General features: G+C 41.0%; 3 protein-coding genes across 25 annotated transcripts in view; 1 reads left to right on the forward strand and 2 right to left on the reverse strand.

Annotated features, from left to right (window-relative positions):
* LOC149315812 (PHD finger protein 20-like) overlaps nucleotides 1-47,645 on the reverse strand; it is a 79,063-nt gene extending 31,418 nt beyond the window's left edge. For 3 of the 5 annotated variants that reach the window (XM_089514168.1, XM_089514164.1, XM_089514166.1), the window contains exons 1-8: nucleotides 47,566-47,645; nucleotides 32,403-32,513; nucleotides 25,004-25,175; nucleotides 14,825-14,909; nucleotides 11,979-12,058; nucleotides 6,307-6,691; nucleotides 5,381-5,488; nucleotides 2,365-2,538 (exon numbers count right to left, since the gene is read on the reverse strand). In XM_089514168.1, the coding sequence (XP_089370294.1) occupies nucleotides 2,365-2,538; nucleotides 5,381-5,488; nucleotides 6,307-6,691; nucleotides 11,979-12,058; nucleotides 14,825-14,909; nucleotides 25,004-25,175; nucleotides 32,403-32,485 (1,087 nt within the window). In that variant the 5' untranslated portion in view covers nucleotides 32,486-32,513; nucleotides 47,566-47,645. Of the gene's footprint in view, nucleotides 1-2,364; nucleotides 2,539-5,380; nucleotides 5,489-6,306; nucleotides 6,692-11,978; nucleotides 12,059-14,824; nucleotides 14,910-25,003; nucleotides 25,176-32,402; nucleotides 32,514-38,074; nucleotides 38,303-47,565 lie in introns of those variants that run through there. The other 2 variants (XM_089514165.1, XM_089514167.1) reach the window with 2 other exon arrangements.
* Nucleotides 47,646-65,938: 18,293 nt separating this feature from the next.
* Nucleotides 65,939-184,153, reverse strand: LOC149315813 (rho GTPase-activating protein 39-like). 6 transcript variants are annotated; one of them, XM_089514169.1, is made up of 10 exons: nucleotides 184,062-184,153; nucleotides 103,894-104,292; nucleotides 88,767-90,081; nucleotides 86,833-87,385; nucleotides 85,042-85,131; nucleotides 81,831-81,904; nucleotides 73,871-74,070; nucleotides 71,639-71,730; nucleotides 71,004-71,173; nucleotides 65,939-70,509 (listed from the first exon to the last, which is right to left on the reverse strand). In XM_089514169.1, exons 1-10 carry the CDS (start codon nucleotides 184,070-184,072, stop codon nucleotides 70,315-70,317), a joined length of 3,099 nt encoding a protein of 1,032 aa, XP_089370295.1. In that variant the 5' UTR covers nucleotides 184,073-184,153; the 3' UTR covers nucleotides 65,939-70,314. The 6 variants fall into 6 exon arrangements, with proteins under 6 accessions (XP_089370295.1, XP_089370297.1, XP_089370298.1 ...); XM_089514171.1 differs by lacking the exon at nucleotides 184,062-184,153 and adding an exon at nucleotides 182,031-182,114; XM_089514172.1 differs by lacking the exon at nucleotides 184,062-184,153 and adding an exon at nucleotides 141,073-141,266.
* A 17,542-nt stretch (nucleotides 184,154-201,695) lies between these two features.
* Nucleotides 201,696-243,494, forward strand: RBM39 (RNA binding motif protein 39). Of its 14 annotated transcripts, XM_089514176.1 has the most exons (21): nucleotides 201,696-202,027; nucleotides 207,844-207,907; nucleotides 208,127-208,199; nucleotides 209,626-209,675; nucleotides 211,386-211,540; nucleotides 212,239-212,385; nucleotides 222,270-222,413; nucleotides 223,773-223,967; nucleotides 224,809-224,874; nucleotides 224,965-225,018; nucleotides 226,617-226,734; nucleotides 228,695-228,847; nucleotides 229,900-230,037; nucleotides 233,344-233,409; nucleotides 234,845-235,049; nucleotides 235,689-235,766; nucleotides 236,735-236,767; nucleotides 238,638-238,713; nucleotides 238,809-238,914; nucleotides 240,849-240,927; nucleotides 242,533-243,494. In XM_089514176.1, the coding sequence occupies exons 6-21, from the start codon at nucleotides 212,279-212,281 to the stop codon at nucleotides 242,631-242,633; spliced, it is 1,719 nt and encodes a 572-aa protein (XP_089370302.1). In that variant the 5' UTR covers nucleotides 201,696-202,027; nucleotides 207,844-207,907; nucleotides 208,127-208,199; nucleotides 209,626-209,675; nucleotides 211,386-211,540; nucleotides 212,239-212,278; the 3' UTR covers nucleotides 242,634-243,494. The 14 variants fall into 14 exon arrangements, with proteins under 14 accessions (XP_089370302.1, XP_089370303.1, XP_089370304.1 ...); XM_089514177.1 differs by lacking the exon at nucleotides 211,386-211,540; XM_089514180.1 differs by lacking the exon at nucleotides 222,270-222,413 and having other exon boundaries at nucleotides 201,697-202,027.
* The last annotated feature ends 299 nt before the right edge of the window (nucleotides 243,495-243,793 follow it).

Genomic DNA, 243,793 nt, shown 5'->3' on the forward strand with positions numbered 1-243,793 from the left:
CGTTCCAGAAGGATACCATGGTCAATGGTATCGAGAGCCGCTGAGATGTCTAAGAGCACTAACAGGGACACACTACCCCTGTCCATGCCCAGATGGAGATCATCGACCAGGGCGACCATGGCAGTCTCAACTCCATAGCCCGCCCGGAACCCGGTTTGAAATGGGTCCAGAAAATCAGTATCATCCAAGACCGATTGAAGCTAGATTGCAACTGCCCTCTCGATCACCTTCCCCAAAAAAGGTAGTAGCGAAACAGGCCGATAATTATTATGCATCAGGGAGTCTAGGGAGGGCTTTTTTAGCAGCGGTTTTACTATGGCCAATTTTAAGCTGGATGGAAAACACCCTTCCCTGAATGATGAATTAATTATGCGGTGCAACATGGTGGTTACAACCGCTCCCCCCTGAGCCGCTAACCACGAGGGACAGGGATCGAGAGAGCAAGTTGTCTTCCTAACACTTCTAAGGATCTTGTCCACTTCCTCAGTACTTACAGACTCAAAATGATCCAGTACAATTGAGTCCACGGAAGCTGTTTTATTTCTGCTCCTCTTTTAATCAAGATGCCTCATATTACTGCTTTGCTAGCGTCCCAAACAGTCTTCACCTGTACCTCGTTTGTTAAATTCTCCTCAAAGTACTTTTTCAATATTTTTTTTTGCATGTAGCTTTCTCCCTGTAAATCCATTGGCAATGTTGCAAGATTTATCTGCTGATGTAACTGACTCTACCAGGAGAATTTATAGGGAGGTAATTTCCTCTCCCTACTGCAGCCCTCAAAAGGTTATAAAAAGCTCTAGAGGACTGGGAAACCATTTAACTACCTTTAAAATGTTCAAGTTATCACCTTAATGCACATTTCCCATTAATGGAAAGACAAGCTGTTCAAAACATCATTCCCACTGACCCCACTGCTTTCTCACCCGTTGTTTATTATAATGATACATTTATTGCTTACAAAGAATGGGAACAAAAAGATCTCTACAGACACACTGGGTTTTTTTTTCAAAACTAAAAAGCAAAACACAGGTAGCTAATTAAAGGAACAATCGGAAAACAGACCAGGATTCAAATACATCAAATCATTTACTTTCTTTCCAATCACACAGTAAAAATGTCAATTAATAGACCATTAAGTCAGTTTGAAACATTTATAAGACATGCTTGCTAACATATAAGATCTATTTTATTCTATTAGAAACCACGTTCCCAGAGCCTACAGGGGTCAAAGAGGTTTGGATAAATGATTTTAAAGCAATATAGACAATAACACCTGGTCTTATTTATGGAAAGACCATCTCTCCTAGTACTGAAGAATGTATGATCAAATTAATCAACTGTTACTACCTAACACCAATCAAACTGCAATACCTGGATGGTCTTCTGAATGATAAATGCTGGAAAAACCGTTGTGCAAAATTTACATATGGAGTGGGAATGACTATAGGTAACAGGATATTAGACCAAAGTTTTCCAAATAGTAAGCAAGATGACAAACAATTAATGTGGATCCTAAAATTGGGACTACTCTCTTTATTTATTAATCAATACAGATCGCTAAAACATAAAGAACTCATTAGCTTGTGGCCTAAAGTTGCTTCAAATTGGAAAACAACAGAATCTTGGATGAAAGGTTTTTGGAATATTCCTGTAATGGAAAAACTACTTTCTTATCTTTGAGATATAAATGATGATCAGACACTTTTTAAAAATATGGTTTCCCTTTATTTACTTTATTAATCATTTATTTGACTTTGTTGCCCAATGTTATTATTAGGAAAGATTTGAGATAGTTCATTTTGTATGACAAAGATTCAAAGATTGTGTTTCCTGTATCTTGAAAATTGGTATTTGAAACATGTTGTTTGGTGTTTTATCTTTGTGATTAAGTAAAGCACAATAAAAGTTTTTTTAAAATGATGCAAAACCCTCTCATTTAGCAAGTGTAACAATGGACAGCCCTGACGCCCAAGACAAATTCAGATGGTAGGCAAAGTTAAATCTGTCTGTACAGTGCAATGCTTATGCTGTTAGTGACATTTGCTCACTATTCTGGCTATTCCGCACAAATATTTTGCGAGCTACATGGCTCTGAAGGGTTTGGGTTGTGTTTTTTTTTTTGGGGGGGGGGGAGGAATAACTGCTGTAATACTGGGAGGAGAGGGATTGTGCCATAAATCTCCGTATTTCCCTCAAAGTTCTCCAGCAATACTTAATTTCTGGAACGCTAGCACCAAAACAGCAGAAGCCACTCAATAGGGGGAGCAGGGCATTAAGGACTCAACTGTCATGACTGCCCTCAGCCCCACAGTCAACACAAAACAGAATATATTGGAAGAAACATTTCTAAAGTATGTTATTTACCTTCATCCACTCCTTTGGAGGTAGATTCTGGCTCTTTTAAAGGTCCAATTTCATCTAGTAGTGGTGTAACAACATCTGTATCTATAGGCTCATGACTACTACTTGTAGAATTACTTGATCGTCTCTTTATGGAATCTTTTTCATTCTCTGGAACATTTTTTAACTTTTCTTGTGCTAAAAACAATTATATGGCATCTTAATACAGATTTTAACCTGTATCACATTCTTTATTAAAACTTTATTTTAGATGACACAGAAGTTCACCATCTAATATAAACATGTGGCTCAAGATATAACTGGGACACTATGCTTATACAACTCCCAGTTGGCCACCTCTATATTCTTGCTTGGGGGCTTTCAAATCACAGTCTCGAGTAAGATCTCAACCATGAAAAAGATACAAGATAAGCATATCTGTAAAGGTAAAGGTAAACCTTCGATAAGTTTGTCAAGTTGTGTCTGACTGTAGGGGGCGGTACTCATCGCCATTATTAATCCAAAGAGCCGGCATTGTCAAAGACGGCTCTGTGATCATGCAGCCAGCATGACTGCACAGAACACTGTTACCCAAGGCAATTAACGACTGAGTACCACTTAAATGAAAAAGAAGGAAGACCAATCTAATGGCAAATCCCAGGAGCTTTCCTATCAGAAGTTTTATTTTCTTCTAGTTTATTTAATCAAACAGACATGTCCATGTGACAAAAAAATTACCATGCTTCTTCTGTGAACACTTGTTTCTGTAACATTTGATATCTTTTGATTAGAAGGTACTCATTCTAGCAAAGGTCACCAACACATTTTAGAGATTAAAATATGTTAAAATCATACAAAATCTTTTATAGATAACGATATCTAACATATAACATTAATTATTTTTTGTGATCAAACATTGGTTTGTTTTTCATTTGTTTTGTGCCTTCAAGTTGATTCTGATTTATAGTAACTCTAAGGTGATCCCATCACAGGGTTTTCTGGGACTGAGAATGTGTGACTTGCCCAAGATCATCCAGTGGTTTTCTATGGTTCAGTGGGCAAATGAACCCCTGGTCTCCAAGATCATAGTCCAAACCTCAAACTAGTACACCATGCTGGCTCCCTATTTTCTGTTACTCACCACTATTTTCATTTCCCAAATTAGACTCTTATTTCATGCTCCCATCAAGTGGAAAAAAAACATTGTACTTCTCACATTAACTATGACCTCAGTTATCATCTAGATTGTTGTTGTAGTTTGTTGTTGTTGTGTGGCTTTGAAGTTATTTCCAATTTATGGCAACCCTAAGGTGAACCTACATGGTGGTTTCTTGGCAAGTTGCTTCAGAAGGGGCTTGCCACTGCCTCCCTCTGAGGCTGAGAGAATATGACTTGTCCAAGGTCACTCAGTGGATTTCATGGCTGAGCTGGGATTTGAACCCTGGTCTCCAGAGTCATTGTCAAACACTCAAACCACTAAGCCACACTGGTTCTCTGGACTGGCTCTCCTACTGGACTACAACCATGGTAGTTGAGGATGATAAAGGTTGTAGAGCAGGACATTAGGTTGGAGAAAGTTGCTCTGAGAATTACAGCATTATAATGAAAAACAGTTAGACAAGTATTATGCAATGAAAAAAAGTTAGAAATTACAGATGTGCTAAAAACTACTGTTAGATTACTTTCATCTGGAATGGGCATGAATAAACAAACTGCTCCAGCAAGAATTGCTTTCAGGCAACCATGTACCGTAATGACTGTCACTGATTTGCATCACAACTCCAGCATGCATTTGATACTTAAAAATACATTTAAAAGTCTCCCCATTGTACATCAAAAGAATGGAAGTAATTTCTCAATTCGCACCATAAATCTTTTGGTTGTTTTATAGAGACTGTACCTGCACGGTTATTTGGCCAAACTGCTACAGTGATTCAATATGATTATGATCACAGTGTGGAGTAGCTTACCATTCATCTGTCCTTCTTTCCTATGGTCTCTTGTCATTCCAACCATGCAGGGATAAGGCAGCGTGCACTAGCTTGCTTGGCTGGCTTCCAGCCTTGCTCCCAGGCGTGCTCCTGAGGGCCTGCTGCCTAGCTGTTTCCGGGCTCTGCTGGGCAGCTGAGTGCGTCACTCATGGCTTCAACGCTGATCGGGCCCTCTCCCAAGGAAGGGTGCTGGGCCAGCTGAAGCCACAAGGGGCAAAGGGGAGGGGAGGGTGCTGCTACTACTCCCCAGCAAGCCCTACTCCCCCCAGCCACCAAGCCTGGTGATGCCTCTGCTGGAGATCAGGGTTTGATTTTCCACTTGGCCACGAAATATCACTGGGTGAACTTGGGTGTATCTACACACTCATCCCCAGAAAAAAACCCCATAAGTTGCCTTAAGGTCACAGTAAATCAGAAATGACTTGAAGGCACATAACAAAACTTTATCATCTCTTGTTCAGAGGTTTAACAAAAAACTGGTGAAATGGGAAAAGTGAAATGGGAAAGAGAATTAGCAAATGGTTGTCCTATTTATATAAAAAGTAAGCAATTCTGTGTTTTTATTTATTTATTTGAAAAGAAACATAAAGGAAAAATGTTATAATTTATTCTCAGTCTCTTCTGAACTGAATCAGCCTATGTTATGAGTTCCTGGCATTAAGGAAACACTCTGCAGTTGACAGGGGGATGTTTCATTAAAGCCGAAAAAATCCGCTGTGATTGTTTCACTATGTTGGCTTTTGGCGGAACCAAAGATAGGACCAAAACCTTATTTTTTTCCCTCTAGCTTTTCTTTCATAAAATGGAGGTGATTCTTTCCCTACTTTATAACCTTTAGGGCTGAAGAGCAGGGTATAAATACCATAATAATGATAATAATAATAATGAAAATAAATAAATAAATTACTTAAGATTATTGTGTTTTAAGAGTGTTAATAACCCCATATGTGCAGCAATTTAAATCTAAAATTTAATGATAATTACACTTTCCTTTTTTTATGTTTTCTACTGCAGTTAAACAAGTAGAACATATTTAAGTAAATACTTACACATGTTTTTCTGGAGCCGTGGACGTTTTGAAGGGAGCTCTCCTCCTTTGGGTATTTTCCGCCTTCTCAGTTCTAACGTTATTGGCTGTAACGTTTGAGAACCCTGATCTAAATATTGAAAGAGAGGAGAAGCATTTCTAATTATTCCACTATCTCTATCCTTTCTAGAATTTAGGAACTGAATCCTGTACTCTTACTTTCTTTTTTGGTACCAAGTATTATTATTATGTTTTATTTATATAGCGCTGTACATTTGCACAGCGCTGTACATACAAACAATAAATAATACATAACAATACAGAAAAGGGTTCAATAAAACAGGCAACAAATTAAAAATGTCATATCCCCCCCCCCCAGCATAAGGTAAATCCCACATATGCTGGAGCCCCATTACTTCTTCCAGGGTGCGCCATGGCTTCTTCCGGCATGGCTTTCAGCGTATGCTAAAAAGCCACGTATATCATGCCTGTGTATGACGTATACTTATGTTTATTCCAATGAATTGAGAGAATATCCCTATACTACTACTCTCCAAAATACACTATGATAAATGCTTACCACTTCTGAAGAAAAAAAAATCACTGCTGGTATTTCTAAGAAATGTGACAAAAATAAATGAATATGCAGTGAATTTCAAATGGGTCAAACTTCAGGTGGTTTAATAATGGCTGGTAAATAATTTGGACGTAACATCATAGACTTGCTCTGCATGTCTGTGTTTGTTTGTGTGAGTGCATGTATGTGTCTTCGGGCTGTCTTTTGACTTATGGTGACCCCATGAGTTTCATACGATTTTCCTAAACAAGGAATACTCAGAGGTGGTTTTGCCAGTTCCTTCTTCTGAAAGACAGCCTGCAGCAAACATCTCTAACCACAAGAAGCCAAGGCATCTCCTAGAAGACCAAGTTTTGCTTGTTACCACTGACCTGCTGGAGGCACCACAGGCGGTCTACCACGTCGTCTTTTGGTTTCTTTGAGGTTTTCTGGAGGAGTCTTCACATTATCATTTTCAGGTTTCTTCTCAATCTGGGTGTCTATTGAGAATTCCCTATCATTTTCAGAAATGTTCTCTTTGTCTTCTTTCCCATCCTTAGGTAAAGCCTTTTCAGATACCTTGTTTTTTTCTAAAGGTACTATTAGCTTTCCTTCTTTATCAGGTTTAGACCTTCGTTCGGTCTTTAACGTCTTTTCATCCTTGTCTTTCTTATTATTTTCAGTTGCTTTCCTCTGTTCTTTAAACTTTTCCCATCTTTCAGGAGATGAAGGGATTTCATTACCTCTCTCCTTTGGTCTTGGATTATTCACAATAGGCTAAAAATAAAGAAAAAATATATGATTTCCTCCCACTGCAAATATATTTATTTACAAAATTGAAAGGGGCACAATGCACCACTGAATTTAACTAACCTTATCTTTTGTTGCACATTCTAGAAGGAGATATTTAATGCCTCCTTTAGTAATGGCCAGCACTTCAGTCAAGCTGTCAAGCACAAAAACATGCTGTCATGAAAGGGGCATCCAGACAGCATGTACACCAGCTGCAATTCTGCAGCTACGAGCTAAATCTGATCTCACCTTAGTGGATCTGATTTATTTTGCTCTATATAGTGGGACCTCGTGGATTTAAGCATCCTTGGACAGCAAGCCCTGTGGTCCCCCATGATGATGCATGCACATGGCTGTGCTACCATTAGTGACAACGAGACTTGAGGTCTCATGCTTTTGGTATCTGCAGGGGGTCCAGAACGGATCCCCCATGGATATGAAGGTCCAACTGTACATTACTTTAATACAGCTTCTAAAAGTTTGTTATTTTGTTCATATGCCTCTTTTATTATATGCACAAATTATTGAAAGTCATCCCAATAATTTGGTTGATGGGCAGGATAAATATTTCTTAATAAATGATTAAAATAACATTACAAACATTCTAACATTTGGCTTTTAAATGCTGTCTGATGCTGGGTGAGCTTTATATGATGGTTATTATCAAATGGTATTTGGTTTCCCTTTTGAAATTCTGTAGGTTTATAGTTTTTATGTACATGCAATTATATCACTAGTAAAAAGAAGAAAGTAGTCATAGGAATATTTCTATCATAACATTCTATAACTGACCAGAGATTCAGGAAGAGAAAGGCAACCACTCAACATCTGGCTGCAAGAGAGTTCAGATCACCCTCACAGATCTCCAGTAACTCACTTGAAATCAAACATTTAAAAGCCTGGAAAAATGTAAGGTCTTTGCTTGATGTGGAAAAGGTAGTGAAGAAGGTATCTCCTCTGGGAAGAATCTTCTAAACCGGTATGTCTTCATTAAAAAAGGACCTTTTGTGGTAAATAAATGCCATATTCAAAAGGCAAGAAAAGAGCAGGGAGTCCTGTCTTGCAACCATGATGGGAGTACTTCCCTGACTAGTGAACAGAGATGTGAGAAACCCTTAATAAACTTCTTAACTGTCCTGGTAGTAAAGAGTGAGGCCGAAAGATGGCTTGGCATTAAACTACCGCAGCATGACAGACCTTAAAGGATGAGACCAAGAGCTTTTTCTCCTTAAGGGCCAGTAAGAAAGCCAATATAATCTTCTCATTATTTGAAGCTGCAGAGAAATGGAATTCCACTCCAAAAGCACAACATGTGAGCCATCTATATGCATTGTACTAAATAATGGAAGGTTTCCTAGATGCTTGCAAGACAGTCTAAATAAATATGATAATCTATTTTGCTCTGAATCTCCAGGCTTTGAGGGGGAAAACTGGATGTCTGGATGACAATGAGTCAAAATGCTTCCTGAGATAGAGACCCTTTATGAGCCAACACCACAGTCCAACTGAGTTGTTCTGCTACACTGAAAGCTACAGGAATCTATTTTCTTGGAATGTACCACTCCCAAATAAGAGTCAGTGATTCCCCCTGCTTGTTGATATGCAGACAGAATGTCATCTTCGTTAAGGCTAGTTTATATAATAGATGGTTGTCATGTTGATGTAACATATGACTGTCATGTTGTCCAAAACTTCCTGGATCATCCTGCTATGCAGTTCCAACGTGAAGGCCCATAGGTCTTTTTGTACTACTAGTAATTCCAAAGATTTTATATGGACTTGACATGGGCCTGGAGAATCTTCTACACTGAAACACATATTGCAGTACTTTGGCGCGTTACAGACCGCCCAGAAGGGGCGGTCTGCCACCGCCGCCATTTGCAGTGAGGAGGAGCCCCAGCGTCCAAACCGCGAGGCTCCTCCGCGCGGCAAATAAGAATTGCCAAAATGGCGCTTCTCTTTGCAGCGCGGATATGCCACGAGGCGCCAATTGCGCACTTGCAGCGTCATATGTGCTGCGCGATGTGCAGACGCAGCGTGTCTGCTACGTAAAGATGGTGGCCCCCGTGTGGAACGGGCGCCGTCATTTTGTACGGACTAGGTCCGTATTAGGGTTAGGGGCATCTGGAAGGGACGCCCCTTTCTAACCCTAATACGGACCCAGTCCGTACTTTATACCCGTTTGTAACGGGCCTTTGATCCCAAAGGACGAAGGTTCATGAGTGTGAGAGTCCAATCAAGTCTCTAAGGAGGGTATGCATTGTGTCAGGGCGAGAACTGATTTCTGTAGGTTTACTCTTAGAATGAGATGCCCAAGAAGGTCCAAGGTCCAATCCACATCTCTCTGCAACCTGCTTTTTGATGTTGCCACCAATAACCAATTATCTCAGATAAGGAGCACCATCAGCCTCGCTCACCCTCCAAGTTAAAACACCACAGCTGCCATCATTTTGCTGAATACCTTTGGAGCTGTGGAAACTGCGATTAGCAATACCTTGTATTGAAACATTGAAGACCCCACTGTAAACCTGAGAAACTGTGTTGGGGTTCGATCCCTGTGTGGAACTATGCATCCTGCCAGTTAAACACCATGAACAAATCTCCCTGTCTGAGGAGTGGAAGGATGGTTTGTAACGTGACCCCCAGGCTCTAAGACAGAACTCAGCAATCTGTTTCTTTTCAGAATTGTAAAGTAAGGAGGAAAGTACCCTGTGACCTTGCCCCACAGGGAACTGTCTTTATCATGCCTTTCCAAAGGAGACTGTCAAATTCTTCAAGCAGCACTCTCAATGGTAGAGCCAATCTGAAAATGCCTCTAGGCAGATGTGAATTCGATGGTGTAACCCTTTTGGATGATCATCAACGCTCATGTGTTGGTGCAGATCTTTTGCCATACATTGTGGGATAAAGAAGGTTGATAAGAGTAGCAGGATATAGAGATAAGGATGAACTAAGAGTGCCTCTGGCTGAGTCAAAGGTGTTATTTTAAACTCCTATGGATTTCTAAGAAGACATAGAAGGGAGAAATCAGAAGTGGCAGAATGACTGGTGGTGGGATAAAGTGAAGTGAGATGATTGTCCACATTCTCAAGGCTGACGTAAATTTGGAAAAAGAACCAGAGAACTTTCTCCGATATGCTTCTGTGGCTGACATTGTCTGGTGTCAGACTGAAATCCCATTTTCTCTGCTGTGTTATGAACTTTGGGTATTGTTCACCTTTTGAGTTAAAAGAAGCCATCACCTTCAAATGGGAGATCCTTATATCCTCCATGAGACTAGCAGACAAAAGTCAAACATAAGGTTGGGAGGGTGACTGAAGTCAACATGACTTTAGTTGTGCAATCTGCATCACAGAGATTAGATTTGACCTGTTGTGCGACCACAATGAACTACTTGCTGAAACAAGAGTGACATTTCTCCATGTATGTCAGGGAGGTATGAGATGACTAACAAGATCTTCTCCCACAAGGATTAATAATAACCTGTCATATATACCTGTCAGCTCAACATCCAAATGGATAGGATTGTGGAAGAACAGAAGCACCATCTGAGGTCTAACTGGTGATCTGTGTCCAGAGGAGTAGAATAAGGCTACTTCCCTTCAGTTATGAGGGCTTCATAATGATAGTTAGGATGGGATGAGTAAAAAGAAATAAAGCACCTTCCTTCTTGTCCTTTTGTAAGTTCTCCAGTCTTTCTGAAGTGGGTGATACTGAAGATGATTTCTTCCAACATTGTTTTATTAAGTCCAATAAAATAGGAAGAAGAGGAAGCATGACAGGTGTTGTAGCATGACAGTCCATTGTTTTAAAGACCAGGTCTAGAGCTGGAGCCAGCTGAGATTTAGTTTCCGGACCAAGCAACTTGACCAGTAATAAGATCAAATGTCCCAGGAAGTAGAACAGGTATGCATAAGAAAATTCTCACCATGCAGTCTCACCATAGGGATGACGATGGTCAATGCAAAGAAACAAGGTAAATCTTCTCTATACAAGTGGCTACCAAAACATGAATAGCAAGGGCTTGACACAAAATAACTTTTATGCCTTGATATTTGCTATGAAGATCATGCAAACTGAATCTAGGTCTGTCTAATAAGGATCCCTTCTGCTGGAGTATGTATAGTAAGGATCCCTTCTGCTGGAAGAAAACTAGCAGTAGGATGGCAAGCAAACATGGTGACTGCATCTGTGACTGGAATTTATACAGAGACAACAAATTAAGATTTGACTCATGGCCATGTCATACCTCCTGCACTGGGGATACTGGAGAAAGTGGTTACCGAGAGGGTGCAGGTGGAGTGATCACATTCTGTTCTGAAGTGGCTGTTTGTAGTATTGAGGAAGGCTCCATAATGACAAAGACCACAATGGAGGGATGATTTTTTGGTACTCTGTTGATATCATGTATTTAAATGATCAAATGTGCTTCTTCATGAGGTTGAAATTATAGTGGTGCTATTCAAAGTGATGGTCCTTGAACTGGGGTGGTCCCTAAGTCATTAGCTGCTGGTCCCTGGTGAGTTTCCAGGAAAAAGAAATCATTGTAGTCAATGGGCACAAATCTGGTGTCAGCTGCTGGCACATTGGAAAAGAACTCCTCCTGGTTCCCTATGTCAAAAAGTTTAAGAAGCACTGCCTTATAGGCCATACAAAATGGAAAGCAATGCCCCTTGACTGAAGGTGCAAGGAATAGAAGAAAGAAACAACAAGAGAAATAACTACATTTGGGGAGGAGGAAGAAAAAATAGTATATCATGGGGAACAAGAAAAACGAAAAAAGTAAACGAAGCATGAAAGAGTAAAAAGTTGCTCAGAAGTATCCTAGCAATGTAAACGACAGTGGATAAAAAAGGTCCTGAACAGGAAGTAGCTTTGGTGCACAAAAAGGAAAAAGGGATGGGTTTTCTTCCAAAGCTATTCAGTTCTAGGGCTTTCTAATATGTGGCTCTGCACAAGTGCAAGACTCAATTGTATGAGGCACAGAGACACAAAGAAGATGATGAAAATTCTTCAAATGTGGTTTCAGAGACTGGATTGTACAGACTAATCACAGCTAATGTTGACCAAAAGTCTTGGTTTAGATGACATGGGAAGCTCAAGTTAAGTAAAAGAGAAGAAGAGGAAGTGCAGGAGGAATGGAACGAGAGAGTGTATAAGCCTGAAATTCACTATTCAAGCATGGTGTTATAACCATGGCTTAATGTGACATACAAATGCTGCTTGCATATTCCAATATATATATATATTAAATACAGAAATAAGTTATTACCTGATCTTTGGAAAAAGCTTTGACATGTATATTCTTGACTGTCTGAATTACACCATCATAAAATTTCACAGTATATGTACCTACAATTGAAAAGATAAAAAGTCACTATGAATTGTAGAAAAATATACAGTGTGATAATTACTCAAAGTAGGAACATAAAGGTATTCTCATTTAAAGTGTTGTTGCGTGCCTTCAAGTCTTTTCCAACTTATGGTAACCCTAAGCCACAGGTTTTCTTGGCACATTTCTTCAGAGGGGATTTGCCATTTGCCTTTGCCTTCCTCTGAGGCTCAGAGTATGACTTGTCCAAGGTCACCCAGTGGCTTTACATGGTGGAGCTGTGATTTTGACCCTGGCCTCCAGAGTCATAGTCCAATTCTAAAACCACTCCACCATTTAAATAACAAGGTAGAAATGAATTAATAATCAAGCTACTGGTGCCAAATACTAAGCTACCCTTTTAGGTTCCTCACTAATGTCCAACTATTTCCAGTTTAATTTAGGATGTGAGTTTTCCTTCCAATTGTATGTTTTGCTATATCGCTAACTTGACACAAGGTGTGTCTTCCAAATTCTTCATACATGTTGTTTTCAAAACTTCAAATATTAAACATGTGTTATTATATATAATCATAAAAATTACAAATGGTCAATCCACATGATTTCAACGATCTTATACAAGTCTCTCAATGGATGTATGGATGAAGAAAATAAAAGGGCATGTTGTTATGTTTTTTTAACTGTGAGCAAAGGGGGGGAGAGAACAATTTTTAATTAAAATTTTAATGAAATTATATAAAAAAGGAATACAATAAATAGAAATACAATAAAAAGAAGGCTAAAACCCTATGAAATCGTACAATTACAAAATAATCTTTCAAAACTTTCCATCTTTCAAGAACATCCCTTATAGAGAGAACAATTAACTAGCTTCAGAGCAGCAACTTCTTAGACTGTGAAAAAACTAGGCCTGTCCAAAACATTCTTTAAAAGATAAAATAAAATGAAGTTTATGTTTAACATCTGCTAACATCTCCACTTACACTGCGCCCGTGTCATATGTGGGTGCGATATATGCGGTTTTCATTAGTACAGAGCAAGCACACTGGAAGAAGTAATGACCTTACGTGGGATTTCCCTTATGTGGGCGGATCTGGAAAGGCACCCCCATGTAAGGGAAGGGCCCACTGTAATTTATCTTTACCCACTAACCACTGAGTAAGAAACAGTCTTAGGTGATATGATTTATTTATTCTTTTTTATAAAGTTGGCCATAGAGTCATGTTGGAGGATCTAGAGATTCCTAGAGAAAACACCTCCTCTCTCTAGGCCAGTGATGGCGTACCTATGGCACGCGTGCCAGGGGTGGCACTCAGAGCCCTCTCTATGGGCACATGTGCTGTTACCCCAGCACAGAGTTTGCCAGAGTTTGTTATTAGAAAGCCAGAGGGACATGGCACTTTGCAATAAATAAGTGGGTTTTGGGTTGTAGTTTGGGCACTTGGCCTCTAAAAGGTTCACCATCACTGCTCTAAGCATTTGTAGGTCCTCCAGCATGATTCTATGGTCAACATCCAGTGGATGTTGACCACAGAGATGCATTGGAGGACCTATATATTTCTAGAGAGGTGTTCTCTCAGGTAAAATAGGGTTTATTTTCTCCACTTTCACGGGGGTCCTGCACCCCTAATCCCAGTGAATGTTGAGGGCTCACTGTACATACATACTTAGCTGTACTACATAGGGCAACTACAAAACCAACTACAAAATACAATAGAATACAGTCGGCCCTTCTTATACATGGATTTTTATACACGGATTCAAGCATACACGGTTTGAAAATGTTCAAAAAAAGTACGAATTTCAAATATCAAACTTTGATTTTCCCTTTTTATAAGGAACACCATTTTGCTATGTCATTATATTTAATGGGACTTGAGCATACACGGATTTTGTTACACATGGGGGATCTTGGAACCAAACTCCAGCGTATAACAAGGGTCCATTGTATAAAGACATGGCTTTTTTAAAATAGATGTTCTATAAAAGTGCATATGCTAAAACAATTGCCTGCCAAAGCAGAAAGTTTCTTTAGTGCCATAAGCCAACCAAATTTCTGAAAGGTAGATAGCTGAAACCCAGGCCTTAGGCTGAAATAAAATGAGTCTAGATAAGAGGTTCACAGTTTTTAGTCTTCTTGATCTTTAGAGCTTCAACTCCTTGAATCCTGACCATTGGCCAGGAGGGATGGGAATTCTTGGAGTTGAAAACCACTGGTCTAGATGATGGATGGCTCACAGACTGCATGTAGCCTGTGTCTTTCTGAGCTCCAGGGCCTTTAGACCCTGAACTTGCTGGTGTATTGGTGGCAAATATTTCAGTGTTTCTACCTTTAAATAAAATATAAATAAATGCCACTAGAGAAATATCTTTAACTCAGTGTGAAGTGATTTGAGTGTAAGATTAGGACTCTGGAGATCAGGGTTCAGTTCCGCATTTGGCCATGGAAACCCACTGGATGACTGTGGGCAAGTGTCACAGTTTCAGCCCCAGGAAAAACCAATTCTGCCCCTGGACATGTCTTCTTTTGACAACTCTGATTCTTTTGCATGTCAATTCACACACACACATACCCGTGGAAATTAATTCACGAATATTTTCTCTCACTACATTTCAGTGTTTCATATCCAGTGGTAATACAAATTCAATTCTCCATAATATACATAAGCAACTGTCATAAACAGTAAGAACACGCAATATTCTTTTAGTCTTTATTTTCAATAAGACTGATGAATAGAAGAGTACCACCACTACCATGTAGTATGAAATCAACAATTTATTCTTACCATCCTTGTTAACAGAAGTAACTTTGGCAGGATAAAAACGACAATCAGACCAGCAAGCCAATACTTGATCATTTATACGAAATCCCTTAAAAAGAGAGAGAGAAAGAGAGTGAAACATTTAGAATTCTAGGATATATGAGTGTACAAAAATATACCACTGAATTACAGCTTTAATAAAATAGCCTATCCTACAGGCTGGGGAGCTCCCTTTCATGGGAAGGTCAGTTGGTTCCCTCTTAGGTCTCTTGCCTGTTAGCAGGCAAATACTTTTTTTAAACCTTTAGTGCTTAAATTATGTGGCTACAAGGAACACACAACTCTCTTGTTGCAACAGATCCTCTAGCTACTGATCTCATTCTGGGAACAAATCAAAGTACAGGGTTTAACCCATGAAGTCCTATATGACTGGTCTGAGTTATTTGAAGCATAGTACTAGCTCTGAAAATTCTGTCTGAGCTTTGAGATCTGCTGGAGAGGTCCTCCTACTCCAGTAGACCCTATGATCAACTTTGGCTGGATGTATGTACAGAGATCTTTTAGCAACTTTGAGACTAACTGAAAGAAAAAAATTGGCAGCAACAACTTTTGTAGACAAACGTCTACTTCCTCAGATGTGTTTGGTGGAGTGGAAGCCAGGGAAAGACATATATGTGCCACTGATATGTGAGAATGCCAATTCAAAATCCTTTGTGGAAATGAAGTGGCAAGTCTAGTTTTAACAATGGTCATTTGTGAACAAAGGCATTAGGAACTAGCCTTTGTGCATGGAGATGAAGTAGCAAATCTAGTTCGGCATAGGAACTACCCTGTGGTGAAGAGAATAGATGAGTGTAGGACACCCACATGAAGATAGGGTCAGATAGTGTTGAAATGTGTATAATGTGCCAGGATGCCATTACTGTATCTTTGTTCAATCCATTGCTTAGGGACTGCAGTCTACAGATGAACTCCAGTTCTGCTGTTTTTCCTTCTAATCTGCCTTTGTAATTATTTTGTTGAAGGATCTCTGTTCTGAGGTCTGAGATGGAATGCCCAGGGAGAATGAAATGTTCTGCCACAGGTTTTTGTGTATTCCCTTTCCTAATGTCTGATTTATGTCCATTTATCCTCTGGTGCAGGGACTGGTCTATTTGCCCAATGTAGAGTGCTGATGGGCATTGATGAAATAGTATGGCATAAATCACGCTAGAGGATGAGCACATGAAAGTCCCCCTAATACTGTGAGTGATACCATTACATCTTGTGATGACATTTCCTGGATAAATGTATGGGCAGAGTTGGCATCTTGGTGTATGGCAAGGCTTAGTACCTGTGTCCCCATCTGTGCCATGTGTTCTCCTGTAGGTAAGTACATGTTTGAGATTTAGAGGCTGTCTGTAGGCGAGTATAGGTCTGCCACCAAAAGTCCTTCAGAGAGTGGCATTATTGTCCAGAATGGGTTGAAGTTTGGTGATGATGCACCTGAGTGGTCTCAATTGGGAACTGTATGTGACCACTAGTGGGGTTCTGTCATTTTCTCTATTCAGTCTGTTCTGTAATAGATCAGTCCTGGGTACAAGTCTTGCCTTGTTTATTTGTTTTTTTACTTCATGCGGTGGGTACTGTAATTCCTTAAATTTGGCATCCCTGTCTTGTGGGTCTGAGCAAATGAGATTGTATTGGAGGGCTTGGCTGCGAACCATGGATCTGGAGTGAGTTCAGGGTGAAAAACGAACGTTGGTACTTACCCGTGATACGTTCATTTCCAGCAGATGAGGGTCCTAGCATCCTGTATTCTGGGTTAAGCTCCTCCTATTCGCTCCTGTAGGCAGGGACAATAAACAAAAGACCGGCCCCTATATAGGGAGGAGCTAACCCCCCCCCCCGGGCCTCAGTCAATAACAAGCCAAGCGACTAGTAAGGTAAATCAAGGAACTGAACTTTAGTAACATCAGCTAAGAGTTAATTAGAACACCTTAGAAAAAACTAGTCCAAGAACAAACAAGAACTCAGAAAAACCAATCCAGCAACAAGAAGAACAAGGGAGGTCCACCAACAGGCAGGCAGGGTCAGAGGGCGCAGGCAGCACCCGGGTGAGCAGGATGCTAGGACCCTCATCTGCTGGAAATGAACGTATCACGGGTAAGTACCAACGTTCGTTTCCCCAGCAGACAGGGTCCGAACCTCCTGTATTCTGGGATTTACAAAAGCCCTCTCGAACTGGGAGGGAAGTGCTGCCAGGAGACTGTGGCCCCCGACACAATCTGTTGGAGGACCCTCCTTACAAATGATGCCTCAGCGGACTGAGACACGTCCAGTTTGTAATGTCTTATGAAGGTCAAAGGCGACTTCCATGTGGCCGCCCTGCAAATGTCTGACAGGGAGGCGCTAGTGGCCAGGGCCGCAGAGGTAGATGCATTCCTGGTTGAGTGCGCCATCACCCCCTCGGGTGGAGTGAGATCAAGAGTTCAGTAGCTCTCTTGAATACAAGACCTGATCCAGCTAGTCAGAGTCGAGGCAGATACCTTGCACCCCAAAGAGCCTGGGAGAAAGGAAATGAACAACATCTCAGATGACCTTAAGGTTGAAGTCCTCTTGATGTAGATTTTGAGGGCTCTGTGCACATCCAATGTGTACCAGGACTTTTCAAAGTCCTTCTTAGGATCGGGGCAGAATGAAGGTAGGAGAATGTCCTGTGACACCTGAAAGGCTGAGTTGACCTTAGGCACGACGGTAGGGTCTGGACGAAGGCACACTGAGACTGGCCTAAAAATACACAAGTCTTTACGTATCGACAGGGCCCCAGCTCTGACACCCATCTGGTGGAGGTAATGGCCATGAGGAAGATGACCTAGAGGTAGAGGTGTTTGAGGGAGACCTCCTGAAGGGACTTGATTGGCCCAGCCGTCAGCGCCTTTAAGACCGTGTTCACGTCCCAAGATGGAAAACGTTGTCCAGTGGGCTGGCCCTGTTGGAAACTCCTCTCAACAGCCTCTTAATGTGAGGATGGCCGCCATTCTAGCTGCTCTCATATGGAGCAGAACCGATGTGATGGCAGACACATGCCTTATAACCATGTTGGGTCTTAGTCCCTTTTTAATGCCATCTTGGATGGACTATAGCAAGTCAGCCACTGAAAACCTGAAGCAGTCGATGAGAACTTGTCTAAAAGGTGGATTATGGTGGATGATGTGATCATCAGAATAGAACCTGATCTAATCTGGACCTATGGCAGCTTCCACCCTATCACTGATCACCTGGTCAACTGGTTATAGCAATGAAGGTGATATTAAGGTGATTTCATGTGTAGCAATTAAGACTTACCGCTCTGAAAGAGGAATATTAATGTCTGACCTCCAACTAATATTTCAAAACAATGTGCAGTTCTTTACTGGAACATCTGTGAACCTGTGTAAAATAAGACTACCGTATTTTCCGGCGTATAAGATGACTGGGCGTATAAGACGACCCCCAACTTTTCCAGTTAAAATATAGAGTTTGGGATATCCTTGCCGTATAAGACTACTCCTCTTCCAACGCACACCAAATAAAAATTTAAAAAATCAAATTTGATTTCAATATGGTAATTTTAATTAAAATGCTTATGACATGCAGGTACTTAGCAGGATTGGTCAGCTCTCCCTGCCTGCCCAGCCCTCCCTGTCTCCAAGATTTTATTCTATCGTACTTGTGCAGCGCCTCCCTTACTGCTTTCATATGGTCGCCACATACGGAGGGGATGCGGCCACGGCTATTTTGAGGTTCCCCACCATATGTGGCGACCGCAGATTCTCCAGTCCAGCTCAGAAGTTTCAGCACCCGCCCTATAAGACGACACCCGGTGTATAAGATGACACCCGACTTTTGAGAAGACTTTCCTGGGTTAAAAAGTAGTCTTATATGCCAGAAAATACAGTAATTCCATGATTAGGCAAGGGAGACACTGGATTAACCTTTACCTCGCAGACATTGGTGAGTCCATGCAGAAGCGTGGATGCACTCTGTGTTAACAGGGCCTGTGGTCAGAATTAAGTCTGATTTCATATGAGGATGAACTTGTCTAGAGGCTTCAAAAATCACCCCAACTCCATGTAGCAGGCTATCATCAACCTGTATGAAAGCTGAGGGGTCTCCCGGCTGAATGAACTGCTGATTAAGGAGTCATGAAATGGGAACAGAGGGCTTGGCAAGGATAGCCCTCTGGTATCTAATTTTGAGGAGAGGATTTTCTCCACAAAAAAGATCTGACAAAGGAAAACAAACCTAAATTTTAAATAGTATAGTGGGCCCTCGATATGTACTGGAGTTGGATTCAGGACTTTGCATGGATACCAAATCCATGGAAGCTCAAGTCACATAAAATATAATGGCATAGTAAAATGGAGTCTCCTATATAAAATAGTAAAATCACAGTTTGGTGTTGTTTTTCTGTTTCTGTTTTTTGCTTCTTTTTTTTTTTTTTTTTTTTTTTTTTTGGAATACACACACACACACACGCTGTGGGCATATAGGTGCCTGGTGTAGGTCTATGGTATATTAAATCTGAGAACATGTGCTACCAGAAAACAAGGCATAGGCACTAGGAAGTCCATTTCCCCAGCCTCAGAAGGCAGTGGACAATGGTGTTGTTTGGACCAGACCTTGGCATGAAAACCCAGTCAGGGATAAGATACTCGCCCACACAGCAGCTAACCTTATAACAATAAAATCATAGAATCATGGAGCTGGATGAGACCACAAGGGCCATCAAGTCCAACCCCCTGCCATGCAGGAAATCACAATCAAAGCATGCCCAACAGTATGCAAAGGAATCTGGTAGCACCCTGAGACCATTAAAAGAAAGAGATTGGCAGCATGAACCTTCATGGCCTTGAGCCCAACTCATCATATGCAAGATAGACCTTGTTACAATAGGCCTATCCAGGGCAGGGAGCAGTTGAATGGCAAGCTCATCAGCAGGTATTCTTATTTAAAATGCGACTATCTAGACAAGGTAAGAGGTAATTGTGATCTTTGTGGCAGACTCCTCAGGGCTCTGTAGGATGTCTTAATGGGATTTGAAGCAACCCCTTAGCAGAAAAACCTGATTATATTGTTTTAAAACACTCATGGAGGAAGGGGGATTTCTCCCCCCCATTGGAGAGGAGGCTGTTTGTCTGTTTGTTTTTGATAAGAATTTTTCTTCACCCCCTGTATTAGTGAGAACCATCTCATGGAAGAAACTGTATTTTTTTTAGTTTCTTCCCTTTAGCAGACATCTCTCCTATGAAAAAAGGGAAGGAGAGGAGAGCCACCTCTCCTGAGGCTAGCTGACTGAGGTCCCCTGTGTTTTATAACAGGAACATAACCCTTTGCCACTAAAGTGGAGCTTTGTTGGTCACCTTAATCCAATATATCTATCACCTCATATGAGATGTTTTCACCAAAGATCCTCAATGCATGTAAGCATTAGAGGTCTGCTGAGTGACCAGAGGCCTTCTCCTTGCTCGAGTCGCCCTGTTTATTAGCATTTAAATGAATCTGTATTGTTAAAGCTTATGCTCTTAATGAGAAGTGTTATGGCTGATAACATTTTGCACAAAGAAGGTAGAACCATGTGCTCATCTTATGTCTTAGGCTGTTCCAGCTACGGCAAAAGGGCTCTGGCCCTAATGGAGACAGGGATGGAGGCCCATGAGGAAGGAAGAAAAGTCATCATGTTGGCTTATGGCTAGCCCCTTCCCTTGTTGAATTAGTTTCCAGGCATCTTCTCTGGCCTGGAAAAAGGAGGGGGGGGTGTGAGCAGAAACACTACAACTCAAACCTCATGGGCTAACAGTAATAAAATGAACACCAGAAAAAGTTAACCAGTATCTCTTGTAAATCTGAGCCCCCAGACCTGTTGCTGTGTGGGCTCTCCCCTCCTTTATTTGCCCCATCAAGGGAGGCTGCCTGGGCAGTAGCTTCTTCCAGGCACTGAGGAAACTGCTCTTAAATTAGCAGTGACTGAAGACCATTTGTAATCATGGGTAGATAGCTGCATATGGCCTGTAGTGTAGCCCTGATACTCACAGGGCACTTTGTTTTATTTATGTTTGAGACAGCCCCAACTTCAAGCTGGGGTTTACAGCTTAGCCCTTTTAATCTCAGGCAGGCTTATAGTAACCTGGCTGCATGATAGAAGCTAGCTTGGTCCTCAACTCCCTTCCCACTTGCATAGGTAGCTGGGAAGGGCAGAGGGGCTGCTGTGGGACATGGCTCTACATTTACCTGAGGTATGTCTGTGTCCTGAGAAAGGATAATCTCTGATGGAAAGGAGAGGCCAAGTGCTCAAGCTGTTCTCTCAAGAGCGCCATAGTTTGGGGCAGCCAAACACAATTGGGGGTGAAGGGAACTCTCCACCCATGATATCCACAAGTGGTTTCCTCCTTTGTGTTGTTGTAATTTTTGGGGAGGGAACACATGAGGATTTGTATCCATGTGCTCTCTCATAGAATCCTTGGGTTGAAAGAGACCCCAAGGGCCATCCAGTCCAACCCCATTCTGCCATGCAGGAACTCTCAATCAAAGAATACCCGATAGATGGCCCTCCAGCCTCTGTTTAGAAGTGGGTGGCAGAGGCCATGCTCTCTCTGGGGAGGACATGAAGCCACTTTGTGCTTTTTTGTGGGATGCTCTGTGGCAGCCAAAAAAGACCATTTTAGAGTTGGAAGCTTCAGCTCCTGCTGGGCCAAGTCCAGCTTCCTTTACAGCCATGCAGCTGTACAACATAGAGGAGGAGTCCTCTGCCTCCTTATACGCCATCTCATTATAAGAATTCAAAAGGAATGTGCAGGAGCCCTGGCAACACCACCACGTGTTTCCCAGTCTGCAAAAGGATCCCCCACACCTGTTGGGGTCCTGGGTGCCATTGGGGCCAGAGATGGGAAGGAAGGGGGAGACCAAGGGTTTATGCCCCCATCTGCCCTCCTGGCAGAGTCCCAAATCTTATGCTAGGCATAGTGCCTGCAATGGCCATGGCAGAGGCCTCATGGCAATGCCTGCCCTGAGTGAGGGCATTAGTTCTGGCAAAGGTTCCTTGCTGGCTAGAGAGAGAGGGCCCCTGGTACGCACCCCTTCTCCTGAGTCTTCTGGCTGGCTTGCCTCTCTGACCTTGGCCCTGTTTCAGGCTAGGCAGAGGTGATGCAGAGAAATCTTTTGCCATGGCTTTTGGCTGGCCTGTCCTCTGAACTCTGTCCCAAATGGGCTGAGCAGAGATGCTGAGAAGGGAAGTTTCCATGACTTCTGGCCAGTTTCCTCACTGATCCCTGGCCTTAAACAGGCTGGGCAGAGGTGATGTGGAGAAACAGAGACATGGAGGGGATACCCCTCACCATCTCTTCCCACGGCTCCCATGTGCTGCAATGCTGTTTGCAGAAATCTCCTGTGCTTCCACCATGAAAGGGGGCAGCTTTGGAGGAGAGGGAGAGTCATTGGCAAAGCCAAGACCTTTCTCCAATCCTGGGAGCCCTTGCCATATTAAGTCTTTCTTCATGCTTCCAAGGCAGCAAGAGAAAACGAAGAGAAGAGAAGAAAAGGACTGGAGTGGCTGTAGTGAAGAAGCCGCAGAGCAACAGCAAACACATCCCAATGGGTCTCTCTCTGAAGCAAGCTCCCTCTGTTGAGCTGGCAGACACTGAGCTAGGGAAGCCTGAGCTAAGGATGACCCTTAGCCAGTGCTCTTGGGGTCCTCTGCCACAGCCACCACCAAGGAAGGCGGGAAAGGCAGGAGAGAGGAGAAGGGAAGGCCAAGAAAACTCTCAAACCGCTTTTGGAGAAAGGAAAAACTTTGCTGGCTCGAAAAGACACATCCTGCTAGGAGCTTAGGCAGGAACAAGACTGAGGCCCAGGGGGTTTAGCTCCTCCCTATATAGGGGCCGGTCTTTTGTTTATTGTCCCTGCCTACAGGAGCGAATAGGTGGAGCTTAACCCAGAATACAGGAGGTTAGGACCCTGTCTGCTGGGAAACTGGAGGCATGTAAGTATGTGTAGTAGTCCATGGGTTTGTGATAGTGTGGCATTATATGTTCATTTTGTAGCTGTACTGTGGTGTCTAGAAAGTTAACTTGTTCTGTATAGTTCCAGGCCAAGGTTGATGGTAGGGTGGAAGTTGCTGAAACTCTGGTGGAATGTCCTGAGTGAGTCTTCTCCATAAGTCCTAATTATGATACGGTCAATGTACCTCAGGTAGAGGAGCGGTTTCCAGGTGCAGGAGTTAAGTAAGCATTGTTCTAGGTCGGTCATGAAGATATTGGCATATTGTGGTGCCGTGTGTGTGTGCCTATGGCAGTGCCATTAACTTGAAGGTACATGTTGTTACCAATGGTGAAGTAACTATGTGTCAGAACAAACTGGCAGACCTTGGTGGCTAAGTCTGATATGTTCCCATCTGGAATGATGTTCATGATGGTTTGTAGTCCATCTTCCCTCCTTCCAACTGTCATCTTCTGGCCTGGGAGGGAGTGAAAGGACAGGCCCAATGCCATCGGGCCCGGCCTCAATTAAGAAAAAGAGCCCTCCCTCCAGTCCATCTGCTTTGGTCCAGGCCTCAGAGGGAGAGAAGAATGCTGGACCTGATCCCCTCCCCCCCACCATTCCCTTCTCCTTTTGTGTCGTGTCTTTTTAGATTGTAAGCCTGAGGGCAGGGAACAGTCTATTATCCCCTCTGTTGTAAGCCGCCCAGATTCCCAGTGATTGGGCACCATATAAATAAATCCCATTATTATTATTATTATTATTATTATTATTATATTGGTGTATAGGGATTCCACATCCATAGTGGCTAAGATGGTGTTTCCTGGAAGGTTATGGATGGATTGTATCTTTCATAGTCCTGTTTCACATAGCAGAGTGTTGGTGGCATATGGTTTAAGGATACTGTCCATATATTTGGAGGCACCGATTGTAAGTATTCCAATGCTGGAGACGATAGGTTCTCCAGGGTTGCCCTGTTTATATATGTTGGGTAATAGGTACCCAAAATCCAGCCGTACCTGGCTGGGGCTCCTGGGGTGTGTCAATAAGGGTTTGGTCCGCGACTCCAAGGAAATTCCCTGAGCAGCCTGTGTAATTCTTTCTGGTGTTTCTCTGTGGGATCCTTAGATAGGATCCTATAAAAAGTGGTGTTGGATAGTTGTCTCTCAGCCTCCCGTATGTGGGCAGATCTGTTCATGATGACTACAGCTTCTCCTTTGTGAGCCTCTTTGATGACAATATTAGAGTTGTTCTTGAGGCTGTGTAGGACATCTTGTTCCTTGCGAGATTCTGTTGTAAACTGCATCTCTTATTATTTCTGTCTGGGCACAGTGGCAGAAACATTCTATGTAGAAGTCTAATTCTGTGGATGTATACCATTGAATTGTGCTGGAAGACCTAGAAAATGCCTAGGGAGAATGTATTTTTTTTCAGATGTGGGTGAAACTGCAGGTACTGTTCCTGTAGATAGGGGGGTCATACTGTATACTCATTCTATTCAGCCTTGGTATAATCTTCTATATGTATTCTCAAGTCAGAGTACACCTCAAGCACCAAAGTCCTAATGTGTGATTCAGAAGAATGTGTTCTTTGTATTTAAAGTCCTCAAATTTGGAAACTTGCTATGAAAAAAATCTGAACTACAAGAATGTGAATGTTTAGGACTTCAATCCTATACTGAGCCACTTAGCAGCCTTAATGAAGACAATGAAATTTATTTCTAAATAGTTGTTACAGGATTGCACTATAAAACAAACCTTAAAACAGCAAGCAACTCCACCAAAGAAAATTTAGACCTGGTTCAAGACATTTCATCCTAACTGCCAATATAAACAAAGTTAATATTTGTTACAGCATCTATAATTTATCATAATCCAGTGACCTTCCATGCACCACGCTAAAAGTGTTAACTCCCTCTAACTTTAAACAAACAGCTTTATTTATATATCGCTTCATACCGAACTAACAGTGTCTAAGTGGTTTACAACTGTAAACTAATTGCCCCCTACAATCCAGGTACTCATTTTAGTGACCTTGGAAGGAAGGATGCAAGCCTGAGTCGAGCTTGAGCCCTTTTGCTGGTATTGAACTCGCAACCTTATGGTTTTAAGAGAGTGGCTGCAGTACAGTCATTTAACCACTGCACCACCAGGGCTCTTAACAGTTTTTTTAGAGCTACAATCAAGTCAGCAGAGTGTTATTACTTACAGAAGATCCTTCTTCTTCGTGTAATCCTTCTTTCCTTAACTGTATTTTTTCTAAAGGACGTAAATAAGGACTATCCCAACAAAACCATTCATCATAACGATGATTCCAGCGTTTAAAATGGATAAGCACTTTTCCTTCCTCATAATCAATTTCTTCAATGTGAGCTGGATACCTATATAAAGAAAGTTGAAATCTGAAATTCCGCCAACAAAATTGGGGTATGTAATAAAAAATTATATATATTATATATACACACATTCCAAAACCATATATAATTTGCCAATCATGTTTGCTAGGGCTATTAACAGTAAAATAAGATAAACAAATGGCTTTATGCATGATGACTTTCACCTTATTCAAGATTAATTTCACCATCTGCCATGCCAATGAAATGTGAAACTGCATTTTCTTTCTGGCTTAAACCCTAGCAGACATGGAAAAACAACAAGAAAACATATAGAAATACAAAATGTGAGGCATAATTCACATGTTATATAAATTATACTTTGTTTTAATAATAAATTTTTATCCCTACCTTTGCTGTATATATCTTGAATTCTTCCCAAAACTATTAGTTTAACCAATAAGAAGTGGCTAACCCTTTGCCATCAATAACCATACAGGATCATACAAACAACAAAGAATTGTCTGGATTCCTTAGGGCGATGAAAAAAGATGATACATTTCTTAATGTCATTATCTACTATTATCAGTAGTGTTACATGTGTTTCAGCATTAGAAGTAAAACTTGCCTGCAGTTACACCTCCACAGACTAATTTACATTTTGTTTAGCAGTCACTGCAAAAGTGACAACCAGGAACTTAACCTCATTTGTGATACCACCTGGGGATATCACAACACAACAAACATGAATACCTAATTTTTAAAAGGAATCTCCTCAGCTATATCCTTCTATCTATGAATAATAATCAGATCTTACTAGTTTGTCCTAAACCACCCTGGAACATTATCCTTTCTGGTAAATCATGTTTAAAACTCATCTCCCAGTACAGAAAGCTTTCTTTATTTCCTCTTACTGACAGGAGACACAAGCAAGACTCCAAACGGGGAAGTTTAACTAATTCTTCCTGTCGGAGGAGGAAACTGCTCAAAGCAAATTGTGAGGATGAGCAATGAATGGGAAAATGTCCACAACTTAATCTATACTATGTGTAACAACTGATGTAAAAGTAACAATTAGGAGTTCAACTTTATGTGTGATACAAACCAGGGAATCTTGTGACACTGGATGCAATACTTCTACTTCAAATGTTTGGATCATTCAAGTTATCATGTGTTATATTAAATTAAATATGCAGTGTCAATCTCTCTCTCTCTCTCTCTCTCTCTCTCTCTCTCTCTTCTTTTGCTAGAAATAAATTTTAAAAATGGCATGCAAATATATTCTGTCACTGGATTACATTTAAGACTAAATGTAATCTATATTAAGGTTAAGAAAATACAGTGTATGTTCTTTTACAAACTTATTTCTTCCTTGGACACAATGTCATATACTGCTCCCTGAATTAGGAACTTAAACCATCTTGAAAGTATTTAAAACTCTAAGCTGTCTTTTCTTAAATATATCCCAAATCTCCTGTACCCAGCAACAGCAGATAGTTTATTAACAATTTACAGCAAAGAAGGGTTCTTATCAGCAAATCACAGCTCCAAATCAATTACCGTATATTCTCATCGAGGGAAGTCGAGGGAAGGTTTTAGGGCCAAAATCTTGGATTTTGATATGCCCTGTGGATAAGTCGAGGACAGAATTTAGGAGACAGATTTTACGATCAGCTTCAAAGTGGAAGTGGAGGGGAGGAGAGAGAAGCTTGGTTTTCAGAGGAAACACAAGGAGGAGGAGGAGGAGGAGGAGGAGGAGGAGCAAAGGTTTGGAGATCAGCTTTCAAGCAGAGGGAAAATTATGAAATGCAAAGAGGAGGCAAGGTTTCGAGATCAGCTTGCAAGCAAAAATGGGGAAATACAAAAAGGAGAGAGAAAAGTTTGGAGATAGGATTGAGAAGGGAATCACTACATGCACACTCACACTGGTGCCTTGCAGCTCTTTCAGCAATCACTGCCGAGGCACAGAGAGTGAGACATCAGGGCTGCTTTTTAAAGGATCTTTATGAGCATTATTACTGGTTGTTGTTGTTGTTAACTGTCCTCCAGTCGATGTCAAGCCATGATAACTGTATTGACACGTGTATAATTCGACCTCAGATTTTAGGGTCAATTTTGGGCATAAATTTCTCGACTTACAGTTGAGTATATACAGTATACTGTTTTCCTGCTCATTCTCCTATTCTTTGCTTCCTATCAGATACATGCTATTGTATTGTTGTGCGTGGTAACTCTCTAGAAAGGACCTAAGAGCAACAATACCTGCATAGTGCAGTATCCATCCATAAAATTCTATGTACCACTACATCAGATGTATCTTTCATTCACATTCAATCACTAAGACTATTGTATAACCCTTTTGTATTTAAAGGTCAGTAATTTAAAACTAGTTATTTTAATTATACTTTTAACAGAACAATGAATACAGCTGAAGATTTCAAGATTTCTAATCTTTAGGAGTTTGCTTCAAGCTGAGTAACAATCTAATAAAAAATAAAATGAGCTAATTCTTTTCATTTTCAGCAGGCATTTGGAAAGTATACTGATGGGCTGAAATACTTGAAACTTCTTTGTTTAATCAGTTGCTCAAATTTACTTTTGCATCTCATAACAAGGGCCCTAAACACAAAATGTACAATGGTTCCATAAATCCTTTCCAATCGAGTTTCAGCACCTTTAAGGGCTCATTCACTATGAACTTTTAGTTCAAATACTATTAATAAAACATTTTCCAAGTAATGTTTATGAAGTTGTAAGGGCTGAAATCCAAGAGTTTTGCAACATTTTAGTTGAAGAATTGTTCTGATTTTATACTGTACATAAGCACAGGTATTTTGAAAGTATTTATTTTTACTTACTACATTTAGAGTCTCGTAAAGAGACAGCAATGCTCTTTACTCAACACAGAATCTCTAGTTTGCTTTAGTATGTAATGTCTACAGCGTAAGTCATGTAATTTAGATATTTCAATATGGGACAGCCTGTGTTTTGCAACTTGCCAATGGTAACAGCACTTCTGTGTTTTATGAAGTCCAATCCAATACTTGCTATCTTGTCACTGTCAAGAAAGATTTGCTACTGAAAATGATCAAGTATGTCAAATACAGGCTGTTGCCACACTGCAGAACTAATGTAGTTTAATGCTCCTTTACTTGCCATGGCTCTGTACTATGGAATCTTGGGATTTATTGTTTGTTGTGACACCAGAGCTCTCCTGAAACAGAAGACTAAATATCTCACAAAGCTACAAATCCAAGAATTCCATAGAACTGAGCAATGGCAGTTAAAGCAGTGTTGAACTGTATTAATTATGCAGTGTAGATGCAACCATAGTGAATTTTAAAATAATAGTTCCATCCATACTATCATGTAGACTGATATGCCACAATGTCTGCCTAACAAACTTAGATCTCAGACCACAGTTTAGAAATTTTTAACATGCATATTTTATGAAATGAAAGGTTTATTCAAACGACTTGTTTATAAGTCTTACTGTAAGAAGTAACTATAATTAATTAAACTATTGCTTGTCACTTTCAGTTGTTCAGACATCAAAATTAAAAGTACAATGGTTAAACAGAAATGTTGCTTGACCAGATGAAATTGACAGGAGTTCCAGTCCATTCATATACACTCCATTCCAAGCACGTTTCAGCCTTAATTTTGATTCAGGGGCATCATCATGCATGCCACCGGGGCATACAGTGGTACCCCGGGATACGAATTACCCGGGGTACGAAATTTTCGGGATACGAATAAATCCCATAGGGATTTATTGCTTCGGCTTACGAAGGTTTTTTCGGGTTACGAAAAAACCCCGGCGCTGTTTCAAATGGAGCCGCGGCAGAGCCGCGGCTTTTTTTCTATTAGCGCCTATGGCAATTCGGGTTACGAAGGTTTTCGGGTTACGAAATTAACCGCGGAACGAATTAATTTCGTAACCCGGGGGACCTCTGTATTTGCTAACACAGGACTCATATGCACATTGAGCTTCCCAATGCATTAGAAGAAATTGGCTTGAGTGAATAATCCATCACACATATTTAAAATTTCTACCACCCTCTCAATCTGTCTTCTTATCATTTGAAGATCAATACTTACATTTATTCTGTCAGAAATTATACTTAGCAAGAGGCAAACTCATTCAAATATTTCCATCCCCATCATTACATACTATTCTTGTCATCATCTTCACCCTGGTTAGTCTTTAGCAGACCACAGAATGGCTGAAACATCACTGTATAGTGGGCCCTTGGTATCCGCTGGGGTCTGGTTCCAGGAAACCCCCCCCATAAATACCAAAATTAATGGATGCTCAAGTCTCGTTATATACAATGGGGGTAGTAAAATGTTGTCCCTTATATAAAATGGCAAAATCAAGGTTTGTCTTGAGGTGTGTGTGTGTGTGTGTGTGTGTGTGTGTGTGTGTAATATTTTCAAGCCATGGATGGATGCATCAGTGGATGTCAAAACTGTGGATACAGGGGGATGACTATATATTTTCTACTATAACTTGAATCTACCAGTTTCTAATAAAAATGGGCTAATAGAAATGTGAGCTTTCAAGAGAGAAACACTCCTTTTATACAGAAGTCTGATAGACAGGGCACTGCACCTTCAAAGTTTAGTCTCCAAAAATGCATTCCTCATGTTGGGAAGCCAAATGTCAAACCTTCCATTACTGCCTGTCTATGTAACTTAAAATGAAGTGTTATTCCTAGTCTTGTGAGACATTCTCCACCAGGAAGTCACCAATATCATAGAACATAACTAAACCATAGTATACATTCTGGGCAAAAATGTGTTCTATTGGTTAATCTCTTTCTAAAGCCTCTTACAATCAATACATCTGGAATTTGTTTTTCTTTTAGTCACTTAATGCACATTGGAAAAGTGCACACATTATGCCTCTAAAAAAAAATTCTACTTATACCATAATCTGATTGGATTCAACAATATTGCTGATTCAAATGCCTTTTCCAGAAATTCTAGTCCTCCTGTGATGAGAGGAGAGCAAGAATATCCTTGTGCTGGCTCAGCACCTTCTTCTGCATCTCTGCAGCCCTCATTTGCTTCCTTTATGTGTGCAGTATCTCTATATTATTTATATCTCTGATCACACAGGATTCTAAATCATGCAGAAAGCCTATATGCTTAAAACAGTATCCCCATGTCAATTTTAGAACAGTTTAAAAACTAGGGAGGTAATCCTCTATCCACAATAAACCTTAAGGAACTTAACAGTACTTACTTCCGACTTATGAATCAGACTGCATTCTATTATCAGGCAAACAGACAGTAAATTAATGCACAACGGAAAAAGTACACGAATACTACATGTACATTTGAGAGCAGAACAAGTTTGATGGCAGGGAGTCAAACCGAACCCAAACTTTTAATAAATAACTGAAAACCTGATCAAATCATCATTCTGCCAAAGCTGGAACTTACATAATCATTTGTACACGATGAATTTGGTGATGTAAGTTTTCTAGAAACAAATTACTCAAGTATTTTTATGCCTTAGTCAACCAGGATCCAATTCAGCATTTTACAGTTCAAGTAAATACATTTTTCAAATATTCCACATTGATTTTAAATCTCACACAAATATCAATTTTTTCTAATAATAAAAAATAAACATTATTCACTCGGATGTTGTTTTAAGGCATGCCAATTCAATAGGATATAGATGCTTACACTGTTTACATTTTAAGGACAAAACCCAAAGCACTAGAAATTAACATGAAAATTTTAGCATGTTCAGAGCACTGTTCATGCACACTTTCTAGCCATAGTCACGTGTTAAAATTCTGTCCAACCTGATTATTATATCCATTCATTATGCTAATAATTTACAGCACAATTCATTTTTTAGACATGGGTAATTTCCCACAGAAAATAAAGTAGTGGGAGAAAATCTATTAAAATATATTTTTGCCTTACATCAGTGGTTGAACCAGAATAGGAAGAGAATCGGGGGGGGGGGGGGGGGGGATGCAGTATATTAGTGTGGAATAAAGATTTTACTAAAAAAACTGAAGTGATAATACACTTACAGGCTCCAACAAGAATAACGAGCTCGCAGAACTAATATCTAGAAGCATTTTCATACATATTAGTTTTTATCCAGGCTTCTGTGGCAAGTAGGATAGAAATCTGTTCCTTTAAACATTCAATCCAATGTAAGCAGACTGAACAGCCTTGGGGTGGAAAGAGGAGGAAAAGACAATATTTCTGAGCACTGCAAAGTGCTTCTCTCAAACTAGAATTTTCAGCCAGTTGCTATAATATTAGGTCTCATTCAGACATAATAAGTATTTCCAGATGCCACACCAAGCTATTGCTTAGAGGTGTGAATGAACCTCACCTCTCCTCAGGCTTGTGCACTCCTCATTTCTTTCTTCACACAGCTGGAAGAAAGAGCTAAAGAACTTGCTTTTGATAAACCACAGTAAGTGTTGTTGTAAATCTGGCTACTTTTCACAACAGTTAATTTAATGGTGTATTCAGAACTAAACAGAGTTAAAATTCAATATGGCAAGTTATGGTTGATCAAAAGGAGAAGCTTCCTGTTCCTCCTGACATACAGGGAGGGGAGAGGAAAGGAGTAAAACAATGGGGGGGATTTACTCAAGTACTGTTAAATTACAGTATGGCAAGACATACACTTACGCCAATGCAATTAGCAATCTTGATTTGTAGTAAAGGCTTACTTTTCTGTTTCCTGATTCAGACAACACATGAATTAAGTTTTTAAAAACTGGGAAGTTTCTCTTCAAGCGAGACATGTGAAGAAAGAGGAGTGAACATTTCAGCTTATTGCTTCTTTCCACTCCAACAAAACACTTTTTTAAAAAGTGACACCAGGCCTTAAAAGGTTTTTGAAACATTATTTTTTCTAAATGTTGATTTTAATTAGTATCTGAAGATAGCTCTCCCCCCCCCCTTCAGTATATTGAACTGTCTAGAATTAAAATAGATTGTGCTTTGTAACATCATGGGAAATACCAATTTGATAGTAACCATCTTATCATTTATGCAAGCAAACACTGCATTTATATTCTCTGACATGGACTACAACAGAATGAAGTGAGTTCAGGGGTGCTGAACTAGTTCCGTAAACATTCTTGGTCTGCATCAAGACAATTTTGTTAACAGGTGAAACAGAACTAGATGCAAACTGGAACACTTTTTGGTTTGACTCCCTGTTTGTAGCACAATCTGACAGAATCACAAAAAAGTATCCAAGTTTTATCATGAAATAAGAAATACCAGTTTTTTAATCTGTCTCGGGCTTCCAACTGGGCTCCCACTTCAAAGCTGATACCTCTTCTGTTTGGTGGATGTTTTCTCATTTTGTTATAAGCCGCCTCTTTTAGTCCCCTGAAAAATGCAATTAAACATCAATCACCAGAACCATAGTCATTTCTATTATTTGCTAACCTGTCTTAATGAGTTAAAATAATTCACAGTCCAATGCTTCAATAAAGAAAGGTTTTTTAGATTCTTCAGAATTTATCAGAAAGATATTTTAGTCTCTCTGTGAGAACAAAAAAATTTGCTAGTATATCCCAAATTTCAATAAAACTGGATCCTGCCAGTGGAACCAACAGATATTCTATGCAGTCACCAACCTCTCAGAGGCTTCTTCCAGTGTGAAAATAACAAAGTATATCTAATACTATATCTAATATATCTAATAAAGATGTGGCTGGCATTTTCAGAGAATGCTAACCTGGAAGAGAGTGGGTGTATGTATGTATGTATATATATGTTTGTATACACACACACACACACACACACACACACTGTGTGACCCTGGGTGAGGGTATACCCACTCTCTTCCAGGTTAGCATTCTCTGAAGATGCCAGCCACAGATGCTGGCAAAACATCAGGAATAAACTCTTATCTAACATGGCCACATAGCCCGAAAAACCCACAAAAAACTGTGGATGCCAGCCACGAAAGCCTTCGACTTTATATCTAATACAGTTCAGTCCACCAAAACTACTTGTGCATAATTTTTGTACTCAACATTTTGTTAGATACAATTTCTATTAGCAACACTACCATGACTATGAACTGCTTCATATTAGCACATGACCATGGTCACAGGGACCATGTGATGATGTCTTATTATGTTGCTGTCACTTGAAAATCAGTTTCGCTTGATTCTGCTGCTAACTTGGAATGGTTGCAATAACATGGCTAATCTCCACACTGTTTCAACCTGTGTGCACTCTCTTTGTGGTGGCTGCATTGTCTATATCTAAAGCCTGTAAGATTATACACACGTGGTCTTTCTAACAGAAAACAATGTACCCCAGCACTACTACTTCATGTCTGTAGTATCTTAGGTGGAAAACTGAGTGAGCCAGAGATGTTACTGAGACTTCATGTGCTGTTAAATATCTTATCTGTAAGTGTCACTTTGGAGGTATGCTATTTAAATGACACATGCATTTTAAGAAGCCAGAAGCTGCACCAAAGCTGTGCTCCAGGCCTTAGCATGGCTTTGGCATGATCTCTGGCATCTTAGGATACATGCATTATTTAAACAGCACACTTCCAAAGTGGCCCAAAGCGGCTTTATTTTCGCCTGTCTGTTCAGGCCCTTAGAAATCTGTTAATCTCTTTTGTGAGTTTTAGAGAACTGTTTTTAGTTTCAGTTCTCATTTATATTTACTGTTCAGAAAATAAAGTAACAATCTGAAAATATTATTCTAAATCACACAATTTCCTGTCAGAATCTGATTTACAAACTTAGCTTCCAACACTGAAGATACTGGCAATTCCACAAGATGGCAGGACTATTTTAAGACAGGTTTCATCTGATAAATCTTTCTAACATTATGCAATAATACAACCATTATGCAATAGTCCAACTGCAATTTTAAAATCCCTTCATTAAAACCTGAAGTTTGGTAAAGTACACAATAGTCTCGATTCAAGTGTATGTTAATGTTATGTTGTTGGTTTACATGGCAATCACAAAATAATGTAATTATATACACAGATAAGCAGACAGGGATCTACAATTTTTGACTGGCCCGATAGCCAATATGTATAACTGCCAGGAACCCTCCACCCAATCTCCTTTTCTGCGAGCCCCCCGAAGGTCAGGTGTCATTCCGACAGTTGAGCTAGGCTTTAGAGATACTTGGATGCATAACTCTAGAGACCATGTCCATTACCCTACAGCACTGAACTTCAGATTTGTGGGATGGCTTTTGGTTCAAGACCAAACATGGAAACCCTGTCCTTCCAACTTTTGAGCTGGGAGGCCAGAAGCTGGATGGCCATCTGTTGAGAGTTCTTTGATTGTGTATTTCTGCATGGCAGGGAATTAAGACTGGAAGGTCATTGTGGTCCCTTCCAACTCTGTAATTTTCCACATACTGGTGGTGTGTTTCTTCAGTACTGCCTAACTGCAGATACAATATGCATTACCTTTTATGGTTCCAGTGTGGAAAAGAGATCTCAGGTGCCTCCTGTTACACTCAAATGAATGTGATAGGACATGGCCCACAGTTCACAGAATTGGGAACCCACTGGCAGGGACATTCCACAACAGTATCTCCTGTTTTAAATATGGTGAAATCACTGTCCTGCTCATCCTTCGATACAAATGTAAAAAGCCACAGATACTGTGGAGATTATGAGATAAAATACAACTGTTAAAGGTATCTTCCAAGTCCAGGACAAAGATAACCACCTCTCCTCCTAAACAACTGCAAAACCAAAGCGAACTAGACTTCCATAGATTTTTTTAAAATGGCTTTATGACTAGGCCCAAATCTAAGATCTATTGAGGAGCAGAATACAACTGCACATATTCATTTAATGTAATGTGTTCCTCTCATGAATGAATATGGAAAATTGACAGAGAGGAAACAAAATTACTAAGTCCCCTCACATCATAATATTACAGTTCCTGCTAGTATAAATTTGTCTATGGACAGATTCGTGTTGGTAGAATTATCTGAAGTACAGTGGTCCCTTGGTATCTGCTGGGGTTTGGTTCCAGAACCCCCATGAACAGCAAATTTTGTGGATGCTTAAGTCCCATTATATACAATGGCATAGTAAAATGATGCCCTTTATATAAAATAGCAAAATCAAGGTTTGCTTTTTGAATTTTTTGAAAAAGTATTTTCAAGCTGTAGATGGTTGAATCCATGAATGTAGAACTCATGGATATGGAGGACCAGCTATATTTAGTTTGGCAAATTCCTACTGTTTTGTAATACAAGTTTTGTAATTGACCAGAAAATACAGAATATTCAAAGCAACATGCTATAGTTAAAAAATAATTCATCCTATTGAGAGTCTCTCTCTCTGTGACTTGCAACTTGCTCTTCATATGTAACCACACCTTGAACTGAACCTTGATCTCCAGAGTAGTCCAACGCTCAAACCACTACACCATGCCTCTGACCATACTACTAGCAATAACTGCAATAGTAATAATAGTGCCCCGAGTTCTTATATAACTGGCCAGTCTCTTCAGCCCATCTGTGATCCAAAGCATTTAATTCAACACTGAAGAGCCAAATCATGACATCTCACGAGAGGTGGATAGTAATGCAATATGCTGGAAGTCTTCATAAACTCCCCAATGAAGTGGTATAAACACATTTTAAAGCCTTTTGTGAGTGTAAGATTATAATGAAAATCTTTGAGTGTACAAAACATCTCTTCCCATGGTAATTCTTTCTCAATGGAGTTCTGTTCAAACAGAAACTTCTTTTTTCTAAGCAGCATTAAATGATTTCACAACTACACACCTACATATTGAATACATGAAAGAATGATAAGCTGTTCAAGTTGCAGACTATTATTGTGAATATTATGAAAGAAATTTACAGTTTATAACTAAAAGTTAAACATACCAAACCTTTTCTCACCATACAGCTATCTCATTGCCACAATGTTTGTAATACTAATCTGCCACCTTATTTTCAAGTACTATTGCCAGGCTTGCATCATCTCAGTATCAATCTCAACTTAACATCCAAAACCTCTGAACAGCACTGAAAAGTAATCAAATCTTTTCTTTAATCTGCCATGTGTAGGTTGAATTGGGAATCTGAATCACTACATCCAAGTGACTGTTCTGGGCATATACCAATGATCAGCATTTGTTTATGAAGTCGCTGAGCACTCAAGCCCAATAGTATCCTCTCCTTGGAACCAACTTTGGCCAACAATCGGTGCTTCCAAATCAGCTGTCACACCCTGACTAGCATGCTATTCTTTGACCATTATTGGCGTACATTATTGGGTGGGTACACAGAAGAGAATTTTCTCTGTAGAGGCACCCCAGCTGTGGAACTCCTTACCCAAGGAAGTTAGGCTGGCCCCATCTCTTTTCCGCTTCTGATGGGCACCAAAACAGGACTGTTCCATATGGAATTTAGTGTCTGAAATGCTGTTTAACTGTTCCAAAACTGAAATTCTAAGACGGTTTTTAGATTGCTTTTAGAAGTTTTTAAAGAGTATTTTAATGTGTTTAATTTTTTTTATCTTTGTATTGTTTTAATTGGATTTTATTTGTTCATCACTTTGGGGGCCCTTGTGAGCTGGGAGGCAATACAGAAATACTAAAGATAAATAATCCTAAGACACTGTGTACTCCTACTAAGATCATCATCATCAACATTACTACAGTCATATGCAGAGAAAAATATGCAGTATTTATCTATTTATTTCTATGCCACCATTCTCCCAGAGAGGGACCCAAGGTGGCTTACAAGAGAAAACACCTCAAAAACTTCACAGAAAAAAAATAAGAACTTCTTTAGATACATTATTTGGGAAGAAAGCTTTTTCTTGCCATATACCTTTCCTGATCAGACTAATATACAAATAGCTCTAGGTATAAACATGCCTTGCTCCAATCTGGGAAAGAACTCCAGTCATCATAAAGAATGAGATACCTTATCTTTAAATAATGTTGAATAATGAAATTTAAATTTAGGTAAGAATGAGGGATATGAAAAGCAACGACAAGCCTTTAGTATTTTATCTACACAGCTAAGCAAAACACTTATCCCTAATAATACATGAAAAGATTATTTTATCTTCTCCATTAAGTACATGCTGTGCATAAAAAAAACTTCTACCTGTTCTTTGCTTACAAATATATTAAAAGTAACAAAAACTGCTGTGTGGTTTTCTTAAGAAGTTTAATGTTCATCAAATCCTAAAAAAAAAAAAAGAGCAACAACAAAAACACAGAGAACATTACAATGTTTGAGAAACATATGGGAACTATATGGCTCCATGATAAAGACAAACTATGGCAAGGCTCTGCTAGGGTTAATAGCATTTAATAGAAAAGTACATATATCTAAACCTGAAAATGAAGACTACTAGTTGATCTCCTGTTATTTTCATATGCTTGTTGTTGAATGCTAACAAACAGGCCTAGCCGGGTAACCTTTATATATCATTTAGAATCACAGAATCATAGAACTGGAAGAGACCTCAAGGGCCATCCAATCCAATTAACCGCCATGCAGAAATACACCATCAAAGCACCCCCAACGGATGGCCATCTAGCCTCTGTTTAAAAACTTCTGAAGGAGGAGATCCACCACACTCCAAGGCAGCATGTTCTACTGTCAAATAGCTCTTACTATCAAGGAAAGTCTTCCTAATGTTAAGGTGGAATCTCTTTTCCTGTAGTTTGAATCTATTGCTCTGGGTCCTGTTCTGCAGCTGCAGAAACAAACTTGCTCCATCTCTGACATCTTTTCAAATATTTAAACATCCTTTCAAATATTTAAACAGGCTAACATACCACTTCTTAACCTTCCCTCCTCCAGCCTAAACATACCCAGCCCCCTAAGTCTCTCCTCACAGGGCATGGTTTCCAGAACTAGTATATAAACTGCTGGGAATTCTAAATTATTGTTGTTGATTTGCACAACTAACTTACCAAATCAATTAGGTTTTTTGTTGTTCTTTTATGCCTTCAAGTAATTTCTGACTCATTGAGACCTTATCAAGGGTATTCTTGGCAGAATTTGTTCAGAAGGGGTTTGCCCTTGCACCTCTCTGAGGCTGAGAGAGTGTGACCTCCCCAAGGTCACCCAGGTGGTTTCCACTGTTGAGCAGGGATTTGAATTCTGGTCTCCCAGTCCAACACTCAAATCATTACACCACGCTGGCTCCTGTGAGTTCTAATTATATTTATAAACACAGAAATGAAATTGAAAGTTAGTGACTCAGGATGAAGGAGACTTTTCAGTCTGGAAATAAGTCTTACCTCATATTACCAGTTACAGACTTGTAAACAGATTTGGTAATCCTTTTACTCCATAAATCCCTTTTCTGTATTTCAGTTCATAAACAAAGTCAATCCAAACACATCCTTCAGCTCATCAAACTATTATTTCCATTTGTTGCCTAATAAATTCCTTAACACTGTTGTGCACCTTTCGCTCTAACTTTTCGAGGTTCAAAGTAAGAAGAGCAGGACAAAATTTCCCTTAAACACATACAGTGCTACTAGTTACTTTAGAAAATAAAGATGAAAAGCTGTCATAGAGCTTTTCATCTGAAACTGGAGACAGATGGGTACAATTTCTGACATTCAGCTGCAAAGTGGCAAAAATGGTCATTACAGCATATTAACACTCTTTCCAGGCCAAGGGCAAAAGCACTGCAACATACTTTGCCTTGGACTAGGAAGAATGCTGGTGATAATGTTGCCCTAACAATGGTGGAATAATATTTCCTTAAACTAAATATAGTTCACAATATGTCTTGCTACATGATTACTTATACTTTTATGAGATAATGTTGAATATGAGCTCCTATGTGGGACACTTTTAACTCATGTATTCTCCTTGAGTACCAGTACCTGGATACAAAATACATGTACATAATATACACAAGGTACATAACATGTTTGTTTGCTTTTTTGTCTTCAAGTTGTTTCCAACTTATGGCGACCCTAAGGCAAACCTATCATGGAATTTTCTTGGCAGGATTTGTTCAGAGTTTTGCCATTGCCTTCCCCTGAGGCTGAGAGCATGTGACTTGCTACACACTGCAATCCCATAGTACCTTCCTGATTCTCTGGGAAGGAGAATGTGAGGATTGCACTCAGCTTGTATGACATGATCAAATATACCTGTATTTCCGGTGAATGAAATATGTAAGAATTCAGACGTAATAAATTAGGATATGATTTCTAATACCCACCAATACAATCCAAAAAGAAGTGGATTTTGTTTTGTTTTGTTTCTCTTTGTAAGCCATCTCGATCCGCAGAGAGAGGCGGGATATAAATAAAAATTATTATTATTATTATTATTATTATTATTACTATCATTATTATTAAGTACACTTGCAAAGGTTTAAAAGAGACACACAGCAACTAGAGAACATATATTTGAAAACTGTATTCATGCCAGATCATCTTTTACCAAGTTGGTACTTTTTAAATTTGTAACAGCAGTACTACTCCAAGTACTGGTACAGGTTGAGTATCTATTATCTGGAATTCTGACATCTAAAATACTCCAAAATCCAAATTTGTACACATGGGTGGCTGACACCTTTGCTTTATTATGGTTCAACATACACCAACTTTGTTTCAGACAAAAAACTGTGAAAATATTATGTATACAATTACTTTCAGGGTATGTGTATAAGATGCCTACAAAACATAAATGAATCTCATGTTCAGACTTGGGTCTCATTTCCAAGGTATCACAATATGTACAAAAAAAAATTCCAAAGTACGTCTGGTCCTAAGCATTTTGGATAAGGGAGACTCAGCCTGTACATTGATGAGTGGTGAGCCACAAGCCACCAGCTGCTAGTTTTCAAAGAAACAACTTGTGCCAATGGGCAGAAATATAGTATTTGTACCTGACCCACTGGGGGGGGGGATTACTAGCCCCTAAAACAGATAGCTTAAGAAGCAGTTTTCTAGATTATTACTTCTAATTGCCTCAGCCAGCATGGGTGTCGCTGGGCCCCTGGCCACTCCTACTGGGGATATGATAGGCTGAGGCTCCATGACAAAGACACACAAACGCGGAAGGATGCTCAGTGCTCTTTAATGAAACTTATAACAACGGAGTGAGAAACGAACTGAAACTGGTTGCTTCACCGTCAAACTAGTCTTCCAAGTCCCTGCTGGGTAAGGTCATTTCCACCTTGGGCCCCTCCGTCTTGGTAGGTCTCTCTTTTACCCCTTGACCTGCGGGCCAACACCTTCCCTGGATATCCCACAACAGCCTGGGCCCCGGGTTAATCACTGGTCTGGCCTGGAACGGCTCCCAGTCGTCCTCAAGAGACAAGGGGTGCACTCGGGTGGCGAAGAAGCCTTCTACTGGGGTGTCCCGGTCACTGCCTCTAGCGCCTCCTTCTCTACATCCTCGCAGGTAGCGTCTGTTGACTTCTGCCACCCACGCGTCCCGGCCTCTTGCTGCCACTTCCCCTTCGTATCTCGTCTCTTCCCTCACGCTTGGCACCCACTTCCTCTCCCCCGCCCCCGGGAACTTTCCTCTGCCTCCTTTCTAGCCTCCGCCTGCCCCGCCTCCCCTGGCCCTGCCCTTCCACCAGCTGTTCCTCCTTGGGCCATCACTGGCTCCTCTTCCTTGATGTCCTCATGGTCCCTCAGCACGTCGTCTCTCACGGCGGGACCCCAACCCGATTCCTCCCCTCCTTCCGCCCTCTGACAATGGGAAACTGTCAGGGTTATGGGATTTGTTTCGGGGCATCATGTTCGGAAAGGCTGCACTAGAACAGTGGTTGGAATTGTGCAGCCCTCCAAATATTATTGGATTTTAACTCCCAGCATTCATCACCATTACCTACACTAGCTAGGTTTCCTAGGAGTTCTGGTCCAACATCAGGAGGATCACAATTCCCACCCCTGCACCAGAACAGTATTTCTCAGGCTATCTGATGTGGGGAACCAGCAAGTTATTTTTTCCTGCAGTGCCAAAGACCAGCACTATATTTGTGCCCATTGGCTATAACAAGGTTTTCTTCATTTCAGAAAACTCCCCAGGGACCAACTGCTAATGGCCAAAGGACACACACTGCTCCACAGACCACCACTATGAGCTGCACTATACTAAGGGAAATATGACTGAAGTCTTATTTTATATGTCAGAGGACTGTAATAAAATCATTTATGAAGCAAGTACAGTCTGCCCTTCCTTTATGCGGAGGATCGGTTCCAGACCCCCCCAGCGTAAAGAAAATTCTACCTATGCTTGAGTCCCATTTAAATGAATGGGGCTTGTGTATGCGGCAGCACGCGTGCACCAAAGGCATACACCCCATTATTCCTTATGGGATGCAACGCCCCTTCTCCCAGCACGGTTCTCAGCATACGCTGAAAGCCGCATAAAACGCAGCCGCATCTGACGCGGGTGCACTGTACATTTTATCTCATTACTTCTCCTGCTAACTCATCTGTACAACTGAAATTTACCTCTTATCAGAATCATTAGCTAGTCCCTGTTGTCCCTCCTATGTTTGCCCACAAAAATCTCTTAGGCTACACATGTTATACATTACATGGATAGAGTGACAAGTAAAGACTTGTGGCAAATCTACTTTGGATTTTTCCAATCACCACAGGAAAAAAAAGGATATATATCTCTGTGACAATTTCTTTGGTGATATTTACTGACCATATAGTATACGTCAACCTTTCCCAACTTGCCTTACAGATGTTTTTGACTTCAATGTTGACTGACTATGTTAGTTTTTACTGGGGGGAAGTCAAATATAAAACATCTGGGAGCAGCAGTTCAAAGAAGGCAGGTCTATGCTGTATTAAACAAACATCTGAAAGGGGGATCAGGTATCTAGAAATCAATACACCAAAGAGGAAATAATTCTGAGAACTGTAATTTTTTTAAAAATGGGTTCCCAAAAATTTCACATATAATTTTGGGAGAAATTAATCTTGACTAAGCAGTACATCTGCATCACACACTTCACAAGTAACCTGGACAGGAAGAGTAAGCAGCATAAACCTGACTGCAGCAAACAGTGTAGGTCACTCAAACTCTATTCATCTATTCTGAACTGCTGCCATGTTCTGAGTTCAGTATGTTTCAGATAAAACAACGTCAGTGGAAGGAGGGTAACTGCTTTATCTATTGTTGTGCACACTAAAGGGTCAATATTTGATATCTGGATTTAACTACTAAAATCTCCATCTTATGAGCAGCCCCCCCCCCCCCCGGTGTTTCCATGTGAATCTGATATCTGCTTATAGTCCATCAAGAATAATTTATCTCTGGTTCTATGGGATGCCCTTCTAAGTGAGATAAGTTAGGCACCTACACCTCTCTTGCTTTGGGTCTCTAATGAAAACCATGTTTTGTTGGAAATTATTTCCTAAATAAATACCAATCATGGTATTTAATTTAATTTAATTTTCCTCATTTGATGAGTATTTGCTTCTCCTTTGCTTTTTTACATTGCTTTGAAGTCTCCAATGCACAATGGTTAACAACTTTAAATAAAAAGTCACTTGCCACTGAGGTAGGCAAAATGCTGAAGGGTGTTGTCCTAACTATGGGGCAGTACAGATTAGAAGAAAGGGGTGGCCAGAGGCCGTCCCTTTCTCCTCCGGATTGTTGCCGCAGCAACCGCACGGCCGCAGCAATGATCCACTGCAAAATGCAGCTCCTTCCAACGACCCTGCCAGGGAGCCATTAGCGCCCTAGGGCATTGCAGTGACATCATGAGCGCGCCGCCCCATTTGGTTGCGTGGACTGTGTGGGCGGCACTGCATAAAGATGGTGCCGCTGTTATGTGCTAGGGTTCGGGAGTGTGCGGTTGCTGCACGCTCCCAAACCCTAGAATCAACGCCAGCACACCGCTTCCCACCTAACTGTACTGGGCCTAAGTCACTAAATGTTATCTTCAGTTAATTGACCATTTCAATATAGTTTTCTGAAGTACAAGTGTAGAAATCTACACTAACAAAACCACTATTAAATTCAGTCTCTTACTACTGTAGTATTCCTTCATGAAAATATCTGTTGATTTAGAGAGCCTTTTAGATGAGCCTGTCACCTTGTTGTTGTTGTGCCCCCTCAAGTCCTTTCTAACTTATGGTAGACCTGAGACCCTACTATGAAGGTTTCTTGACAAGATTTGTTCAGAGGGGGTTTGCTTTTGCCTTCCTCTCAGGCTGAGAGTATGGGCCGGAGCAGACAGGCCAAAATAAAGCTGCTTCGGGTCACTTTGGAGGTATGCTTTTTAAATGACACGCGCATCTTAAGAGGCCAGAAGCTGCGCCAAACCTGTGCTCCAGTCCTTAGGAATGGAGTGTGGCTTTCCCGCGGCTTCTGGACTCTTAGGACACATTAATTATTTAAACAGCATACCTCCAAAGTGACCCGAAGCAGCTTTATTTTGGCCTGTCTGTTTCAGCCCTATGTGACTTTCTAGTCAGCTAGTGGGTTTCCATGGCTGAGCAGGGATTCGAACCCTGGCCTCCAGAATCGTAGCCCAGTGCTCAAACTACTACACCATCTCACCTTTAAAGACTGAATTACAAGGGAATAGCATTAACAGGAATGGAAAAGTAAACATAAATTATAAGCGAATTACACATTACCATTCTGCTCAGTTACAAACTCTACATAACCCCCCTGAAAGGCGTTCTGACACTGTATCTTCCCCCCGAGAAATGAGTTTACTACAGGCCAACAGGTAATAATATTGTGCAAGATGCTAAAGATCTCCTCCCCCTCAGTTTTTCTTAGCAAGTAGAAAATACTGTATGCCAAATTCAGTAGAAAAGAAAATAATTCAAGGTTCCACAAGAATATTCTCCATTCCAGCCACTCTCTCAATGGGAGAAAAGGTATGAAAAGCAAACAAGACAAGCACATCACAGCCAAATCCTTTTAGTGCTGACTTGAGTGGACCCATTCAATTAATGTGATTTACCTACTGTTGACTCACCATTCAACAAGCGATTAAATAGATCTCCTCAGGACTAACCAACAAGGGTGCCAGGCAGCATTACTGTTCCATGAAATTATATTCATCAAAAAGTCTTATAAACAATGGCGGGTTACAGACGGGCAGGGGAAGATGTCTTGAAGGTGTCTTCCCCTGAACACGGAGCCTCCAGACCGCCCGCCCCGGGGGCGTGGCTAAGGTGGATGGGGCTTCCACACTGGGGGTAGTGAAGACGCCTCACCTGGGGCCGTTTCTTACCCGCAGCTTCCATACCACCGCCTTGCAGGACGCTGCAAAGAGAGAGGCAGCTTCCGCACGGGCGGCCAAAAACGCGGCTTTTTTTTCTTTTGCCGGCTGGTGGATGCGCAGCTGCGCAGCTGGGGCGGTCAGCACCGGCGGCAGAAAGCGTATGTGCACATTTAAAGCGCCCAGGCCCCTTTAAACTTTTTCCCCCACCCTACCCAAGAACAAAGGTGGTCTCCTGCCAGCTGGTGATCAGCTGGTGTTGGCATCCTTGTCCGCTTGCACTTTGCCAGTGTCACCAGCATCATGGATGCCTCCTCTCCTTTGGTCCCCGCGCTCTTGCTGAATCTGCAATGCCCAGCCACAGCTGTCGCCGCTGCCACCGCTGTCCCCCTGCCGTCCCCCATCACCTCCCTTGTACATATGTAAATATTTAAAGTTTTAGTGTTTTTTTATTGTTAGGTGAAAATGGTGCAGGAATGTGTGCAGGGGTTCACTTTAAATTCCAAACTTTCCACAATTCTAGCAGCGCATGCGTACATGTTGCTCTAGGGCAGTACTTCTCAAATAGTGGGGCAGGCCCCCCAGGGGGGCGCGAGGCTCCGTAAAGGGGGGCGCAAGGCTCAGGATACAGTGTTATGCAGAGGTGTACTTATAACAATTTTATAGACAAATGATATTATTTACAGTCGTGCGGGGGGCGCCAAATGTTTTCTTCTTCCTAGGGGGGGCATGACAGAAAATAATTGAGAAGCACTGCTCTAGGGTTAGGGTTACGAGCATTAAAATAGAGTGCAGCTGTGCCGCAGCTTCCACAGCTGCCTGGCATCTGACGCTGCAATTAAAGCCTGACTGCAAACCGCGCATGTCCCGGGACCCCGACTCATTATGCGACGCAGCAGACACGGAGCTTTTAAATGGGCAACTTAAATTAGCGGCGTAACAATTCTGGCGTATCAGTGCAGCAGCTTACATACGGAGATGCGTACGTACGCCGCTTATCAAAAAGAAGCGGGGAAAAGCAGCACCTTTTTAATGCCACTTCTTCCCGCTTGGGGCGTGCGGGCGGCGCGTTCATGACGGCATTCAGGTAAGGCCCGTCTAAAGGCTACACCTTCATGACGTCATGAACACACCCCTTTTTGCCCGTCTGTAACTCGCCCATGTCTCTAGCCACATTAAAGGCACTCACCTATTCAAACAATAAGCCCTAAAGGGAAGCAATTAGCAAAACTCACATTATATAACTGCACCACCCATTATGATTGTACCCCCCCAAAAAAAACACCTTGCAGCAATTTGTTGTCACCACTCCCCTTTACTACAAGAGGTAATCCCTGTCAAAGGAGAAAAGAAAAGGGAACAATTTTGGAACAAGTCACTGCGAAGGAGAGGCAAATGACTGCACCCCCCTCAAATGCTATTTAAAAAACAACGGAAAAACACTGTCTTCTGATGCTTTACTAAGGCTGCATAAATAATCCTGTTTGGCACCACTTTAACTGCCATGGCTCAATGCTATAGAGTTCTGGGCACTATAGTTTTAATAATAATAATAATAATAATAATAATACTTATTATTATTATTAGTTATTGGTGGTTGTTGGTGGTTGTTTCCCAACTCGATCCATGAGAAGAGGCAGGGATAAAATAAATAACTATTATTAACCCACTCTGACACCAATTTTAAGTGCCATGGGTCAATGCTCTGGAATACTGGGATTTGTAGTTTGCTGTGGCACCAGAACTCTCTCTGACCCAGAAGGCTAGACATCTCACAAAACTTACTGATTAATTAATAATGTGTGTATACGCTATTTATCATTTTAAACTGATGTGCATTTTAGCTGATGTGTTTTAGCTGACGCTTATTGCCTGTTGGTTGTGTGTTCCCTGCCTTGATCCATGAAGAGAGGCAGGCAAGAAATAAACAAGTATTATAGTTATTTCATTATTTATCCCTTACAGGCAGGGAACCACCAACAGCAAGCAAACAAAATCTGATAAAATACACATCAATTTAAAACGACAAATAGCATATACGCTCGTCCCTCCACATTTGCTGGGGCTAAGGGCACAGGACCCTCATGAATGTGGGGAAACTGCAAATAACAAAAACACCATGTTTTCACCTGAGAGAACCCTTCTCTAGGAATCTCTAGGCCCTCCAATCAGTCACTGAGGCCAAGACCTGCCAGACACTGACCATAGAGCTGCGCTGGAGGGGCTACAAAGGCCTGGTGGGTTCTCTCTCTAGGAATCTCTAGGCCCTTCAATGAGACTTTTGGTTAAAGATGACCATGGAGTTGCGCTGGAGGACCCTCTGCATATACTCATGTATAAGTCTAGAGATTCAGGTCAAAAAATTGACCCCCAAAAACTGCGTTGCCTTATCCATGGGCCAATGGCAGTACTGTACTTTAACTCTTATTTCAAAGGGAACCATCTCCTGGTGAAAGGCAGCGCTACCCACCCCACAATTTCCCCATCCATCCATCCAGTCTTTAGGGTGGGCACAAGCAGTTACTATTATAAGGAAATGATAATAAAAAGGGGGACTTGCATGAGTAATAACACAAAATAAATAATGATAATAACAATAGGCAGAACTTGAATGAGTAATAATACAAAATTATATATATATATATATATATATATAAAATAATAAAAAGGGGACTTGAATGAGTCACAATACAAAATAAAATAAACATAAAGATAATAAAATAATAATAAAAGGGGGACTTGAATAAGTAATAATACAAAATAATATATATATATATACACACACACACACATATATAAAATAAAATAATAAAAAGGGGGCTTGGTTAAGCTTAATGATGATGATGATGATGATGATGATGCAGATCAAGGTCAGGCGTTATTGATAATCCTAGAAAGCCAGGGGACAAGGATGAGGGATCAAGGAGCCCTCCTCCTCCTCCTCCTCCTCCTCCCTCGGGTTTGGGCGTCTTCAAGGTGCATCCGCACTGCAGGGATGACACGGTTTCAACCCGGATTAGCCCTAACAGCGCGAACGCAGCCTGAGAGGAGACGCCTCGCCTCGGGGCCTCTCCGCCTTTTATAACCGACCCAACGCCTCCGTAAGGGCCGAAGGCGCCTGGTCCCCGCCCCTCTCTCCTCCGCCTTTTGTAAGGCGAAAGCTTTCCGTTCCCTTGGCCGCTTTGCGCCCAAAGCAGCTGAACCGAAGGAGCGCCATGTTCTTACCGAGGGAGGCGGTGGCGGGAAGGGAAGCGGGATCCGCGCGGCCGAAGGAGCGGAGCCTTTTCCCTCCGAGAGAGAGAGAGAGAGAGAGAGAGAGAGACGCACGCGCGCGCAGAGACGCCGACTGAGCAGCGCCACAAAATGGCCGCCGCCGGTGCTGCTGGGGCTGCTGCTTCTGCTGAGGCGCCGCTATCTCTCCGCCCGCTTGCCGCGAGAGGGAGGCGGGGCTTTCCCGAGTGGGCGTGGCCACGGCGTGTGGGCGTGGCCTAGCGTTGCTGAGGGAACTATAGTGAGCTGAGGGGAATTGTAGGCTGGGGATGAGAAGGACGAAGGCCTGAAGCGCTTTAACTAGCCTGGCTCTCTCCATGCTTGAAGCATTACAACTCTTCTCCAGGAACCTCTAGGTCCTCCAGTGCGACTCTGTGGTCAACATCTGCCAGACATTCACCACAGAGTTGCACTGGAGGAGCTACAAATGCCTAGTGGAGTGTCCTCTCTAGGAATCTCTAGGGATCTTTCAGTGCAATTTTTAGTTAAAGTTGACCATAGAGTTGCACTGGAGGACCTAGATATTCCTAGAGAGAACATATTAATCAAATCCATGCATAATCAACACAGCAAATGGGAAAGCCACAAATATGGAGGGATGAGTGTATATAGAATCAGTACCTAGAGAGAGTCACTGAAAGGAAGAAGTGGACAGCATGAGCTTTCCTAGACTTTAATAATAATAATAGAGAGAGAGACCTTGTGGCACCATTGAGGATAACTGAAATAAGTTTCTTTCTTTATTAATTAATTTTTATTAGTTTTAAAGCAAGTATAATAAACATTTATCAGTCATTCCAAATAACACATAAAATACGCAACAATATCACAAACAATAAATATGGTAACAAAGACAGATTTCTCATATTCTCCATTTGTTACTTCCAAACTATCAAACAAACTCCTATATCTACCTTGTATACTTTCAAATGTCTATTAGTAAATACTGTACATGTTTATTGTTTATCTTACACTGATCTTAGTACACCAATTATTTACTCAAGCAGACCTCATCTAAGTTACGTAAATAATACAAAATCGCCTTGAATAGAATAAACTAAACATCGCTGGAGTTTATTATACCTCTCCTCCTATTTCTGATTCACAACTGTTATAATTTTTTGGATAAAACAAAATGCCTCCAATGAATTTAAATCTATCCCCAGAGTTGCGTTATTTCCCCAGCACTTCTGGAGATATTCTATTAAATTGTTCCTGTCTTCTTTAAACAAGTTCGAGGGTTCGTTCCTGATTCCTCTTCAGAGTTTGTCTAATTCCGTCATATTTTTGTATTTCTTCCACACTCTCATTAGGGAATACCTTACGAAGTGATTATTAAAAGCTTGGTTTGTTCTACCTTGTCGTAGAACAGGTAGGCATGCCAGCCAAATCTCAGGTTCACACTTTCCAAATTCAGAAGTTCTTCATCTTTTAGAATAAGCCAATCTTTTATTCAAATCAAACACGCTGCTTCATACTACAACCTGAGATTTGGCATGGCAAGCCCACCCCTCTCTTTATACCCATCTGGTATGTAATATCTTGCCTGATGAAGAAGCCAGTGTAGCTTCAAAGCTTGCAACAAGTATATTGTGCATTTCAGTTGGCCAATAAAGGAATCGCTATTTGGTGGTGTTTTTTTTATTTGTTTTGTTTTAACTTACTAAAAGGCCAACACAGCTACCCCTGCATATATATCAGTATCAGAATGTAATTACAGTCGGCCCTTCTTATTCACAGATTTTTTATACACGGATTCAAGCATCCACGCTTTGAAAATGTTCAAAAAAAGTACACATTTCTAATATCAAACCTTGATTTTCCATTTCTTATAAGGGACACCATTTTGCTATGTCATTATATTTAATGGGACTTGAGCATACATGGATTTTGTTATACACAGGGGATGTTGTAACCAAACCCCAACGTATAACAAGGGTCTACTGTATGTGTATGATACACACACACACACACACACCTCTCTGCATCCATGGATTTTTTATCCATGGATTCAACCATCCACGGCTTGAAAATATTTTTTAAATAATATAAATTCGAATAAGCAAACCTTGATTTTGCCATGTTATATCAGTGGCATCCCTAGGACTGGTGTCGCCCAATGCGGTAACTCATGATGTCGCCCCTGTCTCCATATTGACCTTCCATTTCACACCATGAAGAATCTGTAGAAATGCTTTTTGGCACTAATGTTATTATTATTTATAATTCCCATATGCCACTAAATGTAATACTAATAGGTGTGACATAAAACTATGTCCTATGAGGAATGATTTAGGGAGCTAGCGATGTCTAGCCTGAAGAAGAGAAGGTTAAGAGGTGATATGATAGCCCTGTTTAAATATTTGAGGGGATGTCATATTGAGGAGGGAGCAAGCTTGTTTTCTGCTGCTCCAGAGAACAGAACCCAGAACAATGGATGCAAGCTGCAGGAAAAGAGATTCCACCTCATCATTAGGAGGAACTTCCTGACAGAAAGGGCTGTTGGACAGTGGAACAAACTCCCTCGGAGTGTAGTGGAGTCTCCTTTCTTGGAAGTCTTTAAATAGAGGCTGGATGGCCATCTATTGGGGATGCTTTCATTGAGAGTTCCTGCATGGCAGATTGGGGTTGGACTGGATGACCCTTGCGGTCTCTTCCAACTCTACGATTCTATGATTCTATGAAAAAAACAAGCAAAATTATACCTTCAAATTACAATATCCTATGCACAACCTAAATGTATTTACATATACATAGTGGAGATTTGGTTAAAATGTGATTTTTTGAAAAAGAAAATCTAAAAAAATTTAAATTTTAAAATTTAAATTTTTAAATTAAATTTTAAAATTTTAAATTAAATTTTTAAATTTTTAAATTTAAAATTTAAATGGGGGGGGTCTCCTTTCTCCTCCCACTGAGATTCACTCCACTTCCACCATCTCTTAAAGCATTTTAAAGGGAAGCAGGTGAATGCCACAGCTCATTTCTGCCAAAAGGTAGATGTCTGAAAAGAAGTGGTGTCACCCTCCCTTAGGATGTCAACTGGTGCGGTCCACATTCCACAAAAGCTCCTAGTGACGCCACTGTGTTATATAAGGCCACCATTTTACTATGCTATTGTATTTAATGGGACTTGAGCGCTTACAGAAGGGGAGCCTGGAACTAAACCCTGGCAGATACCAAGGGTCCACTATATCTACACATATATTACATTCTGATACTGATAACCCATCAATTACAATCCTTACAGTTATCATTCTAACAACAACAACAATAAATTTTATTTATTTTCTGTCTCTCCTGAAGGCTCGAGGCTGGATACAACTTATTAAAATACAAAACACATTGAAAACACATAAACTCACAGTTAAAATCATTAAAATGCACTCATAGAGTACATGCGCAATTAAAAAGTAATGATTTGAAATTGACAGGGAAGGCCTGCCAGAAGAGAGATGTCTTTCATGCTGCTTTAAAAGCAGTATTTTGCTCTAAGGCGAAATCAAAGCAATGAGTCTTAAGGAAGGCAAAGATCTTAACTGGTTTGCTTATATGAAGCTTAATGATAGATTTAATCAAGACAAGAGAAATGCAGCTATAGAGTTTAGAGAAAATTAATTTATTTAGAGTTATGTAAAAACAAGTACCATACATATTTTTGTCTTTTTCCCCCCAGGCTATGTGGCTGTGTTCTGGAAGAGTTTATTCCTGATGTTTTGCCAGCACCTGTGGCTGGCATTTTCAGAGAATGCTGGCATGGAGGAAGTGAGTGGGGTATATATACTGTTGGTTGAGAGAAAGTTATTTACATGTTAATCTGTGTGGAGGGAAATGTGGTCCAAAGATAAACATTTCACTTTGTGTAGTAGTTTAAAATAAAACCTGTATAAGTTTATGTATAGATAGTATCTTACCTCAAATAAGTGGTCAAAAATGGCTTAGGATGTTTCAAATTTATGTTGGGGATGTTAAGACAAGGACAGGTTGCTTACCTGTAACAGTATTTCTTCGAGTGGTCATCTGCGAATACATACAAATGGGTTGTACTGCGCCTGCGCAGTGCCTTCGGAAACTTCTAGAATCACTGGGCAAAGTACTCTTTGCAACATATAGAAACTTTTTGGCGGTAGCTCCGCCCATCCCTTATAAAGCCCCAGGTTTCCCGCTCTTTCCCCAGTTCCGCCATTTTTCCGCCAAGTAGGCGACAAGAGTGAGCCAATTCAGAGCAGGACACCGAGGGGAGGATGGGCGGGATTTGTATGTATTCGCAGATGACCACTCGAAGAAATACTGTTACAGGTAAGCAACCTGTCCTTCTTCTTCGTGGTCTCTGCGAATCATACAAATGGGTTGAGACTAGCAAGCTAAGGTTAAAGGCGGAGGGAGTGTCCTGACACCATAATTAACCAACAATTGTTTATTTGACAACAATAATAAAAAACTCAAACATTGCCTCAAAGACCCGTTTGTTGAAAACTGAGTTATAGGTCTGTAAACCCCTGACCCATAAGGGGAGAATGTTAAACCATTAACTTGGTAAACCTGAAGGAGGCCAGGATCAGTGCAATCCAGAAACCAGGATAGCCCTGCCAAAGGCTGCATCTCTCTTGGCCCTGGTGTCCAACCTATAATGTTTAATAAATGTCAGGGGCTGCGCCCACACAGCAGCCTTACAAATGTCCTCCAATGAAACCCCTGACAAGAAGGCAGAAGATGCTGCTACCACCCTTGTGGTATGGGAGCGGACCCTGACCGGTAAAGGCTTACCCAAGAGTTCATAAGACAAGTAGATGGTGTTTGACACCCATTTAGAGAGTCTCTGGGCCGATACCGGTAATCCCTTCTTTGGTCCCAAGTAGCACTGAAACAGCCTCTCGGAACGGCTTGAGTCCTTAGTCCTGTCCAAATAAAAGGCTAACGCCCTTCGGACATCTAGCGTGTGGAGGGCCCTCTCCGCATCCGTGGTCGGGTTCGGGGCCAGAGTAGGGAGCACGATGTCCTGACACATATGGAACAGAGAGACAACCTTGGGCAAGAATGAAATGTCAGTTCTAAGGACTACCTTGTCCAAATGAAATCTGAGGAATGGCTGGTCCCGTCTCAGAGCACAAAATTCACCAGCCCGACGAGCGGAGGTAATTGCCACCAAAAACGCCGTCTTCCAAGTCAGGAGCCTTATGTCCGTCGTGGCCAGAGGCTCGAACGGCTTGGACTGTAAGGCTCCCAACACCCCCTCCAGGCTCCACGCCGGGGGTGGCAAGGACACTTGTGGCTTCAGATTATTATAGCCCTTGAGAAAACCCTTAATTAAGGGATCTTTAAAAAAGGAAGGTCTATCTCGAAACTGGAAAAAGGAACAAATGGCCGACAGGTAGCATTTAATCGAAGTGAGGCAGAGGCCCGAGTCGACCAGGGACATTAAAAAGTCCAGCACCACCGGCGTCGATACTTGGGCAGGGGAGAGGTGTCTGTCCGCCAGCAACTTGAGAAATTTGGTCCACTTTTCGGAGTAAGATTTGCGGGTGGCCGGCTTCTGGGCAGCTAGGATCACTCTGCGTACCAGTTCTGGTAGGCAAGCTAGGGATGGATTCTCCATGCTACCAGGGGTAGGGTGTTGATGTCGGGGTGGCGGACTCGACCTCCCTGAACCGTGAGAAGATCCGGTCTGCGTTCGAGCCGGAGAAAGGTGTCCCAGGAGAGATGAAGGAGGCTCGGGAACCAAGGCTGTCCCGGCCACCACGGAGTGATCAGAATGGCATCGGCGGCCTCTGATGTCATCTTGGACACTGTCCTGGTGATCAACGGGAACGGGGGGAAGGCGTACAGCAGCACCCCTGACCAGTCGAATCCGAATGCATCCCCGAGGGAGTCCTCGCCTCGCGTCCAGGAGCAGAACTGGGGACAATGGGTGTTGTGGACAGTCGCGAACAGATCTATCTGAGGGGTCCCCCACCAACGGAAGAGGTCCCTCACGGTGTCCGGATGGAGCCTCCACTCGTGGCATGAAGACGGGGACCTACTGAGGAGGTCCGCGAAGTCGTTCTGTGTCCCTGGCAGGTGTACCGCTTGAAGCAGGATGCCTCGGGCGATGCACCACTCCCACACTCGGAGCGTGATGTCGAGGAGGGTGCGTGATCTGGTGCCTCCCTGTTTGTTCAGGTAGTACATCACCGTGGTGTTGTCCGTCCGGAGTTGTACGACCTTGTGGGAGAGGGAGGATTCGAATGCTCTTAGGGCCTTTTCCACTTTCCAGGGCATTGATGTGTAGGGTCCTTTCGTCGGGCGACCACAAGCCTTTCGCCCAGAGATCTAGAGCGTGGGCTCCCCATCCGTCCTCCGACGCATCCGTGGTTAACACCACCTCTGGCTGAGGCTGCGAAAACGGCATGCCTGCGCAAACGTTCCGGGAGTCGAGCCACCAATGGAGGGAACGGGTGACTGGTCTCGGGATGGTGAGGCGACGGGATGGAGCGTCGGTCTCCGGGTCGAAGACTGACAGGAACCAAGATTGGAGGGTTCGGGATCGAAGCCTTGCCCACAGTGTGACGAAAGTTGTCGAGGCCATGTGTCCGAGGGCCACCTAGACATCTCTGGCGATGACTCGTCTTCGGTCCGTGCACCGTCGGATGGCCACGCAAAGGGCCCCAAATCGGTCGAGAGGTAGGGAGGCCATGCAGTTGTTGGAGTCTAGGATGGATCCGATGAATCTTATTTGTTTGGTGGGAAGGAGCTGTGACTTTTCGAGGTTGACCACTAGCCCTAAGTCCTTTAGGAGCGTTAGGGTCTCCGAGGTGTGTCGGTGGAGCTCTTGGTTTGAAGGGGCCACTATCAACCAGTCGTCTAGGTACGGGAAGATCCTGATGCCCCGGCGATGGAGATGGGACACAACCGGTGCCATGCACTTGGTGAAGACCCGTGGGGCCGTGGCAAGGCCGAAGGGCAGAACATTGTAGCTGTAGACATCCGTCCCGACGGCAAAGGCTAGGAACCGGCGGTGGCTCTCCCGGATGCTGACATGAAAGTAGGCGTCCTTCAGGTCGATGGTCGCGAACCACAGGCCCTGGTGTAACAAAGGCAAAATAGAGGCAAGTGTTACCATCCGGAACCAGTGATAGGAGAGGTAAGTATTCAGGGCTCTCAGGTCCAAAATGGGTCTGATGCCCCCATCAGTCTTAGGAACCGTAAAATAGCAGGAGAAAAAACATCTAGGGACATCAGCGGCATCGACGGGCGAGATGGCGCCCTTGGACAACAAGGTGCGTACTTCGTCGAGAAGGGTGTCTGAGGGGGGAGTGGATAGGAAAGCTCCGGTCGGAGGGAGCTCTTCGAATTCGAGGTCATAACCCCTACAGACGATGGTGAGGGCCCAAGAATCGGTAGAGATCGAGGCCCAGATGTTGGAGAAGGGCCTCAGTCTGTCCAAAAAAGAGAGGGGAGAGGAGGCGACGGAGTACGCGGCACCACTTCAGTTCCTTTTCTTATTCTGGTCGGGATCCTGCCTCCGGTAATTTTTCTTATACTTGGGAGCGGAACGGCGACCTGAAGAGGAGGAGGATTGCGAGGGGTACCTCTGCCTGGGCTGATCCTGGTGCTGGTAGGGGCGATCCTGTTGGTAGGATCTCTGGCCTTGCCCGTACCATGGACGGACACCGGTGAAGCGCTTACTGGGGAGAGGATGACATACCGTGCTTCTTCGCGGCGGTCCGCATGCGGTATTTGAAATTGAGTTTCTCATCCATCTCCCGGTGGAAGAGGCCGTCCTCATCAAATGGCATGTCCTCAATGGTGGTACGGGCATTTTGGTTGAGGTCCGAAGATCTCAGCCAAGCGTGTCTGCACAGAGCAATCGCCGCGGCCATGGATCTTGCCGAGCAATCCGTGGAGTGCCTGACTGACGTTATTAACCAACTCCCAATGGAGTGTGCCTCATCCCGGACCTCGGAAAGAGTGGCCTGGGACTCATCAGGAAGGTCAGGAATAAGCGGGGAGATCTTCTCCATTAGCCACTGGATATAAGCCCCCATGCAGGCATTGTAGTTGGCCACTCTGATCCCCAGGGCTGATGAGAAATAGGCCTTCTTGGCCAAAGCGTCCACCTTCTTTGCCTCCTTGTCCACTGGCATCACGGACGATTTTGGGGTCGATGTCCGTTGGGCGCCCTCCACGATAGCTGAATTTTGCCTCGGGTGTCCAAAGAGCCATGAGGGAGTGGAAGGAGCAATCCTGTAGAGGGACTCTATCCTGCGGTTGCTGGAAGCCGTCGAAGCGGGAGCTTCCCACGAGTGTCTCGCCAGCTTTTCCAGCGACGGTAGCAAAGGAATTGCGGGTGGAGTGGGCAGCTTTCTGTGGATCCTCCTTTCGATGGGGTCCGAGGCCTCATCTTCTACCTGGGAGGTTTGGATGTCAAGTGCGTTTGACATCTTGATGACGTGTTCAGCAAAGGTGCGGACATCATCAGTGGGCGACACGGCACCAGGCTGGGCAAACTCCTGGACGGAAGGCTGGTAATCCTCGGCATCCGAGGCGCCGGAGTCACTCTGGGGACGGTACCGGGTGTGAGAGAGGGCCTCCTCATCGGGGTCCAGGTCCACTACTTGGAAGTCTGGGGCAATGCCTGCCCGGCGGGAAGAAGCTGAGGCGTCACGAGTAGGCTTAGTAAGAGGCTCTGGCCTGGACTTTCGAGATGGGGACCGAAAGCGGGATGCAACAGAGTCACGTGGGACAGCCATGTAGTAGGTGTCCGTCTCGCTGTCATAAAGGAAGTCTGGCTTCTTCGGCTCCTTTGGAGGGGAAGGGGAGGCGGCCTGGTGGACCATGGCAGTATGGACAGCCGATCTGGGCATCGGGGTGACCGAGCGTCGACTATGTGTGGAGCTCGCTGGAGAGGCCGGTTCCGAGATGACGTCGATAGTGTCATCCGGTATGTGGCGAAAGCTAGGCAGGGCACGACCATCAGATGGAGAGCTGCGAAGGCGGTCCGGACGAGTAGGGGGAGCCTCTGTAGTCTTGGAGCTCCCAACCCTGGAGGCCTTGTCGACAGGGCGAGATTCCCGGGGTCTGCGCTCGGAGGCCGGCCGGTCCCGAGAGGTCTCCCTGTGCCGGGAGCCGTCCGAATCCCGCTTGTCAGAGCGGTGTCGTTTGGCCAATGGGTGCTGGTCTCCCAAGGGAGGCGTATGTGTCCTCTTGGAGGCCGAGGGCGATGCGGTAGTCGGAGCCGGAGTCGTCGCCTTGGTGGTCGAAGACCTCGAAGCCGAGTCCGCTGAAGCTGAAGGCTTCGGGACTGAAGGTGTGGATCCCGAGCCCTTAGTTGAGCTCGCTGAGGTCGAGACCTTCGGGGCCGAGGATCTCGAGGCTGACCCCTTCTGGGCGCTCGAGTCCTTCCCAGAAGCGGGGCTCTCCTTAGAGCTCTTCAGGCGCTTATTTTTCTTGGACGGCCGAGAAACGTCCACCGAAGGGGTGTCGGCGTCCGGTCCCTCACGGGGAGCCACCTCCGAGAGAGTTGGAGGATCGGCCCTGAGCTGGGTCGGGGCCTCGGGAAGAGCTGGTAACGGCGCCGAGCCGGTGGAAGAGGGGGGCCCCAGAGAAGACATGGCACCCGCGGCGAAGACCTTGGAATAGATGGCCGCCTTTAGTCTGGTCTCTCGGTTCTTCCTCGCTTGGGGAGTGAGGGATTTACACAAGGCGCAGGATGATGGGATGTGCGCCTCTCCCAAGCACAGAAGACAAGCCGAATGGGGGTCCTGGCCGGGGATTTTACCTCCGCAAACGGTGCACTTTTTGAAGGGCACCGATGGCATGATCCGCTTACAGTTCATGGTCAACAAGCCGAGGTCAGTAACGAGAGTCAGTCCGGAGAACAAATGCAGTCAAGGGTCAAGCAAAGAGTGGTCAAAAAACGGTCCGTGGTCAAGCTACCAGTGATTCTGATGACGATAAGAAGAGCGAAGTTCCCAAAGGCAGCAAACGCGGCGGAAAAAAGGAACTGGGGAAAGAGCGGGAAAGCAGGGGCTTTATAAGGGATGGGCGGAGCTACTGCCAAAAAGTTTCTATATGTTGCAAAGAGTACTTTGCCCAGTGATTCTAGAAGTTTCCGAAGGCACTGCGCAGGCGCAGTACAACCCATTTGTATGATTCGCAGAGACCACGAAGAAGAAGGAAGGATACCTTTTCCCCCTGTATGTGTTGGACTTGTTAGAAGGCAAGAAGTTACTAGTCTAAGATTTATAAATTAATCCCAAAAAGTTTAAAGACAGATTTTGTGATGTTACCAGAAATTTTTTTGTTGGGCATTGTGGATAAAGAATGGGATCACTTCTTCAATATATAACAACAGCAGCAACTCAGACTTGGAAACAGACTGAAGCACCAACCAATAAGAATGGATTGTTAAGGTTGCTGAGTTAGCCCAAATGGCTATATTAATGTGGGTTCTAAAGGAAAAGCAGTTTTAAAAATGTAAAGACTGAAAACTTTTTGTGGACTTCTTGAGCAATAAGAAATCTAACAATGTTAATAATCTGTGACTATGGTTATTAGTAATGTTAATAGGATTATTTAGTTGGATTTGTAATAGTAGAACAATCCCCCCTTACAGTCAAGACACAGGGGTCAGAGCCTTATGTGTAATGGTTGTGTGTCTTTTCCCCCTTTTTTTCTCTTTTCTTCTCCCCTCCTTCTTTTTTCACCCTCCAGTTTCTTTATCTGTGATTGCTGTCATACTGCAAAAATAAAACTGTTTAACCACATTAACTGCTGTGACGTAACACTATCAAATTCTCAGATTTGTAGTTTTGTGAGATATTTAACCTTCCCTGTCAGAGAGCTCTGTTGCTCTTTCAAACTGCAAATCCCCAAAATCCACAGCATTGAGCCATGGAAGTTAGAGTGGTGAGATACTTTATTCTGGAGTGAGGCAGAAGCCTTTGATTATGTATTATTTTGATTGTAAATTAGATTGTGTTAAAAGGTAATAGAAATAAATCTCAAATGAGTTTAGCTACCCTAAATGCTGTGCTACAGCCAGCAACATGGGTCAAGCAAACAGGGCAAAAGGAGGGGCCACAGGCCGCTCCTGGCCTAAATGCTGTGGGACTGTGACAACCAGACCTGGAGAGGTCTGGAGAGACCAGCCGCTGCTGCAGTCCCAAACAGGCCACCAGCAGGAGTGGATTTTTTTTTAGTGAGCAGGAGGATTGGGTGGCCTCAGTGCAACTTTTGGGAAGTTTGGGGACATGCGTCATTTGAAAGCCATGCCACCATAGTACCTGGAAGGTGATTTATTTGGCCTGTGGGTTTTGCGCCAACACATTTTCTGAGCTGACCCTAGTGCCAGGAGGAACTCCTGGCATCTCTCAGCAGGAAGATCTCAGTTGGCAGGGCTAAGAACCCAGGAAAACCCCTGCCTAGTTGCCATTTTCTAGCTCCTCAAAAATGGATATCCAGTTAGCATATTATGCACATCATTATAATTGTGCACATTATTAAACTGCATTCTGCTTGTGCAAATTGAAGTCAATAATTGTTGCATTTTTCCTGACGTTATGTTTCAACCATGGTACCATTTTACTAATAGAGTGGGGCTTCCTCATCTGTGGGCTTGCCATCCGCAGATTTAAGCATCCATGGACAGCAACCTCCCATTGTCTCCATGCGGCTGCGCTAGTGGGCACGCACATGTTGCACCACCATTCAGGAGAATGGGCTTGAGGTCCTGCACTTTTGGGTATCCGCGGGGGGGGGGGGGGGTCCTGAATGGACCTTCTACGGATACTGAGGTCTGCCTGTAACTGCTTTTCAGGTAGAACTAGTATTATGTTTGAAGTGCTGGATTTGAAATAGACATACCCAAGTCTCAGTTTTTGCTTTGTAATGAAATTTACCGTATGACATTGGGCCATCACTGACTCTCAGCAAATCTAGTTTACAGGGTAGTTGTTATGATTAGTAGCAAGACAGAAACCATATAAAATAACCTCATACTTTCCAAGTGTGATAATAATGGTAATGACATTTTGTTATGCAAAGACGCTTCTAATGCTATGTTAATCAGATCACTATAGCTTTTTGCCATCTGTTTTTTAATGATGGCAAAAAGGCAGAGATCAAGAAAATATAGCTGGAAGCCCCCGAGCATGATTGACATGTGATTCAGGGTAAAAAATAGAGAGGAAAATAAGAACAAATTTGCCAACCTCACCTCATCTCCGTGCAATTTGCCTTACATTGGCGGTTTACAGACCGCCCTTTTGGGGCGGCCTGTTCCCGCCCCTTTCCCCGCCGGATCAGGGCCTCAGCTGTCACAGCGGCAGCCTCTGAGGCCCTGATCCGCCGCTTTCCAGGCCGTGGGGAAGCGGCAAAAGGCCGCTTTGCCACAGCCTGGAAGGGGGTGTCCTTGGGGCTTCATGCCCCAAGGACACCCGACAGCGATGGGAACGAAGAGAAAAGGGCCGCTTGGCCCCTTTCTCTTTTGTGTCACTAGCGCAGCCGTTTAAAGGCTGTACCCAGCGACACAAACCTGGAAGGAGCTCTGTTTCGGAGCTTCTTCTGGTGCCGCGGAAAGGGCGCCCCAGGCGCCCTCGCACGGCACCAGGACGTCACTTCCGCGCTGCTCCTGGCGCCATGCCAGGACGTCACTTCCACCCCCCTTTCCTAACCCTAGTACATACCTAGTACGTACTTTTTGCGCATCTGGAACGTGCCTATGTATGTACTTCTCTTGTTTCTTACACGCTTCCATGGAGCTCTCACCCTCTCTTCCCACTTTTCCTCTCTTGCCTCCCTTTACATCTTTAAGGTGTGCCTTCCTCCCATTCCATTCACCCACCTCCCTGCAACAGCTGGGGTATGTCTGTGTTCTTGCTGAAGGATGTGAGTAACTTCACCTGCATCAAGTACAAGTGAAGTTCTTGTTGGAAGAGAAGATCCAGCAACATGAGGCCCATTTATCCACTCTTCAGCATATTATGAAGCAGGAGGATTTCCTGGACAGAGACTCTCCCAGTTGAGAAATGCACAGGGGATATCTCTGGGGATGAAGTCAGTTCCCATACACAGGAGATAGACGATGGAAGGCATGTAACACATAGAAGGATTAGGGATCATTCTGTGCATTTGGAGATGCAGAATCAATTTGAAGCTCTCTCCCTTATTAGTATTGATGAGTACAAGGAAGAAGAGCAGCAGTGCCAGTCTTCAGAAAAGCTACTTGAGACCTTGGAAGGTTCAGAACATGGAAAGGCTTCTGCCAGGTGATGTGTGGTTGGGGACTCCCTGCTGAAAGGTAGAGAATCAGTAGTTTGTAGGGTTGACAGAATGTCTCAAAAGGTGTGCTGTCTTTCTGGGGCAAAAATCAGCAAAGTAACAGAGAGGCTGAAATTATTTGTCAAGCCCACTGACCATTATCCCTTCTTTTTGGTTCACATGGGAATCAAGGATACTGCAAAGCAGAGCCTTCAGAATGTCACAAGGAATTATGAGGCTCTGGGTAGGAAGCTGGAGTCTAGATACACAGGTAGTTATTTCATCTGTCCTTCCAGTGGAAAGGCATGGCTCAGGAAGGGAGAGAAAAATAATGTAGGTGAACAACTGGCTCTGCAGATGGTGGAGCAGGGAACAATTTGGCTTTCTGGACCATAGTGTGTAGTTTCATGGAGGTGAAATTTTGGCAAGGGATGGGTTGCACCTCACAGCAGTTGGGAGGGATATTTTTGCTGAAAGATTTAACCAGGAGGCTTTAAACTGAGCTATGTAGGGGAGGGAGACTATTCTAGAGGACAGGAGTTCAAGTGCCGGAGATAATAATCCAAATGTTGTACAGAGAACAAGACAAATAGCACAAGAATCCAACAGAGGCAGGGGAAAAAACTTTAAAAGTCAGATGGGGGAATGGCCCACAGTCTTAGATGTCTTTATACTAATGCACAGAACATGGCAAATAAACAGGATGAACTTGAACTCTCAGCACAGCAGAGCAAATATGATATAATAGGCATCACTATTTTCTTTATTTTTAATGTTTTAAATATTTTAACTGTGGTTTTTTTTCTTTTAAATTACTAGTTAACTATCTTGAAATGCTAAATGTAAAAAATGATTTTGTATTATATATTTTATTATGTGATGGTCAATTTATAGCTGTACTCATTAAAGACTTTCCCCCTACATTTTAGTGGAATTTCTGGTCTATTCTATCTTGAAGTCTTTCTTTCCCACACTCTGGGACAAAATGGAATGCAATAGAATTTATTTATTTCATTTGTATGCCGACTTTCGCCCAGAAAGGGACCCAAGTCGGATCAGATTGAAATATTTTAAAAATCTTTACAATGAGATGTAAAAACAATTAAATATAAAAAACAATTAAAACCATCTAACTAAAAACAATATAAAATGATATGGGCCAAGGCTCACAGATGTCTGGAAGTCATGGTCCAGAAATCCTAGGGAGTGTGTGTAATTTCTCAGTGGGGAAGGTAAAGGTTCTCTACATCAGGAGTGTGGAATATATGGCCCTCTACATGTTGGACTCGAATTCCCATCAGCCACAGCCAGCATGTTCAGTGGTCAGGGATGATAGGATGTGTTCTCCAAACAATTTTGGGAGAGCTACAGGTTCCCCAATCTTGCTGCAAATGGGGAGGGACTTATAAAAGATTTCCCCAAATAATGCAGAGTAATGAAGTCAAGGCTGCATAAATAACAAAAAGAAAGAAAAGCTATTAAAAGGGAAATGAAATACCTGAGCTTCAACAAAACAGATTGCTATTATTTTAATGCTAGATCACCTGAAAAGATTAGTCAAAGGCTGACAGGACTAATTATCGTTAAAACCCATCAGTTGCCAATCTTATCACCATCTACACCCATATATTGCTCTGTTATGATTTAATAGGTATGTAGTAGACTTACCAGAGCAATGCCTTGGGCATATTTTGTATCCATGTTTTCAGTCTTCATTTGTATCATATTGTCCCATCTTTCCACTGAATTCTATTTATGCCCCAATCCTTTTAATTTTCTTATGATCAGTTTCATATCCTGACCACAGGGTGGTAGTATTTCTCTGTTGAGAGACTTCTAAAAAATCCAGATCTCAGCAGTATTGTATCTAAAGAAGCCAGCTGGTGGGTTGAAGGCTGGGTAGAATTGTGAATGTAGGAACTGGGCTTGTTCTGAACAGTATCTTTGGACCTTATCACATAGGAGGAATCCTGTGCAAAAATGGGATTTAAAGTGAAACCCCCCCACAAAAATGGATATTATTAGACAACGTCCAGGTTAGCCCAACATTAACTGGGACAAAAATTAGAAAAGATGCAAAAGCGCAACTGATTTTCAGATGTCGCTGTTAAGGTGCATTAACGCAACATGAGCCTGTCTGGAAAGTAAGCAAAACACTATTATTTTTACTTCCGGAAAATCCCGAAAGTAAAAAGAATCACATTTTATAAACTTTCTAGCAGGTTTAATGTTGCGTTAAGCTCGATGTGTCTGAAAATCAATCGCGCTTTTGTGTGTCATCTTAGGGTGTTTTCTGTTGTTTAGATTTTAAATCCTGTTTCTGCGTGGGATGCTTCCTGTGTGATAAACTCCTTAGTCTGGGCTTGCCAGACCTAGCCAAGTATGTGTGAATTATACTGCCATATATACCAACAGAAACTATCTGCTTCTATGGAATGGGTGCGGGTGTTTTTAAGTCACCTAATGACTTATGGCAATCCCATGATTTTTTAGAATTTATTAAACAGAAACACAAACATATTTTATATATGACTAAAACAAGCATATACAGACAATTACAATATAATTAAACTACTAAACCTAAACTAACAAAAAGTATTGACTTCTCCTGCCTAGCTGATGGACATAGACAGCAGTTAGCTATACAGTTGGCCTTCACTATCCATGGATTCAATCGTCCATGGCTTGAAAATATATGTATTTTTAAATTCCAAAAAGCAAACCTTGATTTTGCCCTTTTATAAGGGACACCATTTTAATACACCACTCTATATAATAGGACTTGAACATCCACAGATTTTGGTATCCATGAGAGGTCCAGGAACAAAACCATGGCAGATACCAATGGCCCACTGCATAGCCTACAGCAACTGGTATTCATTTCTGGTCTCCCATCCAAGTGCTAACCAGGGCTGCCCCTGCATAGCTTCCAAGATCAGTCAGGATCTGGCGTCTTTAGAGTATTTAGACCCCATTTATGATGTTGTTGTTGTTGTTAACTATTCTTAAATTGGCTTCAACTTACAGTGACTTTATGAATGAGAGACCTCCAAGCCCTGCTCAGGTTTTGCACTCAGGGCTGTGCAGTGGCATCCCTAGGGTTGGTGTCACCCTCCTCATGACCTCCTCCCATTTCACACAATTTAGAATCCTTAGGATTAATTTATTGCACTAATGTTACTCATAAATTGTAATTCCCATATACCACTAAATGTAATGCTAATAGTTGTAACATAATCAACTAGCAAAATTAAAATTATACCTTCAAACTACAATATCACATGCACAACCTAAATGTATTTACATATACATAGTGAAGTTTTGGTTAAAATGTGATTTTTTAAAAAGAAAATATAAAAAATAATGTTAAAATTTCAATTTAAAATTTTAATTTTAAAATTTTGGGGGGCTCTTTTCTCCTCCCACTGAGCTTCACCTCATTCCCAACATCTCTTAAAGCCTTTTAAAGGGAAACAGATGAATGCCACAGCCTGATTCTGCCAAAATACAGATGCTGGAGGAGCAGTGGTGTCACCCCCACCTTAGGGTGTCACCTGGTGTGGTCCGCACCCCCCCCCCCCGTGACATCACTGGGGCTGGGGCTTCCTTCATTGAGTCTATCCATCCTCTTTTCCAACTGTCTTGTCACTTACCAAGTATTAGTGTCTTTTCTAGAGAGTCATACCTTTTAGGTGCTTGCCTTCTAAAGTGCAAAGATATAAAACTGAATATTCAACATTGTCCAAGGCATTGTATCCTCCATCACTATTTACAGATATGAGAATTGGACAGGAAGGAAAACTGATAGAAAGAAAATTAACTAATTTGAGATGTGGTGCTGGCAAAAAAGACAAAATGGGTCCTAAAACAGATCAAGCCTAAATTCTTTCTAGAAGCCAAAATGATTAAATTGACTCATTAGAAAATACAGTATTAGTAGGAAAAGGTGGAGAGCAGTAGCAAGTGAGAAATATCACATACCAGATGGATAGAGTCAATCAAGGAGGCCTTGACTCTGAGAGTACAAGACCTGAGCAGAGTACTTGAAAACAGGGAGTCTTGGGAGTGTCTTACTCGCAGGGTCACCATGAGTTGAAGTCAACTTGAATGCAGTAAACAAAAATAACAAGCTTTTTGATATGTCCAAGATACAACAGTCTCAGTTTAATCATTTTGGCTTCTAGGGAAAGTTCAGGCTCAATTTGTTTTAGGACCTATTTATTGGCCTTATTAGCAGTATATAGTATTTGTAGAACTCTTTTTAAAGTTGTATCTCTCCTGCAGTACTGTGTGTAACAGAGAGAAAATCAAGCAGATTGTAGCCTAAAGTCGTACTCTCATGTTACCACTTACAACCATAATTCATTCTTTTGATGTCCATGTTGAGAATCTAGTATGTTTTTTTCACAGAAACTGAAATTTGTACAGCTGGCAACCAACAAATAGGTGCTAGAGCCGATTTTGGTTAGGATTTCTTCACTGGACACCCTGCCTTGAAATTCAGATGTTTGGGATACAACTGTCATATTATGTTATCCAAAAAGTGCAGTCCAGGGCTATTTCGCATCTCACAGTGGATGCCAGGTTACAATGCCTGGAACATGCACAGACATGCCTGATATGAGTATTGTGTCCAAGCAAGTACAGACTGCTGCAAGAGATTCTGTTGTATACTCCTTGAATCACATGCTCCTTTATTAGCACCTCTAAAGAAATAAGGATTCATCCAACCTTTTGATTTGATTGTGATGGAAGAAAACAATGTATATCACATGCTAAAGAAACTTGAGTCATTGCTATTGGAAAAACTGTCAGTTCAGGGGGAAAGAACAATGTTTGTGAACCTGAAAATGGTCTAAATAGTACTTTGGGATCATGATGAAATGTTCAAATGATTGATCAGCTGCAAATATGCTTGGATCCCAGTTGTCAGCCTGGACCAGACAGAGAAAAGCAGCCTTCTGGATACCAAAATGACATATAAATCATACTGAGTCATGTGCATTCTGGCCTTAGCCAAGGCACAAGTTAGTCTAAAACTAAAGGGAAATAAATACAAAGGCAATAATTAATCACAATGTTTAATTCTTTAGCAACCATAAAGGACAGTACATTTTGCAGATTCACATTTACAAAGAAGATGGCAAAGAGAAAACAATATCCAGTGTACTTTTTAGCCTATTTTACAGCCCTTGAGAAGAAAGAAAGCATTAATATATAAAACAGTCCATCTATGCTTGTATTATACCTAAGTGCCAGTGGGTTTTAAATCATTAATCACCATTGTAACTGGATACAATGTTTAAACTTGGGAAAGGACATTCTAAAATAAATTCAAAATGCCTTTTTTTTTAGGGGTGGAAGGGTATGACACCCTAAATATTGCTGAACACTTCTCATTTGAAGAAAGAAATAGCACTAAGTGTAGTAACTCTATCCCTTAACCACAGACAGAACCAGTCTACCTCATTCTGTAATCTGCTGTGTGAATATGAAATTTGTGTACATTATTTCTAATTTTGTAACAGAAGCCTTCCCAAGTTACTCTTGTTCTGGCAAGTCAACAAATTCTAAAATTAGTGGAGGGTTTTAACCCTCATTCCTAATCATATTTAGTTAGAAGTTAGTCACATTGAATTAAGTGTGGTGTACTTTCAGATAAGTGTTATGGGATTTGTCCTTATCTTCTAGCACAACAGGTACAGTCCCCATTTCAGATTTTGTCTGAAGCGCACTGGCCAAATTCTGGCAGAGGAGCCTATGTGAATAGCACCTAGCTCCTCAGAAATCTGAGACTGCTCTGCATCATTATATATAGCTGTCAATAAGAGAGTACAGCCCAGCATTCTGTACAATTCACTTATGAATGCATTAACTCTGAGCTCTGCTCAGGGTCAAACTATGTGTCATGGGCAGACATATGGATACCTCCCACCCATGTCTCACGGGTAAGAAAGATGAAAAAGTGATGTGACATGGCCCTGCATTAGCACTTCTGCAGCCATTTACAAATGATCAGTGAAGTGGAGTAGCAAACTCTAATGAAAGTAATTAGGTCACCATCCTCCCCCCACCCACCCAATGAACATGTTAAAGGGCGATGCACATATCACTATAAAGTGTCGTTTACGTTTTAGGAAATGGTCTAGTTTAGACACTAAGAATTAATACTCCCAGCTGATCAAGTTCAGTTGTCTTGATAACTGAAAAGCTAAATCTCAAAAGACAACTGGGAAAGGCACTCTATGAGGTAAAGAAAGAACAGGGACTTTGGCATTATCACACAGACCAAGTTAAAGGATCTGATTTTATAGCAGAATTGGCTCAAGCAGGAAACAGTAGCAACTTTTTATTCTATATATTGAGATGTGATAGTCTTGTATTAATTGTCACAGCATCTGGCAACCAAAGGGAAATATGCATTCCTCCACTCCACTACTAACTTGCAAGTACTATCCCAACTCTAAGACTCATCACATTCTTGCTGGCATAGGAAATGCCCAAAGCACTGAGTTTACAAAGCTTGACTGTTTCAAACAGATTTCTTCCCTTTACATTACACCAGCCAGCCTCTTTCTAAGGAGCTCAGTTCTGTTCAGAGGCCTGTAATAAAAAAAAGAAAAAGGCTGCACCCACTTCTGAAAGATCAGCAAAAACTTCTGTTTCAGAAGACCTCTTCAGAGACAGCAAAACAAAGTAAGTTAATGCATGAAAACAAGCAGTGTACTGGCCCCACTGTCATCCCTTTTGTTGTCCTCTGTTTGGAAGACAGACTCATCTTCCACACATGTATATAGTACTCTGCCTAAGAATGCTTGAACAGGGCTAGGGTCTTGCCAATATGAAAAAAAGAAGGGCGAAGCAGTACTGAGGCCAAAATAGTCCTTCCACCATTTGATCAGCATAGGTGACTGAAAGGACAAAAATGACTCTAGCCTTGATAAGAAAAGCCCAACATTTTGGGGAAAGGCAGAATGGATTCTGGAGCTGCACACTGCTATCTCATTTAACATTGCTTCTCAGAGCCTGGAAGAAAGTAATTTGGGCTACAACTCCCATACGTTTACCAACCAATATTGCCAGTCACTATGCTAGCTAGGGGACTCCAGGAGCTGTAGTTACGGAAAGTAACATTGTCAAGCTCACTGTGAGTGTGTCTACACTAGAAATAGAAATGATGCAGTTTGACACCACTTTAAGTGCTGTAGCTCCATCCTATAGAATCCTGGGATTTGTAATTTTACAAGCTCTTTAGTTTTCTCTGCCAAAGTGTGCTGGTGCTTCACAAAATTACTAATTCCAGTATTCTGTAGGATGGAGACATGGCAGTAATGTCAACGTGCATTATTTCTACAGTGTAGATGCACCCTGTGTCTCTTAGCACGCTTTCCCCTTTCTATCTAGAGATTTTAACTTGGGGGTTTCAGACCAGATGTACTGACTGAGGTCCAAACTAAATGTGACATGGGAGATCCCATAATCAGGTTCCTCTATATCTTTTTGAGGTTAAAAAAATAGTTGCAGGAAGTGATGTTGGATTTCTACCATGCCAGTAGTAAAGGGTATAGTTAACCCTTCCGTCCCATACTATTTCTCTATATCAGGCTCCTTATATTAATTTTTTCTTCTATTCCATTGCTAATACAGCTGGCCTTCCATATCGGGGGGCTAACCATCTGCAGACAGGCCCAGTCCACTGTTGTCAGAATCACGAATGCATGTGATTGCGTGCATGCACTGATAATAGGATTTGAGATCCCACATTTTTTAGTATCCACAGCTGTCACCGATAGAGGACCAATAGTAGCATCTTCTGAATTTAAGTCTGGAAAGTGTTAAAGAAAGTAAGGGTTAATCTTCATGTTTTGGCTGAAGACCAAAACTCCCAGCAGCTTATTTTAACTCAAGTAGGGAGGATGCCAAGAGAGCTGGTTCTGAACCTCTCTTGTCCTGCCTAATTTGAGGAATCCTGAGTGAGAAATGAAGCACAGAAAATAATCTTCAGTGCAGCAGGAGCAGTTGCTCCTGCTTGTTTCCAACAGTTTTACAGCAACTTGATATCTGATTTTATTCAGTGTTGGAGCAAGAAGAAGGGAAGCAGGAATCATAGTGACTGCAGTCTACCATAAATGGAAATTTCCTGTCTTGGGGAATCCTAATCCTACAAACTATTTACATTGCTGTGTCAGAAATTTAACTTAGAAGGACTGAAGGGTCTCTGCAGTGTGAGTCATCTAATCCAAACACTGGGCCCAAATGTATCTTGAAATTTAAACAGCCACTTTCCAGGATATAAGAGGGGAATGAAGGGAGAAGCAGTTTCACTGCTGAAACATTTTGCTGTCTTCTAACCTCCATCCCATGACTGTTTTTACTGTAAGACAGGTGGGCAAAATGGGATGTGTGGACTGCGTATGGCCCTTGAAGACTGGAATTTTTGCCTCCCAAAGATCAATACACTAAACAACTTGTAAGGGGTGTGAGGGAAATTTCCACCATGCTGTTGCTTCCCTGACCTAGGACTGGCTTTTCTTTAAAAGAGAAAGTGAACATTAATTTACTTCCAGGTCACTTCTTGTAAAAAAAAAGTCCACTTCTGGGTATAAAATGTTTGGGGGTGGGGGATATGGGGAAATATCCCCACAGGGCATTTGGGGGCATACAGCCTTTCAAACTCTCCTGGAGGGGCCAAGTGAGGCATCCTAGACTTAACAGTTGCTGACCCCTTTTGTAAGACAATGTTGCTGTTAGGTTGCTTGTCCCCATCATTTCCTCCCACCTGGTCCTGTTAAGGAGTACAGAGAAAAGAACCAACTCCATGTATGAAGAGAGTAATCTTGATTGTCACAAGCTTCAGCTGGTCCACTGCTAAGAAACTAACCATGGAGAGGTGTCCTTTAAGGTGCAAGAAGTACTAGTAAAGGATTAAGCCAATAATGAAAATGTCAGAGCTGACTGGGACAGGTCTGCTCTAAGGCCAGACATGAGCTACTGCAGCCTAAGACAGCAATCTTTTTTGCTTTGCGAGTAAAGCCTAAGTAACACATCCAGTCTTTAGGAAATGAAAATAAAATTCCAATATCTGAGAGAAGTTCATTCCAGTGAATGAACATTTAATGTGCAGTGGATTTCTCAGTGTAGTGCATAGCATATTGACACACTTTGCAATGTAGGGCTGCCGCCACTGGCATCCTGACTTGCCTAGGAAGCAGCTAGTGGAAGATTTTAAGAATGATTTCATAGCGTAGTCTGGGATTTGGCTCCCCAGTGCCTCAAAACTCCATCTGCTATAGGGCTTTCTCAGAGTCATCAACATCCTTGGCTTAGGTTAAGAAAAAGCTGTTGAAAGGAACAGAAACAATCCTAGGAGCCTGGTGACTGTAGATGGAGATCCAAGGCTCAAGGAAGGTAATAGTGGCAAGAATTCCTTGCTTTCTTCACACTTTCTTGTTTGAAACCAAACCATCAGACCACTCCTTTGATAAAGCTAGTGTCCAAGTGTACAATTAGCATGCGTAAGAAGGACATCTCTTTGCGGGTATTTTCAAAGATAACTCTGGGATCATCAGACTGGCATCGCAGACAGTTTGGAGCCATCACCATGGCCAGGTTGTTTACATCCATCTTGGTTTTGCCCACATTGGTTGGCTGAGCAAAAATCTGTGAAATAAAAAATGTATAGCTAAAATACAGTAACAACAACAATGATAATAAAATAATAAAGATGTGGTGATAGCTCTGAAGTTTCTCTGGCCATGAAAAAGATTACTTGCTTCCACTGGAACAGGCAAGTTGTGCAATAAAAACAATAATTTTAGAATGGAGACAATGGGATTATTCTGGCTACTGTGTTATACACCAAAAGGAATGTAGATTGAAACTTCAAAAATATTTGGTGTGGAGTGGAAGATGGCACCTCATCATTTTAGAATGATGCCCAGAATGATTGGACTAGGACTCTAGAAACCAGGGTTAGAGTCCCCACTTGGCCATAGAAATACACTAGGTGATCTTGGGCAAGTCACTCTCTCAGCCTCAAAGGGAAAATACTCTGCACAAATCTTGCCAAAACCAACCCTATGATAGGGTTGCCATAAGTCATAACTTGAAGGCAAACAGCAACAACCACTCCCAGGAATTCTTACTGTATATACCTGTAAAAAGTGAATGAGGTAACACAACACCAATCTGTTGAGTTCTGGCAGGAGTTCTACTACTGCTACAGCAGCATCAGGGTTCTCATAGTTGCTGATACACTCTTTGTAGAATTGCTGTGGAATTACAGGCTCTTCCAGCTCCCGGTACCACAACTTCAGCAAAGAAGCTTTAAGAACAAGAAGAAAAACAGAGACACTTTAAAAAATAAGGAATACCAGACAATCTCTCTAGGTTGGAGGATGTGACTGCTGCTTGGCAAGACATGTGGTAGTTACTATTCCAAACCTGATCTTTCACTGTATAAAAACACAGCACAATCATCTTCACACTAGACAAGCAACTCTGTTCTTTCTCACAGGAAAGATAGCATCATCTAATTTACTGAGAACTATGGTTTCAGACCTTTGAAAATCACAGAACACAAATACTGAAAGGAAATGACTTAGGGCAGAAGTTGTTCTTGGCTTCAGAAGCAAGTACTAAAAGCTCTCTGGAAGATGAAATGTGAGTGATAAAACATAAAACCACAAGATATATAGAAATATGAATTTCGTAGAGAGCTCCATCCAAATTTTTTAATTTGAGTGAATCACAAGACCTCTCTCAACATAGCTATGTAGTATGTCCATACCTGGTATATTGGGATCACTCAGGTTATTAGGAATCTTCCACTGATCCACCTGTAGTTTTAGAGCATTGACTTCATCAATATCACCAGGAATTCTGTAAGAAAGCATAAAAAGCCATAAATAAAGTCCAGTTAATGAGGGAGTGAATCACATAGTCCCAGAAACAAGAGGCATTAGTATGGATGAAATTACAGATATTCACTGAAGCACCTGTAACATGCAGACACATATTTGTTTGATAAGAACAAGACAGCTGATGTGAAACAAGTAGGTCCTGAAAAGAAAAGGTTGCAGTGTGGATTGGTTCTGTTCAAGGTTCTACTCAGCATCCTCTTTTCATGACATTGGTTCTACTTTCCCCGAGTTTTCTGTTTCCCCCCTTTTAATAAAGAGTCAGTGTACCATGGTGACTAAGCATATTTTCCCCTCATCTTTATTGTTCATCTGCAAACTAAAACACCCCCCCCCCCTCTAGAATCAGAATCATTTAAATGCAAGTACACATTTCCTTTTCAGAGGTGTGGCAGAATTTGGTTTGCACCATTGCTACTGGTAGCTTATGGGCCATATCAGTTTTTTGTAGTGCCATTTGTATTTATTGCTTGTTTCCAAATATGGTTTCTTGCCCTGCATCTTTGGGACAGTATGCAAATAAAAAGCAAAACAACTTATTACTATTGCTTCTTGCCTTCTCAAAGAACCAATCTAGGGTTATACAGAGTGATAAAAAGGAATGAGTGGAGAAGTTTCGAGAAACACATGAATGATGCAGCTACATGTTTCCTACAAGTTATCTTTACCATCGCAGCTAGCAATAAATAGGACCTTCAATAGCATGGTGATAATTGTGTAAATTTACAGCGCTTCATAAATAAAGGTTAATAATAATACTGGGGGAAAAGGAGAGGAAGGCACAGAAAACATGGAAGCAAAACTACTGATGTATTTATAACAATCTTCCTTCCCATGATTAGAACATACACTTGTTTAGACTGGTAATTTTAGTCTCCTCTGACTTGGTTGGAAAGGCAACCTATAAAAGCAAGGAAAATCAATGATCAATGAGAGAAGGAAATTGAGAGACAGTTCATGTGTCACAGTGTCTATCCCTAGATTGATCTCTTAACTGATGACTTCCAATTGATCTTTTTTAACTCTCATGGTGTTGAAGCTGGGCTGTGTGAAAAAATGCCTATGACAACTTCACTCCTAATGCACATTTTCAACAAGTTGCCCAGAGCTAATCAATCTATGCAACAAAAAGGTTAAGAACTTTGAGGGGGTAACAATGTTCATAAGTAATGTTTGGATTTCTGTAAATATAAAGGGACAAAGTCCTAATTGTCTTACTATGGGCAAAAGAACTGTTGCCACAACTTACTATAGTCAAGATGGGAATGTTGGACCTAAGTCAGAGTAGCACAGCTGGAGATGAAAACTTAAATGGACACAATTAGCTTATTATATTTTCAAGGCTGGAGTGGAAATAGTTACTGTTTCCCTCTCACCCTTTCAAGAGCAATGGCTCATGCTTGGGCAGCATGTGAAACTTCAGATAGTAACCACCCTTGTAATAGTGGGCACACTCTTGAGACTGCTGCTTGTGTTTCAATCTGTCCTGGAGCAAGGTTATAAGGACTAGCATACAGCAACGTGTTTAGAAGCAACTGACAAGCCACAAAATCCCCTAAGGTTTGTCTTTCTTTTGCTGTACTTAGATGTTGCTTCCAGTACCGACATTCTCAGTGTACTTGAGACTTGAGAGGATTAAGTTTTCCAGCGATGGAGGTGGAAACATCCTAAAACGAGGGTTGATTCCATCTCTTGCTCCGAAATAGGCAGGTAAAACAGACTTGAAGGAGTCGCCACCAGAGGGAGCAACCCCCTCTATCCCTCAGTCAATATTACAGCCGAGGATAGAAAACATCTCAGAGAGCATTTAATGCAAATCTAAGTATAATCAATAGAAACTATCATAAAGTCAAACTAAAAATAACTAACTAACTAACTAACAACCACCCTTGCACAGCCAAGGGAAACAGCCTCCTCAGTTCTGGGTGGGGAGGATATTTCCACCTACATCGCTGAAAACGAACATCTCACAGGTAAGACCCAATGTTCCTTTCTACGTGGACTTGAAGGAGAAATCTCATGTGTGTCCAAATACAGGCCAGCTATATCATGTAGATAGCACCAATAATAAATAATTTATGAATCTTCAGTAGCCAAATCACCTGAATATTCCTTCAGTTTGTTCTCCTCCCAATTCTAGAACTTGCTGAGATAGCTGTGTCTGTACCCAAGGCAGTTTGTTATCTGGATACATGTCTTGCTGCCGTAGCATGATTTCCTCTAGAGAGCTGCCAAACAGTGAAGGTGTCACAATAGCATTCTTGGCATGTATTATCTCCTCAATTGTAGGCTTCCGGAGGCCCTATACATAAAACAAACAATAAAGTTGCACTGGCAAAATATTGGGATTAATGGACACTTTATAAGAGCCATCAATCAGATGGAATGTTCCCAGATAGTCTCTGAGGAGGGAAATTATCTGTATATATTCTTCAATAGAGAATGGAGTCTCAGAGAAAGATGATTTCAACAAGAAGAGTAACTAAAGTTGAATAGGTGGTGCTAAAAGGACAGTGCTACCTTCCACAGAAGTGATTAGTTTTGGTCCCAACTTTCTAGTTGGCTGAATTAATTTAAAACTACAGTATATTGCTTTGATTTTTTAAATTCAGTCATATGTCAATTACTTAAAAAAATACTCAAGGTTACATGTCAGGACCTGGAGAGGTATATGCACTAGTTGGTCATCTTTAGGGATACTGGCACTCAACCCAAGGCTCTTTGTATTCAAACATGGAAGCAAGTATTAAAACTGCATTTGGACATCATAGTAAGTCATTTTGTTCTTTCCCTGTGCTATACATGCAACAAGACGTATGCTTTTAGATGCCTAGAAATGAACCATGCATTCACATTTGACAAATTTGCAATTGCATGCTGAGTTCTTCATAGACATTGCCTTCATCAAAAAAATCTCAGGTTTTGACCGTGTGAGGTTACACTATAATATTAATGCATGCCCCCATCAGCACTTGTTACTTGTAATGATGGCAGCGCTACCACATTTGGTGCCCATGGGGGTTTGGTTCCTGAAATCTGCACCAATACAAAAAATAAAAATAAAAAAAATAAAAACAAAAAAATGTACATGCTCAAGTCTCTATTAAAAATGGGGTGTGGCACTTCTGCTTTTTGCCACTTCTGTGAGAATGAAAATACAGAAATAGTGTGTGAGTGTGTGTGTGTGCGCGTGCGCACACACACACACACAAATACACACACACACACTGTACTGTAACTGAGATCTAGTGCAATCAGGCTGAGAAGTAATTCCGGAGCAACAGAAAAGGTAACAACAAGTCCTGGGCACCAGGCACGCAATTTTGGGCTTGCGAAGCAGGTGGTTGGTGGGCACTCCAGAGGTGGAGGAGAGAGGAGGGAGATGTGAGTTCCTATCATGTAGGGCAGCAGTGGAGTGGCAAGGTCCAGGTGCGCATTCTTCCTGCTTCAGCTACAGTGCTTCTTCTCTTTGCAAAGGTGGAAGTGGTGGTTGGCGTGCTCCCTAGTCATGGTGGTGAAGGAAGAATAATATGTGCCTGATGCCCAGGGCTTGCTATCGCCGAACTGACTCCGCCAAAACAAGAAGCTGCTGCATGCAGGAGGTTTTTAGATAGAACACAATGGCAAGAGAAAACCCTCTGTGCCCTGTCCAAAAAGGCACTTGTGCATATGGAAATCAATGACATCGGGTACTGGCATAGGTGGCAGAAACATGCTGTTGTTGCCCCCTTTAAAGCATTAGCTTTTTTCATGCAGGAGGTTTTTGGGCAGAACACAAAGGGAGCACAAAAGCTCTCTTGGAACGTGAAGCTGCAGAGAAAAGGTGAGGATCTGTGAAATGGTGGGAGGCCTGGATTTGCGCCAAGCACTATGCTTGGATTTCCACCATTTTACAGATCCTCCCAGCTAGCCAGTGCCTCGCATTCCTAGAGAGCTTTTTTCTTGTCCTTGTGCTTGTTCCAAAAACCTCCTGCACACAACCGTCTCAAGCTTTTGGGGAGGGGGGGATCCACAGGAAGCCCCAGGTGCCAGACATGTGTTCTTCCTGCTCTGTCACACCTGGGGAGCACACTAGTCACCGCTTCTGCATTCTGTTCTAAAGAAAAGCACCACAGCTGAAGTAGGCAGAATATATGCCAGGGCTTTGCCACCACCCTACGCCATAGGGATCTATGTCTCTCGCTTTTGCTTCCAGAGAACCCACCAACAACCCTCTATGCAAGTCCAAGAACATGAATCTGATGCCCAGGGATTGCCTTCCCCTTTGCTGCTATCCTGGGACTGCTTCTTGGCCTGATTCCACTAAATTTCAGGTTTTTGGATTTTTTTTTCTATTTTAGCATTTTCAGTCAACAGTTGGCTAAAATTCTGGATCCACAGCCCATTGAGACCGAAGGCCTGTTCAATTAGTTCAATTAAACAATTAGTTCATCTAGCCCAGTGTGACCTACCCTAGCAGGAGGCAACTGGCACCACCTAGAAATTTGGAACTACGGTTTACATAAGCCCCAGTCAGCATGGGACAAAGAACATGAGCATTGTAATCCAAAATACCTATAGGGCAATATGTTGCCCATCTGAAGCCTACATTAACTGGCAGTCACTTTACCTAGAGATGCCAGATATTAAGCTGGGATTTTCTACTCACAAAGCCTGTGATCTACCACTGATGGATGGCTCTTTTACAAGAAAGGTACTTCTAAATGTTACTGCAGAATACTGAAGTGTGGAAAAGTCACTGTGGCAATGTTCTGGAAATATTCCTGTCACAAATATAACATGTGTTCTGGCATTCAACTCTGGTTGCATGGTTAGTCCCTGATATTTTTACTTCATATGTAGCAGGACAAATTGAGCCTCACGGTGTCCATGTATCCCAATTAGTCAGTCACATATATGCCAAGCAATAAGAGGCAACCTTTTCAGCAGCAATAATATGGACAGGTTGCATACCTGTAACAGTATTTCTTCAAGTGGTCATCTGCGAATACATACAAATGGGTTGTACTGCGCCTACGCAGTGCTGCTCGGAAACTTCTGGAATCACTGGGCAAAGTTAATTTTGCAACTTTTAGCAACTTTTGGGTGGTAGCTCCACCCATCCCTTATAAGCCCGCTGCGTTCCCTCTCTTTCCCCAGTTCAGAAATTTACGGCGCATAGGCGACATGAGAATGAGCCAATGAAGAGCAGGACACTGAAGGGAGGACGGGCAGGATTTGTATGTATTTGCAGATGACCACTCGAAGAAATACCGTTACAGGCATGCAACCTGTCCTTCTTCTTCGTGGTCTCTGCGAATCATACAAATGGGTTAGACTGACAAGCTTAGGTCAGTGGTGGAGGGAGTGTCATGACACCAAAGTAAGGTTCAAATAAAGCTGTGTTTATTACACAATAAACATTGAACCCAAAAAATGTTTCAAGTGCATTTTGTACCTAAATTCAGTACTGTACTTAAACTTGTTCAAGTAAAGGCACATAAGAACACCTTAGGTCATGCAAGACCTATGTAAACCATAAGAATGTGGTAAACAAATCAATTCTGGCAAACACATTCTTTAAAACATGTAAACAAATGGAAATACAGAGCAGTCAATGTAAACCTGAAACCAACACTCCCCTCCCAAAGGCTGCGTCCCGTTTGGCCCTGGTATCCAGCCTGTAATGTTTGATGAAAGTCAAGGGCTGGGACCAAACAGCAGCTTTACAGACATCCTCCAAAGGGACCCCAGTCAAGAAGGCGGAGGATGCCGCTACTGCCCTAGTTGCATGGGACCAAACCCTGGCTGGGAGAGATCTGCCCAACCGTTCATAGCAGAGGTGGATGGTACCAGCCACCCATTTGGAAAGTCTCTGCGCAGTCACAGGCAGTCCATTTTTCGGTTCCGAGTAGCATTGGAAAAGTCTCTCAGAACGGCTTGACCCTGCAGTTCTGTCCAAGTAGAAGGCCAAAGCCCTCCGAACGTCCAAGGTGGTCGGGTTCGAGGCCAGGGTCAGCAAAACAATGTCCTGACACATGTGAAAGGCAGACACCACCTTAGGCAAGAAGGTAATCGGTACGGAGGACAACCTTGTCCTTATGGAACCTAAGGAAAGGCTGGCCCCTCCGCAAGGCAGATAGGCGATGCAATCTTCGGAGTAGAGGATGGTGCCTATGAATTTGATTCGTCTGGATGGGACCAGGTGAGACTTTTCCAAGTTCACTACGAGCCCGAGGGATGCCAGGAGAGACAGGGTGAATTTGACATCCTTCTGGAATTCCTCCACTGAGGGGGCTGCGAGGAGCCAGTCATCCAGGTATGGGAAGACTCTGGTACCTCACTGGTGGAGAAAGGCCACAATCGGAGCCATGTACTCAGTGAAGACCCTCGGAGCTGTGGAGAGGCTGAAGGGGAGGACATTGTAATAGTACATGTCGGGACCGACAGCAAAGGCGAGGAACTTCAGGTGAGTCTCTCAGATCCCCACGTGAAAGTAGGCGTCTTTAAAGTCGATCCTCGCAAACCACAGGCCCTGGTGCAACAAGGGCAAAATAGATGCGAGGGTTATCATGCAAAATCGGCAATAGGCCAAATAGGAGTTGAAGGACCTCAAGTCTAGGATAGGCCTAATCCCCCATCATCTTTGGGTATGGTGAAATGTCTGGAGAAGAAGCATCTGAGAACTTCAGAGGGGTCAACGGGCGAAATCGCACCCTTAGGTAGCAGAGTGTGCACTTCGTCGAGAAAGGTGTCTGGGGGGGGGGGGAGGTTAGAAAGAACTGCTCCAGTTGAGGGGAGCTCTTCGAACTCGAGGGCATAACCCCTACAGACAATGTCAAGGACCCACAAGTCGGAAGTCACCGAGGCCCAGGTGTTAAAGAAAGGCCTCAGGATGTCAAGGAAGGAGGAGGAGGAGGAGGCCGGTCCGACGGAGCACACTGGAACCCTTCAGGACCTCTTCTTTCCCTGGTCGGTATCCTGTTGGCGGTTCTTGCGGAACCGAGCAGGGACCTGGCTACGGCCAGAAGAAGAAAAAGACTGAGAGGGATAGTGTTGGCGTGCATGCTCCTGATGGTAGGGACGGTCCTGCTGAAAAGACCATTGTCCCTGGACCTGTCCGTACCACTGGCATTGGCGCTTCTTAAATGGAGCCTGGGAAGGGGCAGACATACCGTGTTTCTTAGCTGCCGCCTTCATCCTGTATTTGAAGTTCAGCCATTCGTCAGTTTCTTTATTGAAGAGGCCAGCCTCATCAAATGGCATGTCTTCAATGGCTGCCTTCGTGCCCTGGTTGAGGTCCGAGGATCGAAGCCAGGCATGCCTCCTGAGGGCTATGGCAGCCGCCATCGACCTCGCGGAACAGTCAGTAGTGTGGCGAGCTGAGGTGATTATCCAGCTCCCAATGGAGTGGGCCTCGTCACGAATCTCGCTCAAAACACGCTGGCAGTTGTACGGCATGTCTGGAATTATAGGGGAAACTGCTCATACGCCCCTGCAGGCATTGTAATTAGCCACCTGAAGGCCCAGGACCAATGAAGAATAGGCCTTCCTAGCAAGGCCATCAATCTTTTTGGCTTCGCGGTCCGCTGGTGAAGTGGACATTTTGGGGGTGAATGATTGCTGAGAGCCCTCAACAATCATAGAATTTTGTTTTGGGTGTGCTAACAGCGAAGAAGCATTGGAGGGTGAAACCTGTAGAGGGACTCTATTTTTTGGGATGTTGGAGCCAGGGACTCAGCAGAATCCCAGGAGCGCCAGGCAATCCTCTCCAACGATGGCAACAAAGGAATAGTTGGTGATGTAGGGACTTTGCCATGAACTCTCCTCTCCACAGGGTCAGCCGCATCATCTTCAGTATGTGTGATCTGAAGATCAAGGGTATTGGCCATTTTGATGACGTGTTTGGCAAAGGTTCGGACGTCATCCGTGGGCGAAGATGAACCTTGCTGGAACAGTTCCTGTGGCGACTGTGGAGCAACCTCATCCGAGGAACTCAAATCAGCTTGCGACAACCGGGGTTCGCCATGGTGGGAGCCGATGACATCAGATTCAGAGTCGGAATCCAAGAGAATTTGGGAGGAACGCCAGGTCTGGGTGGCAGCCGCTACAACTGAGCAAGGTTTGGTGGTTGGGACCAAGGACAATTCTGGTCCTGTGCGTTGGTGAGACAGTGGTGAGTGGAGCCGACTGAACACGTGAGCACGTGAAGACAAAGCTGGCTTGAACTTTGAAGACACAATGGATGCCGGCCCAAAGCGATCCCGGACGACGTCCCGACTGACTGACATATAGCACCTGTCAGTTTCACTGTCGTAAAAATAATCAGAGTCATCATCGCAATGGACCCCAACATCGCGGACTTGAACTTGAGGAACCGGAGTTGGCGATCGGTGACGAGGTGACCGAGAGGTGAGGGCGCCATCATCGTCAGAAAGCTGATGGAAGGGCACAGTGGCCGGCAGAGAAGACGCTGATGCCGAAACCGGTACGGGCCGGGCCCGAGGAGAGCCAGATTCAGTAACCACGGAGTCATCAAGTGTCGATACGGATGGTGTGGAACGTTGCTTTGAAGAGAAGCCAGGGGCCTCTGGGGTCTTGGGATGGGTCTTTTTGTGAGAAGAGCCTTCCAAAGCCTTAGAATGGGACTTCTTATGTAAGGAACTGCTCACAGAAGCCTCTACGGGGTCAAGGGTCTTCTTTTTCTTAGTGGCCTGCGGAGAGGTCTCCCTTGGCTCTGAGGACTTAGACCTCTTAGAGGCTTCAGGAACTGGGTCCGTATGGGAGGTGCCCTCCTTGGCCAGTACCGGAACCTTGGTGGAGGCCGAATCCTTGGACTGAGCCTTGGTCCCCTTAGAGGACTTGGACCTCGAAGTGGAACGGTGCGCCTCTTCAGATTCAATGGACCTCTTAGGGTTCACGTCAGTAGAACTCGGCCTTTTGGAGCACACAACAACGGGACTCCTCCCCGTATCAACGTTGGTGGCAACTGGCTCAGTAGTGGAGCTCTGGCCCACGGAACCAGCAGCAGCTGGCATCGACCCCGAAGCCGCAGGTGCCGAAGCAGCCTGATCGGCCGGCTGAGGCTTAAAGACCCCTTGGTAGATTGCAGCCATCAAGTGGGAGTTGTGGTTCTTCCTGGCTTGTGGGGCCAAAGATTTACACAAGGAACAGGCCTTGGAATTATGGGTGTCCCCGAGGCACAACAGGCAGGAAGAGTGGGGATCCTGAGCAGGGATCTTACCACCGGCAGACGTCACATTTTTTAAATGGAGCCGGAGACATGGTGCCGAAACGGAAAGTGAAGCCAGGTCAAGAGAAGCCGAAGAAGTCAACAATACTGGGGGGGGGGGGGGGTGTCCAGATCAAGAGTGGTCAAAACCGTTCTGTAGTCAAGTCCAGTGAAACAAGCAAGAGCAGAAGCGAAGTTCCAGTAGCAGCTAACGTGGCAGAAAAAAGGAACTGGGGAAAGAGTGGGAACCCAGGGGGCTTATAAAGGATGGGCGGAGCCACTGCCAAAAAATTGCTAAAAGTTGCAACGTTAACTTTGCCCAGTGATTCCAGAAGTTTTTGAACAGCACTGCGCAGTCGCAGTACAACCCATTTGTATGATTCGCAGAGACCATGAAGAAGATGACAAAAATACTGGCAACATTATCTTGGAAACCATGAATTTTAGAGTAGTAAAACTGGAGTTTCCAGAATTTGATTTGCTATCAGGTAAGTAGCTTATCCATTCTAGAATAAATGTTTTATGTATACAGATTACAAGACCATCCTTTCTTAATTCTGAATGCTGAAAGAGCTTCTCACCTATATGTTATTGGAATATTTGAGACAGATTAACGTTTAAATAACTTATCTCTTATATTTTCCTGCCTTTAAAAAGGTAAACAGAACATTTCAGATAATTTATTTCCAGTTTTACCACAGACTTACAATGCATTTTGAATGAACACATTCACCTGTCCAATCAATAATTCTTATCTTTGTCAGAATAACAACATCAGTAAAGAACCCTAAGGTGAAAAGAATAAGAGAAGAGTTTTGTTAAGCTACTAGATTTGAATATGACTGACTCACCTTTTTGCCTCCAGTGACTGCAACCTTTTGCAGTTTCCTGTAACAGTATCTGGCATAAGTGCTGATAGGCAGGCCTAGCAGAGTGAAATGAATAAATTAGCCTCAGAGTGGCATTGCAGAATTTCAAAGAGAACATGGCCTCAATGTATACATTTCAAACTCTCAAGGCCCAGTATTTTCCCCAATATTTTCCATTTTGTGAAACATTTGTTCTCTTTTTTGGGCTATAGGGCAGTAGATGTTCCTAAGTTCTATGGTCTCTTTCTTTATCATAAAAGTCTCTGGTTTTAAAAAAACAGTAACCAACAATAAAAAGAAAAGCAGTGAACAAAATCTTTCCCCTACATTATGTGGGGACATAATGCAGAACCAGAACTGGGTTAAGTCTAACTTTAATATAAAATCCACTTCTGCTTTGCTTGGAAAACCCCACAGAGTGAGCTTCTACATACAATGGTGACTCTCTGCTTTCTTTAGATAATTGTTCTAGTGGAATAAGTTCCAGCATTGTACCTCTCTGCTCTCTTTGCAATGGCATACAAGAGTTCTCCAGTCTGAATGTCCCATATTGCTAATTGAATTTTACTGCCTGAGGCAGGGAGTCTCAAGAGGTGTTACTGATTTGATTAAAGACAGGAAACACTTAAAAATGACTGCTTTTCCACTGCAGATACTTTCTGTATGCTGACACATTATACATAAAGTATGTGGAGCACAGGTAATGGAGAATGCCATGCCAGGACCATAGAAAAAGCGATGATGTGATCAGTCTCAGAACATGGTCATCTAACTTGGGGGGTGGGATGGATTCATCTAATGGTCCTGGTCTCATATCAACTGATCAGCCTTATGAGTGTATTCTTCATCCACGCTGGAAAACAAAGTTCAGCTTCGTAAATTATTTCTTTCCCAGTTTAAGTCCAATTTATTTCAGCAAGACTTTTGCTGATATAGTGCATTCCAGATGGTGCTGAGGAAGCACCAATACAATTCTGAATCACATAGGGAATTCCATAAAAGAAATAACTTTTTATTCTTTTTTGCATTTTGGGAAACAGAATCATCTATACAAAAGCCTTGAAATTCTTGAAAATGCTGAAATAAATTGGACTAGGTATTATTAAAAACAAATCAACGAGGCAGCCAAGTTTGCTGAAAACCCAAAATTAATTCAAGATGATAAGAATAAAAAGAATTGGGCACAGCTCCAAACAGATTTCTCCAAAATTACAATGACGAAATGGCAAATGGGGTTAAATGTAACTAAAATGTACAGCAGAGATGGGGCTACCACCTATGGGCCATTTTTGAGGCCTCTAAGCCCTCCAATTCTGAAAAAAAATCAGAATGTTCTGCATGCATCTGTGGAGAATTTCACTGTTTTTCCCCCTTCCCAACTGTTTTAGACCTAGGAGAAGCTTCTTTTTTTTTAAAGTAAGAAATAAAGTGAAAGTCACTTAGGTAGTTTGCCCAACCCTGGAAGAAATGGTATGGCTTGGTGTAAAGAATCCTGTACTTCTCATTTACACTGATGACAGTCTGAGATTTCACTGACTGATAATGAAAGGTATTATGGAACTGTGGCAAAATAAAAACACTTAACATGATGTGAGTTTGCTGTGAAAAAGTGAGCAGAAATCTTGAGGAATGAAAATACAACTTCCAAGCTGTATTTAAATCTATTGGGTAACTATGGTTTCAGGTGGCTTCATCTAAAAAAAAAAGTACTGTAAAAATGTAAACAGCATATACTAGGACAAGCATAAGAGAACTGGACAACTTGCTTATCAGGAAAGACTACAAAATTTGGGATCTCTGAACTTAGGAAAATGGTAAGGGGGAAAGGAGAGAACATGATATAAACATAAAATTGAGGAAGCATATAGAATTATGTATGGCATGGAGAAAGAAGAGAAAAAAGTCTTCCCATTCTGTTGATAATCCTAGAACCTGGTTGTATGAGAACCTGTAAGATAGATGAAAAGTGGGAGATTCAAGACAGAAGAAAACAAGAGTTAAATTGAGGAAACTGCAACACTAATTTGTGATAATTACCAACCCATATGGCTTTAAAAGAGGATTTAACAAATATATGGCAAAGGGTTATGTACTAGTGACTACCAGTCACAATGGCTATATACTACTTCTAGGATCAGATGCACCTTACTTCAGAACATCAGCTGCTAGGAGACAACATTGTGATAGAACTATTTCCTTCATTTCCTGTATGTGAGCTTTCCAAAAGCATCTGGATGGCAGCTGTGGGAATAGAATGCTGGATGGATCTAGCAGGGCTTTATTATATTTTTACTACTATTGACAAAGTCACCAGGATGTTCTGACTCATAACATTTTCAGGGGCTACTTCCATTGTGTATAGGTATAAGTGTTTTCTAGATCAGTACAAAGAGAAACAACAGCAAGTCAGACTACATGCATACAACAATCCTATTACATCCAGTGCCCAAACAACATATTGAAACCAACAGCAGTTGTCCAGATACAAAAACATTCTTATTTATAGAGGAGCCTGGAGGCCATCTGAAACACAGTGAGTAAGGACTTCTATAGAGTCTTTACATGATTAAGACATCGTTTGAACAGAACTCAATTCATTTAAAAGAAAACGAGAGGCCCAATCAGAATAGGAGCTTCTTTAGTGTTAGGTAAGATGGTAAAGCAACACTGACTGATTGCATTCAATTCTTCTTAGTTGTTTTCAAATTAGTGTCAACTACAAATTTAATTCAGAGTACTCAAGCTCCAAAAGAAGGGGAAAGAAGCTCTCTACTATAAACATAGAGGAGAAAATAAAGCATATGACCCAATTAATTCTTCTGGTGGACTTCTCTGAGGTTAAGAGCCAATGATTAACAAATACCATCAGGATGAAGGGGATTCCAGATTGTTTAGTAAGACTGCAACTGCGTACGTGTTTGTTTGGAAATAGGTTCAATTAAAATAAATATGGTTTAAATACTGTTAATATTGGTTGTAAATCATTAAAGACTGCTCTATTAAATGTTGTGTAAAATTTTACCAGCAGCAATATTGCATTTCTCTCCATTCCTGAAATACTGGCACTCGTAGAAGCCCTGGATTTGATATTTCTACAATAAAGCACATACAACTATACCTGAAATCAACAGTATAGACTGACATATGCAACTGTGTCTCCTCATCAATAGCCCTTCACATAAATTCTTTTTACCTTCATCCTCTGTGTTTTGCTTCCTCTTTTTCCTGGATTTTGAGTTCTTTTTGTTTTTCAGATCCAGAAGCTCCTTAATACGCTGTGTAACTGAAAATCCAAAGCATCATTGATTGAGTGATGGCAAAAACATGTTTACTGAATTTACTCATCACAAAATCAGCTCTGTGCACCCCGATATTTTTGCTGTTTTTATGACATGCCAAAGGAGACCTTTTGTCAGAGGTCATCACAATTATCATCATGAGTTTGAGGAGCAAGTTGAATACTATGCAGAACAACTGAACAAGAAATGTTAACAGAAAGACATTTCAACTAGAGTGGACCCTTGGTATCAGCTGGGGTTTGGTTCTAGGACACATCCACACCCACACACCGTGGATATCAAAATCTGTGATGCTCAACTCCCATTAAATGCAATGGTGTAATAAAATGGTGTCCCGTATATAAGATGGCAAAATCAAGATTTGCTATTTGGAATTTATATTGTATTTTCTTGAATATTTTCAAGCCATGGATGGTTGAATCCGTGGATAAAGAATCCATGGATACAGAGGGCCAACTCTATTTCTTTGACTAATCTTCAATTGGCAAGTTTACTATTCCCAATACAGAGAGATGTGAATGTAAATTCATTTTATATGCAGATCATAACAAAATTGACTTACTCCCACACACCCCAAAGTACCTCTCTATTTATGGAAAGACATCCTGGAACGAATTTCTCTGTATTCTTTTCTATCAGCTCTTTTATCCAAGTAATTAGTTAATTAATAATTAGTGTTTATTTACTGTATTCTTTAATGTAAGGTAGTATATAGATTCCCCTTCCCTATTGCCCTCTGTATTCTCAATCTGTTCCAGTGGGATAGGAAATTCTCTGGACAGATTTTTAGGTAACATAATGGACTGCTGGGGATAGAGGAGTGAGACAGAGAGAAGAACACACAGGCCTAGAACACTCCCACTAGGATGACAATGGATTTAAACCTATGGCTTCTATTAGGTTTAGAAATCTCATTCTGTGGCTGTAAAAAGAGCCTGCTTCCTAAATGAGTGACAAAGCATCTAAATTAATTCTAAACTTTCTAAAATAATTTACTTCCCCAGGAATGCTGAATACTTTCAGAAGAAGTACTGGTGGGGGGCAGGCTGGAACCCACGTGAACTAAAAAATTGCAATAAAATTTCTGCAGAATTTAACTTGGAGAATTTTTTTAAAAGCTTCTCAACAAAATCAGTTCAGCGACTCAAAATGTGTGTCAGGGAAAACATAGCAACATAAAACATTTATTTTTTGTTAGTTGTGATCTAGAATGAAAGTTACATCTATTATACCAATTATTTATACTTATTGATATGAGTGTTGCCTTAGAATTCATATACTAGCCTCTTAGGTGAAACCTGCACATTTCTTCTTGCTGCTTAAAAATATAAAGGCAAAATATTTAGTTAAACTCAACTTCTGTGATTATATACAATGGAAGGAGGGGGGCACTGCTCAAAAACATTGAAAAGAAATAAATAGGTATTTGGCTTGAGTATTTCTGGATATTTTTGAGCTACCTTACTATCAGAAGGTATTGTGCTTTATTACTTTAACCTTGCCCTGTCAATACTGACTTGCAATGCCTAATATTTAAAAATGATAATAAAATACATTGCATTTTCTTTGTGTATGCTCTCTTGCAGACAGAAGTAAACAAAAGCAGAGCCTGTTTCTGCTTAACAGGATCTATATTTGATCTGCAGTTGCTGTTGAATTTCATCCTCGGTGGATAAGGCACTTACTGTTTTCATCATTGACCTGGCTGAGGTGACGATAGATGTAACCTTCCAGATAAGATTGGAACTTGGGTGATGGGGAGAAAAAGGCCAGACTGATGGCCATAAGTTCCCAGCCCCATGCTAGGCTGCGATAGCACATGTTGTCTGTTGTTTGTCTGATTAGCTGTATATATAACTCATCCCGTAAACCCTGAATGCTCCAGCACTTGGTGATGGTGATCAAAGCCACATGCTCTCGGTCCATCCTGGCTTGCCGATCGCCCATGTATATTTGTACCAGTTTAAACATTTCACAGGCTTCTTTTTTGATGGTGTGATTGCTGGTGATAAGCATTGGCTTTTTGATAGAGCCACCATTCCAAGATAGCATGTTAGCAATGGAGAGCCTCCGGCGAAAGATACCCTGAGTGTGCATATTTAAGTTTTTGGAAGCCCAGTCAGCCATGGTACTTTGAGAAATGGGCTTCCTTATGGTGTGGAAGGGAAATTGATATCCCATGTTGGTAGAAGGCTGGTCATTATTTTCTTGCTGGGAATTGGACCCCATTGTTCCAGACTGCAATGAAGAGCAGACAGAAAATTATGGAGAAATAAATAATCTTAGCTGCTTACTTTTCAGATGGAGAATATCTAATAACTAATCTGTCCTCAAAGCAGTGGTGGTAATACCATTACAGAAAGCCTAGCTAATTCCCACTCCCACACTTCTAGTTTCACTTTCTGTAAAATTCAACTCAAAATTATCCTTCTTACTTCTAACAGATTCTCAGAAGTTTTAACTTTCCCTCCAACAGTGTTTTTTCATGGGTATTCATCTTGGTACTGAATGGTGACATGGGGATTCTACTGCCTCCATTCCAACTGCCACTGCTGTAGCCTCTTGAGGGAGACAATAGCAGCCAGCATTTGCTGGACATAATCCCCTCCCCATAGCCATTTCCTTTTTCTTGTGTGCTGTGTTTATTTTGATTGTAAGCCTGAGGGCATGGAACTACCAATTTAACAACTGTAAACCACTTATGTAAACCACCATGTACAGTGATGGCTCTAGATAAATAAATGATGGTGATACTGATAGCATATTAATTGTCATTTGATTTCCTCTGCTTTGCTTATGTGAAGCTATGGCCTCTGTGTTAAGCAGGAAAATGGCAAATGGCTGTAACCTGTACCAGCTATGGAAAGTTAACCGACTGATAAAAAACTTTCAGTTTTATTTTCTGCAGTATACCATGCATCCCTGGTTATATGTTTATTTCATTGATTGGTGGGAGATAATGGAAATCTATCCTTCTGCCTCAAAAGCACTACTCAGAGCAACTTAAAATCTTAAAACACAGGTGGTTGGAAAGATCATGGTTGGAGGCAGGATACAAAGCCAGAAAGAAAGCATAATTTGGAATCAGCTGACAATGTCAGTTAAGTATAAGGTAAGGAGCACAGAGAAGTAGAGGGGACATTGCAAGCTTAAAAGGAATTTAGCATGTCCCACTGTTCACCATTACGCACCAATTCCTGTCCAGCGCTAGCCCAGTAACAACTTCTGATGTGCAAAGAGAGGTGGCTCCTTCAGTCATCTAGAAAGATGTCAGCTTACCTGCCATCCTTACATATTATATCAGACCTGCACAACTTGGCAGTAGGTAGGGGCCAAAATTAAAACAGGCTAAATTTCTTCAGGCCACAGATGCCCCCATGCCATATGTTGTGCAGGCCTGGATTATATAGTAAGTGCTCCTCCCAAAATAATGCTAATAGAGTCACAGTAACCTGCTGGTTAGCAATATCTTTTTCTTTCAGTTCCCACCACTTTAATTTTAAAAAGTAAAGTCTGCATTTTTCTATGACATTGGAACAGCTCAGCCAAGAAGGTCCAGAGGCTTTACCCATCTCTATCAACACAGAACACCTTTCTACCTAATTATTTATCACAATACCTGCGGTGATATTTGTGCTGTGTCCGACGAAGACAGGTTTGTCTGACTGGCCATGCTCTTTTCTAAAGAATCTATTTTTTCATAGGTTCGCTTCTGTCTCACAGTATCTTGCTGCACAGTTAGATCATTTGAGAGACTTCCCCTACTGTCCATTCTAGGTCTGTATAAGGACCTGTTACTAGAAGTCACATCATCTCTTGAGCTCCTGCTGTTACACTTTTTCAAGTGGTCTGATTGAAACTTAATTTTATTACCCTCTGGCAAACTAGCATTTTCCAGCATTTCTGCATCTAAGCTGCCTTTACTCCCTCTGCAGGCTGCAGACCTATTCACCACAGCCCGCATTTCTGCAATCAGTTTGTCATTCAGAGCACTGAGTTCACTGCTACTGCCTACAGAGCCAGGCCTTCCCTGGCCTGGAGCTTGCCGCCTTCCTTTTCTCTTTCTCAGACTCGGAGAAGGTCCCGTTGAGTAGCCTGAGTCTTGCTGACTTATAACTGTAGGATATTCTTGGGCCTGAAGACTGTTCTGCCGACAGTGGTGGGCCTCCATATTTTTGAGAACATTCGCTTCTACGATTTTCCAAGACTGCTTGAAGCTGTCCCTGGAAATAAGCTGCCCTAGCTGAGGTTTAGCCATGCCTTCAATGATCATCCCTGGAGAGTGAGTATTTTTGGATGACTGGTCAATGTTGACCATATGTTTAATATATTCTCTTCCTACAGGGCTATATTCTGTTGCAGAAGGGTTTCTCACGTGTTTTTTCCCAGCTTGGTTTTGCTGCATACTGGGATGTTGTAATAATTTGACTGGCTGAAGCTTCTTTTTTAAGCTATTGCTTGGTGACATTTGTGGTGTTGTTTCATTCATATTTGTACTTCCAGTGTCCATATCTACAGGAGGCTCATCATAAATTGGGGACTCTATTGATGGCTCATCATATATTGGTGCTGGTGAAGCATACTTTGGAGATGCAGGTCGTGGTGTTCGTGTCTGACTCCCTGAAGGAGGCTGAGAAGGGAGTCCATTAGTTAACACTAGGCAAAAACCTCCATTCTCTGTCTTCTTAATTTGCATGGACTGCTTTGCTTCTATTGGAGCTGCAGGTTTTGGAGCCAATGGACTTGGGACTACCGACTGAGGCTGGGCATATACAACTGGTTTGGGATGCACAGATTTCTGATTGCTGTTTTCTGCACTGCTCTGCATTTGAAGTGAATTGCTTGAAGAAGAATTCACTTGTCTCAGGCTGTTGACTTTCACTAGCATGGCTGCTTTAGTGCCTGGTAAAGGCTGCCATCGAGTAGGAGTATCTCTGCAAAATATGAAAACATAGTGTTTATAATATTAAAGCAAAAATGCAATGCTATATTCATATGTAAAATTTATAGCCCAAATTCTCAAATATCTATATCATCTATATAAAAAAAGGTAAAGGTAGTCCCTTGACTTGAATGTCTAGATGTAACTGACTGTAGAGGGTGGTGCTCATCTCTGTTACTAAGCCGAAGAGCCAGCATTGTTTGAGGACTGCTCTGGTAGTCATGTGGCCAGCATGACTGCATCGAATGCTGTTACTTTCCCACTGAAGTGGTACCTAATTATCTATTTGCATTTGTATGCTTTCAAACTGCTAGGTTGGCAGATGCTGGGACTAGTGACAGGAGCTCACCCATCATGCAGCACTTGGGCCTCGAACTGCCATCCCTCCGATCTTCCAATCGTCAGAACTAGCATCCTAACCACTAAGCCGCTGCATCCCTATCATCTATATATCTGTATCTATATCTTGCCTTTCAGCTACAGTGATACTCAAGATGGCTAAGAAAAACAAAATATAAATAAAAACCAGTGTTTGGAAATAACTTTTTAATTAACTCATGAAATTATTAATTTGCTAGTTTTTTCCAAGTAATATCACTTATCCAATTAACAATGAATGAATTTTAAAATATGATTTAGTGAAATAGGTAATTAGCATTCACTGGGGTTGGCACCTCTCCTCAGATTCAATAAAACAGGATCATCTGCTACTTCAGAAAGAGGAGAATTAGAAATGGAGGAAATGAATTACATAACTCTGTTGTTAGGCAGGTGAGAAAGAGGAAGATCCTCCTAGAGTTCAGGTCATAAGAGCACAAGAAAAAAAAACTGGAAAAGAAGGGAGAAAGTGAAGTTTGGAATGGGGGAGGTTTGGTTTATTTAGAGCCAAGGCTATCTTGTAGCCGTTAAGAAAGCCCTGTTACATGCACCCACCATCTAACTGCATGACGTGTTGGGACATACAATAGGACTTCCTCTGAAGACCTCAAATTTCTAGCAGGCTCATATGAGAGGAGACAGTCTTTCAGATATCCTGCTCCCAAGCCATCTAGGGCTTTGCTGATCAACACAAGCACCTTGAATTGAACTTGGAAGCAAAGTAGAAGCATAGTTTTTGTAGGACCAGTGTTATATGGTCTCTAAAATGCACACCTGAACCCAGTCTGGCTGCTGCTTTTTATAGTACTTGCAGCTTCCAAACATTTTTCAAAGGGCAGCCCCACAACGAGCACATTACAGTAGTCTAAATGAGAGGTAACTATGCCATGAACCACTGTGGCCAGATCTATCTTCCCCAAGAAAAAGTGTAGCTGGTGCACCAGCCAAAGCTGGACAAAGGTGCTTCTGGCCACTGCAGCAATCTGGTTTTCCACGAACAGCACTGGTTCAAAAGCACTCACAAACTATGAATCTGATCTTTCAGAGGAGTACAACTCCACCCAGAACAGGCTGCAATTCCATGTGTAATCCCAGGTTGGTTTTTCTACTGACCAGCAAGACTTCTGTCTTGTCTAGATTATGTCTCTGCCTAGTCACCCATATCCAGTCTTTTACTGTATCCAGACAATACAAATTATAAATATGTAATTTCCTATTAACTTTTAACAAGGTGTTTGAAAAGTGAATGAAATATCCATATTGATAGAAGTGGAAAGAATGGAAAGATGCAGATCACTGACAGATTTAATTAAAGAGATTGGAAGATGAGAGTCAATGCTTTAGGATGCCTTTTCTCAACCTAAAAGTTACTAAGAGTGTTGGATTTCCACCATTCTCGGGCAACAATTTTACTATGAGCTATGTAAGCCGTATGGGGGCAGAGGGAAGCTTGGTTGGACTAAGACAACTTTAGAAGGAGAAAAACAACACTTTTGAAGAAGCCAATGTACTTAAAGGGTCAAAACAGTTTTGACAAACCCCACTCTTGTTGTTGTTAACTGCTTTCAAATAGATCTTGACTCTATAAATGAGACATCTCCAAGTACCCCTATCCTGTACCTCGCTACCAGGTCCTGTAGGCTCAGGCCTGTGGTCTCCCTCATTGAATCTATGCATCGGGTTTCCGGTCCTTCCTCTCTTTCTACTGCCCTCTACCTTCCCCAGCATCAAGCCAAGAAGATTCTATTACCACCCTTGAGACTACCCCAGCTAGTGCAGAGAGACTGCAGGGCAGTAGAGCTGATGATAATCCATCAGACTATAAATGCTTCTTTGAGCACAAAAGTAAAATCATGCTTCCAGGAGCATGATTCTACTTATAAATAAGGTGCATAAGGAACATTTAACTTGTGTTTTAAAAAGATGGCTCTTTTGTCATTGTGTAGCAAATATCACAGTAATGGGAACATTGGGAAATATACCACTAACAACTCCTGCAGAAGACCAATGAAAGCCACACTGTTCCAGAGCAGGCCTGCTGCTTTATGGATAATTCCACCCCCACATTTAATCTGAATGAGATCCCCCCCCATGTTTAGTCCTCTCAGATCTCTGTAGAACTCTCTTCTACAGGATGGCTCCAAACCTGCTATGCATAGGGACTCAACCACTAACGACAAATTTAAAACAGTACAAGTTAAAAACAATACAAAAGCATTAAATGTAGATACAAAGGTGGGTTACAGGCCGCCTGTTTTGGGTGGGCTGCACCCGCCCTTTCCCCACTGTATCGGGGCCTCAGCGTCCAGAGCGGCAGCCACTGAGGCCCCGATCCGCCACTTTTCAGGATGCGGGGAAGCGGCAAAAGGCCCCTTCCACGCAGCCTGGAAAGGGGTGTCCTTGGGGCTTCAAGCCCCAAGGACACCCCGCAGTGGCGGGGAGGAGGAGAAAGGGGCCGCTTGGCCCCTTTCTCCTTTGGTCCGCTGGGCGCAGCCGTGTGAAGGCTGCGCCCAGCAGACCAAACCAGGAAGGAACTCCGAAACGGAGCTCCTTCCTGCTCCGCACTAAGGGCGCACTAAGCACCCTGGTGCAGAGCGAGGACGTCACGTCCGCTCCGCCCCGTATAGAGGCGGCGTGGTCGTGACGTCCTCATGGCGGCGGCCGTGTGGAACGGCTGACGCCATTTTGTGCGCGCTGAGCACGCACTAGGGTTAGGGGGGTGCGGAAGCACTGCCCCTTTCTAACCCTAGTACGCGCTCTGCGCGTACTTTCCTGCCCGTTTCTAACGGGCCAAAGTTTAGAGAACTATTAAACAATTTTAATAGAGTTAAAGTTAAAAACATTAAAAATTAAAATGTATTAAAATCTTTATAAAAATCTTAAAAGCTGAATTATACAGCACTTAAAAGCCCAACTCCCATCAGTCTGAAAAAGCCTTATTAGCACAAGAACATTTTTACCTACTGCTGAAATATACATATACCAATCCATACACACAGATGCCAGATTAGTATGTTCATATATCATCATATCCTTGTGGCTTACTTTTTTTTATATTCATTGAACTGGCATTTGGTGGCAGTTCCATCAACCTAGACACAGAGGTGTCACTGCCCAGGGTGTCACTCGGGGGGGGGGGGAGACCAAAAAAGTACACCTCTTTACCTTGCTGCTGCACACCATTCTACTTGTGAGCAGACAGCATGCAGGGAAGGAATACACTGGGCACTCTCCCTTGCTGCCTCATGCCACTCTGCTCTTGAGTAGAACGGCATGTGATGGGGGGCTGCGCTTGGCCGGGTGCCACCCCTCTTCTGGGGTGTACCCAGTGCACTCCACATCCCCCTAGTGATGCCAGTATCTAAAAAGACTCTGCCTAGTTCTCTGAACAGGGAGACAGTTTGGAAGCAACTAACAACCCATTGTACTCCCCTCCCCATATAATGATCCAGCTGTCACACTGTACCATGTCTCCCTTTGCCTTCTGCTGTTACAATGGCCAACCTCATTTCTATCTATCTTCACCCTCTTTTAAAAATCACACCTCTCTTGCCAGTTTAATTTATTTTATTTAGTTTAATTTATTGTATTCAGAAGTTGCCTTGTAAACATAAATACATGTAATAATAAATATATTATTATTAGCTCACTTATCAACCCTTGAGTTAATACCATTGTGTAACTTTTTCCTATGTTTCTGTCAGAAGTGTTATAGTCAGTAAGTGGAAAATAATCACACCCACAACAGGAAAATACTGCTGTCAGAACTTTTGTCTCCTATCTACACGTGTGATTCTATAAGGCATCCAAGCACTGAGTTTCAGAATTCTGAACACTAAATATGTTTTATAGCCTTGTTTCCTGTGGTTAATCAAGAAAACAAAAAGAGATTTTTGCTATTTACAGATAACTGTGATGGTTTTTTTTTTTTGGGGGGGGGGGAAGCAATGACTTTGGTCCCTTTCTAGAAAGAAAATAAATCTATTTGGCAATCTCCTCCCCTGGCACATGCTCTTCTAATGAACAAGAAAACCAGGTGTTCAACACCTGCTTCTTTCCCTGTGTACATAGCAACAGTTATTTCTTTTTTCCTCATACAGCTTTGGTAGGAACTACAACAAAGGGTGGGGCCTTCAGCTTGACAAAGGTGACTCACAGGAGAAAGTCAAATTGTTGGTAGAAATTAATTTTTCTTTCAGATCCAACAAATCAGGAATGAAGGAAACAAATCCAACACACACAATGATTTCGCCAATCTCATGCCATGGGGAAATTAAGTGTGAGTGTGTGTGTGGGGTGTGTGTGTGCAGAATTCATTGTTGTCCAAAGAAAATATCTAGAAACAGCTAGATATAGACATTCTCTTCAAAGCTATAAAATATGTCTGAACTGAATGACATCATCTATACATGTCCCTACACATTTATGTATTTTCAGCATGGAAAGCATCTTTTCAAGAATGGAGAGAAAAACCACACATTTTGCACCATTACAATATGCACACAATATAGCTGAGAAATAGTAAGAACAATAATATAGGGTAACACCATTGGGCCTGAAGAGGAAGAGCTCTCCCATCCCTCCTTCCAACTGTCATCTTCTGGCCTGTGAGGGAACGAAAGGACAGGCCGAACGCCATTGGGCCTGAAGAGGAAGAGATCTCCCCTCCCTCCTTCCAACTGTCATCTTCTGGCCTGAGAGGGAATGAAATATCAGGCCCAACACCATTGGGCCTGAAGATGAAGAGTCCTCCCCTCCCTCCTTCCATCATCTTCTGGCCTTAGAGGGAGTGAAAGGACAGGCCCAGCGCCATCAGGCCTGAAGAGGAAGAGCCCTCCCATCCCTCCTTCCAACTGTCATCTTCTGGCCTGGAAGGAGTGAAAGGACAGGCCCAACGCGATTGGGCCTGAAGGAAGAGCCCTCCCCTCCCTCCTTCCAACTGTCATCTTCTGGCCTTAGAGGGAGTGAAAGGATAGGCCCAATGCCATCGGGCCTGAAGAGGATGAGCCCTCCCCTCCCTCCTTCCAACTGTCATCTTCTGGCCTGGGAGGGAGTGAAAGGACAGGTCCAACGCCATCGAGCCCGGCCTCAGATAAGAAAAAGAGCCCTCCCTCCAGTCCATCTGCCTTGGTCCAAGCCTCAGAGGAAGAGAAGAATGCTGGACCTGATCCCCACCCCACCATTCCCTTCTCCTTTTGTGTCATGTCTTTTTAGATTGTAAGCTTGAGGGTGGGGAACCATCTATTATTCCCTCTGTTGTAAGCCACCCGGATTCCCAGTGATTGGGCAGCATATAAATAAATCCTATTATTATTATTATTATTATTATTATTATTATTATTAATATATATGAATGTAATTAAGATTAGCTTTGTTATTATGTTAAACGATATAATCTGAAGTCAAAGTGATGGTTATGTCAGATGTAAACTTTACAAAAGTCAACCAGAATGGTTGATATCCCATCTTTTCTGAGAATGATGATCTCATGACTACCTGAGGGTCAGAACTCAAAGAACTGAACTCTTTATTAGTATACAATTGTCCCTCCATATTCACCGCTTTGGCACTCTCAGTTTTAATGACCTGTGAGGTCAAGGCCACCACGTGCATGTGCACTCCCCCACCTCACCTTCCCCATCCTGTCACAGGGAAAGGAAAGAGAAGTAAGCGCACAAGCTCTTCTCCAACCCCTCCCTGCCACTCTGTAATTGGGGGGAGGGATTATTTGTGAAATGTTTGCATTCGTGAGGGTCCTTTATCCCTAACACAAATACGGAGGGACAACTGTATATGTTCTCAAGAGTTCGGTTCTTTGAGTTCTGTCCCTGAGGCAGTCATGAGATCATCGTTCTCAGAAAATATGGGATATCACCCATTCTGGGAGAACCCGGAACTTTCCAGAAATGCCAAGAAAACAAAACCCTGCAACCTTTAGGAAAAATTCCTAAAGTGTGGTATCTCCAAAACAGCCCAATGAGGACTGAGCATGCTCAGTGGCCATGGAATTGTAGCTGTCTGTTGGAAACAGGAAATGGGAAAACTAGTTGGAGGAGGAAATGAATGGCCAGAAACCCATACAGAAATACTTCAGGCTGCAAAACTTTATTGCAGGCCCACTTGTTAGGTTAACTCAGATATGGACACTGCCCAACTGAGCAATTATGTCAGAAAGAATTCATTCAAACCCAGATATGCTCACTACCCAGCAAAACAGTTAAATCAAAGAGAATGAATCTAAATAACATTGGAATCTATGCCAGCATCAAAGTGGCATAAGGATCTCTGAGCAAACAGCATCTGCAAATTCTTTAATGAAGTGCTTGCATAACTGAATTCAGAAACAATATTCTCATGTCACAGCAGCAGAGAGAGGGTGGAAGTTGGGAATAGTCCAAACAAAGAGTCACAAGTGGTAGGACTTTAATCTGCAGTATTGCTCATCTGAAAAATTATCAGTAACCACAATACTTAAGGGTTAATTTGATCACTCCCAATAAGTATTTTTAGATAGCCTCTATAAGCGGAAACATTTTTATTTCACAACAATGGAATAAAGGGAAACATACTATGCTGCATCCTGCTCACAAAAGGATACAACTGTGTTCAAAGAATCCAAATATCCTTAATGGAAATTGGAATGGCAAATACGACTACATTTTCAGTGTGGTCAGGAAAAGCGTATGGAGATTCAAGAAGCATTGTTTCCAACACAAAATTGTTTTTATTATTCAAAACTGAAATTGCCACTGGTCCAGATGTCTCAAGAATACCAAATTAATCTGGAATAATCCCTTTTAACTTGGTACACACAACCTAGATGTATCCAATCCATAACCTCCCCAATGGTCAGTTCCTATAAAATCTTTGGCATTTCAAATACGATTTATATAATATGTTATACAAACTGTTTTTGAACTGTGCAGTTTTTGGATCCTGTCAGACAGAGGGCTCCCAAAGCTTGCAAAAAGAACACACTGTTCAGCTATTTTGTCTTTGTTCCCTTAACACATCTTCTCTGTTAAACATAAACAGAAAACAAAACAAAACAAAACAAAGCAACAGAATCAAATGGGAGGGATACAAATTGAAGACAACATAGTCAACCTCCTCCAAACTTTCAGAAATGAGGTACTGTGACTGCAAAGTGAAAATCTTGTTTGGAAGCATGTTTTAATATATCATCTAAAAACAGGCTTACCTAAGTGACGTTCAATCCATTTAGAAATCCTGAAGCTGATGTCATTCAACCCACAGTTTAACCAATATTACACATAAGATCTCAATGGTCTCAACTGGACTATTCAGGCAACATGCTATAAATGTATTAAAAAGGTGTGGGGGAGATACATTATTGGCAAGAAAGGCTGCTCAACACCAAAATGTCCCAGACCTAATTTTATAATTTGAACAAATGATTTGGATTTTATTTGCATTTAGGATTATCATGGAAGACAGCCCTGATGAGAAGGATTCCACTCCATTTCCACAGGCTAAGCTGGAGGACTTTTCTCTTCCCTGCATGCTCCTCTGAAGCCATACATTCAGGCACAGTTCACTCTGTTTTGTTGCATATATAATCTAGCTCTTAGAAAGGCATTTTCAGGGTTCTTCTATACTGTGTGAAAACCTATTATGCTGCATGAAAACGTATTACTCTGTAATGTCAAAGCACTGTAGTCCTAGTAAAAAAGATTGACCTTTAAAGAAGTCAGACAAGTGTCCATGTGTCAAGACTAAATTGTAAGAAATCAGTATGGCTAATTGAAAGTCTATTGCCTTACTATTTTAAGCACCATTTTCTTCTTCCTCTGTGAAAGCTGCTCTTTGAAAACCTCATCCACCTGCCATGTTGTTGAAATCAGATAACTTTCCATGTAATCAAATGATAGGTTAGAACAGATGCATCCTCATGCCACCAGAGGAAGGCAAGTTTACCAGCTCAGGCAATTCTATTACGCTTTGCCAGCTTTCAGTTAGAAAAATAGCTGCATAGGTGCCAACATGTGTGTCAAAATGGCAAAAGGGCTTGTGTTCTGCACTGTTATTAGACAGGTGTTCCATTAGTTTTGTATAGTTGTCATTGTTCATATCAGATGATAATTTCAAAAAGTCATAGGCAGCTGTTCATATGGGATTTGGTGAACTTTGCATGCTAGGACTTTATACTATTTTGTCTGCAGTTCTATCTCAATCCGCTGAATCAAAACTTTGTATCATTAATCATATCTATTTTTGTTTAAACAGCAGATTCCAGTATTCTCAGATTCACTGCTACAGGCGGGAGAATAAATTGGAAGCACAGGTATTTAGCAGGAGGGAAGGCAAGAACTGGCATTTAGATTTTAAGACTGGATCAAGAAACAAGATTGGCACTCTCAGCACTCACAACTTCTCCTTTTTGAAGGCAGAAAATATAAAAATCAACAAAAGGAAAAACAATATTCCAGTTAGTGGATGTTAATTCTGTTAACTTGAAGCATGTCCTCAGAGGCAGGAGAATATCACTCAGGAAATAACTTAATATGCAAATACATTCCCTCATACACTTTTTCAAGTCATATGCTTGACTTCAATCAGGCAAGCATGTTAATCCAAGCAGGACAAAAATTAGCAGTGGCAGAGCTCTTTCCCCCCAGGACTAATCCATTTTCACAACGTGGTGTAGAAACATTTGATTTTCTCATTGCTCTTTTTCAGGTTGAATACTGTTTTTAAATATGGGAGGTCTGCACAGTGATAGAGATATACATAACTTATGATTGATTTTAATATATTCAAAAAGAGTATTCGACATCTCTCCCTATTTCCAAAGGGTTTCTGTGCAACTCAAAATGCTATTATTAATTTTATCTATTTCTACCTATTTTAAGGATGGACAAAATGACAACACAAAAATAGACAAAAATAGAGCTGTGTAATGTTTCTATCTCAGAATGACCTACTTTTCTCCTTTTATATATTTTTTTCTTGAATATTGCTTTTTCTGTGGAAGAAATCTGTATACTTTAAGCACACACTGCACAATGATGAAAGGATTTTCCCGTCCATCCCAAATGCCACTATTGTGGCCTCGGAGAGAGAGATGAACAGACAATCACAGATCCATCGTGCCTAAGCCAAGCAGCTGATAAACGGCCCTGCCTCCATCCCAACTGCCACTGCTGTGGCCTCTAGAAAGACAGAACAGAAGCCAACCACGCATGTAAACTGCCACATACACTGATGGCACTTTATATATAAATGATAATGATGGATGAGGATAATGATAATAATTTATAATTTTGATAATTAGTTGTCCCTACTTTTTTGTGAGTATTGAATTAGCATGCAGTTTCTGACCTTTTCTTTAAAAGTTTTTGTTTGGACAGATAATAAATGCAATGCTAAACATTTTGCTGGGATGACAACATCTGCCCATGTAAATGTTGTGTAAAGATCTGTTGCCAGTGCTTTCAAATTATTTGACATACTGGCCTTTTGAGTGATTGCTTAACAGTACTAAATAAATTGTTTAGGCAAAGATAAATAAACCAACTAGATTTTGTTTTCCTTATTCATGCTAGCAATTTAAAGAGACTAGTTTGAGTGTTAGACTATGACTCTGGATTCCTCGCTCTGCCATGGAAACCCACTGAGTGACTTTGGGCAAATCACACTCTCTCAGTCTCAGGGGAAAGGAAAAGTAAACCCCCTCTGAACAAATCTTGCCAAGAAAAACCTTGTGATAGGATTAGGCTCACCATAAGTCAGAAACAACTTGAAGGCACACAACAACAGCAACATTTTTGGATTTTTAAATTTTAAATTGCTGATTTTGTTATTTTTAAAGTGTATTTGCCAATGTGAATCCCTCCCCCATGGACTCCAATAGGATAACCAGAGATTTAAAAAAATATATAATATGGCTACAGGTGTTTTTTTTAAAAAAAATTGTAACCCAAATCTGCAAGTGGTCAAATGACTGCACAGGGAGAGAGAGACTGAGAGAAAGAGAATAAAATGTATAAATTAAATGATGAAACTATGATAGGTTTTTAAAAGATAATATGCCTAACGTTGGGAGCAAAGGAGCTATTTTTCCCAAGGAGCTATTTTTCCTGTGAATAACCAACAGAAAAAGGCACTTTCACTCTAAATCTGAGTCACGTGAAAATCTGTGCCTTTGATTTGATAAACATTTAGTTGAGAGAGCTGTCTATACAATATTGGTCAAAAGTCAATGCCAACAGCTCTTGTCTTGCTTTGCCTATGACAATATTATTTTTCAGTTATTATACAGTATCAGGCAGGACTGACTCCTCAAATGGATTGCAATTAAAGTATATTCCTTGTGCAGATACACTTTTGAAGTGATCAGCGTTGCCGGGGGGGGGGGGGGGAGACCACTGAAGACTCAGGCTGGGAATAGGTTAAAAGTTCAATGTTTATAGGACAAGATAGTGAGATTATATCAGTTTTTATTCTGGCAGAGCTCCTGTATGTCTGTGTCACTCTAATATGGCAGCAGCATCTGCTACTTATTTATGATTCTGTAGTTCTTAAAATTACAGATGTGCTAAGGATAACAAGCCTGGCAACTAATTTGGGGTATGATGTGAACAAATGAAGTTTGACAATGGTCCAAAACACACTGCAGAAATAATCCAGTTTGAGACCACATTAACTGCCCTGGTTCTGTGCTGGAGAATCCTGGGAATTATTGTTTATTGTGGCACCAGAACTCTCTGACAGAGAAGGCTAAGTGTCTCACAAAACCCCAAATTCCCAAAATTTCCTAGCACTGAGCCAGGGTACTTAAAGCGTTTTTAAACTGGTTTATTTCTGCAGTGTTTTTTGGACCAAAGAAGACATAAAGCTTCCAAGTAGAAGGAAATCTGTTATATCTGACTTGTGCAAACAATGCACCCCACCAATCCAATACTGCACCTCTACAACATTTCACATATTGCTTCAAGGGAGAATACAGCACCCTAAACAAAGTTTAGGAGACCTACAGGAGCCAAAAATTAAAACGATAGGGAGTAGAGAACGTCTTCTCTTCTTGCATGGTGATCATTCAGATTTAAAAACTTTTCTGCTTTAGAAAAAATAAGGATTATACAGGAAAAAAATCCATGTTTTATCACCTACGATGCTTGCAAATTGTTTTTCCTGGGTTGCTCTTTTGAACTTTATCCACTAGACAGGTCATGTCTGGCAAATAAATTGTTCCTCACCCTCCTACTATGTTAACATATAAGCCAAGTTACAGGGGGAAAGGCATGCCAACTGTGCTCTGTCAGTATTTAAACATTGTTACAAGCAGATGAAAAGCAGGAAATTGATCCTGGAATATCTAAATTCACTGTAAGGTGACAAATTTCAGCCATCTATTCCTCTTATTAGTTAGCTGAAAGCCAAAGCATACACTGGAATTCTGAGTGCCTAGCTGTACATTATCTGTATATTATATGTGTGAAAATCTGTGCTGGTTCAATGATGATATTTTAAATGATGATTTCATTTTGTGTGTATCTTACAGCAGAGTTTGAAATTGTGATATTAAGAGAAAGAAGAGGAGAGTTTAATTTTTTTAAAAGCTGGGTACTGTCTTGACTGGATTCTCCTGTGGGTAAAAAGGTGCAGAAAATGCCCCTAGCCAGGAACAAGTGATGTGCTACTTGCTACCAAAAGACATAACACCAGTTGGCAAAGAATGTACAACAAATAAAATCAATTATTGCTGTGCTGACTTTTAGGGAATAGAAAAATCTGAACTACCTAAACCAATTAGAATTCAGTTATTGTTTCTTTAGCAACTTGTTGATATGTTCAGGATTATGACTTTCAGTACTTTTCTGCATGCCGCTAGAGCAATACTCCAGCAAAGCTTATGCAGGAGAGCAAAAGAAAGAATTGGGATGACAGCTGCAGTCTGAGAAAAGGATTTTGTTGTTACAAGTCACAGCCAAAAGCTGGGAGCTCTGCTTTAAGGAATGTCATCTCAATTTTCAGAGTGTTATGGCTGTTAATCAATCTAAATGGGAAGCAGAACAGCTTCAGAAACTAGATACAGTATCTATGGGTATGAGATGCTGGTGACAACATGGCAGAGTTTGGAAAAATTACTTTATTTGGACTACAACTCCAAGGAATTCAGAGCCAAGTGGCCATGGTGGCTGAGAGATTCTAGGAGTTATAGTTTTCTTATAGGTATAACTTCTGGGAGCTTTCACCAACAACAGGCTAAGGAGAAAGGAAGAATGTCAACTAACTTTAAATTCCATTTGTGTTCCTAGTAGTCTTGCAAAAAACAGAGGAAATGAGAGGTGACAAACTAAATATTTAAAAAAATATCATCCACAATGGCACACAATAGCCTAATTGTGATACTAGCTACCAAGAGATCTTTTAAAAATCTTTCATATAGCTTCTGCATTTGTGCAACCATTTTCTTGACATAGGGTTTTTTAAACAAAATATATCTTTTATGGAAGTTTATAATTTGCTGTAATTATATCCTTTACAGACAGATATAAGGACCTGTAAAAAGCATGTATTACCTGTGTACAATAATTTAAGGCTGCAATTCTTTAAAAAAATCATTATGTAGCAACAATGGGGAGGGAAGTCACCTAACCAATAAGATAAATTAACAATCGGTATATTAATTAAAACAGTTTACAACAAACTTTACCATTAACTATGATTGTCTAAACATCATACAAAACATGTTTCTATGGATCTTGATGCTGTGAAAGGGGAAGAGCTTTTGTGAGTAGATGTTCACATATTCATGGCCCTTAGGCTGTAATCCTATACACATTTACCTGGGAGTAAAAGCATCATTAAATAAAGCAGGAGATATCTCAAAGTAAACATCTATACATTTGGACAGCAAAGCTCCTATAGCCAAAATAATCTCAAGAAGAACAGAGGGAAAAGATGAGATCATCACTTATATCAAGCTATATTGTCCAAGCTAAACAAATATCACAAATCTAGTGAAAGTATATACAGACTTGCAACTGCATTTTTTCTTTTACAATTTTGTCTTTCACACCTAAATTATGTTCAGTATAATGTGTTCTAGTGATTTATGATTTTCTACTGTCCTTTGAGGTGGATTACATGAGCACACTCTCTCATGAGCTTCATAAATGATTTAAGATCTGACTTGGGGTCTTCCTAAATCAAGTTGCACACTCACAGTCCCTAAATATTCCGAAGTCCTTACAATGAGACTTACATCTATCTCTTTCTGACCAATCATATTTGCTCAAAATTCTTTTTCCCAGGGCTGCTGCTGAACAATAGACATTCCTTACCACAATTAGCAGCCAGATCACCCATTAGGCTATCTCTGTTTTATTTTTTCCTATGAAAATAATACGGATGAACATGTAAAATAGTTGTAAAACAGCAAAGTGTGAAGGTAATTTACCTTCCCGTCTCTGACCTCTTCTCCAGACTGTTATTCTCTTTACCCTTCTCCATTTCTTGTACAGGAGCCATTTGAATAGGAGTATTTCGCCCGTCACTACTTGTGCTGCCCCTGTGCTGAGATGTCCTGAAGTCAGACTGGGAGTTGCGTTTCATGGCTTGGAGCTGAGCCAGAGGCACAATGTCACAGCCTTGTGGCCTGTGCCATACTGTCTGCTGTGTAATAGCATTATAATAGTAGAAACGGTTGTTGTTTTGGTCAAAGAGTTCCCACCACTGGTTCTCATCAGACTGACGAACTCTAAGGTTGGGTGGAGGATCCCAGCCACACTCTCCAGTTGTCAAGTTGACATACATTCGCTCTCGAGAACGGGGTTCGATTATCTCCACCCAATCTGAGCTGAAATAACAGAGATAGGGCACAGTTAGTTTGAGCTGAAAACACAGGTTAATCATGTCAAACTATAGAAATGGCTGAATTTGGTATCTGTAGCCACCTGCACATCAGAGGTGACGTTCTTGATTTAAAAAGCCTATTATATACTACTATTACACTCCCCATCTTCTCTCAATCTCTAGTAGCTATTCAGACAAGCTACCAAGATTTTCACATACATTTTCTAGCTTTCAGAATTTTTTTTATTATCACATTTGTACCTTGCCTTTCCACTAAAATACTGCTTAGCACTACTAAAAGCATAATTAAATACAAAGTAAATGATTAAACTTCATCCATTTTTATGCCCCCTGTCCATATGACTGTGGATGTACGTTGAAGGATCTTCCCCAGTATCGAAACTTCCAGAACCAGGGAACACAACTTCATATGAGGTAGAACACTTGTTTTGAGTAGCTGACAAATACTATTTTTTGTAATAATATGCAAGCAAGCTAACCTTTTCCCTTCAAAATATTATATTATTATTTCCAGCTAAAAATAAGACAAAGCTTTGTAGTGCACTCCTCAAAATCAGCAAATTAACACAAATCCAGAAAGAAAGGGTATGTTTTATTTCTTTGCAGAAAGGCCTAGCATTAATGATATTGTGAGTTCTAATTTTCTACCTCAATAATAAAACTACGTATTATTGCTGAAGGAATGAAGGGTCATTTTTTTTTGCCTGCCATTCTACAGACAACAACAGCACATCACTTGGATGTTATAATGATCCTTCTAAATAAATTTCCCACATGTAGTATGCTTTCTCCTAGTTTTTAAATCTGCTGCCCTACTGAAAAAATAACAAGGGTTGGAAGCTGCCAAGATATGACTTATTTTTTTTGAATTGTGTCGATGTATGTCAGGTCCTTTACTAGCAAACCTTCTGCCAGTTCTAAGTTGGTGAAGAGAACTGTTTCCTAACACTTAATCCAGTATGGCAATATGGGTCAACTCATATTGTCACCAAACTCCAACCAAGCTGGGATTCCCATGGCGTACCAGGTTGCCCACCCAGGTAAATGTCTCATTTCAAAGGATATGATCTCTTAGAACTGCAGCACCAGAACTCAAATAGGTACTCCTTAGTTATTAGATTGGTCCTTAGTGCATACCTCATTTGAAGCTGCTCAACAAACACAGTCCACACAATCTAAAAACCTGCTAGTTTATCAGTGCCTCTATGCATCCCTCTTGTTTCCTGTCTTCAAGCCTCAATAACTTGTGAGTGCACAAAATCATTTCAGACTCATAACTGCTCTGAAGTAGCAGCATCCTGAGACTAGATGTCATGCTTCCACTAAGACTATGAATTGTCCATGATATACCCCCCACCTTAAAAAAGTGGACTAATTTATCTCTTCAGATCAGCAATTGTCATGGGGCTTTGACTCTGGTAGGGTTCCTCTCATTCATGTTCTGAATACATATTGTTCCTTACCCCACATAATCCTCCACAGATAATGTGATAAAAAAAAACTTTCTCTTAGAAACAGTTCCAAGATTTCAAGCAATGTTTCTTTGTTTGTATTCTTTTTTGGCCCATGGCATTCCTGAATTATGTCTCTAGTTGCTCTATGGTGAATTGTCTGTGATGTCAGTATCACGTCCTTCAGTTCTTGTCTCTGATAACACCAGCATTTCTGCTTGGTCATTCCTAGATCATATCAAATGAGCATGAGCTTGCTGCCCCTTCACCTTTGCCTTTTCACTTGTGAATGCTCATCCAAGCATTATCAACAGCTTTTCTGTATCACATTTCAAACACAAAATAGCATCGGCATTTTTGTCCCAGGATATTGTACTTGTACACTGTATAGAACAAAAAAATGTCCCAATGGCAAAATGCAATAGGTTTGTTGGGACAATTTTTGTGCCAGCTCTTTTTTGTCTGTACACAACACAACTTTACATGGCAAGTTAATTCATACATTCAGAGTTTATATATCCAGCTCTTCCGTTAGAGCAAATTGTTAATTAGACAGTGCCTTGCCCTCAGGCTTACAATCTAAAAAAAGGCATGACACAAAATGAGAAGGGAATGCTAGTGGGAAGGGGATCAAGTCCAGTGGGTCTTCTCTCTCCCTGAGGCCTAGGCCATGGCAGATTGGTTTCCTCTTTCTCCTGGCTAGGCCTGGTGGAACTGTGCCTCCCCTTCTCACCCTCTGAGGCCAAGTGACAATGTCATAAAATACACTGGATTATTTGTGAATTCTGCAACAATACATGACTGTGGGGTACTGAAGTGGCTCATCTGGAAGGATGGGTTTATAATAATGACTAAAACTAGGCAATAAAATTATCAACACCAAAACTCTATACTGTTGGTATCAAAATAAGTTAAAAGGCCAACTTTGAGGATACTTAAGCCGTAACAAACCAGTGTTAAATCTTTTGGTAAGATGTGCCATTCCAACCTTCAAGCTGCACAGAGGCAACAATAACAAATGTACACAGGAAATTCCACATGGCAAGTAACTTAACTGAAGTAGATTCTGATTAGCAGAACACCTACCACGTGGAGTAATTTCAGACAAGCTGCTTGTCACAAAGCCTTTCTAAAACAAAGTGTTGTTGTTTTTTTAAAACAAGTTACATATGCGAACTGGGTCACTGCCTCAGAGAGTATTTGTACGAGAGTGTTACAACAGTTTGATACCACTTTACGTTTCATGGCTCTAAGATTTGTAGTTTGGAGGTATTTAGAATTCCCTTTCCCATCCTTGAACTATGGTGATTTAGACATCTAGCAAAGAATAGTCCTCACTAAACTACAAACCCATTATTCTGTAGAGTCGAGCCATGGGCATTATATGGTATCAAACTAATATGACTGTGTAGTACAGATATACTCTCACTTTCTGAATTTTGGAGAAGAGAAATGCAGCATTGTTTCACCTCATGGTTGTTTTGCAAGATTAAATAATAAATTGTAACATTCCCCATCCCCATCCCATGCTTCAAAGTATTAATTACAACTCAACAAATATAATAATAATAATAATAATAATAATAATAAATTTTTTATTTATATTTTCCTGCCTCTTCCCACGGATCGAGGCGGGATTACAGTCAATATCAAAATTCCACAAAACATCACAGTTACAATTATTTAAAATCAACATTTAAAATAAAATTATCTAAAAACATACAATTAACAATCACAATATAACATCCTGAGGTAGATTTCAAATTGAGAGTTATTTCCTTTACAGAGGGTCAGGAGGGTATGCTTGTTGGAAGAGATGAGTTTTCAGCGCCTTCTTGAAGGCGTTGAGAGCTGGGATGAGTCGAATCTCTTCCGGGAGATTATTCCAATGCATGGTCGCCATAGCTGTTAGTCTCACTTTGGGATGTTCAAGTAGAAGCTTTCCAGTTGTTCTAAGAGTGCGGGGCGGATTGTATAGGAAGAGGCGTTCCATCAAGTAACTCGGGCCCAAGCCATGTAGGGCTTTAAAGGTAATAACCAACACTTTGTATTGGGCTCGGAAGATAATTGGCAGCCAGTGTAAAGATTTTAATACCGGTGTAATATGGTCAGATCTTGCTGCAGCATTTTGAACTAACTGAAGCTTCTGAACTTGGTACAAAGGTAGCCTCATGTATTGCATATTACAGAAATCTAACCGAGAGGTTACCAGTGCATGTACTGCTGTTTCAAGGTCCTTTCAATCCAGACAGGAACATAGTTGGTGTATCAGCCAAAGGTGGTACCAAGCACTCCCGGAGATCGCATCTACTTGAGATGACAATTGTAGAGATGAGTCCAGGAGTACTCCCAAACTGCAAACTTTGTCCTTTAGGGAAAGTGTGACCCTGTCCAGGACTGGATGACAAATTTCCCTGTCTGGACTTGGGGTACCTATCACGAGTACCTCTGTTTTCTCTGGATTCAGCCTGAGTTTGTTTTCCCTCATCCAGCCCATTACTGACCCCAGGCAGGCGTCCAGAGGAGAGATGCCTTCCTTAGTCACTGTATCAGTCCGAGGCATGGAGAGATAGATCTGGGTGTCATCAGCGTACTGATAACACCGTGCTCCATGTTCCCTGATGATCTCTCCCAGCGGCTTCATGTAAATGTTAAATAGCATGAGGGACAGAATGGTGCCTTGAGGGACGCCAGATGTCAGCTCTCTTTTCCGAGAGCAACAGTCCTCCAGCCTCACCATCTGGAATCTTCCTGAGAGATAGAATCAGAGCCACTGGAGCACAGTGCCCCAATACCCAATTCTCTTAGGCGTTCCAAAAGGATACCATGGTCGATGGTATCGAAGGCCGCTGAGATGTCCAAGAGCACCAACAGGGTCACACTTCCCCTGTTGATACCCAGACGGAGATCATCAACTAAGGCGACCATGGCAGTCTCAACTCCATATCCTGCTCTGAAGCCAGTTTGAAATGGGTCCAGATAATCGGTTTCATCCAAGACAGCTTGGAGTTGGAAAGCAACCGTCCTCTCGATCACCTTGCCCAAGAATGATAATAAGAATGGTAATATCATTCAAAAAGATTGTTTCCCTCTATTGTAGATGTCTTTAAACTTGATATGAATAGGATAAACTACATATTTGCTGAGATGATGGGGAATTAGGCAAGAGTTAGCAGCAAATTGTACCAGTAACCAGAGGAAGGGGGGCAATGCTATGGGAATTAATGCCTGGGAGCCTTTAAATACCAAAGCATTGTTCTCAACAGTGTAAACAACAGACGTTCCAACTTCATCTGACCTGAATACTATTGCTTTGTCAGGGAAATTCTTAGTACACTCACAGATTATATTTTGTAATATTCAACATACCACAGAAAAAGTCTTTCACATCCCTCACTGGAATTCAGTAAACAGGGCTTCTGTTTGACAGGAGCAATTTTAAAACAATGAAGTTGCTACAAATGGTCCTGAATTAAATAATCATGGAAGCCTTTAGCAAGTGTCTTCTTTTTTTACCTAGGAACTTACTCTCACTACTAAGGATCCCCTACTTCTTCTCTTTGGAAAAGAACTGTATAGTCAGAACTATAGTGTGTGCCTGCTCTTTTTCCTATGTTTTTAGTCTCAGAATCCTAAGATACAATTTCAGAATCTGTAACTAGATACACAGGCATATTTTTAAATTTTCTGATGTTGTCAGCAAGAACTTCCAGACATTTGCAAGAGTCTAACAGGGCTCCTAGATTAAATTCCTTACAGCTTCCCAACATATTTCACTATGTCTACAGTTGTTGGTGTGCAGTATATAATTCTAATACTGGAGCTTAAATATACACATATTTTGCTGGCATAGTAATGTTGGTTCGCATTCAGAATGTAGAGGTGCTAACTATAGTGGGTCCTTAAGTTCCAGGACCCCCTGTGGATACCAAAATGTGTGGATGCCCAAGTCCCATTAAATATAGTGGTATTGTAAAATTGTATCCCTTACATAAAATGGCAAAATCAAGGTTTGCTTTTGGGAATTTATATATTTGCTGTGTATGGATATGGAGGGCTGGCTGTAGTACCTGTGTGTATTAAACCATGCAGTCTTGTTGTTGCTTTTTTTAAATTGAAATGCTAAGGCAATAAGAACACAAAAATGTAAAATGTTAACACAGATGCCCCCATCTTACTGTCAAAAAGTACATATTTATAACACTGCCATATTAACATTTTCTTGGTGGGGAAAGGCTATACTAAAAAGATATCAGAATTTCTTTCACAGGAGAGGGAATTAATCATTAAAATGACTTCACTATTTGGTTTGTTCACCCATTTCCTAGTTATGGAACCAAGCACACCTATTTTCCTCTGCGAAATTTTGGAAAGCACACACACCTATTTCTATAGGCAAATGATTTTATTTGACATCATTTGACAAGGTCAAGTAGAAAAGCAATAGCCTGAGCCAAACCTCTTATCCTTTCTGAAGCTCAAACACTAAGGGGGTAGTGTACATGGGGCTTTCTTTGGGGGACTAGATGCATTCATTCAGCATTTTTTATCTCAAAAGTAAACATATGTATAAGGTTTTCAGCTGTCTCTGATTCCTCACACTGCACACTATGACAAGATACATTCAACAAGAGAATCTGCATCAGTTGCACATGTAGTAGACCCATGATTGTTTCAAGTTTCATTTTAAAGGATTCTATACAAACGTCTAGTTTGACACTAACACACTAAAATGGAAGCAGAAATATCTTCTATGCACATGAGTCCTGCAATGTATTTATTTTTTCTAGGACTGCTAGGATGTACAGTAGCTGTTTTCAAGGATTTTATAAGGTGATAAACTATTCTGCACAAACTAAGTAAATGAAGTTCAAAATTATTCCCAAGTCTCTGTTCGAACAAAGCAGTTGTCTTCATTTCCAAGGAGATTTCTCACCGCTGATGAAAATCCCCAGGAAGAGCCTTAAATACTGAAATATTTCTCAAGCCAATACTACATTTTCACTTTAAGCATGTACAGAACACTGTTCTTCTTTACAACCACGAAGGACATAAAAATGCAAAAGAAAAGCTCATATATACACAAATAACAACAGCCTTTGATATTTTCAGGCCAGTGGGCACCTTTGGAATTTTGGTGACCAAAATGGCTGCCAAAGGTACCAATTAAATGCCTGACCATTAACAAATGGCAACTGTACGGCCAGTTGCAAGGTATCTATTTCACTTGAAAGCATACTGGTGAAGTTAAAAGAAAAAGTATCTTGCCCAATGATCAAAGAAGGCATCCACAGGTACCCTAGTACTCAATAAAATAAAAGAACTGGCAACCATGAGCCTGTTTGCCTGCAAAAATGTATAATAATGCTGCAGTTATGCAATTCAGACACCAGGAGTCTTTGTGTTACACTGAATACTCTGAAACAAAAGCGAACACTCCTTATTTGAGAGCTTCTGTTTTCTTGATATGCTTTCCCTCCTGTTGATAGACTTTACTTTCCAGAAAGTAGTCAGTATTACACAGACGACAGCTGTTGTGGTATATTTAGCCCTTTCATTCCCTGTTCGCTCCTCTTACTAACAAGAACAGCCAAACCTACCAAGAACAATTTACCATGACATCTGAACCAGTTAATTACACCCAGCAAATCAGAAATCATAAACCATGGATAAACTGTCATTTTGAATGCTAGCTTGCAAGGGACATAACAGAGTAACTGCAGTTTGAAAAAGAAGCTATGACTTCTTCTCCTGGTAATCCACCCCCACAAGCAAGAGGATCCAACCAAGAGTGAGGGGGTCTTTTGAACAATAAACCAGGTTTATCTAGAATTCTGGGTCATTACTGTGTGCAGGCACAGCCTGCTAATGATACTACACACCAAACTCTTGTTAAGCTTCAGGTACCTACAGACCAATGATAGCTAACACGGGAAGAGATCATATACCAGACTACCACAATTTCCACTGTGGCCAACACAGTTTTGCCACACAAGGTTTTTGGTTAGTAACTCAGGCCCAACGCTTCATGATATCTTATTTACCAAGGCAGCTGACTGTGGAAAACAATTTTATCCCTCTGCCTTTTTTGTGTGATGAGGATATTAGTGACTTTTTCTAATGAAAAGAAAATAGTACAGATTATTTTGCTGCATCTCAATAAAACATTTCACTCTAAAACAACTTATTACAGAAAACAATCTCTTTGCTTGACTCCCTACTGATGAGTCAATATGGTAAACAGCCTGTCTCAATCTCAGTTCCAAAACACACTGCAGAAATAATCCAGTTTGAGACTGCTTTAACTGCCCTGGCTCCATGCTAGGAAATCCTACGAACTGTAGTTTGTTGTGGCATCAAAGTTCTCTGACGGAGAAGGTTACATGTCTCACAAACCTTCCCTACCATTGAGCCAGGGCCGTTAAAACGGTCTCAAACTGGATTAATTCTGCAGTGTGTTTTGGACCTCTCTGAGCACTAGCAGCACTATTATTCCAAGCTCATGAACAACACAACAATGAAATAAGCAACACACTATGGACTTTGTGGAAGACAGTTTCTTTTTCACTTTTTCTCCTTTGTTCCTTATCAGTGTTGGCAGCCTCCAAATGTTCTTCAGGCAAGAATTAAATTCAGGATTATATACACTTTGCATACAATTAAACCTACCAAAAGTCAAGATAAAACCTATGGGCAACAAAAAAATCAAGGACTGATTATTCACAGAACAAGAGGCTATCTGGGCCTGGTTATTGCTCACTTGCAGTGGAATCAAGGCTTTGCTATTTTCCCATAAGGTCACCACAGAAGAGAGAACCAGCTGCAGCACAATGTCTACACGTCATCACTTCAACAATAACTATGTACGCTAATTCTCCCACTTTGTATGCTGTCTTGGAAGTCTGTTGTCAGGTAGATAGAAGAATTTGTGTACTACTGCACATGCTCCTTTGAAACATTTAAAGGGTGCTTATTTTGTATGTATTGGAGAAAGAATATTTGTTTAAAAATACATATAAATCTTGATTGATAAATGCATAGTGGGAAATGAATAAATGGTGTAAACATTTGGCAGCACACAATGATTCATTCAAGGGAAGCTTGAATGTATATGGATAACCCAGGTGTATTTTAAAAAGGTACAGCTGATCAAATGTGTATTAATATCCCTTCAACAAGCTCTCCTTTCCTCCCTTCCCTGCAGGGTTAGACCTGTATGAACAAGCAATGAACCAGCCAAAAGTTCTGTGAGATATCATGTTAGGTAATCGCATCATGTAGCACTAACCTGATATCAGCACATACCCAGCTCTGATGCTTGTCATATAAACCATTTACTAAGCCTCTAAGTGTAATGCCTGCATTTTAACCTCCAACTTTCTTAGTCATACTTTTGGAATTTTGAATCATTCTCAATACACTAGAAGGCTCTACAAAAACAAAATTATACAATTGGAACAGACCATGCCTTAGGACCAGATCTCTTATAAGCATTCATAACAAATGCCCATCCAGTCATTTCTTACAAGACTACAGATTTTACAGCCTCCACAAGCCGGTTAGTTACATTGATTGCCAAAAATTTATTCTAAATCTAGCGCTACAAATTGGCTATTCTGCTGCAGCCTGTCTAAAGTATGACCTTGAATGTTAAAGTGTGGATGGTGCTCTCTCTGGAGAACCAGCAGATTAAGATGCAGATATGGCAGCTTCATACTCAGCAACATTACCCCCACACCCCACAATATTTTATAATTAGGTATCCGTTCAATCTAGACAATGAAGAAATGGAAACAGAGATTTAAGTGCAAAGATATAAAACTGAACACTAAAGTAAAGATAGTCCAATCCATTGTTTTCCCCATAACTCATAGAATCATAGAATCGTAGAGTTGGAAGAGACCACAAGGGCCATCCAGTCCAACCCCCTGCCATGCAGGAAATCACAATCAAAGCATCCCCGACAGATGGCCATCCAGCCTGTTTGAAGACCTCCAAGGAAGGAGACTCCACTACACTCCGGGGGAGTTTGTTCCACTGTCGAACAGCCCTTACTGTCAGGAAGTTCCTCCTAATGTTGAGGTGGAATCTCTTTTCCTGGAGCTTGCATCCATTGTTCCGTGTTCTAGTCTCTGGAGCAGCAGAAAACAAGCTTGCTCCCTCCTCAACATGACATCCCTTCAAATATTTAAACAGGGCTATCATATCACTTCTTAACCTTCTCTTTTCCAGGCTAAACATCCCCAACTCCCTAAGTTGTTCCTCATAGGGCATGGTTTCCAGACCTTTCACCATTTTAGTCGCCCTCCTTTGGACACGCTCCAGTTTCTCAATGTCCTTTTTTAACTGTGGTGCCCAGAACTGGGCACAGTATTCCAGGTGGGGCCTGACCAAAGCAGAATAGAGTGGCACTATTACTTCCCTTGATCTAGACACTACACTTCTATTGATGCAGCCTAAAATCACAATGGCCTTGTTAGCTGCTGCATCGCACTGTTGACTCATATTCAACTTATGGTCTACTTGGACTCCAAGATCCCATTCACACGTAGTTTCATTCAGCCAGGTGTCCCCCATCCTATATCTGTTCATTTCATTTTTCCACCCTAAGTGCAGTACCTTACATTTCTCTGTGTTGAATTTAATTTTGTTAGCTTTGTATGGATGCGAGAGTTGGACAGTGAAAAAAGCAGATAGAAAGCAGGCAGTCATTAAATTCCAAAAGTTCTAAAAACGGATTTAAAAGGTAAAGACAACAACTAAAATGGGCTTGGAAATTAACTGTTAACAATCAAGTTTTCATAGATTCAGTATAATATGTGGTCATTATTTCGCTACTGTCAACAATCTAGCAGAAGTATTTTGAATTAATTACAGTCTGCAACCTTTTTTAAAGCACATTATGGTAATCTAGATGAGATGTAACTGTCTCAGGGGTACCTTATCTTCAATCTCCAAGTTGGGATGCATATGGGGGGGAAAAGAGTTGCACACTTCCCGAAGAATCAAGTCTGTAGTTTGGGATTTCTCAGGGTTCGGTGTTATTTATGGATTTTGGGGTGGCATAGTTGGCTAGGTATTTCACCAGCTTTCTTGATTTTCCAACTGCTTCCCAACTTGGATTTTTTTTCTATTTGGAAGGTCAATACGTCAATATAAATATTCAGATATCCTTAATTTGGAACCACCGATTTACAGGAAAATGTATATATATTTGTAAATGTAGAAAGATGCATATATGCTAACATATTCTGGTTTTTTTAAACCAATAACATTCTCTTAAAAAAATCTCCACGTTCGGATGCAGTTGGAAAATCAAGAAAGTTGGTGAAATACCTACCCAACTGTGCCACCCAAAAATCCATAAATAACACTGAATCCTGAGAAATCCCAAACTACAGTCTTGATTCTTCATGAAGAGTGAAACTTCAAAACAGATTTAACATCTCAACACAGACAGACTGGCAGTATTCCTGACTAACTGTGATTTTTTCTTATCTGGATTAAGCTTGCCTTGAACCACACCAGAGAAGTCTCTAGATATTGGTTCACAATCTCCACTGACTTCTAAAGATTCATGATGGAGATGAGAGCTAGCTAGATACTTGTGACAGATAATAATAATAATAATAATTATATCCTGCCTTTCCCTTTCGAGGATCTAGGCAGGTAACAACAGTCCAATATAACATTTAAAAACAGTAGTAACATGATCCCAATCTCCCAGCCCTCCCTTCTTATGCTAAAATACAAATAAAACATCATACTATATAATAACAGTAGCAGTATCACACATAACACCCTGTTGCATAGAGAATGCAGCTAAAATTAGGAGCACAGAAAACTATTTACAGGAGTGGCCATAGGGAAAGACAGTGGGTAAGTGAGCAGTTCAGGTTCTCATTTTGGTGGTTAATCTGGGAAGGCTCGCTGGAAGAGATCCGTCTTTATCGCTTTTTTAAAGGCCTCTAAAGATGTAATTTGGCGGATCTCCTCTGGCAGGTTGTTTCACATTTTCGGAGCAGCGGCTGAAAAGGTCTTCTGGGAAGTTGCCAGCATCCTGGTTTTCTTCGGCTGTAGTAGGTTCCTCCCAGAGGACCTGAGTGTGCGGGAAGGATTGTATGGGGGGGGGGGGGGAGGGAGACGTTCCCTCAAGTAGTCTGGACCTAGGCCATGTAGGGCCTTATAGGTAATAACCAACACCTTGCATTGAGCCTGAAAGCTAATAGGCAGCCAATGTAGAGATTTTAAGATAGGTGTAATAGGGTCATATTTAGATTTACCTACGCCCAACCTATCTCAAACCATTTCAAGACTTCTCCTAGTGGTTTCAGATACACGTTAAAAATAATGGAAATGTTAGAACCCTGAGGTGCACCTTAAAACCAAAGACCACAATGTAATATCCTAGTTCTCTTTTTTGGATTGTTTCTCCAGAATGGGTCAGAACTATACCTCTGCAAACCCTGTTTAAGCAATATGGCTCAGAAAAATACCATGGACAATGGCATCACAAATGATTGAAATAACACACAAGAGAATTAAAAAGTCCAGCTTCCCATGTCCACCATGCAGTCCAGGTCATTCATCAAAAACCAGATGACAAATCAGTCTGAAAGACATGATTTGAACGATCCCGAACTGACTTGGGAGTTGAGATGTATCTACTCACTCTAGCATCTTGCCTCCAAACTGCAGGACATCATCTAGGAGTTATTCAGGTTCAGCAGATCCAGGGCAATGATGTCATTGCTTTCTTTATACTCTTTGTTAATAAAGCAATATTCACCTCTAAGACCCAGCTACACTGACCAACACTGACTGCTTTTGTTATATAACCCTGGCAATGGTTCAGAACACAGGTAACAGACCTCAAATGTCCAGTCTGTCCACAACCTCAAATTGCACAAGCTGAATGGTATCCATAACAACCTAACTATCCGGTACACTGGATACATTCATTTCTGATTCTCTTACAATGAAGGCATCCCAGTCAGTTTTATCTGCAAAAACATGTAGCAAACTAGTCACAACAGACAACCAAGTAGAGCAGTAATTCCCAAAGTGGGCAGCATTCACATACTCACACACGCACACACACACAGAGCACTGGAAAGATCTAGGGGACAGTGAGGGAAAAGGAGGTGGCAGGGGCTTTCACATTTGGTACCCGGCTTAAGTTTTTTTTTAGCTTTGCTTGGACTTGGCTGGCAGGTTGGAGCTGTGCTGCTGATCCTTTCTTTCACTGGACAGGTTGAAAGAAGAGGTACCAGAAGAAACAATGTTTATGGGAGGGGGATGACAACCTGAAGCTGTATAGGGAAGGAGGAGCAGGAGTATCCAGGGTTGATTCTTCAAAAGAATCATTTGCCTCTCTCAGATTGAGAGTCCTTTCTTGTGGGGGAGAAAAGTGGGAAGCCGGCTACACTCCCATCTGGGGTGAAGAAAATTTGAGAGACCTTTCTCAGCAGGAAAAAGCTTCTCCCTTTACATCCAGTCACCCTGAGAGCAGCAACCAAGCAGCTGGTTGAGCAGCAACCAAGAAACCTGCAGCTAGTTATTCTTTCAAAGAGCCAGCATGGTATAGTGATTTCAGTATTAGACTAAAACTCTGGAGACAAGGGTTCAAATCCCTATTAAGCCATGGAAGCCTACTGGGTGACCTTGGGCAAGTTACACTCTCTGAGCCTCAGGGGAAGACAAAGCCAAACCATCTTTGAACAAATCTTGCAAAGAAAATCCTGAGCTAGGTTCAGATGAGAATTACCATATGTCAGCAACTTGATCGTCCTAAACAACGGTTACTTTTTCAGGCAATACATTTATTTATTTATTTTATGGTATTTATACCCTGCCCTTCAGTCCCAAAGGCTCTCAGAGTGGCTTACAGATAGTTATTCAGATGTTTCCCTGCCCTCAACCTTACAATCTAAAAAGACATGACACAAAAGGAGAAGGGAATGGTAGTGGGGAAGGGGATCAAGTCAAAAATGAACTTACTTCATTACAGTCAGCAATGGATTCTAGTTACTTTCAAAATGTACTTTTAAAGGAAATTTTTACAGTCCATTTGACAGGAATTTTTCACGTTTTCCTCCATTCTCTTATCAACCCTAAAGTTTTTTCTAAGCAACACAGACTAAAGAAAAATGAATGAGCAGGACAAGAAGTAATACTGTACTGTATAAGAAGTTACTTCGACACTGCAGAGTGTTACTTTCAAAAAAATGTAACAAGCAACAGGAAACAAATACTGTTAAAAAGCAACTTTCTAAGCTCTGCCATCAAGGAGTTAAATCTACTGCTCTTCTGGGCCTGATCAAAACTTGTTGCACACTAATCTAAAACACTCCACTGATTGACATTACACAGATACAATAGTGGTGGTGAATGGTGGTTAATGCAGTGATCCTTCACATCTGATCATGCACAACATGGCTCCTGCAAACAATATTGTACTGATCCCCATAATCCACACAGGATAAGAAGAACTGTGATCAGCATGAACTATGTAGTATACACAGAGAAAGTACGCTCAACATGGGACCGCTTCTTTATTATTGCCAGGTTTCATGTTTCTGATTCTGCTCTGAAACACTGGAACAAAAGCTTAAGATACTCTACTGAAGATATGTCCTCCAATAAAGCAACAAAAAACTTCACAACTAACCTTTTTATTTTACCCAAAGTTTGAGTACAACAAGTTTTCAGAAAACTCCAAACCAAGAAGTGGCAGTTCAGTTAATCAGCCTACATACTCTATTACCAAACCAGATATTTCAGTCAGTGATCCTCTAGAGCAGGAGTTACCAACTTTTATATTTACGGAGACCTTATTTCTATGGCGGAGCCCCTAAGAGGCCTTTTCTACGTCTTACAAGTTAATGGCGTTTAAGAATATATATAATTCTCTTTATGAATATATATTATTATTTAACTTCATTCAACATTTATTTCTTTCATTTTCCTGGAAGAGCCATGGAGCACCTGGGAAGTGAAAGCAGAGCCCTAAAGGATCCTTGGAGCACAGGTTGGGAACCCCTGCTCTACAGAACGATCTGCTGCCAAGACCTACTGTCAGATAAATTGAAGACCTCAAATCTAACCCAGTTTGCATGGCTGCAAATTGGGGGTGGAGCACGTAGATGAGGTAAGATAACCACTTATAGGACTTTCAACTCCTTGGCTTTGATTACTTGGTATGATACATATTACTTTGTGCATTATTCTGAAGTATTTTTAGGTCCATGCTGTGATGATATATTCTCTTACGGCAGCGGATTGGACTGGATGGTCCTTGTGGTCTCTTCCAGTTTTATGATTCTATGATTCTAAGACTGTCTGCTTTTTGCATTCAGCAGACACAGCTGGTTTTAGAATGAAGAGGATTTTATGAATTCTCCTAGTTTAAACACCAAACAGTAAAGTACAACAGCCTAATCTCCATGCTGGCATGAACGTAGCCCATGAATCATACCTAGAAGCAAATAGGAATCCACTGTGTTTGTATAATGTGCTATTTAAAGGTCCAATAAGCAGCTTTAGTTTCTGATCAGTTCTTTTGCATCACTCAGTGTGAAGCTTTCCAATGTGCTAGTTGCAAGACTCAGTGAACCATGGCAAGATACGGGAAAAACTAGTTGCAATCATGATACTAAATAAAAAAGCCCAAGTTCCTTAAGAATTGCCTAAAATAAAAGATCTCATTAAACAAAAAGACCAATGTTATAATTAATATGTAAAGCAAAATGAGGACTATCATGCAGTATAAAAACAGTCCCTAATCTGTCAGCATCACTTCCTCTCTAAAAGGGCAGCAGCCTCAAATGCTTACATACTTTTTTGGCTAAGCAAAACGCTAGTCTCATTCTTGTGAAGGAAATGTAACACTGCAAATATCAGACCCTTTGTTGATCTACCCATCTGATGACACATGTGTGACATTTACAGGTAACAGTGGTGACAAGATAGGTTGTGATTTGTTGAGTTCTGGCTTGTTTTTGTGCTGTGTCACTGCAAACAAACTACTGTTTTTTTATCAGCTGCAAACACAATTAGAAGTTATGGTTTCTTTTAAAGTTATAAACGTTTACTAATTTAAAGTCTGGCTTGTCATTATGTCTGAATCTGGAACCCTGGCTTGTCTGAGCCTTATTTTCACAGCTTCCTGCTGTGAAATAAAAACTGAAGCAGGGTGGAATGGTGGATGGTTAAGAAAAAGAGAAAGTGGTTGGGTTGGTTTTCTGCTGGACAATTCATGGCTATAACAACATGACTTAGCAAGAATCATAAATCTAGCGATGAATTAAGACCAGCTCCCTTTCCAGGCACACCAACAGCAGATGGCATTGTAGGAAAGGAAGCTTACACCTAGGGAAGTAGACTGGGACATTACATAGGAAATGACATATGATGATGTATCCATGTGCCTCCTTCAAAGCACGTGGGACTCTGAAGGCACTGCCCTCTCAGCAGCTGTGGCTATTGAGGGGAGCAGCCCTGTGGCCTCCAGAGGACCCGATTACAGTCCGGTACTGCTTCTGGACAAGAGGGAAAGGATCCTTTCTCACTTGCCCATTAACCATGGCAGTCCCTTTGGATGCACCACCCCACTGTGTGACACCCACCTCTGGGGTGTCATTCAGTGCACACCAAACCCTCCCCCTGCACCTCCTTAGTGACATCACTGCTTCACAGCTGTAGGACAGGAAGCAAGTGGCTATCTGCATATTGGTGGTCCTGTCAAATGTGGAAAGTTCCACATATAGGCTAGAACAGTGATGGTGAACCTTTAGGAGGTCGCGTGCCGGGGGCGGGGCTTCTACCCCAAGGATGGGGGGTGGGTGCTGGGGCGGGGCTTCCATCCTCCAGGAGGTGGGGCTTCTCCACCCCCTTTTCAGAGGGAGGGAGCCTCTGGCTCCTCCCCCGGTGTTTGCCGGCCCCTGAGGGTCCCTCCTGGGGCCGTCAGAGGCCGGCAAAAGGGCCCTCACCCTTCCGTCACTCGCCAGTGACGAGCGAAGGCAAGCCGGGAGGAGGAGGAGGCCCCTTGGCACCGCGACGATCGCCGTGATGCCAGGCGGCCCCTGCGCTCTTTCCCGGCCTGGGAGCAGGTCGAGGCTTCCTCCCAAGCCGGGAGGAGGAGGAGGCCCCTTGGCACCACGGCAATCGTCGTGATGCCAGGCGGCCCCCGCGCTCTTTCCCGGCCTGGGAGCAGGCCAAGGCTTCCTCCTAAGCCAGGAGGAGGAGGAGGCCCCTTGGCACCGTGGCGATCGCCGTGATGCCAGGCGGCCCCTGCGCTCTTTCCCGGCCTGTGAGCAGGCCGAGGCTTCCTCCCAAGCCGGGAGGAGAAGGAGGCCCCTTGGCACCGCAGTGAATAGGACACCTCCCGAAAGTCTCATGGAATACTGAAGAGAGTCTTAAATGTAATAATAATAATAATAATAATAATAATAATAATAATAATAATAATATATTTATATTCTGCCTTTTCCCATTGGGAATCAAGGCAAATTACAACAATTGCAAAAACTTCATAAAATAAAATTACAATTCAAAATAGACAGTCCTCTATCCCGACCCTCCCCCCAACCATAAAAACCTTGCTCAAAAACCAATTAAAAGAGAATTAAATAGTAGAATGAGTTCAAAAATATCCCTGTGAAGGATTCACTAAAATTGGGAATAAATTTAGAAAAATGTAGTTTGGGATAAACCACGGAAAGATGGGGCCACCTGTTGAAATGGGACTTGTGTCCCCATAAACAAATCAGTCTATTAATCAACTGTGAAACACAATTACCAATGGATTTCTATCCTTGGCATAGATTTTAGGCATGTCAGCTGAATAAAACAGCAGCTCCTCTGTTGTCTCAGTTCACACCTCCAGAAATACCGGAGGGTGAAAAAAGTAGTTTACAACTGAAGACAGACTATTCCCACTCTCGACCAAAATTCTGAGTGTGATACTGAAGCAAAATCCCAAAAATTGTAACAGACAATAGGCAGATGTTTAAATGAAGATAATAAAAAGGAATGAAATGTCCAGCATGAGAAATCTAGGTGTCAAGGAAGGGGTATGGCCTAGCCTTCTCACTGTCAGGCCAGTTTTTACTGTACAGGAATTTTTTTAAACACCCAAGTTTTCACCTGCAACCTGACATTATTCATTCCAGATCACAGGTTTGGTTCCTCATCCAATCTTTGTGACAACTAGGTAAGGGTCACCCAACTTAGATACAACAGAAGCACAGATACACAATGTTGAAAGATAACAAAAGCACTATTGCAACTCCCAGGGGCTTCAGTTATATCTCAGTGACCTCATTGTTTCCCCGTCTTCTGACCATCTCCAAGAATTGCCAATTAAAAAAACAAAACATAATCTGTCATAGTGTCCACAAAAAGGATTTTTAAAAAGCTGATTAAGTTAGAAATCATGAGAACAAGAATAAAATGAAATACAAACAGCAGTTTTAGTTTTACAGCCAGCCTTGCTATCTGGTATAGAAATGGCATAACTCTGACTTTCCAATGAAGAGCTTTAAAGAATCAGATACTTCGAAGTACAATAAAAATTGGTTTTTTTAAAAAAATGAAACTTCATACAGAGATAGCAAAGCAACAGGTCTATTTAGTAACTTCTTCCGACTTGAGAAAATTTCCCATCGCTTTTTGGTTGTCCAACAGTAACAAAGAATCCATGAGATTTTATTCCCTGCTTTCTTAACAAAAAGAAAGAAAAAATCCAGAACGGGGACAAATATATGATAGGAGACTGCATGGTTATAATCATACAAGGAAGACTAACTATCCCTGGGCCTTGAGCATGGTATCACTGTTTATGCATATCACAGCTTGTGTTGTGACAAGACTGAAAATCTCTGAAGTAGTGACTGTCCCATTTTAATTACCTTAGCATGCTTGGATTCACAAAATGAAGGTTTTTTTTAAAGTGTTGAAGAGAAAGAAACCAACAAGACTGTATGACATCCAGCAAGGATGTTAGTCAAGAATAGATTCCTAAAATTCTGTCATTGTCAAACAAATGCTTTGGACTTCCCTAACCATATCAAAGATAACAGAAAATAAACTTCATTTTTAAAGAAGTTTGGGAAATATAATATCAGGAGCTTCAAGAGTCTCCAGAAAGACAGCTTGGGAGGGTGGTGGGGATCTTTTTAAAATTTATTATTTATATTTTTTTATTGAAGGGGTGGGGGGCGGCTGAGACTTATGCAACTTGAATAGCAAACTTGAATTGCTTTCAGAGGGAGATCTTTATACTCTGAACATTGTTTCCAGAGGATTTGGACATAATTATACAGTCATGTGTGGAAAGGACAAAAGGGATTTAAACACCCTCCACTTAAAAGTGAAAAATGGCCAACATATAATGATTATGTGATGAAACAATTTGAGACATATCATTGTGTTCTCAATGCCTTTGGCCAGGAGCAGAGTTAAGAATTTGGCTCTGAAACAAGAGCTGTCAGTTGAAGTATTGTTATTTCCTGAGAAAGGAGGAGGATTGAATACTTGCAATTTGAGGGTATATTATAGAAAGCAACTTCAAAAACTATTGTAATGGCATTCATCCATAAGTATGCTTGCACACCTTCTAACTATAGCTTATTTTTCTCTTCTAGCTATGTTAATTTTAAACTGAAGAAGCACTTTAAATACAACAGTGCAGTTTGTGGTCAATGTTTCCATCAGGGTCACAGGATAAAAACAACAAGAGATTTAACAAGCTGTTTTATCTCATGTGTCTATGTCAATTATGAGATATATGTATATATGTCTGTCTGTGTGTGTGTGTGCACATGTGTGTATGTACAAAACAGAACATAAGAAATATAAGAGAATTTCAACACACCCATAAAAATATATTTCAGCAATTAAATGAAATTAAGTTTGGAAAGTCTTTTCAGAAAACTACAAGACAAACTTGATTGAACTGAGGATGATTCATGTAAGAGAGTTAGGCAGAAGCTGGCCTAACATGTACAGTCAGCCATTCATGGTCCACTCAATGCATAAAGGGGGAGGCTTGGCAGTTTAACTGTCAGATAGGTAAGAGGGCAAAATGGGATAGGAAGGTGGTTGAGTATTTATTTATCTCATATCCTGCCTTGCTCACCAAATGGAACACAAGCCAGAGCGGGTCAGAGCTGGAAAGGAGGAGTTGGTGGCCAAGTTCAGGGAAAGTTTAAAATATAAACAATTTGTTGCACTAAAACAAATAAAGAGCCAGCTTACAGGCTTGATACGCCAATTAATTTTATATCTCTGCCTGTCAGTCAAGTGAGGGTTGTGAAAGGGAAGTGGTCATGCATATACCAACACAAATCCAAACCTGGACTCAGCCGCTGATCCACTGCTGTAAACACTTTCTGGGCACAAACAATAAAATCAGTGAGTGGCTTAAAAGTTTTAGGGGAAAGGTAACAGAAGCCTAGGCTTGATGTCTGTGTGAGCAACTTGGTAGGGATGATCAGTTACACCACACAGTTCAATCTTATCTCCTTTTCTCTAACAGTAATCGCACAGTTTCAATAAGGCTTAATCTCAGGTAAATGCACAGTGGAGTATAGGGGCAGTCCTGCTGAAAAAACATCATGCAAACCATTAAAGTTAAAAAAAAAATGCTGGCAGGAATCTGATATAGTAAGAAATAAGTAAACCCCAAAGAAATCTACAGACTTTCAAACAAGTGTCTGAGCCATGAAGTTCCAATCAAAGTCCTAGGTCTGTCAAAATACAGAGTGATGTAATATAAATAAAACTGTGAAATTAATATGATCTGTCTCAGGAATGTTCCCCATAAAGAAATCTGAGCGTTACTTATTCTAACTCATAAATAACTGAATGCAGATCAGAAAGGAAATTAAAAAAAAAAAGGAAATAAAAAGAAGTTGGAGAGTTCCTTCCAAGGCAAACATTTTCACAAATAGTTGTGCACCATGGGTAAAACTATCATTGAAATCAGAGGCTGGCAAAGTGTAGCCCATGCATCATAAATGAGTCTTTGGGGTCCCAGGTGACCCTCAGCACCATCACACTTGTCATGTGAGTTCTATTTGATTAAAATGTGCAAAAACACTTTTTTGCACATTTTAATCAAATAGAACTCACATGTTTATAACCTTCTACAAAGGAAATAGTCTCTAACTTGTCTTTAAACTTCTAAACATTTCATTAAAACTGGGCCATTCTCTCCTATTAAAAAAAGAAAAAAGAACAATACTGTATATAAAAAGAAAAATAAATAAAAATAAAGTTTCATGAGAACACTCCATAAAGTTTAAATGTTTTTTTATCTGTTCAGAGGACATTTTTGAGACCACATAATCCAAAATCAATTGTGTCCTGCACTATGTGCCTAAGCACAGGCATTCTTTGCATACTGATATGTAACTGCTCCAGCTCAGAAACAAACATTTACCTTGGTATACCCACAGGCAAATACCATTACATTAGTATAAAGAAATACTGAAACACAGACAAAATTAACAATTTCCTTAATATATAATATTTTATGTAATTTCAGCTACTATGGTTTTATGGGGAATATGAAGGAAAATAGGAGTGATCAGTTCTTTGTCCAGTGTTTAGTGTCTGATGGGCCAAACTGTCAAATCTCATCCTAGGTAGTTACTTAGTAATAGGTTTGTTTATTAACCTCACACTTTGGTTATTGGTTAATCCCAAACAAAACTTCAGTCACTTTAAACACCAAGTCCTTCCCCCCCTCCCTTCTCCCCTCCCCTTTTCTCTCTCCTGTATTGTTTCATAAATCTCAGGCATTTCCTCTGTGTGTGTGTGTGTGTGTGTGTGTGTGTGTTCATAGGCTGAAGCCTATGAAAATAAACCAAAGCTCTGAACTGCTTGCTACTGTGGAACTTCTGGAATAAGAAAGAACAGAGAGTGGGAGAGACTGATGAGAGCTGATGGATACTGAAAGACTGCATCTCACTGAGTGCTGATTCAGCTGATCCTTTAGAGTCACCTTTTCTACTTAGGAGAGCCCCTTGCCCCTAGCATCATAATTTGCACCAGTCTCTGAGTTTAGAAAAGTTGTTGCGGCTAGGAGTTACAATGTCCTGGAACGCAAGTAACATCACTGAAGCATGTTGCTAGGTGAGTTCCAAAAAGAGAACGCAAAAAACTCCCAAACCAGCTTTGTCTTATCACTAGAATGTAACAAATGGTACAAGTGGAAATAAGAGTAAAACCACAAGGACATGAAAGCACAAGGCAGACACTCAGAGTTACACACCTTCTTTAATTCATATTATTTGAGAGTGTGCTTGTTCCACATTTTTCTTGATGTAAAAAGCCATGTATGTATGTGTTCATTCACTTACCCACTACTTTCTAGTCAATCTACTATACACAGCTGTGTTTTTCCCAGTCACTGGAAAGTGTAGTTGGAAAATATGACAACCACTCATCTTTCAGAGGCTTTGGAGTTCCTCCTCTTAGAAATCTTAAAGGTATGTGTATATCAGTTTCTCTTAACCTGCTGAATTACAATTTACAAAATTCCAACTAGCATAACCAAAGCTTTAAATTAATGCTAGATTAATTAGCTTTCTCTTAACTGAGTCAGCTCCATAGATTTCATGAGTATCACTTAAGTTAATCCTACATGTTATCAAATTAATTACTTTCAATCATTAAAATCTGTTAAAAGTGTAGGGTGTTTCTCTCTCTCTCTCTCTCTCTCTCTCTCTCTCTGTGTGTGTGCGCGCGCGTGCCATATTCAGAAAGAAAGGCCTCAAGAGAAAGATTATATTAATGGAGAAAATGCATAACAGGGTTCTGGGTGCCTTGTTTAATGTTATGCTGCATAGCTGATTCTGCCTGTTGCTTCATGGTTTTCTTAGGGAGAAAAGAGGAAAAGCTAGGAGACCCCTAAGAAGCCAGGCCCTTTTCATAATGTCCGACTCTTTAGAGTTGAAGACAGTCATTCTCCCACATCTTTATTAGCCTATATGGAAGTTTTTGGAGTCTTTTCTTGTGGAGTATGTGCCTGTGTGCTTTGAGGCTCTATTCAATTATCTTCATCTATTGATTACATTGGAGGTAACTTAAGAGACTATCCCCTCTACTTCTGGGAAAGCACAGCTACAATGAAGTAATTGAACATAAATATGAAAGTTCTATGGTGAAGGACAGGTTGCTCTGCTGTTTAAGGGTCTGAACAGACAGGCCAAAATAAAGCTGCTTCAGGTAACTTTGGAGGTATGATTTTTAAATGGAGCGTGGCTTTTGCGCGGCTTCCAGCCTCTTAGGACACAAGCGTCATTTAAACAGCATACCTCCAAAGTGACACAAAGCAGCTTTTTGGCGTGTCTGTTTGGGCCCATAATCATTTGGCTCTCCCTAGCCTTCTCCATCTCCTCTTATTCAGGTTTCTCTTTTAAGCCTTGTCCTTCTCCCCAGACTCTTCCCAGGATGGCTCAACTTCCTCCTTCAAAAGTGTCCTCAGCTTCTTCCTTCACTCACTCTGCAGAGTGGATGATATGCTCTCCACACTGGCAGCTGAGGATGTCTGCACTCTTCCTGGCATGGGTCTGAGTTGCCTTCAGTCTTTGTCCACCCAGGAAGTGAAGTTTGGCTTGCTGCTTCTCTTCTAGACCAGGTAAAGTCAAAAGGGGAAGTCTGCTTTGGGGCAGTGCTGGCCAAGCCCCACTGTCTTCTCATTCCCTTCCTGAATCTTGTCCTCCCCACACTCCATCCTCCTCCTTTGAGTCTCCTGCCTCCTTCTGCTGCCTCTAAACCTCTTTCTTTCTCACCAGCCATCACCTCCTTCTGCACTGTGGCCAGGTTGGGATGCTCATGGTCTCCTTTGGGTGATGCTGCTACCTCTGGTACACTACCTGTTCCCCTCATCCCAGCATCAAGCAGATAAATAGCAACTACTAGTGCCATGATGGCGAACCCGTGGCACGCGGTGTGGTTTCACCAGGCATGGGGGCGAGGGAGAAGGCGGAACGGGTGCGTGCCCGTTCCGCCTCCTCCCTGCCATTTTCGGGCCTCCCGCTGTCTCTCTGAGACAGCGGGAAGCCAGAAAATGGCGCCTGGGAGGAGGAGACAGAGGCGCGTGCACGTCTGTCTCCTCCTCCCAGCCCGCTTCCCTCCCGGCTTGCGGAGCCCTTTCCCGGCGAGTGACGGAAGGGCGAGGGCCCTTTTGCCGGCCTCTGATGGCCCCAGGAGGGACCCTCAGGGGCCGGCAAATGCCGGGGGAGGAGCCAGAGGCTCCCTCCCTCTGAAAAGGGGGTGGAAGCCCGCCCCCTGGAGGGCGGAAGCCCCGCCCCAGCACCCACCCCCCATCCTGGGGGTAGAAGCCCCGCCCCCGGCATGGGACCTCATAAAGGTTCGCCATCACTGTACTAGTGCTACGGTCTACATAGCTCTATGTCCCATTACCGTGTCCCTGATTTTTGCAGACCACACTTCTTTCACAATGAGGAGAAAGGCAGAGGATGCAGTGATTCAGCTGTTCAAGAAATGGTTGTGTATCAAAATAATTCTGATTATTCACCACCTTTCATTCACTGACTCATCTTGTAGCCTGTCATGTATTGCTAAACTTGCAGTGGATGTGTGTTCTCCAGGTAGGTGAAATATGTACACCATTCCTTACTACAGGGGTAGGCAAACTTTTTGGTCGGGTTGCTGTCCCTCAGACAACTGGGGGGCTGAAGCCAAATAAATAAATAAATAAATATTTTTTTTAAAAAAATTATATAAATAAATAAACCGGGACAAATGTAGGACAAAATTTTTAAATGGGGGACACTTTTTTTAATGGAGGACACGCGAAAAAAATGCTGATTTTTTTAAAAAAATGTTAATATAAATGCATGTTTCTGAGGCTTCTATAGACAATTGCCCCCCCTTGCCCCCCTTGCCCCCCGCTTGCCCCTCCTTGCCCGCCTCCTCCTGATAGGCCAAAGGCCCCGGTGACAATCGATGGCAGGACCGGGCTGGGGCCTCGCCGGGCCGGATCTAGCCCACAGGCCGCAGGTTGCCTACCCCTGCCTTACTATTTTAACATCACTCCCAAAAGGGTTTCAAGGTGAGTGAAGTGTACATGCTGGTGGAGAGGTGAAAATGGGTAGACAAGAACAGAGTTGCAAATCAGAGATGAAACGAAGGGGCAAAACAGACCGGCAGTAAGCAACAGGTTGAGGATGACGTCTGAGCGTGCCATTTAGACGCTGAATGCTCTGATACCACTCCCACACCAATGAGAAGTGGCTTCTTTTTGGGCTGGAAAAACACTAGATCGGAGCCATAGTGTGTGGTTGCCACGTCCCCAATGGGGCACTCAAAGGGGCAGTGTCAAGCCGCCTGTATATGGCCGTCTGTTTTGACCCTTAATTGAATTAGTTATAAGGCAAGACCTCATTTTTAGGACAGCATTTATCAACAGGATAGTTTCCAGATATGCTGACACTCCATCCCTTGGTAATCATCATATTATTGTAGCTCAGCTGGAAACAAAGTCACATTGGAGAAGACAATAAAATAATAAAGGGAGCACTTCTGAAGGTTGTTGTTGTTGTGTGCCTTCAAGTTGTTTCTGACTTCTAGCAACCATAAGGCAAAACTATCACAGGGTTTTCTTGGCTTTGCCTTTGCCTTCCTCTGAGGCTGAGAGAGTGCGACATCAAGGTCACCAAAGTCATAGTCCAACACTCAAACCACTACAACACGTTGGCTCTAATTTTTGAAGGAACCAATAACAAAATGTACTCCAGAGGCAACAGGAACAGTCTTCTGTAATTTTATGACCTGTGCCAATAACTAATGTTGCAAGTTATGAGCTTGTTGTCCTTAATTCAATAAATTACAGCATTTGATTATTGGTGTTAATGCTCACAAATCAATTTCCTAATTTGTAGTGTCTAATATCTAGTAAATTTATTTTCAAGCCATATTCTGCATCAAACATTCCTGGAGAGCACCCGGTTGGCAAAGACTGCTATATACATTTGCTTTTTAAAAGTTATGTCCCTGAACTATCCCACCACACCTAAAATGAACTGAAGTGCTTTTAGTTCAATAACTGCTCTTATTTTAATGAAGGCTGCTTCCAGACAAGCCTTCTACTGTATATAGCACTGCCTCGTTCATTAATTTTATGGGGGGAACAAATAACATCTTTTTCACTTTGTAGCCATACCCTGTTTTACCTGTGTGTTTTCCACTTTTTTTTCTTAGCAGAAAAAAATGTGTTAAGGGGGGAAATGTAGAATAACTGCAGAAAACCTTTATGTCAGAGGTATGAGACCTGTCTAGAACCCACCTCTGTTAACTCAACAAGCTCTCTCTTGACTTTTACTTTAAAGCCTTCAGATACTATCTGAAAATCTAGCTATAGCTTGATGCTTCATAGAAGACACATATGCATTCCTCTTCAATGACTACCTTTCTAGTTGAGTTCATAGGTTTTGAGAATAAATATCAATTACAGATAATTCAAAAGAGTAAAGACTAAGGCTTAGTCATACATCTCTGCCAGACAGGAAGACAGTAATTTTACTAGGGTTCACACATACCTGTTTGGATACTGGAGCCAATGACTCTGGAGATCAGTGTTCAATTCCCTGCTCAGCCATGGAAACTCACTAAATGACCTTGGGCAGGTTGCACATTCTCAGCCTCAGAAAACCCCATGATTTCACCTTAGGGTTGCCATAAGTCAGAAATGACTTGAAGACACACAACATCAACAGTTAACAAACTCCTTACAACTATACCCAAAAATGTTGTCTCAAAATACCACATTAAGAAATCTACAGCTCTAATTCTTTTTGGGACAATTGCTCTTCTAGAAAAGCTAATGCACAAAGCCAGATGTTCGTTTCCACGGCACAAAAAGAACCTTCTTTTTGTGCCATGGAACTGCCAGGTAGGAGGCATGGTGTGTGGTTGCTGCGACCCCAACCCAGTGTTTCCAGGGGCGGAGCACAGCCCCCTCTTAAGGGCGATCTGTTCAGCCCCATAGTCTGTAGTGCCTAGAACATTAGTGGTGTGATGTTCTAGGCCTGCCCTTTAAAATTGTGAAGAAAAAGAAACAAAAATGCTGATGTGTCTGTGGTTTCTTTGATCTTTCCACAAGAGCTGCTGTAATTTTGAATTATCATGTTTCAGCAGGGTCTGCCAAGCAGGTTAATGCTGGGGCCTTTTGCTAGGAATCTGTCTTTTGCTCTCCCATGCAGAGCAAGCTGGAACCTATATTTTGAAGAACAGGGGATGGGCACTAACTTCTTATTTTGCTCGCAAAGTTTCAAAACCATTAGCTGGCTGCTTTGGAAACAGAATACAACTACATGAGCCTTTGGTTTAATTCAGCAAGGCAATAGTTATTTTTACTAGAAACATCACTGACACCTCTAGCTTTTCAGTATTTCACTCTGTTTTGCATATTAAAGACTCAGAGAAACATAGCATGTGCAAAACTAGCTATAGTTCTCTAGTCTCTTTATTTCTCATATGGACTTTTCTTTTTTTACTACACAATACATTTTCATTAAAGGAGTGGAGTAACAGAGTTTTATTTGAGAATAATAGAATCATAGCATGACATCCAGTCCAACCCCTTGCCATGCAGGAGGACACAATCAAAACATTCCCAACAGATAAGACATCCAGCTACTGTTTAAAAATCTCTGAAGGAGGAGTCTCCCACTACACTCCATTACTCCTGGTCTCCTAGAATAGTGCCGTAGTCTCTGGAGCAGCAGAAAAACAAGCTTGCTTCATCCTCAATATGACATCCCTTCAAATATTTAAACATGGCTATCATATCACCTCTTAACCTTCTCTTCCCCACACTAAAAATACCCAGCTCTCCAAGCCACTCCTCATAGGGCATGGCTTCTAGACCTTTTGCCATTTTGGTCACCCTCTGGTCATGCTTGTTTGTTGATATCCTTTTTGAACTGTGGTGCCCAGAACTGGATACAGTATTCTAGGTGAGGTCAGACCAAAGCAGAATAGAGTGGTACAGTGCTATTACCTCCCTTGATTTAGATACCACCCTTCCTTTATGCTGGGGACCCGTTCCACAACTCCCCCCCCCCCCTGTGTAAGGGGAATTCCATGTATGCTTGAGCCCCATTAAAAGTAATGGGGCTTGTGCCTGTGGTGCGGTGTGTGCATTATGGGCGTGGGCGCACTGTATACTTCTATCGATGCAGCCTGGAATAATATTGGCTTTTTCAGCTATTGATTTTTGTTCAGCTTGTAGTCTACTAAGACTCTTAGATTCCTTTTACATATCCTATTGTCAAGCCAGGTGTCACCTATCATGTATCTGTGCATTTCATTTTTTTCTGCCTAAGTACAGTACCTTAGATTTCTACCTGTTGAAATTCATTTTGGTTGTTCTGACCAAGTGATCTGCAGTTGTGAAAAACACTGTATGTGTCAACATACAAAACAAGGGCAAGCCAAAGCCCATTTTCCTCTCTTAAGTTCTGTACTTTACCCCAAAACTTTCTTTTCCTATGATATTAAAAGCCAAGCCCTCACTGTAGGAATATCTGGTATTTATGTTAAGCAGAGTGCAGCAGGCTAGTGTAATATGAGCTTATCGTAGAAGCTAAAGAAATTATTCTGGACGATCTCAGAAAGTAAAAGGAAAACTTACATCTATTCTGACATGAAATCTATCTAAGGATAATGGTGGTCTGCTAATAGTTACAAAAGCTCCTAAAGCTGCTAGCATTTATTATTGAGTTTGAAGCCCTCGTGGTTGCAACATTCTAAGACAAAAGGATCAACGAAGCCTAATACAGTGGTACCCCGGGTTACGAAAGTAATTCGTTCCGCCGCCGCTTTCGTAACCCGGAAACTTTCGCTAGCCGAAATGCCCATAGGCGCTAATAGCGAAAGCCGCGATTTCGTGCGAAATCGCGCCGAAAAGCACCAAAAATTTTCTTCGTAACCCGGAATAACCTTCGTAACCCGGAAATGGATTTTTCAATTGATTTTTTTCGTAACCCGGAAATTTCGTAAGGCGGCGCATTCGTATCCCGGGGTACCACTGTATCTTCCTTGAAAAATATGTGCTTAATTTCTCTTACAACAGTCTTGTTGTAAATATTTCTCTGTTTCTTTTAATGGACATCTGAGGTTGATTAGTTCTTGCTTAGCAACAGGATCTAACCTCATCTTCTGGCCTATGCGCCAAGCAGTAGTGTCACTAGGAGATATGGGGGGTGCAGACTGCAATGAGTGACATCCCAGAGGGGGTTGTCACCTAGTGGGATGGTACATCCAAGGAGGGAGCTGCCTTCCAAATCCGGTGTGACAGCTGCTGTTGCGCCAGATGTGGAAGGCCTTTGTGGGGATTGCTGCCTTCTGACTTGTTATGGGTTAAATCCAGCACACTGAGAAATGCTTAGATGTGTGTGTGACCATGAGCATCCAGCACCAGAAGGACAAGGCTGATCAGCCACTGCTGATGCTCATAGGCACACGGTCACTCTGCTTGACTACGTGCAGCAAAGCCTGGATGATGAAACATGTGTCTGCATGGACAGGAGGACACTTTACAGTGTGACACAGGAAGTGACTGAGTTTGGGAGACCGCATGGTCTGGAGTGTATATAAACTCAAGGGCTTCTAGTAATTGCTTGTGGGTTTGAGTAGGAGTTGGTATTCATTTGATCTGTATAGTAGCATTGGTGATTTGTGGTTAGCACTCTGTAAATAAAGATAGCACTTTTGGGAGCCTGGCTTCTCTGGTCGTTTATTCAGCTGGAGCTGGAGTAGCAGCGATTGTTGGAGAGTTCCTGAGATTCCTGCAATTCCTTCACTTCTGGAAGACATCCAGTCCCTGTCATCTTCACTGAGGACTGTGAACCACGTTTCTGCAAATTTGTCAACTACTCTGCTATATTCCAGACTTGGTTTATAAACTCAGCAGTTTATTGACATGACTTGGGTGCCATACTCAAAGGCCTTTGGGAGGGCTGCCTTATGAGTCCGACATCAGACTCAGAAGGCTGGAGGAGGGGCTGCATCAGTGTCTAGCCAGGCGGGAAAACAACAAGGCAGTTCACATACCCCCACACATGGGGTGACGCCAACCCTAGTGATGCCACTGGCTCCAAGTATGTTTTTAGAGGTTACCGGGGGGGGGGGGGGGATTTCAGATTCAGCCTAGGAATGACCACCAGGCTTATTTCTCCACACCTAGGAATTCCTATCGTTTTGAAATGTTTGTTTAATGATAAGGAATATTCTGAGACAGTGGTGATGCTATCCAGGAGTAAATAACACATCAGGTACCTTCCAGACAGTCTTCATCAAAAGAACGGAAGGATGCCTTTGTGTTTTCACAACAAACCTAAATTCAAGATTGCCTACAATATGCTGTAGTAACACAAATGTAAAAATGCAAACATTCAAATGTGGCCTCCTAAATTAGACACGTAAACTATCCAGTACATTCAAGTCCAAGGAAAAGCAGGTATCATGAAGGAAAAAGCAGGGAATAAAGTGCGCACCCACCCACACACACAGAAAGCACTTAAAATGAGATGATCTGGAAAGCTGGACCCTGCTAATTTTGAAGACTACATATGTGGTATAAAAACATTTGGTTGGGTGTATAATCATATGCCCAAGCAAATGAAGGCTGTTAAATTTTGCTACAGATAATTGATCTTATACATGAGCTGTCTTTAAAAATACACAAGAATCAAATCACTGGTACAGAAATTAGTTTACATAGTGGACTGGTGAAGGGGCAGAATAGTATTAATATAATGGCTTATTGAGCCGGTGTGGTATAGTGGTTTGAGCGTTGCCATAAGCGTTAAGGTTGCCATAAGTCAGAAATGACTTGAAGGCACACAACAAAAACACAACAATGGTTTATTCGTGATAAAAGGTTCTCAAGGAATTCGCTGAAACTCTGAGAAAACACAATAATATTTCAAGGTGGACAAAATACTGGTAAGAACAAGTCTTTCATTAGTATTAAGGAAGTAATAAGTGAGGCCAATATTTCATATGTTGTAATCCACAGTGTACCATGTTCAATGTCATTTCTAGTCAGCTATAAAATGTCAGGACAGAACCATCACATCTAAGAGACCAAAACCTATCCTGAATATGGTGTTGCACAATCACATACTCCCTCCACATAGGTTCCTTTAAATTATACCTCCTTACATTTTGGATCCCCTAGCCAAGACTTTCCTCCTCTGAAAAAACTTGCCAAGAATACTCCACAATAGGTTCATCTTAGGGTCACCATAAGTCAGAAACAACTTGAAGGTACACAACAACAAGCCAAGTCTTTGCAATATTCAATATAGTGTCTCTATGCTGGATTATAATAGATAGAGGAATGCTGAGATGCAATCTTAGACAGACATACACCATCAGGCCACCAAGTATTTGCTCTGTTTGAACACTTAGTATCAACCATGCAATGTTACCAGCTGCCTTGCCTAGTTTCTGGAGGAAAACAAATTCTATTTACACCACCATGATACTTTCTGTCTGGGTTTTATGCCAAATCTAGGAAAGGTATAATTTGAAACTTTAAAAGCAAGCAATTATATACATATGCCCAAATTTATCATGCACACTGTCAGGAAAATTACAGAGAAATCATAGTAAATATAACTGTAGCCAGTTTCCCAAAATGTCTTTTGACTTTGAAAATAAGTACTGGGAAAACACACTAATGTCTATTTAGTAAGACATGCACCTTCCTGCTTTGCAAAATATAGAACGAACAGTGTCAAATACTTAGAAACTTCTTTCTATCTCTTTTGGCAAATCTTTCTACAAACAATTCCTAACTTCAACTAGAGTATCTACAATAAATGCAGTAAGATCTGGGACAAGTATACCTTCATAGAAAGCACCAAAAAGATCCCAGTATCAATGCCCTGCTTCTGAATACAAGGAAATCATGAGATATAAGAATGTTTGAAGTTATCCATCTGCTCAGTTAAATATATGTAGAAAGGATGTAAAGGGAAACTGTCACTGATTCTGTAAGGTAGACAAATATAAAACATTATTCCTATGAAACTCTCATGGGAGGGCAGCATATCTGCGCCTTGTTTTGCTGCGCAAGGGAGCCGCAGCGGACAAACTGCGTGGCTCCCTCACGCAGCAAAAAGAACCCTTAAAAAGCAAGTTCTTCTTGTGGTGCGTTTGTGACGCCGCAGTGCATCAATGGCGCACTTGTGGCGTCACAATGATGCCAGGACGTGTGGACGCTAAGTGTCTGTCTCGTCAAAATGGCGACACCCGTGTGTACAGGGCGCCGCCATTTTGACGCCCCTGTCACGTGCTAGGGGTGAGGCCAGTATGTGTGGTGCGGCCTTGGTCAACCCCTAGCACAGTGATGGCGAACCTTTTACAGCCTGAGTGCCCAAACTACAACCCAAAACCCACTTATTTATTGCAAAGTGCCGTGTCACTCTGGCTTTCTAGTAACAAACTCTGGCAAACTCTGTGCTGGGGCTCACAGAGAGGGCTCTGAGTGCCACCTCTGGCACGCTTGCCATATGTTTGCCATCACTGCCCTAGCATGTGATGGGGGTGCCTTTTAGGCCCGTCTGGAGAGGGCCTATACATTTTTGAATAATCAGTACAGGAGAAACAGTGTGGTTTAGTGATTTAAGTATTGGACTAGGTCTTCGGAAGACCAGGGTGTGAATCCCCACTCAGCCACAGAAACCGTGGTCCAAAACACACTGCAGAAAAAATCTAGTTTGAGACCACTTTAACTGGCCTGGTTCAGTGCGAGTGAATCCTGGGGAATTGTAATTTATTGTGGCACCAGCTCTCTGACACAGACGGGCTAAATGTCTCACAAAACTACAGTTCCCAGAATTCTCTAGCATTGAGCTGGGGCAGTTAAAGCAGTCTCAAACTGGATTATTTCTGCAGTGTGTTTTGGACCAGTGTCACTTACTGTGTGACACTTGGCAAGTCACACCGTCTCAGCCTGAGAAGAAGGCAATGGCAAAACCTCTCTGAATAAATTTTTCCAAGAAAATCACATGATAGATTCGCCTTAGGGTTATCATAAGCCAGAAATGATTAAGGCACACAGCAGCAGCAGCAACCAAGAATACGGGATGGTTTATCCTGTTATGGAAAACTATTTTAAGAATAAAAGTGCACTAAGGCATAACTCACTGGAAAAAGTGATAGATTTGTTGTGCCCAGTAAGAAGAAATTAGTTTTCTGCATACTGGAAACAAGAGTTTTAAGGACCACTGTCTCAAACTGAAAACATTTGGCTATATAATAACTTATGGCATCATATGGCAAAATGTATCTTTTTGTGGTAGCTGTGACTGCTTAGTGTAAGGGTTACATCTGGAAATTTGAAAAGGTGCTCTAAATGCCAATACTTTGGCTGTTTGGGGGTGTGTGAGTCAATTCAAAACAGCTGCTGAGGCACAGCTATCAGATCAATAAATAAATTCTTCACAGGATGCCAATAAATCCACCATCGTGTTACCTATATCATCATAGTATCCCTATATACACATCTACACAGAGAGAGATGGCATATGATTTGATTGTGGTTTAATGGAATGTCTTATAAACACAGTGGGATTCATAAGGATCAATGTGCTGAATACATGTTTTTGTGACATAAAGTTACCATAAAGTTTGGATTCAAGACTTTTTTGTCTTAGTCCAGAGGTGAAAATCATGTGACAGTCCACATGTTGTCAAACTACAAGTTTCAGCTGTCAAAGCCTGCATAGCCAAAGATGAGGAATATTACTAGCTGCAGTACAACATCCAGAGAACCACGATTCCCACTCCTAGTTTAGTCCCACAGAGATAGGTGTGATCTGTGATTAGACAGTGGTTGGCAGGTGGCATCTTATCTGAAGATTAGGTAGATTCAAGACAATCTATTTAAATTCTATTAGATTTAACTTCTACAACATGCACTCGTGGGAAACGTCTTGTATGTGTGTGCACATACAGTGTTTTTCTCCCTTTCTCTGTATAACATATACTCAGACTAAGCCAAAAGACACACCTGCCCCACTGTATTAATCTATTGTTACAGAACAGTCTTTAGGACAGGGAAGCATGTCAGCTGGTAAGGTAGAGACGGCACCAAACATTTATCATTGCCCTCTCTTTGAAAGATCATAGCCTAAGCCAGGGGTAGGCAACCTTTTTGAGCTGGGGGCCGGGTTGCTGTCCCTCAGACAAGTCGGGGGGCTGAAGCCGGGGGGGTGGAGCTTCTACCCTCCGGGGGCAGGGCCACATGCCGGGGCAGAGCTTCCACACTCTGGGGTGGAGCCACACACCAGGGGCAGAGCTTCCACCGAAGCCCCACGGGGAGGAGGAGGCGTGTGCCCGCCCTCTCCTCCTTGGTCCCTTTCTGGCCAAACACCCCCAACCTGCATTCCAAAACACACACAACAGCACATTTGTGCATTTCACATGGCTTTACTTAACATGGCCTCTTGCATATTTCAGAGGCTTATTCCATAACCAAACCCCTTGGGTTTAACACTTAGCACGGTTTAACATGGCTATGCATATTGAACATGTCAAGGTGGTTTCACCGTTCTTGCACCAAGTGTACTTCTCAGAAGTGTGTACTTGGTCAAGGGACTTTGGTTTTTCTTCACTGCGCATGAGTTTGTAAAAATCAGAGCAATTTACACTGGCCATGCCTCAGATGCTTGCTGATATCAATATCACCATTAAAGAACCAAAAACACAGAAAAGGCACTTTGGAAAGTCACACTCTCTTGGCTTCAGAAACAGTGTGTGCATGCCTCTGAAGCTGACTCATATCATCATCATCGTCATCGTCATCATCATCACACTATCATTGTCAAAGCAAGGGAGACTTGTTAGCATTAAAAGCACCCAAAACACACTTTGGAAGGTGACACTCTCTCGGCTTCTGAAACAGTGCTTGCATACCTCTGAAGCTGAGTCTCATCATCATCATCATCATCATCATCACCACACTATCATTGTCAAAGCAAGGAAGACTTGTTAGCATTAAAAGCACCCAAAACACACTTTGGAAGGTGACACTCTCTCGGCTTCTGAAACAGTGCTTGCATGCCTCTCAAGCTGAGTCATATCATCATCATCATCATCATCATCATCATCATCATCATCATCATCATCATCACCACTATCATTGTTAAAGCAGAATACTGGAAAAATGCAGTTTAAAAACACATTTAATTAAAATAAATACTGGGAAAAATCCAGTTTAAAAACACACTTAACCAAAATAAATACTGTAAATGGGCACCCACCTCCTCCTCTTCATCCTCCTTCTCTTCATCCTCCTCCTCCTCCTGCTCTTCATCCTCCTCCTCCCTGGCGCCAAAAAAGGGCAAAGGAAATGGCCGTTTCCTTTGCCCTCTGGCTGCAGCCCGGCCCAACAGAGGAGGAGCTCCTCCTCCTGAGCCTGGCTGGCCAATGGGGGCAGACTGGGGCTGGAACAGCCCCGCCCCCTTCCAGCTATCACAGGCTCTGGCCTGGAGAAGGGGTGGGCTGTTCAGCCCCAGACTCAGAAAGAGTAAGTCCTCCTCATTAGCCCTGCGCGCGGCCCTGCAAGGCCACGCGCAGGGCCAGCGGAAGTACCTGTGGCCCAGCGCGGAGGAGGAGGAGGTAGGTGGGCCATGGAGGAGGGGGAAGAGGGCGGACTGCGCAGCCGCGCAGCACCCAAAAAAAGGGGGTGGGGAGGAGGAGGTAGGTGGCCGCTGCGGGAGCGCACGGAGGAGGAGGAGGTGCACAGCCAAGGCAAAATCTGGCCCCAACAGGGAATTGGCGCTGTGGCAGCGGTGGTGGCGGGACCGTGCTGGGGCCGGTGCTGCCGCCTTGCTGGGCCGGATGTGGCCCGTGGGCCAGGGGTTGTCGACCCCTGGCCTAAGCAGTGAGAAGAACAAAGATAAACCGAACCAGATCCAGCAATTAACAATTCTTATTTCCATTGTATGCTGCTATAAAAGCACAAACTCTAGTAGCTCCAAGGCCTATCTATAAGTTGATGCCTTCAAAAAGCCTGGGAACTGCTCCAGAATAGAATTTTTGAAATGCTGTACTCCCACAGAAATCAGAATCCAAAATCCCATATCATGGTTCTTTCCTGCTTGACACAAACAAGATTAGTATAGAAAAATATACAGCTCGTTTTACAATACCTCTAAGAGACATTTATTGCAGCATACTTCTCTGCTTGGATCACAAGACTTTGCAGAGCAATTTCTTTGTCCAGGAATAATATTACAGAATATTGTCTGTATGTGTTGGTCACAGACGCATAACCAAATCTAACAGTAGTATTTTAGGCTACATGGATTTTTTTAAAACGTTGCTAACAACAAAAATAAGCAAACATTTTTTAAAAAACATTGATGGGAGTACCACAAAATACAATTAATATAGAGTAGTAGAATCTTGATTATCCGTCCTTCGGTCATCCGACATTCTGGATTATCCAATGTCGCAGCTGCTTGGGGGCGTGGCTATAGGCATTTCTATGCCCCCAGACACACCCCCAAACATGGTGGCCACAACAGGCATGGAGAGAAGGGCGAGTGAAGCCTTGCCCCAAAACATGGCCCTAAGTGTGGTGGTGGCAGCAGCAGTGAGCAGGGGAAATACCTCCAGTCCCCAAAACAAGGACCAAAGCATGGCAACAGGGAAGGCGACGGGCACAGCCAGGCTTTTCGTAGACCCTCCGGATTATCCGACATTTTCAGCTATCTGACTATCAGCCCACCAGTTTATGTCGGATAATCGAGACTCTACTGTATAGAACTACAAAGTGCCTGAAGCCTGTACAGACATAAAACAGAATGAGGAGGGAGTTTCCTAAGCATCACAGAATGAGGGAGTTATGGACTGCACTGGGGGACACCTCAGGAGGGTGTCACCCAGTGTGCTGGTGGGAAGGGGCTGCCTTCCAGGTCTGGCAGCTCTGCTGGTCAGACAGCAAACTGAGTCACCTTCCTTTGCTGCCTGACCAGCTGCTCTGCCACACCTGGAAAAGGCTTTAAGTTTTCAAAGAAAATTTTAACTTCTAAATAATGACATTTCTATCATTCATTAATTTCTGAAGTAGGGAAGAGCTCTACAGAGAAGCTAATATGGTGAAACAATTGAAGAATCGAAGCACTAAAACAAAACTGTAGAATGTCCCCTCTTTCTTTCTTTCCTCTCCCATCTCACTATCTTTCCTAGAAGAGATAATGAAGAAAATCACCAAAGCTTCACCAGAAACCAAACATATGTGTGGTGATTAAACTGACCTTTGCTACTCCTAACCTTGGCTTGTTTTACTTTGCTTGCTTTCCTTGAGTGGATTGCTCTCATAATTCTTGACCCTTGTTCCCAATCCAATTGACCATACTTCTCTTTACTCTCACTGGTTCTCATCCCACATCTTCTCACAAGTGTTCAGTCTGTTTATTCATCTGGATTCCTATAAGGATTTTTTGTGAATAACATGACGACATACTTCTACACATGAAATATAAATATTAAATATCCCTTGCCAACTGTAAGAAATGAGATATAGATCTGACTTAACCAGAGTAAAAAAGACATACTTAGAACATATTTTAAAAGTGATCTGGACCAGGCGAGGCTCAGCACTGAATATAATGATAGGAGGGCAAAGTATGAGTGAAGCACTGGCACTACTATTAGAAATCCTTTCCAAAACACTGGATAGGGACCAGCCATGCAATGTCCTTCTCCTGCTGTGACCCTCCCCTGAACTTCTAAAAGATGAACAGCTGCTAAATAATATCTCCTCATGCATAACAAACAATATTATTACTTCAAGGACACAGATGAGCTCAGAATTCTTTTGTAACATTCAGGAGATTATGAGCAAGGATAGAGTCTGTAAACTCAATGCTGAAATTTTGTGGCCTTTGTAATCTGGAACTGCTTCTCGAAAAGATTTCAGTTTTACTGACTAATCTTTTCTTTCAAATGCTAGAATGTATATCAGGCTGCACTGATGGTTGTCTAAAGGTACTGGTTAATAATTCTTCAGAAAAAATATATACATAAAATCATATACATAAAAACTGAGAAAGTGATTTGGCATCAGTCCCTGCCACTCAACTTGTGAGCTGAAATTTGAATGAGATTATAAAACACAACTGAATTTTATAAATAGGTGTTCTGTGCTGGACAAGCTGCTTTTGTAATTAGTTAAACCATCCAAGTCTCAGCACAGCTGCAAACTATTTTAACTGTCAGAGATAGTATTACAGTGCACAGTGTCTCTGCACAATAACATGGAAGGCAAGCGCAAGGCTCTACTGCTATCCCTACCAAGAACAAAAGACAGGTCTTTATAGTACACAGTGCCATTTGGGAGACGATGAGGAGGTCAGTAAATACTTAACTAGAGAACTAGAGAAAATGCTGAATTTCAGAGGTTTCCCTGATGCTGGAGAATTTCATTTATTGTGCAATTGTTGGCCACTGGGAAAAAATTGTAAAAAGTTTCAAAAGAAGGCAAGTAGCATTGATAACTCTGATTCAAGTGTAGCCATTGTGATCCAGTAGCGTGAGTGTTAAACTAGGACACTGGGAGACCAGGGTTTGAATCCCTGCAGGGAATTCAAACAGTGGAAGGAAAGGCCAAAGCCACTCTGACAAATTCTGCCAAGAAATCTGAGGGATAGGGTCACCTTAGGGTTGCCGTAAGTCAGAAATGAGTTAAAGGCACACAACAACAACACTGATTCAGTAATGCTAGGTTGAAGCTCTATGGACAGAATTATCTGCCACCATTTTAGGATTAAATGCATCGATTCAGAAAGCTAGCTGCTAAAAGAATTGTCATAATTAAGGAAATTTCAGCATCTAAACTGTGCATCATTCTAAGCATAGCCATCTCTATATGCAGAACTTCTTGATACTATGGTCTGCCAAAAAGGAAGGAAAAAGACCTTAAAACTCAATATGGAAAGGTTCAAAAAGTTTCTGAGGGTGAGGCTCATTTACACATCCTGTTTTAGCACATGATAAGGAAAATGAGCACTTCTTCATCTTCTTTTTCTGTTTCCTTTAGTATTCAAGTCACAGTATATTTTGAAAATCAATCAATCAATCAAAGTATACTTATGTTTTTACAAGACACCACACACACACACACACACACACCACTCTCTCAGCCTCAGAGGAAGGCAATGGCAAACCCCTCTGAACAAATCTTGCCAAGGAAACCCCATAATAGGTTCACCTTAGGGTCATCATAAGTCGGAAACAACATGTAGGTACCCAAGAAACATTTCTCGCAGACAGATTATCAAAAGGATAAGAAATAGCATCAACTGTACCCTGCACTTCCACTGGAGACTGACTGGGCAAGTTTTCCCTTTATTGCCTGATGACACTATGGTATGAAGGTTTTTTTGTTTGTTTTTCTTTTTTTGGTAAGCAGAAGGAATATTGTCATTACTTTTATGACAGGTTTTCCTCTGCAAGGACCTGAACATGTCACTGTTGTATCATACATCCCTAACTATAAGCCAGTACAAAATGTCAAATGACTGTAGCCAATGTAATGTAGTAGAAAACCTGCTGAGGTTTCAAAAACATAAAGTCTTCTCTTTACTGACACACATACTGTATTTCTTAAGGGTATAAAGGTATTCCATAATTGGAATGTGGTACACTTTTTACACAGAATGTGGCAAAGTGATTGAACTCTCCCCCTCTTTCTTGCCTTTTAAAAGCTTTTGACTGTTCTAAGATTCAAAGGATAAACAACAGGCTTGGTCACTTTGGTGGATGTTGATTCTGCTGGACCTCTAAATGGCATTCAATACCATCAGTAATACCATCATTCTGGGCAGTTTGGCTGACATGGAATTTGAGGGCACTGCTTTGAATTGTTCCAATAGATGCCTCCCCCATTCAGTCCTCTTCCCCCCTTCACATCCCTGTGAGTGATCATGAGAAAGGTAGGAAAGTCTAAGTCTTTCCAGTCCCACGTGACTCAATATACTCAGAAAGCTGTGTTTGGAGGGGGGGGGGGTTCCCTGATTATTTATTTATTCAGTTTATATCCCACCTTTCTCCTGCAACAATATTCAAGGGGCCAAAAAACACTTCAGAAATAATCCAATTTGAGACTGCTTTAACTGCCCTGGTTCAGTGCTAGAGAATACTGGAAACTGTAGTTTATTGTAGTACAGTACCAGAGCTCTCTGACAGAGAAGGCTAAATGTCTCACAAAAGTACAGTTCCAGGAATTCCCTAGCATTGAGCCAGGGCAGTTAAAGTGGTCTCAAAGTGGATTATTTCTGCAGTGTGTTTTGGACCATGGTGGCTTATAGATTACAACACAATATAGCTTTCAAAAACAAGTAATAATAAAGTTTTAAAACCATTAAAGAAGCAATCGTATTAAAATACTAATTTAATTTAAAACATAGTAAAGAAGGTAAAACTATGGCATACCGCATTAAAAGACCCTTCTGGGAGGGTCAAAGGCCTAAATAAAAAAAGTATTTACCTGTCTTCCAAAAGATCTTCAAGCTCAGATAGGCTCAGATAGGGAAAGGCAGTATTTCAGATAGTCTGGACCCAAGCTATACAGGGCCTTATAGGTCATAGTCTTCCCAGAACCAGACTGTTTCTTCCTAGAAATAGGTAGCCAAGGAAGCTGTTTCAATAAGGGAGCTATATATTCCCTGCAATCAGTAGTTTGAACCCACTGAAGTTTGTAAACAGTTTCCAAAGGCAGTCCCATGTACACTGTGGGGGTATCTACACTGGCAAAAAAAAAAAATCATTGTCACTTCACAGTTTCCTGGTCCGCCGTGACCCTTTTAGTGCCACACATGCTCAAAATAAACCAGACTCCAATCTTACTGATTGCCACATATTTCCCATGCCTAAGTTTAAACTGGTACAAAAAGGATGTGTGTTTTTTTTCTTTCTATAAACCAATAGCCTTATTATTTACCTGGAGGAGCTCTGGTGGTGCAGTGGTTAAATGCTGGCACTGCAGCCACAATGTTGTAAATCTGATCCCAGAGGAGGGCTCCAAGGTCCACCCAGCCTTCCATCCTTTCATAGGGTGGTAAAATAAGTACATTGCTTGTTGGGGGGTGATTGGCTTACATATTGTAAACTACTTAGAGAGTGCTAGTTCATTGATAAGCGGTATAGAAATGTATTTGCTATTGCTATTACCTATCAATCTTGCCAGCTTGCAATTCTAATTGGTTGCCTCCAGATTCAATCCTCTTCCCCTGTTTGTGTCCCAGTGAGAGATAATGAGTAAAGGCAGGAAATCTAAATGTCTCCTTCCTCCCCCCTCCCCAACTATCTGTTGTTTTATTTTTAAAATGTGTTTTTTTTTAATATCTCCTGACTCACACAGGATGGAAGCTGCCCATCTCCTTCACTGCGATTGCAGCAATGGAGCACTTCATTCTGGTTGCTGTGCCGCCGCCTCCGCAACAAAGCTTTGTTTGCAAAGTCAAGCAATGCTGAAGTCAAACAATGGTGAGGGGATAGACTGATGTACCTCCTCACCATTGATCTCATGATTGGGCTCAGCTGGGGAGAGGACAGCAGCAATCATGTCAAAGCGCTCCATGGCCAGCAATCGTAGCAAAGGAGATGGGCAGCTTTATTCCCCACAATGTATCCCAGCTAATCGAGCTAACTGTAGATCTGGCTACCTCTCCTTCCTCCTCCCCACTGCCCAAGTGAACAAATGAGAGAACAAGAGTTTTGATATTCTCACCTTAAATCTATAGTTTCAAATCTGTGGCAGTAAATCTTAAAAAGATTTTGCAGTGATTAAAAAGTATAGTCCAAATACACTGCAGAAATAATCCAGTTTGAGACCGCTTTAACTGCCCTGGCTGAATGCTAAGGAAATCTGGGAACTGTAGTTTTGTGAGGCATCTAGCCTTCTCTGTCAGAGAGCTCTGGTGCTACAATAAACTACAATTCACAGGATTCCCTAGCACTGAACCAGGGCAGTTAAAGTGGTCTCAAAGTGAATTATTTCTGCAGTGTATTTTGGACCCTTGTCTTCTGTTCCCAGCTTCCCTTCTCCTGAAGCCTGCAATCATGTTTCCCTCTACTTCACCCCTACTATCCTTCGTTTAGCCCATTTTTCCTTCCTCACACTATACTGAAAGAATTCAAGTTCTGCAAATATTCAAACAACTATTGCAAAACCAAGCATGCTAACTAAACTGCCATCACACACACTTTAAAAAAATTAGACAAGTGATTTAATTTTGAATGTAATCGATGGTGTTTCTTGTGCTATGTATATCTGAAATGGCTGAGATCAGGATTTGGTGTTTTGTTGTATAAAGTCTGGAATTTGCCCTCATGCAGAGTTTTAAGGTGCAGTTGCTCTGCAAATGATACTATTGTGAACTTTTCTTTTTCTTTTTTTCCTGAACAGCCCACATGCTGTCCAAATGTCAGAGCCAGTTGCTTGTTTCCCTGCCACAACAACCTTCTATTTACCAAACATGTCCTTACCTAGAATAACTATTTTATTCAAGCTTACCCATAAAAATTGAGCTGGACCCAGTGGAAGACTTACAATTCATCTTTTACAGAGTAGGATTTTTACTCAAGCCAGTTACAAGTATCCTGACCCAGAAGTTACATTTTTAAGTCACAGGACAAACCAAAATGTCGTAACTACGGCAATGACATTCCTAAGCATATGGCATCACTGAATAATAGGCCTTCAGTCTTTCTTTTGTTTAAAAAGAAAAAAAAAGACTTAAACTGCTGCCAGTCTTTTATGAGCCAAAAATTTACAAATACTTACACTGGCCTGTTACAGACAGTCAAAATAAAGCTGCTTCGAGTTACAATGGAGGTATGGTGTTTCAATGATGCATGCATCCTAAAAGTCCAGAAGCCACACCAAAGCCACACTCCAGTCTGGAACGTGGCTTTGGTGCGACTTCTGGACTCTTAGGACACATGCATCATTGAAACATCATACCTCCACTGTGACTCAAAGCAGCTTTATTTTGGCTGTCTGTAACAGGCCATAGTTTGGAAAGGATTTAGCTATTTTTCAGGTAGCAAAGTCCACAATAGACTTGTCACTAAACATATCAAACAATGACAAACTTTGTTTTCATTACAAGTTTATTGTATAGCTTCATTCTTCAGCAACTCTGATTACAGATGTCCCAATTCATATTTGTTTCTTATTTTTTTTAAAAAAACCAAAACTGAGCACTCTTTAACTTACAGTACTAGTTGTCCAGGCAAGTTCAGTGTGACTCAAGTAAATCACTACAACTCTGAGGTGCTTCAGGAATCCGGCAAAGAGCCAAGAAATCAGGAGAAAATTGTTTGATCCACAAAAGGACAAATTTTATGTTTCCTTTGATTTGTTTGGTTTTTTTAATTTCTAAAGCCACGTACAGGGATTAGACTAGGTACAATGTTGCTTTCGAAATGAACAGAGAAGTGAGGAGGAATAACTATTCTATAGATGGAATTAAACCTGAGAGGAAAAACCAATTGGTTATCCAAGCATAAAAGAAAAATGTCTTTTACAAAATTACAGTGAATAAAGGACCTCATAAATGTTTATTCTATTAACAAAAAGAGATTTGCAACCCAACAAACAAAAGGCACAAAACACATTTTCAGACTATTAGCTCTTTCAGTATTTTCCATAAACAAGGCAATACAAACACAGTTTGCCAGTGTTTATGTTGCAGGACACAAGAGTACAAATACATGTGCAGTCTGGAAGGCTTAGGTAAATTCCTTGCAGTCTGATTTTTCATTCAATTTCTAACAACCTTTGCTGTGACATATACAAATATGAATACAATCTGTATCAGAAGTGAAGGAAGACAGGAAACAGTGTGTGTTGGGCTGAACAGTGTTTTGTTTTTCGCATGCCAGGCATGCTGTGTTCTGAGCTCAACAGAGCTGGCACTCCCTAGAGAGGAGACTTGATCACTGCTGACTATAATTCTCTCATCAACACAAGTTGAATGTGCTAAAACCTAACATAGACAAATTTCCTTCTCCACTGAAACTCAGTACTTCCACTGCTGAAGTATGACTGATAAGATACATTAAAGTGTAAGTCATCAGCAAAGTGAAATCATGTAAAGAACAACACTGACTCCTCCTAAGGACCTTTCTAGGCAATTTTTTGTACGTTTGCCAATTTGGCAAACCCAATGTTAATTATGTAGGGACTTCTTGTACTGCGTCCTAACAATTCAAACTGTAGGCCCAAGGATTAATAAAATGGAACAGTACAAGTGGCACAATCCAAAACAAAAATTCCCTTCAGATTAGTATGTGAGCCCCTGCTTAACAGCCTGCCTCTAAAATCTGGGATGTCCATCAGCCTTGAAACTGAAATAGCTTTACTGTAGACATTAATAATGAAACTACTGTCTTAACATGAGACATTCTGGCTTATATAAAGTTTAAGTTTCACATTCAGGCAGCATAAGTTTCAGGCTGAAATTGCTGAATTGTTCCTCTGAATTGAAAGTGCCATCACAGCAGAAGAGGTTGTCTTTCGACACATTCAAAACATCAACCCTTGTATAAGCCCAGACCAGTCAAGCAGATTTTAGTGCCTCTACTCCCTTTCCACTCATTTTTACCACTCTAGATTTCAGTCCAGGTTTAGAAAGAAACATGTATACTACTAAGTAAAGCATTCATGTTGCTGTGCCATGCTGGAAGATAAATATATTCCATTTCTCTACATTAAGTCATGTGGAACAGCTGCTTAATAAACACTATAGTGCAGTTGCTCCAATGTAACTGAATGTTTAAGATCCAGTAGGACAGTTTATGCATTTAAAATGCAGGGACTGTGAACAATAGCTTCTGAAATATTGCTTGCCTTCATAAAGGGTTCCAAATATTGTTTAAAACAAGGTGAATATCAACAATCAATGTGGTAGTAGTATGAAAACTATGTTGTGTCCGTTAGAATTTCCTGGCTGTGTCTTAAATGGCCTATTGCCAAGACAGCAACTGCGATGTTCAGTTGTAATTATAGCTGGCTTGCTATGATTCTGGATATCTGAAATATGCTCATTCTACTTATGTATAAACCAGGATAGTATTCATTTGCAATGCACAGCTATAGCTTTATCACCTTCTTACCCTATCTTTTAAAATGCTGGTTCAATTGATTAGGTTATTCAAATTATGTAACTGCTACAGAGTAATGAATTCTGATTGCAGTATCTACAAAGGCATTACCAAGAAAGGGCTTGGAGACAACAAATAATCATAAAATAATGACAAAGGTGTGGTAATAGAAGATTTGATATCATAAGTATTCCAAAGCTGCATCTTGGTTTCCCTTTATAGATTATGGGCCTATACAGACAGGCCAAAATAAAGCTGCTTCAGGTCACTTTGGAGGTATGCTGTTTAAATGACACACACATCTTAAGAGGCCAGAAGCTGCGCCAAAGCTGCACTCCAGTCCTTAGGACTGGAGTGTGGCTTTAACATGGCTTCCAGCCATGTTTAAATGCATCATTTAAACAGTATACCTCCAAAATGACCCAAAGCAGCTTTATTTTGGCATGTCTGTATGGGCCAAAATTCCAGCAGACATAACTCTTTGTGCTTACTCTTAAGACTGGATGGATGAGAGAGTAGAATGGGTTGGTGCTTCACATATATTGCTTTTCCCCAGGAGATGGTTCCTTCTTTTAAAGAAGAGTTAAGATACAGTACTTACATTGACCCATGAATAAGTCGACTCAGATTTTTTGGGTCAATTTTTTGACCTAAATTTCTAGACTTCTACATGAATATATATGGTAAGCCAATTTTGCAGCCACATGCAAAGAATATGGAAGCAAACTGGAGGCAGAACACATGCCTGAAATCAAATGCTGGGCAAGGAGGAGAGCAGCTAGGTGTGGAATTCTAGTAGAAAAGTGGCAGATGAAGAGATAATCACTGCTACTCCAAGAGCCCCCTCAAAATGCATTTTCTTTATAAAAACAACCCTTGGATTGGCTGCACATTATTATACAGTTGGCCCTCCACATTCGCTGGGGTTAGGGGCACAGGATCCCCATGAAGGTGCAAAAATTGCAAATAAAAAGACACTATGTTTGTACCTGAGAGAACACCTCTCTATGAATCTCTAGGTCCTCCAGCACAACTCTATCATCAACCTCCACAGGAGAAAAGCTTGCTAGAGGACCTACAAATGCCTAGAGAAGTATTTTCTCTAGTAATCTCCAAGTCCTCCAGTGCAACTCTATAGTTAATTTCCAGCAGAGTTGCACTGGAAGACCTAGAAATTCTTAGAGAGAACATGTTAATCAAATCCACAAATAACCAAATCTGCAAAAGGCAAAGCCACAAATATGGAGGGTCAACTGTACACGTTACCAATATGAAGTTGCATCTTGGGAAAACAGCAAGAATGAAAGCAATGATAAGTACTGAAATATGCTTAACATAGCTATTGGGTTGAGAACATTCTTTGATATCTCGGCCTCAGAGGGAGCCATCAGGCAGACCAGCAACATCTTGGACTGCCTGAAGGAAGAGGCCCCTCCCTCCTCAACTGTCATCTCGGCCTCAGAGGGAGCCATCAGGCAGACCCAGCAACATCAGGGACTGCCTGAAGGAAGAGGCCCCTCCCTCCTCAACTGTCATCTCGGCCTCAGAGGGAGCCATCAGGCAGACCAGCAACATCTTGGACTGCCTGAAGGAAGAGGCCCCTCCCTCCTCAACTGTCATCTCGGCCTCAGAGGGAGCCATCAGGCAGACCAGCAACATCTTGGACTGCCTGAAGGAAGAGGCCCCTCCCTCCTCAACTGTCATCTCGGCCTCAGAGGGAGCCATCAGGCAGACCCAGCAACATCAGGGACTGCCTGAAGGAAGAGGCCCCTCCCTCCTCAACTGTCATCTCGGCCTCAGAGGGAGCCATCAGGCAGACCAGCAACATCTTGGACTGACTGAAGGAAGAGGCCCCTCCCTCCTCAACTGTCATCTCGGCCTCAGAGGGAGCCATCAGGCAGACCCAGCAACATCAGGGACTGCCTGAAGGAAGAGGCCCCTCCCTCCTCAACTGTCATCTCGGCCTCAGAGGGAGCCATCAGGCAGACCAGCAACATCAGGGACTGCCTGAAGGAAGAGGCTCCTCCCTCTTTAACTGTCATCTCGGCCTCAGAGGGAGCCATCAGGCAGACCCAGCAACATCTTGGACTGCCTGAAGAAAGAGGCCCCTCCCTCCTCAACTGTCATCTCGGCCTCAGAGGGAGAGATCAGGCAGACCCAGCAACATCAGGGACTGCCTGAAGGAAGAGGCCCCTCCCTCCTCAACTGTCATCTTGGCCTCAGAGGGAGAGATCAGGCAGACCCAGCAACATCTTGGACTGCCTGAAGGAAGAGGCCCCTCCCTCCTCAACTGTCATCTTGGCCTCAGAGGGAGAGATCAGGCAGACCCAGCAACATCAGGGACTGCCTGAAGGAAGAGGCCCCTCCCTCCTCAACTGTCATCTTGGCTTCAGAGGGAGAGATCAGGCAGACCCAGCAACATCAGGGACTGTCTGAAGGAAGAGGCCCCTCCCTCCTCAACTGTCATCTCGGCCTCAGAGGGAGCCATCAGGCAGACCCAGAAACATCAGGGACTGCCTGAAGGAAGAGGCCCCTCCCTCCTCAACTGTCATCTCGGCCTCAGAGGGAGCGATCAGGCAGACCCAGCAACATCAGGGACTGCCTGAAGGACGAGACTTCTCCCTCCTTTAACTGTATTTTGTATTGTATTATGATTTTACTGTACACCGCTATGATCATCGCAGAATAGCGGTCTATAAATAAAACATATTATTATTATTATTATTATATCAACCATATGTGAATTTAATAAACTGCTGTAGACAGGAATATGAGACCCCTGAAATTCCAAATGCATGAAGTTAGAGCTTACAAAAGACACCAGAAAATCCAAATCCGCATCGCACTGTTAACTCATGTTCAATTTGTGGTCTACTTGGACTCCCAGATCCCTTTTACACGTAGTCTCATTCAGCCAGGTGTCACCTATCCTATATCTGTGCTTTTCATTTTTCCGCCCTAAGTGCAGTACCTTACATTTCTCCATGTTGAAATTCATTTTGTTAGCTTTGGCCCAGTTTTCTAATCTATTAAGGTCATTTTGAATTTTGATCCTGTCCCCTGGGGTATTAGCTACTCCTCCTAGTTTGGTGTCATCTGCAAATTTGATACGTATGCCCCCAATTCTTTCATCCAAGTCATTGATAAAGATGTTGAATAGCACTGGGCCCAGGACAGAGCCCTGTGGGACCCCACTGGTCACTTCTCTCCAGGATGAAAAGGAGCCATTGTTGAGCACCCTTTGGGTTTGGACAGTCTTCCAATTACAAATCCATGTAACAGTTACTTTGTCTAGCCCACATTTCACTAGTATGTTTGCAAGAATGTCATGGAGAACCCTGTCAAAGGCCTTACTGAAATCAAGATATATGATATCCACAGCATTCCCTTCATCTAACTAGCTGGTAATTTTATCAAAAAAAGAGATTAGATTTGTCTGGCATGACTTCTTTTTCTGAAACCTGTGTTGACTTTTTATGATTATGGCATTGCTTTCTAGATGTTCACAGACTCTCTGTTTAATGATCTGTTTTAGAATCTTTCCTGGTATTGATGTCAGACTAACTGGATGATAATTGTTGGGATCCTCTTTTTATACCATTTTGAAGATGGGGACAATGTTTGCCCTCCTCCAGTTTGCTGGGACTTCTCCTGTTCTCCAGGAATTCTCAAAGATTATTGCCAATTGCTCCAATATTACATTTGCCAGGTTTTTTTTAATACCCTTGGATGTAGTTCATCTGGTCCTGGAAACTTATATTCATTTAGATTAACAAGATATTCCTGCACTATCTCTTTACTTATTCTGTGCTGAAATTCCCCTATTCTATCCTTTGCTCCATTATCCTCAGGTTTAGCACCCTTTGCCTTTTCTGAGAAGACTGAGGCAAAGGAGGTGTTGAGTAATTCTGCCTTTTCTCTGTTCTCTGTTAGCATTTTGCCATCTTCTCCATGCAGTGGCCCTACCATTTCCTTCTTCTTCCTTTTGCTGCAGACATACCCCAAAAAGCCCCTTTTGTTGTTCTTAACCTCTCTAGCAAGCCTGAGTTCATTTTGCGCTTTAGCTTTTCTAACTTTACTCCTACACGTGCTAGCTATTTGTCTGAATTCCTCTTTGGTGATTTCCCCATTTTTCCATTTCTTATACATGTTCCATTTAAAACTTAGCTCAGCTGAAAGTTCTTTAGTCATCCATCCTGGATTCTTGAGACATCTCCCATTTTTCTTCCTCATTGGAACCGTTTCAAGTTGTGCCTTCAGTATCTCCCCCTTGAGAAACTCCCATCCATCTTGAACTCTCTTTTCTTTTAGTATTCCTGACCATGGGATCACCCCCAGTATTTCCTTTAGTTTACTAAAATCAGCTTTCCTAAAGTCTAGAATGCATGTCTGACTATGCCTGGCTTCTCTTTTCCATTGTATAACAAACTCCAGGAGTACATGATCATTCCCACCCAAGGATCCCACCACTTGCACTCCATTAACTAGGTCATCCCTGTTGGTTAGGTTCAAATCCCAAATAGCTGATCCTTTTGTTGCCTCTTCCACCTGTTGGGCAATGAAATTGTCTCCAAGGCAAGTGAGGAATTTGCTAGACCTTGAGGATTTGGCTGAGTTTGACTTCCAGCAAATATCAGGATAGTTGAAGTCACCCATCACTACTACATCTCTCCTTCCTGAGTGTGTGGTCATCTGTTCTAGAAAGACATCATCCAATTCCTCCATCTGACTTGGGGGTCTGTAGTAGACTCCCACAATAACATCCCTGTTGTTTCCCTCTCCTTTGATGTTACATGAAATTCCTCCACCAGAACAGCATCTGGCAGAAGAAAAAAAAGGAAATGCAAGCAGCAGGAGTTCAAACAAAATATCACAACAGGATGAATGAAACCCTTATACACAGGTGTATTAAAAGATTGTTCTTCCAACACTACTATCACAACACTTTTTAAAATGTTTATTAACAATAAAAATTTTGCTTAGTGCATGCACAGACTAGTCTGAACTCATTTGCCTGAGGTCTACTAAAGTAGTCTGATGAGCCACTGTAGCGCACATTTAAACATGAATCTATAGATGCTGAGGGCTGTGACTGGCTTTGAACTTACTAGTATATTCTCAGTGTACTTCTGTCTACTCTCCCAAACAGAAACAACTAGAAAAACAATTTTAAGTTCTTGTAAAATGTTCCAAAAGCATAAATTTGTCACTGGATGGCCTGATGCAGCCTTGATATTGAATTCATGATATATTTTTGAACACTAAACAAGGCCCTATAGAAATACAGCATTTCCCCAAAGCAACATGTTCAAATAAGCTATCTTTTATTTATTGTCTTTGAGTTGTTTCAATATGCTTTTTCTAGTGTCTTCCCCCCCCCCCCCAATCTTTGGATGGCATATGTTCCCCACCCTCCTATTGCAAAACCAAACCCTTATCTGCAATCATGAAATTGCTGGGAAGATATCAAAACAACTGCACTCTGGATCCAGCAGCCCTGGTGACATGTGTTTCTGTATCTTGATGTATAATCAGACCACCATTTCACTAAATAAACATACTGTGCATTGCTATTGTTCCATTTTTGTCCACATACAACACATCATCCTCAGAGGTTTCCTAGCAGAGACTGTACATTCCCTGTCACAATTTCAGCTTCCCCATGCAAAGATTAATTGAAATTGCTATGTTTTAGTGAAGTCTGATGGACATGACCAAACAGGTCTTTGCTGGCAATATGTCCTTAGCTTAACAAGATTAGGTCCCCTTAGCACAGACCACTGCTCCTTATTACATCACCATCTAAGCCTGTCAAACTAATAGCTTTAGTTATTCCTTTCTTTGGAGTGCTAATGAACCCGTGCAAACAAGCTGTGTTTTTCCAACTCCCCCCTTTTGGTTTGGCAAATGGGGCTAACTTTTGAGGATACTTTCAGCTTAGAGTAACACATTGGCCAAATTACCCTGGAAAATGCAGTAACATATTGAAAAGCACTTTCAAGCATAATGGCAGCATGCCTTTAATTCCAGCCATTTGGACAGAGCCTAAATTCTTTGAGCTTGACAGCCAGAAGAATACACTAAGGTTTGTGTGAGCTGCTCTAGGAAGGAGGCTTTTCGCAAGATCCCTTTGGCAGCAGCCAGCAGAGTCTGCTCACTTTTTTAGAGGGGTGTGTGTGTGTGTGTTTTCCTGCAGTTATTCACTGAGGATGTTAGGTAATTTTTTAAAAAACCTATAATATAAGGCTTTGATAATGAAAAATCAACTCTTCAACCAAACAGGTTGGTCACACTTTTATATTCTGATATATGGAAAACTGGTATTTTATCATTTTTATACTGTATTACACTTGTATGTATATGTAATCATGAGTTTTGTTTGTACTTATTTGATAAATTGCTTTGTAAAGTGCAAAATATGCATTTGTTACATAAATAAAATTATTAAGGATGCTCTACAGTGTATTTCACATCTCGGAGCCATAAAAATGATACTCTTATTAAAATCACAGTGTACATGTAAATAATAATGCCTAGTGGCAAATACTGTCAAAGTATGAATGGGAGTCAACAGGAGGAATCCTAGACTAAACAATCACATCAATATCCAATGTACTGGCAAGGCCAAAAGGTTTTATAAATCTTCTATGGCTCCTACATAACTGCTCTAGCATGTCTTTATGAGAAAGGAATTCTATAGGTAGGGAGCTACCAAGGATGAGGTCCTGATCCTGGTCTATGAAGACAAATGTATTCCAAGCAAGACTTTAACTGTAAATCTATGTGCACTAGTAAGGAGAATGTGTTTTATCCACGCTATTTATGTCTTGTAGTAGTGATTTTGCTTCTATAATTTTATCTTTGTCTTTTCTTTTTAGGTAGTTACAGATTTTCTACATTCTTCACTAATGCCTAAGCAACGGAATTTTTTTTTAAAAAAATCCTGCAGTACATTAAACATAAACAAATTTATTGCAGCATATGCTTTCATGAAAGTTTTTTTGTGCTACAAAAGATCTGTTAAACTTTAACCCTTTTTGCTATTTTTGCTGTAACAGATTAATATACTCTCCATGCTAGCTAAATAATGTATAAATGCATCTATGGCACTGTTGCATACCGGTGACATTGATGCGCTGTAACAATATGCGCAGTTCAGGCTTTGTTCCCCAAAACTCAGAGCCTCAAAGCAAATGTCTACATTATGCCCTCAGGTCCCCAATATACTTCCTTCAGTGGCAGATGACTCCCCTCATCACTTATGTCTACCTCTTTGAACTTATGTAACCAATGCCTTGACATCCCCTTGTTAAAGTGTAGTACAAAGAAGAAATAAAAGCACCTGGGACCTCTTATGTCTCTTCCAGGGACAGTGGTCCTGTCCCTGGAAGAGATTTTTCCACATCCACAGGAGCCTGTACAAGTACACACAAGGTAACTTGTCCCACTAGTCTGCTTCTGCTCTGTGTTCTCCACCATCACTCAGCTTGCACTTTATACTGGAATTTGGGGACTTATGTTGTTATTGTTAACTGTCCTTAACTCAATCCCGACTCATGGCAACCCTGTAGATGAGACACCTCCAAGACCTCGTCCTCCACTGCTTTGCTTAAGTCCTGTAAATTCAGGATCATGACTTCCCTGAAGTCCATCCAGCTGGGGTGCTGTTTTCCTCTCTTTCTACTACCTTCCACCTTTCCGAGCATTATTATATTTTCTATTGAGTCATGCCTTTTCATGATGTGGCCAAAGTACGACAGCCTCGGTTTCATCAGGTTGGCTTCCAGGGAGAGTTCAGGCTTGATCAGTTCAAGGACCAATTAGTTTGGTTTCTTTGGCGGTCAGAATATCCTTAGCACTCTTCTCCAGCACCACATCTTGAACAAGCTGATTTTCTTCTTATCTGCTTTTTTCACTGTCCAACTCTCACTTCCATACATGATGATGGGGAATATAATAGTTTGGACAATTTTGTCCATTTAAGCATAAAATCTTTTACCGTCTCTTCTTCCAATTCCCATTTTGTAATTAAGTTATAGAGTTTTGAAATTCTTTTCTTCTCTCCATTTCTAATAATGTTTTCAAATTCTTGGTCTCCAGGTCCAATCCCACTTAATTTATTATCCATTTTAAATATTTCTACTAATTGCCTGTAAGAAAACCAATTACAATTTATTCCTTCCCTAATCAATTCTTCTTGTGTTTTTAATATAAATGTATCCTTTATCTTCTTTAGAACATCTGAGTATTTGATCCAATTGTTAACTCTATATTCCTCTCTTCTAATCAGGGCTTCTGCTGGCGATACCCAAAGAGGTAATTTACTACACCATTTCCATCTATTTTTAGTCCAAATTCTAAGTAATGATTTACGGATTAAATGGTTGTTAAAATTTCTATTCAGTCTTACTTTATCATAAAAAAGATATGCGTGAAGCCTGTATCTTAATTCATAATTCTCCAACACTAATAATCTTTTATTTTCTAATTTGAACCAATCAAATAGCCAATCAAAAACACATGCCTCAAAGTACCATTTTAAGTTTGGGAATGCAAGCCTGCCTTTTTCTATTTTGTCTTGAATCATTTTGGTTTGAATTCTTGCTTTTTTCTTTTGCCATACAAATTCCGTCAAATCTTTATTCCACATATTAAAGGGTGCGTTATTCAAAATTATCGGAAGATTCTGAAAGTAAAAGATCATTTTTGGCAAAACCATCATTTTTATTGTAGCAATCCTACTGATCCAAGATATTTTCAGTTTATTCCATTTCTTCAAATCATTCTTTATCTCTTTCCATCTTTTATCATAATTATTGTGGATTAACTCTTTATTACTGGTTGTTAATATAATACCTAGATATTTTACCTTCTTTTCCGTTTGAAAACCAGTTTTTTCCTTCCTTTCTTCTACTTCTTTCTTTGATAAGTTCATTAGAAGCATTGTTGTCTTTGTATTATTAATTTTATATCCTGTAACTTTACCATAGTGTCTAAGAATCCGCATCAAATCATCCACACTCTCCATTGGTTCTGCTATCGTCAAGACTAAGTCATCAGCATAGGCCCTAAGTTTGTATGTTTCCCCTCCTACTTTGACTTTGGGTCATTCCTAGTCTTCTGATTTCTTGATTGCAGTATTTATTCTGTTCAATGTTTGATCCAAGGTACAGGAACTCTAACTATTTTGATTTCTTCATTGTCTAAGCTGAAGCTCCTTCATGGTCATTATTGTTATGCTGCCACTCAAAAACTCAAAACTAGATTTTTACAATGAATAATAAGGTATGTGATATCAAAGAAAAATAAATAGCATAATATTCATTTGTCTATGCTCTTTTAGTTTCAGAATGTGAGTTCTGCAGCTCAAGAATATCTTGGTCTTATTACTAGGAGCCCCTTGTCTCCAGCAACATGCAATGAACATCTTGAAAATGGAAACTTGACTTTCATACTCTGTTTTTATGAGAAAGCAGTGATGGGAAACAGAACTCAAGAGAAAGAAAACCAGCTTCCTTCAAAAACCATATTTCAGTCAAATGCTTTTAAAGAAAATAAGCCACTCTGAATTAGTTCTTTGAGGAACTTGTCTCTATTGCAGTCAGACGTCCCAAGTGGCACTACTTTCCAGACTATGACTCTGAATCCAAGTTGTACTAAGAGTGAAAAAGATAGAATCTTGCTGGAAAGTTTCTGAAAGGAATTATCTGAAATCTTGAAAATGTTGAGAAGACTCTAATAAGTATGTCAAATACCAAGATGAGGCCCAAATTAAAGCTGACAACAAAAGAACTATTTTTTTAATTCAAGCCCGCTCCTATCATGTAACAAGTAAGGGTAGACTCAAGTTTAAAGAACAAAAAGAATAACAGAGGATGTGGAACACTCCTACACATTTTGTGGTACAAATTATCCCTCCACATGCTTTTCTGACACATCCATCTTTTTAAACAACAGGGAATCTGCCAACAAAATAGAGCTAGATATAAAGTTCAGTAAATATAACATTCAGACTTAATGCACTAGCCACTTTTTCTCCTTAAATCAAACCCTCGCTGCAGCCTCACCACCACCCCATCGACAACTGATGAGGAAATTTGAGAGGGCCCTCTCCATGACTGCTCCCAGGCAGTGGAACTCCTTGCGACAGTAGGTAAGCTGACCCTGTTCTGTTTTTTTTTCAGCAGACCGTTTTATTTAAACAAAGTTTGGGCTATAAACTGGGGGCTGAGATCTTTCAATAGGAGAGAATCTACTTTTGTTTAATAATAATAATAATAAATAAAACTTTTTCCCCCGCTTTTCTGTGACGAGACAATCATAGCAGCTCACAACACATTGTTTTCATTGTTATGCTTTATGTTTTTAAGATGTGTTGCTTTTAATCTGTGTAGTGAGTCATGAGGTTTGAGCGCTGAGCTACGACTCTGGAAAACAAGATGTGAATCTCTGCTCAGCCAGGGAAACCCACTAGGAAACCATGGGCAAGTCACACTATTTCAGCCTCGGAGAAAGACAAAGGTAAACCTCTCTGAACAAATCTTGACAAGAAAACCTGAGATAGGTTCCCCTTAAGGTTGCAGTTAGAAATTACTTGAAGACACACAAAATGATATTCTAGTCATAGAATCATAGAGCTGGAAGAGATCACAAGGGCCATCCAGTCCAACCCCCTGCCATGCAGGAAATCTAAATCAAAGCAATCCCGACAGATGGCCATCCAGCCTCTGTTTAAAGACCTTTAAGGAAGGAGACTCCACTACACTCCAAGGGAGTGTACTGTCGAACAGCCCTTACTGTCAGGAAGTTCCTCCTAATGTTGAGGTGGAATCTCTTTTCCTGTAGCTTGGATCCATTGCTCTGGGTCCTAGTCTCTGGAGCTGCAGAAAACAAGTTAGCTCTCTCCTCAATATGACATCCCTTCAATATGACATCCCTTCATTTATTTAACCAGGGCTATCATATCACCTCTTAACCTTCTCTTCTCCAGGCTAAACATCCACAGCTTCTTCAGTTGTTCCTCATAGGTAGGGTTGCCATAAGTCAGGACCTCCAAACCGGGACAAATGTAGGACAAATGCAGGACAACATTTTCAAATGTAGGACACATTTTTTTAATGGAGGACACGCGAAAAAAAATTGATGCTTTTTTAGAAATGTTAATATAAACGCATGTTTCTTAGGCATGATCAAAATGGAGGACATTTTGACATTATTCCTAGACAGATCGCAGAAATGTACTTCCCTTTCTGGCCACCCCCCTCTCCCCATTCCAAGCAGCACATTTGGGCATTGAACATGGCTTTATTTTAACATTGCCTCTTGCATATTTCAGAGGCTTATTCCACAATCAAACCCTTTGGATTTAACACTGAACATGGGTTAACATGGCTATGCATATAGAACATGGTTAAACAAAAAGTGGATTTGCCCTCGGTTTCAGGTGTCTCACCAAGTATACTTCTCAGAAGTGTGTACTTGGTCAAGGGACTTTGGTTTTTCTTCATTTTGACTTGTTTTGTCTGTATTCCTCCCCACTAAATAAAGGAGACATGAAATGGAGTTAATGGGTACAAGGAGTTAAACAAAAAAGTCTTGTGAGACTCTGTAGGCAAGAGGTGCACCATGTTAAGAACTGCATTAAGCACACCAAGGCCTGTTACAGACAGCCAAAATAAAGCTGCTTCGAGTCACAGTGGAGGTATGGTGTTTCAATGATGCATGCGTCCTAAGAGTCCAGAAGCTACACCAAAGCCATGCTCCAGTCTTTAGGGCTGGAGCGTGGCTTTGGTGCGACTTCTGGACTCTTAGGACGCATGCATCATTGAAACACCATACCTCCACTGTGACTCGAAGCAGCTTTATTTTGGCTGTCTGTAACAGGCCTTAGGCTGCTGCCACACTGCTTTCACTCTTATCACTCCATCCTATGGAATCCTGGGATTTGTAGTTTGTTGTGGTGTCAGGGCTGGGCTTTGAAATCTCAGGTATAAGAGAGGCAAAAGGCTTGGGCTGCATCTACACTGGAGAAATAATCTGGTTTGAGACCACTTTAACTGCCTCGGCTGAATGCTATGGAATTCTGGGAATGGTGGTTTGTTCCAGCACCACAGCAGAATGGCAGTTAACCCCTGGAAAGCTCTCTGACCAAGGTGACCAATGCCCTCACCCCAAAATGTAGGGCACCCAAGCAAAAAAATGTAGGACATGGCCAAAAATAAAAGCTAAAAACACCCATGTAATTATAAATCCATGCTTCTTAGCCATGATCCAAATGGAGGACATTTTGAAATTTGACAGAAGAGGGCATGTCCTGGAAAAGGAGGAGGATGCCTGGTCACCTTGTCTCTGGTCCAAAATACACTGCCGAAATAAAACAATGCTGGACTGAAATGCCCAGAGTTCCTCACCAAAGCTGCATCCACACTGAGGAAATAATCCAGTTCAAGAGTGACTTAACTGTCCTGGGTTAGTGCTGGGGAATGCTGGGAATTGTAGTACACTGTGGCCCCAGAGCTATCTCTGACAGGGAGTCCCATAACCCTCCAAACGTAGTTGAACTGCAGTCACCAGGATTCCTCCCCAGGTGCATCCACGCTGAGGAAATGGTCCAGTTTGAGACTGCTCAGTGCTGGGGAATCCTGGGAATTGTAGTCTATTGTGGCCTCAGAGCCATCTCTGAAAGAGAAGTCTCAATGTCTCCCAAACACTAGCATTCCCAGGATTATTATTCCTGCAGTGTGTGTGAGAGAGATAAAAGCTAGGGACTGGATTCATTTGCAGGATCTCTGTGTCCAAAACACACTGCTTGGACTGCCAGGGCTCAGTGCTATGGAATCCTGGGAATTGTAGTTTATTGTTGCACCAGAGCTCTCTGACAGAGAAGGCCAAATGCCTCACAGACACCAGAATTCCAGAGCATTGAGCTTTGGCAGTTAAAGGGGTCTCAAAGTGCAGGGGGGGGGGGGAGAGAGAGAAAAGCCAAGGAGTGTGAATGAGAAGCTCACCTCGGCTGGAGGAGGAGGAGGAGGAGGGAGAGAGCCAAGGGAAGTGGCCAGGACCATCCAGAGGAGGAGCCCCTGCTTTTCCTCATCATCGCAGCCTCCTCACTGCTGGCAAGAGGCTCTGCCCGCAGGCAACGCCTCCTCTGTGGACCATTCAGCCTCCTATTGTCAAAAGAGCTCTGGTGCCACAAGAAACTACAATTCCCAGAATCCCATAGCACTGAGCCATGGATGTTTAAGGGGGAGGTCAAACTATTTCTGCAGCCTTTTGCTACCCCAAACCCCAAAGCAAAATCTCTTCCTTCACCAAGCCATTGGAAACCAACCCAAGTGAAGGGCTGATTGCTTCTTTCCCATTGGTCAGCTTTGGGAGAAATTTGCATATTACGAGGTGTTTAGGGCCTCAAAAACGACCCTGTGATAAAGAATTACAAGAATACTGACGCGGTATACATTTAAAAGATGAGGCATTTAGACTCCCAGTGAAACATGAACGATTTATGGCCTTTTATTTCTTTTCTCACTGTAACCTGGAAAGAAAGGCCTCATGCAAGGCATGTATACCAACGTGGGCGGGCAAAAGCTCTGAGTGGCAGATGTCCTGAAGACCTGCTCTCTAGGCTATGCCAGTGCGCCAGGCAGGGAGAGTGGCGCACAGCCACGCAGGACGGTGGGGAGGAGGCAGGGGAAGGCCGAACCGGGGGCTAGGGGCCGAACCGGACCGGGAGGGGGCCCCCAAAAGCGGGTTTGTCACGGGGGCCGCCGGGTTATGGTATCCCTACTCATAGGGCATGGTTTCTAGACCCTTCACCATTTTAGTCGCCCTCCTTTGGACACGCTCCAATTTCTCCACATCCTTTTTAAATTATGATGCCCAGAACTGGACACAATATTTCAGGTGGGGCCTGACTAAAGCAGAATAGAGTGGCACTATTACTTACTTTGATCTAGACGCTATACTTCTGTTGATGCAGCCTAAAATTGCATTGGCTTTGTTAGCTGCCGTATAGCACTGTTGACTCATGTTCAACTTGAGGTCTACTTGGACTCTCAGATCCCTTTCACATATAGTCTCGTTCAGCCAGGTGTCAACCATCCTATATCTGTTCATTTCATTTTTCCGCCCTAAGTGCAGTACCTTACATTTCTCCATGTTGAAATTTTTTGTTAGCTTTGGCCCAGCTTTCTAATGTATTAAGGTCATTTTGAATTTTGATCCTGTTCTCTGGAGTATTAGCTACTCCTCCTAATTTGGTGTCATCTGCAAATTTGATGAGTATACCCCCAATTCTTTTGTGTCATGTCTTTTTAGATTGTAAGCCTGAGGGCAGGGAACCATCTAATTAAAAAGATTGTATGTATAGCGCTGTGTAAATTTACAGTGCTTCGTAAATAAAGGTTAATAATAATAATAATTCTGTCTTCCAAGTCATTGATAAAGATGTTGAATAGTACTGGGCCCAGGACAGAGCCCTGTGGAACCCCACTGGTCACTTCTCTCCAGGATGAAAAGGAGCCATTGTTGAGAACCCTTTGGGTTCGGCTGGTCAACCAATTACAAATCCATGTAACAGTTCCCTTGTCTAGCCCACATTCTACAAGCTTGTTTGCAAGAATATCATGGGGAACTTTGTCAAAGGCCTTACTGAAATCAAGATATATGATATCCACAGCATTCCCTTCATCTAACAAGCTGGTATTTTTATTAAAAAAAGAGATCAGGTTTGTCTGGCATGACTTCTTTCTTTGAAACCCGTGTTGACTTTTTGTGATTATGGCATTGCTTTCTAGATGTTCACAGACTCTCTGCTTAATGATCTGCTCTAGAATCTTTCCTGGTATAGCTGTCAGACTAACTGGACGATACTTCCGACCTCATCCACTGGATGAACTATGTACTGAGACAGCCCAATGGTTGTTATGGTAGCCATAAAGTCCTGACCCAACCATGTTTGGACAGCCTTCACTTTTATGCTGAAGTCCCCCCAAACCACAGTCTTGTTGCTTTCCAATACAAATTCCAAGACCACCTTAGGAAACAGACAAGACTGCCGCGCGGCAGCGAGGTTGCTGCACTAGTTGCATCCCTGTTTTGTCTCTTAGGTCCAATACAAGATTGTTGTTGCTGTTGTTGTGTGGCTTCAAGTCATTTCTGATTCATGGCGACCCTAAGGTGAACACATCACAGGATTTTCTTGGCATGATTTGTTCAGGGCAGATGATTTCCTAGTGAGGAAGATGGAATTCCTATAAATGATGGCAATACCTCCACTTCCTCCAGCCCTCCAACCTAGCTTAGTGCTGCACTGAGTATCCAGGTGGACAAAACTGGAAATCAACTCTACCACACTTATCCACCCAGATTTTCATAATATATACCAGATTGCCATTTTCATCTACAAACAAGCCATGGAAAGTAGTTATTTTAGAGCTGGCATTCAGGAGCAGCAATAACAAATGAGAGAGTGATCTGGCATGGTAATCTGAATCCTGAAGGATGAGGGGAGGATCTGTTCCACCTTTTCTTTACCTGGCACGTCCATCCACAGAACTGTATCTCCCTCCACCCAAAGTCACGCCAATAGGGAAACCTCCCACCCCTGGGATTCACTCAAACACAGGCACAGTCTTCAAGAAACAGAAGCATGGAACAAACACTGATGAGATGCCAATGTTGCAATGTTGCACTTCCTTTTCAATATTTCCCAGAGACCAGCAGCAAAAGTTAAATGCATTTTCCCTCTCCCAGAAATATCCATGACAACTTCTCACAGGAGCACCCAAAGATCTCCTTGTAATCATTATCTCTCACCTAGGGACAGTAAAGAGGCCTCCCAAGGGAGTTAACCCAAATTCTCATTGTGAGTGATATATTTCCAAGATCCTAATTCTCATCCAAAGTGTGTTTCTCTGTAACACCCAAGAAGGGGTGGTATCAATGCCCCGTGTTTCCTATTTAGTGTCACCCTTTTGCAAGGACCACACATGGGGCAATCTGCTGCTGCTGACCCATTATCAGTTGCTGTCTTTGCTTTTATATACCCTCCCTCTTTTATATAACCCTCCCTCTTTGCCATCTGACAACATCTGGCCTCAGAGAGAGAGAAGGGCCAGCCGGCTCCATCAGGCCTAGCCTAGAGTAAGAAGATGTACTCTCCCGCCATTTGTTACGGACTCTGTCTGTAATAGGAGTAGGGGTGTCTGAAAGAGATGCCCCTTTTTCAAAGTGGGATGTCCTGAGGACGTCCGAAATGGCGGTTTGTAACACGCCTAAATAAAGCTCTCAGAAAAGGTATATAGGCTCGAATCATAGACAATTATGAGCAAGGAAAAAGCTAAAGCGACACAGGAAGAGGAGAAAGCTACAGAGGAATACTTATTCAAATAATGTGTATTAACTTTTAAAACCTTTAACCTTTTTTGGGGAGGGGGCATCTTTATTTGTTTTCTGTCAAATCAAATTTTCAGTCTGAACAGTTGAGATCTTCCAAATATTTAGTGTCTGTCTACCAGGACTTTCAGCACCAGCTTTTTAATGAAGCTCTGCCAGACAAGTACATACATATGCTTGTTTTCTAGTAAGCTAGTCCAAGACTGAATGCATCAATCAGTACATTAGGTATCAGGGGTATTTAATACTTGTATAGAAGTGATAATTGATAGAGGCAGTTCTTTCTTTACATTTTCCTGCAGTGCCAGGAAGAGCTGTACTTTATAAATTATCTCTTCTGTGTATCCCCCTGTCTCCAAACAGGCAACCAATTGTATACTAAATCTGAGAATCTTTTCAGCAGACATTTTATGTTTTATAGAATTCAGAGTATTCTGTTTTGCATATTAACAACATGGTATGAGGCAACCTGTACACTGTTTTGTGTTAGAAGGGTAAGAGGGTCACAGGCTCAGCTCTCAAATAGGACAGATAGCTATGTTGTCAACATGCAGCTAGTCATGATTAGCTTTAAGTACTGTACTAACAGAAAGGTAAAAGTGACAGACTGCTATTTTGTGTGTGGGGGGGGGGTCTTACTTTAATTTCAGGAGGAAATGTGTTCTAGCACTAATGGTTAATAAAGATGCTGTTTTTAAAATTATTTTTAAAACATATGCCAGACAGTTCACTTTCCAGAATTAAGCGTGTTATATTTTGTAAGATACATAAGAACTTACCTACCTCCATTGTACCTTTTATGTAGCTAGATTTTTCTACTCTTTTGACAAACGATTTTGATACTGCACTCAGAAGGTATCACTTGAGAGCCATCATAAAATGCTATCCATTAAAGTATAATTTGAAAGACATCTTAGAATATTCTAAATGAGACCTTTAATTTCTCACAGAATGGTCACATGGCTGATAATTCAAATCCTACATTTTTTCTAATTCTCACAAGATACATGTTTATGACATGCATTCAGTGATACGAGAACTGCTGTGTCAGTGGCAGATAAAAAGATGAAGCAGACCAAAGCATCTGACTGCAAGATGTCCACAATGATATCAGAGCAGATCTGTGCTGGCATCAAGAGAAACAAAAATATCTTAGCGTCAGAGGATATTGCATGAGTTATTTAATTGTTGTTAACTGCTGCCAAGTCAACTTTGTCTTACGGCAATACTATGAAAGAGAGACCTCAAGGTTTCCCTGTCATCAACAGCACTGCTCAGGCCTTGCAGACTCATGGTCAGGGCTTCTTTGATTGAGTCTATCCAGCTGTAATGCATGTAATGTAATGTAAGTATATTGTGCATCTCAGTTGGTCAATAAAGGTATCACTGTTTGATGGATTTTTAATTGAATTTGTTGAATATGCAGCTACCCCTGCATATTTTCTGGATTGTGAGATACCACATTGTAGCTGTATAGGGGAACCCTAAAGAACAAGCTAGTGGGCTGGAACTTTCAACCAATGTAAAACATTTTTCTTCTTCTTAAATTTGGGCTGGATTAGCATGTTTTACCTTTACACCTACCAAATTATTCCTGATGCAAAAACATGGAGGCTTCTTGAAAAATCCATTGTCCTCTGCCTATAAGAGGCCTGTGACCTCACAGGAATGGAAACAGACTGGATTGCAAGAGAAGAGTCCTATTGATATGCAAATGGACTTTAAATTTCCTGGACTTTGTTAAACTCCCAATTCCCACATGGCCAGAAGGAGCAGTCAGCCTGCAAAATTTACCCTCCTCATACCCAATCTTAATTAAGGTCAGAAACAACAAAATGCAGACATCTTACTAGCATCTCTAATTCCCCCCCCCTCCTGTTTGGTTTGTAACATGTTGCCTGATGAAGAAGCCAGTGGAGCTTCAAAAGCTTGCAACAAGTATATTGTGGATTTTGGTTGGTCAATAAAGGTATCACTGTTTGGTGGATATTTGTTTGAACTTGCTAAATGGCCAACACAGCTACTCCTGCATATCATCTGTAATGTGGTCATCCTCTTTTCCTACTTCCTCCTACCTTGCCAAGCATTATTGTATTTTCTAGTGAGTCATGTCTTCTCATGATATGGCCAAAGTATGACAGTTTTAGTACAGTCATCTTGGCTTGTTTTGCTCTAGGACCCTTCATTTGCTTTTTTTTAAGCAGTCCATGGTATGGGTAGACCTCTTCTTTAGCACCACATCTGAAATGAGTTAATTTTCTTCCTATCAGCTTTCTTCACTGGCCAGCTTTCACAACCATACATAGAAATGGGAAATACAAGGGCATGGACAATCCTAACTTTAGTATTAAATGATACATTTCAGGATCATGTATTGTTCCCTCATAGCTGCCCTTTTAAGTCCAAGCCTTCTGATTTCTTGACTGCACTTTCCATTCCAATTAATAACTAAGCCAAGATATGGAAAATCTATTTCAATGTCTTCATTCTCTGCCTTAAAGTTGTATAAATCATCTGTGGTCGTTATTTTTGTCTTCTCAATGTTCATCTGTAAACCTGCCTTTACACTTTCTTCTTTGACTTTCTTCAGTCATTGCTCCAAGTCTAGTAGTAGGGCAGGGGTAAGCAACCTGCGGCCCGCGGGCCGGATGCGGCCCGGCGAGGCCTTGGGACCGGCCCCAGCCTGGTCCTGCCGCCAATTGCCACCGGGGCCTTTGGCATCTCGCGCAAGGGGCATGGTGGGGCAATTGTCTATAGAAGCCTCAGAAACATGCATTTATCTTAACATTTTTTTAAAAATCAGCAAATTTTTTTGCGTGTCCTCCATTTTTAATTTAAAAAGTGCCCTCCATCTGAAAATGTTGTCCTACATTTGTCCCGGTTTATTTATTTATTTACTTTTTTAAAAAATTATTTAATTATTTATTTTTTGGCTTCGGCCCCCCCAGTTGTCTGAGGGACAGCAACCTGGCCCTCGGCTCAAAAGGGTTGCCTACCCCTGTAGTAGGGTGTCATCTGCTTATCCCAAATTGCGGCTGTTTTTTCCTCCAATTTTCACGCCTCCTTCCTCTGAGCCTAATTATGCATTATGGATGATTAACACAAGTTAAAATGACAGGGTGATAAAATGCAGTCTTGCCTGACCCATTTGCCAAATGGAAATATTGTCCATGTCCAGATGGGACTATAGGGTGCCCTTGTCACGTACTAGGGGTTGGCTGAGGGCGCACCACCCATACGTGCCTCACCCCTAGCACGTGACGAAGGCGTCAAAATGCAAAATTCTTAGCATCCACACGTCAAGCCCCCCATAATGATGACGTGAGTGCGCCATTGGCACACTGCAGCGTTATTATGGCGCCGCAGAAAGAACACGCTTTTTGCGGGTTCTTTTTGTTGCACGAGGGAGCCACACAGTTTGTCCGCTGCAGCTTCCTCGCACAGCAAAACAAGGTGCTGGCAGACCGCCCTTTTTGGGCAGTCTGTACCCTGCCAATGTTGTTTCTCTGTATTCTGTTCTGACTCTTGTCCTAAGTATAGTTCATGCATATGCACAACATTTATGGAACACTCATTTCTTTGAGAGAGATCCATAGCTTTTCATGATCTGTACACAACCAAAGGCTTTGCTATAATCTATAAAGCAGAGACTGATTTTATTCTGTAATTCATTGCTGTACTGCATTAGTCAACATATGTTTATGACATGCTCCTTAGTTCCCCTTCCTTTCCTGAACCTAGCTTGGCCACCTGCTACTTTTCATTTCATATCTGTTGTATATCCAGCCTGAGAGGGAGTGATCAGACAGACCCAGCTCCACCAGGGATAGCCTGAAGAAAGAGGCTCCTCCCTCCTTAACTGTCATCTTCTGGTCTCCTATTCCCCTCCAGCTATGCTCTGACTGTGTGAGGAGAGGCTTGCATACCCTAATGAAGTTGTGAGCTATGCTGGCGGTGGTATAATAGCCACCGGTAGGGCCTCCCATGCCAGACAGGTCACAACCAAAGGGCCTGACCAAGAGCGCCAAAGGGCAGGATGGGCTCTCTAGCCTTATGGCAACCATCCTAGGAGAAGGAAAACTCTAATCCCAAACCCGGGCAGATGGTGCTTGTCTAACCCTGAAAGGTCAACCATCTAAGAGAAGGAAACCTACGACCCGAGGACCTCGCTGCCACCATCCATGCTTGTCAAGGTCTCAGCAGTCGAATCTCTGGTTTAAAGGGTGAGACCAGTTCTGTGCACGCTGTGCTCCACCAGAAAAATCCATTGCACAGGCTGGAAGGATACATCCAACGTCATCAACGCGTTTGTAGAAAGCACGGATAAGTCCTTCCTGAATCTTTGTTCGCGAAGTAAAGCCAAGAAGATCTGTTGTAGAATTTTGAGCATAACTTTGCTTGCATGAGAGATTAATCCAGTTTTCCAGTGGTTACTGCAATCTCTGGACTGTCCCCATTCCTGTGGATTGGAATGTATATTGAGCATTTCCAATCTGTTTTCCATACTTGATGACAGATTTTCGTTAGAACTAGAGTAAATTCTGTCTTTTTAGCTGTATTGGTATGTTATCTGTTCCTGGTGATTTATTTCTCCCAAGTGCCTTGAGTACAGCTTTCACTTCAACTTTCTAAAATTGTGGGTTCATTTCCAAATGATTCTTCCTTGAATTAATCTGACCTGACATCTGTTTGATATAGTTCTTCTGTGTATTGTTTACATTGTCTTTTTATTTCTACTCAGTCATGTAATGTGTTCCACTGCTGATCACAGAGCATCCTCACTCTTGGTTTAAATTTCCCTTTGATTTCCCTGATTTTTCAGAAGAATTCTCTTCTTTTTTTGTTGTCAGCTTCTATTTCTCTGCAGTGATTATTATAGTAGTTTTCCTTGTCCCTGCACACAAGTCGCTAAACATTTGCATTCAGAGTTCTGACCCTATTTCTGTCACCTTTTGCTTCTCGCCTGTCCTTAACTTCTTGCAGAGTTTCATCTGTCATCTCCTAAAACTTCTATTTCTTTTTGGCTGCGGACAGTGTGTTTTTTTGCATTCCTGACTTCAGTCCAGAGTTCTTCTGGCTCCCAGTCAATTAGGCTCAATAGTGCAAATCTATTTTTACATTATCATCCCATTCTACCAAGATGTTCTTCTGGTTGCATTTTCTTCCTATCAGCTTTCTTTTTTGTCCAGTTTTCACAACCATACATAGCAATTGGAAATACAATGTCATGGACAATCCTATAACGATTGATTGAGGCGGGTTACAGGCCACCATAAAGTATGCGCTCCGCGTGTACTAGGGTTAGGAAGGACCGTATTAGGGTTAGGAGGGGTCTTACCTTCCTCACAGCCCTTATTCCTAGTACGCGCGGAGCGCGTCCTTAATGGCAGCGCCCATACACATGGGCGCCGCCATTTTGACGTCTTGGAAGCATAGCGTCCAGACGCGTCACGGCGGAAGTGACGCTGTGAGGACACGCTTCGCCCCTCGCGGCACCACTTCCGCGTTTTGAAAAGGAGCGCCATTTCGGCGCTCCTTTTTCGCTGCGTCGGGAAGCCTCGCAGTCTGGCCGCTGGGGCTTCCCTCTGCAGCGAATGGTGGCGGTGGGAAAACGGCCGCTTGAGGGTGGTCTGTAACGCACCTTAGTGTTCTTCTTTAGCTTCATGCTAATTTTTGATGTTAGCAGTTCATGGTCTCTTCCACAACCTGCTCCTGGTCTTTGTTTTGGCAAAGAAACTGGAACTTCTTCATATTCTGTTTCAGATTATGTAGTCTATATAGTGATTTCTATATTGGCTATCAAGTGAAGTTCAAGTATTATACAGCTGCCTATTTATTTGCCTGAAGAATGTGTTTGCGATGAACAAACTTTTGGCCTCACAAAACCCAACCAGTCGCACTCCTGCTTCATTTATTGATTCTAGCCAAAATTTTCTTACAATCTTTGATTCTACTTTGTTTCCCATTTTTGCATTCCAATCATCTTGTGGTTAACAACAAATCCTGTTTTGGTGTGATTCAATTTCCTCCTGGATTCAAGCATAAAATCTTTCAATTTATTCTTCTTCTGCCTCTGTAGTTGAACTTGGATTATGGTTATATTGATGTCCTGGACTGCGGCCAGCACACACAAACAACGCCAATAAGGATGGCTCAGCAAGGCAATTAGCAAAGCAACTGGAAACAGTCCACAAACCTTGCAAGGAATGAGAGTTAGAGAGCAAGCCGAAAGCCAAAGTCAGGAAAACAGAGGTCAGAGTAGTCAGTCCAGTCCAAGGTCAGGGCAGCCAGAAGGTAGCAAGAGTCCAGTTCGTTCCAAGGTCAAGAGTCAAGGCAACAAGGAGTCCGGATACACAGAGCCAGTGTCGGGAGCAGTCACACCAAAGGATCATGCAATAAACTCTAGCACCGAGTTAGCATCTCACAGGTGGTTAAGTAGGAGATTCTCTCCTCGGTGCCAGCTGAGGCTTGTTTGCCAATTGTCTCTCAGCAATCCTCCTGGACCTGCGTCTGCCAGCACTCTCAGCCCTGTGTAATTCCTCCCCTGCTTCAATCAAATGTGTGTATATATTTATATAAGCAGCCAATCCCACATTCAGAAATATATTTCAACTGAAGATTAATTTATTATAATGTAATACAATATATAATATATAATGTACTAATTTAGATCTCATCTTTAAAACATATTTATTCAGAGCATCTCTTTCACTGATTTTGATGGGAGATTCCCATGCAAGCATGCTGAAACACACAGACGGAAATAAATTCCACTGAAACCTATTTTCATGCAAATCCATTTATGATTAGATTGCTAGTTTTATCTGACATTAATCTTTGAGGGTTGTGTTATCGATATTTGCTGTCTTTAGCTGTGGAGCTACTCACTCCCAAGAAGCTATATTTATATACTTAGATGTGCTTCAAAGCCAACATAACATGTGTTTGTTTCAAAAATTCAAAATAAACATACTTATTTAAGGTATTTATTTGTTGCTTCTCAGCCTACCAGGTCCCCTGGGGCAATACAAAACAAACAAAAAACTAAACAGAAAAAAGTCTTCAGGATCAATGGTAATCCAAAATATTAACATCCTATCTGCCCACAGTCTCAAGAGGGATAGCACCAGTCTTACTTTTCTTGGGAAGAGTTCGACAGCTGAGAAGCCACTACAGAGAAAACTGTGCTTCGTATGGTTGTGAGACAAACAATAGGGCTTCTGCTGAGAATCACAAATTTTGCATAGGCTCATAAGAGAAGAGGCAGTCTTTTAAATGGCAAAAAAGCTATTTTGGGTTTTGTAAATCAAATCTTTGAAATTTGCCTAGACGCGAATTAGACACTAGTGCAGTTGGGGTATGATCAGTGATATATGATTTCCTAAAATGCACACTTTTACACTAGCTCAGTGATGGTGAACTTTTTCAAGGCCGAGTGCCCAAACTGCAACCCAAAGCCCACTTATTTATTGCAAAGTGCCATGTCCCTCTGGCTTTCTAGTAACAAACTCTGTGCTGGGACGATGGCACATGTGCCCACAGAGAGGGCTCTGAGTGCCACCTCTGGCACGCGTGCCATAGGTTTGCCATCACTGCACTAGCTGTATCTTCCAAACACTCCTCAAGGGCAGGGCCATGCAGAGCACATTACACAGTCTTAACTGGGACAAAATTAAGGCCCGTTCCAGATGGGCTTTGGCTCTGCCCCCGGTACGTACTAGGGGTTGGCCAAGGACACAGCATCCAATCAGGTCTCACCCCTAGTACATACTGGGGACATCAAAATGGCGGCGCCCTATACACATGGGTGCCGCCATTTTGATGTGACGGACACTTAGCGTCTACACATCACGGTGCGGATGTGACGTCGCAAGTGTGCCATTGGCGCCTTGCGGCATCACAACTGCGCCGCAAGAAGAACCCGCTTTTTGTGTGTTCTTTTTGCTGCGTGGGGGAGCTGCGCGGTTTGTCTGCTGCGGCTCCCTCACGCAGCAAACACAGGTGCCGGCAGAGCGCCCTTTTTGGGAGCTCTGTAAAGCGCCCATGACATGAATCACTATGGCCCCCTTAAGAAAGGATATAGCTAGTGCAAAGACATTCCTGACTACAATTGCCACCTGGCCTTCCAGAAACAATGCAGGATCCAACCACCCCTCTCTTCTTTGCTACAGCCTAAACTTTGAGAGAAACTGCAATGCCATCCAAGACAGGCTGCAATCCTAACACCTGGTTAACTTTCCTACTGGCCAATAGAACTTCTATTTCAACTGAGCTTCAATTTATTTACCCACATCCAAAACATCACAGTATACCAACAATAAATCAGGACTTCCACAGCTCCTTGGCATCAGTTAGATAGAATCAGTATCACCTACTACTACATATTAAATGAAGCATGCATATTCTCTACACCTAAACTGACAACATTATGTGCAAAATAACATTATAAACAAAATAACTAAATTAAATGTGAAGAAGATGAGGCTGCTTGATGGCAGAGCATTTGTTTTGCATCCAAGAGATCCTGACTTCAACCATCAGCATATTCAGTTTAAACATTCCAAGTACAGCTCTGTCAGGCCCTGGATATCCACTGCCACTCAGAACAAAGGATATTGAGACCCAAAACAGACAGGTCAAAGAAGCGGCTTCTGGCCACTTCAGGGGCATGGCATTCAGATGACACACGTACCCAAAGCGGCAGGAAGCCACTCTGAGGCAGCCAAAGGTGGCCTGAAACCACCAGAAAAAGGAGCAGATTTAATCTGCTCCTGCCGGTGGCCCATTTGGGACCACTGTAAGCAGCCCGCTTTGAGAGCAGGCCATGCAGTCGCGAGCCAATAGTGGCCAGAGGCCGCTCCTTGTCGCCAGTCTGCTTCGATTTAGAGAAACTAATAGTCTAGCATACCAGTTTTTAATCTGTGGTCCGCAGACCCACAGCAGGAGGCCGTGATATACTCACAGGGGGTCTGTGAAGGCTTGAAGAAATGATATGAGCTTTTTCAGTTAAAATGGGAAGGAAGGAAGAAATATTTACCCAAGTTACTTTTGTGCCAAATTTCAGCTTTATGTGTCAATTGTATTCAATGTACTACAAGCTCCATAAAAAAAAGAAGTAGATTATGAAAATAACTATTTGATAGCACCATAATACTAGAAGAAAACCTCCCAGACCTGGAACAACTACTAAGGAAGATCAAGGAAGAAAGTGCAATGGCTATGCCAATCTCAGACAAAATATCTGGATTTTAAGATATTTAAGAAATAATGTTTTATGACAATTTGCTACTTCTGTTGATCCTAAATATAATAATAATAATAATAATAATAATAATAATAAAATTTAATTGTATCCCGCCCCTCTGAGAACAATCGGGGCGGCTAACAAGTTAAAAATATACAACATTCTGAAATATTAAATACATTCTGAAGTTTTTTGTGGGTTTTTTGGGCTATGAGGCCATGTTTTAGAAGAGTTTCTTCCTGATGTTTTGCCAGCATCTGTGGCTGGCATCTTCAGAGAAAGATGCTAGCCACAGCTGCTGGCAAAACATCAGGAAGAAAGTCTTTTAGAACATGGCCTCATAGTCCGAAAGATCCACAAAAAACTATGGATGCCAGCCATGAAAGCCTTTGACTTCACATAAATTTGAAGATTTGAAAACTAGTTACCTCAGAAATCTTGAGACACTTAGGAAGCAATACTATGGCCACTTAACTGGAAATAAATCTTATTTAAATCAGTGGGGTTTCCCTTCTTAGTAGACACAGAATTCTACTGCCTAAGGTATAAATAGTTCCTCCAAAGTCTTCAGACTATAATAGTGATTCTCCTGTTGCATTTAGGCTGTTCAGAAATATTTACAATATGGTCCATTTGTTCCTTTTGTTGGACAAAAGGCACTTTAATCCTCCAATTTGCTGATCTACACAGGTGGGCAAGCTGTAAACGCCACATGACTGCATACAGAGCAGATTAAAGAACAAGCTACGTTTATAACAACATGCAAGGACTACTGACAACAGAGAGATTAGGATTTAGGAAAACAGAATGTATTAGTGCACACTCATGGAATAAATCCAAGGAGCATACAGCTGTATTATTTGCTCAGCCATCAATCCAAAAAGGAACGGCAGAAACTGCTTAACCTTTTTGTTTATTTTTAAAACATTTCTAATATTTTGCTTGGACCATGCAAGACGTCTTCATTAATTCTGAGAGTCAAAATGTCTCATTACATGAGCAGTGTTTCTCACCTTTTGACATATAGTACAGTATTTACAAAGAACTCTGGCTCCCACAATTACTGCTATTTTTATTAGCAGAAATTATCATAAAGTATAAGAAAATCATCAGCTCAAACACACTCACAGATTTTTCTTTATTTTGTATTTGTAGTAGTAGTAGTTGTTGTTGTTGCTGTGTACCTTCAAGTCATTTCCAGCTTATGGTGACCCTGCAGCAAACCTATCATGGGGTTTTCTGGGGATGAGAGTATGTGATTCACCCAGGGTCACCCAGTGGGTTTCCATGGCTGAGAAGGGAATCAAATCAATTCCTATGCAGGAAACTGAACCTGATCACCAGAGTCATAGTCCAGAGCTAAAACCACTACTACACCATGCTGATAACTGATTTTAAAAGAAAGAAACTGTGAAGTATAAAAGCACCTGACATTTTATGATACTTAGCACTTTCCACCATATATCATCAGAATATTGTACTGTAATAACCAGTGAGCATAATCTGCTAGCCTCAGAGTGGAAACTCCCATGACACAGCAGTAACAAGACTTCATGTTTTTAAATAACCACGGCATGACTGCTTTCACACTAAAAACAAAGAACAGGTGTCTCGTGATTAAAATCATGCTTCCAGAGATTGCTCCTCTAATATATCATATTATATATATATAATATAATTCTGTGTAAACCGCTTTGATCTTTTGGAAAAGCGGTATATAAATAAAATGTATTTTTTTTTTTATTATTATTATTATTATTATTATTATTATTATTATTATATCAGCTCTCCAACTATATTTAATTATTGCCAATCCAAGATAGGCAAACTATTATTATTCGTGTTTGAACAAGACAAAAAAGATGGCAAAATATTAGTACAGACAATTCCTTTGTGAAGAATGAGAGAAACCTGTTGAAATTTTATTCTTTCGGGATAGTCTGTGTCCATCTTTCTATTGAACATTGACCTATTCTTTTTCCCCCACTCAAAATATTTATACTTTTGTATTCGAAGCTGTCAGGATGACAATACAATAATTTTGTACAGCTTCAAAGAATTTAAAAATTCAAATACTAAAACACAATTTACAGTCTAAAAATATATTAAATAACCCAACAAACTAAAATAATTTTAAACAGTCAAACCGTTTACTTGTACAATATGAATAAAATTACTAGATCCAAAAGGCTTTAATAAAAAGTCATGTTTTAATTTGGTGCTGCAATGAAGCCAGTGTTAGTGTGAATCAGGCCTTTAATGCATAAAAAATAACAATTCATGAAGGGGCAGACAGCAGCTCAATTCACATATCAGAACTGGTAAAAATTCTGATTTGTTCTGGTTTACACTGCTTAATCATTCAAGCTTGGCTCTTCCTGCCAACTGAAAGCACTCAACAAACTATATACCTATTATACTAACGAGAAATGGGATTTAAAATAGATTTAAATTAGAAAAAATACCACAAATGCAGGAAGTTTATCGCACAATGTTACTGCTAAAGTGAAATAATGCAAAGATAATGCGAAGGCAAAAGGAACAAAAACGGCAGCTTTTTACTTTCGGAACTTCCCAAAAGTAAAAAGCTGCCGTTTTTGTCCCCTTTCCCTTCACTTTATCTTCACATTGGCGGGGTACAGACCGCCAGAAAGACCAGCGGCTGCCCCTCTTTTCCGCGTAACCGCGCCGCAGCATCCAAACTGCGCAGTGCGGCTACACGGAAGCAAAAGGACTGATAAAAAGCGGCTCCTTTTTGTGCCGCCACAAACTGAATGTGGCGGCGCGTGGACGTCGCCTGTCTAGAAGACACATGGCAGTGACATCACAGCTGTGCGCGCCGTGTACAAGGCGCCGCACAGCTATGACATCCTGGTAATATACTAGAGTTGTGGGGCATCTAGAAACGACACCCCAAGGCAACCCTAGGACGTCGCCAGGACATGCTACGGGGCCTGTTTGTCCAGGGCCATTATTTCACTTTGGCAGTAACGCTGTGTGATAAACCCCCCACATTTGCAGGTTTTTTCTTATTTAATTCTAATTTAAATCCCATTTCTGTTTGGGATTCCACAAGTGTGATAAGGTCGTATGTTTGTTTATTTGTTTACTGTTACTCTCCTATCAAGCAAGACTTAAAGCCAGAAGAATGAATACTAAAGTACCTCACTGTGGGATTTTAAAATTAACCCAAAATCAATTTCTACTAGTAAACCATTTTGGGGGAGAAAAATCTAGATAATTAATACATTTTATACTCTTAAAAACAAAGGGTCACCTTTTTGCTTTTTTTTTGTTCATAACAACCCTTACACACTATTAATATCTATTACAAATACCTTTCATGGCTCCTAATTTGGTCTTTCTTTTAGACTTTTTCTTATACCACATCTTCCTCATAAGGCTGCATCCACAATGCAGAAATAATCCAGTTTGACACCATTTTAACTTCCACAGCTCTATGCTATGGAATTCTGGGAAGTGCAGTTTTGTGATATCTAGCCTTCTCTGGCAGAGAGCTCTTGTTCCATAACAAATTACAGTTCACAGATTTCCACAGCACTGAGCCATGGCAGTTAAAGTGGTGTCAAACTGGATTATTCCTGAAGTGAGGATGCAGCCAAAGAAAGTAACATGCGCATCATGCAATACTATATCCAAAGTTCACTTATAACTTTTACATGGACAGGTTACACCATATTTAAGTATGTTAGGAATTTCAGATAATAGATACAGAACATTCCATAACTAATAATAATAATAATAATAATAATGTTTATTTATATACCGCTTTTCCAAATTAGATCAATATAATTAGATTATTGTTATGTACATAGTGGTGTTTCTTACATTTCCATATTTATTACATCCCTTCTAGAAGTTTCATATCCCCATACAGACAGGCCAAAATAAAGCTGCTTCGAGTCACTTTGGAGGTATGCTGTTTAAATGGTGCATGCTTACTAAGAGTCCAGAAGTTGGTCAAAGCTGTGCTCCAGTGCTTAGGACTGGATCGTGGTTTTGGAGCAGTTTCCGGACTCTTAGTGTGCATGCGTCATTTAAACAGCATACCTCCAAAGTGACCCGAAGCAGCTTTATTTTGGCCTGTCTCTATGGGGCCATTCCTAACTCTTTTAAAAAAAAATTATTTTAAACAAGATAGCCCCCTCAAACAGAACTACCACCTTATTTTAGGAGAGACGACTTTCAATATATTACAGTTAAATGAACTTAGGCGGGTTACAAACCGCCACTAACGACGCCCCTTCCTAACCCGCCCCGGCCCCAACACACGCGGAGCGCGTTTTTAAATGGCGGCGCCCATCCACATGGGCGCTGCCATTTTGACGTCTTGGACGCTGTGCATCCAGACGTGTCGTGGCGGAAGTGACGCCGCGAGGGCGCGCTCCACCCATCGCGGCGCCACTTCCGCGTTTCTAAAAGGAGCGCCATTTCGGCGCTCCTTTTTCGCTGTGCAGGGAAGCCTCGCTGTCTGGCCGCTGGGGCTTCCCTACTCAGCGAATGGCGGCAGCCATTGTAACCCGCCTTAGATACACAGCCTAAAGCCAAATACAAAATAATAAGGGTTGTTAATAACACAGGCAAATAAAGGGAAAAATCATTATCCACTATATTTATGCAAGAGCTCAAGTTCAAGAAGGTCACAGCAGAGCTGTAGATATCAGTTGTTGAATCAAACAGAGAAAAAACAGTGTTTGGTTTTCAACATTTCCAAAACTCTCTTACCCACTTACACCTGACCTTAACTTTTGCCTTGGAAGTAACAATTGTGTATGGGAGTGGGCAAAACAAAGCTACTATATCGATGAAAAGCACACAAAAAGACTGCAAGATATCCCTGAAAGAAGTACATGTGGGCCTGTTACAGACTGCCAAAATAAAGCTGCTTCGGGTCTCTTTGGAGGTATGCTATTTAAATGATGCATGCATCCTAAGAATCCGGAAGCTGCACCAAAGCTGCACTCCAGTCCTTAGGAATGGGGTGTGGCTTTGGCGTGACCTCCAGACTCTTAGGACCCATGCATCATTTAAACAGCATACCTCCAAAGAGACTCGAAGCAGCTTTATTTTGGCAGTCTGTAACAGGCCGAAGACTTCTGTAATATGAACCAGCCTGAACTGATATATTTAGTTAAGCTGCAATCCTATGCACAGACTAAGAAGTAGGTCACATGGAAGAAAATCCCATCAAGTTCAAATGAAATATGGCATGCTCAAACTGAATTTCTGCTCTAGAAAAAAAGTGTTATTAGCTAGGCTAGATTCCAGAAAACTGCATACGTTCCACAGGAGCTTTGGATCTGAGTAACTTATTAAATAGTAGTCTTTAAGCCATACTGTGTATGAATTTCGTAGGATTTTCTTAGTCAAGGAATATTCAGAGGTGGTTTTGTCAGTTTCTTCCTCTGAAATACTGCCTACAGGATTTGGTATTTGTTTGTCTCCCATCCAAGTACTAACCAGGGCTGACCCTGCTTAGTTTCCAAGATCAGACAGGATCTAGTGTCTTTATGGTATTTAGGACTTATTATGCCACTTTTGAGTATTAAGACTTGGAGGGAGAGGCAATGATAGAGGACTGACTGGCTAGTGAAATTATTGGACGTACCTGAAATGGACAAACCAACAAGATCCTTACAAAGCAAACATACAGATACATACTTAGAAGGCTTGAAAAAAGTACTCAAGTGTCTGTCCCAACAATTTTGTTTAGGATTTAAAATCTGATTAAAGGATGTGAAATGTAAGAAATAGCGCTATTAATTAAAAAATTAAAGAATGTCTTAAAGAAGTTTTTAACAGGAGTGTAGGTACAGTACATGCAGGTGAACATATGTACATACACACACACACACACACATATATATATATATACATGCACATACATAAATGGGATATTTCATTAATTATATTACCAGAGATGGTTTAGAAGATTAACATTGTAGCAATAACGAAGAAAAAAGGGAAGATAAAAATGATTTGCTGAAACCAGAATATCGGAGTGAACAGGTAATGGAGGAGAAATGTGTATGGTCTTGGTGTGGTTTTTTTTGTTTGTTTATTTTAATACAATTATGTTAAACTTACAATAAAGATGTTTTTAATAAAAGACTTGCAGGGGAAAATATAATGGGGGAGGCTTCTCTTGGGAAATAAATGTAAAAAAATCCTATTTGGCATAAAATGTTGGATACTGGCAACTCTACACACGACTCTTTTAAGCTGAAAAATCAGCTACTTCATTATTAAAAGCTGTTGTTTTGTGTGAACGGAAATCACAGTTACAGCACAAAAGTTAATTGTTCCAGGGTTCTCCAAGAATTTAATAAAGGCTAAGCACCTACCTTTTTATTTACATCAGCTCCTATTGGTGTAATGCAAGCTTATTCATGCTAGATTCTGAACTATGTTACACTACATAAACATAAAACGTAACTTCCAAAAATAGAAATTCATTCCAATTAAAAGTATCAGGTTGTCTGTTTACTCTTTCACCCAAACAAAAACAGCCAATATAGTACTAAAAGAGAGACGTGAAAGGCCACTGGCTGATCAGGCAAAGAAATAATAATCTCTTGATTAAAACAGCCAGATTTGCAAAGGACCATTCATATATCCTGCCCTAAAAAGCAAAGAACCAAATGGGATTCCTACATTCATTGATACATTTCTCATGGCGCAGCTATACAAGCAACAACTAATGGATGACATACATACAGACTTCACACAATGGAGTTTGGAACCCACTGTGATGTACATACTTTCTAAAATCTTCACAGTGTTAGTCAAAATGAAAACCTGGAAGAAAGATTCCTCCCATTAAGCAAAGGGGAAATGAAATGCCAATGAGAAATAGGGGCCATGGTGGGAGCATGACACCCCACTGTGTGGGTTAATCAAGCATGGCATGGCTGAACTCTGAAGTAACTGTGTGTGTTGTGTGCCTCCAAGTTGTTTCTGAATTATGTGACCCTCTAAGGCAAACCTATCATCGGCGTTTTCTTGGCAAGATTTATTCAGAGGACATTTACCTTCACCTGAGGCTGAGAGAGTGTGACTTGCCCAAGGTCACAGAGTGGGTTTCATGGCCATGCTGGGAATTGGACAAATATTTAATAGCATTTCAGGAAGTAGACTTAAGTCTACGATAGCTCATGCTACCAACCTCCCTCTTTCAGTAATGCTGCATCCACACTGCAGAAATAATCTGGTTTGACCCTGCTTTGATCCACAACAAACTACCATTCCCAGAATCCCATAGAATGGAGCCAAGGCATCTAAAGTGGAGTCAAGCCGGACTATTTCTGTAGTGTGGATGCACCCTCTGCCTCAATGGTGCTACAAGATCTCTCCAGATACTGATTCTACAGACTAATACAGCTATATCTCTGAATTCTACCACATATTTAATAGCTATGTATTTTTAAAGAGCTGGATACTTACTATCGAAAGAGCCAGCGTGGGCCAGTGGTTTCAGCGTTGGGCTAGCACTCTGGCAAACAGGGTTCAAATCCGAATTCAGCCATGGAAACCCACTTTGGGTGAGTCAGACTCTCTCAGCCTCAGAGGATGGCAATGGCAAACTCCCTCTGAAGAAACTTGCTAAGAAAATCCTGTGACAGGTTTACCCTACAGCCACTATGAGGAACAACTTCAAGGCATACAACAAAAACTATGATAGGGTTGCCTCAGGGTTGCTGTAAATCGGAAATGACTTGAAGGCACAAAAACAACAATACTCACAATCGCAAAGCACATCCGTCCTGCCATGCTCAAAAGCAGAGTGTGTATTGAATGAATAGTGATACAAAGGCATACTCTTGACTGCCTTTCAGTGCATGGTTCTCCATGAACTCTAAACAGTGTTTGTTACCACAACTATGGATGGCAGCAATAGGTGGTTATTGGCCATGTGCAAGAGTATAATCTCAAACCCAAACCATACATGATTCATCCCTTCTTTCTCCCCACATCCACAGCACTGAAGTAATAGTTCTGCATGAATGTTGTTGTTGTTTTGTGCCTTCAAGTCATTTCTGTGAATGGAACCTATCATGGGGTCTCCTTGGCAAGTTTCTTCTGAGGCGGTTCACCTTTCTGACAGAGAAAGCTAAATCTTTCACAAAACTACAGTTACCAGAATTCCCTAGCATTGAACCATGGCAGTTAAAGCAGGCTCAAACTGGATTATTTATGCAGTGTGTTTTGGACCTCTCTCTGTTCTTGAACCACCACCACAACACACCAGGATTTCTCCCTCAAAAAGCACTTTTGCCTGTTTTTTGTCCTCCCAGGTCTCAGTTTTAGAATAGTCGAGGGCTGCATCCACACTGTTAGAATAATCTGTTTTAACACCGCTTTAACTGCCACAGCTCCATGCTATGGAATTCTGGGAATTGTAGTTTGTTGTGGGGAAAGTATTCATCATGGGAGCAACAAGATTTGGGTTAGGTTTGGAGTCCCTCTTTGGCTGCATCCGCACTGCAGAATAAATGTAGTTTGACACCGCTGCAGCTCAACACTATGGAATTCTGGGAATGGAACATTCTGTGAGAGATTTAGCTTTCTCTCTCACAAGAGCTCTGTGGCCACAACAAACTACAATTCCCAGAATTCAGTCGCATGGAGCAGTGGCTGTTAAAGCGGTGTCAAACTGGATTATTTCTGCAGTGTGGATGTAGCCGAAGAAAGTATACCTGGTGATCATGCAATACTCTATCCAAAGTTCACTTAACAACTTTTTACACTGAGAGGTTCAACCATATTTAAACATGAAATGAATTCCAGGTAATACATTTACAACATGCCGTAATTTACACGATTTAGACTGAAGAAATAATCCAGTCTGAGACCGCTTTAACTGCCCTGGCTCAATCCTAAGGGATCCTGGGGACTGTGGTTTGGTGAGACACTGAGCCTTTTCTGTCAGAGAGACCTCTGGTGCCACAATAAAACTACAATTCCCAGGATTCTCAGGGCAGTTAAAGTGGTTTCAAAGTGGATTATTTCTGCAGTGTGTTTTGGAGATGCTCAAAATGGACGAGAGAAAGCTGGTCCAAAACACACTGCAGGAAGCAATCCAGTGTTGGAGCCCGCTTTAATTCTTTGTCTGGCTCTTTGCTATGGAATTCTGGGAGTTGGAGTTTGTTGTGGGGCCTAAAGGCCCCACAACAAACTCCAACTCCCAGAATTCCATAGCAAAGAGCCAGACAAAGAGTTAAAGCGGTGCCAAAGCGGGTTATTTCTCCAGTATGGATGCACACCTTTCTTTCCCTCCTTCCCCGAGAGTGAAAGCAGCATGGAATGGCGTCTGAAGCTCCCTCTCTCTGTCTCTGTCTGTCTCTTCCAGGCCCAGCCCTGAGCCCCACCCGCCTCAACAGGTAGCCGCCAGCCTGAGGAGGAGAAGGAGAAGCCAAGAAGAGGCCCTGTCCCAAAGTATCCCTGAGAGCTCCCTTCCCTCGCAGCAACCCTTACCTCTCCGCCATGGCGCCCTCCTCCTGGGTGCCCTTCTCTCTGAGAGCAGTGTGGCTCCCTCTCTCTCCAGCCAGGATCAGGATATGAAACCTGATCCCAGCCGCCTCCCTCCTTTCGTCTGGAGGAGCCCTAGACTAGGAACAGGGCCCTGCTTCCCTCAGGCCCTCTGGCGGGGAAAGGCCTCAGAAGCAGAGCCACACAAAGTCAGCCATGAAAGTCCTCGAAATCCTGGGCAATTGTGCTTTTAAGTCCAGAAAGTGAGGGCCCTGGAGAAGGGAGGCTTAGTCAACGTCTCACAAAAGTTACAGTCGTTCCCAAGAAATCCCCAGCATTAAATAAATAAATGGATCATGGATCATGGAGTGGCGGCCATTAAAGCAGTGTCAAACTGGGTTATTTCCGCAGTGCGGATCACTCAGCCGAAGGTGACCCTACGAGACTCTATCCAAAAGTTCTCTCATTACTTTTACAAGAGGCTAAAATCATATTTAAATGTGAAATGAATTTCAGGTAATGCATACAGAACATTCCATAGCATTCCAGAACTTGGGCCCTAAGCACACTGCAGAAATAATCCAGCTTGAGACTGCTTTAACTGCCCTGACTCAGTGCTAGGGAATCCTGGGAATTGTAGTTTGTTGTGGCACCAGAGCCATCTCTAGCACTGAGCCAGGGCAGCCCTCCCTTTCAGCCTTCTCTCGTCCATTTTTGAAGACGGGAAGGAAATCAGTTCGTTGGAGATGTAGCGCTGGGGAAGAGCATTCAATGGACAGCCAAAAAGACAAGCCAATGGGTCCCAGAGCAGATCAAGCCAGAAATCTCCCTGGAACTTGGAAGTCAAGGCGACAAAGCTGAGGCTGTTGTACTTTGGACACATCCTGAGAAGGAAAAGATCCCTAGGGATGAATGGGGGATAATGCTAGGAAAGGTGGAGGGAAGCAGAAAGAGAGGAAGGCCGCATGCTAGATCAGTGTTTCCCAAACTATGCTCCCCCAGTTGTTTTGGACTTCAGCTCCTAGAAGCCCCATCCAGCTTGGCCAACAATCAGGAATTCTGGAGGCTGAAGTCCAAAACATTCAGTGGCCCAAAGTTTGGGAGCCACTGTGCTAGATGGATGGACTCTATTAAAGAGGTCATGGGTATGAATTTACAAGAACTAAGCAGAGCAGTAGAAAATAGGGAGTCTTGGAGAAGTCTAGTCCATCCAGAGGGTTGCCATGAGTCAAGACTAACCCAAAGGGGGCTAACAACAACAACAAAAAGTCCAAAACATACTGCAGAAATAATCCAGTTTGAGACAGCTTTAACTGCCCTGGCTCAGTGCCAGGGAATCCTGGGGAATTGTAGGGGTTTTTTTGTGACACCGTCTGGAGATCTCTGACAAAGAAAGCTAATAAATATCTCACAAAAACTACAGTTTCACAGACATGTCCTCCATTTTGAGCAGGACTAAGAAGCATTAATTTATATTAGTGTTTTCAATGTGTGTTTGCTAATGTCCTACATTTCAAGGTGCCTTGTCTTCTTTAGTGGTTAGGACCAGAATTCATCCTTTTCCAGGACACACCCTCCATTTCAGCCTTCTCTCCAGGCGGAATTCCAAAATGTCCTCCTTTTTGAGCATGACTAAGAGAAGCATGGATTTACATTTCTATTCGTGTTTTTAGCTTTCATTTGGCTATGTCTTCCCATTTTTCTTCAGTGTCCCACATTTTGGGGTACCTTGTCCAGAAACTGAGGACATGACTAGAGAAAAGCTAAAACACTCATAATAATGTAAACTCATGCTTCTTACCGTAGTCATGCTCAAAATGGAGGACATTTTGGAATTCCTTCTGGACAGAAGGCTGAAATGTAGGACATATCCAGGAAAAGGACAATGTCTGGTTACCCCAACCCAATGCCACAGCCCTTAAACTATTTTGAGTCCTTTATTTGGAAACAAGAGTTTGTTTTCCTTCTTTTCCCCATAGTTTTTACTTTTAAAATGGTTTAAATTATGATGTTTTAAATTTATGTTTAATTGTTGGTGGCGGTGATGGTGATGGTGTCTGCCTCCAGGTTACTTATTTTGTAAGATTGTGAGTTCCTGTATGGCAGGGGGTTGGACTGGATGGCCCTTGTGGTCTCTTCCAACTTTATTATTCTATGATTCTATGTTAATGGGACATGGATGTCCAAAATAAGAGGGATATATAATTTCCAAAGTATGCCCAGTTAAGTTTCAGAACAAGACAGCATATTAGATAATAGGGTTACTATTTCTGAGAGACCGGTATGGTTCTTGAAATAAGGGGCAACTTTTATTTTAGAGGATATAATTTAAGCAAGAGAGCCAGCACAGTGTAGTGGTTTGAGTATGGACTTTGGACACCAGGGTTCAAATCTCCACTCAGCCCCAAAAGCAAGTCACATTCTCTCAGCCTAAGAGGTCAAAGGAAAAATCCCAAGACTCCATAGCACTGAGCCAGACTGCATTATTTCTGAAGTGTATTTGCTGTCCTGGAAGGATAATGCCTTGTGGAAGCCCCAAAGGAAATTGAACTGAGGCTCACTAATTCAAAACAGATTAAACCGTATAGATTCTATAGGGTCTGACAGTAATGCAGACCCACATAAATGGCCTTGAACAAGTCAATCAGCGGCCGATGTAGTGTGGCCTCATTTCAAATATAATACAATTGCAGCCCCTGGTGGCAGTTCTTCCCAATTAAATGGGAAATCTCAGTATTTTGTAGCGTCAGTAAAAATATTAGTTGAGCTGTGCGTGTGTGTATTTCCCTTCAAATCACCAGTTCTTATGGCAACCCCATGAATTCCATAAGGCTTTCTTAGGCAACGAATAGTCAGAAGTGGTTTTGCCAATCCCTGCCTCTGAAATATAGCCTACAGTGCCTAGCAGTCTCCCATCCAAGTACTGTACTAACTAGGGCTTATCTAGCTAGCATTCAAGATCAGACAAGTTCTCATGACTTTAAGATAGTGATCTACTTGCAGCATATTCTAAGAAACTGTAAAATACATATTCCAAACAATGTTACAACAAAAACAATGGAGTCTTGGGACATTTATTATGATTACCTTTTATAGATGATAGGCCACTTTAATGGACACATGCCAGATGAGATATACACTCAGCCTGAGAACTTCAAATATTTGTTTCCATTTAAGAAGAGTTACTAATTGTTTTCCAGAGGCACAGGATAAAAGCAGTATTATAGTTTAATAATATAATTTATCTTATCTCCAGAATAGATTACTTCTGACATACATACCTTTGGCATATATAATCTTTAAAACTATTCAGAACATGGAAACCTACTTTTAAAAAGCAATTACTGACGGTTATTCCAGGGCTGTCATAAGTGGTTAGTTGTTCCTACAGTTACAAATTTTAAGTCAAATTATTTACTCAGCTCTCAGAAATAACTAGTTACTTTATTTATGATGTTTAAAATCTGCATGCTACAAGCTTCTGGCTTGTGGTATAAAACACATGTACTCCACTTTATTTCAGCACTCCCAAAAGAACATGAGACATGGCAAAAACACTGATATTCCTTCTGCATTTAATGAGGTCATACCTTGTAACTATACAAATAAATAAAGGTTGAGATTAAACCAACAAGAAAATGATATTATCTCTTGTTATGTTACAATCATCATGCCATTTAATTAAGTTTACATTATTGGTGGGAATTAATTAATTGCAAACAACTAGTTAATTGTAACTAGTGGCTTCCACATTCCAAAAATAGTCAGACACTAGGAATAAAATCATACTACATAGAGTACCATCTTGTATCCCAATACTGGAAGAAAAATAGGCTATTCATCAGTGAATCAATAAATCAAATCAAATAGGGTTGAGAAGAGTGAAAATCTTGCTAGGTACAAATTAAACGTTGCTTACAGTACATAAGTGTTCATTGTATCTAATGTTAAAAGGAGAGGACAGTTTGTAAATCCACAAGCTATAGGACAAGCTAAACATCCACCAGACGAAAATTAGTAGGGTTAGTGGAACCAAATAAGCCATGCAAGGTAATTCACAAAGAAGAAATCAGGGACCAGCAGTGCTCTCACTATCATTTCCACATAGCATCCCATTTCTTCTCCATGACACACCTAATGAATACCACATTCTAAACAATATGTAGAGAGATCCTGTAGCACTTTTTGAGACTAACTGAAGAAAGAAGTTGGCAGCATGAGCTTAACAACTTAAGTCCACAACTTTCTTTAGCTAGTCTCAAAAGTGCTACAGGATCTCTCTGCATACTGACTCTATAAACTAACACGTCTGTTTACATCCTAAACAGTCAAAATTATATGTATTAAACACTTAAGCCATTTTCACAGGCTAATGTAATAGCGGTTTGAGCATTGGACTATGTGTGCATTTACACTGTAGAAACAATGCAGTTTGATGCCACTTTAACTGTCATGTTTTCATCCCAAAGAATCCTGGGATTTTTAATTTTGTGAAGCACCAGCACATTTTGGCAAAAAGGCTGAAGACTTTGTAAAACTAAAAATTCCAGAATTCCATAGGATGGAACTACAGCACTTAAAGTGTTGTCAAATTGCATTATTTCTACCATATGCACCCTGTGACATTCGGGAGACCAGGGTTAAAATCCCTGCTTTGCTATGAAAACCCATTTGGTGACCTTGGGCAAGTCATACTCTATCAGCCTCAGTGGAAGGCAAATGGAAGGCAAAACAAATATTGACAACAAAAACTCATGATAGTTTGTGTTAGGGTTGTCATACGTTGGAAATGATTTGCAAACACACAATATTACTTATTAATCTTTTTTTTCATGAGCTAGAACTACATAAAATGTGGCAAGTCATTACTGATTTTTATTTATTTCTTTATCGCATATAGTAATAAAAATCTGAAAACAGGACACATGTTCATCTTAGCATTAAAAGGGCTCAAGGAGAGACAAAGCCACTGGAACAGATGAGACAGTGTGTAGAGAGAGACTAGTTATACCATTGTTTGGTAAAAATGTCATGCAAGTTTCCCTGTACACATTTGTACATTTCTAACAGAGATATTAAATATGATTAATCAGTTCCCACATCACCCACTTACCTCCTCATTATTTTAGACAGGAATAATGTACAATACAAATGGCACATTCAGACTTATTTATAAAGTGCCATCCATCTGAGTAATACTTCACCACATACAATAAGACATTACACTGTGTGCTGCAATAAAAATAAATAAATTATATTACAGTGGCCTAAATATTTTAAGGAGCTGATAGGCTGCAGGACAGGTGATATATGGTGCTACAGATGGTGTTAATGTTATACTTAAGCAAATATATGCTTTAATCCTATTATTCGTCACAACTAGGGAAGACTCACTGGATCATTTAGATTTATCTATTTGTTGATTCAACATTCACCAATTGATTTAATTAGTGTACAATAGCTCAGACTAATCAATAGGGCTCAGGGCATAGTATTACTAGTCTTGTTCTGTCTGAAATCACTGCAACACAATATCAGGGAATCTCTCATTAGTTACAGTGAAATATGTGGATAGGAGGTAACAACAAGGGCAAAAAGAGAAGCAGTGAAGATGGGATATGGTAGCAGTGGTTTTCCTCCTGCCTCGGGCAATGGAAGAGACAGACTGCTGCTTGGACATCTAATATGATGGGGCTGGAGGAACAGAGATTAAGTGGAGGGATGTACTGGAACATGATGAGAATAAGAACATAAAGGGCTCAGAATCATATGGATGAGGAGTTTATGCTGAATCTTGGACTGGATGTGGAGGCAGTGTAAGGCTTCTAAGTATGGGTCTCATGTAGTCAGAACAACACAAGAGGTTAATAATTTGAGTGGAAGAGTTTTGTATATAGGGGATGTGGCTAAAATGTGATAGCAGAAGACCAGAAAGGAGAAAGTTACTGCGGTCAAACAAAAGGTGGTTGAGGGCAAAAATCAAGGTAGTGAACAGGATGGCTCATCCTTTGACAGTGCTCTAAGAGGAGAAGTACCATGAGAATTGGGTGTGGGATGCTAAGGAGGAAGACGAGTCAAAGATAAGTTAATAATTTGTTTTTGTTCAATTGGATGGATGATTATGGGGCTATCATTTGAAACAGAGGGTATATGAAGAGTATTGAGAAGGAAGATGATAAATTTGGTCTCAATAATACTGAATTTGAGACAATAGACTTCAAATTTTCTTCACAAATAGGCTTGCAGCTAGAGATGTAACAATGGATGGAAGAAGAAAGTTCTTAGGTCAAATGCAAGAGCTGGATATTATTCATTTATATGAAGCACTGAAAGCTACTGGAATTTAAGTCACCTAGGGACAGTGTGTAGAGAGAGACTATCAGAAGGCTAAGAACAGTTCCATGAAGAATCCCCAAAGAAAAAGAGCTGCTTCCTCCTATAGAAATATATAAACAATGACTGTAAAGGAAGGGGGGAAATGCAGGTGATTGAGTAATGGATACCTACAATATAAAGAGTAGTGTCACTAGGTTTCGCATCACCTGGTGTCACCCTCCCATACCACACCAATGTTAGTAATATATGTAATTTTTTTTACTGATATTACTCATTAATTATAATTCCTGTCTGAATGTAATGATATTAGTTGTGACAAACAGCAAAATTAAAATTATACCTTTAAATTACAATATAGTATGCACAGCCTAAATGTATTTACATATACATAATTTAATTGAAGTTAACATTTGGTAAAATGTGATATTTTTAAAGAAAATTTTAAAAAAATAAAAATTTAAAAACTGGATCCTCTCCTTTCTCCTCCCACCTCATACTACTCACACCACCTCTTCATCATTTTAAAGGGACACAGGTGAATGCCAAAGCCTGTTTTTGCCCAAAGGCAGAAATATTTGAGGAGCAGTGGTGTCACCCCTCCTTAGGTTGTCACCTGGTGCGGTCCAAATGCCCTGCACCCTCTAGTGAAACCACTGAATATAAAAGGGAATGATTGCAGAAGATAAGGCTGCATAGAAGATGAGAACGATGGGGGAGACCAACCTTCTTCTTATTATTATTATTATTATTATTATTATTATTAACATTTATTTATAAAGTGCTGTAAATGTACACAGCGCTGTACATACAGTCTTTTTAATTAGACGGTTCCCTGCCCTCAGGCTTACAATCTAAAAAGACACCACACAAAAGGAGAAGGGAGTAGTGGTGGGGAAGGGGATGAGGTCCAGCAGTTCCTCTCTACCTCCAAGGCAGATGGACTGGAGGGAGGGCTTGGCTTCATAATGGATGGTTAATCTTCATCCAGGGAGGCAAGCGACAATTATGCAAGGCCTGGGAATGCTTCTCTGAACAGGATGGTCTTCAACTCCATTTTGAAGCTGGTTAAAGAAGTGATGGCTCTTGTTCGGGGGGGGGGGGGGGAGAAGGTTCCAGGAGTGAGGGGCAGTGAGTGGAAGTCAGAACTCAACATGAGGTGGAACAGACAGGCAGGAGCACTCCAGGACCGGAGCAACCACACACTGTGGTCCCACATGAACCACGGAAAGGAATGGAAAAGATCTGCTTCTTTGGGGTTTGGGTTTGGGCCGCCTTAGATGCCCTCGCAGCTTCTGTGAAGGTTGAGGGCATGCATCATCTAAATGCCATGCCTCCAAGCTACGCAGAAGCCAGCTTTTTAAACCCATCTGTTTCAGGCCACAGATTTGTTTCAGTTGCATATAGAGAGTAGAGAAATCCTGAGGCATTGAAAAGAGCTGAAACAAAATTGAGGCAGAAAAATAAAAACGTAATAGCCCAGCAATCTGGAGACAGGAGGCTGAAGGGATAAACTATTAGCCAAGTTAAATAGAATTAAGAAAAAAAATCATTTGAATTCCTGATTGTACAAGACCATGAGGTGGATCCAGGCCTTGTCATATTTGGAACAGTATTACCAAATCTCTACAGCAACTTTTCCAAGATTTGCATAAATGTGCATGTGTAAACTATTTATTTTTATTTATTTATTTAATTTATATCCCATCTTTCTCATAAGATTGGACTCAAGGCAGCTAGTAAATTAACCATGTTTAAACTACTGGTTAAACTGGAGGCCTTTTCACACTGGTCTCCTGTAATTAAGAAGTGTAGTTTATACCATTGTTATACTAATGGGATTGTATGCTGCCTTTCACATTTCAATCTTGATCCCACAAATGTAGTGATTATTGACACTGTAGCTTTTGTGCACAGATGGCAGTTTTGGATGGCCTCCAGTGCTTCCTTCACACATTTTCCCATCCCTCATCCTTATTTGGTTATTTTCTGGTGGGATGTTACAATTTTCCCCTGCCCTACATTTCCTTTTTCTCACCCCATTCTTGTAACAGCACCAGTGCAACATTCCTTCAACACACTCCAATGGGGCACCCTTGCTGCTTTACCACTATAGTGGTAGTGTGACATTATTTAAACATGTTACATGGTCTCCCTTGCCACTGTACCGCTATGGGCTAAAGTATATAGATTTAAAAAGAAGAAGAAGAATCAAAGTGATTATGGTAATTCCTAGTGAAGCTTCATTCAGTGTACCCATTCCTTCCTTCTACCTCCTCTACTGAAAATGATGTGAGAAGGGGGGCAGAGTAAACATTGGATAACCACCTCTACTACACACCTTAACCCCCCCCCCCACCTGATGCCTAAATCTGGTTACTTGTGAAAGGGATATTTAATTGGGGGGGCATAATAATGCCATGAGCTGAGCTAACAAACCCATTATTTTTGGTGACCCTTTCCACAAAAAGAAGGAAAATGGAACAGTACAACATCATCATACAAAAAGGATCTCTGTTTGCCAATGCTAACACACCTCCATTCTGCTCCATTCAACACCTTGTATGAAAATAACCCTGGCACAAGGCAGAGAAGGGGCAAGCCAATTATTGAACAATAAGGCTTCTCAAACCAAATCCTTGACCCTTATAGGAAGGAAATGAGGAATATAGCCACGGTATATTAACTACTACTAGAAAAGGGGGCAGGGTTCAGAACACTAATTAAATACTAATTTAATTACTCGCATATTGAACAGTGAATACCATCAGGCAAAGGATTCTGTCTCCTCGTATGACCCCATACAATTAACAAATAACACCATACGTACAAAGACATTAAACTGGTAGGATAGGTAGGAAATAACTGCTGCTTTCCTGTCTGCCTGCTGGGAAAATTAGCCATACACCATCAGGAAAAGACTCCAGGATTCCCAGGTACTGGGCCAGCAGCATTGCCATCACCTGCTCATCTGCCAGAAAGGGGATATAAAAGGATGGCTTGGGTGGTGGGCCAGCCACCAACAGTGTCATCACTGTGGAGCAGACACTTTGAGGGAAGAGCTAGGGCAAGGCCCAGTTAGTCTCTATTTATTGTTTATACAGTAGGTCGTTGGCATCCGCTGGGGTTTGATTCCAGGATCCCCCATGGATACCAAAATATGTGCATGATCAAGACCTATTATATACTATGGTCTAGTACAATAGTGTCCCTTATATAAAATAGCAAAATTAAGGTTTGCTACTGCATTCGCTTGTTTTTTGTATACTTTAATGTGTGGTTTTAATAGTTAATTGTTTAATTGATTTTTTGGGGGGGTCGGAATTATTGGGACATTGGGTTTGTACGGATATTTTAACTGTAAGCCACCTTGATTGTCACTGATAGAGAGGTAGTGTATAGATAAGGTTTTATTATTATTATCATTATTAAAAATGTTTTAAATATTTTCAAGCCATGGATAGTAGATGCAAAATCACAGACACAGAAGGCCAACTGTAGTGGGCCAGTTATGTCATGTTTATATCCATATTTATAGTTTTACATTTTACTGTCTCTATTTTTGTTGTTGTATATGTTTGATGTTCCACCCTTTGGTGGAAGGAGCATGATAAATAAATGTGGTTGTTGTTGTTATTACATTGTTGTTGTTGTTGTTACCTTTGAGGCAGTGTGATCAACTAAATATTTTCCTCTTTTATTACTCAAAATACAGCTATCTTTCTTCTGTCTCAACAAAGTGAGACATAGACCTGAAGCAGATGGGCCAAAAGTGCCATCATTAGACCATGTTAGGGGCATGGTTTTTACATTATGCATGCCCCATATGTGGCTGGGAGCCACTCTAAGCCTGACCCAACCTGGAAGAGCTGGGCTATAAAGGAGCAGGAAAAAAATGCTCCTTTTCGGTGGCTGGTTCAGGACCGCGGTAGCAGGCCAGATTGAGGCTGGGCAAGTGCAGTCGCCATGGTCCCGCAGCAATCAGGGTGCTCCTTTGTCTCATCTGCTTGAGGCCTTAGTTATTATTTTGTTCTTTCTTTGCCTATTATGTGCAAACACTGAGACGGGCTTTTTCATACTAGCCTGCTATGTCATCACAATAATGCTAGTTTAAAAATTTAAGAATATCAGTTTGGCATAATTTATTATTACACTTTTCTCCATGATCGAGCTTGGGCAATCTATGTTTGCACAATCTGTTTTCCCCACTGCCAACTGCTGCCTTCCAGGAGTAAGTGTAAGAACAAGCAACTCTGGCTGCAAATACCTTCTCCAAGAAGAGAGGGAGAGGAGCAGAATCATGCCCACATGACTGTCTGAGAGGGAAAACTGCAGTGGAAGGGACCTGTCACACCAAGGCAGTAATGGAATATCAGCAACACTGAGAGCCTAATTATGAGCTTTGCCTATTAATGAAATGGTGCAGTATAGTAACAAATGAAATGCGTGGCAGTGGCAAGACGCATACGATGTCATGCAATATTTACTAGCCAAAGGGTCCAAACAGACAGGCCAAAATAAAGCTGCTTCGGGTCACTTTGGTGGTATTCTGTTTAAATGATGCATCTGTCCTAAGAGGCTGGAAGCCATACCAAAGCCAAGCTCCAGTCCTAAGGACTAGAAATGCAGCTCTGGCGCAGCTTGTGGCCTCTTAAGATGCGCGTGTCATTTAAACTGCATACCTCCAAAGTGACCCAAAGCAGCTTTATTTTAGCCTGTCTGTTCAGGTCCAAAGATACCTTTATCCTAATATGAATGTCTTGAAATTTGCAGGCTTGAGGAAGGTGGTCAAGGCTCCATAAAAGACCCAAATTACAAACCTGTTTTAAGATTGGGAAGGAATCTGACTACTGCTTTCATCTTTGCTCTGATTCCTATAAGGATCTTCTTCCTTCCTGCTTTTATAGATCTCTTCCTACAACTGCTGAAATCCCTGGGTAGGCTCTGCTTAGTTCTGTTTTAAGAGAAATAAATTAAGCCTGTGTTTAGGTTTACACTAAATTACTTTCACTAAGACTGTGCCAGCAGCTCAAAATTTAGGATTTAGACACATAATTATGTTACTTTGTTTTCTTTCTTAAAGACCTTATTGTAGGGACTTCTGTTAGTCTGTAGTCCTCTAACTAGATTCTTTCACTAGATGGACAATCTTTGCTCCATATCAGAAAAGCTCAGAGTAGCTGAATATATAATATATAAGCACTTACATGTGCTAACAGTTGAACCAGCTAGTCACAACAAAGGTAAATCCAATTTATTTTAGTAATCAAGCATGGATCTACTCCTTTATGTGACATTGTGAAAATCCTATTAGTGCTGACAGTAACTACCAATTATTGGCAAATTAAAACCTTTACTAGATGTCGTCACTACAAATGGGACTGGTTTCAAAGTGTGGCATAGTCAGAAATTTGGCAAAGTTTTAATCCCCAGCAGTATTTTGCCTTTATCTCTGTGCACAGAATTTAAAAGGAACATGAAATAAACCTCAGTTTCTACTCCTGCATATTATATATGAACAGTTGTTGCTTTGTGATGCCTTACTTTAGAGCCTCTCAAATTCTGGAGTAAATACATGGACTGTTTCAGCAATTTAGAGATACAACACATGGGTGCATCTCAGCATTAAGGTTGCAATCATAAGTACTCTTTCTAAGAATTAAGTGACACTGGTTTTTGTGACCTCTGAATAGACATGCCTAGGAGTACACCACAAGTTTTACTTATGTTGAAATAATATGTATGGATGTAGCACATTTACTTAGAAAATGCCTCTGCTTAGTTGATTTAAAAATTAAACAGCTAGTTTATAAACACTGGTGAGGTTCTCATAATACTTTGGTAGTGCTTTTTAAAGAGATATGTGTACTCTTTGCTCTTTGATAGTACAGTTTGTGCCTGGTAAATTATTTATCAAGGCTTAGAGTGGCCTCATTGCGAAACCAATGGTTGCAATCTATCTTTTGTGCAATGAGCCATAAACAGCTCAAGCAGCACACATTGTTTCTGCCTAAAAATAGTTAATAATTTTAACCATTTAAGTTCTGTCTAATCTTATTGGACCGAACAGGGAGACAGAATAAAGGGTTGTTTTGGAGCTGGAAATTAATGTTTATATTACAGAGAAAATAAAATAGTGTTCTATAGGGTTGCAATCTAAATAATTAAAGGTTTTCCCTGAATACATCTTAAAAGCTAACAAAGAGCCTTTTACATAGAGTAGTTATCATACAGCAGAGTAGAAAGTATGATGACACAATTATAACTGCCCAAAAAACCAACAACATTCTGCCATGGTTTGCCTCTTGAGTCATCATTTTCCTGCATATCAACATATGAGGAAAAAACAAGCTAAATAAGCTTTCCTCCATAGATATAGGATAGCCATGTGCCCTACATATATTTGGGTACGGGTATATGTGTATGTGTGTATACACACACACACACACACATACATATAGGATAGTCTTTGCCTTACAAAGAGCTGGTGTACTGGTTTGAGTACATAGCAAATGGTGAGGAATGCTGGAAGCAGTTGCCTATGGGAATATGGAAGTGCACATGACTGCTACCCTAGATTAGGCCATTATGTTAGCATAGAATACAGCTTCACTGTGTCAGTTTTATTTAAAAATTACCAAGTAGATTATTGCATGTCTCTTTTTGCCCTATCCGGGCACAGGCTTAAATGGGTGAAAATGAATCTAATTGCATGCCTCCATGCTCAAATGGGCTGCATCACATACCCAATCTGGACTCGTGGCATACGTGTAGAAGAGCGGGAAAGTATTGTTCTTCAAAAAGTACATCGAGTATGTGATGCAGCAGAGTGGGGCACGGAGGTGCCCAAAAAGACCCATTTAAGCCCGTGCCTGGATCAGGCAAAAAGAGGTGTGTGATAATCTCCTAAAATCACACAGTTTCCGATTCTGAAAAGTTTTAATCACCCACTTCTTATCTTCAGTGTTCCATAAATTAACTTGACTTCCCTGTTTGTTGACACAGAGAGCTCCTGCTTTGTTCCACAGGAAAATAAAGGACATGTAATTTTCTGTCTTCCTCCTGGCCTTTTGCAGGAGCTAACAGCAAGGACAATGTGCTGCTGATGTTTTCAACAGAGACCTATCTTGGGAGGGAGTGAAATCAGTCCAAGGGGAGGAGCCAATGATAATTACAAATTATTACTGTGTGGTAAGCCAAACCAAAAATTGTTGACGTGTCATGTGTAGAATCTTTCAAATGTAATCAGGATCTGGAAATTCAAAAATTCTTTGTGTTTCAGTTATAATTTTAAGAATTATAAACAACATTTCATATTAGTTTGCCTCTTTTTCTATATATCCTGAAAACATAAAATCAAATAAACAACACACAATTTGCTCAACTTTGATATTATCTTGTTTATGAAATTTTTTGCGGTGTCTTACCAAAGGCCTCAGTTTATGAAAAGGTATATTGATTGAAGTAATTGTCATTGTGTGTTATAGAAGTGGCTGATTGTGTGTTTATGGAAGATTATCTCATCTTCTTTATCATACATACATCCAACATATGAAAAAGGAAAGCATACATAGGTGAAAAACATTTGGTTTTTATTGTTTATTATTGTTTATTGTGTTTATTGACTGTGCAAACCTTTTCTATAGAAGTTGCTCTCCTGCCCTATACAGAATCTTTTTTGGAAGCAATTGTACCTTGAAGTCAAGGTAATTATTACACTTGGTTATCAAACGGGGACCCATCCTTTAACAAATTGTTGCAGTGGGGAGCAGAGTTTAGGAATAACTAGCAGTAGATAACTAGGCATTTGCAATTTCATCCATTTTCTAATAAAATTATAGGTATGCATCATTGAGAAATTTGTAAGTATGCATCACTGTAACTAAATGGGAGATAACTTGATTCCATTTGCAGTGTAACTGTAACATAGCTATGTTTATACTTGCTGGTGTGTGACATCACAAATGTGTAGGGAATTATAATATGATGTAAGGGAAAGGCTGTCCAGCTCCATCAGGCCTGGCCTAAAGTAAGAATAGCCCTTCCTCCAGTCCATCTGCCATGGTCCAGGCCTTGGAGGGAGAGGAGAACAGATGGACTTATTTTCCTTCTCACTGCCATTCCTTTCTCCTTTTATGTCATGCCTTTTTTAGCCTGAGGGCAGGGAAATGTCTAATTAACTATCTGTATTACAGATAGTTAATTCTATCAGTAAGATTCTGTAAGCTGCTCTGAGAGCCTTTCTGGCTCAAGAGTGGGGTATAAATACAGTAAATAAATAAATAAACAGCATTAAGCCTCATGCTCTGATCTGGATGTGGGGATTGTGTTTTCTTCCATAGGACAGCATTTTGTAGTGCTGAAATGTTTAAAAAACAAACACAACAAAAGTAAGTACAAACTTGCTTACTTTTGAGGTAGGAAAAATGTAAAACAACTTTGGTCCCTGGAATAGCTGCAATCAACTACTTTTAAAAGTAATGTCCTAGGTTTGCCTTCTGATCAGTAACAACTAATCAGCCTTCTATTCTTCCATAACACTTTATTCCATTTAAATCTTTCCCCAGGTTTCCCTTTTCTCTTTTGGCTGATACTGTGAATGGCCAAAACAAACAAAACCATAAATAGGTCCTAGAACAGATCAATCCTGTCCCTGGAAGCATACATGGGTGAAACTGCGGCTGTTGTACTTTGGACACAGGAGAGGCACGACTCATTAGAAATGAATATAATGCTAGGAAAGTTAAAGGGAAACAGAAAGAGAGGAAGATGGGTAGACTATAGGGGCTCAACAGATGGCCCCTAAGGGGCAGCTCTGTGCTGTCCCTGTCCTTGTCGGATCAGGGCTGCGGCAACTGTACACTGCGGCCCTGATCTGGCCTTTCCGCAGTGCAAAAAGAAGCTGGAAAAAGCAGCTCCTTTTTGCGCTGCGAAAAAAGTGCCCTAGTTGTCACGGTGGTGGCTTTTTTATGCTCCTTTGGTGCCGTGAGTGTTGTGTTGCCCCCACTGCAATTGGGCGCAGCATGACACCAGTGTGGGGGTGGTTGATGTGTGTATGCCACGTCCCCATACTGGCATATAATGGCAGTCTGAAGAGTCTCTCAGTCAGGGAGACCATGGGCCTGAGCCTGCAGGACCTAAGCAGAGAGGTTGTGGATGTCTCGCCCACAGGGTTGTCATGAGTTTAAATCAATTTGAAGACAGTTAAAAACAACAAGTGGTATAATGCTTTGAGTGTTGCACTATAGCTTTCGGAGACCAAGGTTTGAATCCCCACTTGGCCATGGAAAGCGACTGGGTGAACTAGGTCAAATCACAGCATCTCAGCCTCAAAGGAAGGCAAGGGCAAACCTCAGCTGTCCAAATCTTGCCAAGAAAACTCTGTGATAGGGTCAACATAAGTAGAAAATTGAAGGCACACAACAGCAACAAAGTCTGGCTTTGGCCTTGCAGACTGGGAGATTCAGTGGGGTTGCAGTCCTAAAGAAATAACATTTCCAATCGCTGGAGTATATAAGTCTGTTCACTAGTCACAGCATATTTCTATCTTCACATAACAAAATGGTTGAAATCAGGCATCTAGTTTTGCTAAATCGGTCCCGTCACCCATGGAAGTAAAACTGATAGCAAATACTAAGAGGGGCAGGTTCAAATGTTTATCTGAACTCTCCATTTATCTTGCTGTTGTGTGCCTTCAAGTTGTTTCTGACTATCATGGGGTTTTCCTGGCAAGATTTGTTCAGAGGTTTGCTATTGCTTTCCCTGAGGCTGAGAGAGTGTGACTTGCCCAAGGTCACCCAGTGACTTTTATGACTGAGCTGGGAATTGAACCCTGGTCTCCAGAGTCATAGTACATCTTTCAAACCACTATGCCATTTTGGCTGGTTCACCTTCTGTTTATATATATAGAAAAGTCAGAAAAGATTGTGATCTTCAGTAAATCTAGAAATGCTGGTATTTCATCCACACCTTTAGCACTTGACCTTTGAAGTACAGTATCAAAGCAGTGATACCTTTATGGGCCAACCAAAATGCACATTATACATGTTGCAAGCTCCACTGGTTATTTCTTTTTTATCAGGCAAAGGGGTTAAAAAAGTAATACAGGAGAAAACTGTGACAATGTTACATCAGAAATCTGCATTTTGTCAAGATGTAGCTGTTCTCAGTTCAGGCGGTAACTTAACAGCCTAATGATTTCTTCTTCTTCTCTTGTATAAGTCTTTAAAGCCCTTTGCCTCAAGAAGAACCAGAGGAGCTTTGAAAACCTTGCGGCATCTAATGTGTGCATTTTTGGTTGGTCCAATACAGGCAGGGCGACCAGATGTCCTAACTGCAAAGGAGGACAAAATGTAGGACACTGAAGGGAAACAAAGGAAGACGTGGCCCAATAAAAGGTAAAAACGCTTATATAAATGTAAATCCATGCCTCTTAGTCATGCTCAACATGGAGGACATATTGAAATTACTCCTAGACAGAAGGGTGAAATGGAGGGCATGTCCTGGAAAAGGAGGATGCCTGGTCCAGCTGCCCTAACTGCAAAGGAGGACAAGGTACCCAAAAATGTCGGACACTGAAGGAAAAAAAGGAAGACATGACCAAATAAGAACTGTAAACACTCATAGAAATGGAAGTTCATGCTTCTTAGTCATGCTCAAAATGGAGGACATTTTGGAATTCCTCCTGGTCAGAAGACTAAAATGGAGGACATCATGTATTGGGAAAGCAGGAGGCCTGGTCACCCTGGCCCTGATATCCTAACAGGAAAAGAGGACAAAGCATCCCAAAATGTAGGACATTGCACAAAAAATGGAAGACAGGGCGGAAAAAAAAGCCCAAGCCACTCATACACATGTAAATGCATGCTTCTTAGTCCTGTTCAAAATGGAGGACATTGTGGGATTCCTCCTGGACAGAGGAAGCCTGAAGTGGAGGGCATGTCCGGGAAAAGGAGGGCGCCTGTGGCCGCCCCGGATATAGCTATCCCTGTTTTGTGGATTTGGGGTGCTATAGTGCTTTGTGATCTGGACAACAACACTCTGCTTCCTGGAAACGTCCAGCCGACCTTTGCTTTCCCTATTATGACGCCTGAGGAGACAGAGCCCACACGCAAACAACACACGACGCGACTACTCTCGCGAGTTGTTCCCGCTGGGCGGCTTTCTCCTCACACGGCCAATTCTCGCGAGAGTTGCTCCTCAGGCGCCGTCTTTGGCGCTACGTCCAGCGGCCCTGCCTCGAAATCTCGCGAGAGCGCCCGTGCGGAGAGCCATAGGCGGCCCCGTACCGATTGCGCGGACCCTCCTCTTCCGAGGCTCAGGACGCGGCGGCGGGCGCCATTTCAGGGAGCAGTCGTTGCTGGCGGAAACTCCCTGCTTTCAGCCTCCTCGGCGCCGCCGCTGCTGCTTTAGGAGTCAGCCCCGCTCTCCTTCCTCTCTTCCTTCCCTCTCCCTCACGCTCTCGGTTCTTGTCGAAACCCGCCGAGGGTTTGGGTGTTCGGGGCCCGGCCCAGCTCCCTTCTCCTCCTCCCCCCCCTCCTCCTCCTCCTCCCAACAGGACAGACGGAGCCAGCAGCAGCAGCAGCAGCTTCCCGCCTCAAAGGCACCTGAGCCACAAGCGAGAGCCCCCGAGAGCCCAGGTAAATGGCCTTCCTGCCTCTTGACAGACAGACAGACAGAGGGCTCAAAGGCGCCCCTACTTTGTGGCAGGCCTTGCGGGTGTGAGTGCGTATATATGTGTGTATACTGTTGGATTGGGTGGCCCTTGTGGCCTCTACTGTGTCCACACACACATCTACACACACAGATCATAAGATCATAGAGTTGGTAGAGACCACAAGCGCCAGCCAATCCAACAGTATGGATATGGAGACATATATATGGGCGTGTGTGTGTGTATATGTGTTTGTATATATATGTGTGTGTATACATTTATAATATGTGTGTGTATATGTATATATAACATGTTTACACACACACATACACACACATATATCGAAGGGGACTATGTATGTGTGTGTGTTTATACACACACAGTCAGCTCTCCACATCCACGGATTCTTTATCCACAGATTCAAGCATCCAAGGCATAAAAGTGCCTTGTTTTTGCCATTTCATATAAGGGACACCATTTTACGAGGCCATTGCATTTAATGGGACTTGAGCATCCATGGATTTTGATATCCACATGGAGCCCTGGAACTAAACCCCAGTGGATACCAAGGGCCCTCTCTCTGTGTGTGTTTGTGTATTAGATGTATGCCCTCCTCTCTGCATGTGAAGGCATTTGAACCCAGCCTGCCTCCTTGGGAGGTTGGGCAGAATAGCCCTCAGTTGATCAAGGGGGGGGGGCAGGGTAAAGAAACAAAATGGGGAAGTCATGAACTGTGGTCTTGTGGGAATTTTGTGCATATGCTTATATGCCAGGCTCTGTCTTTATGACTTCAGAGAAACACCCTGAGAGCAGCTAGTCTGACGCCAACTAAAAGAACTTGGGAAGTCTGGATAACTTTTAGATTTAATAATTGAATCATGTATATGGCCTGCAGTGTGTTGGGGATCGTGTGTGTGTGTGTGTGTGTGTATATATGTTTACGCGTTAAAGGCTTCCAAGATCAGAGCAGCCTTCCTTATCATTATCCTCATGGTGATCCTGGGTATTTTTCAACCCAGGACTTCTAAGTATTTCTTTATTACTTCAGGTTTTACTTGGGAGCATCTACTGATCCCCCCACTAAAAGGAACTTGGGAAATCTTGAACTTTTAGATTAAATCATTGAATTGCTGACCTGCCCTCAAGATTTTGGCCTACAGAGTGTTGGGGATTTCCTGTGTATATGTTTCTGTGTTAAAGGCCTCCTGGATCAGAGGATCTGGATCAGATCCTTATCCTCATAGAGATCCAGGGTATTTTCCATTGCACATTTTTCTAACTGTTTCTTTATTGCTTCAGATATTCTCGTGGGGAGGGCCTTAACATTTGGCAGTGGGTGCTGTGTGTTAATGAAAGGCTGATGACCTGAGCAGATCAGACTGTTTATTAAAGAACCAGCATAAAAACTACTGGAAGGAGTTCTGGTATTTTGTTTTTAGCATATTGGGAGTTGTGTGCGTGGTTTCATTGTTGTTCTTGTGTGCCTTCAACTCATTTCTGACTTATAGCAATGCTAAGGGAAACCTATCACTGGGTTTTCATGGCAAGATTTGTTCAGAGGTTTTCTAGGTTGAGAGAGTGTGACTTTCCCAAGCTCACCCAGTGGGTTTCCATGGCTGAGCTTTTGTTAAAGGAGGATGGAAAAAACCAGGGCTGGTACATTTCCCTTATGCGAACCTAACATAAGTTAGGCTAGTACCTGCTGAAGTAAACTGGCCATTTACAAAGATTACTCTATAAACAAGTAGGTGCTCCTTGAACAAGTAGGTGTTCTAGCTTAAATCTCCACAAAGTTTTCAAAGACAAGGGGTAGTTGCTATTGGTTAGAGCAGATTTCCTCTGCTAGACAGAAATCGAGCATCTGTGATGTTTGCTTGGTGATATATATTTATAGGTTCTTGTAAAAGTGATCCATTGTGACATTAACAATGCTTGACTTTGTGCATACACCTAAGTTTCTCTTATATTTTCTTGACATGTTTGTATTTGGTTCTGTGAACTAAATTAATATGTCACATACCTCACTTTTGTTGATGTTGTGTGCCTTCAGGTCATTTCTGACTTATGGTGACCCTATCATGGGGTTTTCTTGGCAGGTTTGTTCAGAGGGTTTTTGCCATTGCCATCCGCTGAGGCTGAGAGTATGTGACTTGGCCAAGATCACCCAGTGGGTTTCCAAGGCAGAGCAGGGAATCAAAGCCTGGTCTCCAGAGCCATAGCCCAGCACTCAAACCACTACGCCATGCTGGCTCACTTTTAGTCTCATTTTTAGTCTACCACATAATTACAGTATTTCACATCCTGTATTTATGTGTGCTCTTAATTTATGAAAGTATTTTGTTATTTTAGTCCCCAATAGCCCACCAGAATGCACTTTAATTGCATGGTACTCTTTATTGGCATGTTATTGAATGCTTTCTTAATTCTTTATGCGCTTTATCTGCTCAGCTTCTTTGCACTTTTAAAGTAGCTTTTATCCTTCTAGTTTATTTCACAACTGTAAATTAACAATAATGTCCAAAATGCTAAAAATGCCTCACATTTTTAGTAAATCTAACAACCATCCTATGTTATAGATCAGCATCATTTCTTTGTTGGAAAATGTAAGGGAAGATGGACAGTACTGAAGCCATTCCTTGAATATTTGGCTCATTTGAGATGTGTGGACATGCACCTCTCTCTTAAGCTTTTAACAGTCTGGCTGTACCATGCTATATTTATTCAAGAATTTTATTTGTTGTGTATGTTTGTTAACTCAGAGTAAATTGATTTCTCCTTACTAGTTTCTTACATTTTCCTCACATTTCAGACAAAGTGGTATAAAATAAAACTATTCGGCAGACCTCTGTTTTGATACAGTCTTCCCTGTTGCTTAAGTATATGAAAGAACAGATGTGGCAGTGTGTGGATGTTACTCCTGGAGATGTTTCTTTTAATGTGAGTTTGCTATCCAGGGAAGAAGTGTCCTGTCAAGCACTCTTGTTTGTTCAAGATCAGTGTTTTTCCCGTTTTGGCATAATATCACTGTTTCTTGTATTGTCACTTGACAGTGGCATGCCAAACTTCTGTAATGCAACATTGAAAATATAGTTAAATGCACTTTTAAAAATACTCATTTGTAGTTAACTGAGCACTTAACCTATACAGATACGTTAGACCACTGATTCCCAAACTTTAATCCTCTGGGTGTTGTGGACTTTGGCTCTGAGAAGCCCCAGCCAGCTTCAGTAACAGTCAGGAATTCTGGAAACTGAAGTCCAAAACATCTGAAGGACCAAAGTTTGGGAACCACTTCATTAGAAAGATATTTTATAAAGCAGAGATAAAGGGATAAGTCTTTTGTTAGAGTAGCTGCCTTGAATCCATTTTGGATGAAAAGTGGGATATAAATCCAATAAATAAATAAATAAATAAAATCTGATAGAGCTTATGCTGGTCATGGCTAACTTCACTTCCATTTATCTAAATATAACTAAGTCAGGCTCCAATCTTACACTTTTAAAAAAAACAACAACTAAATTTAGGCTATATTTTTGTGTTTTATTTATTGTACATTATTTTCACTCGAATACCAAATGAAACAAGTTTACAAGATGGTTATTTGCCACCTTTTATTTGCTTAATTGTTGCTAGTTTTTCCAGTTTCATAGCTTATGCTTTGATGTTTTATAGGATAGGTTGATATTTGTGGCTGTTTAATTATTTTGATATTTATACTGGCTGTCATTCAGTCATTTGGACTATTCTAGTTGCTGACCATTATATTTTAACATAGTTTAAACAAGCTGAATAATTTCGTGTGTCACTGATTTTATTCTAGTATATTGGCATCCAGCACTTGCCACAGAATTGTCTAGACCTAATGGAAAAGTTAGGAAAACTTTAATGATCAGATTAAAAAAAAACCCAACAGTTTAAATGCAGTAACTTTGTTATTTCCATCCAGTAGTTACTCAGGTGTATATGGTAATTCTTAGGGAAGTGATACATGTTTTTAATTTTTGTACAAGTTGTACATGCAGCTATTCAAGTAATTGCCTCCTGTTGCAATATTTTGTCCTTCGATTTCATCAGTCTTCAATGGGAAGGCCTTCTGAGCTGCTCTATGGCCCCACCTTTGCTTAGATAGCAATTTTTTTTACTAGGCTGTTACTTACTGACATTAGAATTGCAGAAATAATTTGAACCTCTGTTTTTAAAAATATATATATGTACTGCAGTCTGATATCACATGAGTTGTGTTTGCTGAACTAGGAAGTGTTTGTAGCATTTTCAGAAAAGTCTATAGCTTTTAGAGCTGTGGATTAAGGTAATGCTGGCAATACTTTTCCAGGATTTAGTCATAGGTCTCTTATATGTTAATGACCATATAATTCATGGTGGCTTACTATCCTTATTAATAGCTCTAAAAGTATATTGGGTATTTTAAGTAATAATTCATTGAAACTCTTTATCAGTCATAACTGTTTGGCACAATACTTTGTGTCGCTGGATTTTCTATTCCATGCCATAAATTAGTGAAACCATGGCATCTCCTTAAGGCTATATTTCAGTTTCTGTGGATATCACACTACATATTTTTGGTAGCTACTTTACCCATGACACATGAGAATGCAGACATAATCATTATTAGGAAAAGCTTAGAAGTTTATCGGTGCCTTACTATTGGAAGTCTACATCAGGTGATTCCATACAAAAAGTGATTGCAAATAGTGCAACTAATCTGTTTTGAATTTTTGGCCCAAGGAGTCAGTGATTCATGGCAGAATTCAGGGGCTGGGAAATCATCAGATTGATGAGGAACCTCTAATCTGAAGCTCTAATGAGCTTTTTCAGCACATGGATTTTTGTCCCACACCCTGAAGGTAAGGCAACAATACACAGTGGATTGGTTTTGTGATCCTAAATGAATTTTAGGAAAATATTCTACAAAACCAACTCAGAACAAGTATAGGGAGTCAGAGTAGACTGGACCAAGTATGTTAAGTAAGGGTACTAATTTTGTTTATCTAAAATAATATATATGCACTTATAAATGTTCAGTCTCATATTTCATAAGGTTAAATGACTAAAGGATAAAACCTTTACCTATTCAGAGTCATCATTTACCATGAATATAGAAATCTTGGCTTGATATTAGTTTAAATCAGAGTTAATGTGGGTGTTCTAAAATATTCTTGTTTTGCTTTTAGGGGTTGCTTGGGGCCTGCGGCCTGTTTGTGGCTGGCCCATTGACGAAGCCTGGGCTCGTCATGGTACAGAGAAGTTGAGAAACCCTGCTGTAGCACAACAGCAGCCTGAGTTGAAAGCAGCAATTATTTAGTGAAAACTTCATCTATCTTAGTCTTCAGTGGATTAGTATCTTGCAGCTTTTTATAAATCAAAATTACAATTTGGTGGTAGGGAACCAACAGCTGATTGTGTTAATTATACAAGGACTTCTGAATTTCCTCTAACTTGTTATGTTCCTTGAACAAGGGTATTTAATATTCAATTTCAATTTTTGCTATTAACAGACCTGTCTGTTCATGGAATGTATGTTTACTGAGTAATTCATAATAATGTGAAACTAGTTCATATTTTCTGGATAGTAGGCGAATAGATAGGTGGATCACTGTCTTTGGCTGAACATACTCCATATTTGAAGAGGACAGTGTTCCAAGACTGCAATGCTAAACAGCCCTTCTCATATGTGTGATGCAACTGTAGCTTTGTATCCATTAGACATGTTAATGGTCTTGAGGGTTTTTCAAAACAATCTTGGTAAGTACTCTTTAAATTAAAGGATATTCTTCTTTTTAGGTGTCCTGAAAAAATGGCTGATGATATTGATATTGAAGCAATGCTTGAAGCTCCATATAAGAAGGTGAGAAACTGCTAATAAGGACTTTAGCATTATTCATTTAGCATTATTCATGAAACTACTGCTGAACTGTAAACTAACATCCCCGGAGCCCTCATGATTTATCTTATGGACATGCGTTACATGTATCTTACAAGTAACTATATACTGTTAATGTAATTATTTTGTGCAGTAGTTTCACTTCAGCGTGATGAATAAATGCCCATCTATCTCTCTTTGTAGACTTGCCTAACGATATCTCACCTCTACTCCCATGAATTCACCTTTGATTCCAGTGTGAACTGTCAATCATAAGGTAGTAATTGAGTGACGTATCGCTGTACCGTGGTCCCCCTAGGTAAAAACAAACAAACAAACAAACAACACTCTCCTAAAAACTACCAGCTCAATTTTGGTATAGCAACAAGGTGAATGCAGTGGTTTGAGCAAATAGCAGGGTTCCAAGAATAACCTTTTCAGGTTAATGGCAAGCAAATCCTTAGTCTTTAAAGCAAGAAGAGTGACTTATTTTTTTGAAAAAAAAGATAGGCGGGTGATTAATCTTTAACAGAACAGGTGGCAATCAGCTGTTGTGAGAAAGACCTTCCCAAAATTCTTGGATCCCTGAATGGTTCACATTTTAATAAAAATAAAAATATTGCTGTCTGCCATTCATTGTGAAAAAGTATTTGTCTATTTAGTCAGTGAGTTTTAGAAATTTTGCTATGATATCTTTACATTTTTTGAAGATTTTATACCTAGTGTCATATCTAAGTAGGCAGCAAGTGTATTAAGTTTTCACCAGATATTGGTGAAACTGATAAATTATGCATGCAGTAGCACTGGCTTCACAAAACTTTATATGCAAAATTAAACAATGTAGCAGTTGAACTCATGGTGTAACTGGTGTGATAACTACAGTAAACATAACAGCAACTGTTAGTTCATTTTGGAATATGTTTAGTGCAGCTATATGGTATGAGATTTGGAAAGTGCTTGTAACCTTTTAAATTTCATATTCTAGTTTTATGTAATTAATAGCTTGTAATATCTTGAAGTGAGTCATAATTTGTAATGTTAAGAATCTTGTGTACTAGATTAACATGGATATTTTCCATGTAAACAGGTATGGAAATAGGGACTATTTAGGCTGGACTGGTTGGATTATTGATGACTGAATTGGGAGTCGACGTTACTAAAGCAGTGTGAATCCCTGTTTGCTTCAGGGCGAGATGTGTGACAGAGGTGGCATCAAGCTCTTACAAGTCCCAACCCTCCAACGAAAATGGGCGAAGATCTCAGGAATGGCATCGGTCACAGGAAATCGATAGTGGCTGGCTGCTAGCATGGCCACTTGGGGCTTAGGCAGAGATATAGCCTTGGTACTGGTCAAAAGGGATTATAGTACATGGAAATGTTTTTAAACAGAATACTACTTTTTTGTTTTGTTCAAGTAACCACTTGAGTGCTGAAAACTGCGGCATAACTTTGTCGTGTAAGGAAGTATATACAATTATATATCTTTTAAAACAGTAATTCTTGCATTTATAATCGTACAACTTAAATGTAAGCAAAAGTGGTTAAACAAGTCTACTTTAACTAGTAGCATTCCATATTAAATGTAAAACCTAGCATTAAATTTTTCATTTTTGTATTTTCTTATCCCTGTTCCCATTACCCTTTTGACCACTTGAAATGTTTCCACTTCGTCCTTATGATGTTCTTCTATCAACCCTGCTTAGGATGAGAACAAATTGAGCAGTGCCAATGGCCATGAAGAGCGCAGCAAGAAGTAAGTATATACTGGTATTCCTTAGTGTGCAGCTTTAAGAAATAGTCTTGGCTTTGATCAGTAGCTTTGGTAGCTAATCTGCCTACCTCACTATATTGATGTTCTTCGATTTTTAAGCATCTGTTGTTTTTATGTGAAGCACTTGGCAGAGAAAACATGAACAGAATCCTTATCTATAACTTAAGAAAATATCTGACTAGTTTTGAAAGAAACTCAAGATAAGTGAGAAGTACAACTCAATACATCAGAGTAAAGCACACATGTAACCTACAGAGATAAAGTAAACCAAACTTTTTGTGAAAACAGCAGTTCATACATGAGATTCTGTCAGGCTCGTGACTACAAAGCCTTAGATGACATCAGACCTTATCTTTCTTTGTGATACTACAGAACTTGTTTTTCCATTATGTCCCAACATAACTATTTCCAGAATCTTTTTGGAATCTAAGAAAATGGCTTGGTTTAAGGTCGTATTAAAATGTTGGAGCTGCCCCACGAGAATTTACTGGAATCCTTATCAGTCAGCCCTTTCTGAATGACAGGGCTCTTGGGTAGTGTTGGTGGTTTTTGAGAAGAGGTATCTGGGGACTAGGTGTTAGCAGTCCCTGGATTACATTGGTTAGTCCTTGACATTGGAAGAACATATTTTAGCATTGAAATGATAAGTAATGAAACAGAACGGGAAACAGTCAACCTTCCAGAACAATTTAATAGATTATGACTCCCTTTTTGAGGTTGGCATGTATATCACTATATGTAAGTATGAAAGAAGTAAAGAGTACATCACAGAAATTATCTTGAGTTGAGACAACCTTAGTAGTCGCCCTTGTTATTGAGAAGGCATCATACCCTCCACGTTGCAATAATTAATAGTAAGATTAAAGAAAAGGTCTGATTATTGTTCCATACCTTGCTTATACTTGAGAAAGTTCCCCTTTTCTGTTGTTCAAAACTTAGTTTGTGTCAGAAGGGAAACAAATTTCTCCATTACTTTAGTTAACTTTTATTGGCAGATTGTCTGGCGGAGATCGTAAGTCATGCTGTTGTTTTTACCACATAGGTCCCTTGAAATACTTATATTGGGGAAAAATTGGTTGCTTATTCATATCCTAACACTTCAGAATACTAAAATAGGTTGATAGTTTTATATATACAGATCTGTTGGTGCAGAAACAGTTTGGGCAGCTAGCAGCTGTGCTTGGCCTACAGAATACCTTGGAGGGCTTGGCTGTACTATCCACTGCTGCCTCCCCCAAGTGATTCCCAACGCTTTCCAGAGGGTGCAGGGATATTTTTGCCACGTTTTAAGTCCCAGAAGAGCGCTTTTAAAAAAATGACCGAGGGGGGCAAAAAGTCCTCCAAGCCCCCTAAAGGACTTTGGGGGGGGGGGGCAAAAAAAACCCCTTACTGTTGGGGAGCTCTGGGGATTACAAATCATCCTTGAGGGGGGCATATGTAAGCTGCAGTCTGTACTTTGCCCACCCCAGTGTAAATTAATTAAAAAATAGGATTGCTTTTCTAATTGCTCATGTCTACTGCTATTGTTAGAAAATACTTGAGTTGTGACTGTGTTAGCCAAAGACCTTGGTTATTTAAAGCCCACAAACTGTTGATATTTGCATAGTAGAGTTAATATTCTGACAGTTTATTTCAGGAAATATATGTATTTCCTGTATTTGTACCTTTCATTGTAGCCTTTCTTAACTGCAGGGCGGGCTGCAATTCCCAAGGGACTAGTCATGGAGTCTCCTCACTAAACGTTTTCTGGACAGAAGGTTGTTAACTCTTTGCTGCTTGTTCTAAGTGTTGGAAGGAAGCCCCATTTTCTTTCACCTTCAACAGTTGGCAGGATTCTTTGTTTGTAGGTAATTGGATAAATAGTCAAGCTACGTTAAAAATGTATTACTGTTCATAATGCAGCTGTTCGTTAGATTTATGTAGTTAATTGCGTCAGTGACTTTTGATTAAATGTTCTGTTAGGATGCATTTAAAGACACTTTGTCCCCTGTTGGTTGGTCTAAGACTTTATTTTCCTGCTTTTTGCTACATTTGAGACTACAGCCTTAAATTAGGAGAAGTTGCTGCTGTAATAAAAAAAAAAGGATTAATAGAAGCATCATGCAGAATCTCCTGCATATCGGGGGGGTTTCTTGATGGCCCTTGTAGTCTCTTCTGACTCTGATTCTATGAGATATCATTCATTCCGTGTAGAATCATAGAGTTGGAAGACACCTCTGGGACAATCAAGTCCAGCTGCCTGCCATGCAGGAATACACACTCAAATCACCCCTGAAAGATGGCCATCCAGCCTCTGTTTAAAAACTTCCAAAGGAGGAGACTCCATCACACTCTGAGGCAGCATGTTCTGCTATCTAATAGGTTTTATGGGTAGGAGGTTCTTCCTAATGTGGAGGAGGAATCTCCTTTCCTGTGGTTTGAATTTGTTGCTTCAGGTCCTATTCTCTGGAGCAGCAGAAAACAAATTTGCTCCATCTTCAGTATGACATCCTTTCAGATATTTAAACATGGCTGTCGTATTACTTTTTAATCTTCTCTTCTCCAGGCTAAACATACCCAGCTCCCTAAGCCTCTCCTCATAGGGCATGGTTTCCAGACCTTTCACCATTTTAGTCGCCCTCTTCTGGACATGTTTCAGCTTATCAACATCATTTTTGAATTATAGTGCCCAGAACTGGACACAGTATTCCAGGTGAGGCCTGACCAAAGCAGAATAGAGTGGTACTATTATGTCCCTCGATCTAGACTCTGTATTTCTGTTGATGCAGCCTAGAATTGCATTGGCTTTTTTAGCTGCATCACACTGTTGACTCATGTGTAACTTGTGGTATACCAGGATGCCTAGATCACTGTCACATATACTGTTGTCAAGCCATGTGTCTCCTCATCCTATTTCTCTGTATTTCATTTTTTATGCCTAAATGTAGTACCTTACATTTCTCCATGTTGAAATTAATTTTGTTAGTTTTGGCCCAGCTTTCTAACCTATTAAAGTCATTTTGAATTCTAATCCTGTTGTCTGGGGTATTAGCTACCCCTCCTAATTCGGTGTCATCTGCATATTTCATAAGCATGCCCTCTATTCCATCATTCAAGTCTTTGATAAAGATGTTGAATAGCACTGGGCCCAGGGCAGAACCCTGTGGTATCCCACTGATCACTTCTCTCTAGGATGAGGAAGAGCCATTGCTGAGTACCCTTTGAGTTCAGTTGGGCAACCAATTACAGATCTAGCTAACAATAGCATTGTCTAGCCCACATAGCTTTTTGGGAGCAGAGATTGTTCAGAGAAACTAGGGGGTAGTATTGTTTTGTTTGGAACTGAAGTGTTGACTCTCTATTGTATGTGGAGCCACCACATGGCATATGGGTTACTGTATATACTCATATATAAGTGTAGAAATGTAAGGAGCCCTGGTGGCACAGTGGTTAAGTGCCTGTACTGCAGCCATTCACTCAAAACCACAAGGTTGCGAGTTCAAGACCAGCAGAAGGGCCCAAGCTCGACTCAGGCTTGCATCCTTCCGAGGTCGCTAAAATGAGTACCCAGACTGTCGGGGGCAAATTAGCTTACTTGCTAATTAGCTTACTTGCTGTTCACCGCTATGATCTTTGGAATAGCGGTATATAAATAAAACAAATTATTATTATTATTATTATTATTATTATTATTATAAATTTAGGTTAAAAAATTGACCCCAAAAACCTGAGTCGACTTATCCGTGGGTCAATGTAAGTATTGTACTTTAACTCTTATTTAAAATAATGAACCATCCCCTGGTGAAAAGCAAGAGTATAATCTGTACTGGAAGCACTAAATCCCTCTAGTCTCTCATCCATCCAGCCTTAAGAGTAAGCACAAAGAGTTATGTCTGCTGGAATTTTGTAAGTTCTTTGACATTATTTTGCTTTGCTTCATCCTTTAGATCCTTTGCTATATGCCCCTAAATTTTACCCTCAACTTATCTACAGATCATAGCAAAATCCATAATCCTGGCCCCAAAAACTGCTCTCGACTTATACATGAGGTCGGCTTATAGTCAAGTATATACGTTATTTTTTTGTCAAACTGTAAATCTTCATGACTTTTATTTTCTAGATCTTTGTCTAGATATTTTAATAATTAACGAAGGCCCCATACAGACAGGCCAAAATAAAGCTGCTTCGGGTCACTTTGGAGGTATGCTGTTTAAATGATGCATGCATCCTAAGAGTATGGAAGCCGGTCCTACCTCTCGGGCAGATTCCAGATGGTGGAGCTGGGGGACTGTCGCTCCGATAAGAGGGCCCTTACATCTGGTGTCCCTCAGGGAGCGATTTTGTCCCCTATGCTATTCAACATTTACATGAAACCGCTGGGAGAGATCATCCGGAGACACGGGGTGCGGTGTTATCAGTACGCTGATGACACAAATAGTCTTTTCTGTGTCTCCGACTGATGTAGTAACTAAGGATGGCATCTCTCCTCTAGATGCCTGCTTGGCGTCGGTAATGGGCTGGATGAGGGAGAACAAACTCAGTGTGAATCCAGGGAAAACGGAAGTACTGGTGATAGGTTTCCCCGGTTCCGGGTGGTGAGATCTGTCACCCGGTCCTGAACGGGGTCACGCTCCCCTTGAAGGACTTGGTGCGCAGCTTGGGTGTACTCCTTGACTCGTCACTCCAGCTGACATCTCAGGTGGATGCGACGGTCAGGAGTGCTTGTTATCAGCTTCGGCTGATACGCCAGTTGCGTCCCTACCTGGACTGTAGGGACCTTGAAACTGTTGTACATGCTTTGGTAACCTCTCGACTGGATTTCTGCAATACGCTCTACATGGGGCAACCCTTGTACCAAACCCGGAAGCTGCAAATGGTGCAAAATATGGCAGCTAGACTGGTTGCTGGTAGCTCCAGGTCGGACCATATAACACCCATTTTAAAAGATCTTCACTGGCTGCCTATTCGCTTCTGAGCTCAATACAAGGTGTTGGTTTTGACCTATAAAGCCCTAAATGGCTTGGGCCCAGGGTACTTGGAGGACCGCCTCTCCCCATATAATCTGCCCCGCACTCTTAGAACATCCGGGACAAATTTGTTGGAGATCCCTAGGTCACATTTTGTGAAGACCTCACAGAGGGCTTTTGCCATCGTTGCCCCTTCTCTTTGGAATAAGCTCCCTGTAGAGCTCCGCTCCGCCGCTTCATTAGATTCTTTTAAGAAAAATTTAAAAACGCATTTATTTCGGTTGGCCTTCCCACCTTAGTTAATTGTTCTTTTCTCTGCCCCTTGTCTTTCTCCTTTTGACCCGGACTATCGTAAATTGATTTTTCCCTTTTTTTGCCCTTGACATGTGTATTTTACTGATTCCTGTTCCCATTCCTCGTAGCAATGTTTTTAACCTTTATATTGTAATTGTTTTATCTTGTATTGTAATGTTTTTAACCCTTGTAAGCCGCCTTGATCATCTCTTGGAAAGGCGGGGTAAAAATAATAATAATAATGCCAAAGCCACGCTCCAGTCCTAAGGGTCCTAAGGACTAGAGCGTGGCTTTGGTGCGGCTTCCAGACTCTTAGGATACATGCATCATTTAAACAGTATACCTCCAAAGTGACCTGAAACAGCTTTATTTTGGCCTGTCTGTATGGGCCCAAAGAAAAGCTTTATCACGTTGAACCCACTGATTAGCACATCCACTTTTCCAGCATAGTGGTAACCTTGAGGATTGACTGCCAGATGAAAGGAATTTTGAGGGTAAAAAGACAAAGTGAATAATAGGCACCCAAGGCATGGAACTGTGGGGCCAACCTGGATAAGGGTTCTGTAACACCGGGTAGTAGTTTGCCACATGTATCTATCAATGTGATGTATTATCCTAGAAATATTAGCCCCTACCCCGTTTCGCCTGTAGTATTGATTTCAGGAAAAAATAGACTTCAGTTTAAAACATTTACTAAAGCTGCATTTTGGATATACATGAAACTTAGTCATTTCCTGTCCAAGAGGTTTATAAAGTATTTTTACAATTTCATCCATGCTGTAGTGTCAAATGATTACAGCACAAAGAGTGGGTACAGGAAAATATATTCTAAAACAATTTACTCATGATTCTGAATTGTTTTTATTATGAAAGTTTTCATACTAAGTATGTTTAGATGCACCTGTTCAGGATAGCCTAACAGGAAAACAGAACCATTTTGAACATTAAAACACAGGCCTGCAAAATTGAGGGCATAAAAATGTTTTTTTAAAAAATTATGACTTTAAAGGAGATTTGCTTTTTAAATGCAAAAATGACCTCAGAGTTATCTGAGTACCATTTTTCCACAACTTGCTTTGACATTTCTGTGGTGTAAACACAGGCCTGAAAAGATGACTAAATTAAATTGTTCTACAAAGAATAAGAAAGGAGTTACAGTTTTCTAACAGGCTTTCAAAAACTTTAGTTTAAAAGACATTTAAACTGTGGGCTTCCATTACGGCTTTCTCCTGTAGAGGCTTTCCATCGTAATGAGATAATATATAAAGAACAATGGATAAAATACGCTGATATCCTTAAGCTAGATCTAGACAACAAGATAAAGATGAAATCCAGGAAAGAATTGAGACTAGAAGGTCAGGAGATATCATGGTTTTCCTATTTTCAACCGGTAGAAAGATTTAAAAAGGATAACAAGGATCTAGGTTTTGAAACACAGCTGTCTGACCTAGAAAAAAATTTACTAAAAGAAAAAGACAAAATAATATCTAAACTGTACAAAAAAATTCTAGAATTAGATATGCAAGAAGAAGTAGTGAAGAACTGCATGATTAAATGGTTCCAGGACATAGAGGAAAACATAGGTCTTGAAGAATGGGAATTAAACTGGGGGAAAAGAATTAAATACACATTATCTGCAGAGGTGAGATAGAACTATTATAAGGTGCAGTTTCGATGGTACCTGGCCATCTTTAACAAAATTTACCCAAACTATAACAGATATTGGAAATGTTGTAAAGGTAAAGGTTCAATGTTTCATATGTGGTAGTCATGTGGTAAGGTACAGCAATATTGGAGACAGATATGCAGTACAATAAATGGGATCTTACATATAAAATTAAAATGGCACCCAAAATAAATATTTTGGGTATGTTGGAAGAAAAGGTGGAAAGATCTTATGGAAAGATTATATTTTATATGATTTTGGCTGCTAGAATTATTCTATCCAAAAATGGAAAGATAGAAATATACCAGATATAGAAAAATGGAAAGGAAAAAAAAAAGAGTCTATGATAAATGATAAGCTAATAATGCTTTTGAGAGGAATCTCGAAAGAAAAATTTGAGAAAGATTGGGAAAAGTTGAAGAAATACCTCAACTAGGCTGGAAAATGTTAGGGTGAGAGAGGAAGATTATTTCTTCACATGTTAAAAGATGTCAGCTAAAAATTAGCAGAATTGTTAAGATCAATATAACGGACTTAAGATTGTATTAAAAGATTGTATTAAAATCTGGAAGAGGTGTAATCTGTTTAATCAGCAAATTACACTTGAAAAAAACATGAAGTACTTAGCTTTTTTAAAAAAAGGTTTGTATCTGTTTGTGTATATTATAATTGTTTTTGATGTGTGTTTCTTTATTTGTCCTTACTGTCAGTTGAGTAATAATAAAGAGTGTTTTAAAAAATGAAACAAAAAACTTTAATTCACTGATATGGTACACAAAAACCCATTCGGTAACACTAAAAGAAATTGCACTAGAACATCAGTATCTGAACTTAATCAAAGCTTAGTAACAACTAAATTGATAAAAATAGCATATTTGTGAAAGAACTGTGTGTCGCATGACATTTTCATTGTGTTTTTCAAGTTCAGCACCCAACAATATATTAAAAATTGCTGCAATTTTGAAAAAAGTTTTTTTAATCACAGGCCTGTGTAATTTGCTTGCCATTGCAGTGCACTCATTCAGCTTGCTATCATCAAGATCATATTTTCTTAAATCTTAGTAATTTTTAATATAGGAAGAAATATGCCACTTTCCAACTTGCTTCATTATAATCGCCTGCTAATTTATTTTATACACTATGGAAGGAAAACAAAGATGATTCTCAGTCTGTGTTAGGAAAGTCTGATAGCTTTTGATTGCATGTATCCAAAGTTTTGAAGTGGCATATTCAAAGTGGAAAGATTTTTTAGCACACAATGCAGGCAATATATTTGCACATCTCCCCTTCTGACCAGTAGCCCTGTTGTTGTAGTGGCGATTATTCAGAACTGGATTTAAACTACAACTAACATTAAAATGCTAAGCTGGTATGGATTTGTTTAGAGGGGGTTTGGCATTGCCTTTCACTGAGGTTGAAAGAGTGTGACTTGCATAAAGTTAGCTAGTGGATTTATATGGCTGAGTGGTGAATTGAATCCTATTCTTCCAGAGCCCTAGCCCTATTGTGTGATAACTAGTGCACACTAGGCAATGTTTTATTATAGTATTTATACCCTGCCCTTCAGCCCTAAAGGCTATCAGGGCAGCTTACAATTAGTATTTTTAATAAGACAGTTCCCTGCCCGCAGGTTTGCATTCTAAAAAGACGACACAAAAGGAGAAGGGAATGGTGGTGGGGAAGGGGATCAGGTCCAGCAGTTCGTCTCTTCCTCTGAGGCAGACCATGGCAGATGGACTGGAGAGAGGACTCTTCTTCCATCTTTTCACTCCCTCCCAGGCTGGATGGAGAAAAATGCCATGGAGGGAGGGCTCTTCTTCTTAAAATAAATTGTAAACACTCATGTTTACATCTCGCTTACTTTGATGGTATTTTATGTAGTGTACACTTCTGGAAGGAGATACAGGAAATTGTCATAGCTCAACAGAGAATGTACACTTTGCATACAGAAGGTCCATTGCCAGGAGAGCCACTGCCAGACAGTGTCAACAATACTGGATTCAATGGGCTAAGGTTCTGATTCCACATAAATCAAGTTCTTATGTCAGTACTAGTTCTAGTAAGTAAATGCTTGGTGGTACATTGCTGCAGGTAGGGATTGTGCTGAATATTGCTTACCACTTCATAGCCAGATTAATAGAAAAAGTGTTAGTGTATAATGGGTATTATGCACTAGCAGGTCCAAGGGACAGTTTTCTGGCCTAGGACTCTGGGGCTGCACAGACATTTGAAAATGTCATGTCTACAGACCATTTTTTGTTGCTCTTGGGGACTGTCCAGGTACTGCACAAATTGCCCCCCCCCCAAAAAAAAAAAACAAAAAAAAAAAAAAAACCAAAAAAAAAAAAACCAACAACCCACAAATAAGCCAAAATTCCAGTGCTGGTCAGAAGTGCACTTCTAGTTTTGAAAAAGGATATTTTCATGTTAAAAGTGAGGAGGGGAATCTGCAACCCATTTAAGAGGCGATTTTTTCCTCCTGGATGCTATCAGATGGTCAGTTTACCTTTTTGGCTGCAGGTTGAAAAGACCTAGAGAGTTCTGTCTAAACAAAATCTGAAGTATTTTTTCATGTTATCGAGTACATTGTAATTTATGTAACACCATAATGAACTAATGTATTTTGGGTAATGTGAGCCCTCTTATGTTAAAATTACACAAGAAATAGAAAAATTACAATCCTAACCTCTTTGCATGATGATGGTTAGGGACTGTCCGATGTAATCCAAATTTGAAGGGATGAAGAACAAAAAACATGTCCTACTACTAGTGTAGGCAGGAAAGAAGACTGACCTTGGGGTGAAGGCTTGCTCCTCACATGGGGGGGTGGTCAGGGACATCCCTCTTTCTACCTTTCCTGCCTATTAGGAGCAAGAAGGAGGAGCAACCCATACTATAGGATGTTCTGACCCTGGGAAATAATCTGTATCTTTAAATGCTCCTAAATCCATTCCTATAGAAACTTTGGCAGCAAACTTCATTGACGTAATTCTACTTAGAAAAAGTAGTTGTGTGGACAAAATCATAACAGTGGACGTCATCTCATGGTTTATTGGTTGTAAGCTTGTAGTCTGTTCTAGTGGTCAAATATAAGACACTTCACTTGCTTGGAGGATGATTGTCTTATACTTTGGAAGATGAGCCTAATGCGCTCATACTGTTTAGAAAGAAACAATTAGATTTTTTTGGTTTTTTTGTAGTGACTGTGTTCTGTGGTGAAGTAACTTATAATACATATATCGTGCATATGATCAATTACTAGAAACTAAAGAGGCAATTAAAGTGGAACTTTCTTACCTGCAGGGGTTGTGTTCTACCTCACCCCCCCTTCCCCATAGCAAAAACTGCAGGACCTCATGTTCTGCAGTGTTCAATGGTGGCGTGCGTGGGTGGACATTGAAATCAATGGTGCTTACCATCTGTGGAAGGTCAAATCCGCAGATGGCAAGCCCTGTGGTTGAGGCAAGTGCGTTGTATGTTAACCACTAGTAAACTTCACATATGTATATTTTAAATTGTGAACATGATGGCAGTCCTAAATAGAGGGGATCCACTGAATCAGTGGGATTTACACAATCGGCTTAAGTCCATTCATTCAGTGTAATACTTTAGTTCGGACTAACAGTTGGGTTTCACTGCTTTAATCACATGCTCTGTTGATTAAAAATGAAGCAAGAAAGTAACTTCTGATAGGCATTTGGAATCTGAAATAACAGAGAAATTAGAAATTTTGAAGGGATATTTGAATTTAAAGGAATGACTGTATTTTCTAGTTTGGGGTCTTACGTTGGCAGTTGTATACATTCATATCTTATTAAAATAACCTTCAGATTATTTAACTTCACTGAACATGACATGAAAGTTGATGTGCTTATTGGTGCTTGAAAAAGTTAGATCAATTAGGATAATACATTGTACTAGATAGGTGTAACAACATTCTGATGTATGATATTGTAAATACAAGGATAACTAAGGGGATGTAGAAAATGAAATAAACAAATATACAAAAAAGAAAGTTAGCTCATTTGCTTGTCTTAATAATTAGGTGTGGAAGTTAATTACGTCTCCCAAGTGTAATGATACACTATTTTGAGAGTTTACTTTAACCCCACTGACATACAAAGGCAGTTTTTTACTTTACAGAAGACCATAAATTGTTACTTGCAAATGTTAACACTGGTGTGTGTGTGTGTGTGTGTGTGTGTGTGTGTGTGTGTGTATATATATATATATATATATATATATATAGAGAGAGAGAGAGAGAGAGAGAGAGAGAGAGAGTTTAAATAGCCACTCCCAATACCTCATGAATGCAGGAATTATACAAACTTAATCCTTCTGTAATAACAGAACACCAAAACCATTAAAATGTAATCAAATAGTCTTTCACAAGATAAACTTAATTTACTTCTAGGTTTCAGATGTATACAAATAAATGTGTAACAGCAATTCCTCTAGCAACTGTGTTTTTTATAGAATAGTATAACGTGTTCTAAATTCCTAATCTATTTAATGATGATCCAGACATTTTTTTCTAAGGGAAAGGGAGTACTGATGAGATTTAATGTGGATAGTCCTTGAAAGATTATAGTTTGGGAAGCTTGAGGAAGATTTCTCCCTTATTAGAATCCCATGGCAAGTTGAATGCCATTAGTAGTTTAATATATGCTAGGTGATTTTCTAGGTTTGATTTAGTGAGTGGTGATTTAGTCACTAAGAGAGTTCCTGGATCAGTGACTCCTCTATAGCCCAGCTGAAACAAGCTTTTTCTATTAATTTTCTAAGTGGGTTTGGTAAGCAATAGGTAACAGGACTAATAATAATAATAATAATAATAATAATAATAATAATAATAATAATTTATATTCCGCTTAATCACTTGGAATCCAAGCGGATCACAACAATAAAAGAGATACAGTTAAAATTCTAAAACCCCTATCCCCCCCGGTATAAAAACATAGTAATACTAAAACTCAACTGACAGTAGGAGTGCTCCCTCAAGTACTGGATGTACTTCTCTTACACCGGTGGAGGAGACAAGGCAGGAGAGAAATAGATGCAGCCATGGCTTCTGAAAGTGCTGCTTGAGATAGTAACTGAATCCTCAGCCATCTTTGCTTCCTCTTCTTTGATTGGAAAACAGGAAGCCAACTGTGCTTCAGTCTTGCAGACGCCTCTAACTTGTTATTTTATTATTCTCCCTTCTGAAGAGGGGGGACTTCAGAAAGAGTAGGGGCCTTGCCAAGGGCATCCAAACTGGCTGGGCTGGGCTGGCAGGCTAATTTGGCCCATAGGCAAAAAGTGTTGCATCTCTATCTTGGGGGGGAAAGCCAAAGCAACACTCAAACGAGTGAGCAAATTGTTGCAGTTACTAACTGTAAATTTTGCTATACATCTTTTGATGTAGAGATGAGTGGACAGTGGTTCTCAAGGTGATCTTCAATAGGTCTGTATGGGTTTGACTCACAGTTGTTTAAAAATAGCAACACTAAAATATTTACATACACTACTGAAAAATAGAAAGCTTTAAAGGAAGTAAATTGGGTTCGAAGTCTCATGTGAAAAGACAATTGAGCTCGGTTCTGGTAATCTAGGGTGAGACGTTGTTATAGGGTTACTGCTTTATCATTTTAAGTCCTGTTATTCTACAATTATTCTACCTTCTTATAGTAGCAGCATTAGTTTGTACTTGGTACCAGTTGCTGGACTCATAAGGTCTTGTAAAAATGAAAATAGATCTTCCAGCCTGAAGTCTGTTCACCTATGCTTTGTGGAGAACAGAGACCCCAATCTGCACAGAACACTGAATTTCAGGTAATATATTTGAGTCTTCTGAGAATATAATGGCATTAATCTTGGGGTCCTTCTGAGTGTTTTTCCTCAACAACAATAGCACCTTTGTGATTGTGTAGTATGTTTGATACCAACAAATGACAGGGTACTGAATTATTGAAAAGTCAAGATAACTATAACCAAAAGAAAAATGAATTCATTATCTGTGGTGAACTTTTTTGCTAGTGCTCACCCAGTTGAGCAGGACAGTATTGGGGAGGGGGGGTCTGTGTTTACATTATGAGAAAAAGAGTTATGAGAAATGGTGATGCTTGTTAAGAAAGCTCTGTAGTATAAGATGTAGTAGGCCATAAGGTCTTAGAAATATTTTTTGCAGTGGAACAACTACTTTGAATTTGGGATCATTTTTCTCACACAATGCTCTTCCGCTAGGTCGGAAACAGCCCTTCTGTGAGTGGAAGAGGCTTTCCGCTAGCGGAAGGGCACCTTTGGATCCAAGCCACTGGCTCCAATGGAACTTATTCCTTCTCCGTTTGGAACATATCTAGCACACACAGGCAATAGAGTGAAAGAGAGTCTCATTAAATGAACAGTACAGAATCAACTATGAAGCTGACTTTTCTACAAAGGACCTTGGTAGGTATAGTTATCTGCAGTTTTTTAAAAAAGTAACTTGTGGTTGGATAAAATTTCCTGCATTTTCTAAAACAGAAATAGAAATGTAAAGATTGAGTTAGAAATGTGTTCACTCCAGTTGAGAGAATGATCATGAATGTATATTGTTGCCTGCAGGGATTATATAAAATCAGTATGTTTCTTTGCTTTTAAACGTTCTATAATGCATACCTTCTCAGATTACATAATGTTACAAGGAATTCTGTAATTCAGTGGTACTAGTGTATCTAAAAAAACATTTATCTTGCCTACTCTTTAATTAACATAATTGGAATTTTAAGTATACCCATGTTGCTCACTGCATATAACCCAATGAAAGGGTGGAATCTTTTTTCCCCAGTTGAGGACCACATTCCTTTGTGAATAATTTGTTGGGGGTTGCACATTGGTGGTGGCCAAAGTCTGTTTTGATCAGTGTTAGAGCCAAAAGTAGGTGGATCTTTTAAAAAGAAAAAAATATTTTTCTATTCCCCATTTCACTTTCTTGCTCACTTACTGTTTTCTTTCTGCCCAGGCAGTAATTATTGCTGGGACAGCCTGAATCATACTTGCCAGAGATCCAAACTGTTTACTTCCAGGGAGCATTGAAATTAGTCCACAGGCTACAGGTTGTTCACCCAAGTCTAATATATTAAATGGGCCTTATTACTTGCTGGGTTTTTTCTCAGCAAGGTAACTGAACTTTTTTCTGTCTGTCCTGTACAGGAGAAAAAAGAGTAAGAGTAGAAGCCGTAGTCATGACAGGAAGAGAAGTAGAAGTAAGGAACGCAAACGAAGTCGTGATCGTGAAAGGAAGAAAAGCAAAAGTCGAGAGAGGAAACGGAGTAGAAGTAAAGAGCGGAGACGTAGCCGTTCAAGAAGCAGAGAACGTCGATTCAGAGGCCGTTACAGAAGTCCTTAGTATGTTATGTCAGATTACCATTTTTGTTTTTATCTTTTAATTGTTGAATTAACAGTCTTTTTAATACATGTGTAATTTTCAGCCCTGTAGACATTTTTAAAACGTAAACATAAGTAACACAATATAAACTTTTTATTAGAAAAAGCGCCAATTTAAAATCACACATATCTGTACCTTAGTTTAGGTCTTCAAAAATCCTTTGAAATAGAGGTGTTTTGTAGGCTCTTAAGGCATGCTATGAACATAGCCATGTGACACTTTTCTTTGCAGCATTGAAGTTGTTAATTATTGTGGTAATGTCAAATGTGCATCACTAACATAGGGGCTGAACAGACTGCCCCAATAGAGTGGTGTCCCGCTGTCCCTTTCAGCGCTGGATCAGGGCCACAGCAACCATACGCCACGGGCCCAATCCGGCAGTGTGTTACTCTAAAAAGAAGCAACAAAATGCCACTCTTTTTTAGAACAGCAACAAGCAATCTTTACCATCATGGTGGTGGCATTTGGGCATTTCTTCAGTGCAGCATGTCTAAACGCTGCACCAAAGAAACCATATGCGGCGTGACACTGAGATCGGGGCAGAATTAGGGCATGTGGTCATCATGCCCCACTCCATCCCTATGCTCGAGTTTTATGCCAGTCTGTTTAGCCCCATAGTGCAAAAATGATGTGATATTATTCTAGACTTCATGTATATGCCTCATTTGGTATAAAATTGTATTTGTTGCATTGGTTTGTTTTCAAAATGCACTCTTAATGTGTGCACAAGTTATCATTTAGGTTAAGATAGTTCTTGCTGATCAAGAACTTACTTAATGCTTTCTGTTTTTTTAAACCTAGTTCAGGTCCCAAGTTCAATAGTGCCATCAGAGGAAAGATTGGCTTGCCTCACAACATCAAAATAAGGTTTTATATTTTTCTTTCTTTCATACTATGCATTTAATTATCTGGTTGACATCTTTTACCTTCCTAATCCTGTGTGTGTGTTTTCCACAGTAGACGACGATCTAGAAGCAAAAGTCCGTTCAGGAAAGACAAGAGTCCTGTAAGGTAGGCACTTGAATTCTGATTTTATTTTGGATATTCTGTGCAGCATTCCTTGTTACAGGGTACTTCAATTTGTCCAAATCCTATTGACTGTCATAAACTTCTAAAATAAGTCATAGCCTTCTAGATGTTAGTATACAACTCCTATGATTCTTTACCATTAGCCTGTCCTGATTAGAGTTGATGTGAATAACCCTTCAGAATTAATTTATAGAGTACAGGTTGCCTACCCTGGTTTTAAGGTCTACTTTTAAGGTCTACCTCAAAATTTCAGGTTGTAATATGTTGCTTCACCATGCTAAAAATAGCATTAGTGTGCTTAACCTAGCACCATTGGTTGGAGAAGAATAGCACCATTTTGTATCATTCTCCTTGATTATTGTGGCTTATCTTCTCTTCACCTCCTACTGAAATGTCCCAACCCAGTAGGGAAGACTTGTGCAAGCCCTTCTGCTCAAAAAAGATAGAACCTAGTCTGTATTGAGAGTTTATGAGTGCTCACCATAGAGTTCTATGGAGCCAGTGCATAACAACCAAATTACAGGAGCTTACATCAGGGCTGCTCTGTAGAAAGACTTGGTTGGCTACCTACAGCCCTCATATTTCAAAATTTTACAAGGGTAAAGGTTGGAAATAGTAGGTACAGGAAGGGAGATGCCCAGCATATTGACAGTTTTAGGGATTAAGATTAGTACATTGCAAAGCATGTATAATAGTGCTTTTCTTAACTGTTCAAATAATGATATATACAGTTTCCCCTCCATTTTCGCAGACTTCGAATCCGCGTCCCTCGCCTGTTTGCAGGCAGCAAACGGAGGGGAACAAAATGGGGCGCACTCTGCCATGCAAGCCAGTGGGGCTTGAATACCAGTGATTTTCCATTTTAACCGGGGGGGGGGGGGGGAGTTTCTGGAACAAAGTGAAAACGGAAGGGCTACTGTATACATAAAATGATGGCTGTGGTGCAAGCTGCAGTGACATGCCTTTAGTTTTCTGTGTGCCATTGCATTTTTATTGCTGACCTGTGCAGTACAGATTGCCTTTGTATGGATAGAATGTAGAAAGCTATAAATTTGTAAAATGGCTGAATACATTCTTTTATTTCAGACATACACAACTATTAAAGTACGTTGGTTAAAAGCATTTCCTTTCTAATGCTGTCATTAGTAGGTAAGGTGTACGTCCTTAGAAGTATGTCTATTTAAAATAGGCATTTCTAGGCATAGATGCTTAGAAAAAGGGTACAAGATAATTAAACATTCGTTGTCACACGCAGTAATTACTCCTATACTCCAGTCCTTTACATTGGTTTTTCACATTAGTATTTTGAGGTAGAATTTCAATGCTGCAGAGGATAGAATGGTGGAGTCCTTTACTGAGATGAGTAGTTTCTGTTGCAGTAAAAATAATTATGAGTTTAACAGATCTCACTATAAGAGCTGATGTATTTGGAAAAAACAGGCACCTCTTGATCTTACTATAAATAGCAACATAGTCTATTTAAACTTATGCTTATCTGCATATTAGCATAAATGGTCTGAATCAAATTTGTTTTGTCTAAAGATTTGAAATTACTGATCATAATATGCACTTTTATTCAGGGAACCTATTGATAATCTTACTCCAGAGGAGAGAGATGCTCGAACAGTGTTCTGTATGCAACTTGCTGCAAGAATTAGGCCCAGAGACCTTGAAGAATTTTTCTCTACAGTAGGAAAGGTGGGTTCAAAATCTCAAAAAAATTTATTGGGTGTTCTTATACCTCTTGAAGTAGATGCTGACCAGATTTTACCAAACTATATATCAAATCATTTTGAAAAATCATAGAATTGTAGAGTTGGAAGAGACCACAAGGGCCATCCAGTCCAACCCCCTTTGGTTTATTTGACATGGATTGCCAGATTAAGCTACTGGAACTGTTAGACTTGTGAAACCTCTAATACTGGGGTTTATGGATCTGCTGATTTAAACAATTTGTTGTAAATTACTATAGATACATGATTAAAATAACATACAAAATCCACAAAACAATGGCGGGATACAGACAGCCCCTTTGGGGCGGCCTGCATCCACTCCTTTCCCCGACGGATCGGGGCCTGAGGTGCCACAGCGGCAGCACTAGAGGCCCTGATCTGTCGCTTTTCCACGCCTCGGGGAAGCGACAAAATGCTGCTTCCCTGTGGCCTGGAAAGGGGTGTCCTTGGGGCTTCATGCCCCAAGAACACCCTGACAGAGGCAGGGAAAGGGAGAAAGGGCCGCTCGGCCCCTTTCTCTTTGTATCGCTGGCGCGGCCATTTAAAGTTTGCGCCAGTGATACGCGTGGCAGAAGGAGCTCCCTACAGCGGCACCATGACGTGACGCCCGTGCTGCGCCGTTTGGATGCGGTGTGTCACGTCAAAATGGCGGCGCCCATGTAGACAGGGCACCGCCATTTTGATGTACAGAGTACATCCTAGGGTTGCGGGGCATCTGTAAAGGACGCCCCGAGGCAACCCTAGTATGTATACAAGCTGTCACTTTGTGCCGGTCTGGATACCGCCAATGATACCTTTATTGCAGCGGTTCTCAATGTGTGAGTTGCAACCCCTTTCGGGGGCAAACGACCCTTTCACAGGGGTTGCCTAACACCAATGGCGAACACATATTTCCGATGGTCTTAGGAACTGAGAAGAAAATAATTTTATGGTTGGGGGTCACCACAACATGAGGAACTGTCTTAAAGGGTTGCAGCATTAGGAAGGTTGAGAACCACTGCTTTATTGGGTCAACCAAAATGCACAATATACATGTTGGCAAGCTTTTGAAGTTGCCTGGCTTCTTCTTCATCAGACAAAGGTGTTAAAAATTATACAGGACAGAGAAAAAATACAACAGTGTTAGTCATAGGCCTGATTTTGTCGAGATGCTGTAGTTGTTTTCCTCAGTTCAGATGGTATGCAGAGGTATCCATGCAGATAGACCCCTTCTCTTTCTGGCCATATGGATACGGGGAGATTCTTAAAGTCTAGGAAATATTAGCCAGACAAAAAGATACTCCCTTTGAGGTCCAGTTTGTCTCGGTTCATATGGGTACTGGGAGATTCTTAAAGTCTAGGACATAAAATTTAAATTCCATTAGCCAGAAAAAAAGATACTCCCTTTGAGCTCCAGTTTGTCTCTGTTCTTTTTGAGGCTGCTGTCCTCTTCATTAGGAAGAGAATACTGAATTTCTCAGGAGACCTCCATGCTTTTGCATCAGGAAAACTTTTAGGTATTGTTAAAATAAAACAGGCCAATGTGGTCCCAATTTTTTTTTTTAAAAAAATAATTTTACCTTTGTTGGAGAACCCTCAAATAGTAGGGTCCCATTGGCTCTCTCTTTGGGATTCCCTTGTTGTGGCTAAATTGCATTCTCGTCAGATCTAGAAAACGTTTCCATGGTATCCATCTCATTTGTACAGCAAAGTACAGCAATATTCAAAATCCACAAAATTGCTGCTTATTGATGTCTGTCATATGGTCATAATTACAAAGTGTTTTTAAGACTGTTCATACTTTGCATTTTAAAAAAATCAAACCAAGTTGTGTGACACCGAAGAGTCAGAAACCTGTGAAGATTGAAATTGTACAAAGATATGTGATGTTAACAAGCTCTGTTAAAGTTTCACATTGTTAAAACAGCAACTCGTTATTTTTCTAGGTCCGTGACGTACGCATGATTTCAGATAGAAACTCCAGACGTTCCAAGGGAATTGCTTATGTGGAATTTGTTGATGTTAGTTCGGTACCTTTGGCAATTGGATTAACTGGACAGCGAGTGTTGGGAGTACCAATTATTGTACAAGCATCTCAAGTATGTTAATACAATTTTTTTTACAACAGGCCCAGTAAACATTCATAAGCTGTGTCTTAGCAGATTGTAATTAAGTTTGTTGTTATGTATGTATGAGAGCCGAAGAACAATTCAGGCAATAATTTATAAGTTGTGTTCTGATAGACTTTGGTGAATGTCATTGTGGTATGTGTATGAGATTCAAAGAACAATTTGGGCTAATATAATGGCATGCTTTAATGAAATGCTTTTGGATTTTGTTCTGTGACTTAACAGCCCATGCCATATTTCAAATTACTCTTGAAACAGAGGAGTCTTAAAAGCTCTGTATGGCTACAATCCTAAGCACACTTACTGGGCAGTGAGCCTTTTGAATATGGAGCAGAAGCAGACAGCCCGGAAGGAATGGCCTCTGGCTACTTTGGTGCTGTGACCGCATTAACTGAATGGCCCGTTCCTGAAGCTGGCTACTGCTGTGGTCTTGAATGGTCTTCCAGCAGGAGTGATTTAAATTTGCTTCTTTTGTTGGCAGCTTTGGGCCGCCTTAGGCTGTTTTGGAGCAGCTTCCGCCCACTTTGGGGACTTGTGTTATCAAAATGCCATGGTCCTGAAGCAACTGGAAGCTGCTCATATTTGGCACATCTGTTTTAGGCCATAGTGGGACTTCTTATTTGTGCTCACAATGCTACTTTTAAATATTGGCAAAGGTGGTATTAGAGAATTTTGTTTGAAACTTTTTAACAGCTGACACTGGAAATAATTTCTGTCCTGTGTATATTGAATTTTTAAGGTGACAAATGCCCACTTGGAATTTATTGTTAGTTAAGAATAGAAATTTATTGGAAATTAAACAACCTAATGGAAGAGTTATATGTCAGTATGTTTGGAAAAGTAGAAGTAAATGTTGCAGGTAAACATATAGCAAGTTGGATTGCTTCACCAAATGTGCAGTTTGCTGCATAACAAAGCTTTCATGCCACTTGGAACATTCTTGCATTTAATGTAGCAGAGTTTACTGTCAAATTTTGTGGAGTCTTGTTTATTCTTTCTATTTTATATATATATATTTTTAGGCAGAGAAAAACAGAGCAGCAGCAATGGCTAATAACCTACAAAAGGGCAGTGCTGGCCCCATGAGGCTCTATGTAGGATCATTACACTTCAACATAACTGAAGATATGCTTCGTGGAATCTTTGAGCCATTTGGCCGGGTAGGTTTTCATGTTAATGAAGATGAATTAGTTTTTATTCCATTTGCATGCTGCCTTTCCTCCTAGACGTGCCTTTCCTTGAAGTATTGTACATTGTTCTTGCCCCACAACTATCATCACAAATACAGGACTTGCACAAGGACACCCTGTGATCTTTGGTTGAACAAAACATGGAATGTTTATTTTCGCCATCCTTGTTTAACCCCCAGACTACTGTGCCAGGAATGGAGGATTCCCATCCTATAGTTGAATGTAGAAGTTCTGCATTGATTCACAATTTTCTACTATTATATTCAGATAGCATTAAACTTGAAATATCCTTTATAGTATGGAGCTGTGCTACACAGGTTGGAAAGTTGTTGCATTGGAATGTAATTTTACGAGTGGGTGTTCATGGAGATAATTTATGCTTTGTTCTATGCTTGATGTGAAAAAGGTCCAGATCCATACACATCTGACACTGCTTAACTCTGTGGCCCTCTGTCATAGAACACAATCCCTAAGATGAGTCACAAATGGAAATGTGGCCCTCCCCAGGCCAAAAAAGATTTGTTGACTCCATCATACAGTGCGCCTGTGTTATACGCAGGCGCACTATACGTGGCTTTGATTCAGATGAATGGGGTGCACGCCTGTGGTGCACATGCACCGCCCCGCCGTGGTGTGCACAAGCACCATTCAAATGAATGGGGCTCCAGCATAGGCAGAATTTACCTTACGCGCGGGGGAACAGATCCCCCACGTAAGGCAAGGGTCCACTGTATATTGTTTTTATGAGATAACAAACTCAAAGGGTGAGTTTATTTAACAACAATTTAACAATTTCTTCATCTTAAAAATGGATTCCACAGTTGAAGGACTAGCCATTTTAATTACTGGAATCATTAGATCACCTTTAAGGAGCAAATATTCAAAAGGCAGCATGCATCCCTTAAGAAAAAAAATCACAATATATTTGTAAATCACCAGTAAGTATGTTAAAAGAACGGTAGGAATCCATAGCAGTAAATAACATCGAACCCAGCATAATATAATTTAAAAAAGCAAACTGGAATAGCAGATAAAACCACAGTAATGTAATATGGTACTGCTAAGAAAAGGTGTCAGGTTTTTTAAAGTCCAGACATTGAAACATAAGCCTGTGTGAACCTCAGTTGGGATAGAATTCCACAGGTATGGGGCCTTTGCTGGAAAGGACCTTTTGTTTGTTTGTTTGTTGTTGTTGTTTTGTAAACTGTTTGATCATAGTGATGGGCACATGACCACAACCTTTCCAAGTGGAAACAGGCTAATAATGGGAACAGTTGGTCTTTCAAATGACCTGGTCCTATCCCAGGCAGGAATTAAAAAAACAGAATGAACACTTTGAGTTAAGCCTGTGAATGTGCTGAAAAGTGTAACTGGGTGGAAGAACTGCACATACAGTTCCTGTTTTGAGTTGCTAGAGGTAGACTAAGCCTCATGCGGCCCATCCGCAAAAACTTTAAAGTCTGGTGTACTGGTGACGTCGCATGACTCCTGATCCCACCATGATGTAATAAGTGGGATTCAGAGAAGTAATCATCACTAGATTCCCATGCCCGAAGGTTAAGACCTTCGAAGTCTATCCGGTGAATAGTCACATCCGAAACCGTAATTCTCTCTGTACCTTGTCCGCTCAGTCATATCCAATAAATCTATCTGTCTTGTCCGCTCATTGTCTCTCTTTCAATCGATAGTCCGTCACTTATAGGGGTTTGTTACATCCGTACCCTTTCGGGTATGCCCAATCAGCCTTAAGGTCACCAATTAAAGACGTCATCCCGGTCAGGGAGCCTCCAGATGCGGTGCCAAATGACCTCTGGGGCAACACAGTGCATTGATTGCACTGTATGTAGAGCATGTACATGATCTACAGATGTTACTGGGGGTTGACACAATCTCACTCTTGGCCGAGTATACTTTTCAGCAATACTCGTTACCAGCGGGGCTACAAGGAGGCGGTGAGATCTCTATTGGTGCCAACCCGTAACCATGAGAGTCATAGTTACTCCCGTAAGAATGTGTGTGTCAGTATCTGAGTGCTTACAGCTTATGCATTGCATATACTGTAATGTCACATGATCTCTTCATTGCCCCATTGAACCCATTGGTCAGATATGGTGACAAGAACATGGAAACCATTGTTGTGTATAGTTTTGTTGATTTTTTGTCATATCCTATCTGACTCACGACGACTAGATGGAGTTAAAATAACCTCACTTAGTGGGAATCAGCATTTAACATTGTTAGTGGAAATATTTCTCTTGAATTTTTTCTTTTTATATTTATGGGAATATTATGTATGACAAAATGTAGTCAGATTAAGTGGGAGTGTGACTAATTATATAACACATACCCCATTAGTACCATCTTAGAATATAGGAATTCCTTTGTTCCAGTTTTAACTCTTTGACCTATATATTTATGCAAACTTAAAAGAACATTTGTTCAAAGAGGGTACTGTCTCATCCTTTCCAAAGTAGTGTATAATAGTATTACTCTGATAGTATGTCCTGTGTTGACAGCAGTGTTAACTACTGCCTTACCATCTCAATTAATTATTCTTGTATTTGCTGGAGACAAGAAAGCTGTGGGACTGTTCCCATCTAACAGGATACCATAATTTGATGGAGAAAAGCTTTGTGTTTACACATTTATTCTCTCTCTCATACTCTCTGGGTCTCAGTTTGGGCCAGGAGCCATCCAGTACTTCAACTGGATTCCACTGGTGGCACAGCAGAATTGGGCAGGTTTCTATTATGTTGAAAACTGTTCAAGAGGATTTTCCAGCCCTCTACAGCAGCTTTCAGGGTAGATGGTTGGATTTTAGGTGGGAAGGGAATTGCTTCTTTCTACTTATGCTGGTGGAAATAGTGGAATTCAGTGAAAGTAAGCTATTTGATCCTGGCCCTGGTTTTTAAGGCAAACATCTTAATTTAGTTTGATTGTAACAACAAACTGTGGCTTGTTGCAAGTGAGAAAGTAGATGGAAGAAATTATAAAAACAGCAAACTATGATTTAATGTCACGTGTGAACAGACTGTTTTGTTTTTTGAGTTTTACATGCTTTCTTAAACCCTGAGGCAATTTTATAAATTTAAGTTTAATAGAACATCAGTTTATGTATTCCCAAGATAATTTTTGGTGCCTAGATGCAGAGGGGTGGTGCAGAGCTGCTTTTCCCACTTGTTGCCATGCCCTGTTCTAGAAAGGCTATCCAACAGGGGGGAAGAAATCTCTACTGCTCTGGGCTTGTTTGTGCTAATGAGTAATCATCCTTTTCAGATTGAAAGCATTCAACTGATGATGGACAGTGAAACTGGGCGTTCAAAAGGATATGGATTTATCACTGTAAGTTTAACTTGATATATACGGTCTGGAACTAATGAATCAGAAACTTGGTTAGTCTGTAGCAATTGTGATCATTTATAGCAGAATTGAGACTCACCAATGTGAGTCACTACTCCTGATGTACTGTACTGTGATGTAGTCCCTTCCAGTTGTACATATTCATTGGTACATCAGAACAAATATTGGACATTAATTTACACTTAAATAATTTACATCACACTTTCTAGTTAAATCCTCCAATCTCACCATCCCTACTCATTCAGCTATCCTAAATATTCACCACTTTGCTAATATGTATCGATAATCCTTTAAACTCTCCTGAGATTCCAACGCAATCATAATTTCTCCCAAATCTTCTACACAGTCCCTCCATTTACCGTCCCCCACAGTGTTATAATAATTCAATTTTTTTATTGCACATAAGCAACAACTGCTGTCATAATGACCTTTAAGTTGTGATGTGGTAAATGTGGACTGCTGTTTCACTGCCAACAAACACATTCATTCTATTGCTATGTTGATAGAGGCAAAGTGAAATTGAAAAGATGAAGACTGTATTGTCCATTGACAGGAATATTATATGTCTCAAGGTACATAACACCAGTTTTTGAACTCCAGAATTCTCCAACCTCTTTGTACTATGTAGCATTGTACTTTATGTATTTTGCTTGCCTTACTAATAAGGCTTCTTGTGTCCAAATTGCTACACATTTCCCAGTTTGGATGGAAATAACCAGTATTCATTTAGCTTGTATCCTAAAACTAGGAATGTTCCCAGTGTGCATAACAGAAGATTAGAAGCTGTCTTCACTCAGATCACACTTTGCTTATGTAGCCTAGTAACTGTATGTTTCAATTAGCAATGACTTGCCAGGGTTTCAGACAGGGGTTTCTCTTTCCTTTTCTCTTACTGTTACTGCCTACGTGTACACATACTCTGACAGCTCATTTGTACAGATCAGACATTTCATGAAAGAACATTCAATTGAGACAGCACCAAGGGTACTACAACTTTTCAGTTTTATATGTTGCCATGAAAAAAGGGAATAGTTAAATTCCTTGACTAGAGCAGATGAGTTATTACAAATCTATAAAATCAACAAAAAATTATGTGACAACATTATTTTGGCCATTGTAAAAAAAATGCTTTAAAAAATTATTAGCCAGAAATTAAATCTGGGACAGACTTGGTGAAAAGTATGTACTTTAGCCTCTATGAATTTACAGCAATTTTTAAACATTTTATAAGCTTCTTTCACAGTTTATATAAGCCATGTCTTATCTCTGGAAGAATTTACCCAATACTAGTTTTATAAGTAAAAATTTCATAAGGCATATGTCACCTTTAAAATACTTAGTGGTGAAATATAAATATTTGATTATAGTTTGATTACAGTTTATATATAGGTTATAGATAATAAATACTTGATTGTAGTTTTCAGATTCAGAGTGTGCTAAAAAGGCTTTGGAACAACTAAATGGATTTGAACTGGCTGGCAGACCAATGAAAGTAGGTCATGTAACTGAACGTACAGATGCATCCAGTGCTAGCTCATTTTTGGACAGTGATGAACTGGAAAGGACTGGCATTGACTTGGGAACAACTGGTCGCCTTCAGTTGATGGCAAGACTGGCTGAAGGTATGTGTATTGGTATAAATAAATAAGAGGCCATGTTTTATCTTTGAGTGTTTTCAATTAAACTGTATTGCATTCTACTGTAAAGTTTCAGTCCAACTATTTTGAATACTGTGGTGGGTTTAATAGTGATTTTTAGCTTCCTGGAGTACTATTTTTAGTGGAGTAAAATGTAACGAGTTTATTGGCAACTTTGTCTTGGCAAAGTAAGATATAGGCAGCAATGACACTGTAGAATTAAAGCAGTTTGATATCACCTGGATGGGGATTCGAGGTCAGATTCAGTTAAAGCAGTTTGATATCACTAACTGTCATGACTCTTTCCTGTGGAATCCTAGGATTTGTAGTTTGATGAAGCACCAGAGCTCTCTTACAGACCAGGCTGAATTGCTCACCAAACAACAATCCCAGGATTCTACAGGATGGAGTCATGACACTTTAAGTGATGTCAAACTGCTTTAATTGAATCCCACCTGGAATCCCATTTTGGGAGAAAGGTGGGATCGAAATCAAATAAATAGATAAATCTGCAGTGTGTACTGCACCCAGTTTTGTAGCTCTTTTAGTTTAGCCACACTGATTTTTAAGATTTCAAACATAAGATCTTCTCGCACAAAATAGATTAATGGCTTTCTATTCTAGGTACTGGTTTGCAAATTCCTCCAGCTGCACAACAAGCTCTGCAGATGAGTGGCTCATTAGCATTTAGTGCTGTAGCAGGTAAAATCCATTTGTATAATCTAAACATTATCTAGAGCAAACCTATATATATCTGTGTGGAAATAAGTCTCATTGAGTTCAGTGGAACGTAATTTCTCATTCAACTAATTAGTTGATTTGTGCACTTCCAGAATGTTCTGTATCTCTCCTAATATTTACTGCAAACAGAACGGGGAGTTAACTGACATCCATTGGCCGAAATTGTGTTTGTTAGATCATATACATTGAATCAATTGTTGAATGGTGAGTCAGTGCATAGATTAAGTTTAATTGATTTAATGGGTCTTCTCTAGTCAGGATTAATAATAGGATGTAGGTCATTAATGCTTTAAATGTTGACATATACTATGTAATGACAAAGACTAAAATGAACTATATCATGAGCTTTAAAATGCGAAGTGTACAGCATCAGATTCTGCAGATGTCCTATTTTAAATGAATGGGTAGCAAAGTAAGTGTCTTGACAGTGTACTTCTACTTTGGCATCACACTTATACTACTGTGATGCAGATTATAAATTCCTGCTAGTCTTCTTGCTGTCCTCCATATCTTACTATCCAGCCTTTGATTGTATTTGATCACTCATAATGGTTAGTGAGTGATTTATCACAGTATTAGTCTTTAACTACTTGAACAACAAATTTTTTTAAATAGAGCAGGTAGCTAAGTTTTTAAGTCATATAATTCTTACTAGATCATTACAACAGAATAATGTTAACTGTATTTAATATATAACTGAATTGTGTAGTTCTAATCTTTTGATATTGGCCTTTTGACCAAAAATAAAGACAATTGAATTACTTGTGTAATTTTTGGAAGGTCTGTCCTACGTACATCTACATATTACCAGTGTTCATGGAAAATTATTGATATTCTGTAGATTGTGCATTAATATGTATGTATGCATGAGTGGGAGAGATTTATATACCAAGTATGAACGTACTAAATATTTTGGTATTTTTCTTTAGATTTGCAGACTAGACTTTCGCAGCAGACTGAAGGTGAGATTCAATTTCAATACTATATATAAACTAGAAAGATTGGCATCTGCAATTCCATTCATTTGTTTTTGAAGAGCATGTGTCTCTTATGCTCTGGTGTGAAATACTCTCAGATGCTTCGGTTTCTAATTTACACTGTATTTTGGAAAAAGAAAAGAAACAGCATGCAGTTCTCTTGTTGTTCTGTTCCCTATCCAATGGATGCAAGCAAGGCAAAACTACTTCTCTCTTTCAGCCTACCATGTTTTGCAGGTACACAATTGTTAGTGAGGATAAATAGAGGGCTAGTAAACCATGGTGATCTTTTGCACTTCAAATATAACATCTCAGTTGAAATCCTATACTACAGTAAATAACAGAGAGTGCAGGCTGAAAAACGGTTTGTTCCATTTTTCCCTTAAAAATTAAGGTTATGCTGTAAGACATTTAACACTGGAAGAGCTTCATATACAGTATACCGTACAGTAGATTGAGAATCCCTTATCTGAAATTTCAAAATCCAAAATACTCCAAAATGGAAAACTTCATGGGTAGTAGAAACAGTAGCATCTTTGCTTACCTATGATTTGATGTACACAAACTTTGTTTCATGCACAAATTATTTAAAGTATTATGTATAAATTACAATCAGGCTATGTGTATAAAGTGTACAAAACATAAATGAATTTTATGTTTAGACTTGGGTCCCACCTCTAAGATTATTATGTATGTGCAAATATTTCAAAATCTAAAAAAATCCAAAACATTTCTGGTCCCAAGCATTTCAGATAAGGGAGACCCAAGCTGTACTAGGATTTTTTATGCCATTATACTGCATTTTTCCCCAAGCAGTCCGTCTGATTATAGTATAATCACTATAGAGCTAATATGTTAAGCATGAATTGTTTATTGGTAATGCTCTTTTAATTAAGGATACTCATACAAGCCTATTTTCCCACTGGATTATAAAGAAAGATACTGATGATTTATATGGTCTGTGTTTCACACCATCACTCTCCAGAGACTGTCGGAAAAATAGCTTTTGTTCAGAAAAGAGAGGTTCATATCTAGTGTTTCTTAGACTGGGGAATAATGTTCCTATCAGATTACTTGTTCGTATGTGACTTAAGCAGCTTGTATGTCTGGCTGATAAAATTCTTGACTTTCCAAATTATTTTAGAATTAATTACACAGCAATAATTTTATTTTTAAAGGTTTGAGGGATTGCTTTTTGAAAAATCCACAAAGGATATAAGGAAAAGAGGCTTGGAATCAGTTTAAGTTGTATTGATATTCTGGAACAGTAGTTTTCAGTCTTTTTAAATTAAGATTAAATCCCACACTTCTCTGAGGACAAGCACATGTTTACAAGTAAAGTGCTATTGTATTTGTAATTTACTGTAAGTTTTAAGAACATAAAGTAATATTGTTGGGGTTAAACAGAAAGAAGCAATTCAGTTAGTGGAAAATTGTAACGTTGTAAATAAGACAGATTTTAACACATACACCATTTATCTCTAAAGACCTAAAGAAGTATGGGAATGAAAATTGGAAGGCTTTGTCAAGAACCAAGCCCTCAAAATTCATTTCCTTCAGAGAATTTCAGATACTCTAGGGGCTTTCACATAAGTGCTTCTGTAACCTAGCCAACAGGTGTCAGGTGCTTTCTAACCAGAAAACCTTTTATTTTCAATGATGTTTTTTGAATTTACTCAATTTTGTCATTAGCATGTCTGTTTAGAACTGGGAGCAACTCCTAGGGAGGCAAAACATTAATTTTTCATTAGCATACTTCCTGATTCTTATGATAGTGGGAAGAATAAACCAAGAGAGTGTAAGTTAAAGAAGTGGAAATTTACTTTACACTTTCCGTTTAAAATTTCCTCTTTAGTATTGGCTGCGGCTGCTTCAGTACAACCCCTTGCAACACAATGTTTCCAGCTTTCCAACATGTTTAACCCTCAAACGTAAGTTCAGCTTTCATCATTTCAATTTTATTTCTCTGTTCACTCTAAGTTCAAGAATTGGACATTTTCTTAACTTGTGTTTTATTATTTTACAGTGAAGATGAAGCAGGTTGGGATACAGAAATTAAGGACGATGTCATTGAGGAATGTAACAAACATGGGGGAGTTGTCCATATTTATGTAGACAAAAATTCAGCACAGGTATGTTGCTAAATATGTTAATGAATTGTAAGAAGTTTTTTATTGTGTTTAAATTATAACAAAAAGTATTTTTAATTGAGCATCAATATATTCCATCATTATGTGTTTCTGTAATTCCATAAGATTTAGTTATACTATTAATTGTAATCAAGCACTTAGAAGCAGTTTAATTCTGCAAAAGGACCAAACTGAAATATTTTAGCCTGAGGTGGTAATGCAGTTACTTAGTTGTTGAGAGCAAATTTGTGTCAGTACATGGTTTTATGTATCAGATGTCTATTTTGCAATGCAGAACAGTTCTGATTTTAACAACATATGGATGATATTCTGAAGTCCAAGTCAGACAAAATGGAAAACCTAAGAGCAAGATCCTTTTGAAGCAATACCTACTCTTTAGAATTCCTTCTGAAGGGAACTTGTTAGGTCTTTTGTTCTTTCATTTGTCTGACAAACATAAGGCATGTCCAGAAGCTTTTGAGTTCTCCTGGGATTGCTTTAGTAAAGTTTACTTGACTCATATTGTATAGATTATATTTGTTTCTTTGGCTCCATACAGACAGGCCAAAATAAAGCTTCTTCGGTCACTTTAGAGGTATTCTGTTTAAATGATGTATGCGTACTAAGAGTCCGGAAGCTGCGCCAAAGCTGTGCTCCAGTCCTTAGGACTGGATCGTGGCTTTGGCGCGGCTTCTGGACTCTTAGTACGCGTGCATCATTTAAACAGCACACCTCCAAAGTGACCGAAGCAGCTTTATTTTGGCCTGTCTGTATGGGGCCTTTGTTATGCAACATCATTTTTTGTATGTCACTTCAATTGCCCTGGTGAAAAAAGACAGGATATCAAGTGATGTAGTGGTTTGAGTGTTTGACCATGTTGGACTATGACACTGGAGACCAGAATTTGATTCCCAGCTCAGCCTTGGAAACCCACTGGGTGACCTTGAGCAAGTCACAATCTCAGGGTGGCACCATAAGTAATCTACTGATACCTTGGGTTTTACCCCACATGCCATCTGCGAGGCAGGAGTCAACATTCCATCTTTTTAAAAAAAGACTCCTAACCTTCTTCTCTGACAGTTTTTTAGCTGCCTGTCTGCTGTCCGGGTGAAGGCAGCCTCTTCTCCAAAGTTTTATTGGATTTAAAACAAATAAAATGGATAGAATTAAACAGATAAAAAATACTAAAGAGATAGGAAAGGAGTCAGGGAAGCAGCTGATTGCAGCAGCAACAGAAACAATGAATTTACAAACTAAGAAAGGAAATCAGCCTTCTCAGATGACTGATCTAAAACGGGTCTCCAAAGATATTTCACCTCACCAGATGAGTGAAAATAAACATTTTTCTTGTAGTGAGGCTTTAAAACAAATATTTGTGTCTTCCAGTGAAAGCAAAACGGAGGAAATGGGCCATGGCTGTTGTGGAGGAGATGAGTCCAAGCAATCAACTGGCTCTCTCCCCAAAACAAACACTGAGAATAGAGTAAAGGAATTTAAGAAGCAGGGGGAAAAACACTCTTACTTACGGAGAAAGTAATGAAAATACACGCAGGGACTTGAAAACAGTATCTCCTGTGAAATTAAATTTATTAGTGAGTAAAGAGTCCAGAATGACTCTTCACGGTAAATATAACTTCTCATTCTCTCAGCCACAGGGAAGGCAATGGCAGGCCTTCTCTGAAAAAATCTTGCCAAGATAGGATAGTCTTAGGGCTGCCCTAAATTGGAAACGACTTGAAGGCACATCACAATATGAGTATTAGATTCACTGATTTTATCTTTTACATGTTGCTTTGTTCTAACATCGCTGACTTCCTGTGATTTGCAAGTAAAAGGTTCATTTAAATACATTTGTTGAAGTATATGGGATTGAAAAAGGGAGTACTTGAAGAAAATGGATATGTAGATAGAATCAATAAATATTTCATTTATTTCAGGGCAACGTATATGTAAAATGCCCTTCAATAGCAGCAGCAATTGCAGCTGTTAATGCGTTACATGGAAGGTGGTTTGCAGGTAAGTTAACTCTTAATATTTTGCCATTTTGCTGCTTAATATGACTAAAAAGTATAGACTAGGGTGGGGAATATCCAGCATACAGGTGGACATATGGATTAAGCTTTCATCCTTCCTCACCGGCTCCCACAGGCTCCTTTTAAGCAAAGCATCATGCTGTATGCTTACAGTGTGGAGAAATGTGTTGTTTTTTAAAAAATATTTCTTCCCTCCTTCAAAAAACCAAAACACAGCCTCATGGCACCTCTCAGCAGCACCCAAAGCTGTCCCACAAAATTTTCTAGCCAGCCTCATTTCCTACATCTTTAACAGGTTGTTTTGGAGAGTTTTACCATACTGTGTTTACCCGTCTTTGCTCCAGTTCTTGCAAAGGGCTTTCCTGAACTACCATCTACCTTTTTTCCACCTTGTTTGGGGTGAGGTCAGATGCCCAAGATGGAAAAAAGACTAACAGGTTTTCATATAAAAGCAGAATGCTTTTTCAGAGGACATTGACTGAACTGGAAGGGAGTAATGCAGTTTCTTCCTAATCTGTGCTGTTAACATTGTTTCAGACTATAGCTGTTAGCATCTTTTGAGTGTTGGGTGGTTTCATAAGTTGTAGTCCAAAATATTTGAAGGGCTCCTTGTTTCAAAAAGCTAAGGTAATGATTTTGGGGGTGTGGGAAATTATTTTGAGCAATTTATGATTAGGATGAGAATAAATTCATGGGAGGCAATAGATTGAATGTGCAGGATCTAATATTAGATGCATGAGAAGATAGGAGTCATGCTTAAGTGTTTGGATGGATGCATGTGGGATCATTGGTCTTTCCTGCTTTTATCATGCCCTGCTCATTTTATAATGCCGTGCAGGCTGAATGTCAAGGAAGACAGCCTGAGAAGGAGTTTGCCCAGCCCCAAAACAATTAGAAAGTTGTGAAGTCGAAGGCTTTCATGGCCGGTATTCATAGTTTTTTGTGGGTTTTTGGGCTATGTGGCCATGTTCTAGAAGAGTTTATTCCTGATTCCTCATTCGTATGTCTGGGCCTGGGTAATCACCTTTCTGCAGAAGTGGTGGGAAACCTGTGGCCTTTATGTGAAATTTGGCCCATCAAGCCAGGACATCCAGTCCCTTCTCCCTCTCTGAAGCATCTTTCTCACCAATGAGAAAGGGAGATGAGGTAGGAGAGCAATTGAACCATGATTCATCAATTTCTCCCTGGAGGTCCTGAGTGTGGAAAAGCTCTAGTCAGTATCTAGTGGTTGGAGAGGAGACCCAATTGCATCTAGTCTGATAGGCACCTATCAGCCACTTAAGATGGTTAAAACTTGCCTTTTGTGGCAAGTGGTGGGATTGGCCCTTGTTTTTAGAATGTTCATTTGCTTAGTCTGTTTCTATACTGTATATTATTTCTTTATTGGACTTTTTTCCCCTCATTAATTTTAAGCTGCCCTTCCAGTATAGATTCATGGGAAGAACATAGTGTAAGCTATGCACAATAATAATTTTAAGAATTCCATGGAGATTTTGGGTATGCACTTCATTGGCATTGTACTTTGAGGATAGTACTTGACTACTGAAAGCAAGAGTTTTAACTATTTTCTTTCCTTTTTCTCTGATAGGTAAAATGATAACAGCAGCATATGTACCTCTGCCAACATACCACAACCTTTTCCCAGATTCTATGACTGCAACCCAACCATTGGTTCCTGCTCGGCGGTGAAGATGGATTTAGTCAGTTTTGTACATAGCTATTTTTGAAGGAAGAATTGAGTTAACTTTTATTTAGATGAAAACAAAAGGAAAAGGTGTAAAGACCTTTTGTGTACACTTCCTGTTACCTTTAAAGAAAAAATATAGCAAGCAGGAATGCTATGTGTTCATTCTCTTGGTTAGCATTCCCACTGTATACAAAGCTGACTAATTGTTCTGCCTTGTAATTCTTGTACATTTAGAATATTTGGCTAAAGTGAGCTATAGGAACAGATGTAGCTTATAGAACAGATTTTTCTGTAAAAGGTGGACAGGACATGATTTTTAATGTTTCACAAGCCTTTTCTTTTAAAGCAGGAACTGCATTTTACATTCAGTTAAATGCTCTGCTAAAGGTTAATATCAGATTTAACTGGACATATTTAGTGTGTTTTGTATCGACTGAAAATTCAAGAGGCTACTGAGTGATTTTGGTCAGCTGATCTACTCACTTAATGGTGACTGGTTAGCAAAACTGGGAAGATTAGAGGATTTTATTTCTAGATGGTAACTTTTGATTGTCTCTGTAAAAGTTTCTTGTAAATAAGGTGTAAGGTGTGTTTAGAATTCCAAACAAAGCTATCTCTGCATTTCCAGATTAAAGTTCCATTGATTGCAGGGAATGTATTGAAAGTTGAAGTAGGAAATGCAGGAATATATTTTGTCTGGTTGCATATAATCTCTGCTCTTTTTTAAGCTCTGTGAGCTCTGAAATATATTTTGGGTTACTTCAGTGTGTTTGACAAAACAGCTTGATATTTCTATCAACAGATGACTTTCATATTGCAACAATCTTTGTAAGAACCACTCAAATAAAATTCTCTTAAAGGCCTGTGGAAGCATTATTTTTGGGAATTAAATTAGCTACAAACAAAACACTACCAATTTTCTAAATATGTTAGAAAATCAGTATTTCTTTCTCTTAGCAGAGTTAGAATTTTAGCTGGCAGTACCGTCAAAACCTGTATTACTTCCTTTAAATTAAACATGCTTCTACTGTAGGAGAAAATATCTTGATTTTCTCTACTGGCAAAGGATCATACAAATTAGACCCAGTCTTTATATGAAAGGATAATCCAATCCAGGAATGCATGGCTGTTGAAGCATCAAATCACATTGATGGTAGTCTAT

This window comes from Sceloporus occidentalis, unplaced genomic scaffold (genome assembly GCF_023333645.1).
Source record: "Sceloporus occidentalis isolate IW3139 unplaced genomic scaffold, rSceOcc1.0.p SCAF_3, whole genome shotgun sequence".
NCBI classification, from domain to species: domain Eukaryota; kingdom Metazoa; phylum Chordata; class Lepidosauria; order Squamata; family Phrynosomatidae; genus Sceloporus; species Sceloporus occidentalis.

Excerpts from the sequence above, each read along its gene's own strand:
- RBM39 (XM_089514176.1), top strand. The coding sequence starts at position 212,279 with ATGGTTTCCAGACCTTTCACCATTTTAGTCGCCCTCTTCTGGACATGT. Across the intron at positions 224,875-224,964 it reads CCTCACAACATCAAAATAAG|TAGACGACGATCTAGAAGCA; the intron begins GTTTTATATTTT and ends TGTTTTCCACAG. Across the intron at positions 240,928-242,532 it reads ACATGGAAGGTGGTTTGCAG|GTAAAATGATAACAGCAGCA; the intron begins GTAAGTTAACTC and ends TTTCTCTGATAG.
- LOC149315813 (XM_089514169.1), bottom strand. Across the intron at positions 85,132-86,832 it reads CCAGGTCAATGATGAAAACA|TTACACAGCGTATTAAGGAG; the intron begins GTAAGTGCCTTA and ends TTGGATTTTCAG. Across the intron at positions 70,510-71,003 it reads ACCTCATTCACTTTTTACAG|ATTTTTGCTCAGCCAACCAA; the intron begins GTATATACAGTA and ends TTTATTTCACAG.